Genomic DNA, 213,443 nt, shown 5'->3' with positions numbered 1-213,443 from the left:
AGAGCATCTAGCCTCACTCAGTGAGGCAATTTCAAGTGGAAAAAATGGAAAAAGGAAGGTTTTAATTAGCCAGGAAATCAAGGCTGGTACGTACCTGCCCAGAACCTGGTGGAAGGGACAATGCTGATGGGAAAGCCAGAGCTGAGAAATAACGGGGAGTGTGAAGCATTAGCACCTCACACAGTGGGTGCACATCTCGGTGCTCCCCACACTTGCGAACACTGAGCAAATTAATGTTTCTTTAACACATTGGCTGACTGCTTTGGGATGAAGCACCACAAACCACACAAATCCCTTGGCCAAACGCTCCCCAGGGATGAGCAGCACTTGTGGCAGAGATCCCATGACCCACTGCGAGGGGCAGAGCAGGTTTGGCACCCTCCAAAAAACACACTGGCAATGGCTTGATCTGATAGCTCTTTGCACCCTGGGTAGCAGCAGCTCTCCCTTGGGTTCCACAGCAATAACCAGAGCCTGGTCTCTGGCAACCCTGCAAACCATCCGCACCCCCATCCCATGCTGTCAGGAATAAGATCAAGAGCAAACAGCAGAGAGTTAACCAAAACACCATGTGAGGCTGTGTAAAAGAGGTGGTAAAAGCCATCTCAATAGCGGCTGGGGAATCCACTTATCCCATAGTCAGTGGGCAGAGGATGGTGAGGATCTTGAGTTCCTCCTTCAGAGATTGCATTAGCAGGTCAAGGTCACAATGACAAGGGGCTCCTTCCAAACAGTTGCCAGAGGTGGAGTCTGGCAGCCCATCAGGCAGCGGGATCAAGCAGTCGCCTTAAAAATAATTAAGTTACATATATCTCACCTAAAATCATCATTCTTTAAACGATGTAAAAAAAAGGTTCACACAAGCAACACAGGAAATGCATAGGAGTTTGAGGGTCATGCAGCATGAGCTACAGAGTAGTTATCATTATTATTATTACTATTATTGTTATTATTATCATTCTATCACATACAAGTGCTCTCCTCCTGCCCAGAAGTGCGTGATCATTGTGGCAGTCTCTGCGGCAGGAGGTGGTACCGATGCCATCCGACAGCCACACACAGAGCAGCGCAGGGTCCCCTCCTTCCCTCAGTGTTCCCATCCTACCTGCACTCTGTGCCAGGACCTCCCAATGGGCTCCTGCTTTTCCCTTGACCCCTGCTCCATACCCCAAAACAGGGGACATTGGTTTGTGCCACCTGTGGCAGCTGCTGCCATCTGTCTCCTGTATCTGCCACTCGTATCCCCTGAGTGGTGGCCCCACGGAGGACAAGTTAGTCCCTGACTTCAGTGCGTTTGTCCAGGAAAACATAAATTGTTAGTGCTGAAATCCTTCAGCCTTGTGATGCAGCAACAGCATGAGGGGAAGCAGGAGGTCCGGGAAGAGTTTCCCCTTCAGCATCATGGCAGAGCCGGAGCTGGTGACAAGAAGTTGCCTCCACTTCTCTGCATTTTTTCATTTAAACTTTCTCTTTATTTTTTTGTGGCCATACATTTGGTGTCTGCAGGGTGGTTTCTGTAAACGCGGCACAGCTTATACAATACTAAATAAAGCATCATGCAAATCCCATCTCCACACTTGCAGTCCGCAGACATGTAGTGTTTAAAAGATGCAAGACCCACGTCTCCATTTATTCTTTCACCAATAGATACGCATCTGCTAAACATTTGTCTCCAAGCTGTGGGACGCAGCTACCCGGCGCAGCTCGGCTCATTTTCCTGTCCGGTATTGGTCTGAAGACACCCCCTGCTCTGCTGATGCAGTCTTTCCCTCCCGAAGCAGCCTTGCGTTACAGACCCCTGGGCAGGTCCGGGCCCCCAGCAACACCCCTGTGTGGCAGAGGCTGGAGCCACTGCGCTTCTCCCCTGCATCTTTCAGAGAGGTGATACCTCTGCCATGGCTTGTAAAGGTCAGTCACCGCTCCCTAGCTCAGGCCTTGGTCTCCCTCACTCTCTGCAGGAGCATCTCGAGGTGGTGAGAGGGCAAGGACAGTCCCATCCCATGCCACCAGTACCCCCAGTGTCTGTGGAGTCAGTGGTTCCTCCCCACATGAACAACCTTCCATAAATTCCCACAACAACTACACCTAGGAAGGAAAGCAGCAGCAGCTGGGGGTAGGGGACAATTTATGGAGCTGCCAGCTCCTAAAGGTTGCCCAGAGAGGTGGTGGATGCCCCGTCCCTGGAGACATCCCAGGCCAGACTGGACAGGGCTCTGAGCAACCTGATCTAATTTAAGATGTCCCTGTTCATGGCAGGGGGTTGCATGAGATGACCTCTGAAGGTCCCTTCCAACCCAAACTGTTGCGTGATTCTTTGATTCTAAAGGCAACTGCTGGGCTTGAGCTCCTTGAGGCAAAGGGAAGGTGCAGCCAGCACGCTGCAGGTCAGCCCAGCCGCCTCTTCCACACGGGTGAGTGGGAATTAGCTGATGCTGCAGGCAGGAGAGTGCAGCCATGATGAAGACAATCACCCCTCCCACCCCTGCAAGGGTTTATTCTCACATCTGTAACCACAGTGACCCCAAAAAAGCTCCCGTGTGGCTCTGACCACCCGAAGTAAGGAAGGCTGGATGGCACTGAGCTCAGGGCAGCACCACCTCATGATCCTTCAGTGGCTGTAAATTGATAAGAGGCAGCAATTAAGGAAAGAGCACCTGGCCACATGCAGAGAGCAGCCCCCTCACTGCCATCATTCATTACTAAGTCAGTGTCCACCCACAGACTCAGTCTGACCCTCTCTGCAATTATCCAGGCCAATTAGCGCCTTTGGTCCTCAGCCAGATAGCATCTCCCTGCTCCGTGATGCCTGGCCTTGCTCTCTGAGCCACCAGCATCTGCTGGAAGCTCTGACAAGGGCTTCCAAGGGCCACTTTGGTTGTGGTGCTCAGCCTGGGCTTGCTCTGATGGGCTGCAAGGTGATGAGCAAGCCCTTTGCTGGGGATTTCACATCAGTGAGGCTTGTAATACTGGTGTGAAAGCTCTTCGTCCCTTGCCCTCCTGCTTTATCATCCTCACTGGGAGCAGAAGAGCGAAGAACTGGCTGGTTGCATGTTTGTCACAGTAAATACTGACCTGGAGCAAGGGACCTGCTAGAAGAATTGCAAGAAAGCAAGACAAGGTTGCACCTTTGTACCTTGATGGGCTGGAAATGGTGTCTCTCTCCTCTGACATGGTCACAGGAGGCCGTGCACAGCAAAGCTGGTCTCGATGCCTCTCTGGCATCGCCACGGCCAAGTGAATGCACTGGCTGCCATGCTTGGGAGATGTTTATCACACACACGCTGACAGGCAATAGCAGTGACTCACACCAGAAGTTTGGCACCCCGGGGCAAATCCTGGATCCTTCTGCAGATTCAAGATCAACTTTATGAGATGCTTATGCCACCATCCTCCTTTTTTCTTTCTTTTTTTTTTCTTTTTCTTCCCCATAAAACATTGTTTTTCCTTCAAACGGAAACAAATACAGGAATTTTGCTAGATAGAGTCCAGATGACAAGTTCTTAGAAAATGCTGTCAGCAGTTGAGATTCAGCTTCAAGAGGCATCATCCAACATTAACCATAAACAACCATGGCAATGAAACGCCTGGCAGATCTTGAAGTGACACGAGATGCCTGCGCTCCACAACAAACCCATTTCACACCACGGGAAAGGTCACCCCTTTAATCCACTTCTGGCTGGAATGTACACAAAGGTCATTCTTCTTCACATCTGTAATTAAACAGCCTCTTGCTTTGCGATCCAGCCTCTGTTTATTTTCCCATTTGTGAACGTGGTGGATGGTAATATAAGATGACACTGAAGGGATACAGGCTGCTACAGATAGGCTTTCGACTTCTTTTGGGTGATTTGCCTGCAGGGAGCTGGATGCGAAAGGTGGTTGTGCTGCTTGGATCCAGCATGACTTCCTTTGTGGATGTGCAGCATCTTTGTGCACTGAAATAATAACGGCAAAGAGGACAAGGAAAGCAAACAAAAACTGCTGGCAGAGATCCCCAGATGTGTTGACTTGTTGCAGGGCGTTGTTGAGGTCTCTGCTGGGCTCCTGCGAGGGAGGAGGCAGCCACTAAACCGGGGGCTTGAGGCTAGATCTGTACTTCTGTTATGGAAAAGTCTGGTTGTCAGTGTTGGGAATGCACTAGAGCAATGAGGAGAAGCCTTGTGTGCCCCTGTGGCCACCAAGGAGCACCTCAAACAACCCTGAATGGTCCCTAACGGGCACCCAAACGTGCTCTTGGGTACCAGCACCCGCTCCCGCCCCACCGCATGGTGCTCAGGAGGAAAAACCCCACAGCAGCGAGTGCATTTTCTTTTCCCTCCCCAAACATTTCGGGCTGCAGGGCTGGCGCAGGCTTGGCAGGGAGCGGGCCAGGAGCCGGGCACGACAGCTTTCCCGGGAACGGCGTCAGCCGTCGGGAAGGGCTGTGGGATGCGGCGCTTCGCAGCCCAGAGGCACGGATGTGCACTTCAGATCCCAGCGAGCTCTCCAGCAGAACAACACCAAGATGTTTATTTTCAAAAGGATACAATGTTTGACAAAATAAACTATATTTGATTAATACTGACTGCTTTTCTGTTTGTGGGGTTTTTTTGTTTTGTTTTCTGCCTTTTTTCTTTTAAGGCAGTAAATTCGCTGACTGTATAAACATGCCAGGGCTGCTTCATCTGCCTGCATCAAAATTTCTGTTGCCTCATCTCCAGGGAATGTCCTTCAGTAACATTTTGACAAGCTTATTTAGGGCGTTGCTTGTGGGCTTGTTTGTTTGGGGTTTTTTCTCCCCACTTTTTTCTCTTAGTGAGGTTTCCCATAAGCAAGCTGCAGGCTGGGGCTGAACAAAACCCACCACTTTTCTTCACACGGAGAGTTTCACTGTGTCCCTAATAGAAAACCCATATTCCTAGGCTGAGGACCTGCGAGCATCCTCCAACGTGGTGGTTTCATCTAATTCCCCTCCAGCTACAGATTTCATCCCCCCAGCACCGCTATACCTGGCTCGTTGCTAAAGCTACAAATAACACACAAGGTGGATCTGTGATTTTGCTGACATCCAGACAAGTCACCCTCAGCTGTGGAGCTCACACTGAAAAATCCCTGGGTTTCTGTGAAACGGACACCTGCTTGTGGGGCGTGTGGCTTGTGATCTGATAAAGCTTTAGCAGCATTTGTCAATCATTAAGCTGCAGAGCTGCTGGAAAGGTCAAGGAAATTCCCACCAAGGCGCCCAAGTGTTTGGGAATCAAGTGACATTTCTGAGATGCTTTAGCTGACGTGAGCTGGAGACCCTGCAGGGCAGCACCTGGCCAGGGGACCTGGGGCCATGGATGGTCTCACCATTGAGCTCTGTGGTCTGAGGCTGGCAGGAGACATCTCAGCAGCACACGTGGCTCTGTTTCGAGCATTTTGATTTCTTTGTGTGGTTTCCTCTATTTGACTTTAGAGACTTATGCAACATCCCACCATTGATCCCTGCCAGCAGCCCACTCGTCGCCCTGCTCCCCACGTATCTTCTACCCCAGGACTGCCCCCCGCCACCGCCTTCCACACTACTGTGAAGGTCACATCATGGACCAGCGACTACCAAAGAAGCAGTCCCCAGCATGTCACCTCACCACGACCTCGCCTGTGCCCCAAGAGGCCAGGGAGCTCTGGAGTGGTGGCATCTCCCTTGCTGTACCCATAGCTCAGCACACACCAGTTTTGACCCAAAAGCAAATCAAACCGCCTGACAGTATGGGATTGTGCGTGTCCGCCTTACACAAACCCACAGGAACACCCCTGTGTCCAGCTGCCATGTTTGCACATGTAGCTGGTGCTCTCTGCATCCTCTGTGCAAGGGGGATTTTATTTCACGTGGAAGCCTCGGTGCATCCAGTCCCACATCACTGTTGGGTCCCCGCTCCAGAGCACCTGAGGGCTTTGCACAAGCAATTCTGAAAAACATCCTGAATAACAAAACTGAGACGCTCTAGATTTCACTTCCCAAAACAGCACAAGCTGTAAGCACCAGCTGTTTCTAGCAGCTGTTAAGTGTGTTAGATTATACCATTCCAGCACTCAACTATTAGTCAATTGATTAATGAACCATGACTTCTCATCCAACAAAAATATTTTGGTTTTAAATTATAATTTGATGCATGGTTAGTAGAGAAATACATTACACATGCTAAGCACATGTTTGCATCTCATCACCGCGGGGAAAGGTGTCAGCTTCACCACCTTTTCAAGGCTGCTTGCAGACCTACCCAGAGACATGGTGGTTTTGTGTGTGGCACGATGCTGCTCACTCCTGCCCATGCGTGGGATGTGCACAATGGCAGCAGGCTCCAGCCACCCCACTGCTGCCACCAAAGTCTAACAAGAGCTGCAAAGCCAGCCTGGAAGTGCTAAGGTTAAACTGACAGGAGACAAGGGCTCAACCACCTGAGACTGGGAACCTTCCCCAGGGTCTCTGGGCATTTAGCCAGCGCCGGCACAAAGCACCGAGCCCACAGGGTACTGTTGGGACACGGTGCTGGCAGACAGAGTGCACAGGAGACTCAGGAATCAGAGTCAGTGACAGCTCAGGATAGCTTTGAGTTTCACCACAGGGCTGGAAATTATCTAGAAAAGGGGTTTTTTTCTTTTTCTTTTTTTCCCATAAGGACTTCTGTGACACAAACCCCTCTGTTTGGCCGCTTTTCTCGCTGGCAGAAAACCAGGCAGGTATTTACTCTGGCTGCACGCCTCACTGGCTGTACACAGCATTGCTGGTGCTGGAGTCACATCGCCACGTTATCACCGTGCTGCGATTGCAGCCGAGACGCTGCCCCAGCACCTACCGTCAGCTCCAGCCCCACACCTTCTCAACTCATGCAAATATCATATATATGACACATGTGCTCATTACTGCTACATATACATACTACTAATAATAAAGAAAAATTGAAATGTCTTGATTGTGTGTTAGCAGTTAAACCTGCGAGCCCTGGGACAAGGTGTGGAGCTCCAGGTACACATGCACAGGGGAGGTGGCAGTGCCCATCTCCTGATGGAGATGTCCCATCCCATGGCAATACAGGTCACAGTAAGCAGAGGTGGTGTGGAGAAATGAACGGGGAACAATTATTCCTTATTTCTCATGAGATGGAACTGAAACACTGCCCAAAACTGAACACCAGCTTTACTCACCTTGGTAGTTAGGACATCCCTTGCGAAACCTGTTAAAACATGCACACAGACCCACTACAGGGTAAAATTCAACAGCTTTTTTTCAAGTTATAATGCATTATGTTGTCAGCCTGGCAGGAAGCGAGCTCAAAGGCTGTGTTTCTGTGATCTCTTATCATACCAAAGTCTCCAACAAGCACAGCTTCACTAAACAGCATGTCTGTGCGATGGGAAACCAGGCTCCATGTGCTATGGAGGGGTCTGCCGCTGACAAGCACCAGCATCGCGCTGCGGTGATGCAGGGTGGGAAACCCACCAGGCTTTGTGAGACACACAGCAAGACGAAGCCCACGCCACCTCCTGCAGAGAGGAAGAATCACGCTGGACACGCACTGCCAAAAAGCCACTGTCACCATCCTATCCTGCTGCTTATCCAAGGAACGAGCACACCGAACATTTCTGACACAATATTAAAGGCGAGAACGTCCCCGCGCTGGTACCAGGGATACCTGGTGAGGCAGAGGCAGCGCATCATCTCTGAACAAACCCAGCAGCCGCTCCCACCCCCAGCGCTTCAAGGGGATGAAAGGAAATGATCAGAAGGGAAGAAGCGATGGGAATTCAAGTGGCGCTAATAAAATATTCCCTTTGGTGCAGCAGAGGCACAGGCACAGCCAGCTGCGGCACGGAGAGCAGGGTGACAGGGACAGCTGGGCTGATGCATGAGCGAAACAGCAGGAGAGTCACAAAACACCTCTGCCAGCAACAACAATGGCTCTTCCCTGTGTCACCCCTGTGCACCTAGGGCTCCCCAGCAAGATCCCGATAGACAGACGATTGCAGTTTGGCGTGTGAACACGTGAAATACAAATATGCATCTCACCAGCACGGATGTAAAAAATCAGCGCTTACGGGAACACTGTATGGCACCAGCGCTGCCCAAACATCCCCGGTGCTCACCCCGACGAGGATGGGACATGAAGCATCCGAAACCCAGTGGAAAGCTCTCCAGCAGGTCAGCCACGGCTCAGCCCAGATCCGCTCCTCTCCATCAGGAGTGGTGACCTGGGAGTTGAGGTCCCCAGGCAGAGGAGCGGGGTGAGCAGCCAGCTCTCCCTCTGCCACTGCTTGTCACAAGGCTTCAAAGCAGGGCCAGCCAGAGCAGCCCCACCACTTCAAAGTAAGACTGGGCAAAGTTTCCGCTTTCCAAAGCATCTGATTGCATGGTTCAGATTTATCTACTGTTTTGCAAACATAAAGTTGCTTTCAAAAAGGTCTAAGGAACACAAATATTTAAAGCATGCACGTGCGTGTGAGTGTGTGTGTGCACGCAGACATGCGCTCACTGCAACTTAAGATAGTGCGGATATAATCACTCTAGAAAAGTAGCATTTTGAACAGGAATATGTAATCATTTTGGCCAGTAACCAAAGCAAACACTCCCTGGCCTCAGCCCATCCATGTAATTAGACTATGCCAAGCCTTTCTGCAGTGCCCCAGCCCGACCCGGGCACTGGTGGCTTTTCCAGGCTGCCCACTCCAGGAACAAGGCAGAGCGTCGCCTCCCACCACAGCAGGCTACTTCCAGTGCACCCTTTAGAGAGCAACCAATCTTTATTTTAGAGATAGCTTAAGTAAAGTAACATGCAAAGAAACACATGAGTAAGAGTCTCATCTGCCTCAGGCTCCTGCAAATCCTTTTCTTTTCCTCCCTTGTAGCACAATGTGATAGACGCCCGTTATTCATCTCTGTAAAGCACGGCGTGTACATCCACGCTGTCTGTCCTTTGGCTGGAGCTGTGTTTGCAGATTTCCCGTGGGAACGGAGGTGCTTCTCCTTTGACGAATAAAACCACGGCATCGCATGGGCCATGGGGATGCTAGAGGGGACTGGCTGTCTGCACTGGAGGGCTTTGCAGGACCTGGCTGAGAGACGAGCAGCAAAACCACCTGCAACTTGTCATGATGCAAGTGTGCTTCGTGCCCACGGGAGCACATCTCCACAACAATCTCCTCTTCTGCAGCATCTTTCCTCCTGCCATGTGTTTGACCTTCACACACCCTCTGTATTATATGCCTGGCCAGATTCCTAGGGGTGATCCTCAAATTTGGATTAAGTACAAAAACTGCTTGAAGCACAGACAAAATCTGTGTTAAGTCAACTAGAATGAGGGGTCTGATATTTGCTGAGAGTATTTCATAAATCGTAGGTGTTTTGTACCCCATGCACATTTGAACAACTCAAGATGAAAAATCGTCTTCAACTTAAGAGCAAGGGAGACCTCAGTCTTCAAAAATTGTGAGAAACACAATTTAATATCAAGCTTCTTATATTAAACAAGATTATCTTTAAAAAGCACTGCATTTACCAGTTTACCATGAACAAACGCTTTTTTAGGGGAGGGAGTTGTGTGAAGATGCCATATTCTTTTATAAAACCGACTCAAGTCCTTTGCCCCGTCTTTGGAAATGTGCATATATTTCAGGAGACATTCCAAATGTCTTCCTCATTAAAAAAAGGCATGGAGAGACACAGAGCGATGCCACCGGCACGGCTCACGGCCGGAGGCCCAGCAGCAGCGGCAGGACCAGGGTGACGGCGGTGGCAGGACCAGCACGAGGGGCTGCACTCCCGGGGTCGCCGCTGGGGATCATGGCACCATCTTTGCTTTGCTGGTTCAGAAGCTGCTTGTTTGCAGAGACGTCGTCCATATCCAGGTCGTATGCCAGCTCTGAAAGCAGGAGGAGAGAGGCGGTTAATGACAGGCGGTGCGTGCCGGCATCCCAGAGCACAGCACATCCAGCCCACTCCAGCACTGGGGTCCCCAGGGCAGCCCATGGAAGGTCCAGTGTGTCTGAAGGAATCCCAGCAAGGGTGGATGGGTCAGAAGAGTTCAGCAAACATCTTGTCAGCCCTGCAGCCAGCCCTGGTCCCAGAGCACCTCCCAGTACCCTACACCAAACCTTACACTTGGAAAGACCAAAAAATCACAACTGTAAGGTGCCCCAGTAAGAAAACAAAAGAGACATTAAGGGATCTGGATTACTGGAGAGCTACTCCCAAGGAAAATCAGCTGAGCTTTGGAGCGGCTGTTTAGCAATGCAAATCACGTCTTCTCCCCAGACACTGTACGGATGTGTGCAGGAGTGAGGAAATCCAGGCGAACACAAGTAGTTTCCCTGAACCCAGAGTCAGCACAAGGACTTGCTCACCAAATACCTCCTGGTTGGAGGACCCGAGGAGCTCTGTATTTCTGCAGTCTTATTTAAATGTGTGCAAAATATGCTCCTTAACAGCACTTACAACACATCCATCCCATTCCCCGTCCACCTCATCAAAGTGCTGGCGAGCGAGGAATGTGAACGGATCACACACCCCAGCCACGCTGGTGTTGCAACATGGGGACTTTGAGATGAAGCACATGGGAGCTCCAACACAAGAAAATGTCCAGTATAAACATTTTTATAGTCCTGGCAGAGTAGCATGATATTAATGGGGGAAAAGCTTGTGACAACCCATCACTGGTTACGAGGGGCCTGCTGAGCAGTAAGTCACAGTTGCCATTGTCTCCCTGGGACACAGAATAAAAAAGTCCACATAGACGCTGTGGAAAGGCAAGAAAACAGCAATTCTCAAGGCCAAAAACAAAAAGCAAAAGGTGTTTTAAGATGCCATTAACCAGATCCACCTGGGGCATTTGTACCTGCTGAGCATTTGCACTGAGAGGGTGCACTCATGCTTGACGCAAGCCAAGGGGTCCTTCGCTCCCCTTCTCATGCTGCTGGTGTCTCCTTCTGGCATCCAGGTTTTTTGTCTGGATGGCAATCACTTAAGCCTGTCCATCTCATCCCTTAAGCCTGGCCTTCGGAAGTGGAGGAAGCTGGTGGTTTCCATCAGAAAAGGCCCTGGCTCAAGCCTTTCACAAGCCCTCATGGATCACCAGCATACTGATGGGTTTGGATCATCCCACCCCACCCCTGAGAAAGAATCCAAGAGACTGAATAAACACTGCAGCTAAAAAACACTGCATCAATCCAGCGAGCACCACTGCCAAGGCAAACAGGCAGTATTTCTTAATAAAAAATACCTAAACACTGCAAAACAAAAGCATAATGATGTTAGCATCACAAGTGAGTCAGCCCAGGCCATCAAAGAGGGTGAGAAATGGCTGAAAGGGAGCAGATATCCACCTGCACAAAGGGCCAGGTGCAAGCAAAGCCAGCCTGGTAAACTCTAACTTATCCGAGAGATTCCCACAGGTGGTGGCACTCCTCTTCCCCACAGCTTTCCTGATTTTCTTTGTAATATTACAGATACTCTGCAGTCCCCTGGAGCTGCACACCCATGGGCAGAGCAGGAAAAGGTGCCACCCTGGAAGGGATGTGCCACAAGGCCACCTCTGCCCATCCTGTGCCACTTTGCAAGCTCAGAAGGAAAGAGTCCCCGTGGCACAAAGGATGCTCAGGCTTCAGGGCAGTTTGGAAGCAGCCTGGATGCACCATCATATTTTCCCAAGCTCATTTTTGCAGAGTAAGTGAAGGGATTTTGAGTTAATAAAACCACAGCAGATTATTTCACAGCTGGTCATTTTACACAAGACTCCTCAGCTGGTACGATGTCCCACCAGGACGAAGTTGGCCAGCCCTGGTGTGTTTTGGAAGGTGTTTCAACCAGCTCTAAAGACTCCTAAAGCCTGCTTCCAGGTCAGCGACCTGCAGCTGGTAGGCAGAGCTTTTGGGACAGAATAGTCTCTTCTTGCACATCCTAGCAAAACTAAATTTAAAAAAATCACAGAAAAAGAGTAACAACTCTTGCCTTCAGTTTAGAAAATAAATTTGCAAGAAAAGAGTGCTTCAGCAAGGTCCTTCACAGCACAAAGCATTTTGACATTCCCATTTAAAGCCTCATTCTGCAGTGTTGTAATGTATAAGATACGGGTTCCTGCCTGGTTCGCACTGCAGCAGCTGAATGATGTTGGATACGTTCAGCCCAAGCACACCAAAGTTAACATTGCAGACATATTCTTTCACATGGGAAATTCTCAAATTCTGAGATATCACATGAACCTGAGTCGGGGCAATTTTTGAAATAATGAAATTTAACCCAGATGGGGATGGCAATTCTTTCATACATCCTCTTCGACCAAATTACAGAGAAGTTAATAGGAACCCTCATCATTAGATATTTGAGAGCTATTTTCCTAGCCTTGTTGAACTGCTTCAGAAGTTTAGGGCTTGGGTGTGCCATTTGTTTTCACTGTTCCTTCCATTGTTTCCTTCTCTGGGCTTATTTTTGCCCAATTGTATTATAGGCTTGACAGATTTAGACATACATCCTTTATTTTGTATTAATAATGGATCTGTAACTCTTGCAAATCCCTTTCACTTAACTTCTAATGACCTTTGGTACATAGGAGGAAAGGAAAATATAATATTAGCCTCTAACAGACCTGAGTCAGCTGATAAGTAGGCACAGGCAATAACAACTTAAAAAATGTATAATAATAATCATATTTCAAATCCAGGAATACAAATTAGCAAATATTCCTAAGCGGGTATTTCTTGAAAGGGCTTCATTAGGGCTCCAGCCTTCGTTAGGACCTGCAGTTAGTCCAGGCTGCATCCCTGCACCTCCTGTTTTCGCAGCAGCAGGGATGGAGCTGCAGGATGGCTAGTGGGGTGACAGAAACTACCCCCACACACACACCATTTCAGTCACTGCCACCCAAAACTCTCCCTTTATGCTATAAAATAACCCAAGAGAAGCTGCTCCTCTGCCTCCCTGCCACCCAGCCATCCTCTCTCAGCTGTGATCACCCACTTAATTCACAAATTTCTTGTACAAAGTGGCCCTTTGGCCTGCAAAGGCTTTTTTTTTTTTTTTTTGGGGGGGGGGGCGGGGAGGCGGGAACTAGAAAAATCTGTTTCTGTTTATAATCAGTTGGAGTCCAGAGGGTATTATCAACAATCTGCACTAATTATGTATTCAATCTTCACTCATTTTGGCCCCTCTTGTCCTCTGGGCTGCTGATTAGATAATCCCCTTAAAATAATAGTCAATCATTAGCTCTGCTTTTTCCTCCCCCCTGCCTGCATGCAAGCCGAGCGTGCCGTGCCGCTTCCCGAGTCCTCACGCAGCTGGTGAAAGGTCTCCAGCCGAACACAAGCCAGTCCCTCCGGAAGCATCTTTTGTAACAAAAGCCCCTCTAACACAAAGCTGCTGCGCTTTGCTCCCAGGATGGCAAAAGCTTCAATGGTCTCGCAGTGTGGATGACAAAAACCTGCCGCCAGCTCTACAACACGCACTTTCCGCATCCGCAAAATAAAGCAGCGGCATTCTTCCGTGGATTAGGACTAGAATTAGGCGTACCAACTCTGCACAAGCTTATTGGGCAGGGATCATTAAAAAGCTCTTCTTGCTGGAGCACACGAGCTTTGGAAACGGCTACAAAAGGCAGCTGAAGTGGAAGGAGGTTGGTTTTGAGTTGGTTTAAGTCCCACGGCAGCTGGCGCAGGAGAAGCCGGGGGGATGAGTACTGGCACGCAGGCAGCGTTTGGGCAGGAGTTCCCCTGCCAAATCCACCGCTGCCTCCTGAAACACCCCTTTCCATCCCTTAAAGGGCAACGCGGTCTTAAGCAAAGAACTGCTCACAAATGGCACTGCAGCAAATGACCTCCAAGAGGACAGTGCCCAGCTCCCGTGGGCTGGCTCAGCCACTGCCCGGAGCCAGGGAACGTCACCTCGCGGGCAGACATCTAGGCTGTCCTGCTGCCAAGCCTAACCTGGCAGATGGCTCCAGCCATGGACCTAACATAGAAACAGAGTTGTCACAGACAGCCATGCGTGAAAACCGCTTCTTGGTGTCACTTGATAGCTCTGCTGGTGCACCGGGCAGCTGCAACAGGTGCAAAGGGGCAAAACCATCATGCCTAATGCAGCATGTTCACCAAATGAGGCTGCTGTCTGGGCTGAAGCACTTGTGGGGATGTGGTGATGGCCCTTGTTTGCAAATGATGGAAACTCCGTGGTGTGAAGGGATTAGGAAATGGATTGTGACCATGTGTTTCCAATAAGTGCAAAACACGGTGAGTAGAAATATCAGAGAAAAACAGGGCAGCCTGGCAAGCTTCTGCAGCTCTGGTGATCAGTTGTGAACATCTGCCTGTGTGTGTCCTTCAGGACTGGTCTAGGAAAGCACATCACTGATTAGAATTACATTCTCTGGGGTGTATCACTTGGGTGGATATTCATCTCAAAAGACTCCAAAGCAAGACTAGATTTCTTAAAGGGAGAGATGTTTGAGTCAAGCTCAAGCTGTTGACTCATTACAAGGTGAAGCATCACAGCCTGTGATCCCACAGACCGGATTGCCTGACCCTAGTTTCCAATTCTTTCCACCTCTACAGCACCAACCACTTCACTCTCACAGGTGTTTGCACCTGGAATTTAGAAGAACATCCCAAACTCTTCCTGTTGGAATACTAAAAGCTCTGCTCACCTCAGCCTCCAGTTACCCAGCTTTCTCATGCAAACAGCTCATACTACAAACATGCTTTTGCCTCCACAAAGACAACATCTAAACCTATTCATGGAGTGACGTGGCCATGGCTGCGCAGAGAGAGCCGGGATCCCCAACCCTCTATTTCTCCAAAACACCTTAAACACTTCCAAACACCAAGCCAAGTATGGTTTCGACTCACCAGGGAGGTTTTGCCCTCTGGCTTATTACCACTAAAATCCTGGAGCACCAACAGGTTTGCCAGTTCCCTTCTTGTGCAACGAGCTGCAACAGCCCAGCCGTAGGTGCGGCCACGCCGGCGCGTAATTAAAGCCCTGAGCCAGGGCTGGCTGCGATGCTTGTATTGGCACCATTGCAAGATCACCGAGATGGATGTGCAGCATGTGCATGGTCTTGTGCCTCTGCTTTTCCACCTCCTCCGCAGCAATTTAGGAGGTGCGGCTCTTGGCAATACATATTTGGATAAAAAAGAAGAAAAAATCCGGCTCAACACCATCCCGCCGCCGTTGGCAATGTGGCTGAGGGATCCTGGCGCAATTCGGCAGCAAGCGGTAAAACCGACTTCCTGGGCAGAAACCCAAGGGAATTGGGTTTGAGATTGCCAATTTGCAAACCAAGACTTTTCCCCCCACTTGCTTTTTCCGTGCATCCCACTGCCAGCGTGCCTCTGGTGGCCCACAGCCTGCAGCGTGTGTCCCCGAGCAGCACAAACTCCGCAGGTGCCACCACAAAACCAGCACCAATTCAGGCGAAGTTCCCCCAGGATTGAAGCAACCTGGAGGCCAGCAACGAGATTGATTTGGAGGGATCAAGTAATCCAGCACAGAGAAGTGCGGAAGCTCCAGCTCAGCCCCACACCAGGGGTGCAACCGGGTGCTGCGCGGGGTACACAGGGCAATTGGCCATGAGCTATGTGAGGCAGCCAGTACACACATTCCGGCTCCCCAAACTCCAGCATCCAGTCTTGTTCATGGATATCTTCAAGCTTTCCACGTGGCAAAGGCACAAAACACATCCCAAAATCCAGCACATCACACAGTACAGGCAGAGGGGCTGCATCATGACCCCAAATCAAGAGACTAGTCCTCGACCCCACCTTGGCTGGAGGCTGGTGGCAAGGAAGGGCTATCATTTATGACCTGGGACTATGTTTACTTTGGAAATGTACTCATTACATTTTTCCTTGCTCCTTGGTATGCTCTAGCATTTACCTCAAAGAGAATCTGGCGTCTGCAATTGCATTAATCATCTTCCCTTTGGCAGCAAGTGGAAGAGTTTCTGAACTGTACTTGCAGAGCAGAGCCACAAAAACTGTTTAGCAAAACACGCTCATGTAATCTATTAAAAATTAAGAAATCTCATTAGCATTATTAATTTGAAGCACCGGAGTCCTTGCACTTCGATGACGAAGCATCATGCCACGGTGTGATATCCAGATGTACTGTCCAGAAAAAGAGCTGCTACCTAAAGGAACTTAGGACAGAAGAACTGAAAAATAAGGAGCTAAACATGGACAATTGAAAGCATCTACAAAGGCAGGAGTCAAGAAAGAAGATGAGGAAAAGCTGGAAACAGAAGAGTAGGAATAGAAGTGAACTGATTTACAAGGCAGTGCTATAGGACTGGGTCAAGCAATGGCTCTGCATATTACCCATGTAGCTCAGTCCACCCAGACATGGAGTCACCCATCCCCATCCGATCACTGCTGTCACCTGAGGCATCTCAGGATAGTCTTGATTTTGGGAGCTGATGTTCCCAGTGACAGCAGAGCAAAATGGAACGCTTCGTATTTCCTCTAATGACCAAAACCAACATAATTACATCAAACTGAAATTTTCTCCTTAATTTTTGCTCCCCCAAAAGCTCTTCAGATACAACCAGGATGGGTAGCTCTTGCTTGCTACCTGCTGGCCTTCAACTCTTCAAGCTCAGGACACTTAGTGACATCCATAGAATCGTAGAATCATTTCAGTTGGAAGAGACCCTCAGGATCATCGAGTCCAACCATAACCTAACTTTAGCATTAAACCATGTCCCTAAGAACCTCATCTAAATGCCTTTTAAACCCCTCCAGGGATGGTGACTCTACCACTGCCCTGGGCAGCCTGTTCCAATGCCTGACAACCCTTTCTGTGAAGAACTTTTTTCTTAATATCCAATCTAAACCTCCCCTGGCACAACTGGAGGCCATTTCCTCTTGTTCTATCACTTGCTACTTGGGAGAAGAGACCAACCCTGTCCATGCTACAGCCTCCTTTCACAGGCAGTTGCAGACAGTGATAAGGTCTCCCCTCAGCCTCCTGTTCTCTAGGCTGAACAGCCCCAGGTCCCTCAGCTGCTCCTCATAACATTTGTGCTCCAGACCCCTCACCAGCTTCATCGCCTTCTCTGCACTCTCTCTAGTATTTCAATGCCCAAAACCGAACACAGGATTTCAGGTGCAGCCTCACCAGCACCAAGTACAGCAGCACAATCACTTCTCTAGTCCTGCTGGCCACACTATTCCTGATACAAGCCAGGATGCTGTTGGCCTTTCTGGCCACCTGGGCACACTGCTGGCTCATGTTCAGCTGCTGTCACCAACACCCCCAGCTCCCTCTCTGCCAGGCACTTTCCAGCTGCTCTTCCCCGAGCCTGTAGCGCTGCCCGGGGTTGTTGTGACCCAAGTGCAGGACCCAGCACTTGGCCCTGTTGAACCCCATACAACTGGCCTCAGCCCAATGATCCAGCCTGTCCAGATCCCTCTGTAGAGCCTTTCTACCCTCCAGCAGATCAACACTCCCACCTAATTTGGTGTAACGTACTAAGGGTGCACTCAATCCCTTCCTCCAGATCATTGATAAAGAGATTAAACACCCGTGTACTAGCAAGACCCACCAAGACAGAGCCTTAAGGGGAACGGCAATGGTCCCAGCCTTTCGGATGCCAGCTGCTAAATGCAGCCCTCAAGGCAGAAGGATGTTTCTCAATGCTTGATCAGAAAACCCGTAGTGGTGTCACGGCACCCAGGAACATCTGACATCTTCTTTTGTGACTCACCATGTGCAGAAACCAGACTTGGACAGGGCCCAGGCCACAGCATTCGTGCTCCATTTAAGTAAGCAGAAATGTGCCTCTTCAGAAAAGACCGAGACTTTGTGCAATGTCTACGCTCAGTCAAAAAACCCTGGACATCCATCATTGCCCTACACTTGTAAGGAAAAGAAAAATCAAAGGTGGCTGATGTTTTGCTCCTTGAGCATGCACACAAGGAAAGCCCTCGAGCAGTGCTCCCAGCCTGGGGACCAAAGCGACAGAGGCTGTACCAGGCTACAACTCATGGCACCAAGGAAAACATCTAGAGGGAGATTTCAGGTCATAACCCAAGAATTCCGCTTGGGCATGGACATACCTGCTCAAGCCACGAGTGGAGCTTGCAGGTAGGCTCAGGTGTGGTGGTACACAGGCATCTGCCCAGCTTGCCTCCGCTCCTGAGGAAACTCCCCGAGGTTTTCTGCTTTTACATTGCCCAGGATTACCAGCAGGGCTGGAGAGCAAGCTTGCCCTGCCCCTGCCAGGGAACCCCGCCGGCCCTCCATGATTTGCACAGAGCATGGGTTGAAGTGAGGTGAGAGTGTTGCCAAGGGAGGGGAGCCGAGAGGCTACAGCACCACCCTTTTTTTTTAATTGTGTTAAGCTGCTAAAATAAATAAATACATAAGTGAATAAAATCCTGGCTTTGCATTAAAACAACATTAAAGTGACTTCAGCCTATAAAAATGGGGTAATGCAGGAGGCCCTGGGAAACATTACCATACCCAACTTTCCCACTTTATATAGAAAAAGAGGGGTGGGGTTCATAGACTGGAACTTTTTAATGACTTCAGGTCATGTTCCCAGCACCGAAAAGAGCGCCAGAAACAGCCACTGAAGTCTGAAACCAGGACCTGGCTTTGCATGGCCTTCTGCATGGCTGCAGAGAAAGACCCAGATTAAACCCAGCTACTTACCAGCTGCATGTAACACCTGATGCACAAATGGGACTGATTCATGCTCCCTTCCTCTCTCCTGGACTGAGAACAACCCCTGGTCCCAAAGCACCACTTGAACAACGGTGATGAATGCTGGAGCTGGATGGTGGTGGCAGCTCTGATGGAAAACCTGGCATCATCCCAGCTGAGTGCCCGGACACCGCGGCTGTGGTGTGTGGGATGTGCCGGATCCATCTCATCACACTTGCCCCTTCCTGGGGGCCAAGGGGCCTCCCAGTGTGCTTGGGAACTGTGGCTGGGACCTCACCAAGCCAGTGCCCATGGCTGGGACCATGGTGGAGCTCAAGGAGACCACCTTGATTGTTCCTAACCCAGGAGGAGGGAGCAACAGAGGGAGGGGATCGGCGCCAGGATCCTGCCTGGCACCGCTATGGGTCAGCTTCCACAGAGGGTACCAGGGACAAGGCCACACAGCTCATGTGGGAGCATCCGGACTGCTCTGGGGACACATCCATCAGCACAGCGAGCAGTTATTGGCCGAGCAGTAAAACACGGAGATAACAATGCAAGAGGACTCCAAAGCCTAAGCCCACAAATGCCTTCCCCTCCGTCCTATCTGTAGCGTTCACAGCTCAGTCTCAGGGATGTCACAATTGCAGTGGAAAATCAAAATAAAAAGGCTACGTAATCCAGTTTGTAAATCCCTTGAAAAATACAAAATCCTCTCTAAAACGGATTACAGAGATTAGAGATAAAAGTTTCCTGGAAATTAAGAATTGCATCTCAGCGTTACTCCTCTCCCACCCTCCCAGAAAAGGGAAAAGCTGTGGGGGCTCATGCTCCACACCATCCCGCTGCACCCCTCCTCAGCCATCCCCCCAGCCTCGGGGAGCAACAGCAGCTCCCTCCAGCCCCGTAAAACAGCATGGCTGTTTCTACCTGATTTTGCCCTAAACATTATTTTGAGGCATTATCTGCTGTATTTACCTGAGCCTAGGGGCAACGTGCATGGGTGGTAGGAAATCTGCCTGCATCAGGGAGAGGAGATGTCTGCCAGCCCCCTGCACACTTTGTGGTCCATGTCTTTTCTGCACAGGCTCCACGGGATCGTGCCCTGTGCTGCTGTGGTTTTGTGAGCTGCAAGAGCTGCAGCCACACCTGTGGGTGCCCAGTGGAAAAATGTCCTCTTAAATCAGGGTGGTCTTCTAAAAATCGAGATGTTCCACTTGGCTGTGCCAATAGTGACAATGTTATCAACAGAGATAGGTCAAACACTCATGTGCTGATGATACCAAAATATTTAGTGGGCATGCTATTAATATTCTGACAGATTAAAATCTGCATTTTGTTTAACATTTTGACATAAGTAGCCACAGTCAATGGCAGCAGGACAATTTTCTGTTGGGAATTTTTATTTCATGAGAGTTTTTGTGCTTTCGTTCTTATTTGGAACAACAACAGAAAAGATTGCAATATTAGCATTCCCGGCAGAGCACGCATTCAAGTTTCTGACCTGTTATTGCTCAAGGACTTCTGCAGCTGCAGATGCCTGTTTGGAGCTACAGTTCGGTCACTTTGAATGATGCTCATAGAATAAGGATCAAAACACAGCTTGATCAAAAGGGCATTTTATGAACGTTGCAGCCCAAGTTAAGTGCTGATTTGAATACTTACATTTGCCCTTATAATAGCTCAGTTCTAATAAAATTAACACTCTTTTAAATAATGCACTCTATTTTTATTTATTTCATGGTTTTGTGCCTTATAGCTTTGAGAACATATCCTCTCAAATCCTTTCCATCACTCTGGGAACATCTGGATGTGTTAGCATCTGGAAGCCAACTTCTCCAGAGGAATAAGGAGGGGTGCTGCTTTCGATCCTTGCTCCACCTGCTCAACTTGAATTTATCCACCAAAGGCTGTTTTTTCTGCCCCCTTCTCCCCGCTGAAATAAAAAAAAAAAAAGCTAACACAGACTTCTTTTCCCAATAGGAATCACTACTGTAAAATAAACAACTAAACACTGAACTAAAAGCACTAGCAGCATTAAGGCTCCTTTGAAAAGAGACAACAGAAAAAAACAAAGCAGGGGAAAATTCAGTCTCTTTTCTGCATTTCACTGGCATGTTAGAGGCAAAATGAACTTACCAGTCCAGGACAGGGGACGTCTTATTGGTGTAATACAGCCGGTTAACTGTTCTTTAGAGATATTCATCTCAAAAGCCAGAACAGAAAGAGCATTTTCCCCCCTTTTATTTATTTATCTTTTTTTGTGCCAACTCACCTTAGCTGAAAAGCACATTGAGATTGTAATTATGGGAAGGCCTCATCTAGTAGATTTGTAAACTCAGCTATCGGCTTGAATTACTGGAATTAGCAAGGCTAATTTAATGTCACTGTTCAAAATAGCTCAGATTTGGAATTTCTTAATGGCCTTAGGAGAAGGAGCCTTTATGCATACTGCAATCTAGGCTTCATTCTTAGACTAAATTCCTTCTCATAGATTTTGTGAATGCCCTGTTTTGTAGCCAATACAAACTCTGTCCAGTAAAATAATGTAAGGACTCAGAATGAAAAGAGATTAGCTGTTCCCTGCTCCTGTTATTTTAAAGCAGAAATAACTTTGGCTTCCACTGATTCATAGACAAAGCTTGAAATGCAAAGCATGCTCAACTCCAGATTCAGCATGAAAAGGACCTTAAAATATTCCCGAGTGCAAGTAATGGACTTATTAGAGGGAAGAAAGGAGGCACTTTTCACAGAATCCCAAGCTCTTTAGTCCTGTCATATCAATAATCTTGCTTAAGAATTTCATTCTATTTACATTTCTTTCCATTTCAAATATTCTGCCTGACTCCTATGAAATACAACATTTAAAACGTTGCAACGCTTTTAAAGTGTTAATTAATTAATACAACACTTTTAAAGCGTTAATTTATTTCTCTTAATGCTCAGTGGCAAGTGGGGTAAAACGTCTGCAGATGATCCAAGTGTGAGCAGGCGCGATTGCGTCAGGACAGGGTGTGACAGGGAACAATGCTGTACAATGTGCAGTTTTACACCTGACAATTGATAAATGAGGATATAATTTTAAAGACTTGGTTAAAAGCATCTTCTTTAAATAATGACAGTTGATTGTGCTGGAACTCAACGTACCTGCAATCTGTTCTCCTTTCCTTTATGTTTAATATCCACAAAAACAATGCTGACAGTGAGAAAAAAAGGCTTTATAGATATAAGGAATGCAATCTGCCTGCTTGTCCCTAAGCTACCAAAATATATATATATATATTTTTTTCTTAAACAAAGTTTTCTTAGTTTTTGCATGATGACTTAATCTAAAACCAGCGCTAAGCAAGTAGTAGAAATTTTGCTTCTTTGTTTGAAGAAATGGCTGAAAAACAAAAGTATTTCATGAACAAATTACAAAAGCCTGTGTAGAAACATCAGGAAAGCAGATGGAGATGTCCCTGATCACTGCTCTTTAAGGAGCAAGGGGAGATTTTTTTCTCCATTTTGCTCCATGTCCCCGCGACAACTTACACCAGTCAGTGGCATCATAGCATGGAGAGGAGAGAAGCATAGGGATACATCTGCCCACAGCCCTCCCCAGGATGGCACCATCAGAGAGCAAAAGACCCAAAAATACTGTGATACAAGGAGCAGCCATCCTGGGATGGGCACACACAACATGCGGTACCAGCCAGTGCTGATTTTCACAGACCCAGCCGTGTGGTTTTTGTCTGGAAAGGTGAAGTATAGCGATGGCACGCTGCCTTTCACCCAAAGGTCTCAAAGCACATTGCAGGCGTTAATTACACCCTCTGCTTTGGAGATTAATTAACCACTCAAGCCTCATGGTCTCCAAGAGCCGAGCACAAGCCTCCATTTACTAACAATGACTACTGAGCTGAGGTTGCAACGAGGCTTCTCGAGCACCGATGGGTGAGCTGGGAAAAGCACCTCTGAGCACCCCGAGTCACTTGGCAGCAGTGGCCTCTTCCTCCTGGGATGCTTTTAATTCCTCCTTGTCCCCCTGTGCAGGTAACCACTGGAGGTTTTGCTCCGAAAACACTCCTTATGGCAAAGCATGGAAACCAGAGAGACCAGGGAGCCGTGGGGACAAGGAGCAGTCCTGTCCCACAGCCATCTTGCAGTGCACCCGCTCAGCCCCTGTTCCTAAGAACATTTCAAGAAGTCTCCAACATTAGTGATCATTTTTCCTAATGATGAACTCGACAGCCCTGATTAGACACATCCTGCATCCATGTGCCAAGAAGCAACAGAACTCAAATCACCCTCATCGCTTTCACATGTGCCACTGGCTGCTGTGTCACCCTTCTCAGGCTGCAGAAGATGACCAGGCTGCCTTTTTCTGCCCATCCTCCCAAGCCATCCAGCTGTGAGATATATACGTATATATATACCCAGCAGCTCTGCCAGCAGGGAACTCCTGTGATGCTCTAGCAGGGAGCGGTGGGGGCTGAAACCATGACACTGTGGTCACCTGCCTGGATGACTTCATGTCTTCTCAGAAGTTGGTTGAACCATGTTTCCAAGGCACAGGTGCTAAGCAATGAGGGATTTAGATGAGCAGCCTACAAACCCACAAACATTCGCTGTCACTGTTTCTTTAGCAACAAATACCTGGATGAAATAGGTGGCAAGTGCATTAAAAAAATATCATACCTGTGCAACGGAGAGCTGGAACATGAAGGGGGATTGCCAGCTAACAAAAAGTGCTGGCTGTGCTGCAGCTGCAGCCTGGGAAACCCATTAAGACCACATGGGGTGTCAAACTGTATGTAACATGAGTGTTGGGCTTGCCGGCACTGTGTGATGGCGGCCCCGCTATGGAGCCGGGCGGAAAGCAGCTCCAAAGAGACCGGAGATGACAAGAATTTCTCAGCATATGCCTGCCTTTGCCTCCCAAAAACTGGGAGGAGCAGGTGAACGGGCACAGCCCCCCGAGGGAACGCAGAGACACGGCTGGGTTTGCAGGGCCCTGGGAAGCCTGAGCTGCGGCTCAAGGCTGAGAAAGCATGTCCCAGCCCCGGCTGTGGGATGCAGAGGGGCAGATGCCCAGGGAGGGAACCCTCGCAGCGGGGTTTGCTATGGGGCTGCATCTGTTCACTTTGCTTTAGGGTCAGTGCAGTCCCGCAGCTGTCCAGTCTCCCAGTGTGGGTTTCAATGGGATGGAAGTGATTTAGGAACCTCCAGGCAATCCCACACAGTGGTCCCGGTTACCCCATATCCTACATAACAGGAGCTGGTTAAGTATTTTTACAGACAGGTTTCTGTTCCTTAACATACGCAACGGGTCAGAGTTAGTCTTACTGCTATTAGCAACCAAAACAGCTCTCAAACTTTTGCTTCCCAACCCAAGCACAGCAGTTCTTTTCATTTAATGTGTAGAAATACCTCCTTGCTACATCCTTATTTTTGGAATTTATTTTATCTTTTTGTTGGTACGTGGAACCATTTTTCTTTTTTCAACATTTTCTAATGAGTTCTGGCAGTGGGAAGTTGTTTGTAAATCACACAAGTATTTGTTTTACTGGAAACATCTGCTTTAACACATTTGTCTTGAAAAAACATTTTTTTCTTTTTAAACAAAGGTATTAAGCTGCAATGTAAATTGGGCACATCTGTTTATGAGTCACTGCAATAGCACTGCCTCCAATGCACCAGATCACATGGATCTCCAGGGGCCTGATCCAGCAGAAATTAGAAACTTACAGCTCGCTCTGCTCCCTTTTCCGGCACTACTTTTCCTAGAGTATTGCTGCCTGATTTAATAAACTAAGGCCACTAAATAAGAAAGAACCATTTAGCATCTGCTAATAGCATTAACTGTCTGGCCTAGCAGACACTTAACTATCAGCAAGATACTTAAGCTGGTGCCCCACTCCACAGGCACCCCAGATCATCTAGCTCCAACCCCCATGCCACGGGCAGGGACACCTTCCACCAGACCAAGTTGCTCAAAGCCCCGTCCAACGTGACCTTGGACACTTTCAGGATGGGGCATCCACAGCTTCCCTGGGCAGCCTGTTCCAGTGCCTCACCACCCTCACAGGAAAGAATTTCTTCCTTATATCTAATATAAATCTACTCTCTTTCAGTTTTAAATCATTACCCCTCACCCTGTCAATACACTCTCTCATACAGTCCCTCCCCATCTCTCCTGTAGTCCTCCTTTAAGTACTGGAAGGCTCCTATAAGGTGTCACCAGAGCCTTGTCTTTCCTAGGTTAAACAGCCCAGTCTGCCCTCTGTGCTCCAACCCCTCGATCATCTTCGTGGCCTCCTCCAGAGCTTGAGCCTCTTTCAGTCTTCACAACGGCAGAAATGAAGCTACAAGTGCCAGGAAGGGAAATTGAAGGCAACAGCGCATCAGATGTTCCCTTCCAGCTGGGACCGGAGCACAAGCCAGACGTTTGCCCTGAGAGAGAAGGCGAAAGGAGAGCGTTTTGGGTATAAACGCATTCTTTCACATCCTCTGCGTTTGCCTTAGCAGATGATTTATGTGGACAAGGGAAGAGGAAGCGATATTGCAGGCTGTGTTCTGCAGTAACTTTGGGGAGCACACGACTATTTTTTTTTAATTTACTCTTTACTGGAATGATCTACCCAGAACCAGAAAAGGATGAGCAAACGTACTGAAGCTGCAGAGTAGCCAGCAGAGAGTTATCAGGGAGGCAGAGGATATTACTCAGACTTTGATAATAACCACCAGCTCCCACCTGCCAACTCCAGTCTGCCTAACACAAAAAAGTCCAAAAACAAGCTGCAGCAGATGTCTGCCTCCCCACGCAGGAAGCGCCTCCAGTATCCATGGGACACAAGCAACTCCAAAATAGCTTCGAGTCCAACAATTTTACAGGGACTCAAGATACTGAATTAAAACAGGAAAGAGGTGGGGGGAGAGGGGAGCAGGCGGGAAGGAAAAAAAAAAAAGGATGTGTATCACATTGCAGTTGTAATTTACATTTGAGAAATCCTGCCGGGACTCCTGCGCTGCACTGAGATGGTGACAGATGCCCAGGCAGTCTGTCCAGCTGCCAAACCCGACACAGCCCACAGCAAGCGGGGTCCCACTGCAGCCAGCAGTACCTGCCGCAGCCATACATACATCCCTGCACATCGTGGTGTACATGATCACACAAGGGAGCAGCCGGCCAAGGGAAGCAGCAGCGCACAGGGGCCCCCAGCAAAGAGCCAGCCCCAGGGCAGGGCTCCGGGCACCGGCTCCTGGCTGCTCAGAGATGGGATACACAGAAAGTGCCCTTGGACGAAGGAAGGTGCGGGAAAAGGCGCTGCTGGGTTTGCGTTCTGATCCGCGCTGGGCGCTGACCCAGCCTCCCATGGGAGGGAAGGGTAGAGCATCGTCCCAGGTCCCGCTGGAAGCGAAGAGGAAATGAAAGGTGGGAACAGACAGCAAGATGTTGTCAATGGCCCCAAATACCATTGAAGATATTTTCTTAAGCAACAGAAGCTGGTCAAAATGCCAGATTTCCATTCCCACAGAAAACGGGGAATGTGCTACTGCTACAAAGCAGAACAAAGGCAAAATGTGTCCAGGTTTTCTGTTATTTTGTTTGTTTGTTTGTTTTATAAAAAAGCAAGCTGACTTGGGGATGCCAAAACATACCACTCTAACAAAGTCATTTAGATTCATTACAAATTCATTTAGATTTCAGGGTTTTTTTATGTGATATAATTAAAAATGTAATCTCAAGCAGACTTTTAGACAAGAAACCGCTCTTGAACGAAAGCTGACAGCATTACCTTGCAGTACAGACAAGCAGGCTGCTGCTGCAGTTCCCTGCTCCGGGAGCAGAGGAAGACCTCTCAGTTTTTTTCCCAAACAAATAATCCCATCCAAACCCCCAGTGTGCTTTATTGCATCCCGATTCCAGCAGAGAGGCATTTTCCAACACAAAGTCTTCCCATCAGAAAGTTTCCAACTTGCCATAAAAGAAACATGGGGGGGAGATTACATTCTGAGGTCAAGCTGCTTTTTGCCCCAAGTGAGACGCACTATAGACCCAGGGAAGATGGCAAGGCCGGTAAACTCCAGAAGCACTCGGCTACTTGAAATTTGCTGATATGGAAGAAAGGCACCTGGGCTCTCCTTAGAGCCATGAAAGCCCTGGGGATGGACGGCGAAGGCAGAGCGCAGCCGCCACGCGGGAAGGAGGACATCTCTCCTCCAGTTCACAGCTCATCCATCCCAACTGCGCAAGCAGTCAGGGATCTGCTGGAGCTCCACCTGGGAACTGGAGGAGCAGCACTGGGACAGACACACCTGGTTCAGTTCATGTTACTCCTGGTGTCAGCCCCGGCAGATGTGTGTGCACGAGTCAGGGCTAATGCACACCAGTTGGAGAGAGCTTCATCCTGATGGATGATGAATCCCCCGTTTCTGGAGCACACAGAGCGGCGTTGACTCGGCAACCGATCATGTCCTGGTAATACACTGACTGACGAGTGATTTGCAGCACAGAACCAAACACACACTATGTTCACTTGCAAAACAAGGGGTAGGGAGAAGAGGGGAAAAATGTGGATTAAAAACGAGTCTTGAGAGATTTCTCTGGAAAAGCATCCCTCTCCCTCTTTCTGCTATCTTTTTGGCAAGGACTAAAAAGATAGGCTGTTTTCTGGGCAGGTCTGTGTTTCCGTCTGCTGGAGACCATCAACGACCAGTTCCAGGCTCCAGGATCAGTCCCATGCACACGTCCAGCAATGTGTTTTCCTCCAACCAGGCTACAATCCACGAATTCCCAGGGAGCATCGCTGTTTGGAAAGATTCAGGCATCTTACAGACATTTAACTCAGAGCTTCATTCAGTCAGGCTTGATTAGTTCATAGATACATACTTTTATATATATTGAAAGATGTAAAAACTAATTTTCAAGAAAGTGATGCTTCTGTCTGCAGCAAGTAGGAACCTGTTGGATCCCAGGGAAGGAGATCACTGCTGTGTGGGCTTTCACTCAACCACATCTGAGCAAGCATCAACTCCCCAGAGCTTTCAGTGGTTGCTATAATGTGATGCTGCAACTCGCACTGCTAGGTTATTGCCACAATCTCCTAGGTAAAAACAACCACATTTGTTCAAATTTGAAGAAGGGAATCAAGAGGTCAAGATTTTTAAGTCAGTCTGAAGCATTTCAGTCTTTTCCATCTTCTCCCTTTTAGGGCTCAAGAGTGTTCTGAAAGTTTTACGTAAAAGTTTTCCAGTAAGTGTTGGCTTCCATGGTCCACCTGAAACATCACCTGTTCTCTTGGACACCTGCCTCAGGGCAAGATGATGGACAGATGATGCAGCAGCCACAGATGAGAGTCCAAGACCCTCTCCTACGCCCTTTCAATGAGACAGGGCTACCCGGCTTCATTTTGTGTATACAGTAGTCATGTAGTTGTATTTCCCCAAGATAAATTCTCAGTAGACACATGTTGAGCTCATTCCAAGCCAAGCTGTGTTTAACAGTCCTTGATGGACCTTAGCTCCATCTTCTTGTGTCTTTGACTCCATGTAAGCTTTCAGTGTCCCCACCATGGGATGTTCCTCCTGTTCAGTCCTTGTCACTGCCTGTAGTCAAATTTCCAGCAACATGGGGGCATGTGCCAAAGGAGCCCAGTCTTACCTATCCCAGTCTTGCTGATGGCTCTGGTTCCTGAGTACCACCAAGCGGTAGCACAGCTCTGGTGCTGTCCCATGTCTGCTCCCCTTCAGTGGTGCCCAGGTAGTCAAAGACACCTGAAGTATACACAGATATAATAAAATCACAGACTAGTTAGGGTTGGAAGGGACCTTCAAAGCTCATCTAGTCCACTCCCTGTCATGAGCAGGGACATCTTCACTCCGATCAGGTTGCTCAGAGCCCCGTCCAGCCCGGCCTGGGATGCGTCCAGGGATGGGGCATCCACCACCTCTCTGGGTGTGACAGATGTACTTGACCCCCCCCAAGCAAACCAGCAGCAGTTTGGTCAGGCTCCCAAGGAGGTGATGACAAACTGCAGCAGGATCCCAAGAACCATGAGCTAATATGGGCACTCAGCACCCCCTTGTCTTTGCACCAGAGCTAAGGACAACAAAGTGAGGTTCACTGATCCTGCAGTTCAATGGAAGGAATCTCAGCTGGACCAGCCTGTCCTGGACCACAGGAGAGTGGAAATGTCACCAGGAGAGAAGGCAGCCCTTCTTCAGACATGGCACATCCCCCATTTTCTGAGGCTAGGAGCCACGACAGCCACAGAGCAAGAGAGGCATGGTCCAGCTCATGCCCACAGGATGGGCCCGTGATGTTTTACAGCTGAGTGCTGGCACACCGACACGAGTGTCGGGCACACGCATTGGCCAGCATGGCTGGGACACCCTCTGAGACCAAAGCCTTCTCCTCAACGCCAAACAGGGCTGCACCCTCCAGCCTCGTTTATTACATCCCCGTTATCACTCTTATCAGCTTACCTGCAGTAAGGCATTAGTAAAAGCCAAGCCACTCAATGAAAGGGACACTCTCTCCTACGTGAAAAGTCAATCAACACGTTATATTGTTATCAGGCTTGCAGACAAACCTGTCTTTGTACAACAAACTGCCCAGATATAGATGCCCTGACTATCAGTGTAAGGTTATCTTGTCCGTCCATTAGCAAGTAGCACCTGGTCTGCTTCTGTCTGAAATATCCTTTTATTTACCCTTAAAAAGAAATCCAGTTAAACTATTTTGTCTCTCCAGAACAAGAAACAATGTGTGTGTGTATATATATATATATATATATGTAAAAGTAAGTTCGTATCCAAGTCAGGAATTGTGTTTCCCAGCTTTGGAAGAATTCGCATGTTTTCAGCCACAGAAAAACTGATTCATCATCCTTTAAACATAAATATGACTATCACTACTGCAACGGGGCAGATTTTTGCATACTTTAAATTGTTTTGATGCGTTCAGTCATGTAAAATGCTACACTCGGTAACAATTTAAAGATACATTAGCTTCCAAATTACACTGTTGAAAAGGATCTCCTTAGACGCTCTGGCATAATATAAGCTGTACAACTTGCAACCCAAATAGAAGGTAAATCTTTTGCCAGCAGACTGGCATTATAAACATCTGGGACTGATAACAATCAGAGTTTTACAAAGATTTTTGTGCATTTATACACATACGAGCAGAAGCATCATCTTGTCTGACCTTCAGTGTGCCTCCAACACCTCAACCTCACCCAGTCACCTTAGACTGAGCCCAAGAACCAGCTTCACTGGCACTGATCTGGGCTTCCCAGAGAAGGATGTTAGGCCAACATCTGCTCACACTGGGAATGTGATGCATGTGATTTATGGATATGAGAGTATCAGGGATTTACATGCCCTCCACTGATGTGGCTTTAAAACAACCGATACATCATTTTTTGCTTTGGGTCAGAATGGACTGAGGCAGTAGAATTCAGCTCCTAAACATATCAGATACAAACTGCTCAGATCGACTTTAATCTGCAACCTCTAAGCACAACACTGAAAAAGTTTTTTTTTTTTTTAAAAAAGATGCAAAATTGAAACCAGAAAAACAGGAGCATGTGATTAATATGTCCAGTGGGTTTACTTGCTGATTTCATAGATATGTTTTTTTGCATATATGTACCTTTTCTCAAAGTGCAAACTGATTCTCATAGATGAATTTCTAGTTCTTCAGTTGTGGACTTGCTGTTTCTTCGGAGGAACTCACAGCACAACAGTTAAAAGAACCCTTCAAAATGTATACATTATGTACAATGTGAGGCCTGGAAGAGTCACAGCCGCACAAAGTGCCAGCTGAAGGATAATGTGAAACAACCTCATCTCTGAAAGCCACCAATAATTTTCCCAGTCTGTCAATTTTTGCTGACGTCAAAAGCAAATTAATGAACTTGCCATTCAATTAGAGCTTCAGCCAACTGCTACATGTGACTCCCTCTCTATCTTCTAGCTTGTATTTGAATAGCAACAAAGAATTCTTGACTTCCAACCAAATATTCATTAAAAGGAGAAATTTCAACAAACACAAACACTTGAAACAGAAAAGCAATAATCAAGCTATCGCACTGTTTTAGTTGGTACCATTCCAGCTTTTCCATCAGGATAATCTAGCTCACATTTGGCCTTGACATTTCTTTTGCCCTGGGACAGGATGAATGTCTTGTCAAACGGTACGCCTCTGCGCTCCTCACTTCACTCAAGCATTCAACAGCTTCCTCCTTAGGAAAAAAAATATATGTTAAAAGTCCTAAAGCTTTTAGCTTCCCTTTAGGAAGGATGCTGGATCAAGCCAACACAGCTCACCCTGCCGCCTGAGCCAAGGACAGGGCACCTCTGCTGAAGGCTGAGCAGAGCCACGTACAATAAATATTGATACTGTACGCATGATATTTTTCAGTAGGACAATCCAAGCCTGCAGGCTGTCTACTGGGGAGGCACGACGGCCACGTGGCCTCACGCCGTCAGCAAATGCACACAGATGGGGACGTTTTGCACCTGCAGAAGGAGTATTTTAAAAGTCAATCAGGTATTTGAAAATGTCTTTCTCAGCAGACAAATGAACATGGCAATGAAGCATCTCTCCAGACCCAGTACTAAATCGAGCAGTATCAGTAGGTAGGAGCTGCTCAGATACAGGCACCCTAAAGGCATTTGCAGAGAAGCAATCACCATGATAAAGGATGAGAAGACATGATCTTGTAAATATTTTAACAACTGTTGGTCTGTCTCCCAGCAAATGTACCAAGTGAGCCCTGGCAGATGCCTGAGCACTCCCAGCTTGGGAGCGTCCCCGTTTCCAGCACAAAAACACACTTGTAAGGAAACTCCTGCAGGAATGGGCTGCAGAAACCAGGAGGACTGCACCCAAAGCGACCCTGCCTGGCCCTTGCACTGCCACTATCTCAAACGGGAAACCCGTTTGCTTCCCAAAATGAACTGCATTTTGCATGCCCCATGAAAAATCAATTCACGTGTCATCGTAGCAGCAGCACCTCCTGCTCCCTCCCACAGCGGGGTGGGGCGGAAGGATCTCAGACTGAGCACCTTCAGAAATAAACCTGGGAGAAAATGGGGTGATGAGAGGAAGGTTACCAAAGGCGGAGCTGCCAGAATGACGTCTCAGCACTGAGAACTCCAAAATGTGGAATGGTTTCCTGGGACATTTGGAGATATTAAAAAATGGAATAGGATGCAAGTTGCAACTCACAGAGGTTCAGAACAGCTTCCAAAACCACAGTGTGAGGCAGAAACCAGCAGTGTCCCACACCGTGCTCACGCAGGCCACAGCCACAGGAACACGGCAGCCCCTTCGCTCTGGGGATGTGGCAGCCACAGATGTCACCCACTCCACAACATGCCTATATTCCCCTTTGGAAGCAACACCACCTTTGTAACTTGGATAAAGGGCTTACCAACAAATGGTTTTTCCACCCGCGAAGAGAACACGCTCAGCCAGCAAGAGGTGACATTTAAACCCACAATTTAAAAAGAGCTCTCATAGCAGCCCTGCCAAGAGGATAAACCAGCGGCAGAGCAAGCCAGAAGCTACTGAAGAGTTAAAGATCTGGGTAAACCAAGGGACACGCTGTGCTGATCTTGACTTTCATCCAGCACCTGGCTCCAGCATGGACCGCTGGACACCCGTACAGAGGTCCAGCCCCCCCGGCTGCGCTGGCAGCACATGGAGCAGCAAAACTTGGGGCTTCCCCGGGCTCAAACTATGAACTGCCTCTCTGCCTTAGAAATAATGAAGGGAGAGCAGAAAGGCACAACTAACTGCAGCACAAACAGCCAGAAAGGGGAGCTGTTTTACACATGCAAACTTGCAGAGCCATCTTTACATATCTTTATTGCACACATCTATCCTCACATATCTCATGGGATGAGGCCAACTTCCCTTCCCAGGACAAACTATTTCTACTTAATTCTGCCAAATCCATCTGTTCCCAAGACAACTTTTGTTACTGTCTAACACAGATATTTTGGAAGGGTAAATCTTCTCCTCATTCTCCCACCCTCCCCCTTGCTGGATTGCTGAGAACATTTGCTGGGTAATGTGCTCTGGCCACTATAATGGATTATTTCCTCCCAGCAAAGCTTGTGAGATGTCCAGGCACACAGCATCCCCACAGAGGTGAGCTGGACCACACCACCTTGCAAATGCTGCAAAAAGCCAGCGCCTCCTCGCCCCCAGCTCCTGCAAAAGCCGCCCGCCCGGTGCAGGAGCCTCTCCAGCACCCATGTTTTATTTTCAGGCTTCCTGGCAACGAGCTCATCTGTTATAAGTGGCATCTCGAGTGAGAACGCCGGAGGTGAGCTAATTAGTGGGTGGCTGTCTGGAGCGGCAGCGAAGCGCCAACCACCCCGGGCTCTGTTTGCTTTGGGTGACTGATGCAGAACGGCCGATCCCAGTGGTGTGCGAGCGCATGTTTGCACCATACAGCCTGGAAGACATTTGCACCAACTCGTAATTTGGGGGAAAAAATACTATAATTTATTCACAGGCATGATTTGCTGTTGGTGTGGAATAAATACATGTGCGTGGATGTACACAGCTCTATTTTTAGAGCTACACGGCCAGGGTGCTGGCTCCACAGTTACTCGGTTGACACACAGGATGGGCTCCTCTCCGAGCTGTAAGATTTTCAGTCCTCCCCCTTATTGTAAACATTATCTGCCTTCAAAATCCTTAATGTGTTGCAGATGTGACAAACAATAAAAGACGTATCATAAAAAAAAGCCTGCCATCTCCACGTTTCCCACTGGGGCAACATAATAATGAATTTATTAGCATATAGCGCTCACCAACATATGTTTATAGTCACTCACAAACTTTTGACTTGACAGTTTACAAGTATGTTTAAATCATTAAAAGTTTAAGTTGACTGTCCAGTTATTACAGGCTCATTATAAATAGGAAACAAAGGTTACATTTTATACAACAGGCGATAAATCAAAACTAGTCTGTATTCGAGACTGACTTTTTTTTTCCTTTTGCTCTTTTTTCATCTCCACATTTTCAAGACCTTCTGAGGGGACATCTTGGTGAGGCCAAGACCGAGCAGCTGGTTGCAGTTAGCGAGCAGGACCAGCAGCACCCACACCAGAGCGGGAGAAATTTCCACTGCATCCAAGAGATGCAAAGACCCCGGAGGTGGCAAACTCTGCCAATGTTTTCACTCAACCACCAGCCAGACGCAGCGCCAGCCCAAAGGACCCACCTCTCCACCTCCCCAAGGCATCACCAAGTCCATCCGCAAGGCACCGGCAACCCTCTCCAAGGGAGAACTTCCCCACTGCCGCCACAGAGCCAACAAAACTTCCCTCTAAGCTGAACAAAGCCTCTAGGAAAAGGCAAGCAAAGCACCCAAATTGCATTCCCCAACTGCAAACCTCTGAGGGTTGACGGAGGCACTCAGATGCGCTCAAAGGGGGGTTTTGGGTTTGACCACCACGCTACAACATGCACCCGCCCCAGCCATCCAACCCTGTTCCCGCCTTAATGCTACAGAGCATCCAGCACAGGATAAAAACAGAGTCAGTAACTCAATCCCAGTCCTTTCTGCCTCTATTACGGCGTAACCACCTTGGGAAGGAGAGAGATAAAGCCGCACTAAATGTAAAAGTTCATTTTGTAAACTACTTCCAGATTCCAAAGCCTGGCATCATTTCAAATCAGCACACTAACCTAAAATTTAGAATTTGTGGAAGGACGGGGGGTGGAATGTGAAATGGCTTCTGTTCCCTTTTATTTTGTACTATGCACATGTGATATGATGGAAAAAAATTAATTGAAAAATACCCTTTCAAAGTAAAAAGAAATATCATTCTCTAAAATGTTGAAAGTGAATATTTCCACACCATCAGCAACTTTTCCTGGGCTTGTTTCCAACATAGAACTTGAAGACAGTCACAGTTTATATCCAATAGCAACCAAATAGGATTCTGTCACTGTCAGATCAGCTTTGCCTTTCTGCTCTAAAGCAAAACATGCACAAAAAAAGAGCATTACAGCAAGTGAGGAAGCACCAGAAAGTCTCCCTGGCCATCACAATGGCACAGCTCATTGTCCTGCAAGTGCAGATGATGTCTAAAACCTGTGTTGGACAAACCTCGCTCCTGGCAACTTGAAAGACTTAACCTGTCAGGAACACAACGCCCCAAAGCCACCGCTGCTTTAAAGTTAATATTTAGCCATCCCGTAGCAAAGGCAGCAGCAAACACCCTCCAGCAGAGTAGCACAGGGAGGACAAGTCCTCTTTTCCTATTTCATGTTCACATACCGCAGTGACAAGAGAGGTCTAAATTGCTAGACAGGCAGGTTATCGGGGAGATCAATACAGTGATTAAACTAGCCTAGAGAGACAGAAGAAGGCAGAAAGGATTATTATGTGGCTTTGGATGTCACTGATTATATTATGGGAAAGGCTATAAGAGGAAATCAGAAATACATTAAAAATAGCATAAAGGTGTGACACAAGGATCATGGAAAATGAAACACATATCTCTGCTCCCAACTCAGGACAATGCGGATCACCTGTATTTCTTTAACGTTCACTTTGATATTTAGTTCTTGGATGAAATAAAGTACATTTTATCCTATTCCAAATTCTATATTTCTCTTTCAGACCTGGGCTGGAGAACTTAAAAAGTATTTTCTTTCCCTTATCCCATATTTGAATATATGTATTTTATATATTTTACATAATGTGTCAATAATCTTTGATATGAAACTGGTGTTTAATATTTCAGGTCTCACTTCATTAAGGATATTTTAATTATCCCAGACCAATGGAAGGGAATTTATAAACATCTGTGCTTCGTTTAAGAGCCCAAATTTGCCTCTTAAATTTCAAAGCTGTAAAGCTGATTTTATCCAGGTTCAGTTGTCTGGTCTCTCAAAGAGCAATGTGCAGCACTGGAACCAGCATTAATTGGGCCAAGTCTCCAGCCTGCAGACCCAGGTGCAGCAGACACCTCTCATCCACGACAGACACAGCCTCAAACCACCTGGTCTTGCTCAGGCGAGCAAAGAGGATGATGCTGCTGAGCTCCACAGAGCCAGCAGGAGGATGACAGTGGATATTGGGTCAGGGAGAAGACACACAGCAGCAGCATTTGCAACTGCCCAAGTCACAACCAGTCCTTTGCTTCCTCCTCCTGACAGGTGACCATGTACTACCTTATTAATAACGTAGCCTTGAAGCACTACGAGTACTTCATGGACCTTTTGAAAGCAACTGAAGACATGACTCTTACTGGCAAGCCATGCAATTTTAGGCTCCTGAGTACCTAAATCACTTCTGAAAAATAAGCCTGAGTTATTTGTAAAAAATTACCATGAGTCTCTCAACTCTTTGTCAGAAATAGCTGTAATTTGCTGCAGTCACACGATCTTTACTGCCTTCCTGATGGACTCCAGAAAGCTGACAGGCTCATCTCTAAGCTCATGAATGTGGGCAGCAGTGGGAAGGACAGAAGAGGGCGACTCTGGGACCTACAACGGGTTTGCAACCTGCCTTGAACATTCTCCCATAAGGTTGCCCTCAACACACCCGTGTAAATGCGCCCAGGGAGAGCAGTTGCATTTCTTCTCCAGCTGCTGTCTCAGCCGGCGCTGAGGCCAACCTGATGATGCTGAGCGTGAACAGCGTCTGAGCCACGGAGAGCATCGGTGGTGCCTGCAGCGAGCAGACCTGAGCAGACCCCAGAGAGCAGCTCCCTGCACCAGCACCAAGACCTACAACCCCCAAAGGGGCATTGCCGCGGGACCACCATCCCCATCACCTGCTAAGAACCGGAGCTGGTTCCTCACTCGCAGATCTCCATTCCCAGAGCCTTCACCACATTCATCTTCATCATCGCAGTCCCCACTCTCCTCCTCCTCCTCTGGGGTTTTGCCTGGAGCTTTTCGGCGGGGCAGAGCCATGCCTTTGAGTAGCTGAAAGACACCAGGTGCCACAGTCATTCAACAGCTTCCCTCCACCCTCCCCACCTCTTCATCCCATGCTTGCAGGGGGATTGGGTGACAAGAAGGGGACAGGGCTCGGTGGAGCCAGGATGGTGGGACAGGACCCCTGCACGCTCTTCATGCCAAAGCAGCGACGAGCTCAGGTTCATTCACGGACAAAGCTCCTCAGTGAGCATCACCTGAGCTGGAGCACATCTACCAGCCCTGCGAGAACCCAATACCACCCACGCTCAGGAGTCGGCTATAAAACACGTGTCCAGAGTTAGACCAGACAGGGCAAAAACCAGTAGCAAAAGGAAACCCTGTCCAGGGATTCTCACAGCTTACACGAGCTATATCCCATCTGAGAAATAACATGTGTGAAAGGAAACAGCAGATCTCTCAGGTCCGTAGGGTTCCTCACAAAAATAACCTAACCTAAAAATCTCATTCCTCACTCTTGAAGCACAGGGGATGCTAGTCAAAGTTTTTGGGATAACCAAGCGATGCAGTGACAGGATCTTTTAAAGGATGTTTTAAAGATGAGTCCTAAATAACAGTGACAGGTTGCACATTCCTGAGATGGCGATTTGAACCCCTCCACCAAGCACAAGGTCAGGACGGCTTTCCAAACACGGGTGGGAGCTCCCAACCCTGCCCCTTCACAGTGCACAGAGGAATTAGACACATTTTAAGCTATTGGCTTCCTCTTCCTGCTGACTTTTCTGATTTTCTTGTTGCTGAAAGCAGCCAGCTATTTCATCATAAACCCAGATCCACTTTGAAAAGGAGTGAGTCAGCCAGTTAATATATGCTGAAAATTTCTATCACTATCACTCTGCTGTTAAAAGTCTTCTTGAATTTAATCTTGGCCCTAAAAAAAAAAATAATGAAAAGGATAAGTAACAGAGATGATATTGCAAAATGGGAGCTTTCCACATACTTCAGGGGTTTAGTTACTTCTGTCTATTGCAGCAATATGCGTGCCTTTCAAGGCATTTTTTAATATCTGGAATCTAGGTTATATTTTTAAACTATTAAGCTAGCCTTAGAAAACAGTTTCTAAAATATTTAGCCGCTGAAGTTTATACAGCCTTGGAGGAATGCTTCCAGCATCTGGTTCCCTCTGTCCACGGCAATGTCCACATACCTTAGTGTTTATATTAGAGGAGCATAACGTAATCAAAACCAAATGGCTCAACATGAGACCCCTTCAGGTTCCCCTGGCTGCATCAAACAACGCAGCAAACCTCTCCTTGGCACGTGCAAAGGTCCATCCTGAGCGACAGCCCTGATGAGTCCTGCATCCACGGCAGGAAGCAAAATGCAGCTCCTCTCCCTGCAACTCAGGGGATGCCTGTCTGTGGTCTTCAGTAGGCTTCAGCTCAGACTATTTCAGTTCACTTTTCAGGAATTGTATTTGATTTAGACATTTACAGGCCTTTCCCAGAATACAGCGTAACCACAAAAAACAACAAGTAAACACACAAACAAAGGCAAATGCAGTGCTTGGGGTAGCACAGGGAAGACCTCACACAGGAACTGACCATGCCAACTGCTCAAGTATTTACACCATTGCGTACTGGATTCCTCTCCTCTAAATGAAGTCCACCCCTAACAGCAGCCCCCGGCACAGAGTGTGTCAGCTCGAGGTATAATGAGGGTTTCCCACACACAGCATCTAGTTACAACATGTATCAGTTTGGACCCATTGCTCCAGTGCATCCAAGCCCACCATGGTGGAAGGGGACCGCGACTGCTCAGCAGCAGGATGCTCAGTCCTCAGCAGGATGCTCTGGGGATGCTCACCCCTCTGCATCCAAGGCACAGCTCAGAGGCACAACTTTCATTACTTACTCGAAAAAGCAGAGGAACTTTCTGGCAGAGAGAATTAAGCTTTGGGATATTTTCAGATTTAATAAGCTCAGTAGGGGGCGGGAGAAAATCAGGATTTTTCAGTTGTGTGTTTTCAAACATTAAAATTACTGAGCATCTCTTGTGTTACTACATTTTTCTTGGCACGCCATAAATTAGCAGCTTAATTTTTACATCTTTGTAGCCACGATAAAACAGGAAATTTCTGAAAAATGCCACATGGGCCCTGACTTTGGATTGAGTGCATGTGACATCCCTGTGCCATGCTGCTCCTTCCTCTTCCAGGACAAAAGCTCCATCCTCAGCCACATGCTCCCCAGCTGCTGATAAACACAGGGAGGTTCAATCAGTCAAATTTTGCAGCTGGGTCTGTTAGAAATGAAACCCGTCACACAAAACCTACTGGCACCATTAGCAGAAGACCTGGCATGGGGTGGAAATACCACCCTACTCTGTTAGTGCCTCCAGACCCAGGAACGTTGTTGGATGCCTTGGCTTCGGTCGGAGCAGCAGCCACAATCCTGCTCATCGACAATTACACAGCCTCCCTGATGGCCTGCATGCCTTGTGAAATTATATTTGGTGGACTGAACATAGATTCCCCATCCTTAAATAGCAAGTGGAGCTCACTGTACCCTGACATTACAGTTTATTCATGTCCTGTGGTTTAAAACCTATGGTAAGAGGCAGAAAAATACATAGTCCGGTGATCACTGAAGTAGTAAGTAACAGTGACATAGCTTTAACTTAAACACGATTCATCCAGCTGTAACAGTTTACAGACATATCTACTCTTCTGTGCTAAACCATAATGGCAAAAATACACTATCATGTACCCAATGTAAACTAGAGCGCTAATTGCGGGAGTCACTGCGCACACACATCTCTAAGGTGTCTGCAGGGCACTCATATCCCACCTACACAACCACCATGGCAAGAAACTCCCTTTGCTCCTGACTACAAGGTCCACCACCTCAAATGTGCATCAGCTTTCTTTTCAATCTCATCCCTTTTGAAGTCGTGGCCCCCCGGACAGGGAGGGCAGGGACTGCTGTGGTACCCACACCTACACATCAGCCGCCAGAGCATCAGCACGAGGGACACCAGGCAGTCCCGGCTGGTCTCCATATACATCTTTATTACTTGGCTTGTCCTGTGGTCTCCCTACAGCTTAAAAAACAAGCCAGCTGGGAATGGCGTGCTGAGCCTTTCTGCAATGAAAGCTCCCCAGGGCATCTCAGCATGATTTACACAATTATTCATAACCGTACAGTGACCAGACAAAAACAGATGCGGCATCGTGGGGTAATGACTCAGCTGGATTTGGACAGGCCACCGTATGTTGAAATCTTTATAACTCCTCATTCTTTACAACCACTTTACTCGGAGCTCACCATCCCACCAGCCCACTGAGCCACCTGGTCTTGTTTTTCCAATTTTAACTTAAACAGTGAGAGCTGCAACATACTTTTTATCATTAATTTCCCATCTCTGAAAAGAAATCAGCATTATGTTTCTTGGACTAGAGTTTAATAGCTGTTTTCTCCTTTTGGAAACTATGCTTGGGGTATTGCAAATATCAATTTGAGTAATACCCCAAATTGTGCCCACAAATTCAGATAAAATATCAGCAGTGAGCTACAAGCACGGTACTCCTTTAGGGCAGAAATCAGCCCTTTCAACATACTTCAAAAATATGTAAAGTAAAGAGAACAGTGAAACAGATTATTACAGGGAATAGAAGACTTTTAGAAAAATATTTAATTCCTTCATGAGTTTAGGGGAGAAGTCTGATTGATATTTGTAATCTTTTGGTGGACAGAGCTGTCATTTAATTTAGCTTGCATGACTGAAAGAATTTAATAAAAGTGTTCCATAGAGTTTTGCAGAAATTCTTCACATGTTTTTAGTAAGCCTCTGGAATACGATCAAACCTAAAAAGCTGGAGAGGACGGAGACTGGACTTGCAGCTAAAATAATATTCAGAATTGTAATATGTGCTTAATAATCAAGTATTCACATACAGCAGAAAAAGTGCTTTAGTGCAGAAACTCCCCCGGATCCCCAGCCGCGTGTCCAAGTGCCGCTTTGCTGCATCATGAGAGGGACCCTGGGAACCGAACCCGGCAGTGAAAACCAGCCCCTGGCTCTGCTAAAAACCTCTCGAAACTCAGCCAAACCCACCAACTCAGGCCTGTCTGCAAAACTTTGGGATGCCTTTCTTCAGGAGCCTCGGTGAGGAAGAGTCTTGGAGGAGCAAAGGTGTTATTTCCCCTTCCGTCACGCAAGCCACTCACTCCAGCCATGTGCTTTGGGGTGCCCGGCACAGACGCCGCGGCACTTCCCACACAACTCCCAAGATTCCCAACCGGTCACATTTTTTCTATTTTAAATTCCAGCCTGCTGAAAATATTGGTTTTGGGGGCGGAAAAACTAGATCTTATGGCCAATCCTGACCTTGAAAACTGCAATAGAGCGTAATTTATGGATGGCTTTTAAATCAGGGCAGCATCATGGGAAACGTGCAGATTTTCACACGATACTGTTCCCTGTTAACAGCTCATTACAATGTACAGAAGTATATTCCCATTATGAAATACAGCTGGGGTTGTTTTGCTTACGAAAGTCATTATCTGATCACAAGCAAGAATTGAGGAAAGGAACCCATTTTAAAAGGCTGAAGTTGTGGACTTTCTAAAAACTCATGTGTTTTGAATTTTGTGGCCTGATCACACACAAGCATGCAACAGGAGAATCGATTCTCTCCACTTCCTCTGCTTATTAGCCCTGGAAATAGCATGGAAAAAATTATCTTTTATTAGCAAATACTTTCTTTATTATTTAACCAGCCCTCATCATGAGAGGTTCCCAGCTCCATTCACTCCATCCTTTCTGTGGACGGGGGCCTTGGTGGCGCAGGAGCGTGCACAAGCAGAAACTCAAGGCAACATCAACAGCATCATTTTCACTCAGCTCTTTCCAAGCTCTAGAGAGCTTTCTCTCTCTCGGGCGGCAACAAAATGCAACACATATTAACAGAGAAACTCAGTGTTCCCTGGCACCGAGCACCAAATGCCATTGAAAAATAAGGATATTTAAAACTTATTTTAAAATATCTGTAAATCCAGGATTTGTATTTCTGTCTTGCAAGAGCAGGCACATGTGTGCGCAGGCAGGCATGACTGCTCTTCCGACCACAGCATTAGCCCATGGACAGAAGAACCCATTTTGGCAGGAAGACACCCAAAATTGTGGTTTTCTTATGGCCCTTCCAGTTGGATGCACCTTGGCAGAGCAGACGTGGCAGAGAAGAAACCTGTTCCTAATTGTACTTCTATTTCAAGCTCAGCAGAACAAGAAGCGATCGCTAATCAAATGTTAATAAAGTGGAAGCAGGCTTTGGAGCTGGAAAAGTAATTTTCCTTGCTTGGAAAAATGACGAGTTGGTCACGTCAGCTGTTTTATCAGCTGCTCTAAACCCAAATTCTGCACTTCCCTGTGCTGCTTGCTTCAAGATGTCTCAGGTTTTGTACTGATGAAGCCAGACCCGACAGACCAAGCCTCAGGCAGTGCTGCCCTCCGGGCAGGGTGCTGCCCTCCGGGCAGGGTGGGCAAGGGAGGGTCGCAGGATGCCCTCCCCATCCTCCATACCATCCTGGGGCAATGGGTTCCAAAAGGGGTGAACTTCAGCTCTGAGATTATATCGTGGCTCTTCAACCATACAAATTATTTCGTCTTTACTTCTAGCACTCAAAATAGCATCTCCTGGAAGAGGAAAAATCCCTACCATGTATTACCCGGGGTCTACGGGCACAGCAGGACCCCTTTTGCTGCCTTCACAGGCTGCAGAGGAGATGCTCTCAGCTGCCAGTAAGTCAGATTTCTGGTCACTCTCCTGATAGCTTGAAGAAGTTGGTGACAACAATGAATTATTGGCCAAAGGGTGGCCCTACTTTATGGATCATCAGCTTAATTCTAGACTAGCTATCAAAACTGACAGTATCCCTATGGGTAAAGGAAGACAGATGAAGACCCCTAAGTGCTGGCAGTAATTAAAATGAGTCCGCACTGGACATTAAATCTCTTCAGGCAGCAGAAGGGGCTGCCAAGCCGTTATGAATAGCTCTGGGTCGGTGACAGCAGGCTGATGCCCAGGACAGGATGCTCTCCCGGACACGGAGGTTAAGCCCTGGCTGGCACGGCAGCAGGCAGAGGGACCAGCTCCTGCCCGCTGTCCCCCAGGCAGGGGAGGTGTCACTTCCTCGACCCGAACAAATGCTCATTCATCACAGGCCACATGTGAAAAAGAGATTACTCAAGGCTTTACGATCAGCTCATTCACCTTATATTCAGTTCCTTCCACTCCGCAGCTATTTATGGCTTGTTTTTGTGTGGCGGTAGGAAGGAACAGGACGATGTGGGTGCCAAGCAGGGCTGCAGCGTCCAGCCCAGCCTGCTGGGGAGCTCGGCAGTCCCCGTCTGCTTCTGGCTCATCCCCCGAGCCCGCATCAGTGTCAACACTGCAGAAATGCTACTTTTCCCTCTGTGAGCTACTACAGCTCCTTCTCCTCCTATGCATTTCTGAGACCAAAATATCACCAGTCCTTCAGCACCCCCTCCTACACACCACCATCCTCCTCCATCAAACACAGACATGCCTCACATTCCAAAACCCAACTATTATACCGATCATTGAACATGTAGTTGGACCAGGCAGTAGATAACTTCAGCAACTTGCTAGAGGCTGTCTGGACCTTTTCTTACCAGTATCAGACAGACTTCTATGAGCTACCACTTCTCTAGAAGTCAGGTACTGCAAACACCCCCTTCCAGCTCTTCTTCACTTTGCCTGGGCTTATCCGCAAGATTTCCTCAGTGTCAGTCTCTGTCATAGGGCCCAAAACTGCTCCGGATTTGATGCTGCTCATGCCAGAGCACCTCCTGAAGACACTTTGTTTGGTGCACAACCCAGGAAACCATTAGTGCTTACACCTGTACCTTGATAAAGGGGAGCAGAACACCACAGTAATCCTGTGGGTGGACCTTTATACCTGCATCAGGGAAAGAGCTGGTATATCAAGACCACTTGAACTTCCACACCGCCTGGAAGAATGAAACAAGGAAAGTAAGTCACCAAGAAAGCTGTCCCCACCAGGCAGATAACCACCCATACCTGTCAAGGGCAGAAAAGGCATTGCAAAGATGCTCCCTTCTTTGCTACCTGCAAGGGCTGTCTGCCTAAATCCGTTCCCACACTCGGTTCTTCACCGGCGTCGTATCCCTGTTCTTTCTCCCCACAAAGTTTCTGTCTCCTCTAAGCAGTCCCAGCTGCCTTCCCCTCTCCTTTACACCCACTCTGCATCACTAGACAGGAGAACCTGGACCAATTTCTCCACCTGCCAAGCAGCCACCCCTCAGGGGGTTGGCAACTGTGCGAAGGAGGGGTGTGGGAGCCTACATGGGCTGGGACTCATCACCGCTATTATCCATATTTTCCATATTTTGTTTAGTTACATTGGAGCAGAACCCCACTCTGCCGTCCAAACACCACTCAGGAAGGCCCAAAGTGCACATCACCAGAAGATAAAACATGAGAAAACAGGCAAAGCAGGGGCACAAGAAACAAGAAGACAATAGAGGTGGAGGTGGAGCAATCAGCCACCTCATCGCCATCACGTCCTTCAGACACCTGGGTGGAGATGGCCTGGAAGGAAGGTGCCCTAGATGCAAGAGCAACTAGGAGGACCAGCAGATATCATAACACCTTAAGCCATCCGCTAAAAAAGTCCCACATTTCCACAGAGGGGGACCAGTGTGTCCAAGGCAGGGCACGCAGCAGCAAGTGGGTCCCCGCTGTCCTCTCGCTGTCCCCTGGCCAGCTCAGCCCAGCGAGAGGGAGATTTCCCGACTTCCTCTTGGCTCAGGCTCTGGCACATGTGGCCACTCACCGGCTGTGAGCAACGTCTGCTGGGGCTGCCTGTGAGACAAACATCTCGTCCTTGGCACCAGGTAAGAAACAGAGAGCTGAAAGCTGTGCCGGAAGGATTTTTTTTTACCTCCTCCTCCTTCTGCCACATAAATGAGAAGCAAATCTCTCTCTGTCCCAGCCACTTCTCTTTTTCTCTTCAAGCTCCCAGCAGAGAGGGGCTTCTCAAATCATGTATTTCTGTGCACGATGTTGTCTTAGACAGAGGTTTCTGCCAGAACAGCAGCCCATCTCCCCCTGGCCGCACCCTGCCCTCCCAGGGGCTGCTCTTTCTAGCTTAACTTTTGCATTCACTTCACCCCGAGGCACTGGAAGCCCAAAAAGCAACAAGTAGCAGCTCTGCTGAATGTCCCCAGATCCACAGAGCTTTCACAGGGCACTAAACAACTGCCTCATAAGCCAGTTACCTCCTGCTAGAAAACTCCAGTGCAGGGCTAATTAACAAAAAGTGGATTTCCACAGAGACTTAAATCAGGAAGGAGGAGGGAGATGCCATGGCAAACACCCCCTAGACCTGTTAGCTGGGGAGGAGCGAGCAGCCGATTGACCCTCCCTGGGGACACGCTGGCCACCACACCAGGGCAGGTTGTGCCTAGCTGAGCCCTGGACATGCCCAAGAGCTGGGGAGGTTTGGTGGCCTCCAGCCTGCCATGGCCACCTCTGCCACCCAACAGCCACCGCTCTGTCCTGCATGGAGAGCGGAGCAGGGGTCCGCAGGTGGGATGGAGCTGGTGCTGCTGGGGAAGGCACCCTGCTGGATCAGGGAGCCGAGCCTCAGCCCTGCTGCCACAAGTATTTATGCACTTCACGTTAAACAGGCTTTCGACTGAGACAAACCAGACCAGAAGTAATCCCAGGAATGGGGTCTCTCCAGCCTCCGTGGTCCTTAATTAATGGCTGATGGCTGGGCAGGCTCCTGGGCAAGGTCACAGCTTTCCTCTGTATTCAGAGCATGGCTGCAGCTTGCTAAAACACGAAGAGAAGAAAAATTAACTTCATGGACACAGCTTTTCTAGTGTCAATAGCGGCACCTGCCTCCTAGCACAGGTCTACAAACAGGCTGAGGAAACATCCAGGCTCCAGCACAGGCACTGCTGATACACTGGGGTGCAACCCATCACCGATACCAAATGCATCCAACAGAAACAGACCCTGCAAGGCTCGGGCCTCCAGAGCTGCAGGCAAGAGGAGCCCTACCCGGGGTGGTTCTCCCACACAGATGCACAGGCAGCAGCTGAAGCAACTCAGCATTTAAATTATGTTCAAAGCTGGTGACTTTATACCCTCCCCCAGCAAGACCCAACACTCACAGAGGAAGCCCTGAAATACACCTACATGAGTCTCTCCCTCAGCATTTAGGAGCGTATGTGCTACACAAAAAGGTCAGTAAACTCCTTCCTCCCCGGTAGGCAGCAGGCATGTGAGAGGTCCTGCCAAAAATAAAAAGGAACTTCCTGCCCACCATGACAAATCTTGAGGGCTCAGACACCCATCCTCAGCCAGCTGCCTCAGCTCCCCCCGACCACACTTCTCAGAACAGCATCCTCTTACATGTGTTCTCAGAAAGGCCAGCCAAGCACATTTGCTTCTTTTAAATACCATTCCCTTGCAATACAGTCGAGCGAGGCCATAGGCATTAAATATCGCTGCAACCTAAACTTCCCCGTTTGCTCTCAGGCTTTTAGGTGCTGCACAGGACATCTCTCACAGCACATGCTCCAACAGCAAGAGCGCTAAAATACAACCTGGCCTTTGCAGTTAGTTACATGTCAAAACCCAGCTAAGAAGTTTAACAAGCAACAGCGTTAACTGGGAGTCCTCCTGAGCTCTGAGGTTATTTACACCTGCCCCAACACAGACAGGTCAAAGCTGACTGGGGACAGGGTTTGCCAGCATAGAGACCTGCCTAATTACAAACATCTGCTTCATCAGCAGGTATAACAAAAGGAGAAAGATTACAAATTATTCATTACCTAAAATGCACAAAACCTCTTGCTCTTTCTGACACTGGCACAGCCTGGATGAAAACCACAGCGGGCTGTGCCAGCCACCACCTCTGTGGAGGTGGGACAGAGCATCAGGAGAGGTCCCAGGAGCCACTTCAGCTTCTTACCAAGCCAAGACAGTGCTTTAAAAAACAGACATTTCGAACTCCGAGCAGAATTGCTGGGCGGGTGTAGGTCTGATGCCTCTTCTGCTTCAGACCAGGAAAGCTCTGGTGACATTTATTACAAGAACGAAGCTGTTGAGACCAGCAGACGAACTGCTTCAGCCATTTAACACCTTTCTGCGCACGGTAGCAAGACACCTTACGCTGCCCTTTCTATCAAATGAATACCAAATCAGTGAGTGTTTTCAGTTCCTTTGATACAAGATACACAGAAACCCACAGCAGGCTGAGCAGGAAGGATGCGGAAGGACTCCTCCACTACCCATGCCTTCTGGTGTTGTGGACCAGATACACATTAACACCTCTGGGAGAAAAAAAATGCCCTATGTGCCTTGTTCCCACCGCGGACAGAGTGGTTTGGTGAAGAAGCAGAATTGCACTGGGGAAATCCCCAGCTCCGACCTTCCCAGCGCCCGGAGCAGCTAGGGATGGAGCGGGAATCGCACAGGCATCCCGGCTCACAGCAATGCCACCTGCACACCGTGATGGCGCAACACGAGCAGAGCCGGGGTGCAGAGCGGACTGGCCCTCCCTGACCAGCCTCTACTCTACCTCTACAGCCCTGCTTTTCCCTCCTTCCCCTGAGAACATCGCTATTAAGTAGCTACACGCCATCAAACTAGAATCAAAAGTAACGTTATTGTTAAGGAGCCTTTTTCTTGGGAACAAAAGCAATCAGATTTGTTCTGCAGCCAAGAAGACCAGAGGTTACCTTCTAGGCCTGCTCTGGACGATGAAGATTAGCTCCCTGAATCCCAGTCCCATCTCACTCTGGACCACACTTTAAATATCTGGACATTAAGGAAAATTTTGGAGAAAAACATAAATGAGAAACATACCAATCACCCCACTAATGCCAGAGACGGCTGCCTGCTTTGTTACTGGGACCATCGGGGAGGACACCTACTCAGACATCTACTGATTAAATAACCAGCTTGAGTCACAGCACAAACAAGGCAACACTCCATACAATTAACAGGCCCAGAATAACTGTAACTAACTGTTAATTTGGTATCAACAGCTCCACTTACACCATGTTTTGCTGCACAAGGATTTCTTCCAGGTTTGTTTCCTCCACAACAGGACAAACTCCAGAGCTGGTACAGGATATCTGGTGTTTGTTTTAAAGCACTGCTGTGCATCAGCTGCATGTTTTGGACACAAAAGCAAATGAATTCCCTTTAAAGGTATTTTTTTTCCAGCTGGTTTCCACAGCATTGTTTGGAGGCTGGTCCCTGCAGGACACGCCTGAGGCACCTGCCTCCCAACTGGAGCTGAAGCCATCGGGGCAAAGTTGAATCCTTTCTTGTGCGTAAGATCACGGCAACCAGGGAATTTCAGGGAAGGAGAGTGATAAAACGCTATTTATGTTACCCGACGGTTAGAAAGCCTAACAATAAACTAGTGTGGAAACCAGCCAAAACTGCCACCCATCCAAGCTCAGCCCCTGCTTCCCCATCTTGCTGAGAACAGGGAAAGCTTTGCTGATCTTATAGTCTCAATTAAGTTAAACATCTATTCAAATATGAGATAACTGGTGAAACACCATGGTTGAATAAAGGGACCCTCAGAAAGGTAAGTGGGATTAGCAAAAAGGAAGTACAGGTGAGACATTCCTTTTTCATACCAATAAAGGAGACACATGGCTTCGTGCAGGAACCTACCTTTCCCAGTCCTCTTCCACGTGTTCCTGAAATTGCCAGGGGAAGGACAAAGCAGGAAAAACAAGGAAATACTGAATCTCGTTTCAAAAAGAGACAGTTTTGCAGACCCATTATTTACCAAAAAAGAGACACATGAGGATGGACCAAAGGACTTGTGTGCTCTGAGAAACATCTTACAATCAATTATTTTCTCCAAAAACTGGCTGATATGAGAACTTGGATTACCGATGGGCATTTTGACACTACCTTCAATAAAAACAACTGGTCGGTAAGATCCAGCACTCTTAGCTGGGTTTACACAGCACGCAGGAGATGCTCAGTCCCTCAGCACAACTCCAAGTTTCGGTGTCACTGAACAGTACCAGAAATGTGTCTATTTATCACCCCTTCCTTACTGAAAATGGGAAATACCTCACATTCCACAGCAAACATAACTGCATGAGCAGTAAAAGCATGGGGCTTAACAGTGCACCCCTTACTTTCCTCTCTGTCATGCAAGACCAGAGGTAAAACAGGCAAGAAACTTCAGGCAAACACAGCCCAGATTACGTGTCTGTTTAAAAACACACATGCAAACACACCAGGTCAAATTAATCTCAGGCTGTTAAAGAAAACCCATTTAGGGTGACCTACAGGTACAGTGTTCCCACAATAAACCCGATAAAGCCCGGACGTTTGCAGATAGGGTCCCAATGGGCAATCGCTGGCATGGGCAAACACCGACTCTTACTAAGATGGGAAGGAGGGGAAGAAAGGGTTTGGGTTTAAAAAGCAACCCGACAGTCAGATAAGTTCAAATTTAATTATGGTCTCGTTACAGAGGGTCACACTTCCCCTGATTTAACTGGCCTGGCAAAATCCTGTAATTGCCACTTGCATACGGAGTCAGGGAGCATTTACCCAGCATGTTAATGAGAGCTGAGGAACAGCTCAAAAGGATGATGGAGTTAGGCTTTAAATACCAGGCCTAGACTTGGTGGAGCTATAGATTATTTTGTGTAGTAAAAGAGGAATTAGCTGATCCATTCCAAAATGCATTTATCATGAAAATAAAAATCTTCTGTCATTTTATTTAATAGCCTTAGTAAGAAATAATTGCAATGTCTGGTGTTCAACAACATGTGGTTTTAATATTTTAATTGTTACAAACTGTTTAATAATGTTGAACAAAAGACATGTCCAAGTAATTATTGTGTTTATTAACATTTCTTTTGAGGACCTGATAAATTATATTACACATATACAGCACTTCAGACATTGTAGTGTTAACTTATTAAATCGAAAAGTGGAAAATTAGCCAAAAGCAACTTGTTTTGGTGCAACTTAAATATTGTACTTTCAACTGATAGGCGTTGTGCATCACATTATTTAACAATCTGGCAGTTTGTGCATTTTTCTAATTATTATGCTGCTTCATCTAGCCGGGGAATTAAAATACAGTGGGAATAATAAGCCTCACAAAGGCCACAGAGAGATGTAATTCCACCAAACCCGGGAAAGTCACGGATTTTTCTGAAGGGGAAATATATTCCTCGAAATTCCTCAGCTCCCCAGGGTCTCCCATAATAAACTCAGTCATTTTCCCTGCTTGGAGTCACTGGGGACAGGGCCTGGTGAGGGGCCCCTGGGGCTCCCCATCTCCCCCAGGAGCACCCGCAGCCGCCTCGTGCATGGCGAGCAATCATGGCCCTGTCCCCACGGCCCACTTGCAGGGTCCTCGTGTGCCCCAAGCGGCATCAGGGTCCAACCCTTAGCCATCCCAAGCATCGTCCCCTCCCAGGGTGGGTTAAACCCCCTTCGCTAGTCCCTGATGCTCTGCCATACTCTGTATTTTCAGCAAAGGGGTTGAGAGAGACTCAGGCCCAAGGGCATTGCGCTGTTCCCAGGCCCATTTTGTTTATATTTGATTCAATCAAGTTGTGGCCTTTTGGCCTCTTTCCAAATTAACTTCTGGGTGACCTCTGCCGTGCCCTCTCCCAGCAGCCAGGCCGCAGGGAAACAGCCCATTAAACCTACAAACAAATATAGGACATATTGGTTGATCAACCCAGCTTCAAACACGGGAATTTAAATGCTGGGACATGCTCTTTTTTTGCACACTTCAAGTCTATTTTGTCTTCGGTCATTCGCACCTCTGGCCCTCCTTTTTTTCCCTCCTCCTTGCTCCAGTTCTGTGTTTTACTGACTTGTAAGACTTCTAAATATTGTTCTCATGCTCCTGTAAACCCCATGAAGAGCCACACAAGGCCCTCTCACATGGGGCTCACTGTAGGACCTGGGTCTTTACACCAAGCACGAGAAGAAAGATGGTGAGATCCTGCTTGGGGGAACAGCTGTGATACTCGAAGAAATTGTGTGTTCCCCTTATTTCCAAGGAAATAAATCAAAGCGAGTTTCTCAGGGTCTGTAGAAGCATATTGCCTGGATTTCGATCCCCAAAGGGTTGTTTCTTTTTTTTCAAGAGCTTACATGGTAGTTAGATTTCTGGCTAGAGAACATGCAATATGATAAAAACACAGTCCCTATATGGGGCAATAAATTACAGACTGTTTGATGTGGAAACCAAAGAACTGTCAAACTCCAGTATATCTGAACTATTCTAAATGAGCCCTTAACTTCAGTGTCTGGAAATGTACAATATGTTTCCAGGCCCCTCAATCCTGTAAAGACACATCTCCCTCAGTTAAGTTTCCTTTTATGGGTTTTATTCTTCATTTTTTGGTGGTTTTTTTCACTCCTTTTCTTCTAAAATGGTGCTCTTCCTCCTAGAGATGGTCCTATGATAAACACCAGGATTTATCTAAGCATAAAAAGGGATCGGAACTGGGCATGAGCTTAAACAGGTGAGTAATTGCAATGGTGTCACAGCCCTGTAGGCACTGCAGAGAGCACACAAGTCAGCTGGGGACAGACAGGGACAGGAGGAAGGACTAAAAGTGCCACACTGGCCAATCCAGTACCCACAGTCTCCATCCCTGCTGCATCCTCGCGTCGGCATCACTCAGGTCAACTCTCTGGAGCCTTTCTTGGAAGAGGGTTCAATAGGAGGTCACCAGTGTGGCACAGTGCCCAGGACATGGGACATCATGGCTCCCACCGCCGTGCATATCTGTTAAAACTTGAATCTCATCCCCCTCTGTCAGCCATCCAAACATCCCCATAGGGGAAGAAAAACTGAGTGACCAGAGAAACAGCTCACCTTGCACACCTCTTTTTGCCTAGGGATGCTATCATGTCACAAAAAAACTGAGCAAGACCTCATGCTGACACAGAATAACCTTTTAATTTCAATCTAGTTTCACATGTGGGATGAGTGAAAACCCTTCTAGCTAGAAACAGACCCCATCCACTCTGGGAAATAAAAGTTAGGAACCAGTTCCAACTCATTTTCCTAAAGGTGACCCTTGGCCTCCCAGCTGAGATAACAATGCTAATATTTATGGATGGGCTGTTCATGCCTCTGGGCACACAGCAAAAATAACTCAAATCAAGACTTGGAAGACATCTAACAGAATTGAAAAAAAAAGAAATCATTACTTTCAATATGGCAATAATAAACCATCTCGCCCACCAATGCACAAAAAATAGCACCTCCCACAATCAGATGTTCAGGTGAAATAAAAATGGTGCAGGGTCTTGGTGTGATGAGTCGGCACCACCAAGGGGGACTCACGTGGAAAGGACAGACTTGACACAGCAACTAGTCAGGCAGTGAGCTTGATTCATTTAGTTATTTTAGCTTGATAAAAGGTGCTTGAACCAAACTAATACAATCTGGCAAACTTTTATTTCCCCTTCTCTCTGGGTTAGGTTTTCTATACTCCTTTCGGTCCCTCTGGATTTTGTTCTAATGCATAAAAAACATTCTCATTTCAAGTTGCAAAAGTTCAATGAGAATTTCTCATTTATATGTGCATTTTCCCAGATTCAGTTTGAGAAGACACGAACTAATGAGCGAGCACGATTTCCGCACACAACACATTTGCCAAACCCAAGCAAGCTCAAAAATGTGGCATATTGCTGAAAGGGCACACATTTTTCAGCAGCATGAGCAGCCTGGAATAAATCGAAGCCAAGTCGTCAGCAAATTACAGACATTAAGCAAAAAATCTACTAGTAGAAGCTGTGGAAGTCTACAAAAATTGCACCAACTAGCATGGCTGCTGACTCTACCCATATCCCTGAAATCTAAGCTGCATCTTCAACACAACAAACAGGGAGGAATTCATCATATGGTACTAGATTCACAGTTTACTGGTAGAATCCAGTTTACAGCTATGAAAACTACAAACACTTGAAAAGATGCTCTTTTCTCCAAAAGATTCTGGAGACTTGAAAACCTTTAAAATCCACTGTTGGCTTCAGCTTGGCGGATACAGAGGTTTTCACCCCTCCCCAGCTCAGGAGTCCCCACCGCTTCCCAGATCTGAAGCCAACACCTGAAAAACACAACTGTAATTCATCCAGAGCCGCTCCTTCCACATTTCCTACTCTTCAGTATTCAAGATGCCTTCCAGATGTGAAGGAGAGCGCAAAACTTCAGTAGGCCAAGAAAAGAAGTGTGATGGTGAGCTCTGACACCTCAAATCCCAAATTTAAGTCTCCACAGTTACTTTCCCGGTATATAAGCCACTTAGCAGAGACTACAGACCCTCTGCAGGAACACCTAGGTTCATAACTAATTTTCACAAATCACTTCCCATTTTCTCCTGATTTTATCCTCTATTCCCTTCTTTCTCAAACACAACTTTACAAGAGAGTTTGATTATTTTTTTTTCAGACTCTTATGCTGTTTAAATCAAAACAACTCACCTGCCGCCCATAACACCTTCCAATCTCATCCTGCACGCCAAGGAGGGGACGCACTGTAAGAGATCACGACCCAGCTGACCATATTCACCCCTTATCACTATTTTTCTCAGAGCAGCAGCTGACAAAGACTCTCTGCTGCTGCAAACAGCTGAGTTCAGCCTGGCAATGTTTACCCAGGGTCTGTCATTCCACGGATCTCTGTTCCTCAGCAGCCTGATCTGTTCAGCAAAGACCTAACTTGACCCAATCTGGCAGCCAGCATTTCACAACCACTTTATGTCAGCAGTTTCAAGTACACTAATAACCATGTTTTGTTCGGTGCGACTTTCTCACTGTGAACGGCAAAATATCATTATCACCTGCAGGTTGAAGCCTGCCCTCTACTCCATTTAATAGGGAGCTGATTATGCTTTTTTTTTTTTCCCCCTCCTTTTAGTAATTATGGGTTGTTGGCAGATGGCTCAGCGAGGCACATAGGAAGGCAGCGCGGGCTGTGCTGCCACTGCCCACATTGGCTCCTGCATGTTGGGGTGCTCCCAGGGACCCCAAATCCCTCGCTGCATCCCGGTCCCAGAGAGCAGCTAATGAGGCATGCCTGCATCAGAGGGCGCAGGGTTCAAACCGGGAACGGCTATGAAAACAGCCCCTGTCAGCCTCAGAAGCAGGAAAGCAGAGGTTAGCAGAAAAGTCGCAAAGCCAGCAACTCCAGACAGAGCAGCCCTCGCAGCCCACCCAGCCAGCAAGCAAAGCTGGGCTTAACCCCAGGGAACACGCCACTGCCCAAAGCCTCGTGCCACAGTGATGCTGAACAATGTCCCCACAAGTAAGAGCTCTCTCAGAAGGGACTGGATAACTCAGCCATATTAACAAACGGCATCACCGCTCGAGTGTTTGCCCTGTGAGGTCCCAATGCTGGAAAGTACAAAGGTCCAAGCTATCAGCCTCCTGAAAAACATCCCCTCTATGAGTTACTCAGTCACAGAGAGGAGGGCAGAGTCCAGAGCCCAGCCTGGGCAGCTCGAGGCAGTGCTGCAGAAGAGCTCTGGGACATGAACAAGCTGAACGCTGTACAGAGGTGCCATCTAATCTGTTGGGAGCAGTGGGGCTTGTTCACAAACCTAATCTGGCCTGGCATGATGGGTAGAGACAAGATACTGCTTGTCCCAGCAGTGATGCCAGGTCTGAGACCGTGGGAAGGACACTCCCTCCCCAGCAGAAAGGGTCTCACCCAGCCCTGCCACTTCCCCGTACAATGGTAACTTGCCACAGCAGAGACTGGCAGTGGATGCCCAGTGAGATACAGCAAAGAAACAAGTGATGCTTCTTTTCCAGCCATGAGCAATGCCAAAGGGGACTCATCTGACAAGAGTGGACGCCAGGCTGTACAAGCACCTCAGCTCGGTGGCAAGTACAGCAGCCCCATCTTTCCTGTCCTCCCTTGTTGTGGGGCTGGATGCTCAGCAGAATTGTACCGCAGGGACACACCCATGCACCCGCAGGCCAACAGGCACGAACCACGACCCGCCACACGTGCCCTGCGAGGTCGGTTCTGCACAGGGCTGAGGCGGCACCGGCTCCACACGCAGCTGCTGCAGACGGAGCTGCCCCGGGTTGTCTGGCTGAGCCCAGAGAAAGTGCAGACTGATTTGGAAACCGCTCACTCTGGAGCCATCCCCGCTGGCACGTCTGCAACCAACCTGGTTGATGTGTTTCAGCTTGTCAATAATCTGGCTGATCACTGGCTCGGGACCTTTTATCTTCAGCTCGTGGTTGCCAGGCTGAGCTTTTGCTCCGTTCCTTGTCATTTGAGGACTGTACCTGTGAGAATGAGAACAGAGGAGACCACAATGTGATGGGCTAATATGGAGATCTTTAAAGTTCAGTACAAACCAAAGAAATTCCAAGATAAGCACCAGCCCCTTCCAAAACAGAGAGAGCAAAACAGTTAACAACGACAAAGAAAAGGCAGAAGATTCCCATCAATATTTCTGCTCTGCCTTTGCAAAGCAGCAAGATGATGTACTTGTATCACTTGAGGACAATGAAGTCCTTTCCAGTCCATTAGTAACCAAGGAAGATGTTAAACAGTATACAACAGGGATAAATATTTTCACATACCTTGCACCCAAGAGTCCTAAAAAAAGCTGTCTCAGAAATTCTGGCTTGCTCATGTTTGTTTAAAATAAATCTTGGCAGACCACAGAGACTCCAGTACAAGAGCAGTAGTGTTGTGCCCACAGCCAAAAAAAATGAGTGGGATGACCCAGTTAACTGCAAGCTGATTAGCATAACATCAACCTCCTTGCAAAATAATTACTGTCACTGATGTGTGATTTCAATAATGAAGAATTAAAGCATCGGAATATAATTAATGCTGTCAACATTGCTAATGGAAAATAGGTGTTGTCAAACAATCCTGATTTTAGTCTTTGATGAGATCCAGCCTTAGGGATCAAAGTAACTGCTTAGACAGAGCATACCCTGACTTTGGTATGGTGCTGGGCTCTGCACCATGCAATATCTCAATTCACACAGCTATCATGCAAGTCAGTAAAGCACCTGTAAAGCAGATAAAGAGCTGGCAGATGCAGCTCTCCACAGGGACCCTCCCTGAGCTGCCAGGCCAGCTCTGCACAGGAGTGCGGCCAAGCTTGCACTCAGCTTTTTCACCAGGGATTAGGAAATAAATATAAAACCACCACTGCAAAATTTGTGCAATGGCAAAGTTTATCAGAGCGATAAACATGAGGAGGGACAGATGTTGAGCCTAGCTGGATGACCACGTGCCTGCCTTTGGAGGAACGCATTTCTACCCTCAGTACCTGGGTAACAGCTCATGATGCTCAGGATGCGAGATAAATGCATCTGCACCAACCACAAACTCGGCTTCAGGACCAGAACAAGCGGCCGCCACCACTGACTGCGGGTGGCCACGGCAGTGGCACAGAGCACACTGGTGCCTTCTCGAGCTGTGGGTTGTTGGTATCCATCACAGGCCTGGTGATAGGCCACTGTACAAGCACAAAGCAAATCCTCATCTCCAAGGGCTGACGGCCCAAGCATGCACTGCCAAACCCCAGCACAGTCTACGAGATCACAGAGATAACATCGAGCATCAGTCTGCTTTACTCAACGTCTGTTTTTCTGGTGCCATGGGTAAACACCATGAATATTCCTGTGATCCATCTCCTACACATCACGTCCTTATCCAACTCCCAGCACCAGCCCTGGCGACTGCCTCCCCATCTGCCAGCTCTCCTGCCCACTAACCCTTCACCCCTGTGTTGCTGGGTGAGTTTGGGTGATGACAAAGCGTATTTCACAGAGGCTTTGGGGAAGAAGTGGAACTTCAGCAGGGATTAAAAGAAAGGGAAGGAGACGGGAGGGATGGTGCTTCTGGCTCAGGGAGGATGTTCTGCTGGGGGAGAAAGCAAGAAGCACCAGGACAATCAGCCACAACAGTTGTTGGGGCACACAGAGGATTTTGGGGACACACAGGGGTTGGCTTGACTTAAACTTTAAATGAGGAATGAGACTGACTCAGATGCGAGGATACAAAGGTAACTTCAGATTTATACTGGTGCAGCAGGAATCCACTCCCAGCCTCAAATATTCACATCATTTACAACATAGCACTGAGGCTGATTTTCACTCCAAGGCTTTTTCAGAGCAGAAGATAGATGTACAGGAGCATTCTGCATCCCCAGCCAGGTCCACAGCACTGGGCACCCCCCATTCACATCTAGGCTGGGAGCTGACCACCCTACAAGATGTTTCACTGAAAGAGATGACAGCCAAAGCAGAATGGGAGAAAGGAGGCATTTGTGTCTCTAACAGAGGAGCACACGCCTGTGGATATTCCTGTTTCTAGACATAAACATCTTGTCCAGGTACAGAAGAAGCATCGCTGCAAAGCAGAGACATCAGGTTGGGTCTCCCAAGCCCCACTAGCTCCTCCACACTGGGGCAGCACAGTCAGTCCACCCCACAGCGCTTCACCTGCGGCGCGGTGCTGCTCCGCCATACCGTACCGACTCCAACAGCTCTGCTCTCCACCCAGGCACCCCTCCCCACGCTGGGGCCTCCAGCTAGGGCTCAACATTTTGCACAAAACACACTTTTAAAAATTCATTTATTTTTAATAGTTGCATTGTCCTGGGAAGTATAAACCACAGCCACACTCAAGATGTAATAGCTCCCAGCTCAGAAAAGAGCGTACACGTGCGGAGGCTTGCTGTCGGCTGAGAGCTAAGTGACCGGTAGAAGCGGGGCCAGAGAGTGCCAGGCTTGGATCCCAGCCTGTAGCAGCCCATGCTCAGAAGAAGGTGGTGGCTTCCCAGAGCAGGCGGCCGGTAGGACCGCAAGCTCCGAGCACCATCTCGTGGGAAGATGCTGCTGCCGCAAGCACAGACTTGCCCAGCTCTGCGAACACTCTTGGCTTTAACTTTGTGCAGGGGAATAAGGCATCAGGAACCGTGAACCATTAAACCTGCTGCTGATTTGTCACACAGTCACTTAATGCCACCATGTCAACCTGACAAACACATCTGGCGACCGAACATAAACATCCAAAGGACACATGACTTTTTATATGCCAAAGAAATTACCATTTTTGGTGTCACTATAAATTTAATTTAAAACACTGATGGAACTTTAAAGTACATTGCTGAAAAGTCTCCTGTGGTTTGAGAGATTTAACTAGCAGAATAAATCTCCCCCAGGTTTTAGTAAAAGCAGAACCAAAGCCCTTTTTGGTGCATACCTAAATTAATACAATCTCTCCCCTAAACAGTTTTATACATAGAAACTCAATAGCTTGGGTTTGAGTGGGCGAAACTCCTGAAATCCCCATGGCTATGAGAGGAATTCTTCAGCCTACACAATGTCGTACAGGAGGAAGGCTCACAGCTACGGCAAGTCACCGTAACTACGTGTTCGAAGACTGAAATTGTTCTCAAGAAGGCTCTGCTGGGGTGGCCAGGACCTCAGATCACCCTCCCTGGAGGAACAAGTCTACCAGAGAAGGAAGCAAACCCGAGAGCGTTTGCAGAGGGATCTCTCCCTAAAACAGTGATCCTGGGAAAGCAGAGTGTCACTGCCTGGTGCTTCCCCATCTGGCCAGTTACAAGGGTACATAATAAGCCCCAAATGAGCCATTTGCATCATTACACAAGTCATTTGAAGCAGCATGGCAGTGAGATCTGCAAGCTGCACATCCTGCAGCATGACTCACAAAGAAACAGAGACATGGGAACACGCTACAGCCAAAGAGCCAGAGACAAGCTCCCGCACAGCTTAAGTGCTTCAGGATATGCCCCTGCATGGCCAAGCTGAGACCTCCTGGTGCCCTTGGGGACAAGGGGGACACCAGCTCCCCCCTCAGCTGTGCCCCTCTCTGCCCCTGGCACACACTCAGGCATGTGGGATGCAGCCAAACAAAGGGTTAAAGACTCTGAAATGTAGCTTCAGTGAGAGACCGACATTCCTGAAATGCCAGAAAAGCTGGAAAAGGCAGCTGGCACCCCTCCCTGCAGCCTGGGCCAGGCAGTCAGACCTTAATATGGTAGAGAGATGCGCCTTTGCAGACCCCAACAAGCTGGAGGACACAGGGTCTCCAAGCGGTGCCCATGCAGGCTCCCCTGTGTCCCACCGAGCTGCTGCAGGGCCGGTGGGCTTGCAGGTCTCATTACAAAACAAAGGCAAAGCATCACCTTCCTCCCACGTTCTGCAGCCGCAAAGGAAAAATCTCAGAGCCATCTTGGGCTGCTTTCAACATACGCCGATAAAAGAGTGCCTTCTGCAGGACACTTGTGCCACTCCATACAACCCATCACATACCTCTGCCATGGTGATACTGGCATGGAACAGCAAATATGCACAGTGGTTAAAGTCCACCCCATGGTTCCAGAGGCTCCCTGTGCCAAGGGGATATCAGTGTTGCAACATGAGCACGGTCTGGCTTCCACTTCATAAGCAAAGCCCAAAATACTTTCCTCTTTGACGTGTCTTGACGTCAGTCAGTAGCATCTCCTTGCCTGGGCTCCCTGGGTATGGGCTCTTGCTGGGAACGTGGTATTTTCCAAAGACAAATGTCACATTGTAAATTGTGCTGATGAGCAGCCCTCGCTAAGAACAACTTTAAAGACAATCACCTGGTGAAAACACTAATGATCTGAGGTCTTCTGTGGGGACAGCATAGCTACAGACCCTTCCTGCTCCTTCTCATCCACCAGCCATAAATGACAGAGCATGCAGTCAAATTAAGGGATTTTCCCCTCCTTTCCACTCCACCATCCACAAATGTCTTCTGTGAATGTTTGGTCATTGCAGTCCAAATGCAGCTCTTTCCAGGCTTGCATTTCAGAGCAAGGACGGCAAGATGACAAATGCAATTTAAACAAATGGCAATGAATGTAAAATGTCTGTTCATCCTACTTGGCCACACTAGGCTTAGAGATGAGTTATTGCAATGCCTGATGCGTGATTCAGAGAAAGTGATCCTGTAAGTCAAACATAAAGAATTACACCCTTTAGAAAAAAGGAAAGCAAGTTTGTCATTCAAATAACAATTAATTTCTGCTTGCTTTCCAGTCACAAAGTATTTATTCAAAGGCAGCTCCACAATTCAAACAGCACAGTATCCCTTGCCGGCTCTTCCTCTACTATCTCTGTTCTCTGAATCATACGTGCTTGAGGGAGTTGATGGGGGACGAATATAACACAGTCTGATACAAGACAGGACTACAACACAGGAGAAGAGGTTTCACTGCACAGGACTTAATAACGGAGCTGGAGAGAGTGGCATTTCCAGCACCCGCAATCCCCTGAAGCTGTTCTGCGTTTCAATACGTGACTCACTGCAGGCCATATGGGCTGGTAACGCCGAGTCCTCACCACACAGGAGGCAAAAAGATATGAAAAAGGAGAGACAGAAAAGTTTCTCCCCCACAGCCCTGGCAGGAACCGAAGCCTTATCTCCAGGTGGTTTTTACGGGTCAGTAAAGGTGGGTGCAGTGGTGATGCCAACATTTTACTCTTTCTGGCCCTGATGCCTCTTAGTTTAGTGGGACAAACTTAGTGCCACATCAGCAATGCGAGCGGTAGGAGCCAAAAGGCTGGAAGAGCTGCTTCCAACCCACTCATCATGCCCTGTAGACAAGAAATAACTCCTGAATGAGCCCATAAGCCTTCAAGACGACGCAATAACTTCTTTTCCTGATAGTTTCCTCTCTGAAGAGAGACTGTCCAGAGATACCTGGTCAACCATACCAATTACCCCAGCCCAGACACAGGCTGGGTGTGGGTTGCAGGCCAGACAAGTGCAGGTCCACTGACCTCTCCTGTTCCATAGGGGGTGCATGGTCCCACCATTCGGGGACCATATGCAGACACCTGTTATATGGGGGTGCGAGTGGCAGGAGAGAGGTGGGGGGGGTTGGCTCTCGGGTGCCTTCCTGGCTTGCAAAGTGCACTCAGTTGCTTGAATGCATTGAGCGCCTAAAGTCATCGCAGAGCTCAAAATGCCACAGTCAATTTACATCGCCAGCAGCTCTGAGCAAGCTTTTTCAAAAGCAACCAGGAGAACACACCACTCTCAGTGGGGAGCTCTCATTTAAATAAAAAGGAGTCATTTTCTGCCGGATTTCCAAATATCACCACCTTGCAGCCTGGTCTCGCTACTCTGGGAGCCATCTGAGAAACTGCTGCATCAGTTCCTGGCCTCTTCCCAACCACCCTACGCAACACGGTACAGCCAGGAAGCGTCCTGCAGATGTTAGTTTGGTTATAAACACGAAGTCTCAGGTAATCCTGGTTCTGGGAGGTGGGATTTTAAGAAGGAACAGCAAAAACTGATATTGATGGCAAACCAATGGGAGTTTGTAGCATGAAAGGGCAAGCTGAAGTCTCCCTCCATTCTTCCTTCAGCTCAGTAAAGTTCAAGACAAATATATGATGGAAAAACTGGCTAAACCCAAGACCAAGCAGCTGGCTTAATAGAGGAAGATTCATGATCTTCATTTCTGAAATACTCTGGAAACAATTATGGCCAGTCAAAACCCCACTGAATTTGCCTACTATACTTTGATTATGGCTTACATTTGCTACAAAGCTGTGTTTCATGTGCTTGAAAAGTTATACAGCCTCCCTCTTTGGGGACTCCATTGTATCAGATATTTTGCAGCACTGCCAGAAATAACCAAACCCTTCATGAACTAAAGGGTTATTGCTGGCATGGAATTTCCTTTGTTCCAATTACAGAATCTCGGTTTTCTCTCTTGCTTCCAATTGTGCTTTCATTGTTTATGGTTTGCATGATTAAAACAAACCACAGTACATTGGCAACAGCAGAGAAATCTGAGACTTCTATCTTGAAGAAAAGAATCTGGCAAGGTGCTAAAAATATATTAATTTGGAATTGGTATAAAGAGAACAAGAGTTATGTGGGTTATTTAGATTAATGTAAAAGTTTGTCTTGAGAAATCTGGAAATTGCAGTATCTAACAGTAATATTTAATGTGCTTACAAGTTTTGCAGCAGGCAAATGCTGTCATTCTATTCAGAACAGCTTGAAAGGAATATATTCATGTAAGCAGATTATTAAACACTGAGTATCTAGATTTTAATAGGCTTTTAGTATTAAATGCTGCAAAACCCTGATACTATGTATAAGGCTCAAATCACCTTTGAGATTCAGGTGCCTAACTCCCATATAAACTGAGATGAGTTCGATATCTCAACACCCACTTGACTTAAGCTGAAGTCTTTAAATGAGCCAATTATCCAGTCAGGACTTCAGTGATAAGAATCACCCTTTGGTTTTTCTCTACATTGGATGGAGATAAGAATAAGAGAGGCTGGACATCATCTTTCACCATCCAACACCACCAGTGTGAGGGCAGGTCAGAGGATGGGGCATGAAGACAAACAGAGGCAAGGAAAAGCATGATGGCAACCTTCGCTTGGGAAGGTTCAAGCTGTTGCACACCCACCCTGTCTACATGTCCAGCCCTCTGCTATCTCAGGGAAGTGCCTGTCAATTAATTGAGCCCAGGAAAGCTGCAAAGAGGTGTGCAGGGATGCACAGAGACAGGGGGGAGATCCAGCAGGTCCGGTCCCCAGCTACCATGAACAGCCACACGCTGTGACCCTCCATAAGATCTTTGCAAGCTGTGGAATGTGCCGCATGTGGCTTTTGCTGTGAATCTCTGTGGTGTCCCATAAAAGCATGATATCTTTTTGCACACTTTGAAAAGTGTGAAAAGCAGTAATGTGTTGCTTTTTATTTCTAATTCCCACTTTGGCTGATGTTCTTCACACGGCAACAGCACAGCACAAGACACAGGCAGTACTCTGTGTGACCAGAAAAATCAACCTTCCCTGTATAGTTGGCACTGTTTGCAAGCCATTATTTCAAGGCAGCATGTCCTAAACCCACATAAGGGGTGGTGATCAAACTCCTAACCCGCAGATCAAACCTCAGGAAGGAGGATGAATTCTTGCCATTAGATGGTCCAACCTGGAGAAGTAAATGAGATGGACAAAGGGCCACCAAGTAAGACTCAGTTAAAGAAAATGAAGGATGAAACATATGAAAAATACTAGAATACACAAAGCAGGATGAGTGATGCTGATTCATCAGCACTTAATTAACACTCAGGTACTGCTTTAAAGATGTGAGAGGTAAATAGCCACAGGCTCTAGGAACTCAGACAGGCCCATAAGGGTGTTCAGGCCAGGCTCACTGATATGTAGCAATGCCCAAACAGCTTTATCCATCATCTGCAGAACCAGACATGGAAATGTGTGGAAACACAGCATACACACAACCATCCCTCTGGTCTTCACATGATTCTACAAAGCTTTCGGCAGCTTTGGCAGGTGCTTTCTAACCTATCCCTAGGGTGGGATAGGAAGCGCAAGATGTCTCCCCTGAGCCCCAACAACCACTCCACAGGGACCTGGCTGGTCTTAGATCTCCCTGTGGATGTCCCAGAAACCCAAAAGTGTCTCAGGTTGCACATGGTGCCCACGCTCAGGCAACTCAATCCTGCCCCGAGGTGAAACATATCCAGCTACAGCAACCACACGCAGCAGGTTAAGTGCAAGGCATGAGCGTCCCCTCCTGCCGAACTTTCAGCCAGGAAGATCTGATTTGCAAAAGCCAAGATCCAACAAAACAAGAAGGAAACATTAAGATGTGAAATATATTTTACATGCACAAAAGCTAGAAAATCAGACCTGTCTTTCTGGCAGCTGTTACAGACATGGGACAACTACCTGGTCAGCATCCTGAAATTAATATGAGATATTAAAAAATGCCAGGTTTCTTGCAATAAGTGGCAAGCTGGAGTTTGATGACAAAAAAGTGCACATCAGTCTGGGAGGAGAATTGCGGCAGCCGTGCCAGAAACACTCGAGTACAAAATACACATTCTCAGAGTAGCTTGGGAAAGAGCTCCTAAGCAGTGAACAGCTGCTTGGCTCCCTCTTGGGGAAAACATTGAATAATGACACTGGTGCTTTAGAGTACTCAAGAAACAGTACCTTAAATGCTCCTGATTTTCAGGAATCCTCACAGACTCTCTGAAAGAGATGCCATGCTGGGAAGTCCAAGCATATGAAGCAGTCAGTTTTGGTTTCATGTGAAACAACACAATCGACTTTTTGGACAAATTTGATAATTTCTTTGCTTCCATTTGAAACAGATTTTACAAATGGATCCTGGAAGAAAAGCACCCTGGACTGTTATTTTAGTTCAGCTTTATTTAGCTGAGTTCTCCCTGTATTTTATTGTCAGAAGCTCCACCACACACAACACCTTTTTGCAGCCTATGGAGAGGAGAGGGTCACCCTGGGAAGCGTTACAGGTAGAGATGCTAAAAACACAAAGTGGGTTGATGTATTTAAGGGGCAACAGCTATTTCCATTTTGTACGCCCTTTTGCTCTCCCTCCTAAACACCCTGCCATTGCAGGGTTGTTCAGATTTCCTCACCCCAGGTCCTCCCCTGCAAAGCTGCAGTGTTTACTGGATTGTTTCAAGGCAGTTTTAAATAACAATCAGTGAGATTATATTGAAATCACCTTTTTTTTCCCTCAATTGTTGTTCTTACTTAGGCATGAAAACTCAATATTTTCCAGAAATAGGTACAGATAGAGGACACATTTTTCTTCAGGCAAATTAGGTACCTATTATTAAGCATGTGATCTGAGATGCTTGAGCAAATTTTTTCAAAACATAGTTTGATGCTATTTTGGTCCCTTCAGCATTGTGGGTCAGTATTGCAAGTACAGGCTAATTACTACCTGAGGTTACTGATCAAGAAGTCATAATTAATCCCTCAACATTTCACCACTTCCTGATTTTATTTCTATTTCTTCCCTTATGCAAACTACTTAACAGCAAAGGATGCTTTGCAAAGAAGGGTGATTAGAGGAGATTTATGTATAATTATAAAAAATACTTCCAAGTTCTATTTCCACATTCTTTAACATTCCTGAGGGGCAATTTTTGAAAGATTAAAAAAAAAAATCTCCATTTCTATTAACACTTCCTTCTCCTTTACATTATTAATCCTGTACTTGTTTGTCTTCATGAACCTCACAGTTACCACCAGGACATCCTCAGAAGTGGCAAGTGGCGCAGGGAAAAGCAGCCAGGGCATGAGCTGGACCCTGGTGTGACGGGCTCCATCCACAGAGGACAGCCAGGGCTCGGCTGAGGGAACACGCTCAGATGGCAGCAGTGGCATCCCCAGAGCTCAGTGGTCCTGATCTCCTCTAGCACAGAGCCACGGCCAAGGAGAAGCCCACCAAGGCTGTCATCCTTGTCACTGCATGGATGGGGTAGGAGACAGCAGCCACTGCTGTGCTGCCCCCCGGTGCGTGGCGGCAGATGTCCCCACTGCTGCTCCACTAGAGCCACCCCTAGCACCACGATGCCCCTTCCCATGGGAGCACGGCTGCGGTGGGCTCCCGCTGATCTCCTCTTGGCTCACCACTACCAGCCTACCCCAAGCAAAGCCAGTCAGGGCTGCAGGGTTTTCACAGCAGAATGCAGCAAACTCAGCGGAGGGCAGCGCATGACCCCTTCTCCCCACTGCGCAAACTTCGCACATCCCTCTGAGCTACAGCAGCAGGTTCTGCAAATGTTTCTGAAGGGAATGAACAATGTCCCATACACAGACCACTACTGCGTCTGGTCAACAAAAGGGGGAAGGGAAACATGATTCACCTCTCCATGATTTCTTGTCCGTTCCAGCAAAGACTGTTGTTCTGAACAGTGGAGCTGTGGTTGCAGATGTACTCTGGCAAGCTGCTGTAAAAACCACTATAAGACTTCAGCTTCGTAATGAGTTCCCTGGAAGAAAAGGGGAAAAAGATAGTGCTCAGTTAAAAGAAGACGACTGGGTTGGTACTTTTTAACCAGTGAAGGTAGTCAAACAAACACAAGAAACCAGGTGGGTGCAAACAAACTATGAAGCATCAGACTTATTTCTGACCTCAGGTAGCATTTTGCATCATCCCTTGATTTTATTCAGTCAAGGGCTGAATCCATGCTTCCTAGGGCAAAACTGCCTGTGACAGGAGGGATGCTGGGGCAGCAGGACCTCAGCCCACCCATACAGCACACCAAAGCCTATAAAGATGGGTAACGCTTGTTTTCATGCTGCACTGTCAAAACCACACTATTTCAAGGTATATGCTGGGCTGGCCATGGGGTCACAGTCTGCATTCAAAGGGATAGGTTACGTAGGAGGAGCTGCAGAAGCACCAGGCAGAGCGGATGTGAATCAGGCTGTACGTACACCATGCACCCTCCCTTCCCAGAACCAAGGACTTCTGTCCCTGGCAGGTCCCCTTTGGCAGCGATACAGAGGTACCAGGACATGGGCTGAACCCAGGAACTCACACCAGAGACTGATAGCCAGCAGAAAGGGGACAGAGGCTATGGGAGCAGGATGTGCCCGTTCCTCCAGCCCAGGTCTGTCCTCTCAGAGGCACTCAGCAGCTGTCATTGGGAAACACTGGCAGATTTAATTCAGTAAATGGCACAATGTACAAGAGCAGGGACGGGAGGAAGCAAGCCTTAGCCTCACAGTCTCTTGACCTGGGTTCAGTGCATATCCCCCTTCGGCAAGGGGCTGTTTCTTGGTCTTCTTTCTCCCCGGGAGGGCTGAGGAGGTATCAGCACCTCCAGCACTCCTAGGGGCATTGTCTTGGTGCCCGTAGTGGTGGGACACGACTGCCGTGCCCTGCCAGCTGTGGGGAGCTGCCCCAGCAGCCTGCTGTCAGACACAGCGAGATTGGGCAGGCTGGGGTGCAGAGGGGGTGCGCAGCTCCCTCCATCCCTCTTCGCTTCTATTTGCTTGAGGATTTCGTGGACGAAAGCCCACAACTGCCAGCTGGGGGCAGGCGAAACAAGGAGAAGACGCCCAGCTCCAGCGCAGGCAGCCTGACTGCAGCTGCCTTTTTGCTAACGAGGAGCCTGTTTCTGCTCCAGACGCAGCCCATGGAGGCAGAGAGAGGGCCACCCAGGTCCCACCCTACTCACCACAATGCAGCCTGATGGGATATGGCAAGCACCAGCCCACCCATCACTGTTCATCCCAATAAACCTTTGGCTGAGGAGTCAAAGCCACTCCAAAGGGTGGGAGTTCAGCCCACAACCCCCCTGCACAAATTGGAGGGATGATTCAAGCATTCGCCACCCGCATGAACCACCTCCTGCACTGGGCTTACAGTGGGGCAGGAGCTCCACCCAACACCGTTTTGAAAATGAAAATGAAGCAAGACCTGGGTCTTCATTTACACCAAACCTTGAGCAGGACAAGCCTTATGCTAAAGAAAACCTTCCTGGGGAGCTGAGCTCTCCTCCAGGCCAGGAGGGGAAGGGAAGTGAGAAATTCCTCCATATCTGCAGGTATGAGCTCACGTAATTAATCGCAGAAGATTTCATTAGACTTCACAGTCCTCGAAGGACATCTCCATCAGAGCAAGGGATGCGTGACCCTCCGACATGTCGAGACAACGGAGGAATGCAAGCCCTGGTGCTATATCTCATGGGAACTCTATCAAGAATGCGTCTCTGTTACTATTTAAAGAGAAATCCACCCAACTTAATCTATCCCCAGTTCCCGAAATTGCCAAGTTTTCCTGTTTCTCTTCCAAGGGCTTTTTCTCTTATTCAAGATAGCAGTAAAAGCACAGCACGCCTCTGGATGAGCTTTCAGATCCACAGAGGAGATGCTTCTCCCCAACACACCAGTGTGAGTCCACTGAATTACAGCTTCTATTTACACAGTCTCTGTGTAAAGCACAGGGGGCAGTAACAGCAGTGGAGGCACCTGCTTCACTTCAAAAATATTCAGTAAAAGGCTGTTAACATTCCTGAGCTACTGTAAAAGACTGCACAAAAAGAAAGTGAAATGAGTCCCCCTAACTTACACATACAGTGTTACGCACAATGTTTCAGGCTAGAGCCACCATTTCTACCTATAACTACACCTGTGAATATATTGGGGACTATAGCAGTGCCCATGAAATCCAGGCGTGGTGTTTCGTGTATGAATCTGGGTGCCTGGTGCGTTGCAAAAAAGGCAGAACAAACATGAAAAGCAGGAGAAAGTTTTACAAGTAAAAATAAATAAATAAATGAAAAGCCAGCCATAGAGAAGCTCTGATATTCAGAGTTAAAACCAGCTGCAGGTTTATGGGTAAGGGAAATAAGAAGCTCTTCCATCTGCTTCTATAGGGCCATCCATACAGTGACCACTCCTGCAGCCCATCCCTCGGGCACCACGCTCAGCCTGGGCACTCTCACCTCCTCCTGCTCGACAGGGTTTCTTCTTGCTCGATGCGAGCCACCTTCAGGACTTTCTTGTCAATGAAAAGATCTTCGGGGTAATTAGCTGATCGATATTGCCTCTGCTGAGCGTGGCCACACAACCGGCTGATCTGGAAAACACAAACACAGCAGCATGAGGAAACGCTGGGACAAGAAATACTGCAGGAAAAGAGCTGGTCAGTCATCCTGTCATCCCCATCTCTCCCATAGCTCTTGCAAGTGCCTGAAAACAAACCGCTGCCCTAAGGACACAACCCCACTCTTGTACAAATAGCCCATGTGTGGGAGAGAAAGCAGGAAATGTCAGGCAAGATTTTCAGGCATCACAGTGCCCCTGTGATTGTCAAAACCCCAGAGCTGCAGACGTGACCAGCAGAGCTCCTTGTGCCAGGTTAGACTCATGTTCAAGATGTTCTCCAGCCCCTGGTGAAAGCCGTGGCACCTCAGGATGCTACTCTCCACCACTCTAGCCAGACTTCTAGCAAACATCTCCCCTCCAAAAGTAAATCCTGAGATGGCAGTTCTGCATCTCGAGGCAGCCTGGCATCCACATGGACTGCACTGCAGGTGCCCAGGGATGAGCATCACACACATCATTACTAATTAAAAAAATCAGGACCTAAAATAAAGCAAGCATTATGGCTGCAGCCCAGTCATACTCTGGGAGGTCTTGATTAACAGGGCTCTATTAATGACACAAATTAGCTCATTAGCACACAGATGATTCGGTAACCGGCTGCAGCAGCAAGGGAAGGAATCCAAAATGCCTCATTAAAGCTCCCCTGTGCAGCCAATGTCCCAAGATTCAGCCAGCAGTGCTGCGGCCACCTCTGCAGATGTGCAGCCATCTCCTTCTCTGGGAGACCACCAATGGACAACTGTTCCCCCAAGGCACTGGTGCCACTGGGAAACCCACCTTTTGACCTTCCCATGCTATTCTGCAGGACCTGTCCATGCTGGGTTGTGAAGGGGTCTTGGCCAATTGCTGGACCACGAAGGCACTGTGGCTAACACTGACCCCTCTTCCCTGGAGCCTCACCCAGCCACATACTCATAAAATGCCTGTTCCTCACAGAACCTCATTTATCTACATGCCACACAAACCAAGGCAGCCAGCTAAACCCCAAGTTAGCCGCACACTGGGGGCTAAAAGCACACTCATTGCCCAAAGCTACAAGCATCTGATGTGTAAAGAGAAGAGATTAATTCTGTTCTATTACATCCTGCATTTGGGTGGGCAAATAAATTAGTAATGTCACCTTTTTCATTATCAAGAGCAGCATGGTTTGTTTGCTCAGGCAAACAATGAAGAGTCAATGAGAAACCTCCCGGGAGCCGGGGCACTGCCAGTTCTGGTTCACAGCATGGTGGGAAGAGATGCTGCCACCAGCCCCTTCTGCACCTGTGGCTGCTTCTGCTGAAGCAGCTCTACCTGCAGCTGCTGGGGGAGCAGCTTCTGCAGCATCTTACCTGTTGTTTTTTCTCCTGTTGGCCTCCCTTGGCTGTGTTTCCTCTCGGCCTTGCCAAACCCAAGACTTGCAGAAGAATCTATCAGCCCTACTGCCTTCCCTAAATCATGTGGCAGGCTTAAAAAAATGAGGGAGTAAGAAAAATGAACACCATCTTTTGGGCTGTTTTCTTTGCCTTTTGGCTTTTCCTTTAGCACCCATTGCTCTCCCATAAAATTGTCAGGTAATCCCGCAATGCAGGCAGGCGGGACTAGAAGGAAACTACAGGGCAGCAGGAGAACTGGACAAGGGCATTTGGGACACCTGAGACCCCAGCGCTGCAGAACGGGTCTGCACATCCCGTGCAACAGGCAGACTGGGAGGAGGGCATGAGGATGCACCGGGGTTTGCAGATCTGACCCCCAAAGACGCCCTCCGAGCCCACGGGGAGTCCAGAGATGAGACCTGCCACGAAACCACCTTGGGGAAACACAAGGTGTGCAAACGTGAAAGGACAGAGGGCACAGAATAAGAGACGACACAGAAGCAGCACCGCTGCACCCACGCTCTGCAGGGGCATGTAAAGCGGAGAAGAGAAACAGGAAAAGGTTGGATATTTTAAGCTGCCACTTGCAATGACTCTCTTTGATTCTCCCACCTCTGTGAAAAGCCCCCCCTTCCCTTTCCAAAGCCTGTCTTTCAGCTGGCAAAGCCTATTGAACACAGAGAGAAGAGCAAGGCCAGGATCAAGGCTTTTTTCCCCAAGGTACTGAGAAACGCTGAATGCGAGGGGCTGGCCTGAGACACAGTGTGAACAACGTCACTTCAAACAGCAAAGCGGCCGAGCAGACCAGGGCACTGAAGTACCACAGGCCCTCTGCTCCCAGGTCCTGCAGCTCAGCCACGTCCTCGCAGCCCCACTCGGCACCTGGGTACCACAGGCTCCTGAGAGGGACGGAAGCACGAACAGGATCATGCTAGCCCTGACACGGGACAGCAGATGAAGTCTTCATGGATACAAGCTGGGAAGTCTGAGCAGCGCATCCAAATTTTTACTTATTTATTTATTCAAGGACCGATTAACCTTTTCTGCAAAAAAAAAGAACCTGAAGCCCATCTTGCAGAGTCACGGTGAAATGAATGTCACTTTTTCGTCAAAAAACCTGGCTGAGACTTGAACTTTAAATGAAGTGAGAGAATGTAGAAGTAACAGATTGCCTGCTCATTTGCAGGGGCGGCATCGTGTACACTTTTTTAGAGGGAGGGAGGGATTTCACAAGCCATCTGCCAAAGTCTGTGGGCCACAAGCGGTCCTAGGACAACAGCTCAGAAATCGTGTTTCAATCTTTCCCCCTTTCTGAGTCGCCGCCGCAAGCTCAGGAACAAATTAATCCAGTTTCCCAGTCTCATCCTGACCACAACTACTTTAAAGCAAACTCCAAATCTTAGTAAGTCCAGAAAAATAGCACTGTAGGGCAGTTAGAGAAGGGACAACAAAAGCCTTAGACCTCGGGGGCAGAAAGTGAGATGCTTCAGCTCTATAGGCACCGCTTGCTTTGGCAAGAGCACCCAGGTCCCCAGCAAGGTGGGATGCCTGCAAGACCAAGAGCAAAAGGAAAGCAGCACATCTAATCATGTGTGCTAAACTAGTATCAAGCAATAGCGGTAATACGTGGCTCCCTCCCTCCACACAACCACAAATGTGCAATTCAAAGCGAATCAACAGAGTGGAACCGCTGGCTCTTCACCTCAGGCTGTGCATGCTGTCCATGGGATCATAAATATACATGAGTCCTTACCTAAAGTATATTAAGTGCAAGAGCCGTGCAGTCTCTTTTTCATGTCACACACAGTCCCAGAGCAGGCTGAAGTTTGGAACTTGAGGCCACGAAAAAAATGAATAAGTAAATCAAATGGCAGTGTGGGTTTTTTGTTCCTTTTTAAGAGAATCTGCCAGTCCTCTGAAAAACTGCCTCGAGTGGACACAAGGCAAGCAAAACCTTCCCCAAGCCCTGAACGTTTACAAGCCCCCAGAGCAACCAATACTTTAAGAGCTGAAGCTAAATTTTCCTGCCCCAGCTCATTAACAAACTCACTAATTACCCAATTCCATTAGCCTCTTCCATGCGTGCATGACCCAGGCCACGAGGGGAACACTTTGCCGATTACTACCCACCACCCCATTTCTTTACTCCAGCCATAGGGCGAGCCCATGCCCACTGGTAGGGCACAGCTCCTTGGGGAACCCACAGCTCTCCGGGACCCACCAGCTGCTGACAGTCCCCGTGCCGGATGGGGAAACAGCTGGTTCCCGACACTCTGGGGAGCCGCACAGCACATAATCGCTCTGCTTTAGAGGGAACATTGATTTCAGAGGAGCACGGGGACAAAGCTAATGGAGTAGCGCTATCAGCCCACTCTAATGCTTCCCTGTTAATTTAAAGCAAGAGGTGTCGGAGAACTGCTGGGAACCTGTTTGCAGCTGCATGGAAGCAATGCACCGTCAGCAGCTGTGCCTCGGTGCCGCTGATGGGGGGCAAAGCCCCCACGGGCACCCCCAGCCCGGCATCGCTCGCAGCACCGGGGCCACCGACCAAACCCCGGCACAAGACAAAACCCTCTTGCCTTGCAAGTCCCAGGTGGGGAAAGATTGGAAAGCAGCACACGCATGATCCTCAGCGCCAATCAGAGCATCACTTCCAAGAGTAAGAGCGTTTTAAAGGTAATTTTCTAGAAGATTTGAAAAAGAGGCTAATCAGCTTCGGCTTGGAAGAGAAGAGACTGCATTAGACACTGGTGAATACCTGCTGCTGCCGCTTCTCATTCAGCCCATGAGCTCCACTCTGCTCCGATGGAGAGTTTGCTATATTTGACCTTTACTTACACTTTACATGGAGTTTCCATTTGTCTTCTCTGTGAACCCTTCTGCTTATAGATTCATTCTCCAGGAAGACACAGTATTTTTTTTCCCCTCTAGGCGCTGGCCTCATTTTGGAAGATTTCCTCCCACAATCTTCTCTGCTCTCTGGAGTTCCCGTATGTCATTTTAATACCTATTCCCGAGTTTCCTTTGGGAGAAGCTGCACATTAAACTGAAAAGCGATTAACTATTATAATTGATTTGAACACAGCCTCTGAAAGGGTGATTTGCTACGGTATGCAGAGAAGAGCTGACCACAGACCTCAAGGAAATGTGCTGCCTTCGGAGGAAATAGCTGGCGCCCACTAAACCCTGTGCATCATCCAGCAATGGAACCCAGTTTGACCAGTAAGGTGAAAGCCTCAGTAAAGCAGCCGCCTGCTTTGGCAGTTCTTCCCCAATTCTTTTTCACAACCTACTCCACTACCCATCACACATACTATTAGCATTATAAATGGGGCATAAACGCATTCTTTATCTACAAAGTCACCATAAAAGTGAACCTGAAGTCTATTACTCAAGCGCTGCTACAGAAATCCGCTTAATTAAATTCTAAAGGGCTTAAACCAAAAATATACATTGTGATGATATGGGATAGAACATAAACTTTTTAATAGTAGTAACCAAGCACATTTACCATTTCTACAGGTGTAATAAAAATGCTAATATATGTTAATGTTTAGTCTGTGGTTAATGTTTTGTCTTCTTAATTTCCCCAAGGCTTTTATTACTGATTTAAATCTGCCACACTACCCCGGTGATTGCATCGCCTTCCATAAACGGCACTCTCAAACGAATGCTGATTAACAGAAATGAAGAAACATTTAGATAGGACAAACACTCGTATTATATGCTTGTAATCATTATATACATTTTGTCAGGAAGATGGAAAAGAGACAATTCCCTGCTTCCTCACTCTTCTCACAGCGGAAAATATGATTAGAGGCATAAAATGAATTTACGGGCCTTTATTTTAGGAAGCACATCATTATTAACTAAGTAATGATTGTTCCTCTGGTTCCAGGCACTCAAGCAGAAAGAACAAACTGAGTGTGATAACATAGATGTCTTCTACACACATTTCACTAAAATTCCTTATTAATGGAGTATTAAATGCTATTAATCAGCTCTATAGCATTACGATTTCCATTATTCAGACATCATCTTGCAGGGATTACATAAGAGACAACTTCCTAACTCACTCTCGCGGAGCAGCAGGGATCGCGGGAAGTGACCTACTCTCTGTGCTGAGGAGAAGAGCGTTTAATAATGCATCACCTTTAAATAATGCAATGCTATAATGTGTAAAATGCACACAAACACTAATGCTTAGAATAACAGAGCGCCTGTCACACCAGTGCCTGTGGTGACGCCCAACACATGCTGCAAACACGTGCTACAAATGCTGAGGGACCCCTGCAGCTACCAGACCAGGTTACACTGAAGACCATCACTACCTGGTTTGAAGACCAGGTCTTTACCTCCTGCAGACCAAGGAGGCATGAAGGAGGAATTTTCAGAAGGAAATATAACTTCATTTCTATATCACATCCCTCATGTAGAGCACGACAAGGCACTCTGTAGAGGCTCAGCATCACAGCAGGAATACAGGGCCCAGGGAGCACCCATGGGTGCCTCAACCCCAGGCTCACTTCTTGTCTGCAAAGACAGTTCTGATCACCGACCGAGAGAAAAATAAGAGAGGGCTTGAGACTTGATGGAAGAGAAGCCAACAGCACATCTGCCCTTGCAGACCCCAGCTGCTGCCCAAGGCATTTGCCATGTCGTGGTGTAACCTGAGGACTAACTGGGAAGGTTCCTCAGGGCAAGCAGAATTATGTGTTGCCACACATACTGGTGACACAGATGACACAAGAGCTGGCAGGTCTCATGTATCACATGGTTATGCAGCCGCTCTATCCCAGAACCTGCGTCAGGGTGCGGGTGCAGCAGGTCAGAAGAGCACAGGGGAGCAAAAGCGTTTCAACCCTTGGTGCTAATTGCTGAAGCTGGATGATCCCCATCTGCACTTCCCCTGCTGCTCAGCATTCAAATAGCTTAAATCAGTTGGAAACTAGCACTGCATTTCCATCCCTGCTTCTGTTAGTGCATGCCACCCTGTCCTCAGGAGGACCTGATGCCTGTTGTCCCATGCATGTGCCGCAACACCTGAGGTACCTCCATACTTAGATTGGATATTAGGAAAAAATTCTTCACAGAAAGGGTTGTCAGGCATTGGAATAGGCTGCCCAGGGAAGTGGTGGAGTCACATCCCCGAAGGGCTTTAAAAGGCTTTTAGATGAGGTTCTTAGGGACATGGTTTAGTGCCAGAGTTAGGTTATGGGTGGACCCAATGATTCTGAAGGTCTCTTCCAACCAAAATGATTCTATGATTCTACACTGTGTCCCACCATATCCTGACCCGTGGACTGACCCAGCTTCTCCCAGCACTGGATGCCCTTTCCCTCAAAGGAACCATGACCTCAGCTTGAATCGGGCCCTTTCAAACCTACATAAAATAATGCAAACAAGATGTTTCTTCTTCCTGGTGCCCCCAGTGTGCAGAGTATAATCCACCAGAGAAAGCTGCTTTGTGTTTAAGCAAAAGGCTGTTTATTGTTATTTATAGGTAGAGAGGAAGTCAGACTAAATGATCACAGTTGTTCCTTCTGCCTTTATAATCCACGACATATAATTAAAGCACAACTTTTCAAGTCAGTGTTTCCCTTCAGTGTTTTGCTCATTCCATATTTAACACAAAATTTGGTATTTCAGCTCTGATCATCGGACCTCGGCAGCAAACAACAGCGCAGGCAGCCGGAGCCCCAGCCAGGGCTCACACCCAGCCCAGCGACGGACTGGGAGAGTCAAGAAAAAAGCATTGGCTTAAATTTCACTTATGCAGTTTTCCCAAGTGGAGACATTTCCTGAAACAGGGCCCCGTAGTATCCTAATGCTCCCATGATGGTTTTAACTTAGATCTATGCAATATGATGTTTCCTAGACAATCAAACTAAGGCTTTATTCTTGGAAAGAGAAGGCAGCTTTGTCTGAAAGGTGACAATAGAGCAAAAGGGAAAACATGGGAGCACAATCGAGAGAAAAGCAGGAGCACACTAGACTGGCCCAAGCCAGATTCAGGTGCAAAACATGACAGCACCTGGAGCCCCCGAGGTGCTGTGGGGACACAGCAGAGGCTGGGGGCATGGCTGATCCTCACCCCATGCTGCCATCACACCTTTGGGACTCTGAATCCCTGAGAAACCCTAAACAGTTCCAAACTCAACCAGCTGATTTCAAAACTATCACTGAAACAACTAACTTGCTAGAAAACTTGGACTCAATGTATCAAAGCCCATTTCTGCTAAGGATGCTAAATGCACTGCGATTATACAACTGTGCATTGCGGATACTCTAATACTTGCCCAGTTGCTACTGCAGGCCCCTAGAAGACCCTCCTGTTGCAGGCAATTAAATCTACTTCATCTCAACAGACTCAAAAGCAAAGCAAGGAATTGGCTGGAAGGACTGGCAGTTTCTACCAAGAGCTTAAAAAAATTACTTTCTGCATTTCTAGCTGTTGAAGAATGTCAGTAACCAGACAATAACCCCTCTGAGAGCACTGAGGTCCATGCAGGCTGCAAGCTCTGTCTCTCTTGGAAGAATCATAAAAATCACAGAATAGTTTGAGTTGGAAGGGACCTTCAAAGCTCCCCCAGTGCCCCCCCTGCCATGAGCAGGGACATCTTCACCAGCTCAGGTTGCTCAGAGCCCCGTCCAGCCTGGCCTGGGATGTCTCCAGGGATGGAGCATCCACCACCTCTCTGGCCAACCTGGGACAGTGTTTCACCACCCTCATTGTAAAAAATTTCTTCCCCATATCTAGCCTGAATCTCCCTCCTTTAGTTTAAAACCATCATCCCTTGTCCTATCACAACATGACTGGCTAAAATGTCTGTCCCCATCTTTCTTAGCGGCTCCTTTTAAGTATTGAAAGGCTGCAATAAGGTCTCCCTGGAGCTTCTCTTCCCCAGGCTGAACACCCCAGCTCTCTCGGCCTGTCCTCCCAGCAGAGCTGTTCAGCCTCGGATCATTCCTGTGGCTCCTCTGGCCCCTCTCCAACAGGTCCATGTGTGTCTGTGCTGAGGACCCAGAGCTGGACACAGGACTCCAGGTGGGGTCTCACTGGAGCGGAGCAGAGCAGAGGGGCAGAATCACCTCCCTCCACCTGCTGCCCGCGCTGCTTTCGCTGCAGCCCAGGTTATAATTGGCCTCCTGGGCTGCAAGTGCACGTTCCCAGCGGTGACAACGCCGGGATTGCCCCGTCGTGCTGGCAGCCAGGGCAGCCAGGGCAGCAGACCCGCAGGCTCGCTGGGGCCGGGCAGCACCAGGGCTGCAGGCGGGTGCCGCGCATCTGTGATTTCCCTTCCGCGAGTTAATTGGTTTCCTTCACAGATTTCTGTGGGTTTTAATACTGCACCGTGTTTGTGCCTACGGCGCTACAGAAAGCAACAATCGGAGAGAAATAAATTCCTAGCAGCTTAATTTAGAGAGGAAAAACAGATACCTGCCACCAGTCTGGATCGTAAGCCAGCAAGCCGGAGACAGTGCATATAATCGGTTGTTTAACAGCAGCCGTGTCAGCTGGGTTGCAAATGCAGTCAATACCTACCAGTCCAACTTCCCCCCCACAGCCATCAGCAGAGATTCAATTATTTTTTGAGAAATACATTGTTAAATAATTAAAAAGTTACTGCATGGCTTTTTTTTTTTTTTTAAAAAAAAAGGACCAATTCAATTTTGGAAGTATAAAAGTATAAAGCTGTTAAAATGTGTCAGCTAGCAATTAGCTACTGTACACTGTTTGTTCTTGAATATAATCTTTGGGTAGGAGGGCAATATTCTTAGAAATGCAGCATTAACTTGTTCCTCAATGACTTTAATATGGCTCTTTTCAAATTACTACTCATAAAATCTCAGGGAAGAAAAATCTACTGATGATATTCCATCTCCTTAATTAGTTCCCTCTATCAGCAATCCAATAGCAAGTGTAATATTTATATAAAATAGAGCATACAGGGCTTACCGCTAACCCTGCTTTAACTGGTAAAATCAAAACAAAAGGTAAAAAGCAACGACTGTTTTGCAACTCGAGCAGACCGTACTCACAGGTATATGCAGCTTTTCAGATTTATACTTCAATAAATGCTTGTACCCAAACCATCCCAAAGGTTTTTACACCACTAACAGTACTTTTCATTATAAAATGCCCTCCTCCCTTCCTGTGCCAAATGGAAAACGCTTCAAACCCCAAAAGGTTTGGTACCCGTCATTCCTCCCCACTCACCCATCCCTTACAAAGGACCATAACCCTACTTATTTTAACCTCCCCATGGGAATAACCCCCCAGCCACCTTCTGCTTCCTCCATCCACATTTCCCTTTCCAAAGACCATTTTCCACTAAAACAAGAAGGCTGGAGGCACCAAAACTCACCAAATCATTTTCAATTGTTTTTAAGCTGCTGAATATCTTCAGCAGGATAATTACAACCATTTGTTTTCCAGCTAAGCCCGGAGCAACCCCACAACACATTATCCAGCCTCTGGTGAGGGGTGCACGAGGCTCTCCCCATAGCGAAGCTATGGACCTCTCCGAGCAAAGCCTAAAACAGAATCATAACCATTGTTATTAATAGAAAGTGGTAAAAATATCTCAGCACAGAGATTAGCTGCTGGTAAAATTAATCCATTCAAGGCCAAAAAAGGGGCTCAGGAGCACCCTGTGTTCTTTTTCCATCCTTCTTTTTTCCTTCATCTGTTGATTTTTCTTAGTTTTGAAGCTACCAGATACATATTCATTCTTTTCCCTGACAGTCAGTCCTCTTCCTATCCAGCCTAATCCAATTAAAGGTCAGCACCAAGATAATTTACCCAAAGCATGGTAGACTAGGTAAAAAGACTCCCATTAGATTTTTGCTCATGATAAAGGAATTGCATTTTCCCAAAGACAAATCCAGCTTATTGAAAATGTAAATCATTATTTTCTATAAAGATATAAATATCTGCAGGGCTTTTTTGAGACTATGTTGTAACACATCTTGTTTTCACATGTACTGCAGTTAGTACAATTGTAGTACAGAATAACTTACAGCATTAGATTAGCTTCTGCTTGATTGAGAATATCTTTATAATGGAAATCAGTGTGCACTTTTAACCTCGTTACAATGCTATATTATATGTCTGATTAATATATTAAAAGTGGCTCATTCAACAATAGGCTGTTTGCAGGCAGAAATGAAATTAATTTGACTTTATCACAACACCTTTATTAATGTCAACAAACTGACGACTAGAATTTGATTATGACAAGTGGATACCAATAAACTGATAGGCAACAATTCCAAAATGGGGTGGGGAAGCATCAAAGAAAATGGACTAAATGGTTTTAATGCATTTTCATGCATCTTCTTTGCTTTCCACTCAGCTTGCAAGTTGCAAGATGGACATTTCCACACAACTCATTGCAAAGAAAAATACTTTGCAACAACATCTTCAGGTAGAATGGTACTGAAGTGCTTTCTGGCTCCTAACCAACAGTGAGAATTGCATAAAGCAAGGCTCAGAGATGTCCTGGACAGTTTTCAGCATTTGCCAGGCAAAGCTTTGTGGGCCCATCTGCTCTGAGCTACCGGTGTCATTTTGCTGGTCAGAGCCAGCCCAGCATCACCTTGTGTGGTTCCTCCTCTCCCTGTTTGTTGGGCTGTCCCTCGGGGAGGAGACAGAGGACGGATGATTTGAATACCAGCACAGGCAGTTGAGATATTCGCTGAAATACCTGCTGTCTGGTACCCGGGAGAGCAGCAGCATGAAGTTTATTTGTACAGTGATACAGATCAATATGTGCAATCCAAGAGTTAATAAGCTTTAAAAAGACATAACTTAGAGCACATTGGTCACCCCTGAATTATCCGCACTAACCACCAGACTCACTCGCCTCCTCCGGGTCAGTGCCTAAGAGCATCATCTCTACCACTGCTGACAACACAGAGAAGAACTGGGTGTGAAAATAGATCTGGTAACAAAGATACACCTGCATCAAGAATTGCTAAATTCCCCAACTGCTGCTGCAGGTTTTTTTGTTTGTTGGGGTTTTTTTTGTTGTTTTTTACTTTTTAAACAGAAATAACTCTGCCAAAGTAGCTGTAGGCTATCAGCACAGCTTTCTGCAGCCAGCCTGCTCTTGATCAAACCAGGCTTTGGAAGAATAATGCAGTTAGCAGCGCACTTTACCCTCCGAGAGCAGGCTCTGTGCTCTCAGAGGTTTATTAGTGGGGGAATGCAACAGGTAGGGATGGAAAAGACCACCTGTTCATTGTTTTAGTAACCCCAAAAGGCTGAGAGAACTGCTCAAGAGCTCTGCCAGCAATGAGAGGTGCTTTTGCTGCAGAGCACAGCTGAAAAATCTGCCTCAGTAGTTTGCTGTAATATTTTTTCCCAACTAAGTGTATTTGTAGATGGCATCATGCCTGATACCTCAGTAAGTTGTAAAAATTATATCATTCACAGCACCACACATGGGCAGAGAATTCAAAATGAAGCACAAAACCCCATTGCAACCCAGCCCCTCAGCCTCTCCAGCGCAAAACAAAATGCCGCTGTTCCACCTGGGCAGCTCTGGGCACTATTTCTGCTTTGCAGAGGGTCGCTTTTAAGTTTCTGGTTTGTTCTTGGCTCATTCATCAGCATTGCTAATGGGAGGGTTAGTTCTAGTTTTAAGGCAGCAGCACTCACGGGGGTTACTGTCACTGGAAGTAAACTCAGTGCGGTTAAGATGAAGGATGCCCGGCGAATGACCCCAGATGGAGGTCTTAGTGGAAACTGCAGTCACGGATAATGAGGCCAAAAGAGGGTTTAGCGTAAAAAGCACAAAGAGATGGATATTGGTGAGCATGAGACTGGCGTTGCAAAGCTGCGGGTCTTAGCAAGGAGGAAAATCTTCAGGAAAGGAAATGGGCCAGAATACATTTTGCTAATAAGGCATCTGTGTTAATAGAGGTTGCGGGAGGCTGCAGCAACCCGGACAGCGAGCGAGGGAGCCGTGTCCGCAGAGCTGATATTGGGGAATTTAATCTCTCTGATAAAATGAAGACGTGTGGCCAGTTTTAAGAGAGAACCCCAGAGGCAGCTCCTTGATTCCCCAGTAAGCAGAGAGGGCAACGGCCTGTCCAGAGGGGTGTTCTGGACCAAGCTAAATAAGAAGAAATGCAGTTCATGACATGGATGTAACTTCTCTGCCAGCTACTCGAAAGCCAGGCAAGTCAGCCCAGACCCAAAAGCCTCCTGCTTCTGCCACGCACCAGCTTGTAGCATCCTTCAGGTAAACTAAACCTGGATTTTGGCAAGGACCCTGAGCATAAGGCTGGTTTAACTCTGAAGCGGATCCAGCTGCGAAGCTCCCAGCGAAGGGGCTGTGCCCCAGCGCTCCCCTTGCCGAGGGGCAGCTCCCCCTGCCCAGAACCTCTCCCACGGCTGCTGAAGCAGCAGAAGCCTCAAGACACCCAGAGGGAGTTTTCTGACACTGTGATCTTTGGTTCAGCCTGAAACTTTGGGTTTTTTTCTGCTTAAATCCAATCTATTTCAAGACCTCACGTTATGTCCTTGACCATTACAATTTATTACAAAATGAGACAGTTTGAAACTTCAAAGCCTAAAGCCCAGCGCCCAAGGAACAGACACCCCTCCATGCCCCCTCCTGCAATGCACACAGTCTGCTCTGGATGACATGACCACCAGCTCTCTCCTACATCCCAAAGCATCCCATGTCCAGCTGCCAAATACAACCGTGATGGAGGCCATGAAAAATGAGAGAGATGAGAAAAAAAAGATGCTCTGTGCAGTGAAGCAAGCTACATAATGTTGCAATATTGTTTCCAACTGTTCAGACCGTATTGTGCACCACTACCTCCTCTAGCTCTTTGTACTAAGGGCGTCTCTGAACCAATTATCTTTTTAAATGCTGAGAAGCCAGTTGCACAAGAGCAAATCAGCTCCTCCACTCAAACAAGGAACCAAGGAACAAGCCAAGTCATGGGACACACAAACAGCTACACAGAACCAGTAATTAATCTGCACAAGATCTCCAGGTTTGTTCTGACTTCAGCTCAGAAAAGATGCAAGACATCCCACCGTGTACAGCCTTTGTGCATCTCATTCGTGCTGTAGCCAGCACACAATGTGAAGTGAGATCAAGCCAGACTCAGTGGGTGCTGTATGATATTCCCGCCCATAAAATGCAGCGGCCTTAAAAAGCTCTTTTTAAGCCACAGAGTAGTGGGGATGCAGTTGTCACCAGCTGAGTGATCTGCCTTTGACTGAAGTCAATAAAAACATGTATGTGAGCTTCAGTGCAAAGTTGGGTTGGGCATCAAACACGCTGTCAAAGGATGCTCCCCGTGCTGCCGCGTGTGCGCAGGGAGGAGGGGGCACCACCAGCAGCTACCTTGTATTTTAATTAAAAGCATCACTGCAAATTCCATTGAAATGGCAGAGCACACCAGAGGCTAGGACACATCCAGTTAAAAGGACAGAGGCAGAACAAATTTGAGGACAGTATAGAAGTTCACAAATAGGAAACTCAAGTGCTGTTTTAAATTAAGCCCATTTTGATGCTCAATGACATCTCCTCTGGCTTTGCTCTGGTTTGAGCATCACTGGCCTCATCCACTGCTTCCACCTACCAGCTCTGCACAGCCCCGCACGCTCCGAAGTGCAGACCTGTACACCTGACCTGCTTCAGCTGGACCCAGTTTGGTGACAAATTGACCCAAAGCCTCACCGGACCATCCGGGCAAGCAGGAGAGGAGACCAGCATGCCACTTCACCCATGCTAGACCCCAGCAGAAAAAGGGCAAGGCTGACCTAAGACTATGAAAGTGTGCTACCCGTGTCCTCTAGAGCCAAAGCTCTCATTAGCAGCACAGTAATTCAGCACTTTGCCATATGCTTCCCCAACTATGAGAAAACCTTTAATATCCGAGACCTCTTCAGACAACTAATCATAATACTCTCAAGGTATTTTCACAGAAACAGGAATGTTGCTGATACTGTCCTCAGTGATCAGGTTTGTTTTAAAGCAAGCTTTTGTTCCCACTGCAGGTTCAACACTCTTATCAGGCATGTTACACTGGCCGTCACAAAATGGTTAACAAAAGTACACGATAAACGCGCCTTGGGACAGCTATGAGTGGGTCTGAGCTTACTCAAAACCAAAACCTCACCTGTATTTCCAGTTTTAACTGAAAAATGGAGATAGCTACCAGCAAGCATTAGAGAACAGCCTGAGGATTAAACTTTGCCAATAATAAAGCGAAAATACAGAGGCTGCACATCCAGCTGACTATCCCATGAGCAATGCCAACAGAAAGCAACCCACATTAAAAGTACAAAGAAACCGATCTCGGTGTCTCAAAGGAAATGACTTTTTGACCAGCGCTGTAAATTCAAAGCTCTCCTCGCAAGGCTCTTTCCTGCTCCAGCACAGAAAGAATCCATTAGCAGAGAGGAAAACTCAGCGGAGCTCCCTGATGCTGCAACCCACCCAGTAAAGCGGCTTCCAGCAAGTCACCAGGTGAGCCGCCTCCAAAAGCAGCTCCCGGGAAAACCTCGCTGGCATCACCGTGCTGACAAACACCCGGAATCACTGCCTATGGTGACAGGTGATATTTTCACCCCTGGGTACCAAAAGCCCCTTTACTTACATATTCTTGATTTTCATCCCTGTGTATTCACTGGTACTGAAATTTCTACTCCAACTTGCAACAGAGCAACGCTTCTCTGTGTGGCAGTACAAGCAATCAGAGTAGTTGGTTATCTTTTCAGCGTGCTCACAGTCTTCCTGCCAGGATTCCCCCAAAAAAACAACGGCAGACAAGGATCCAGTTTGCCTGACTCCTGTTCCTCCCTACACTGCCTCAGCAGCTCCCCACGGCCCGTGTCGGAGCTGGGCTCACACCCAGCGCTCTGCCTGTGCTGGGTGCTCCAGCTTTGGGATAAAACCTCCTCAGTAGCTCTGCAGCACGACTATATCACCCAGTTAACCCAGACCTGAGCGGTCTTTTAAAGGTGTCTGCAGGGAGGTAAAGCAGCAGGGATCCGCTGACAGCGCACATCGAGAACTGCACCCTTTGGCGCGGGTCCCTTCATCCTGCACACAGATGGGCGCAATCGGTTGAACTAAGGTCGGGCTATCTTCATTTTGCGATTTCACAGGATTTTTTAGAAACTCAGCCATCGGTTCTCTACGTGAAGAAAAATGCTTTGCTGAGCTCCCTGCTTTTTCATTTCCAGGCGATATTCTGCAGATAGAGCTGCACACCTCCACACTGCAAGGGGAGCAGTCGGGGCTGGGCAGCGCTCTCAGCACACATCTTCACATTGCTCCTAGAGATGCAGATGGCCAGGCTGGGACACCCCTGCCTGACAAGTCTGGACTAACTGAAGTTTCTCAATATGGTTGTTTTGGGGTTTTTTTTGGCAGTGGGTTGCTGGTGTTTTTCATAATGCTCTTTATCTATAAGACTTGTTAGACTAATCTTGTGTTCCTTTGCAACCCGTTCTCATTCCCAGAGTCAGTCATTTTACAGACGCCTCAGCTCCACAGCATCATCAGTGCCCATCCCTAATTACAGCAACACGTACGGGTCTGCCAAGCAGACAGTCCCGCTGTGCAAGGCGGGGATCGGCAACTGCGGCTCCGTGTCCAGACAGAGAGGCACCACACGACAGCTGAAGGGCAGAAGGCCCAAGGGCCGGGAGGGGACATGTGTCCTGCTGAGCGTGCAGGACAGATCAGCTCACAGAGCCAAACTCCACCTCCCTTTCCCCAACGACTCACACCTGCGGTGCATCCTCTTCCTCACACACAGTACAATTTTTGGTTGGTGTATCACTATGCCGTGAGTCACCTGTTGTTTCCCACTCTGTTGGGATGGGTCAAAACCCTGATGAGTTACAAGGAGGAGAAAAAAAGCATTAAAAAAAAAATATTTAAGTAGATAAATTACTATCTGTGTCAAATCAACAAGCCTTCATACCTCAACTCCATAACCTTTCAAGATAAATTTACAGCGCTGGTTTAAGGCAAGGAGCCCCAGAAGAGATCAACTATTAACGACATAAGACACACAGACCTATTGTCTCTCTTGTAATTCCAATAGCAGAGAAAGCATTAACTTCAAGAGGTTCTGGGGTTGAATATTTTATGAAGTTTATTTGTACTGTGTCTCTCCAATTGTCTGTGTTTGTGGTAGAAAGCATGAACAGACTGACTAAAATCACTTTTCCCTACACTCATGATTAAAATATCTACAAGAGGTGGATGCACTAGGTACATTTTCAACTACAGAAAAAGCAGCAAATAGGAAAGTTAATATAGATATAGCCCTAGACAGATTTCTTTTTTCTCAATCTGCCCTGAGACTCAGCCTCCTTGATAAAGTATTTTAATAGCATATTTTCAGGGTGAAGTTTTTTAAACAGACAAACTGCAGAAATAAAAACGCCCTAACACACACCACCGCTGCCAAACCAGCTATTAAAGCAAGGCTTGGGCTGGGAACTGCCCACTGCCACATTACTGAATTCACTCTTCCGCAGGGCTGTTTACACACCAGGAACAACATCGGTGTGCAGGCTTACATCTGGATGCATGCCTGAAGGCACACCGTGTCCAAAAGCACATTATCAACAGCACGATTCCTTGTCTTGGGGAGTGCAGAGCTCCTCGGAAACCTACCTGGAGACTCTGCAACACCTCTGGAGCTCAAGTTCACATGCTTTTTGTAGCCAGGTCTGCTGCGGGCTATAAAAGTGGTCCGGGACCCTGTGCAAATGCCGGCACCCAGCCTGGGGATGGGTGGTGAGAGGACAGAGGAGCAGATGCGTGGAGCAAGGATGCTTGATTAGGTAACGCACCCGGGGACCTGAAATACCGGGAGGAAAAACTACTGCCAGAGAAGTGAAAAACCAAAGCAGCCCAAAGGGCAGGCAAGGGCAGTAGCATTGTTAGACAGGATATAATCACTATGGGCATGGAAGATAGGTTTTCCATAATTCCAGGGGATTTTAATGACAATTAAATAACCTGTCATTACCCATAATAACATACAGGTGAATTTAACTTTGCCTACAGAAGCAGCGGTGGCCAAGGTCGGTAATAAAAGAGGTGGATGTGAGAAGCCAGTGTGAGAGTACAGCCCCTCATTTTCACAGACAACTCCCGCGGCATTTTGTCCTTTGATATGACAAGGGTGTCTGAAACCAATCATATTGACAGGATAACAGTACACACAACTGTTTGCTTCTGGGTATATTCTTTGAAACTCAATATATTCTGATAAGTTTAACAGAGAAACTTTCATTCTAGCACAGCTTAAAAAAAATTAAAAATCATTGTATCTATGACTTAGGGGCAGAGATATTTACCCCAGACCCCAGATGCAGACCGGCTGTCAGAGTCAGGCCATCTGCAGCGCTGTAGTGAAGACTGTCAGCACTTCCATTACTGCTTTATTCCTCCACTGAACATCTCATACTTTCATTCGTAAAAAAAAAGTTGCTCTGGGCTCAGGATTGACATAAGAGCCTTAACTGAGCAACACTGGTGTTTTAAAAAATAAATTTTAAAAACCCAGTGGCCATTCTCTTCCACCACCAATCGGTGGTCAATTGGCTTGCTTGGCTTGGATTTTTTTCCTCCACACTCCTATAACTCAAAAATGTCTCTAGAGCAAATAAAAGAATCACTCAAGTATTAAACGATCAAGAGGAGTTATGTTTAAATAAGTACCTAACTATATATGGCACTAATAAATTCCAACAGCTCTATGAAGTATGAAAGCACTGAATGGTTTTGCAATGCTCAGTGATTTTTTTATTTTAAAGTAAGTCAATTTATGTTCTGGTTTGGCAGAGGATGGGCAGATTATGGCTCTGCTGCCATGGTTTGTGTTGACTTTAGCAGCGCTCTGTCTACTTGTCTTCCCACAAACATATTTTCAGTAAACAGATCAAGGTCTCAGTAATCAATAATATAACCAACAGTCACGTTCCTTCACTGTATACATGGACATCTTCAAGAAAAAGTACGTTTTTATTGTTGTGCCAATAAAAGAAGGGTATGGGAGGACAAACACTCCTCCTTTCAGGACTGACGTGTGTGCGCTTCCCAAATCTGGCAGGCAGCCTGCAAGGGTGATGCTTCTGCTCTGCCTCAGCACCCACAAGCACGGAAGGTTTGCTGATACAAACCATGTTGGATGCTTGTGCCCACAGCTGAATACGTCGACCAATTTTTTGAGATCAAACTACATGTAGAAGTTTTGTTTCTTACTGCCTTGGAAATGCCAGCTGGGCTTAGAGCTGAGCTGGGTTTTCTCTCTTGTACACACCATTATCACCTGTATTCTCCATCTCACCCAACCTCAGGCCAAATGTACAGTTAAACCTCTGCTCTTGTGCTGTTCCAGAGAGGGCTGACAGGTTCTGACTGACAGAAGAACCACCTGTGCTGGTTCTACAGCAGCAGAAATTGTACCCAGCAGAACTGCTGCCCCTAGACTGAGTCCTGCCCGCATCCATCTGCCCAGGTAACCAACACCAAGACCCAGCCCTCAATCACAGCTTCCTCCTGGTCACCGCAACACAAGAATAATTCAACTTACTGGAGATTTGGTCCTTCAAATCCTTCTAAGCAACGAGGAGATCTTGCACCACATGTGCCAAATTACCCAGGGGGTGTGAAACTGCTCAGGTGCCACTATGTGATTTCACAGCCTGCATATGTGCGGTAGCACGTCTGGGGCAATCACCCAGCAAAGACGGCACATACAACAGCACAGTAGAGTGCTGCTGGCTGAATGCCATATAGCTCAAAATCCATAAACCGATACACTTCCACAGTCCCCAAAAAAGATAAGTGTCTAGTTACATTGCTAGTTCTGCAGTGACCTACATAAACACAGTTCCTTTGTAAACAGGAGTCGAGAATGATAGGAACAAGCAGCTAACAGGGGAACAGCAACAGATTTTAATCATCGTTGGCTTTAAGCAAACTATAACAATATTCCCGCACCTTTGCCCTCATCCCCAATTCTATCCTACCTGCACGGAGCAGTTCAATTGTGTCTCAAGAAAAATCTCCTCTGCAAAACAAGTGTTATATTACTATAGCCCATTTGTCCTTGGCATTCGAACAGAACAGTGGGATTTTCTGAACAAGAAAGCCTCAGTTTCTCAGGAGGCTCAGAAATTCACACAATGTGTTTTCAAAGAGTCAGGTCACTCCTAATAAATAAGAAATAACCTCACCCCTGGGATTAAAGGCAGCCCAAAACTGGAATGAGCTACCAAAAGAGGGAAAACCAGATCTCCTTTGGTAAATCAGGAAGCAGGGGATGTCACAGTATGCACTCTCACTTGGCATCTATTTGGAGGTACATTTCAGTGATGTTAAAGCAGGCAGGGGACACCCAGAGTGCAAAACCAGCCTTTCAGAGCTACCCGAGACAAGCACAGCACCCAGGGAGTACTGAAGATGCTGGGACATCTCAGCTCCCAACCTCACACCCCAGCCACAAGGCAGATGCCAGGACACCATTCAGCCCAGACGTGAGGAAGAAATTTTTTACGATGAGGGTGCTGAAACACTGACCCAGGTTGGCCAGAGAGGTGGTGGATGCCCCATCCCTGGAGACATCCCAGGCCAGGCTGGACGGGGCTCTGAGCAACCTGATCTGGGTGAAGATGTCCCTGCTCATGGCAGGGGGGGCACTGGGTGAGCTGGGAAGGTCCCTTCCAACCCAAACTATTCTATTATTCCATGACTCCAGACCCTTCTGCTCTGACCAACCTGAAAAGAGGCAAAGCCCGTAACTGACGCCCAGCCCATGCAAACACATTTCAAATGCTACCAAAAGTTTCAAAAATCATAGAACTGGGGGGAGAAGAAGGGAGAAGCTGGTAACTGGAGCATTTAGGGTTTGCTGCCTGGAGAACAGGGTTAGGTTGGTTTCAACACACAGAGCTAGCGGTTCACAACCGAGCCCTGCTGTGGCAGCAAGCTGGGGAACTGCAGAATAGCACTCACAGTTGCTGAGAGCTTTCCTTCGTTCTTCTGCACATGGACGATCGCATCCCGCACGAGGGAGAAGAGGTTCAGGAGGACATGCTCCATGTCATAGATGCCATGCATGCCTTTGGTCAGCCCCTCCAGTGACCTGATGTACTCTCGCCAGTGGTTATCGATCTCTACGACGCCTGCCAAGCATCCCTGCATCACCGAGCTGCAGTAGCTGGCACAGGGCTTGGCCAGGAGGAGCCCCTGGCAGTGTGAGCAGTACCACATCTTCAGCAGCGCTCGGCCACAGTCCTTGCTGAATTTTAAGTGGTCAGTAGTGTTTATCACCTCGATCCCCAGGTTGAGAGCCTGCAAAAAGACCCGCGTGGCCTGCAGCGACTTGGATACTTGCGTCATCATCATCTTCGGGTAGTTACCAAAGACTTTGAGGTCTCTCCTGGCTGCCCGCAGGCATTCAGTCATTTCCACAGAGAAGTCGGGGAAGCCGGGATTAAGCAAGTGAGAGTAAACCAAAGGGAATAAACTGTCAAAAAATTCATTTATCATGTTATTAACACTGATGTCAGAGCCCAATATGTACAGCGAGACATCAGTAAAAAGTTCTCCAACAAACTTAAGAGCTCTGGGCCCCATGCTCTGGTAGTGGGTCCTAAACATGCTGTTGGTGAAGTTCCTTGCATGCCGTACTACAATTTCAAAGGCTTCTGCAAAACAGAACAAAAAAAAAGACGTTATTAAGAGACGATGAGCTCAGGACCAGGAAGGATAACACTTTACCCCATTCCTGCTGCCAAGACTCATCCTCTCCTGCCAGCTTTGGGTCACAGCCCTGCCTACTGCAAAACTTACCAGCATCAGCGATTTTCTGGGGAAATGCATATATTCTTTAAACAAAAGCTACATTTCAAAATGGCAAAACCTATGAGCTAGTTAACATTTCAGCTTTTAAAGAAAATATTGATTCAAGAAAAGGGCTAGACTGCAATTTCTTCCTCTCCCTCTTTGATATTGATTTGAAATTAACAGGAATTCTCTCTCAAGACTTAAGACAGAGATAAATGTTTGACAAATTGTACAGTGTTTAAAATTAGGAAACAGTAAATACTGGCATTCCATTATGAAAAGGAAAATATTTATAGGAGCTTAATCACAGAGGATATTTGGACCGGATCCCCAGCACCTGCCCTGCACTAAGCGTCCTCCAAGTCGTTTGAAAAGCCCTTGCAGTACCGTGGGTTTCCCAAATGCACCAGGTTCACTTCAGCTGCAGATCCAACGTTTCGTCTGCCCTGGACAAGAGCTGCTCCACGGTCCAAAGTGGTGGTGACAGCCAGCAACAGTGTCCATAGAATCAAGGATCATTTTGTTTGGAAGAGACCCTCAAGATCATCAAGTCCAACTGTTAACCCAACACTGGCACTAAACCATGTCCCTAAAAACCTCATCTAAATGCCTTTTAAACCCCTCCAGGGATGGTGACTCCACCACTGCCCTGGGCAGCCTGTTCCAATGCCTGACAACCCTTTATGGGAATAAATTTTTCCTAATATCCAACCTGAACCTTCCCTGGTGCAACTTAAGGCCATTTCCTCTTGTCCTATCAGTTGTTACATGGGAGAAGAGACCAACACCCTCCATGCTACAACCTCCTTTCAGGCAGCGGTAGGCGGGTGCCCGCCAGGACGACTCTCACATACACCAGGTTGTGCCAAGCTGCCCTGTGAAGCTCAAGTTTTTTTTACATGAAGACCATTAATTTGCTAGGAAAAGCCAGGGTGCATTTTCCCTTCTTCACCTTCAAAGACTTGGGGACTTTCTGTTCATACCTCCTCCATGCAGCAAGCAGGAGAGCCTCCATGCAGCAGGGTCACTGGGTGGTTATTCCCTTAATTACAGCCCTCCCTACCAAGAGGCTGCCAAAATATCCATACCCAGAGATGCAAAGACAATGTGCCTACGCACACCTCAGTTTGCAAGTTAAAGCATTAGAAGGGGAGGTGACAACGGCAAACTAAAGTCTTTTTCTTCAGCCAACTCTCTCTACCAGCCTGTGTCCCACCCTCCAGGGTACTATTCATTAAATGCTAAAAATAATGAACTGCCTCTCAGTTCACAGGTCACTGATGCCCCGCGATGTAACCACTCTCAACTGTGCCACTCTGGAAGCACACATCCAGGCTCAATTTGCATGAAAATTATTCATGTTCAATAATTAAAGGGAATGTTTAATTTTTAAAACCAAAAGTGTTATTTTTCCCATTTGTTAAGGCTGTGATGCAGCTGAGCGTGGCCTGACGCCTCTCCACGGGGGTTCGATATCAACGCAATCACAAGCAATGCCAGGCCTTGCCGCTCGCCCCGCATAACCTCTCACGTTGCTCAAGAGCTTTTGAGACATCACATCTCCAGGACTTCCAGCCCTTCCTTCCCAGGTGCGCTTTATGCTGAGACCCAATGCTGTTTGCTGCCCCGCACACCAGCACACAGAAAGCTGTGGTATAAGCAGTGATCAAAGCAGAAATTACTGATAGACTTTTGCAAACAGCTTCTCCATGCCATCTGCTGCCTGCACACCTCCCGGACACACCACTGAAGCGTTTTGTCCACAGCTCCCGACACCCGCAGCACCAGGACTGCCCCAGCAAGCCCAGAGCAGCCATCTGCATTCCCAGACGACACAAATCCCTCCTGGCACCACAGTCTGACGGATGCAGACGTGCGGGGACACAGAGCCCTCTGTCCATGCCTCCCCCGCCGTGACAGCAGCACCTCGCTCCTCGCACCCCGACAGACTGTTGCAAAGCTCTCCAGGCACAGCGGCACACCCAACGCGGAGCGGGGTAAATGTGCGCTATGCGAGCAGAGCAAATTCTGGTTGCGCTATTAAAAGTTTTAAAACAACAACAACAACAAAAAAGTCTTCAAATAGGGCACGTGGATTATGAAACTTTTTCCCTTCTTTATCCTCAAGAGCACCAGAATAGCTTTTTCCTCAAAGAGCACAAAGCACTCTCTGGGCCAATGTTTTTCTGACAGCACTGCAGACGATGCCAGGATTTTCATGCTGTGCCTCACCATTCGCCTTTAACCTCTTCTCTGTTAGTTCCCTTAGAAAAAAGTCCTCCCTCTTCCCTTTTCTTGCTCCTCTCTGCTTTGCAAGTTACCATCAGAGCCAAGAGACTCTTCGCTGATTAGAAAAATATTCCAGGCTCCTATGCAAACCTCCTACGGCGAGAAATGCTTCAGAAAGGAATTGAGAACAGTGGCGTATCAGAAGAGCATGCACACACAGTCCCACTGCTTTAAAGGTCATGACATGCACATAATTTTTATCATAATAACTGGCTAAGAGTGTCTATTCTATGCGCCTTGGAGCCTTCGCATATATCCATTAGAGAGCACAACAGGGACTATAAAAGCACATGGAGCCTCCTGCTGCCCTATTAATAGATGCAAGAAATAATAAAACTTTGTGAAAAAAGAGTATTCCGCATCCAAAATCTCTCACACCCAACTCCCCTAGTAGTTGTTTATTCTGAAATATTCCTCTCGAAGCACTGGCTGCAAGAATTTTAAAGCCCCAGCAGCAGAAGTGACCCACGGCCAGACTCCGAGCACTTCAAAGAGGAGGAAACTTCATGGGTCAGTCCGCTGTGCTCCCATGAGTGAGCCTCGCGGGAAGAAGGAGGGGACACCACATTACAGAAGCAGCACAGGCTTCTGCTCCTCCATAAAGCCCCACAGCCTGTTTTTGATGCTGGTAAAACCTGCCCTGCTCATAACATGGCACTACTGAAACTCCAGCTGCACAGAGCTGCAATCTAGAAGGCTGGGTCACGGACCTGACAGCCCAAGTGGCTGCAAGTCACCACACCAGAAAGTCAGTCCTGTCTGGGTACGACTTCAGCACGTTTCATTCGCAAGTACCGAGAGGTGCTGAACACACACACACACAAACTGTGCTCCAAAGTCATCTCAGCCAGCACAGGGACAAACCGTGGGAGCACTGTAACACCACACAGCACCACGGTGCTCTGGCCCAGGATGGACTGGAAGAACCAGACTGTGCTCGAGTGAAACAAAGGGACCACATGCAGGACATGAGCTGGAACACCATCAGCAAAGCGTCACACCTGCCACAGCGGAACCCTACGTCTGTCAGCCACCTCTGCCAAGGGCTCATGACGATGGTGTGAAACAGCTGAACCTCTACTCCAGAGCGCATTTATCAGGCACCAGTTGAAAAGCATGGGCTTTTGCTTATTTTTCCAGCCAGACTCTCACTGAAGCACCTGGAGAGGAGTTGCTGCCTGGTTCCAGTGGCCAGGAGGGAAGGACTAAGCTGCTTTCAAAGTGCAAAAGCTCCCCAGAACTCAGCCCAGGGAGGGCTCCACAGCCGCTGCAAAGTGGCAATTAGAGAAAAGAAAATAAATTGTAAAAGAGCATAACAGTGCCCTGAGTGGGGATTACTGGCAGGAGAAGGAAATCACTGCGTTCTCAGCTCAGATAATAAACGTCTGCTGCTTAGTAAAAATGTCGGTTTTCCTGAGAAGGCACATTCGCTCCTGAGCTGCAGCTACTTCAAAGGGGCCGATGCTGGGGCCGGAGGAGCTCAGATTAACCTGCTGGCTCCCCCAGGGCTGCAGGAGACTCCAGCCGAGTCTGGGACTTGATGGGTTTATTTAAGAAATTATGTGATGCAGTTGCCTGAGCCGCAAGGAGCTGGCATGAGCAACCCCAGCGAGTCATTCCTGCACAGTGTCCTCCCAGAGAGGTGAAAGCCAAAATCTGACAGCAGCTGGAGAGCCAGAGCAGCGACAGAGACAGCACCCATCTCCAGTCCAGCACCCCCAGGTCTGAGCTCAGAGAGTGCAGCTTCACAAGCAACTGGAGCTGTTTGGAAAGGTGCTGCTGGTAGGAACAGGGAGGTCCATCCTCCCTCTGCCCTGCACCCCCATGCCAGCTCACCAAAAACCAGCATCACAGCAGCCACGTGGAGCCACCTCCCTGCACCACTGTGGCCAGGGGCAGGTGTCAGGAGCTATCACGGGGGGAAAGCAGGATCCACCATGGAAATCAGACATCAGGACATGCTGTGGACTTTGTGTGTGACACTCCGTCACTGTGCCGCTGCCGTTCTGCTGCAAACACGAGCTTCTCGCAGGGACAGAGCCCTTCTCTGTGCATCACACGGCGCACCGCACAGGTCCTCTTTGGCAAAGGCACACCACAGGTGAGGGAGCTGCACAGCACAACCGGCAGCGTTAGCAGCCCAGCTTCCACAGTGCATCTTGTCAAAGAACAAAGCAGTGATGTGGAAATGCCGGCTTGTGTGACATCCAGTCACCCCCAGCATGTGGACCCCAAGGGGTTAAAACTGCACCTACAACCTTGATTTTACTGTTTCTTTACACCTGGGCACACAAACCATGCAACCATAAAGCTCTCTCTGAGCTGTTCCCGCTGCCCATCAGGAGCTGAGCTCCCATTTACACCTTTGCAAAATGTTCCTATCTTAAAAGGTGGGTAATTTTCTCCCCACATTTAAAGCCTTATCTTGATGACATAAAGATATGTCTTCACTCTAGAGGAACTACAACATGTTTGTTATTTCACTGCTAAGACCTGGTAAAGACAACACCCTGTTTTATTTTTGGGAAAGAGAGCCAGGCAGGTAATTCTAGGCAAAGTCACAGTGTCACCACCATGTTGCTACCTCCCCATTAAAGCTTCAGGGCCATCTCCTCCAGGACTATCTCAGACTGTAAAACAAACAAGAAACTGATTTCTGTGCAGCAGAAACCTGCCTGGAGGTCAACAGGAATCACCGGCATCCAGCAGAATTTCTCTCTCTGCAGATGGTGATGCCTTTTGTGACCCACTGCATCCTTCCCAGGATGCTCCTGCTTGGAAGCGCCCCAGGTTACAACGCTGCACGCGGTTCTTCCCTGTCCTAAACATGGGACCATTTTCAAATCTCACCAGCTCTACGTAACCAAATGCACTTCAAATGCCTTTTAGGTATGGATGTGCCCCTTCTCCCCCAGTAAGTCTCATCTACAGATGAGACAGCTCCAGGGCAACAAGTGAGCCAGCTCCTGAAGCCTGGTGGATTTGCTGAGGTCCCTCTTTAAGGCTCCAGTGGCTCTCCCCACGTCCCTGGGTTTGCTCCCCAGATACCTTCCCTGGAGGGTCCTTACTCACAGGACTTGGTGACAAACTCTCTGTGCAAGGTACAGAAATAACTACAGAGGCCAGAGAGCCCCCAGACCCATTTGCCGAACTGCTTCAGCTCTTCTTGCTCTCTGGCACTTCCCTGCTGACTGTAAAACCTCATTTATTGCCTGTGAAGTGACCTATTGATGCAAATCCCTCTTGCTTCACTCCTCAGGACACAAATCACATCAGGAAAGAACCAGGCACTGGAATCCCTCAGCCCATGAGAATTGTTTCCATCCCTAAGTCAAAACACAGGTGTCCAGGCAGGGTGGCAGAAGATTAATCAGTTAATTAACCTGGTCCTAAGGCAACTGCTGCATCCCCTTCAGGTCCAGGGTTTCTAAACCTTTAAAAGCCACACACACCTAAAACCAAAAATGCTCAGCCCCTCCAAAAATATGCCAGCGTTGATGGATGGAACTTCAAACATTCATCAAGGAAATGCTGAAAGTTTTGGGTTTTGTAACCTTGCCAAAATATTTTCTGACACAATTGCCATGATACTACTACAAAGCCATAGGCGTTCACATGTGAGCGAGCTCTAAAGGAAATGCTTCTTTAATATCTCCAATGAATCAGACAACTTCAGACTCATCGCAACATCCTGTGATCTTGAAAGATGCACAAAAGAGCTCACCGAGAGAGAAACAACTGTTTGCCTGGGCTGCCACAGGCACCGCTGGTGTGACGAACCACAAGTCATTTTTCAAACAGCAGGTAATATTTATTTACCAACTTGGAAAAGGTTTGCAATATATCGAGCAGAAAGGAAACAAAATCCAAGAGATGTTCCCCTGGCAACAATAAAAGCAAACCCCAGATTTGTTTCCTTATGATTTACACCACACTGCAAATTTTTAACAACATTATCTGGAGACAAAAGCTCTTCTAAGCAGCGTAATTACTTTTGTCTGTGGCATTACAGAACCCATCAGCTGGTGCCACTGCTGCTCTTACAGGGTTTGTTTCTCTGAGTACATTTGGGTTTAGAGCTTAGGAAATTCTTTTTTTCAACTATGACAAAGCCTTTTGGATTACTGTTACAATATTGTCACTATAACAATTATGCACTTGAGCTCCCAAGCTTATGAGATTAGCTCCAAAGCATTAGTAATAAAAATTAGAATGATTTAGTTATTCTGTCTTTCAAATTTTAAGCCATCAAGGTTTGCACTTTCTCCCTTTGCTCCATCATCATCAGACCAGGATTTCTGTCCAACATTTAAAGGAGAGGGGGCTCCTTCCAGCTCCCTCCCCACCACCTTTGCTCCCATGGATGCCAAGTTAAACATCTGAAAGCCAATGCTGCTCACCAGCCAAAGCCAAATCATCATGCTGTTGTCAAAAGAGCATATTCTCCTAATTATCTGTGCCTATCAAAACATCAAGCCCCAAAGCCACTTATTTTTAATCATTCAGCTCATCTAGTGCCCTGGCATTTTGAAACACACTCCCTGAAGTTTCTAATAACAATACTGTCGGTTAGCATCTCATTATACCCGCTCAAAACACCCTGAAAACACGCTCCTATTATATTCTAGTTATACAGACTAGGTCCGACTGTTAGGAAATTAGTCACACTGTGGTTCACCCATATATTATTTATATCCCATGGATAAAAACTTTGTTAATGCAGACAGCAGAGGCCACCAATGCAAGATGCTACAAGCCCAGAAGCAAGGACACAGGAAATGCCTACAGCTTCCCACCTCCAACCGGCCCCTCCTGGGGCAGGTCCTGTGGTGGTCTGTGCCTGTGCCAGGGTCAGAGATGCTGGAGGGGACCACAGGAAAGCAGCTTTTCTTCTGAGAATGACTCTGCAGTAAAATCTTTTGTGGGACTTCATGCTTGAACACATGGCTGTGGTGCTTTCCATTAAATATGGATTGCACGTCTATTGTGTAACTTGTTTTCCTGAGCATCAGGAAATTTCCGTTTGGTGCCATGACAGATGTGTGAATGCTTAAGAGATTCCTGAAAATTTAATACGAAGTTAAAAATGTAAACAGTCAGGTCTGGCACGAGTGGTGGATGAACATGATTCTTTGTAAAAACCAAGGGGAGAAGGAGAACTAAACACCTGGAGAAGCCGGCTCAATCCAAACCCTAGGACCACCCTCAGAAAAGCAGAGAGGGAGGGATGCAAGAGGCTTCTGCACCAAAAAAAGTGGATCTGTTGGGCTGGCAACTTGCCAGACTAAAGAAAGATAAATCTCTTGAGGGTGGTAAAACACTGTCCCAGGTTGCACAGAGAGGTGGTTGATGCTCCATGCCAGGGGACATCCCAGGCCAGGCTGGATGGGGCTCTGAGCAACCTGATCTGGGTGAATATCCCCCTGCTCATGGCAGAGGTGGGACTGGGTGAGCTTTGAAGGTCCCTTCCAACTCAAACTATTCTATGATTCTCTCTCCATGCACCTCATACCCCCAGCCTGGTGCCGAAGACCACGCAAGGGCTGGGGTTCAAGTTCGGGCTCCTCTCTCTATCACTGAGCATCAGTTTAGGGATGCACCGCGCAGCAGGACCACAGGGAAGAGGCACAGCAGAGACTGCACACAGGAGCGCTCGAGGATGGAGGGAAGCCTTGGGCTTGGAAAGCATCTAACTCTGCACCAACCATTTGTGTGGGGTGAATGCTGTTCCTGCACAAGTGATTGAATGCAAAGGAAATGTTTTTGTCCTCACCCGCTGCGCTCCGAGATGGCTGGGACTTTGCACTGGAGAGAGCAGGAGGCGAACTGCAGTTCCACAGGGCAGGGACCACGGGGGTCACAGGGGTCTCACCCCAACCCAGCCCCACGGGAGGGCAGCGGGGGGCGCTGAGCGGGCAGAGCTCGGGGTCAGCCCTCCAGGAGTTCGCTTTCAGCCACACACAGAAATATATACCCTCCAAATATTTCATATTTTCCTTTTTCCTTCTAAAGGGGAAAAGTTAATTAAACCAATCCCACAGAACAGAAAATAAATCACTGAAAACAGCACCACCAGGCTTTTGTTATGCTATAATTATATCAATAACATGCCCAGAACTAATGTCACGTCACTAGGGAAACTTTCACCTTCAGCATTTTTTTCTGCTCCATTTTTCTTTGCTTCTATTCCCTCTTACCTCACCAATTTGCTGCAGAGATGACGGTCTCCAACTACAACTCTTATTTTGAGCCAGCAGCTCAGGCAGGGAGCACAGCAGGAATAGCTTCAAAAACCCTGGGAAAGGGGCATCTCTGCCCTGGGTAACTGGCCAGAAAAAATATCACAGACTCAAGCATTTTACCACTGCAAAGCCACATCTGGTGTTGTTTTGGTTTTATTTCTAAACACAAAGCGCATTTCCAAAACAGAGAGATGAAACAGCACTTGGTCACACCTCACCACCTCAGACATATTTTACTAATTGGAGGCTCCAACGTCCACCTAATGGGGTTATAAAGATACTGAAAAAGAAGTATGCCCTTTATAAGGCAAGTGATAAGCCACATTTCAAGCAGAGGGCAAACGATGCCATACACTCCCTCCCAAATTTACAAGCCAAGCATTTTTAAAGACCAGGACATCAGTTTGTATAGTTTCTCCATTTAAACTACAAATTATAAGCAATATCTGAAAAAATGCATGCCTAGCAAATTCCTTTATTCATCAGAAAAAATGAAGATAAAGCAAGGCACCAGGTCAAGTTGAGCTTGCACTCAAAAATCGAACAAAATTCTTTGGAAGTGCATTGGCCTCAGTAACTTTAGAGCAACACAGATCTGAGACGGGTTTTCCAGGCTCCCTTTCATTCCAGCGGGCTTTTATCAGCCTGTTAAGTCTCCGACAATGGAGAGCAGACTATTTATTTAAGAAGCAAATTCCTTCCTTTATAATCTCCCCTGGCCAAATTCTCTTTAAAGTGAGCACAACTATCTGATGAAAAGCAAATGGCAGATGATCAGTTCTTTATCCCTATAGCGACACAAAGGAATTGCATTTATTTAAGGGCACCTGTTGACTGTTTTTAAGTCACTCCAGCCCCTCTATGTCTGATTTCAGTGTCCTACCTGTGCCGGCAGAACTTGGGAAAGGCTCAGTAACACACAGCAACCAACATCCAGGTAACTCTCTTGCCTAACAAGCAGCTGTTCCCAAGACACAGAACAGTGCCCAGGCTCTCAAAAGCAATTTAGTGATTTTTTTAAGCTGATTTTGTCTCAAGACAGGGGTTTCCAACATGGAAATAATAGCATGGATCATCTCGGCAGCACAAGCACAACCAGCCCCTCCAATGGTCCCTGGCAGCATCCAACTCACCAGGTATACACAGGATATTTTAGCAGCATCATGCTCAACACAGAGCAGGTACCCAAAGCCTTGTCCTGTCTGAGGTGCCGTGAGGACACACAGGACACCATACCCACACCAGCACCACTACAGCAGGGCTCAGGACACGCCAGGCACCATCTTCACCCATGAAAGAGATGGACCTGCCCATGGCCCCAGTTTCCAGACTTAGCACTTTCCAAAAACTGGACTAGTTTCTTTCCTTCCCCTTTGGTATCTTGAGTAGAGCTCCCCAAAACAACGTCTGTTTTGCTGGGGGCCTTTGGGTATTGTTTTTTTTTCGGCTGGTTGTAGGGTTTTTTGGTTGTTGTCTTTTTTGCTTTGGGTTGGGTTGTGTGTTTTGGATTTTTTGGAGGGGTTCTGTTTGGTTGGTTGTTTTTTCTTTGGTTTTGAGGGGGATGCTTGTTTGCTTAGGGGACTGTTTGCTTGTTTTTTGGGGAGTTCGGTTATTAGGGGTTTTTTGTTTGGTGGGGGGTTTTGCTTGGTTGAGCTGTGCAGGGGGGTGCGTTGGTGGGTTTTCTTTGGTTAGTTGGGTTTGGTTTTGTTTTCTAAGCTGGTGCACAGCAGGTCCCCGTCCAGGGAAGAAGCTGAAGGTGGGACATGTCCTGGTGGCAGCAGCTGAGGCCATGGCTGGGCCATTCCCAGCATCCCACTTGGTTCCTGTATCCCCCCTTGGCCCTGACTCAAAGCCCCATCCTGATTAACGCCCATTTTAAAAGGAAGATGTTTTATTGTCTCCTTACTCCCCCCGTAAGAGCGAGGCAGCCATTGTAACAATGTGCAAGATAATAATTTGGCTTTCCAGAGCAAGGCTCACAACCATTGCTGCCAGGAATCGATCCGAGGCTCCAACACCTTCTCCAAACAGGCTTTCCTTCAAGTACATGAATAATCCTCTGCAAAGTAATGGCACTATCCATCTCTCGAAAGTTCTTCGCAGGCTTAAATCCCTCGCTGAATGGGGCGGGGAGGCATGTGTTCAGCCACGTTCCCAGTAAATTCAAATTCAGCTTGTTCTTTTCTAAAGAGAAACATGGAGAGTATTGATCGATAATTTACCAAAAGTTTTACGGCAGCCAGTTGTCTCAGTAATAGAGCAACCGCTGCTCAGACATGGTTTAACGCATAATCTCCAGATCAATACAACTTTTGATTTATAAATAATGATAACAATAGGAGCAAGGACAAATATGCTTGCGAAAAAAAAATAAACACTTTCTCTGAAGAATACTTTCAGTATAATCCTCTCAAAATGAAGACCACATATTTCAAAGGCTGTATGTGGAAACCAACACAATATATTTTCTAACGAAGCTGAAGATTCATCTTCATCATCCACTCTGCACCTCTCGACATATAAGTATGTGGCCCTCTTGGTGACATCTGCTAAGTATTAGCTTCTCGTACCTCCAGAATCCTTTTTTCCAAAGAAAAGTTACCACCTGGAGATGTCTCCCTTCTGAACACTTCCACATAAGGTAGTTTCCTACTGCAAACGTTATGTTTATTATGGAGCCTTCCCTAGGCGTGAAAAACACAGGTCAGAGAGGATTATATATTCTACCACCTGACAAATTTTTCAATTACTGTGCATGTTAAAATGATGCTACCACAAATAGGTTGCAAGAGATATGCTGGAAAATCTATTAACTTACTGTAAATCTATTTAAGTTGGGAATTCACACCTTGCAGAATTTTACCATTAGTCCTGAGGATTAGTTTATTGTTGGACAGGGAGGGCAGAGCCCACGAGGCTCATTTCAAAGACATACTGCACCATGTGCCTGTCTAAAAAGGCCCCAATCCAGGTATTTATTGTGTTAGTGAGTCTTTGAGTAAGTCCTTGCATGCTTCCCTCTACAGAGATACTCTCCTGAATAACACATCACCTCTTTTTAAACTTTCACATTGCTTCTCCTCCCTTTCATAGTCTCCTCTTGCAGTGGAAGCACTGACATATTTGAGAGGTTACAACAACATATGCAAAATTATTCAGTTGCTTTGGAAATCAACACCTATTTTGTTTTATATCTGGAGCAGGGGGAAAGGGCTCAGATTCAAATACAAAGATTCCTGGTCCAAAGGCTACTGCCTTCCCTACCCCAAGCCACCACTGTTCCTGCCAGGAAGAATATTTGCCCTTGAAAAGCTATTCTTCATTTACTTCTTGTCAAGAATCAAAAAATTCATTTCCTGTGAGGTCTGCACTTAACTGACTGGCTCAGACATGTCAGAGATGGATCCTCCTTGATAACGGAGTAATGGGAGTTTTTCCAGCTTGTAGAGACAGAAAGAAGAGCCAGCCCGTTTTCTGCTATCTGAATTATCAGTTGCTGTTTGTCCCTCTGAAGGCATCGGTGAAGCAGAACTCATGGACTGTCAGCACAGCTCAGCCATAGCACAGCCTGCCACACACACGAGAGCAAAGGGATGGAGAGGAGAAGGAATTAAACGCCAGCAGCCCGGAGTTACGCTGACGTTCTCACCGTGTCTCTGCAAGTCCACGTGACTTTGCTATTTGGATCACCTCCAGGGTAGTAGAAAGCTCAGATCCGGGTTCAGACCTCCCTCATCCAAGCTGTAGCCCAGTTTAAGCAGCGTACAGCACCATAGCACGGAGAAAAGCCTTGGAAAGAAAGAAGGGGACACCTGTGTTACCTGTGTCTGGCACTAGGAACAAATTTGGCTCTCAACATGTATGAGGAGGAGTGAGCATCCTCTTTACAGACAGTATCCCATTTCTCTACCAAACCATGTTTTGCTGTCTGAACTAAATAGCATTATTCTACACCTGTCCTCACTTTTCTTTGAAATTTTCAGCTTTTCATACAAGACCCAAGGACCTTCCCGAAGGTCCCCAGAACAGTCTCCCCATGAGCAGGGACATAAAGGCCAATGTACCAGGGCAGTTTTGCCCTCATTGATGAGCAGTCTACAACCCTTCATCTATGGATGCCCTAAGCCCCCTTTAGTGAAACCTGCACCCCTGTCCATCAGCTAACGAAGGGACCTTTGCAGGCAGGGAAAGAGCTGGGCCAGCAAAGGAGCAAAGATGCTCTACAACACCCCTGCATCCTCAAGAGCCTTTCTGGAGAATACACTTGGCTGTAGCCACATTGCAAGTCCATGGCCACCCTCCCCGTGTGTTTTTCCATTACAAAACACTTATCAGATTCCCTTCGTCTTCAAGGCAGATGGGCAAAGCAAGTGAGCAAAGCTAACAGCATCACCAGCACAGAGAGCTGAGTGAAAATGCTGCCAATGATCAGACGGGATGGACTTGCTCTGTTGCTGACACCTCTCCCTAAACATGGTCCGTTCGCTGTGACAGACTTTGGAAAAGCTCCTCCTGACTTCCAGAAGCAGTAGCTCAAAGCAGGTCCACACAAACATGGACCCAGCCTGTCTACAAAGCACACAAAGCTGGGCACAAAGCACTCTTTTCATTTACTCCTTGCACGCAGCAGCCCGCTCTGCTATTGCTAAGCCTGAGGTTACGCTGCAAACCTCCCTCCTCTTTCTGTTACCAATTTGATGGCATTTTACGTACCCGAGAAATCTAAACTGCAATAAAACCACAGTGACAAATCCAAAGCTGGCAATGGAAAAAGCAGTTCCTGCCCGTGGTGGCTGTGCGGGGAGCATGTTAAAAGCCGTCTGGCGCAAGAGCCATTAAAATTTGCAAACATGCAGCTCTCTGCTAACTCCCCCCAGACACCAAACCCCCACTCTGCCCAGACAAAGAGCCCATGGACGCCAGGGCTGCAGAATCTCCCCATAAACACTTTCATTTTAAGCCAGTTTAACTGGACAAAGGTCAAGACCAGTAACAGCACGACATGTGTTATTGGTTAAACAAAGTTAGCAGCTATCAGTTAAACAAAGACCACTTAGACACAAACCAAATCAAAGATCCTCTGTATTTCAGGCATCCAGATGAAACTCTAATACCTTACTAAGCCTCAGCATTTAATGTGCAGTCTCCATGAAGTCTGCATTGGGTTTTTTTTTTTTTAATTGCACATGAATGAATGAACCATCCAGGTAAATAGACTAAAACTTCAAAAAATTGGGTAACAACATAAAAATCTAGAAACGCCATCTACATTTCTGCTGCCCAGAGCAACTGCTGCGGTTCTGATTTCTGATCAGGAAGTACAAACTAAACTATTGTCTGATTTGTATAAGCAGCAAATAGAGTATTTTTATTCCCTGAAAGCTCAAATAGAGATACCTATTAAACACATATTTAATGAGAAAGTTTACTTTTTCCATAATGAATGTTTTCATACCATGTTATATTCAGTATATAAATTCAGTCAGTATTTAATCTGATGTATTCCGCACGCCAATAAGTGATTATTTGTAGCAAAGTTTCACCTTTGACAAAGGCTGAATCTATTCCCAACCACTGGAATTGCTCTCACATCTTGCACAATCTGTTGTTTTCCTGAAGCTCCAGCTTTGGACAGAGCAGATTACATAAAGACCTCAGTTTACAATTAAAAACCAAAACAATCCAGCCCTCTCTGCTGTGGGAAAAAGTTTGAAAATGTGACCTGCAGTGCCGGAAGACAAGAAAAGTAAATTAAAGAAAACCTCATAATGTACCCTTTTTCAAACTTACCACTTTTAATGCCAATCACATTGTTCTTATGGCTTTAATCATGATTTCGTAATGCCCTGAGGTTATGGGCACTGAGAACCACATGCTTCCACTCAAATGAGACAGCAAAACATTTCGCAAATTCATCTTTCCTATGAAGATGCTTTTTCTTCACCTCCTCTAGCTTAAAACATGGGGAAGTGCCACAAAAACCTCAGCATTTTTCTCCTTTTTTTTTTCTCCCCATCTTCCCCCAGAATATCAAGGCAACTGTGCCCCAATTTGGAGGAGTCCCAGACTTTAATTTTACAAATTAACAAAACCAACCAGTTTTAAAACACAGGAGTATTATTGTTCCCCGTTTCCCAGGCTGACACGCAACTTATCCCCCAGACCTATCAAGCAGCACGTAAGCAAAAGACGCATTTCAAACGGCCCCAAACCACAATTCATTCCCCCCCATGCGGCACTGGAGATCTGGCCGCTGAGCGGTGCTGGAGCCGGGGGTGCAGCCCCAACGCCCCCCGGAGCACTGGGGCTGCCCACCAAAACCCCAAAATAGCCACATTTCAGTGCTCGCCTCCAGAGCTAGAAAGGGAAAATTAAGTAGAAAAAGCTAATTTCCTTCGCTTCTGAATGAGTTACTCACTACAGTTCCTGTCCTAAACAAAGGCCTAATAGCACGAAAGTGAACCAAACTGGACAGAGGGGGAAAAAACAGAGTTAGCAAGCAGCAGGCTCGTGTTTAGTGATGCCAGTACATCCAGTACGTTAACATGCACACAACAGAAGAAAAAGGAGGAAAAGGAAGATTATTATGGGAAACATTAAGGGCTCCTCTCTGAGCTTTGCTACTTCACATTTTCTGCTGCCAAATCTGAAGTTAAAGCTGAAAATCCCTTATGTGTGCATACGGTTTTTCCAACACCATTGAGCTCTTACACTACTTTGTCATCCCCATGTGAACACGCTGAGCAGGGAGGAGAAACTGCAGCTGTGAGCAGAGCGAGCCCAGGCCTCACATGCAATATATACATAGCAATTCACTTTTGTACGTCAAAAACCAAAATAATGGATTCATAAAGAGAGGCCAGTGACACCTCACTGTAGAATGTGGCCATTCCTGAAGTTACTTTTACACAGATTTGACTGCACGCTCCCTTCTTCCAGCACCAATACAAGGCAAAAAGGGTCTGGCCTAATGAAATAAGCAGTTGGGTGTGGAGGTGACTCACAGCCGCCATCCCAAGCCACATGCAAAGCGTTCTCAGCCTGGATGGGAGGGCATCCCCACCAGCACCCACATCTCCCATGCGGTCCATGTGTGGAAGACCTGCCTGGTGCTCCTGCAGCACCATCCTCTGCTGGAGACCTCAGGTGGCCACTGCCAGCCAGGGAAAGCCTTGTTGTACCGAAGGATTTAGTTTGTACTGATGTTGGATAAAAGAGGGTGGAAGGTGAAGACTGAAAGTATTTGCAAGTTTAACCATGTAAACAAACACAGCACCCCTGCCACTCCTCACTGGTTTTTATGAAAGGGGACTGGGAGTCCCTATAGCCGTTTCTTCGCACACGTCCATTCTTGAATTTAACTAGACAGTAACATCAACTAGACGGTGGAAAAACACAAAAAGGCAGAGACTAAACTGCTTCTCACCCTTCACAAGCTCACTCCTGCAACACTCTTCTTCCAGCCCAGGCCTGAAATGTTAAAATCCTGTCTGCAGAGAGAATTAGGCAGGATTTATTGCAAACACCTCCTCTGGACACTTGTAAAGCAATCTGAGAGCACCTAATGGATTTAGGATTTAGCTAAATTGCTGCAACACAATAAAGAGATTAAGAGCATGGTCAGTCAGAAGCGATTGAGTTCGCACATCCTTAGAAAGCTGCCAGCCATCAGCAAGGAGCAGGAGGAACAACCGAGCAGCGAAAAAAGGGAGCAGAAACGCAGGAAGCCTTTGGCACCATGAAGCATTTGATCCAAGCTCATCAATACAGGAAAGAAAGCTCACTATAATTTTTCTACAACTGGTAATTTCATTTTGGAATATGTATTCAAAGAGAACACACAAATTTAAAATAGCACATCGCTGGATGCAGATCCATTCCTGCAGGTGACCATCTACACAAATACCTTCAAGGATCCAGCAGCCCTTCCCTTACAGACCTTGTAGGATCATCTCAAAGCCTCACTACGTGGGACTGATTACGAGAGTCTCATGTGCTCTGAACACGCGGGGTCTTTCTGAAGCTTGGCAAGGCACACTTTTCCTGATTTTCACTGCATATTTCCATGTGCTTCCCAGACTCCTCTTCCCATCCAGCTCCACTTTGTGGGGGAGCGGATCACACACCAGCCTCTCTGCCCACCGGCCGTTCTCCTCCAGCTGGGCAGAGACGGGCTCCAGGGAGGTCTTTGGGTGGCAGAAAGGGATTCAACCCAGGGAAGCTGGAGCAGCAAACTCCATCTGCACTTAAACAGCTTGGCACCACCTTACGCCGGTTACAGCACCTTCCAGACTAATGTCCAAGAAAAAGCTCACAAACGGGTTTGTCATAAACTGGCCTTTTTTGCAGTCCAGGAAGAAGCGTGCACCATATTCTGGCTTCATGTTCACAGAGACTCTACAAGAGCAGAGCAAGCCTGTTCTCAGCGACCTGTCAATCACACTCCTTCCTGCACCATTTCTCTCTGAGCAAACAAAAATGCTAATAAACTTCCTCCTAATGCACTGAAACTGCACGTCTTTAGTTCGTACAAGTCCTGCATGGTTTCTATTAGTCTTTACCAACACGTAAACTATCTTCGCTTCAGAAGAAGCCATCCAGATTTCTCAGTCTCAGAATAATTATTTTTCAAACAGGTTGCAATGAAAGGATTCCCCTTGTAGAGATTCAGTTCCACATAGGAACACAAGTATCCAAATATTTTGGTTACTGGGATTATATAATAATAGCCTCGCTTATTGCTTCATTTTGTATCAAACTTAGTGAGGCTTCCGGGCATTTACACTGCCAGCAGCCCTTCCCTTACAGTAAAATCTTTTTTATTGACAATTCAATCATGTCAGGTTTGGAACAGCAGACGCACTGATTTGATCAGCTATCACAGGATTTACAATATAGAAATGACAGCACCATATCTGGCCTGCGTCGCAAGCAGCTGCCTTTTATCGATTTATATTCTACTAGCAAGGAAGAAAAATTGCAGCACAATGTAGTGGTATAGTCTCAGATCAATACCAATTTTTTTCTTAATGACACGAAGGCCAAGATAAGGACAGCATAAGTCAAAGCCAGACAGATCAAATTTGCCCGATATCCCTTTCAATTACTGAGGTACATACACAGGGATATGTAACATTAAAGCTGAGGGGAACATTATCAAAACACTTTAAAATTACAACAGGCTTACAAGGTTGCCTAACGTCCCCACCGGCTCCGGAATTGTGATGGAGAGCCCGGGGCTGCCCGGCTCCATCGGCCGCCGCGCTGCCTCGCCAGGGCTCCCCGCGGAGCGTGCGAGACCAGCTCCACTGCCGCGAGGTGAGACGTTCCGGTTTGGTACTAGCAAAATCAGCAACAGTCGTGGTTACTGGCATTTGCTCTGCAGCCAGAGCTTTGGCAGTGCCCAGTGCACCAGGGTGCTGGTGCGGGGTCCCTGGTGCATCGGGTACTGCTGAAGCATCACTGATGCAAATAAAAGGATGGGGCAAAAAAAGCAGTAAATACCATTTCGGTATTCCTCCTAGCTCTTCTGTTTGGGTTTAACCCTCCTCCCCCAATGGCCTGGGGGTGCAGTCAGCAAATGCTGCATCTAACCCCGGGCATCACCGCAAGCTGATCAAGGAGGAAGGAGCGCAGGTACGCACTTGTTCAGATACTGCTCCCACTTCTCTACCAAACAGCCTGGCCAAACGTCACCCACGGACCGTATGTTCAACCTGGCAGCATGAGAAACCCCGCGGTGCTGTGCTCCTCTGCCCCAGCACACTGCCCAGCGCGGGCAGGCACCGCGTGGCTCGGGGACACTTCCAGCCACTGCACGGAGCATCAGCATGGGCTTCGGGATTTGTGTCTCTCTTTTAAGATCCAAACCATCAATAATAGAAAACTCCTAATTATTCCAGTAGCGCCAACATTTCATAAATTCAGTCAGTGCTTAATGAGAAGTTATGAGCGAGCCCTTTCTTCATTAACTCTTCTGCAAAGCACAGGAACAGAAACTTCCCAGCCTAAACCCTCCATGCTCAGGCAGCTTAAATTCCCATTCTTAATTGGCAGCTGGATAGCAGGGCTGTCAATTTTTATGTTTTCTGTACTCCAGGTTTTGATAATTACAAGTTCTGCATGGCTCATGATTAATCTATTTGAACCATATGAATTACAAACCCAAACAAACTTGGAAATGAAAATTCATGCACTAGTTCAAGCACAGGCATCATGACAGCAAAAAGTGTGATGAAGTACGAACTGGCCCAAGGGTGCAGTCGAAACAACAATCCCTGAAATCATCCCCAAAATCCAGTTTGGGAGATTAAAAAAAGTAAAACACAGTTTAAAGTCTTCTTTCTCTTCACTTCTTTTCTGGAGGCAGAAAAGGGCAAAAGCACTTAGATAATTATTAATTTATATTGACCTTGATGTGTATGCATTCCTCAGCTCTTTAAAATGCATTTAGAGCAGCTGGTGTAAAAGCACCATTTAAGCAAGGTGTGTGCACATGCCCACGGTTAACAAGATGACGCATTTTTAAAAAGGTAAGTGGGAAGGAAATCAAATCACTCTTTCTGGTTATTCCCATAAAATTAAATGCCCCTGTCTCCTAACTGGTGCCATCTTTCAGGTATTAAGAGCTCGCAGGCGGTGCTGAGCGCTGCAGGAGGACAGGGCCAGCGTCTGGCCAGGGAGCCTGGATGGACCAGCCCTGGGGCACCCAGGTGACATGGACAGAACCCCCAAGAGGGATGAAGGAGCCGCTCGCTGCACCGACTGCCGATGCAGCAGGGTCCCTCAGGCACAAAGGATGCGGTGACCCTGCCACATGATGTCCCCACCCAAGCACACATGGGCCATGGCTGACAGACACCATGCAGGACAGGGCAGCCCCAGCTTTTCACAGCTCAACGTGACCAACACCGTTCTGCTCCTTGTCCCATTTCAGCCCAACGCCAAGATTTCCAAAGGAAAATGGGAAATGGGAACCGGCTGCAGCAGGTACCAACAGCCAGCCCTGAAAACCCCAGAAACACAAGGGTCAGCCACATCCTTAACATCTGTACCGTGGGCAGCTGCAGTGCAGCCTCAGTGCGCGCTGTCAGCCCCCTTGGAGATCACAGACCCCCACTGATAACGTCTTCTTCAGAGAACAAGCTCACCATAACATAAGCAGCATCTGGGCAAATGCTGGGTTTTTCCTCCGCTTCATTTCAAGATCATTACAATCCATCCTATAAATCAGCGTGCCCTTTTAGTGCAATTACTCCAGAAAAAAAATGCCATGCAGTGAAACTGTTCATTTGACAGTGACCACATTCCAAAAGCAACTGGAAAATGTTACTTCCACCCTGAAAAACAAACACTGATTTTTTAATTGCCTAAAGGATGAGATAATTCCCAGTTCTGTTGAGATATTGCTTCCTTGAAATAAATATTTATTGATACCTACACCCCACCTATTTAGTCATTTGCTTTTTTAAAAATATGCACATTTTAAAATGGGTTTACTTTTTCCTCCATCATAAAAAATGCAGGCTACATTTCTCATTCATGAGGGTTTCATTGTTAATCTGCCATCTCAAACAGGTTTGGTCTGCATCTGTGGCAAGGACAGGCATGAGAAAAATAAAACTTTGCTTTCAGATGAAAGATTGAAAAAAAATTGAAATAAACTCTCCCCACTGCGGTTGCCTCAGAGAATCCCACAAGTCCTTGTGGCAGCAGATGCAATTTGATGTTCATACCAGGTCCTTGAATCTCATTGTTCCCAGAGCACATTAACTTGACGTTTAGAAACATTGGTTTTGAAAGCCATTCAAACATTAAGAAGTTCCTGACTATTTCTGATCTGCAGGGCAGCACCCAAAAACAAGGCTGGTAATTAATTTCTCCCCACTCACAAGAAAAATTTTAAAAAGTCAACCTCAAATAAAAGCTTTCCCCAGAAAACAGCAAAATGTATCCTATGAACGCAGCAGCAGAGACACACGTCAAGTTCTGCAGATGGGCTCACTCAATTCCAACAGGGCGGTTTGAAGCCTGTGCTGGGGAATACGGCTCTTTCTCAGGTTTTGGGGTATCCGTTGCATGCAGAACACACTGGTCTGGGCTCATCTGCTTGCAAACTGGCTGCAGCTGTTGTTAAAGCTCTGCTGAGAGGCACAAGAACAGAGTGTGCACACACCAGTGTGCAAAACAGCAACGCCAGGTATCAACCCAGCACGCTCGGGAGCTGCAGCCCAGGGCCATGCAAGGGCTTAGTGACATGCTCAAGCCTGTTGCCTTTAAAGGATTTATCCAGGATTTGTCCAGCTGCTGCTCTGAACGCAGTGAGGAAGAGTGAAGCCACATTTACTGTGTGCAGCACAGCGGTCAAGCATCAGCTCTGCCAGCTGTGCAGTGCAGCCTGGGGGGAGAGAACCGCCCCCTGTGCCCGTGCAAACCCCCAGCCCTCTGTGGGTGGCACCGCTTTGCCCTCAGCTGGCAGACACAGTAAGCCTGGTTTAAAATGCATGTATTTTTAAAAAGGTAAATGACTAAGTAGGTGGGGTGTAGGTATCAACAAATATTTATTTCAAAGAATCAGTCTCTCAAAGGAATTGGAAATTGTTACATCCTTTAGGCAATTTTCAAAGTGTTTTTCAGAGTGGAAGTAACGTTTTCCAGTTGCTTCTGGAATGTGGTCACTGTCAAACAAAAAGTTTCACTGCTGCAAGGTTTTGTTTTTTTTTTCCCCAGAGTAACTGCACGAGAAGGACGCGCTGATTTATAGGATGGATTGTAATGATCTTGAAATGAAGGGGAGGAAAAAACCCAACATCTGCCCAGATGCTATGTATGTTATGGCGAGCTTGTTCTCCGAAGAAGAAGTTGTCAGTGGGGGTCTGTGATCTCCAGGGGGGCTGACAGCGCGCACCGAGGCTGCACCGCAGCTGCCCAAGGTGCCACCCACAGAAGGTGCTCGCAGTGCCGCACGGAGCGGCTCATTCCCACCGGGCTGCGCTGCAGGAAGGGCTGATGGCTTATTAAAAGCTTTCATATGATTTCTGGATTTTTCCTTTCCTCCCCAGGCACTCCCATACTAAAGAGTTACAGATAAAAATTACAGCTAAAACAATTTATTAACTAATAAAACAGCATTAAAGCAACTAATAGCATTTTTCAAGAATCCTGGCTGAATAATAACTAAAAAAAAAAAAAGGTGTGGAAGGTTGCAAAACAATCCCACAAAGCACAAGTCAGGACAGTCAGGACAGTCACCAGATCTCAGATACATCCTTGATTTCTTCTCCAGGAGGACATCAGTCTATTACAACTCAGAGCCCAATTCCTAACCTGTGCAGCCACCACATTGATCACAGGGCACCTGCAGCTGCCAATTTTAGCACAGGAGAGGCCAGAAATCACCTCTCCTGCCTCATGCAGGAAGATCTGCTTGATGGTGCCCAGTTGCATCTTTCTCCCCTCCACATCCTGCTTCTCCCTTGCTGGTAGGAGAAATGTCCACTTGACGCATGCCCAAGACCACCCCACTTTCCAGCCCTTCCCTGCCCCTTGTTGTTTCTGCACCGCTTGGTTCTGAAATGACACAGAATATTCTGCCATGAAGAATAAAATGGCAACGTGTCTGTTATACCCAGTTTGCCTCAACAGCATCATTGTGGGGACTTTCTGGTGGGGCTGGTGAGCCTAACACTGCAGGGTGGCAACTGCAGATATATTGCATTTAAAAAATAAATGTTTTGCCATCTTGCAGGAGGGATGCAAACTGATTTGATCACCTACACACCAAAGAACACCCAGGGCTAATAAGCTGCTAAAAGAAATGCTGGAAACTTGCCTCAGCAGGGATTTCTTCCTCATCTCTCCACAAAGAGCTCACGGATCAAATGGCAGCCCAGCAGTGCTGTATGTAGAGGTCTGACACCCTTCTGGCTGCAAAACCGGCCTCTCAGCAGATAAGCTAATACCCAATACAGCAGGGAACTGCTGTAGGGATGTGGCAGCCATCCCTACTGAGAGGGACGGGGCTGTCCCCAAAAACCTCCACCCTGCAGCTGGTAGGACAACAGAAACAGGGCACAGCACCAGAACAGCCCACAGACTGCTTGAGATCGCACAGAGCTGAGCAGAGTGGGACAAAAGCAGCAAGCCAGCAACTGTTCACCAGTTATTGTTCCCAATGGGGCAATGTGTTTTTTAGTTGTGGTTTCTTTTTTTAAAATTTCTGAGCTTTGCTGCTTGGAAGATGCCAAGGAGATACTGAACAAACCTGAATCAAAGCTCATGTAGCTCTTCCTGTGTGAAGGTCATGAAGAGACACGTGCTCCCGAGCACATTTGTCCCCTCGCAGTACCCACACTCTGTCCCCAGCCCTGGGGCACCTTCAGGTTAGCAAAGGATCAGGAACAGGACAAACCAGGGTGGGTTGAGATGCCTTCAACAAAGAGATGAGGACAAAAGGAGAGGAAGAGAACAATGCATACAGTTGGGTATAGTGCAGAAGAGATACAAGAAAAAGACCAGCAGCAGGAGATACGCGCTTTGCTCATCTTCTGCCTCTTTGAGGAAATTAGACATAGTCCAACAGCCACCTTCATCTGCACCGTGCTACTTACAGCACTGTTAACTGTGGCCTGAAATGCAACTGATAATTGTCACCTCTGCTTTGAGCAGAAGTACCAGGACCTTTTATACAAGGAGTATGAATTTCTGGCTTGTAGTCCTAACTGACAACTGAACCCAAAAACCTGACAAAGCGATGAGCCCAGGGTCTGCTGAGTCCCCCAGTTGTGCTGGGCAGAGGGATTTGCCTCCCTTTGCATCCTCTGCAGAACACGGCACAAAGAGCCCTGACTCCTGTCCGCACACACCACTCTGCTCACAGTTTAATAGCATCATTCTTAATTCAGGCACATGCATGAAGAGTGAAACAGACACTGCGTGCAGAAAAGTGGTATTTACTTATGGAGATCATTTTTGCAGCTGATGGACTAGAACTGTTCCCATTGTGTGCTCTAATGCCATACTACTGACAGAGCAGGCATTTTCCTGCTTTTCCTATATTTCCTCTGAATTCCAAACAGATGGGTTTGCTGGGTGTTTAGTCACTAGAATCTGCCACATTAGAAGCAACAGGAAACTTAATCAGCCCAAAAATCCACTTTGCCCTTTATAAGGCTTCTTTCAACAGATCCCCGGAATCCACCTCCACTACTGACAGACAAGCAATGAAAGACAGAATAGCTGTCCCAGACATCCACAGGGAAGAGTTATTCAAAAAGAAAACATATGTTTTCTTCACTTCAAACAAAGATGCACTGAACAGGAGTACCGCTCGTTCAGCCCAATAAACCCAACACGCCAAATTACATCAGTAACTGCAAGTTCCCACCGATGGATGTTCTCCAAGGTATTTCCACACTTCAGATTTGTTTTCCTATTAGGAAACAAAGGATTTAAGGCTAAAGCAGAAGTCTGGCTGCCAGCATTGCCTCTGTGTTCTTCATTATCAGATTCAGACATATTTGTTCATACTGAGCTTAACGACAAACAGTCTAGCTGTGATTGCCGATACCCCATCAACTGCTCTTCACTGCGTACAGACACTCAAAGCCACCCTCCAGAGGAATATGCTAATATCTGTCACTCAGCCAAGAAGAAAGCGGATCTAAAATGTTATTAAGGACAAACAACCCTGGCTCTTTGGAGGGGGGTTGAAGTTGATGACTGACAAGTAGCCAGCTACACAAATGCATCAAACTTATCAAGATGAAATGTGTAATTGTGCACACATGACGCCACATATGGGGCATTCCAGTGCAGCCAGCCATCTGCAGGAAGAGAATATTTTAATTTCACTCAGAAAAGGAGGGGAAAAAGGCATTTTATACTTTCCACTCTCTAATTTTGGTCTCTTGCATTGATTTTTACTAATAATTCCAAGACAGACAACACGTGCTTTGATTTGAAAAGCTTTCTTCCTCTTCTGTTACTAAAAGGAAGCTTTTTTTAAAGGGGAGCTCTGCGCTTGGCCAAGAACAGCTCCATAACCTCCAAGCAGCACAGGGCACAAGGCAGAAGCTGTGATGCATAAAGGGTGTGCAAAAACTTTTGGACAAATATTCTGTTTTAAGCTCATTATTAGTGGGGCAAGTTCTCCCTTCTCAATAATTACTATTTGAACATGCCCACTACAGACAATTCTGTGATACAAAAAGGGGAGAAAGAGGAGGATGATGTCCAATTTAGCTGACATTTGGTTAGCGATCCAGGATGCAACAGCCGCCTTGCACTGTAAATAGCTGCAGCCCAAATTACAGGCTACATTCTGCTCTCTTACACCATCCACATGAATGTTAGAATAAGTGGTATTTGGGTCATAAATCCAGGCAAAGTTTAATGCAAGTTTCCCAAGATCTATTCCATTTTAGAGTAACTTTTCTCTCTTACACTTTCTACTCCTGAGCAACCTCCATGCTCCAAAGAGATTAAACTCCAATTCATACCTGCTAACCAAAAAGCATTCCAAATGGACTTAAGCAGAACTTCTATAATTAAGCAGACTTCTCAGGAAGCACGACTTTGCTAGGACAAGCAGCAAAGCGAGTGCCTGCAGTCCCCATTCAAATGAGTAACGGCTATCCGAAGAGAAAACGCTGCCCAGGACTGCCGACTCCTTCCCCCAGCGTCACCAGCCCCATGGTCCCTCTCAAGCTGCGCTACTGGGATTTCCTTATTACTTTTAATTCTTTTGTGCAACACCTCCGTTGAAATGTAACCACAGCAAGTGGCTTCAGCGCATGAAGCGCAAGCATCATTCACAGCGACAGCAGAAGCAGCGTAATCCCCTTTGGTCTGGATAAACCAAGTGATAAGCACGTGCCTCTCAGATGCTGCCGGGTCCAACATGCCAGCGCTGAGCTGGAGGTGAGGCTGGACCAGCAATGCTGCCGTGCTCCCAGGAGCTGATGAGAGCACTTGGGGGGCACATGGTAGCACACATCTGGCCATCCCCCACTCTCCAGTGCCATCATGTCCTGCAGCACAAGGGACTTCAGCAACAGGCTCAGCAAGCTCTGATGGAGGGGCAGGGGAGAGTCGCTCTACACTGGGATGCTCCTTGGAGCAGAGCCCCCACCAGCGTGCCCAGAGCCCCCCGCCAGCAGCGCACACAGCAGCTGCTCCCCAAGGCAGCACAGCTGCCAGCGGGGCGGGCTGAAGCCTCACTCAGAGGTGACACGATCAGTGCAGGTGGAGGGTGGGAAAGCAGCTCAGAGGAGAGCTGGGGTTGGGGCAGATGGGGGTATTGCTCAGCAGCGGAGGGTTTATGATCACCAAGGACTGTGCTCACTGCATGCACACCCAAAGCAGAAAAACAGAAAAGCTATTAGGCTAAAATCAAGACTCTTTAATAAAAATAAAAAAACAACAACAAGGCAGACACATTTTATTTGTCTTTTGATGTCTTAGACTGTAAGGCATTAGTTGGTTGGGTTTTCAGCCTTCTCTCTGCAGTTACCCAACTAAGCTTTTGTTTGGAAACAAAGCAAAAAAACACACACACACACCACCCCTCTTCCTTCATTAGTTGTGTAAAACTGGGAGTAAGGGCTTTCTTTTAACAGCATACCAAGCGTTGTAAGAAAGCTACCACTGCTGTTAACCAATAAGCTCTCAAGTGTCCAAACAGAATTAAATTAATTTTTTTTAAGAGCTAAATTCACAACATCACCTGACATTATGAACGGTTCACTAATTTCAGGAGAAATGCTCAAACTTCTGTGCCATTGCAGCCTGAAAAAAAACCCTCAGTGCCATTAGGAGGCCAATTGGGATGTGATATGCAATCTGCATTTCAAGCTACGGGAATGACAAGCTTTGCTAAACCCTGACCTTGGCAGCCGTTGTGCATTCATCAAGGATTTTCTCAATGTCATTTAATACTCTGTAACTATCACAACATTCAACAGCCCCCAACTAGTTGCCACGTTTATTTGCAGCCCACAGTAGTGAGTTATCAGAGAACATCCATTTCATTTTTTTGATCCTTCAAACTGGATAAAGAACCACCGCACCTTCACCTACCTGCAAACAACACAGATGAGGAAGGGATGGGAATACCAGCAACCAAGCCCTCAGACCGCCAAAAAGAGACGCTACACAATAAATAGAATTTCTTTCTTACTCTTGTCTATATTCTTTAAAAGCTTTTATTTTCCATTGCACAAAATAATAATGAAAACTCACAACCTTGTGTGGCCAGCTCACCCCGGTGTGCCAAATCACCACTGAGAACACAGTGCCCGGGTCTCTATGCAATGACGATCAACATTATCTCCTTGTGCCTCCCTGCAATTCTCTGCAGCTGCCTCCTTCGCCTATATTTAAATACACAGAAACCCCAAATGCTGCCTGCAGCCCCCACAGCGGGGCGAGGACACGCACTGAAAAACAGCGAGTACGACAGATTTTTTTGGGAGCTCAGAGCTACACCTTCGGGCAGCCACCACTCCCTCCATCTAGCAGCAAGCAACTGTTTCACATAATTAGGGTTTAAGCAATATTTTATGGGTGGACATTTCAGGAGTCACCTCCTGGAGGTCACAGGAGGCTGGTGGGAGAGCTGCTCCGGCTCGATGCTCGGGGCTGTGTGCCAGCTTGCCGGTCCTTGCTATGGGCCACCCAGGGTCTCACCAGAGGACAGCTATGGGACATCTGCCTGAACAAGGAGATGGATTGGACATACTTTACATCCACCATATTACTTCCTTTCCCCCACAAAATACATCTTTTTAAACACATTCCATGCAAAAACAACCCAATGAAACAAATCGAGCTGCTGTTGGCTTCATTGGCCCTTTTATTCCAGCAAAACACAACTACGCACAAATTAAAATTCATCGCGCGGAGTCTGTGCTGTGCCAGGAAGCAACCACAAATCCAGGTATCTCTCCGGGCTCTGATCAAAAGCTCTCCGGTGATGAGCCAGGACAGACCCACAGTCATTCCACAACAGCCACTCTGGGGCTCTGAGCACAAATGAGCTGCAAGGCGTTTGAGTCTGACACCAAGACAAGCAGCGGTATTGGGAAGCTGGGTGGTTTTTAAGTTACTGTTATGCATACTGCGTTAAAAAGTGAGACAAATACGAACACTAATATATTTTGATCATGAATTAAACAGAAGAAGAAAAGAGAAATGTGCTCTTCAGAAGGGAGTGCTACAGGAAAGTAAATAATGAGTCACGTAGCCAGAAACAGGCTTAGATCAAAAAGAGGTTTACAGACAAACTAGACACTTCAGTGCAGATAAATGTAGAGTAATGATGACTTTGATGAGCCTTTATCACACACACCTCTGTGTCAATGACTGCAAGAAATAACAAATGCAAGAGGAAGGCTCCATGACACTTGTGTACATCATTAATGAAGGATGAGAAACTGCAAACACAAACAACCTAATGCTGAGAACAAGCATGAGGAAACTCTGGGCAGCCCCAAGGTAGGAAATTCAGCCCTCAAAGCAGACTACATATGAAATGTTCATATGGCACCCCAAATATCAAACACCTTTGCATCAGAATCATGCATGTTCAAGGCATTGCTCACTGAATGGTGTCAGAGACAGAGATTCATCACATTTAACGATGTCAGGATGAAGCTTAATATTTCACAGTTACGTGCAGTTGGACATTACTATACCCTGTGCGCCCTATGTGTCCTAAATCATTTTTGTTAACTCATGCATTTTGCACATGGCATCCAGTAATCATTTCGAGCTGGTTCTATTGGTTTAACTGGTGCCCCCTGCAAAGTTACTGACCCAAGTTAATTCAATAAGTTGAACAGAAAAATTCATGCATATATATGGCACCACTTAAATCAATAGCAAATCACCTCTTCATATAAACCCTGCAACTCTTTGTATAGACCAGAATTTAGGGAGAAGAGTTCTTTGCAAACAGCACACTGAGCAGCACAGGGAGCTTGGAAACCACAACCCCTGCCCTGAGAGGGCAGTTGGACCAGATGAGCTCCAGACATCCTTTCCAGCTTAAATTATTCAGTGAATAAACTGAAGATGTTATACCTAGACAGGAGGCTCCCTAAGGAGCAGATTTTTTTTCATCTTATACTTCTGTTTAATGCCCAGCGAGGATCAGAGGACCCAGCAACTCCATATTTCTCCAGCAATTCACCACACTGAGCTCCTTGCACCATCTCCCACATTTTACATGGTATATTCACCATATGAATATTTTACAGCCTCTCCAGCCACTGAATCACAAAGTCCAGTCCAGGTTGGGCGAGTTTGAATCACAGTTTTTATTTGTATGCTCAAATATTAAAGAGAACTGTGCCAGGCACAGCCACCTCTGAGACAAGCGCAGCACCAGGCTCAGCCCTCTTCCTCCTCCCTCTGCAACGGCACAACCCTTCGCAGCACCCCACTGCTTTCCAACACCGTTCAGTTTTCTGCACTTAAATTCCCTAAAGATGACACACACAGGTGCCTGTACAGCAAATTTATGCCAAATGACAACAATCCGGTGCTCTGAGTTTCATGGCTCCTTCGGAAGCAGACCCCAGGACCCAGCAAGGGGTCCGCAAATTAAAACCCTCAGCTTTAGACAGAACGAGGTCAGGGACATTTATGCAGACTGACCGTGATATCCACATGAACCGAGGGACACAGGGAGTCTCAGAAAAAGGCAGCTAGGGTCCCACGTCCCATGGGAGAGGAGCCCACGCAGGATGGGGATGCTGCTGGCGAAGGGTGTGCAGCTGGCGGGCAGCACAGCACACACGGCGGGCAAACAGAGCCGGGTCCGAGGGCAGAACAAAACCTGCCGGTTGTTATCCCATACGGCAAAACTGCTGTCCTTAGTTCGCAGCATTTAAAGAAGGAAAAAACAGCCTCAGCGTAAAAGAGGATGAGCTGATTTTTGCAAGTAGTCTTCTCCCTGGTCTTATTGCTTAACGAATAGCAAACAGCAAAACTGCTAAAGGGAGGGTGTAAGAGACATTGCTGCTTACAGGAGGGTATCACTCCATCACCCACACTGAGGACCTGGGGTGCAGCACCAGCTGTCTCGTTCGACACCCCCTCCTCTGCTGGAACAGGGAGTTCTCCCAGGCCTGAATACTGCCTCCCTGGGGAGGCTAAAAAATACCTCTCAGACTTCTGAAAGACAAGACTAGAATTGAAAATCATCTTGACAAACTGGAGTGGCGATTCAATCAGCTCAGCCCAGGGAAGTCCTCCACCAGGAAAGCAGGAGCCATGTGGATCAACAAACACCAGGACGGCCAGGAGCACGGCAGCCAAAGCACCCAGTGCTGCTCATGGGCCAGAAATACACAGGTACGAGTGGTGATGCTGAGTGCCATAGGAGAACATTGTTCTGCTCTGCATCAAAGGGAGAAATATTATCTGAATACCAAATCTGCCCTGCAGTGCCAGATGTTAAGGAAGACACAAGAGAACTACAAGAAATCCAGAAGAAAGCTGCAAGAATAGGGGCTGGCTTAGGAAACAAACTGCTTCATACTAGAAGCTAATTTGGCTAAAGAAAAGCTGGTTTGAAGTCTATTGATAGTGTTCACCCCACCCTTTACACTGCTTTCCAACAAGATGCAGTTTTAAACAAGGTTAAACAGATGCCTCTTTGCCCCATATCAGCAACATGTTTTTGCCTTCTCTAAACAAGTCATCCCTATCGGCTTTGTTTTTAATAGCCATTGCAGAGAAAACAAACAAACAAACAAATTAATAAAGGAGGCGTTACCACTTCTCTAGTCTCACTGCAGGAACCAAAAGATACAAGATGGGTCTAATGGTGTGAGAGATGGGGAATCCAGAGGCTAGCTCCAAAATACCACCTCTGAGACCACACTGCTTCATCATCCAAAAAAAATTCAGTATCTATTAACGGACCAGCTTGTGAGCAAGTCATCTATGAGTAAAGACCTGGAAGAAACTATTCTGATATTAAGTTAACACAAGAGACACGGTGCAAAAGACAGTTTAAGTGAAAAAGTTGATTCCTGCTGCATCTCTTCCTCTCTCTCCTCTCTGGAAAAGCAGAGCGAGGAGCAGGCTGGCTGGAGCACACGTACCTCCACCTCCCGGGGACTGCCAGAACAATGCTAACAGTTGTATTTGCTGAGCAGCCTCTGATAGCGTGTGACTCCTGGGACTAAGATGCTCATCTGTCAACCCAACTGTTGCCAGGCAGCCCCCTGGGGACCACGTCATTCAGTGCGAGGAAGTCACCAGAGCATCCTGGCTGTGTTCCTGGGTATCATTCCTCTTGCAAAACAAGGCAGAAAGGTCAAGATGTAAAAATCCACCTCAACGCAGTTAACGCTTTGGGATCACAGAAATAAAAGCTGCCATGTGAGCCATGACAATGCAATGTTTGCACTGTCTTTAGAGACTGAAGGTTGTTTTCTGGGATTCTGGTTTTTACCTGGTAGGACAGGAAAAAAAAACAAACCCAAAACAGCACAATCACCACACACAACATTTTGGAGCTAAATTCTGTATAGCTTCTCCAAATACAAACAGCTCATCCACACTGCTGGGTTCTGAGCCAAAGAACCAGTCCTGGTGCTTGTGTTTGTGCACAGACCCCAGACCCTGTGCCCGCCCTGCTCCTGCCCCCAGGAACCCTCCGATCCGCCTCAGACCGGGGACTGCAAACAAATGAAGATACAGGGTGGGAGCTGGGAAACCACTGGCCTTATGCAAAAGCAATACAGGCAGGAGCAAAAACACCCAAAACATTAAATAAAGTATCAAACCAACAGTATTGGAGCTCCCACAGCTGCGTTCCACAGGATTGAAACCCACAGAAATCCGTTAACAAGTAAATAAGATCAGCACCAAAGGGAGCATCCAAAAACCCAGGAAAGTCAGCTACAGCGTTAAGTCTCACATTTAGAAACATTATGCAATTTATTACATTGCAACAACATCCTCCCCCTGTTCATAGCCGTGAGGAGGAGGCCAGGCATGCTCTGCCTCATTGGTTTGACCATCTTTCTGATGGAAAATGTTGTTACGTGGAAGTCTGGAGGTGGTTTTGAGCGCAATAGCAGCGGTTGTCTAAAGTAATGGTTACTTGTCATACAAATTTTATCTAAACAGCAGCAGACTCGCGTTTACCAGAGACATGCGCCCTGGAGATACACAAACACACGAGTACAGGGTACCTGATATCTGAGATACCCTGTATTCTCACTTAAAAACATTAACATCTTGGTTACAACTCATTTGTCTTCCTTACTGCCCAGCTACACTGGACCAACGAAAAAAATGACCTCATGTTATGCTAATTTAATCAATATTTCACGCAAGGTAAACACAGGTTGAAATGGTCTGTCCATAAGCAAATTTGAAATATAAAGCGAAGTTCCCTTTAGCACCCGGTCTGGCATTAGCAAGCCGTTTCATAGGAAGGGAATTTTCAGTAAATTGTACATTTAATTTCCATGTTATGGGAAGTGGTTTCCCTTAGTTCTTCCAACAGTCACCTCCTGCTACTAATGACCAGAAGCAATGCAGTGACCCTCGTAACATCTGATTTCACAGCAAATATTTTAATTTCTGAAGGTGAAATGTGAGACTGTACTCTCCTATAACACTTATCTTTATGGCTCTCTTAATTCTGTAGAATTTATAGTCTCCACTAAAAGCACACAGAGCATAATTGAAATAGATTTTCCAAGATATATCTGGATTATTTTAACCTACCTTACCTTGTTAAGCATTTATATTATCTTATTCTAACACAGGAAAAAAAAAAGTAGTTTCACACTAAGAGCTTCACCAGCAGCTTTTTAAACTTAAAATTAATGGCTTTAAAAGAAAGGTTTGGTTCTGGCAGCAAATTTTTTCAGAAATCAGGACTTGAGTGAGGGCTTTGCAGCCCCAACCTTTTCCCATTTCATCCACCAAATGGATCAGAGCCTCAAATAAAAGACATTAATGCTTCCTTGAAATTATGTCTCAAAACAATACATGTAATATTACAGCTCCTAGGAAGGTATGAACTTCACATTGTAATGAGAGTCTCCAGCCCATGGAGAACAACTGAGGTCCAAGTCAGCTGTGAGGACAGGAAAACAGCGTTTTCCAAAAGTCATTTCTGCCCATAGGAAAGCTCTGGGAAAAAGTCGCCAAACCTCCAGGTTTCTGAGAGCCGAAGTGGACAAGTGCCCAGCAGGAACCAGGGAGGCAAGTCAGTCTTGCCCTTAGGCAACGAGGACCAGAAAGCCCTTCCAGGTCCCTCCACTCTACGTGGCATCTGCCCACGAGAGACACAGCATCATCAAGACCGGCTTTGCAGCCCAATAACCTTCTCTAACTGCTTCTCTTCATTGTTGTGTGTTGGTCCTTCCCCCAGGAGAAAAAAAGACTAAAAGAACAGTTTGAAGAATGAATGCTTTCCCCAGTGTTATCACCGCAGCAATAGGCACATATGTGAACTCAATGAGAGCTCAACTCTGATTTATGTTTGATATTTCATTTAATTGAATTTTGCAAGAAAACTGTTTTCATTATTGAGAAATGGACCTCCCATCATGCAAAGGGAGGGGGAAATCAAATGCTTAAACTCTGCCTCATTTAGCAGTGACACTTCGGGAATGAACAATAGCTTCATACATAAATTCGCTTGTTTGGCTGCCACAGATATGAATTGTCAGGGCATTTTAGAACAAAAGAAATGACACGTCAAAGCAAATCTACAGTTTAGCTAATCAAAATGCCATATTTAAAATATTCAGGTTGCTTTATACCAGAAGAAGGCATTCATCAAAAGCATATCAATTGACAGGAAATGTAAGATGTAAGTGGAATGCAGACAAAAATAAGGATTTTCAAGTATATACAAGAAATGTATTTCCCTGCACACTTTATCAATGAAAACCACCTTCCCCCCAAAAAAAGAAAAAAAGAAAAATCAAAAAGCATATCCTCTGCCTCTTGTGAGCAATGAAGACATTAAAGCCACCTAAAACATTTCAGCTAACAAAGCTGGCTCAGCATTTTGCACTGCCCAGAAAATGACAGAGTTGGTCACAACACTTTGTTAACAGCCAAGAGCAGCCAAGCTTCTTCCCAGTCTTTCCACTAAGTTTTACCTGGGTGCCGGTTTTCAGCTGCCAGAGCTCAGAGTGGTATCGCTGATGGGGAAGGGAAACGTTGGGCACACCTGCAAAGCTTTAACTCAGCTTCTGCAGGCCGTCTGGGGAGGAGGAGTGCCAGGGGATGCCTCAGGTGTCTCTAACACATGTGCATTCTTTACCTGTAAGCAGGTAAAGGTGTATACATACCTTCAAGGATACTACAGCTGAAACTTAAGAAAAATAAGGCATTGAGCACAAAATGCTCATTTTTGTGAGTCCCCTGCAGGCAGCCTCCTTGCACTCCATTAACACAGACTCAATTGAGCCCTGTTCCCCCCCAGACCCCTGTGCTCCTGCCACCCTGCGCTGAAGTTACAGTGAAACTTGTCTGAGTGAAAATCCTATTATGCAGGCACGGCAGCTCTGTGTGCATAGCTGCTCACAACGCAATGCCTGGCTGTGGAAGCTTAACATTATCTCTTAAAAGTTAAGCCCTGCTTGTTTGTCATCTATTGCTGGAATAGTTACTAGAATGCAAAGAAAATGCTCTAAAGGGAGGCTTCTACATCAGTCAGTCTGTCTCCTGCTTCTCTGTGCCTGGGGGGGGTTAAGTCCATTGCCAGAGTTTTGTCTGTGCAACACAAACATGTTTCACAGCACACAAAATCCCACTAAACCCACTGAAGATGTCGGTCCGGTTCTGAATCTCACCGCCGCCTACATCCCGCAGTGACAAACCTGCAGATAAGGTTCCTGGAAAAACACCAGCTCTCTTCTAGGCTGCCACAGCTTGGAAAGCTGCTGCATCCTAGAAGCACAAAGAAAAAGCCACAAAAGGTCATAGCCAGACTTTAGAAGAATTTGAGGATCTGGGCTTCACAGTCCATTAACGAGCTGGGAACTTCACAGATTAACCAGAGCTGAAGAAAGTGCAGCTGGAGCCCATCTCCAGAGAGAAAGGAGCAGCATTAACTGCCTGCAGTATTGTTTGCCATAAGTAAAGCATACCATGCCATTAGATATTATGTTTATTACAGCGTTCTTACACATCTGCCACTTTAGCAGGCCCTGAAATTGTCCTCATTACAGGCTTCCAACTGAGTCTTTATCCCCCGTGAAAAAGAGTATGAAAATAATTCAGTTTAACAAACTCCCTGCGTAAGACAGGTTTTGGCATACCCAGGATTTCTGCACCTTAGCAGGTATAGAAATGATTCTGGTAGGAGGGGATGTGCACAGACTGCAGTCCCCAGCCCAGGCACCGGTGGATGTGCTTCTTCAAGACAGGCTGTGCAACAAAGCAGGTTCAGAAAACACACTTTCCGTAAGGCTAAAAAGTTAGGGGGGTTTTCTATGAGAGGCTTGTGCTTCAGGGTCACTGCATTCTCAATTCAGCAACAATAATTTATGGTAGCCTAAACTCTCAAAGTGACTTCATCCCCAGAAACGTCTCGCTGACTCTGCAAAAGGGAGCACAGCATCACCGCGCCCAGCGCCGCACCAGCGCTGGGCTGTGACAGCAGTGCCGCGAGACGCTGCTGATCCCTGAGACACCGAGCTCCTCATCGCATTTCTAGTCAGTGGCTGGACTAGTAAAGATTCAAGTTTAAGTCTTAAACACCACCATCTAAAAAAACCCAGAGATGCTGCTACATTTAGAGCTGCTAGGCTGCGATGTCAATTGGATTTGAAAATTAATGATACTAGCAGCTCTGTGTGTGAGCATCTTATTCTCCGGTTCCCCAAGAAGCTGTTTAGAGCAATCTGACAAACCCAGTAATTCCAAATGACTAAACACTTTTTGGTCCCTTCAAGTGACAGCTAAAAAGCAGCATCTAACACTTCGAGGCTTTACTTTGGCTACAGCTGCAAGAAAAACCATTTATAAGATCTGCAGCTATGAAGCAAAGAACCTTTTAAATGTTTCTTCTCACCAATTTGAATAACCAACATTTCAAGGAGAAAACCTACAGCTCCCCAGCAAGGGCTCAGGCAGAGGGCATGCCTGTTCAGGACATAGCTTCTGGTTTCTGTATTTGAAGAAAGGCACAGGACCCAGAAAAGCTCTGTTCTCTGCAAGACCAGATCCCTCCTGCCCCAAACACACACCGCATCACCCAATTTTCCAGCATCCAAACCAGGCATCTCTGCCTGCAGCATCATCTGTGCAAATACAGCGATGAGCACCGATCCGGTGGGGACACAGAACAGTACTTCATTCATAGTGTCAAACACAGGTTTCAAACACCTAACACATATATATAGCAGCATTTCAGTATTTGCGCTGCATGCATGGCAAGAAGGGCACCATCTCCACATACATGTCACTGGGGTTCTTGATCTCCTGCTTTAAATGACTAAAAGCTCTCTATTACTGTAACTATACCTTTTGGGGTTTTTTAATTTTGAACCTGTCTCTTGTAGCAGTTAAGTAATAGACACTGTTTTAAGCCACACTTCCTAGATTAGACTGGGGTTTGGACAAAAGATTGCTGTCTCCTAAAACAGTGAAGCAAAGCTACGTTTGGAGACATTATTAGACTATTTAGTTCTTTATTAGTAGAGCCATTGAGATTTATAGCCTACAGAAAAGGGTTGTTCAATCAACAAGGAGCAACTGAAGTGAAAAAGCATTAATGTTACCACGGAGGCAATTATTGTAACATGATCACAATTCCTATGCATCTTTAATTTTTGCCAACACAACCAATTCTCTGTTACATGGACCCCTGTTTCATTAAGATAATATGATTTGTAATAATAATATGAGGTGGGTGAAACAGAATCCAGTCTCTTAACACCTGAGTATTGCTTTCCCTCAGGGGGTATCAGTATACAAAATGGGGTTTCCAGCAAAGTGCTTGTAAACTCAGAAGCCCATGCACCTATTAAACACTTAGTAGGGCTCCAGCAGAAAGACAATACTGGAGACAAGAGTCTCAGGAGAGATAAAAATCTCATCCCCGCTCTCAGGAGCAGAATGCTGGTTTAGTTCCATTTAATGTCTTATCTACCTGGAAACCCAAACAGGCAAGAAAATGTCATCACCTTCCAAGGAACAGAGCAATGTCATCACCCTTCAAGGAAATGATCCCAGGCAGCTCTGACCATGCAATCCTGGGCAGGTGACCAGTTTGTCAGGGGAAAACCAATTCCCTGAGGCCAGTTCTCCTGCCTGTGTCTCTGGTCCAAGGGTGATGCTTTCCCTTGGCAGTCTTGAAACACAGACCCAAAGGGATGGGAGTGCCTTGATCTGAGAAACCGATCTGAACCACTTCTCAAAATGTTTGTGCGTTTATTTGCTTTTCTTCTGGGGGGAAGGAGGAGGAAGAAGGGAGCCAGCATCAAAAACAAGAAGCTGTTCTAACTAGAAGATGAAAAAGAAAATTGTATCGGAGATTTCTATTAACAGAACTGCACTGTAGTCATTCCTTTACTGAAAGAACAGATCCTATCAAGGCATCCATCGGTTATCTCCATTCATCTCCTAATGAAAGCTTATCTGAGGACTGTGGAAGAGCTGGTCACAGACACTAGTCCTACCACAGCACAGCTTTTGACAAACTTTAAAACCTGTGAGATAATAATCTCAAAGCACAATTTGCTCATTATGTTCAAGACTTCAGAGTGAACCTACCAGTTTTCTCACATCAGGGAAGCTGCAGGTTTGCTGACCCCCATGTATGCCAGCAGACCCGCACTGCAGCACCCCGCACCAAACACAGCCCTGTCCTATGGCTCTGCAGCTCTCTCTGACAACCAGGTTTTGCCAAGTGCAAACCTCAAACATGCCACTGTTCTTGTACAAAACCACCTGCTCCCCGTAGAACTCCTGCCAATGCCCTGGCACCTACTTTGGCTCTGGACGGAGACAGAGGGACATTCCTGTGCAACCCCCTGGCTGTGGAGGTATCGAATCCTCCATGCCCGCTTCCAGAGGGCACCATACAACAAAGCAAAACAAAGAGAAGCGTGCACAGAGCTCTGCCCTCCCCTTGGAAACCCACCGTGGATGTTCTGTTAAAAACCCCAGCTCTGTTCATAACCCAGGGACCCAGGCAAGGGCAGCTCTGCAAACCTCCCCAGTCCCACTGGCTGGAAGACAACAGCTTGGATTTATGAAAAATGGAAGCTGTGACATTTGGCTTTTTGCTGAAACATATGTTTTTAGCTAACAGGCATTTTTCTGTCCAGCTCTCAAATTGATTTTTTTTTCTTCCTGGATTCTTTACACAGCGCCAATGTTGCTGTGTTATACACTGAAAATATTTACAAAGGCATCAAATTAACTCCGGGTAGGACTTTGGCAAGTAGGGAATGGAGGCCAAAGGAAAGCAATTCTCCATGGGGAGAAGAAGAGACTCTGCTTCCACTGCAATCAAACAAACAGGAACTGCATAACCAGCCCTGAAGTTGGATAAGATGAATGGCAACTACAGCGAGGACTGTAAAAACACCAATAAAAAGTTGCCATAAGGGAAATACTCAGCTCAACACCTCTCCAAGCAAGGTAAGCATCATAAACTCATTCCTATCATGGACAGTTTGTTTTTTCAGGTGCAAACTAAATAAAAAACCAGAGAGAGATGCAGCAGAAGCAGCACGCAAATTAAATTTCTTCTGCTATGTAAATAATCTTGCTTGTTGATGGAATTAGTTGGATGATGTAGTTCAACATAATCTGACATTAAACAATGAAATTAACTGCCAAAAGCCAGTGCTGCCCCTTCCCTGGGGGCTGCAGCAGTTTCTGTGCAAACCCCTTTCTCAGAGAAACGATTCCCATGCTTGTCTTGGCACCTGTCAGGGACAACATTTTATTGTACTTTGCACCAATGCAAAGAGGTTCTAAATATTCTGGAATTAAAAATGATCACAAAACACGAAAGTGCTTATAGGGCATTTCCACATACTCCTCTCCTCTGGCAAGTGAGCAGCTGATTTACAAACCAGCTGTCAATACAGAACAATTGCTTATCTCATTTTACAGGAAAGCAAAAAAGCACTTAAAAAACAGACTCGCAGTGTAGAATACTATTCAAAAATGGGGTTTTTTCAGTGTAGCAATCAGGAGCGTGTGTTCACCACTGACCTGTCAAGATGCATATTCAGCTCTCAGGTCAGCTCCCAAGATCTGGGAGCTGCTAAGCAAACACCCAGATACCACCCCAAAGTTTCCACCACTGCAAAGCAGCTGGAACCAGCACGTCCCCATAGCTGACAACAAGCACTGTGCGCTTGTGCCAACACAAAGCGGGATCCCACGGGCTCTGTGCACCCTAAATGGCAATGGAAAGATAATCCTTGCGGTCACGTTCATCTAGGCCAGCACAGAGTTACAACCCTCAAAGGAAGAGGCTGCCTTCAAAGTGTGAAATGTTAATGCCTGTGGAAGGTGGATGACAAGCGTTTTGCTCCATCTGAATGTAACCCTTACTAAAACAGAAAGGGAACATCAAAAAGCACCGCACACCCAGGGACACACCTGCGGCTTTCCTGAAAGAAGGAACCAAAAATGAAAGCAGAAGAAAGCATCAGTGTCTGATCTTACAGCTACCAATTATATCTGTCCAAGACTGCTTATGATGTAACAGCAGATGGTATTTCTCCTTCCTTAAAGGACGTATCCATGTTTTAGGGAACTGCATGCAAAAATACTGTATCAAGAAGGGCAAGTCTAGCCTTGTGAGAGACAGGGAACAGCCTTTCAAATCAGCATTTTCAAGTTTGATTAACAAGGAAACAATAAAACCTGCATAAGGAAACCTCAAAACTTTTTCCTCACTCTTCACTACACCATGTTATTCACCACTCGTCCCAGTGACCTGTAACACAACCACCTCAGTGCAAATCTGGGTGGTGCCCGAGGGCAGCCAGAAATATACACAAGATGTCCTGATGCTGTGAAACACCAGCAGCAGCAGATGGATGACTGATGTCTACCCCACCACTCTGGAAAACAAGCAGCTCCCCATTACCTACAGCTCATTCTTCTACCGTGTCCACCAGAGGTAACTGCATAGGATCTTCACATCCAGTCAGCCCAAGGGGACACACCAGACCAACCTTGTCCTCCTCCCTGACCGAGGACCAGCCCCACAGCCGCTCTCACCCGGTGCTGAGGCTCTCAGCAGCCCATTTTGGAGCCCCCAGTCCCCGCTGCAGCTTTTTGTGCTTTCTTTCCGAACTGCTGCAGGGCAGAGGCTTTTGGCAAGTCCCCGACCCACCCCTACACCTCCACCACCTGCACTTCTGCCCTCAAAAATAATGCAGTTGGCCATGTGCTGCTCTGGAGTGAAACCTCTGGAAGAGCCTCGGAGCAGCCCTCGTGCAGCTGGATGCTCTCTGTTCCTGGGCTGCATGAGGCAGCTGGAAAATCCACAATTGTCATGTCTTTGCCCAGCCCCTTTCCATTACACATAAACAGTTGTGCAGCCGTATGTAAAAGCAACGCTGGGCACTTCAGGAGCACTCAGCCCCCCGGGTTTCCAGCCCCCCACCAGTGAGAACCAGCTCCTGTTTACTGAGCTGGTCCCTTAATCCGATTCAGTTCTCCATCGACGCTGCACTTCCTAACATCCCTCAATCTGCTACACCGCCTTGCTTGTTAAATTGCTATTAAGTGATTAAAACAATATCCTTGTCTACTCCCCAGGCACCACAAAGATGTGTTAAACTGCTTTTTAAAATTTTAATTATTTAGCTATTGCAACCATATTACACAACCCTTATTGTAATCATTCATTAACCTTTGGTTTTAAATATTTAGCAGGCCTCTGCAACAGTAATAATGTTAAATTCAAGTCTGTGAAGTTCGTTAAACAGCACGAAGGAGGACATACGATTACAGAGGGACAGGCTGGTACAAGATGCCTTGTTGCTGAAGTTCTGCAGAAGGACAATGTAGATGGTAGAAAAGCAGTCAATGCGACCACAGAAAGACACTTGCAGCCCATTGCCAAGGGGCAGCCAGTGCCTCCAGCAGAGGTTGGAGGCCAGGACGTGTCCCTCGCTGCTGGCAGGGCTGCATAAAGCTGTGGACCGCATCCTCAGCTGGAGGAGTGAGGACACATCCTGCAAAACCAGTGACCCAACAGCACTGTACACCTACATCTGCCAGACAGCAAATATTTCAGTCCTGTGACTAAAGGAACAGACCTCCTGCTATGAAAACACTCAGGAACAAGGCATATTCCCTCTAATGGAGTAAAAGCTGCCTGCAAAAGCAGCCTGGTGAGGAGCAAGGCCAGTGGTGCACGAATGAAACTGCAATTCCGTTTTTCACAGCTGTAGTGACTACATCTCAATCAAGCCAGTCCAAACCCGCTTCATGCAGAGGACCTTTCAGCAGAACTGTTGTCATCGGCAAAGCTGCCAGAAGTGTTTAGTTGCACCTATACTTGCCATTAATATGCACAGTGTCGGCCAGCAGCTACTACAGTCTCTATTACTCAATGAACAGCTGCCATCTCCTCTGAGCAAGATAGACCCTGATAACATTACAGGAGGCAGAGGAAGCAAAACCTCCAGACAGACGCATGCAGCAGCAAGTACTGAAAAAAGAAGTCAGATGGCTGAAAACAGATGTAGCGTCCAACTGTTCCTCTTCACCTCTTACAGCCAGGCAACAGGGATCTGACAAGTGCACAAGCTGTAAGGTCCTGGGCAGGAAACCATTCCTGCATGGCATCCTCTGCATGCTTTTAAACTTCAGAACAATACCATGAAATAGAGATGGACACTTCCATGCAGGGCTACATTACAGTAAGGGAGGATTCAGCCAAATAAAAAAGCCACCCCTATGCTACAGGGCTTTAAAAGCTTATTAAAAAGCTGACATAATATTCTGCAAGACAGTAGCATAATGCTTTAAAAAAAAAAAACAGAGCTATGTAGCTACTGCATTTTGAAGGAGCAACCATAACTTAGCCTAAAATGTCATTACTAGTAGCAAAATAAGCCAAGGACACTTCATTTTATGCCATCAAGCATTTCAAAGTATCTGGGTGACACCACTGTACTAAGTAACAGACTACTCACTTTCCCATATAATTTTTTTAATAGGCAGATGAGAACATTAGAAAGACAAAAGGGAGTTTTTATATTCTTATCATTTACATTTTATCTATATTAACAATCAGAAGCATCATAAGCAGTGAAAGAACTGTTGTCAAATATCATTTTAATGACATGCATCCTTTTAAGTGTATCCAGTGTTCCTCATATCATTAGAAGCAGGGGAAAATTTAATAGAATACTAATGGCCAAGCAAACTCTGATTAGAATAATTATTCCTTTTTTCTGTTCATGTTATCAGCCCATGTTGTAGCTCCATTTCTTTTTGAAGACCGTTTGAAGAAATAAAACAGAAATTTGAATAAGCTGGCTGACTACTTGATTTTCTTCCATGCTCCACTGCAGCTGAAGGGCCATCAGAAATATGGACAAAGCTACTTATTTCTATGCCTTCACCTTCTTCCTTCCTACCTTTTTTGCTGTGATGCTGAGATCACAGCTCCTCACACACTCATCATTACACCCGTTTCTTTGCACCCCCTTTTTGTTCCCTACTCAATTGCTGTCACTTCTTTTACACTTGGACTGCAAACCCCAAAGAGAAGCGATCAGACACAACAGCACCATTTAGCTAGGGCTGGGTACAAACAGTTGTATATTTATAACCCAATGTACATCACTGCCATGCAGGTGGACATGTAGCCCTTAATTCTAGATTTTAGCAAGAACCTACATCATCATTTCCCTATTCCAAAATGGAGGTTCTCTGGTGAGCCCTTCCTTTTGAAGGACAAAAGGAAAATCAACACTGAAAAGGACTGGAAGGATCAAGAGGACAGCCCTTCAGCGTTCTGCCTCCCCTTGTACTTTTTACTAAACTAGTTCTTCAAAAGCTTTTAAGAAGCAAACACACGCAAGCACAAAATCCAGCTATTTTTCCCCACCTGTACCTTCACACACTCCCCAGAGCAGGACACAAGGATCATAATGCATTTTGCTGTACCCACTGTATCTGTGCATCATCAGGGAACAGAAAATGCCACTGAAGAGCAGAGAAAGTCATAGTCCGTTAACTATAATTAGAGGAATGACTGATTTATGAAGCAGATAAACTTGGGTGTATAAATTAGCTCTATACAATAAGTGCACAGAAGGTAATGCCTTCTGAAGAGTTTACATCGCTCCCTGATAATCAACGTTTAATTAGATCTTTTTACCTTAACGCAGATTTTCTCTCTAATGGTACTGCTGTCCTTTCGCCACCTCAGCCAGGCCCCCTGCATTAGTGGCTTTGTCCTCTGACAAAAGCTCACTGCAAAGGTGGAAGTGCCAACATAATTAATTTTTCAGCAAAAGCCAAGTTGTTGTTTTCTGTGAAACATTTTACACTTCAGAAAACGTCATAAATGTCAGAGTACATAAGCAGAAACAAAATCAGAGGTCTGCTTCTCTATTAATACTGCATGACCTCCTCAACCATCTCACTCTGGGAGAGGGAGACAGGGCACGCCACGGAGAGCGGAGGGGAGGGGGCCAGCGAGCTAAAAGTAGCGTTAGCCACCGGCAGGTTAGAACAGCAAACAAGTTTTAATCTATAGGGAGCACAGAACCAAGTGCCTCTGCCTTAGGACTGGGCTGAAAAGCTGAATGAGAAGGGGCACTCAAGGCCTGGAGGAGAGCAGGGAGGCAAGACTTGATCCTCAGCTCCCAGTCTGTCTTAAATTCTTCCTCCAACTCCTCTGCATGCAGAGGTGCAACACAAAATTATAATTGTCTATAGAGAGGATGGGAGAAAAGCACTATGTTGACCTTACCTGTCTCTTAGAGGGATCCCTTAAGCCTTCCTAAAGTGCATCATCCAAGACAAGGCAGGAGGTCTTCAGAAATAACACGTAGGAGTCCATTTTGTCCTCTTTTACCCTTGAGCTTAGCTGCCACTGTTTTACTGTGACCTCAGCTCCAATATATGCACAGACACTCCTCCTGGAGCCTTCAAATATATCACAGTGAGTTACATGCACTTTCAGACTCCTATGAAAACACAATAGGAGATACATGTTTCCACAGGACAGCCTTGGCAAAAGGGTCAGACACAATGGGCATTGGACAAGGAAGACACCAACCCCACTTCCACAGGAGTTTACAGCCCTAAAGATCTAAGTGCTCAGGTCACCACCCAACTTCATCATTTTGTGTAGTTAACAGCTGGTTTTAGTACCAAAACCTAGTATTAACAGGGCAGAGGAGCTCCAACCCAGAGTAACTCAAAAGCATAGTTTTGGTACAACTTACAAAGGAAGCTTTGCTCCAGCCTGCTGGTGTTCTTCCCACTTTTTATTGCCCTGTGAACCATGATCAGCAATGTTACTCACAGAATTTAGCAGTGCTTTGCCCACAAAAAGACTACATCAGGCTCAGCTTGGGCTACTGCTGCATTTTCTCTGCAGCCCATCACCTAAAACAAACTCAGCTCTCGCTACAGATAAAATTGCGTCTTTCTTCTTTTGTTCCATTTCTCCTCCTCTGCTCTGAGCACGTTAAGGACCTCTGAACACTTTTCTGGTACATTTGTAGTGTTTAGAGTCAAGTCTTTCTACGGGTGATCATTTCTCAGCCCATAAACTAAGTTCTCTTGCTGGATTAGTCTCCAAAGAGTTTAAAAACTGATATCAAAATGCTTTCCATGCAAGAATATCCACATATGCTTTAATTTGCTCACACCAGCTCCTGCAAACTTATGAAAGATGTGTTTATTAACAGAAATTTGTTATGCTCATCTGTTACAAAGATGGATTACAGAAGGAATAAAACAGAGACATGGACACCTGAGCAGGTTTGCATGGCCACAACAGGTCCTGCTCCTGCAGATCTGGCTGTGAGGTGACACGTTCCTAACACCATAGATATAGATGATAAAAAGCGCTCCCATATTCTGCGAGTAATTTCACTTTAGCTACAGCTTTTGAGTCCCATCCAAGCCTCTGAATGACTGATCACACTTCAGAACAGCACAATATCTTTCTGTCATGGACATACAGATTAAATATTATAACTGATGATAGGCAGAGCTGGTAGCCCTGCATATTACAGTTGCCTAATGCGCCTCATCTTTAGACCCTATTCCTACTTACCTATAATTTTGCCAAGCTCTAACCATCTGGACTGCAACTTCACATGCCTTTTGTCTGCCTCAGGCAAATTTTAATTTCAGCAAAGATGGTTTGACTGCTTCTAAGAACAAGAACGAGGCAAAGGAGAAATATTTTTATGTCTACAGTAAAAAAATCCTGCTGACCTTTTCTTTAATTAGCTAAAGCATTTCCCAGACTTTGAAACAGAACTCATGAAAGTCTGTATAAACATGAACTTCTGTCACAGTTTTGGGGTGTGGTTGAACCCGGGGTTTTTTGCTGTATCTGCAAGAATGGACCCAGATCCAACTCACTTGTGCACTGAGGGGAGGAGGTGAAAACAAGAGTTGAATTGTTTTGTTTGTTTTCAACCTTGAAACCACCTGCTTTTTGAAAGATAGCCCAAGTTTTGGTGCATTATTACTCCTCCTTATTAACTTAAAGGCAAAGTTGAAGTACTTGGAAGCTGGACACTTCTCCTCCAGCTCCTGAAGTCAAAAGGTGTGGGGTATACAAAGCCAGTGTTAACCAAAGAGGCTGTATCCAAACCCCAGGCCTTCTTCTTGAATATGTATTGCTACACTGCAGTGAACACAATCAAAAAAAGGCCTTAATTAGGCTCCTTCTGAATTTCATTTTTTCTGTCTATGGAAGAAATGTGCTACTACTCAGCCTAGGACATCATGAAACAGCATGAAAATGAAGTATTCACATGCAATTGAAAATTTTGAAGAATTCTGTCCATAAGTGTAATTTGAAAGTATTAAAGAACCAGGCATCAAACAGCAAGGAGAAAGAAAATTGCTCACTAAGGGATATTGAGTCAGTGCCCATACACAAGGGAATAAGCTTGTGGGAAAACACACATGATGCTATGACTTAAAGCTGTATTCTAATGCACTAGACACAATAAACCAAATTGAGGTTGCAGGGATTGCTTGGCTTGTTCATAACTTTCATAAACTTTTCACCCTCGATAATGTTCTTCTGATGTAGTTTTCTGAAAGAAAAAGAAATGGCGATGTAGCTGTTGATGTGAGACAAATCCGGGAGAATCAATGTGCATCTGAAGAGGTTACTTTCTCTCAGCTCTGCATCTTCAAGATGCATTTCAGGATCAAATATTTACTTGCTAGCGAGCCTAATTATTTTTCATACCTATGTCACGGTGAAGCATCACAAGCTAAAGAAATAAATGGTTTTCAACCTCTCGCCAGTTCAAAGACTGCCTTCTCATTTGATGTGAAGCATTTGCTTTTATTTAATACTAATAATGCAGTGCACTTTACAGAGTATCTTCAAGGTAAAAATCTATGCAATCTAGTAAAAAAATAGTATTGTACTGTCCATTAGTTCAAAAAGTAGATTATGAACCACATCCCTTAGAAAATGAACCATTTCCTCAAATGTCAAATGCCCTGCTTATTCTTCACTGGTAGCAAAACATGATGCACAGGGTTACTAATATAATTTCCAGGCCGTTATCTAAACAAACAGTCTATGAACAAAGCAAGAGAAGAGGAAGACACGGCTTATCACCTCCGGCTTTAAAGCTGCTGCAAATTCCAACACGCAAGTGTCATCTCTCAGCAAACACAGATGAGAAGAGCTACTCTTTATGGAAACACACCTTTAATCTTTCTTCAGAAATCACAAAGTTGATTCCCAAGGACAACGAAGACTACGTCAGCACAAGTGCTCTTCAAGGCAGACCTTCCTCCCCCGTTTCAAGACTACTCATTTAAACAGCAGGCACTTTCTTCATTTCTTACAACACTGATCACACAACCTGCAGTAAGCGCGTGACCTCCTGGTCACCGCAATACGTGCCTTCCCCCTCATGCCAGGAGATGGAAAATGGATGTATCTCAGCCTCATCTCAGGTCCCAGCCCCAGGGAGAGCTGCCGTAGGAACCCAGCACAGCTGGGCAGATGTGAACCTACATGTGGTTTAGCCCCATACAGCAACTAGGACCACATGGCCACTCACTCACATCCTCAGAGGGCTGAGGAGGAGAAATGGGAAAACAAAAGGTAAAACTTAAGTTTTAGGATAAAAACAGTTTAACAGAACTGCAAAAGGGAAAAGATAAATAATAAAACACAGTGAAAGAATATGCAAGGTGAGGGATACACAATGCAATCGCTCATAGACCTGAAAAAAGAACGATGCCCAGCCTGCTCTCGAGCAGCGATTGCAAGCACCAGTCCCGTACAGCCGATCCTGGAACAGCAGAGGCCCCAGACCACAGTTTGTGCTCAAACAGCATTGTGCCAAATGTTCCAAGACCAAAACAACAGACAGCAGTGATTCCCCAAGCAGTGAATCCCTCCCCTGGCCAGCTACCCTAGTTTTATACTGAGCGTGAGGCCATATGGTATCCAACACCCCTTTGTCCAGTTTGGGCCAGCTGTCCTGGCTGTATCCTCTCGAGGGTCCTGCAAAAATTAACTCCATCCCAGCCAAACCCAGGATATTCTCAGCCTTCTGTGAAAATTTACTCCATCGCAGCTGAACCAGCACACTATGGCAAACCAGGAGCAGTGTTGGGCAGTTCATATACACACCAAACACCTGCAGCGCTTCCTGGCATTCAGCCTCCAGCACAACTCACAGTATCACCCCACCAGCCCAGAGGCTGCTCATCCTCTTCCTCTTGTCCCCCCAGCTTTTACAGAAGGTAAAGCTCCACACACAGGTCACCAAGCAACCACACCATCCTCCTGCAGGGCCACAGGCAAGAGTCACCATCCCTTCCACTAATCTCACCTAAAACTAGCTCGCTGCCTAATCCTGGGACAGCCTCAGGTCAGTCTCATGTGGATCACGGGTGTGTTTTTGCGGAGTTGGCTGTGGTGCCCCACACACAAGAACCACACTGCACACAGCCCGAGGGTCAAACACTGCAGTTAGCAATAGGACAAGGGGGCATGGGCTTAATCTCTGCCAGGGGAAATTTAAGCTGGATATTAGAAAGAAATTCTTTACAGAGAGAGTGGTCAGGCATTGGAATGGCTGCCCAGGGAGGTGCTGGACTCGCCAACCCTGGAGGTTTTTAAACTGAGATTGGACATGGCACTTAGTGCCGTGATCTAGTGAATGGACTGGAGTTGGACCAAGGGTTGGACTCAATGATCTCTGAGGGCTTTTCCAACCCAGTCGATTCTGTGATTCTGTGATTAACCTCTCCAACCAGCACGCACAGCTCTTCTGCAAAGAGAGGGAGGACCACCATTTATCACTGTGTCCTCCACAAGAGGCCGAGCAGAAGACTGCTGCCCAGCACTGGGATTTTGCTGTTCTGGCAGCTAAACAAAAAATAAAGAAAGAAATAGTATGTCTTTTCAACATTTCTTACTGAGGCACTGACAGAGGAGCCAGCTCCTTGTAGTAAACATTTCAGTCCTTAGAAGTGCTGTGCAAGAGATTCAGCATTCTCTTGGTCATTTTTCTCTTTAGACAGGACTTTATATTTAATTTTTTTAATGTCTTTTCTACACAAGAGGAGGCTTCGCTGCAGAACCATTCACCAGCTGTGCATCCCAGCCCTGCTTCTACCCAGCCAAGGGGGACAACGCATTACACCACGCACGAAAATCCTTCTCAGGCCATCTCAAAGACCTCCATCCAGCTCTCACTAAGTACATGGCAATTCCCAAAGGTTTCATCAGAAGGCTCATCACGGCTGTGCAGCCGGACATCAGAGACCGAGCACTCCCCTGACAAAATGACAGCATGAGTAACAATCTTAAAAGCCTCGTCCAGAGGGAAATTCTGCACCTAAATGAGCCAGTGAAGATTCCTCTAGCACAAATGGTAGCTCTCACCCTGCCGTGATCTGGGCTGGCACACTCAGCTGAAGGACCAGGGATACTATTTTCTTCCATTTAAAGAACTATTTGGAATTTATGAGCCAATATTTAAGAACAGTTGATACAGCCCACTTAGATGGGAGACTCATGCAGACTGAAATAATTTTGTAATTAAAAAACAGTAAAAGCATGTGTGTCATTTCAATATAATTCCTCAGAAATTCAGTAGCAATTTGATTTTTTTAATGAGACAGATTCAAGGAAATGCATTGATCTGATTAGCCTTCACATTCTTTCCTCCCCTTTTAGTGTAAGCCAATCTCCTCACATGGATTACTAGGCCTATTTAATTTCCTTTCCCTAAAAAAAGGAACATCATTTTTCTCCGCAATCATAATAGGAATTTGACTAATACAAATAAGCTGCATTACTGCAATCTGTTACCCACCAATTTCCTTCAAAAAAATGAATTCCAAAGCTGTGAGCTGTAATCCTAGAGGCAGCCTTACTGTTCTCTACTGCTTTTAAAATTGCTTCTTTATGACATTCAATCATAGATTTTCTGACTTTAAGATGACAAATTTGGGAAGAAGTAATCAGCAACAGAATTCGTTTACAATTGATCTACACTGCTGTTTGTTTTGCCTTGTCTCAGAGGGCTGGTTTTTTTAATTGTCACTTTCTAACCAACAGGTTTGTGAGATTTCTCCCCAAGTACACTTTCAGATTATTTTTTTTTTCCAATTAAGATTTTTAAAAAAATATATTGGCAGATTAAATATGCAGTGCTTCCTACATTTCATTTGTTATAGGAGGTGCATTGATTCCTACATACATGACTTCATGGAAATGTATTTACTTTCACACGTGAGAGTTTCCACCCATCTCGTGTGCAGCCCCGGCTGCCACCCGCAAACCCAGTTGGCCGACTCTGACCCACCAGCGTCACACGGGACAAATGGGCCCCATCCAGCATCACATCAAAGCCACGCCAAGAAAGCCAGCTGGTGGGCACACTGCAACAATTAGGTTCAGTCTAACCACTGCTAAATCCAGCATCAAAAGTTATTTAGCTCACCGCATAAATACACTCTGAAGTATTTTCCCCTGTGCCTTTTTAGCGTAAGGTCTGAGCATGCCAAGGTATCACCATCCCGCCAATGCCACTTCCAGGCACTACGGCAGAGGGAAGGCTGGGAAAAAAGTTATTTCATCACATTGGTCACCAGTTCCTGTTTTGTAGCAGTTTTGAACTGATCTACAATGCAAAGCAGAGCTGAAAACACTGTCAGGCATGCTGCAACCAACTCCTCCGTTCATCGCGTGGCGACAGGAATTGATCTTGACTCCGGCCCTCCACCCACACACCCCCAGCACACAGGTTGCACCAGAGCGGCGATCAGCTACAGTGTCATTGAGACTTCTGGATCAAGATTAAGAGTAAAAATATTTTTCCTTTGTGAGAAGAAAAACCTGTTAGGCCTATGTTTATCAGAAAGCCAGAAGCGTTTAATCTTCTCATTGGCTTAAAAAAAAAATCCACCACAATGAGTGCAACTGCGCCAGACAGTAACTATTACATTGCTATTTTCAGCTGAGGAGAGGTTTTGCAACCCTGGGCACCAGCAAGACAAATGCCATCCCTTCCCAAGGCAGAAAAGCAGACCTCTTAGCACACTCTGCATGGTAGAGCAGAGAAAGGACCACCACAGGGACATCACCTCTCCAGGTCCACCAAGTACCCACCAATAACACATAAAGCAAGAGACAATCCAAGAAGCTGCCAAAACAAAACCTACCTCAGAGAAACGGTGTCCATGCAGCAAGCAATGGGGTCACCCTGAAGCAATGTCCAACACAGCAAGCAACGAGGTCACCCCAGCGCAATGGTGCCACATCTCACAGCACAGACACCTCCGCTGAGGGCTGCAAGTGGACACAGCACCAGGTACAGCATCCCAGCGTGACTGGATGGGAGGGCTTTCCAGGTAGCATCTCCCCAGGCACATCGGTCTGAACTGGAAGTAGTCCAGCCTGCAACCCCTTCACAGCAGCAGGAGGAAAGCCTAAACCCAAACACTTAGATACTGTTGCCACAGAAACAAAACAACAGGGAAGATCCCACATCCCTCAGCATCACTCCCCACCCGTGCTAGAGGCATTTGCTTTATTTTCTAACAAGCAGTATGTTTTGTGAGTCTGCCATGCTCGCTTCTTTGCTGCTCTTGATACTGCAAAGAATGCAGAAAGGCCTGACTCTTCTGGGCTGGAGGAATAAAGCTAATTTCAACCTACTGCACTTGAGTAGTGAAAAATTAGACCAAGAGACTCCTATGGATTTTAGAAAGTTTTAAGGATAAAGCCCAAAGCTTGAAAACTGGATTGTCAGTGCATCCAGTGTGTCCAAAAGCCATGGGCTTCTACGTACCAGGCAATCCAAGAGGCACTGCCAGCCGTACACGCTCATGTAGAAAGTTCTCATCTGCCCTCACTATTTGAGTGGTGTTTTTCACAGATTAATATACTTTCACAGTAAAATGAAAGATTATAAATTGCTAAAATTGATTTCACATCAGTGGTGAAGTCAGAGTGAGTAACACACCTGAGGTGACCCAGTCTGCTCTGGGGAACGTGAAACCACAGCCTATGGACAGTTTAATTGGCTCAGCAAGAGTTCATTTCCCTCAGATGAAATGCGCCATTGGCCATTTTATCGCTACGTCTTATTGCTGCTTTAAAAGTCAAGCAGATGACAATCTAGCAAAAAGTTTTCTTTACAGAGACAGTCCCTGTCCCTATTGATAGGTGCTGGCTTCTTCTCTCCTTTCCTCCCCAGCAAATTCAAACCAGCTTGTTTGCATTTTAAACACTTCGCACAATGGGAACATCTCTATTTATCCTTTTAGGCCAAGAGACGGAAGATGCCACCATGCCCATTTCTATACTGGAATTACAAAGCAGAAAAAATATTTCAATGGCATCAAGCAGTTCTATAAATACCACATTCAAGGGTAACATGCCATTTATATCATCCTGCTACAAGCTAGGAAGATGTAATTTGACTGCTTTATAGCATTAGGAGGCATTTTAAGAATGTTAGTACTTGAACTATCAAAAGATGACAACTTGCAGCTCAAAATGTAATTACAAAAAACAGCCCACTTGTGGAAGCGGAAGACTTGGAGGAAGACAGGAGACCTCGCTCCCTGGTTATCTCACAGTTCACATTCTGATGGGGCACACAGGCAGATCACGTTTTGCTAGCACGGATTTAGAGCAGAAGGGACAGAGGCAGCAGCACCCATAGTCAATGCTTCCCTACAGCCCTTGGAAGCAGGGAAGCACCACCCTAATTTCATCTGGGACAGAGTTAATTTTCTTCTTAGTATCTAACATAGTGCTGTGTTTTAGATTCAGAATGCGAATTTGTTGATGATAGCACACCGATGGTTTAGTGGTTGCTAAGTAGTCAAGGACTTTCCAGTTTCTCACGCTGTACCAGGTGCACAAGAAGCTGGGAGGGGGCACAGCTGGGACAGTTGACCAAAACTGGCCAAAGTGATATTTCATACTGTACAACATCATGCTCAGTATATAATTTGGGGGAAGCTGCTCGGGGATGGGCTGAGCCTCAGCCCCTGGGTCGTGAGCAATTGTGTTCTGCATCACTCATGAGCAATTGTGTTCTGCATCACTCATTTTATATATTCTTTTATCATTATTATTATAATTTCCCATTCTGCCCTATTAAACTGTCTTAAGCCACAAGGTTTACCTTTTTTCCCCAATTCTCTCCTCCTCCTGCCGGGAGGTCAAGGGGGTGAATGCATGGCTGTTAAACCAAAACACCCTTTCACAGCAGAAAAGCAGCAGCAGATCTGGCAGGGGACAGTATCCCGGTAGCCAAAGAAAGGCTCACAGGTACCCAGGAATTCCTCCACACACTCTGAAGTGGGGACCATTAAGCCCAGACACTAAGTGCAATGTTTAAAACCTGCTGAAGCAGCGTGTAGGAAGTTACAAAAAGCCCCCCTTTAACCTCCAAGCCTCATTTCACCAATGAGGGGAAGAGCATCAGCAATATTTAATTGCAAGGGAAAGAATAAAAGAGGCGGGACACAGGGAAGGGATCTCAACTGCGCACAATTCCCTATAGATGCACCCTTCAAGCCGTGAAGACCCCAAAATCAGGGACCACGGGCTGCGAACATCTACCACACACACTTCACTCCTCCACAGGTGTGCTGGAGGGTCACCGCTGGCTGCCAGACCTCTGCGAAGGGCACGATGCAGCCTCGTCCCGCAGCACTCAGCTCACGGACACCCAGCATGGGGGCCCAGAGAGGCCCTGCCCACGTGGAAACACAGATGGGAGCGTAAGAGGCCACTGGTGTGCATGCTGAGCTCCCCTTCAGCTGCAAAGGCTGGGCAAAGCTGTCCGAGATGCGCTTGGAGTTCTGGAAGATGATGGGAAATGCGAGCGCTCTGGTATAGGCTGAAGCAGAGGAGGGGGAATCATTCCCAGACAACAGGAGAGCCCCACATCTCCGGCTCAGCACCACGATGAGCACCAGAAGGCTCCTCCTGGGAGCAGCCCCATCCAGCACACCCAGAGCCTGGGGAGCTGCGTGCCAGCGCCATCCCGGCATTGATATGTCAGGCAGCGAGAGGAAGAAAGAAAAGCAAAACCAAACATCTTTCAAAATCTCCCTTCCTGGTAGCGTGCACTGTCATGCAATACTTCCAAACCCATGGTTTATGCGGCTCAGGAGGGCAGTTTCATGCCCTAACTCCTGCATGATGGATTTTACAATTTGTTAAAGAAACTCATCAATCCTCAGCAGTCATTTTTAATGCCCAGAGCCTCCACAAACTCCTGCATTTTGCTGATCCCCCAATTTCAAATCATTTGAAACTGCTGCTACTATTACAGCTGTGCTCCTAAAGCTAAGCATTATAGCACACTCCAGACCTCCAGCTTCGTATGCTAGTGTAATAAACAGATTAACTGTGATTTATGAACAATAAGTTCTGGTTATTTGAAAGGAAACATTACCTCCCTAGACCAATTCTGACAACGAGAGATCTCTCATCATGCAGACAGCTCTTTCCACCTACCTGTAATCATCAGTTTAGAACATCGTTATCAACCTGGGAAACACATCACCACAGTTTTCCAGTGCAAACTTTGTGTATCCAACCACTGCCAAAGGCAGAATATTGGCAGGAATTGACCTAGTGAAACAATTCCTATTTTAAATACACATTAATAAAAAAAAAAAAACAACAACAACAAAACAAGAAGCTTTCAGAGAGGACTGCTGCTGTGGAGATAGGTGGATCAGAGAAGGATACAGAGAGACTTTGGTTAGCAGAGCACTAATTAGGCACAGGAATTACAAGATGATACAGAGATTTATTTGTGGTGCTTATTTACTCTAATTAGAATTCTGATATTCTGTTCCAAAAATGAATTCATTCTTTGAGTCCACTCTGAAATGTCAGCTCAGTATTTTACGGGCCCACAAGCAAGAGTTCACACTTTCACATGCTCTTTTCACAACACACCTGCAGGTGTTAGGCTGACCACTCCACTCATATCACATTTGACTACTGCTAAGTTGTTGGGCTTTTTTTGTTAGTGTTTTTTACATTTATTTGGTTAACCATAATCACTTTTCTCCTGCACAGAAAAGCTGTGCAAGAAGCTAACGCCAAAGTCCCTAGAAGCACGGTGCTAAAGCCTGTCCACCAAGGCTCTTCTACTGCTGATACCTGAAAGACTCCTCTGCATTGTCAGACTTAATTGGCTTAACAACACTGGAGTATTAAGCTCTTCCAAACAATAAGACACAAGCTCTGCTGGGCAGCGCTGGTATCAGTGGACTCTTCTCAGTGACTAACGTGCAATAGCTCCCACCACGCAGCCCATCTCCTCAGCTAATTGATGCTGCTTGCATCTCGGATTTACTCATGCAAGGCATAATTAGTAAAGATAAAACTTTTTCTACACTTAAACCTCTTTAATAGAATAAAAGAAATTTCAGCTCCCTCACCTTGACTCTAAAGTAGTAACAGCAGCTCGTGAAAAATGAAAAGCCTTGAAGGATTCAGAATAAGAAACTTGGAGAGACAATCGCTGATCTTTTATCTTCTAGACTTCAAGCAGAATCAAGTTCTTCAAAGAAAACCCAATAAAGCCCAGACATTTTCATCATAACAGAATAAATAATTCAGTCATACTTTAGAGGACTCCGACATTAGGATTGGCTATTTGATATATTTGTGGCTTAGGTGCCTCTAAACTGATTAAAGATAACCTGATAGAAGCTTGCAATGTCAAAACTGCCTTCGTTCCTGACAGATATGAATGGATAGTGTAAATAACTATAAATAACAAAAATGGCTTCATTTATGCCTAATGGAGGATTTACAGCCCTCAGAGCCACCCAGTAGGACTAAGAGTTACAGCTCTGCCTTCATCCTACCGCAGCACACAAGAGGAGATGAACCGACATCCTCCCCACACCGCCTGCTCTGCCAGAAGCACCGCGGGCTCAGCTCCAGAGGGAGTAAGAAACATAACTCTCCTACGAATACAAGAATACCATACACGTACAGGCAGGCTTATCTGTATTGATTTATAACAGTCTTTCTAGAAATTACACCAATACACACATCCCAAAAGCTCCTCAAATCTCCATAGCCCCTGCAAGCTCCCCTTAGGTACCTAACAGAGCTCCTTCAGACTTCCAGCAGGTTAAACGCCATTGCCTTTGACATGAAACAGATCAGTTCTGAATTTTAAGCCTACAGGCTTTCACTAAGGGGGATTCACTGCAGCACCCAGCCAATTTTCCAGTTCAGGTAATTGCACTCCTGCCTTCCCAACGTCCCCCACACTTCCAGCCAAGTCCCAGCTGCTCCGCGGGACCTTGTGAGAAATGAGTGGAAGCAACCTCTGTGCCCACGCAAGCGGTGGGCTGGCTAGATTTAGGGTCAGAAACAGGTATACAGCGTATCTCAAGATTTACACCACTGCTACTCCACTCCAGCAGCCCGTCCATCACTGCAAGGAGGTGGCAGAGCAGCCAGACATGTCCCGACAGCTCAGCCTTTGCACCACGCACAGAGCGGCTCCTGGATTTGACTCACGTCGACAGCCGGGGCTGCAGAAGGACAACGCAAGATCCTGCTCATCACTTGTTTGAGCAATCACTGAAAACAATGAAAGCAACTTTCTCCACAAGCACACTGCATTACAGGAGTCAGCTCTTCCATGCCTGTGCTTCATGCTTGCTGGAGGAGGAAGGTTACCAGCAAGTCCTACACAAAGCAATAGGTGCAGAGGCTTTTCTTTCATTGGAGGGTCTTTCTGTGCTTCAGTGTTGCACACTTTCCCCTTTTATAAAGTGCCTTTTCACTTGGACAAAGAACTAGGAGTGTATCATGAGAGTTGTATCTGAGCAGCTGCTATAGCTTTCATTTTCTATTATTTACAGTGCAATACAGTCAATATGCAAGACAAGAAATTAAGTGATCGCTCAAAAGAAAATTCCCACACTTGAGAATCAGAAGGCATCACACTGATGAACATGCACACAATCCAACCGCAGGGAACAGAGGGGAAAAAAGAAGAGATAAAAAATCTCCCACACAAAAACAACCCTGGTATTTTCCTGTTCAAGTTTACCTTTCACAAAGCTGAAACATTCACAGATTCAGATGTAATATTTAGGAAATCAGTAGGGTCTGTCGAGAGCTTTTTCTGTTGTTTTAATAGAAAAACATCAGGTGGTTGCAGGGCCAGAAAAGACCCACCAAACAGCCAAAATCTAAGGTTGAGATAAAGCAAAGTGTAGGCAGGACTCTCACAGTTTCCCAGAGCAGGTTAGTTGCACTAAGTCACTAGTTAATTTGGATGAGAACTTCAGAGCACTTTAGAACTGCCTAGCCATCGGCTGAGAACCTGAACTGAGAAGTACACACACAGGCAGATACCAGCACGGTTACACTGCATGACAACAAAAAAACCTGCCCCAAGGAAATCCTAGAGTAAGATTTAACTGCAGTCAAGGCAGCTACAATCCATTTTAACACTGTCAAACGCAGCAAGTTTCCAAAGGATTATATCACTACTTAAATCATCTTCATAATTTTTAAAAATGCCTGTAAGATAAGACCAGGAGTTAATTGTACCATTTAAATTTAGCAAAGGGAGGATTTTTTTTTTTTTTTCGGTTGGGATTTTTCCTTCTTAACTGCAAGAACAAAAAAAGCCCAAGGGTCCAAAACTAATCACAGTATCACAGTATCACAGTATGTTCTGGATTGGAAGGGACCTCAAAAGATCATCTAGTCCAATCCCCCTGCTGGAGCAGGAACGCCTAAGTGAGGTTGCACAGGAACATGTCCAGGTGGGTTTTGAATGTCTCCAGAGCAGGAGACTCCACAACCCCCCCGGGCAGCCTGTTCCAGTGTCTGTCACCCTTACTGAGAAGAAGTTTTTTCTCAAATTTAAGTGGAACCTCTTGTGTTCCAGCTTGATCCCATTGCCCCTTGTCCTATCATTGTTTGCCAACGAGAAGAGCCTGGCTCCATCCTCATGGCACTCACCCTTTATATATTTATAAACATTAATAAGGTCACCCCTCAGTCTCCTCTTCTCCAAACTAAAGAGACCCAGCTCCCTCAGCCTTTCCTCATAAGGGAGGTGCTCCACTCCCTTAATCATCTTGGTTGCCCTACGCTGGACCCTCTCCAGCAGTTCCTTGTCCTTCTTGAACTGAGGGGCCCAGAACTGGACACAATATTCCAGATGGGGTCTCACCAGGGCAGAGTAGAGGGGAAGGAGGACCTCTCTTGATCTACTAACCACCTCCCTTCTAATACACCCCAGGATGCCATTGGCCTTCCTGGCCACAAGGGCCCAGTGCTGGCTCATGGTCATCCTGTTGTCCACCAGGACCCCCAGGTCCCTTTCCCCTACACTGCTCTCTAATATGTAATTTCCCAACCGATACTGGAACCTGGGGTTGTTCCTGCCCAGATGCAGGACTCTACACTTTTCCTTGTTAAATTTCATTAGGTTATTCCCCGCCCAACTCTCCAGCCTGTCTAGGTCTCGCTGGATGGCAGCACAGCCTTCTGGCATGTCAGCCACTCCTCCCAGCTTAGTGTCATCAGCAAACTTGCTGATAGTACACTCTATTCCCTCGTCTAAGTCGTTAATGAATATATTGAATAATACTGGCCCCAGTACTGACCCCTGAGGTACTCCACTAGATACTGGTCTCCAACTAGACTCCGCACCATTGACTACCACTCTCTGGCTTCTCTCCTTAAGCCAGTTTGTAACCCACCTCACTACTCTATTGTCTAGACCACACCTCTGCAACTTAGCAACTAGGATGCTGTGGGAGACTGTGTCAAAGGCTTTACTGAAGTCAAGGTAGACCACATCCACGGCTCTGCCATCATCCATCCACCTTGTAACATTCTCATAAAAGGCTATGAGGTTGGTCAAGCATGACTTACCCTTGGTAAAGCCATGCTGACTGCATATAATCTAATAAACTTTGCTAAGTGAACATTGTAACAGATAGGCCTGGATGAGATTTTCTGTAAATGCCAGACAATTTCCCTTGATCTTTATCAGTAGAGATGCCGCTCTAGCTTCAGCGGGAAGAAATTAAATTTGGTGCAAAATAATAACATCTGGGTGATATTTTGTTTGTCAGACTAGCGGTCCCTTTAGATGCCAGGCTAAACTTATTAAAATTAACTCTGAAGGGTTTCACACTTGTGTTTGTAATATGAGTGCTTAGGATGTGTTTCCACACCAACATACTACCCTGCTCTAGAGACTGGCATCATTACCCATCCTCAGTGCAGGGTCCCCAGCAGACACTGGGAACAAACCGACACAAGACACACGGGCAGAGCTTTCTCCCCAGCAGAGCTGTCACTGCTTTGAGCTGTCCCACTCCTACAGTCCCAGCTCCTGAAGCCACAGGGTATCTGTCCCCAGCTTCAAACAGAGCCACCACACAGCAGCAGGACCTGCAGGAGATGCTCAGGGACCACAGGAGCTCCGATGTCACAAGTATCTCTTCCCTGAGCACTCCAGCATCATACACCTCCATGCAATGGGCATCCCACATTCCCCAGCTGTGCCAGAGCAGCAGCACTCTTCCTGCAACCAGCTGTCCCAGCACACACCTTGGTGATACAAGATGAAGCCAACAGCATACTGGTGGGGTTTGATGTGAGACATCACCTGCCAGCACCAGCTCTTTAGTGATGCCTAGAGGCAGAAGCCCATCTCCTACCATTAGCAGTGCCAAAAGACAAGAAATCAGACACCGCATGTTAGGTTCAAGCACAATTTCTATAGCTGGCACTGCAGCCAACAAAATACTCCTAAACAAGCAGCAATCAAAAAAATCCACCTATATTAAAAAGTGCTCTTCTGCAGACTTTGAGACTAAACTTAAAGTACATTTTATTTGAAGCCTAATAATCTGCCCTGGCAAGTACAAAACATTTTATATGAGGTAATTAAAGCAATGGTTCCAGCTAGGCATTCCTCTTCTGCAATGGGATTGCAAAAGATCTTTAAAATTAGTCATGATCTTTTTTAATAACAAGCAGCAGTGAGCAATTCTTCAGTTAAACACTTTTCTTCCCCACCACAAAGAAGAACGGCAATTCAGCATACCGAGGCTTTTCAGAGTAACATCAGCTCTGAAAGCCCTGCACAGGAAAAGCGCTCTCATAACCAGGATGGAAATCACACTTAATAAAAACATCAAAACAAGGGATTTAACTCTGTCCAGAAGTGGCGGAAAGTTCAGAGCTAAAGCACCCGATTCTGCTACGCTGTGCACAACCTGTAGTAACACAGGGTGTCATTCCTACACACAACAGGAACTCTAACATTATAATGTCTTTGTCAAATGGTAGGGGAGGAGGTAGACACTATATATTCCAGCCAGGTTATTCACCACCTCTGAAACTACTCCACATTTCCAACGCCTAGGAAACCAATCTCTCATAAGTTTCATTCCCATTCTGTTTAGCAGAATTGGAACTTAATGGTCACTGTATTAAGAAGCATTGGAAGAAAAAAAAATACAGTTACCTCCTCAGCAATTTATTTGATCTTACATTGAGAAAAACAACACATTAGACTTCATCAGTCAGTTGTGGACCAGAACAGAGCTTTGCCATAATCTCACTGGCTTCAGCAAGCTTTAGGTCTTGCTGTTAGCAAGGCATGAACAAAAATAAATCAATTATTCTGCAAAAATATCAGCATGAAGGAAAAAACTGCTTGATTGCTCATGCCTTCTTTTTTAAACATTGGCAAAAGCACCATTAATAGAGAACAATGGAACCTCAATAGGAGAGCACTCAAGCAGTCATTTCACTGCACATTAACCATGGATGGAGTAAGTTTTTCTTGTGTAAAGGTCCTAAAAAATTGATTGCAGATTTAAGTAATACAAACTGGTGTGTATCCACAGTAGAAAAATACTTGTTAAAGACCAGTTTTGCTAAAAACGCAACACATCACATCATTAGAGAAGGAAGAGAGCGGCCACCAAACAGTGTTGCATCGGGGTCACCAAGCACTCAGACACCCCGAGGCGAGCAGAGCACAAGGGGCAGCGCCTGTGAACAAGGGGCCTCTACCACCTTCACACGGAACAGCCACCTTTGTTTTGCAGTGGATCATAATAATCAATACACACGTTTTAGTCATGTTCTTACCAAGCATTACACTGGGTTTGCCAGCAGATCACATTGCTGCAACATGGGCTTTGGGACTGTTAGAATCAGACAAGACAGTACTTGCACAGATAGTTTAATTTGTGGAGAAGTGGGTTTTCATTTATTTTTAAAATTGCACTTGAAGAGGTTTAGCCTTTAAATTTACATCTGCTTTTTCAGCTGCGGGAATATTTAGGACAAGCCCTGCTGAGCAGCCATATACACAATCGGGTGTATTATTTATCGCAAATAACCATACGTAATATACACAAATATATGAAACCAAGTGAACAGAAAGCTTCCAACCACCTGCTCTTCTGATTGCCCGGCGCTGAGGAAGAGGAGCTCAAGTGCCTCCTCCTCCCACCACCTGCCTGGATCACCCACCACGCTCACCTTGGAAAACAGCAGCGTTCTGGATGACCAGGAACTTCAGCTCCATGCTGGCAGACTGCAGGAGCTGCTCCATGTTCAGGCGGGCTGTCGCCTGGTACTTCTCCTCCATCTTCCTCGAGCAGCACGTGAAGCCCTTGGGGACACATACTTGCAGATCCAACCCTGGAGAGAGACACAAGAAGGGCAGAAAATTTGCATTAGGAGGTGGAATTGCTGGGAGTGGAGAAGAAACCAACTCCACATTGCTGCAATTACTATTTGGGCAAATTGATGACATTTCTGGAATTTGTCCTGAGCAAGTGGCTCAGCCAAAGGAGAAGACTGATAAGGCAGAGACAGGATTGCTGAGCAATTGCCCCCGAGAGCTGGTACGCACGCCGGCCAGCACGCTGCTCGCTGCGGCTCCCACACACTCCATCCACCGACGTGCCAGTGCCGAGCGATACGGAGCATCGCCCCGCCGCCCCCCGCCCGCGGAGCATCGCCCCGCCGCCCCCCGCCCGCGGAGCATCGCCCCGCCGCCCCCGGAGCATCGCCCCGCCGCCCCCCGCCAGGACCTTTGCAAAGAGCAGCAGGCAGCCAGAGGAGATGAAGCAGGACATGGAAAAAGGAGCCAGGATTTGAAGCTGTGGATTTACTATGAGCAGAGCAACGTGCGTAGCTCAGCGCACAAGCTATGCTTGTAATTTGCATAAAGATTTAAAACAACTTAAATAATAACTGTGTTATTTGCCTGGGATCTCGATCCTTTTGCATCTACAGCAATAACAGTAACAACAGGAGGGCACAACAATAACAATTTACTTTTTCTTTTTAGTGCAGACTTCTAAACATCATACAGCTCCTGAGTCCTCCCAGCTATTTCACCATCCCATCCTTCCTCCATTGCAACAGGGAAAGCCCAAGGTCCATCACTTCACTTGTGCAAGTGCCACTGCAGAGGGACAGGGCTGAGGCACACCCTGAGCACTGCAAAGGACAAGTTTTCAGCAGCAGACATGTGGCTGCAGGAATGCATGGGCAGCACCTCCACCCCGGCAACAGAACGGTAGAGAAAAAAAACAGGGGACAACGGCAAAAGGAACATCACTTGCTCTGGCAGTTCAATCTGCAACTCAAAGCACTGGTCAGTGATGCTAAACTTTGGTTTTTGACATTCCCAAAGCTCTCACTCCTGGAAGGAATAGACAATTTTAAGAGAAGTATTGCTAGCTAAAAGGTGATAAATAAAATTAAGAAAAAAAAACAAACATATTTTGGGTTCGCGTAACAGAAGAGATAGAAGCGGCAGCAACAAAAAGTCTCATTCTCAATCAACTTTCAATAGCAAACTGTGGCCCTCATCATGCAAAACTACATCTAATCTAATGCTGCTGTTAGAAACTGGAACAGTAAGCAACAACTCCATTAAAACCAGCTATCCAGAGCCAGGCAGCAGCAAGAACCCCCCATTTCAGTATCTGCCACCCAAACTGCAGCGTGCCCCCGGCTGCAGGAGCAGCTTCCCATTAGGCTCAGCACTGCCTAGAACCAGGATTAGCAAGCAGCCCCCAAGCCAGGGACCAATAGCCCAGACAGGGCTGAAGGCTCCACACACCTCTCAACCCTCATTCCGACTTCCCTTTTGCTACGGAGGTTTTTATTCCCCTCAATAAAAGCAAGTTTGGTAAATTAGGTCTTTGCTCTAGAGGGATTACTCACATCCACTGTCTCACTAATTACTAGAAAGTGTCAAAACTCACTTTTGCAAGTGTACTCTAGAAGAATGGGATTAATACTAATGTCAGTTCAACCGTGTACCTGCTGCAGAGGAGCAATGCACACCGCAGCGAGAAAACCAGCTGTCAGGGCTCAGCCACAGCAGAAACCCTCCTTCCTCCAGCCCCAGCCCTTCCCCTGGCACAGCCTGGGAAAAACAACATTAAACACTTCGTCTGACACGCATTTCACGTGCAAAAGGAGCTTTAACCACTGCAAGTCCTGCCATGGCTGCAAAACAGCACATGGCAAAGGGTGACCCACACCACCATCCCTACCCGGTGCCTCAGTTTTCCCTTCAACAAAGCAGAGTACGCAGCACAAATTCCTCCATCAAGCCCTCCGACAGACTCAGCACCACTGACATCTAAAGATGGAGGCTCAGCAGTTTGTGAGCTGCCCCATGCCAGAGGAGCACAGCGACAGGTATTTCATGCATTGAAAAAAATAGCAGGGACCATAAAACCATGTAACAGCAAGACACTGCATTAATGAGAGAAGCAGTTATAGAGCAGCAAGTTTAAGAGGTTTTTTAAAGTCAAATCCAAGTCAATTTACACCGCAAAAAGGCTTAGCACGGTCCCTTTAACACTACAATACAGCCATAAATTTATTGCTAATACAAACCTTATTTCCTCCTATATTTATTATATTAGGTCACATTTCAAATTAAAAAAAAAAAAAATAGCCTTCCACGATTAATGGAAATACCAATACAGACAATCTGAGAGTCGGCAATTAAGAGAGCTGTGCGAGTGAACGCCAGGGATAGGAAGCAGCAAGGTCACCTACTCACCTCCCATCCTTCTTTTTAGCAATTAAGCCAATTTCTCCCCTTAAATGGATTTTGCTTTTTGTGAAGTAAGTAAAGAAAGACAGACACATGCTGTAGGAGAGCAACCACAGAGGAGGAGGAAAGAGCCCAGGAATTAACTCTGACAGCTTAAAACGTTTTACAGAGATAGCCAACTAACTCCGGTGACCAGAAACGTCACAGTAAATGCAACAGGTCAATACAGGCTCTTATCGGCCACCGGGGACAGAGTCCTTCTTGGGGCAGCGCATTGCTACAGAGAGCCAGGGAACAGGGGCCTGACGCCCATCTGCCGGCTATTTTCCCAGATGGCGAGCAGACCCAAGCAGCCCCATCTGTAAGTCCCAGCAGTAAGGAAAGGAGGTTTTGATGCCCAGGAGCCCAGTCCCCCAGGAGCCACTAACGCACCCCACTGACCCCATAGACATCAATGACACAGGGACAGAGCTTTTCAGTCAGCAAATATGTTGGAGGTCTATTCATGCCATTGCTTGGAGGACCCTCTTCTGCGCTCCTGCTGCAGCATCACCCAAGAAACCCAGATCCTGCACCCCAAGTGCTCAGACCTGTGCAAGCTGTGGGTGCTCCAGAAGCATGGTGGATGCAGAGACTCAAATGCTTGGGACAACACCACAAGCTTATGGACCAGACACTAGCATGAATTAAACTGCCACACATTTTTTGGCTGCATAAACACAATGGAAAAGGTCCTGTGAGTCATCAAATCCAACCCACTGCCTCCCAGTCTACCCCCTCTAGACATTTTATCTAACACAAACACCTCCAGTGATAGCTCCAACTTGCAAGATAGCAAAGCCCATTCCCATGCCTAATGGCCCTTACTGTTAAGACTGTTTTTATCTCCCAGCCCACACACCCCCTCTTTTTCTGAAAGTTTCAAGTCATTACACCTTGTAATGCCAGTCTCAGTCCTTGCAAACAACCTCCTCCTTTTGCTATAAATCAATACAAAATCATTTTTGAAAGAAAGTGTCCCGTGAATTACTCCAACAGTTTTATTAAATTGCATTTTGATGCTCACCTGCCAATCCTTGCAAGATCAGTGATACTGATGCAATGCTAGGGACCGGAGCCTGACCCTCCGACACCCAACTCGCACGGGTGAGGAGGAGCTGGATGTGGCCCCTTCCACGGGCGCAGGGATGCCAGGCACCCTCGCAGCGCCGGGCCGTTTATGCCATCTTGGGGAGCAGCAGTGTAAATGCTGCAGTGATTGTGCATACTCTCCTAGCCAACAGAACCAATCTTCACGGCTGCAGAAATTTCAGCAGCACTCTCTCCCTCTTGCTCCTTCTTCTGACACAGGGAAGTTCTACCAAAGACTGGCTAGCAGCGAATCTAAAGCATTAAATTTTACTTTGATGTATAATTATTCCCACAGACAGGTGGTTAGCACAGCAGAAGTGAAAAACTTTTAAGTGGAATAAATGTCAAAAAAAAAAGCCTGTTGAGATCATCCACAGGCAGTTGTGACTCCTTCATGAGGCTTAAGGATTGTGTTTTGATTTTAAGCATCCCAGGATCGCTCCAATCCTGTCATCCGATATAGGCAGACAAGCCGTGCTTTCCACTGGGGCATACAAGCCTGCCCACCCAGATCCAACAGCAGCTTAAATCAGATTAACATTCCCCAAAAATTCACCCCAGGCACTGCAAAAATGAGAACCTGGCTCTGCTTAATGTTACATTCCCGCAGCCTTATCCCCATGTGACGGGAGGGCTCTGCTACCCCGTGCAGCGGCATCTTCACCTTCTGCAGTCTGGAAATGTCAGAGGGCTTCATCCTGCCCTCTTAGCTCACCAGTCTGTTAATATTACCCATAAAGCTGCAGCTTTGTGTTAATCTTCTTTCTCTAATTGTTTCACAGTCCGCATCATGCTTCAAGCAGATAAAAGCAGTGATTCAACCTTTAAATATAGTGGATTTTGCCACAACTGTTTCAATACTTTTTTTTTCTTTAATTAAAAACCTTCTGTTAAATTATGTGTGTAGGGGCTCATGAATCGGTTTGAAACTGGCTTTTAATGCTCAGAATTTTTGGGGAACAGGAGATGCAACTGCTCAGAACCTGGGTTAAGTGCTGATCTTTTTAAAATCTAATTAAGGAGATACAAATTATAAACCAACCTCATTCAATAGATGATTAAAGTTGGAATAGCATTAGTACTACATGGGATATTTATTACTGCTTAATTATCCTTTATTTTCGATTCCACCTTGTGTGTCACAAGGCAATACGACTCTGGATTCCCCCTCAAGTCTTACAATGTTGGCCAGACAATTGCCACACAAATATAACACTCTATAACATCACATCTTCTAAAAGAAGTTACGGAGAAAATAAAAAGGTTTTACACAGTAAGAGTTTCCTCCTAAAAAATGTACAAATGGATCAACAATGCTGTCATCAAAAATACGGAGTTAATTTGTGGGCATCCACTCACCACACACAGTCATTACAGTCACACGCACGTACTCTACAGCCATTCCAAAGACTCTGAAGAACACTGTTCAGGATGTTGTTCAAATTAACCCCTGGGAAAAAAAATAAACTTAATGATCTCACTATAAAACCACTGCCTGGGGAGGTTACTAAATTTTAGGGTTCTGCTCCTGCTCTCTTAACTATCAAGAGAGCAACTTGCAGGCCTGAAATAATTAAGAACAGAAAACTCAATTATCTAGTAAACTAAGATCTTAAACCACCATACTAAGCTAAATGGAAAGGCTGCACAGGGAGGAGTATCATTAGTCCCACTCAGGAAAAACACGATAATAGAGCAGGAGTACAAAGGGAGCCAGCTCACAAGCAAAGGTGCATTGAGGCCAGCGGGAAGAGTTGGGATGTTGGCACATACCAGCTGTCAAAAAGAAAAGAAAATAAAAGAGAGAAGGAAGTTTGCCGTGCTCGGCCAGCCAGCTGTCAAGCTTTACACCTCAACTCCAAAAGCAAAAGGTTTGCCTCCTCTGTTTTCTTAGGGCAAATCCATATTTGCTTCCATCAAAGAGAATGAACAAAAAGCTAGAAACTGCACTGTGCTGTGGGAGGAGGAAGACGGACCCACCAGCAGATATTTCTGCTGAGAACAATATTCCTCAGCTTCCACGCAATGAGGGGCAGAGGCACCCATCCCCTCTCCCCATCTTAGCAAGGCAGCAACTCACCCCTTCCCCTCTACCCACACACACCAGCCCAATTATCCGCGGTGTCACCACTAACACAAAGAAATCCGAATAGCAAAGATGAGAGAAAAAACAGACCGGGAAAAAAAACTGTAATTCAAGTTACTGTTTATACCTGAGAAATTATGCAGGGAAAAGACAAAAGGAAGGAGAAAACCAAGACAGGTAGTGTAAGAAAAAAAATAATTTAGTTATTAAGTCGCCCCAGCACAGTTATTAAGTCGTTGGCTCACGAGCTGGCATGAAGTTTCCACTTCAGAAAAGCCTGTGGAAAGTGTTTTCCTATCATGCTGCCTTTGCTCCTCTCCAGCACCAGGCTCCTCATCTAGCTCAAACCGTTGGCATGAATTATTACATCCTCCCACCCCTCCAAACAGTCAGCCACAGCTGACAGGAGTTGGGTCGTGCTGCTCCCCACCTCCAAGCGTGCCAAAGCGTGCTCCAGAGCTGCAAAAACCTGGTCCCCAGGCTGCAGAACCGGAGGAGACCAAGTTTCTGCTCACTGCCTGATGCACGCCTCCAGCTACGACTGCTCCCGGAACATTAATACTGCTCACGAAACAGCACGACACTTCCCTCGCATTTTTTTAATTAAAAATATCCACCTGGTGTGGCTGGGCTCTCCTATGGGAGCACTGTGCCCATGTCCCCCCAGCCCACGCACCACTGATCCAGTAAAATGGAGCTGCGGGACATTTCTCATGCATGTGTTGCAACTCAGCAGCATTTCCTCTGCTTAAGCCTTCAGCCACGACCGCTCTTAATGCAAAATGTGGCTTCCAGGAGTCATTTTTTTCTGTTTGCATTTTAAGTAAGTTTTTTAAACCCTCAGTTTCTCCGGGGTGATATGATCTATAGGCAAAGGTTTTCAGAATTGATTCCACAGTGATTTGTGGCTGGCAACTCCAAAACTTTTTTTTTTTTTAATTGACAGATGTATGAAAGGAAGAAAAGCAATAAACAGAAGCCTGGGAAATAGTCCTTGAGTGATGTTCCCCTATTACAGAGATTTATGCAGCTGCTACCAGGAGAAGCAAGTCCTCTGAAGTGTAATTACTACACAGAGTCATGCAAGATGGGCCAGATCTGAGGTATAAGCAAGCAGTCATTGCTGTAATTATGCTCAAGTTTATGTACTTAGGCAAATGTAAAATCCACTTTCTATTTGATATGTGGGAACTTTATCACCATAACAAGCTGGAAGCATTCACTTGAAACACCAGCCCTATTACGAGATATTGATCCAGCTACCCACAGGCTCTGCAGAGAGGCAAAGGGCTCCTTCCACCTCCTGAAGACCACGGATGTGGACAGGGCTCCCAGGGCAGCAAGAGCACAACTGAGCAACTCCAGCAACCTGAATCCTGCTGGGAAAGGAAGATGCCCAGGCAAAAGCTCCAAGAAAGTTATTTCACTGACTCTCACAGCAGCAGCACAGGAAGGTATTTCTTTGATTACAAACAACAGAATTTGTCATTTTAGTGGCAATAAGAGCAGCTCTTTTGCCTCCCTGCAGCTCCCCTACAAACGTTTAATCGCAAAGTATTTCCAGTGCTGGCTCCATGCTGACCAGGAGACTGAGGTCCTGCAGGATGGGGAGAGACGAAATGCTCCTCCTGCAGCTAGTCTGATGGGAGCATGAAGAGCCAAAAATTACATGGGAAGGGGATGTAAGGATTGGAAGGGATAGAATCACTTCAGCTGAAAGAGACCCTCAGGATCATCAAGCCAACCATAACCTAACTCTACCACTGAATCATGTCCATAAGAACCTCATCTAAACGCCTTTTAAACCCCTCCAGGGATGGTGACTCTACCACTTCCCTGGGCAGCAAGGGAGGTGCTTTCTAACCAAGACTTTAATCTAAATTCTCCCTCTATATCTCACAGCTGGTGGTAAGCTGAGGCATCGCTGCAGCTCTACAGAGCAGAAGATTTGGGATTTGCACCAGCAGACAAGACCTTGCAGTCGCAGCCCTGGGCACCCTGCTTCCCCCCTTTCTCCTGTGCTGCAGCAGATCGTTGCTGAAGCAAGTCGTGTATTTCTGGCCTGTGCAACACTGAATACAAGAAACATAACTCAACACATCATTATTAAAAGCAGCTAGTGCTGGCAATGATGTCATTGCACCTCCCCTGCCTGTCACATTTGCCTGTTACCTTTTTCTTTTCATACTTTGATCTCAAGCTTTTCAGGGCGGTTATTTGCTGCTGCGTATTTAACCTAACACACAGCACCTGAGCTCTCCAGGCAGCTCTGTAACACAGCTATCAAATCCTATCGCCTTGTGTACACACACTCTGAGCGCACAGCCACCCACCTGGAGGAGCCGGCACTCCCTAGTTACCAAAAAGCTGAAAAGGGACCTTTAAAAGCCACAGCACTCAGTTATTTCGCTCACATTTTAAAATAAGCACACAGCATATATACTGAAAGCAGCCTTGTAGGATGTAGGTGGTGAGATTTGGTGCGGCACCACACAGGCGAATTGCACAGCAGAGTTAACACCTCGTCCAAATGGGTAACAACCCGGCACACAGAACGCACTGCCGCCTGTTTGCAGCCCCGTTTGCTGGAGCTGTGGCAGCCCTTGAGCTCAGGCTGGGGATGCGGGTCTGGATGCTCCCGGAGTCTCGCTCCAGAGCAGGATTCTCCTCAGCTGACAGCTTTGCTCATCACAGCGCTGCCTGGCACACGCTGCGCTGTGGAAACAGCTCCGGCAGCCCCAGGACCAGCAGAGACGCGGCGGGTGCGCGGTGGCTCCGCTCGCTGGCGGGGCTGCCGCGCTCTACCAGGCACCGAGCACCGGACAAGCGCGCCCGGCAGCAGAGGGCGGCCGGTTCGGCAGGCAGCGCACAGCTCTGCCCGGCAGCAGAAGTTCGCACATAAGCGTCCTCCAGGTAAAAGATCCCTCCGAAAAAAACAAAACAAAACAAAAAAACGGACAGCAAGAACCCCGCTCAGCCAGCAGATTTCCATGGCAGGGACGTAACCGCAGACTCCGTTTTAACCCGGAGCGGCCCCCGAAGCGCGGAACCCGGCGGTCGCCGTCCCCGAGCGGCCGGCAGCCCCGCAGCCGGGACAGAGCAGCTCCCTGCGGGAGAGCGGGCAGCGCGCACCCGGCTCCGCAGGTCCCGCAGCCGCACAGCGACCTCCCCGCGCTCCCCTCCCGGGCTGCGAAGCCGTGTCGCCCCGCACCCGAACAGCCCCCGGGCACGGCAAACCGCCACCCTCAGGGCACCGGCGAGCCCCGGGAGGGAACGGCCAGCAAGCCACGGGGCCCGGCGGTCTCACCTGGCACGGGGCTCTCGGGCACCCACTTTGCTCCGGGCTGCAGCACCTGGAAGGCGGCGCGGACCGAGCGGCAGGCGGCTTCCCCCGCCGGCTGCGCACTCCGCGGAGCACCGAGCAGGGCGGCCAGCAACAGCAGCAGCGCTGCGCCGCTCCCCGACATCCTCCCGGGGCACCGGGGCGCTCCTCTACACCGCACCGACCGGCATCCCCCCGCGGGCCGGCTCTCACCGGGACCAGCTGCTGCGCACCGGAGCTCAGCGCCGGGACCGGGACGGGCTCCGCGCGCACCGCCCCAGCCCGCCCCGCCGCGCGCCCATTGGCCCCCGCCCGAGCCGGCCCTTGAGCTGATTGGTGCCCGCTGCGGTACCGGCAAACTTGCCCAGCGCGCGGCACCGCCCCGGCGCTCATTGGCTCCGCGGCGCGCGCGGGAGGCTGCCCCACCCTGCCCCGCCCGGCGCGCGCCCCACCTGCCGCACGAACAGTCCCGCGCTGCGGCCCCGTGCGCGCGCTGGGGTGTGGCCGCGTGCACGCGCTGGGGTGTGGCCCCGTGCACGCGCTGGGGTGTGGCCGCGTGCACGCGCTGGGGTGTGGCCCCGTGCATGCGCTGGGGTGTGGCCCCGTGCACGCGCTGGGGTGTGGCCCCGTGCGCGCGCTGGGGTGTGGCCCCGCCGCTGGCAGCAGCTGCTCCGTGTTCGCGCGGGCCAGCAGCGCTGCGGGGTCACGCGGGTCCGGGTGTCGCTCCGGCGCTCCCCGGTGCTGTCTGTGCCACCTGCCCGGTGCCACGCGTGCGTCTGGCGTGGGGTGCAGAGGCTGCGTGGTCTCTGGTTTGCACGTACACGTGGAGTGCGAGTTCTTTGTGCTGTGCCGGGAATAACTAAACCACCTCTTGAGCGCCCGCTGTGCGCAGGGTGAGCCGTGGGGAGAGCTTAGCCCCACCACAGCCACCCCCATTCCCACCCGACCCACAGCCTGGGCTGTCCCTGGGTGAGTGCTGGGCGAGTTATCCGAGGGGCTCCGCTGGAATCCGGCAGCCGTGCCTGCGCAGGCTGGGTTGCTCCACCAAGGCCAGCTCCCCACCAGTTTCCAGCCCTCACTCACCAAGATGAACCCGCACAGGGACCCCCAGGCCTGGCAGGACCCTGCATCCCCCAGCCACAGGGACCCTCGGTGCAGACACAGCTGCATCCAGGGCGGCCCCGCTCTGTCCCACCAGTAAAAAACCCGAAATACCAGCAAGGAGTGCTCACCTGGAAGGGGCCCCTGCTGCTCATTGCTTGGCAAGGAGCTGTATAAAAAGAGAAGCAGGCAGGGTGGCGTGAAGGAAAGCTTCGTTTAAAAAGCAAGGGCCACATACAAAAAATTGCCAAAATGGTGTTTGCCCAGCCTGTCTCCTCACTGCTCACCCCCAGCCTGCACAGTGCTGCTTCTGCAGGGCCAAGCAATGAGGGAGCAAGCTTCAGCAGAAACACACCAAAAAAATCTGGTTTAAATTTCTAGTGCAAGCACAGGATCAAATTATCGCTAATGGCTTGCTACCAGCTCTTTCCCACTCTGAAATTTTGAAGAGGGATGAAAAATGGAAGTCCAGCCTGTATGTTTGTTCTAAGAAAATGCCTGCCAGGGAGACATTGTTAAAATATATTATGGATATGAGACTAATAAGCTGGAATGTGCGACACGTCTTGTTGGTTAATGGATTGTCGGAGCCTGTTGCTGTCCGCAGACTGCACTATTTATTATACATTTATTGTGTCTAGTAAGCACGGCTGACAAAACTCGCATTAACCGGGCAGCAAAAAGTCCTGCTTTGCAGGAATTTGGAAACTTCATTTAGCTCAGGGGAGCAGGTGCTCCACAGTGCAAACTGCTCCCGATTTCAGCGGGCAGCAGCGCCAGCCTGCGCCCCGTGATGTGGCTGAGGATTCATCCTTCACACATTTTCATTTCTCCTGGTTCCTTACAAGAAAGACCACGACATGTGCTTCAGCCCATGTGAGCCAAGTAGTGCTAGATAGTTCATATATCTTTTCTGCATCTTCTTCATTGACTTGGTGATGGATTTGTTATGTTTATGCAACAGTTTGTGTTTTGGGTACAGTATTGCTTTAGGTTAGAAATCAATTGGGCTGAACTGCAGAATACAAAGGCTGGTATTTGAAGCACTCCTTTATATACACTATTGCAATCTATATTATGTTTATGGTCTGAATTACAGTTGTCTAAAAGGCATTCGAGCATACCCTGTGTTCATCTTCAAACCTGCTGCGTGTATTTCATTAAGTACAGGAGGCTTTTACTGTTCCAGGTAAGTACACGGATACTGTCAAGCATGCCATTACAGCAAAGAATTACATACAGCGCCAAATAGGTGGCATTTAGGTATCTCTGCTAAGATGAGGAAATGCTTTAAGATTTCAAACCAAATTAGAAAACAACATTACTGCCCTTTACTGCATCTGGCTTCACAGTGGGATCTGTCATTATCTTGACAATGACTCCCTGCAAAAATAAAGTTTATCAACAAGGAGCTATGTCAGAAGCCAGTTCCTGAGCCCGAAGGGCACTCTCCACACCGTGCCTGCAGAGGCGTTCTCTGGGTGACAATAGCAGACACTCCCACGTCCATCAGGACCACAACAGCCCAAAGAAGGTCTAAAGCAATTTTCCTGAGCGCCGCACGTCCACGTGTCTTGTCCTTTTAATGTCCAAGGGGAGCCAGTGCAGGTTTGTCCCAGAGGAAAAAGCAGACGACTTGCTCCAAGATCAGAGGCAAAGTCACTGGGTTACTTGTCTGCCAGCAGATGTAGTAAGAGCCAAGTCGTTGTCTCATATCCAGGATGATAATTTCCTTTGTTACAACTGCTCATACCATAAAAATTTCACTTAATCATCCACCTGCCTCAAGCCTGTAAGTAATGAGAGGCAGGATCGCGTGTAGCTGATTTTATCAAATGCTCTTATGAAGTTCTCCACTGGGAAAACCCTGAATCAATTAAAACACCAAGGAGACATGTAGGAGAGGGATTCATACTCTCTAGTAGACACTCACCAGGCTATCAACACATTTCACTTGCTCTTCCTCTACGGAAGGGATGGGCGAGCTCCATGGGGACGAGGTGAGCTGAGCCGTGCCTATAGCAGAGGAAATCACCGTGGGGCAGGGGAGAAAAGAGAAAACCTCGAGCATCTGTTGACACATGTCCATGCTTTAGCAAATACCTGTCAGCCTGCATGGGCATGTTCTGGCCTGGCTTTCTCATCCCTGCTGTGATCACGCTGTGCTGACCATGGCCCAGCTGCACGGCTTGAGATCTTGCATGTCCTGTTGAAATCAAGAGCTGCAGGTAATGATGGCTTCTCCCTGTCAGAATGACCCTTTCCATCTTATCCTGCATCCTGCAGAAGCTGCATTTGTAGGGTTTAATAACTACTTGTGGAGGAGGAGAAGGGAGAATCTCTTCGCTATAAAACACTACTCACACGCTGTTTGATGGAAAAAAGAAAAGTGCATTTGCCATGGGGCACTGGGAGAGATGATGGATTGCCAGGTAGCAAACATCCCTCCCCTCCTTGGCAGGATGTTGTATTCCATGTGCCATACAGGAATGCTGATAGATTCATAAAGCATTAGCCTTTTCCTCACCCCAAAAAGCAGTGGCTGATAAATCACTAGCTCTCTGGAGTTTGTTGGGAGCAGATCAAACAGCAGAAGCAGCGAAGCCTTCAGAGAGATGCATCACTTCAGGACACTGCAGATGCCAATAGAGCTGTACATCAAGAATACCTGGACAGACTACTTTACCTCTCCAAAAATGAAATACCTCAGAACTGGAGGTTTTTTGCAAGTATGTACCAGTTTCAGTCACACTCACCTCAGAAATGCCTCCCAGAGCCCTGGAAAATCTCTGCACTCCAGTCTTGGGGATTTCCCCTTCATTTACAAGATTTTGAAAATCTTCTCTCCCACTATGGGACAGAAAACTTTCTGAAATTGTAGAATATTTCATGGGACAAAATCCCAGCCAGACCCAAACTTTTCCAAACTATCTCTTAACTGTAGATAAGACACAAGTTTTGCAGGGGGCAGCTAGATTTACAGCTAACCATCCAATTATTGGTAAAACCAGAAATGAACTGACACAGAAGATGTGGCTCAAAAGCTTTTCCACACCCCCCTCCCCATCTCTGGAGGACCCAAAACACATTATGAAAGGACGAAACCTGCAGCATGTTGGAGTTTGGGGCGTGCTGGTCATGGGCCGCAGCCGTCTGGGAGGGAGGATGTTTGTAGCGCTCCTCACCACTGCCTCGGTTGCAATTCCCATCTCTTCTGCAGCTCACAGTGAGCGAGGCTGAGCGCTGGCAGACCCATCCCCGAGGGCTCCCGAGCAGGAGAGAATCACCTGAGATGAATCAAAGCAGAAGAAATGGAGAAAACTATTCACTGTGCACTGCTGCCTCTGCTGGGAGCACAGGGCAGACATTTCTCAAGCTGATATTTTCATTTATCATGATCTCAATGACTAATCAGCTGAAGAGATGCTGCCAGAAGACAGCCCAGAAGGGATCAACCCAGAGCATACACCTACAAAAATGAAGTGCTGCCAACAATTACCAGCCTGGGGCTGTCAGGCCACGGGCACTCCGCTCGTGCGGGAGCTGGGATGTAAAATTACTGGGCACTGCTGTGAGCCAGCCCTGCACAGAGCCAGCAGACTGACAGCTTCAGCGCAGCCATGGGGAGCACTGGGGGTTTAACCCATTTCCCCACAGGAGCACAGAGTGAGCTCCGCAAGCAGCCAAAGCAACAGACGACGTGGCGCCCAGTGCATGCTCTAAGTGCAAAGCAAGGCTGGATCTTTGCGGACCAGTAAGAGTTATGTGGCTGCACACACTCCTGAAGTCCTGCTGTAAGATGCAAAGAGCAAACAAGCTTTGAGGTGGGATTTACAGCAGAACCAATAGAAGTTATATTGAATATATAAATTGCTCCCACTCCAAAGGAGGCCACGACGTATTCAAGTGCCTTTCCAGGAGTACTTTTTTCCTGTGCAGTGGCACCACATAAAACCTGATTTATGCCTTATTAAATTATTTTAATGCTTAATATTACATGCAAAAACTCTGTGAAGAGATATATTAGCTGAGTATTTCTGCTAGGCTCATGCAGAAGCTGTCTCCAATCGCATGGTAATGAGGCTCTTCCAAAGGTATCAGAAGCATTAGACTGCTCCTCAAACACTACTTTGTGGGTAGATGAGCAGGTGAGTGACTCAGTGGCAACTTTTATATGCCATAATTCAAGAAATTTGAGGGACACAGCATTCCTCTTCCTCACCGACACAGATCAGGAGTCATTGCTGGAGCCAGTGTATTTGGAGCAGCCTCAGGCAGCATTGAGTCCCAGACGGGGAGGAGACCTTGGGACAAAGCAATGTCAAGCAGCACGAAGAGCCTCCATCAATGACAGGACAGCTCTGTGGCCAGCGATGGGCTCCCGCAGTGGCCAGCCACTGTGCGGCAGGAGGGACAACATCTCTGCTACTTGCTGTGCTCCCCCCCAGCACCTTCTTCTCTCTCCCTCCTTTTTGGGCTTCCCACTCTTTTCTTTGTTATGAAGGAAGGTCACTGCACACAACGGCATGGAGGAAAAGCTGCCCAGGTGGGGGTCTCGCAAGCCACGCAGAGGTGTCCCTTGCCATCATCAGCTCCTCCGTCCTTTGACCCTGCTCCAGCCCATCACACTGGGAGACCGCAACCCTGCCGTGATGAGTATTTTTCAGCTGCATTCATGGCCTGACCCTCCCAGAGGTGACACCAGCCGCAGCTACACAAGAAGCCGAGTGAGTTTCCCTCCTGCTCAGACAGGCTCGGAGTTCAGCACGTGTTGAGTTTCTCTTTATTAACATCCTCACTTGCATCTGCAAGGGTATGAAGAGGTCTCGAAGGGCTTTGTCATTAAGATTGCATTCTTCTTGCGCAAGCCAAATAATCTAATAATAAAATAAATAAAGATTTAATACTTACACACTTGAAGGCATTTCCCAAACAATAACTAATTATCCTGCTGGATACTTAGCCAGGTTTCACCCCTCTGCAGAGGAGGGCAGCATATCAACAGAAGGGAAGATTTCTTTTAAAAGGAGCCTCAGTAGACATCCACGTTTGTCTCATTTCCAGTCAGTTAGAATAATGAACCACCTTACATAGATTTATTTTGTTTTTAAATGCTATATCATTCCTGTGCATAACATGTAAATGTCAGGGCTCTCAAAGAGCTCTTTGGGGGGCTGGAGTTTTGTTTATGTTATTACTATTAAACATTAAGCAGAAATTGAGAAGCAGATAAATGTGAAGCAGAGGTAGTTTCTTCTGACTCCCCCAAGCCCTTTAAATAAGACTGAAAAGCACACACCTGACCTATGGTGTCTTAAGTAGAAATTCTCCTCAAATGCAGAAATCTTTCTGTGTGTGGGTGTTTCAGGGACAGGATGGGAAGGAAAGGGAGAGCAAGCTGCTGTGCTTCACCCCTGATCCATGGTTTTATTTGAGCGGAGGACACTTCAAACATTTTCCAGAGACTCAGGGATTAGTGCAATTAGGTCAAAATTCCACTCTAATGAAGAAGGAATAAAGCTGTTGACAAATGACTCCAGAAGGCTTGGTCAGCAATGGAGAAAGCAAATAGAAATAAGCCCAAGCTTGTTATTTTTAGTGATTTGGGGTTGTTCAAATCAGCTTCGTGGTACTGGGGAAGTGGGGGACCCAACCGGGCAGCACTTGGAGCTGGTACAGCCCAAACATGGGAGCCAGAGCTTTGAAATTTGGGCAGAAGAGCTGCTGGGACCAAGGCACTGCTTGGTGGCATCTCCAGAGCAACCCAAGCGCAAGTGGCATTTTAGGACTTCATTTTAACCTCAGTCTAAGTGCAAGCATTTAGAAAGAAAAGTGACCACGATGTATTGTTCAATGGGCTGGTTTAGGAAAAACTGAATAATTTAAACAATATATGCTTAGAGCCAAGTGACTTTTCCTCCCTGTGCCCTCCGTTCTCTCGCTGCACCCTCTCCGAGGGCAGCAGCAAACGTCCTGCGGATCCCAGCAGCATGGAGCAGGCAGCACTCAGGTCTCACCCATGGCCCTTCAGGGATTTGTCCCCATTTGTGACTCGGGCAAGAGTAAGCAGGAAGATCATGAGGAGGAAGAGGTTTGGCTCTGATAGGAACTGCTGGCACGAGTGAGAATTGATGAGTGTTTTACTGACCTATCCCAATGCCGTCAGTGACCAGGATTTAGTACTCACAGGATGAGCATGGGTGGCTTTGGTTTAGCTTCCCCTGGAAAGCAAGACCGTGATTCAAGGAGAAAGTGCATTCAGTTTAAGAGCAAGATACTTTAGCACACAAAGCATTGAACCAATACCAACGTACTCTGCCCATGCAAGCATCTTGCAAATGCATGAAAGGTTCACTTTTTCCTGCAGATTTTCTGCAACACGACACGTTACCAAGTGCCAAGGGAACACAGACCAATTCTCACTCGCAGAACATGGTGCTAAACAGAAATCCTGCCACAGAGAGGTCCCGGCTCCCCTGCGAGCACAGCGCTAACGCTCAGCAAACAGCGCGGCAGCATCTGCCCTCCTGAGACCCGCTCAACAAAACCACCGAACACCAAACTACAGAGCGATGCCGCTAAAAGCAGGTCTGTGTGCAAACCCCTAGCTGAACCCAGGCAGGAGCCTTGCAAGTGAAAAACTTCAAGACAAAAGGTGTTAGTGATCGTCTTGCATAAGCATATTAAGCATCAGCCGTGCAGCGTTACAGAAGGGAAGACGTGCAAGCAGAGGTGAACATTTAAGTGTTGGGATTTAGGGTGCAGCAGCTCCATCTCAAATGCCCTCAGACCAGCCGGCCTTGGGAGCTCCTTCACCGCCTTGCTCCCACCGCTCTCCATTGGCAGCATGGGGATAATGGTTTTTCTCTGCTTTGCAGGGGCAGCAAGGAGATAAATTCATAAGTGGGCTGAAAAGGATCAGGAATCACAGTGGCAAGGTCACCCTCACACCCACCGCGGTGACAGCACAAATGGACCCTGCGAGAGACGTCCCTGCATCTTCCCAGGATTAGCATCGATTTAATATCACTGAGAAACCGCAGCATTTAGCAACTTCTGACAATTATGAAGATGTTCAGGTTCATACCTTGGAAAAAAGCTTTCACAAAGTTGCTAATGGGAAAGCAGATAATTCCCACTGGGTTTGCTTAGATTGTGCCTGCAACACCAGAAATCTTTGTGGTCCTGGGAACATGAAGACGCCGCCTTCATTTCCAAATGGATTTCCACATTTATTAGATGTTCCTGATAGAAATGTACGAGTCAGACTGATCCAATTAGTTCACCTAATAGTCTTGCATGATGAGATTGGCCTAAACGTCTGAGCACAGGATTTTGCACAAATGAAAGAGTACTCCCATAAAATTGAAAATGTAATTTAGCAATTTGGAAAAAAAAATCAACAATCTTTTGAGAAAACTAATAGCTTTTTATTATGTAATATAAGCTCACCTATCTAGTGTGGAAAAAACATATAAAGTATTAGAGAGACAACCCTACCACTAAATGTAATAATAATAAAACCTCAAATTATTTCTTATTATCCATCTTTGTTCATTTTCAGACTCTCCAGAAACAGGGGCTCCATATGCTTCTGACTGATAATCTCAACAATTCCTCATACAGCTGAAAGCAACACACTCCCTGCAAGCTGCCACCCTCCAAAAAAGGGACATTTTCTGCCTTATAATTTAAAAAGCAGCCCCAGGACCCAGATCAAGGCAGGTGCGCACTGGTTGAGCCACAACTGATTTCATGGTGTTGTTGGGCTGAGACCAGCTGAGGTGGTTTGTCTCTTTTCTGGAAGTATTTGTGGTCACCTGAGGCTTTTTCTTGAGGAGACATTAATTCACAATCTCCAGGATCAGAAGCACTGGGTGGATTATCCCCCCTCCTGTACAACACAGCTTCAAACTGCCTCCTGTTGCCTCTGCCCCTTGCCCATCTGTATTGGTCTGGAGGCAATTTGATCCAATTTGAAGATGTTACAAGATGGAGACCCCAGGGTTTGCCTGCCCCTTCCTTGCCTTGGTGTCCCCCGCTCCAGAGCAGATTGCCCTGGCAGAAAACATTGCCTTCGCCTTGTAAACTGCCGAGCCGTGGGCTACACACACCACACAACCGCTAAAGCCATCAAGTAGGGCATCAACATCACCTGGATCTTTGCTCCCCCTAAATCATAGAAATACTTTGGTTGGAAGAGACTCTCAGGATCATAGAATCCAACCATAACCTAATTCTGGCATTAAACCATGTCCCTAAGAACCTCATCTATGTGTCTTTTAAACCCCTCCAGGGATGGTGACTCCAGCACTGCCCTGGGCAGCCTGTTCCAATGCCTGACAACCCTTTCTGTGAAGAAATTTTTCCTAATATCCAATCTAAACCTCCCCTGGCACAACTTGAGGCCATTTCCTCTTGTCCCATCACTTGTTACTTGGGCAAATAGACCAACACCCTCCACATTACAACCTCCTTTCAGGCAGTTGCAGACAGCGATAAGGTCTCCCCTCAGCATCCTCTTCTCAAGGCTGAACAGCCCTGGCAGCTTTGCCGTCGGTGGGGCCACTTAAAGCCACCCAGCCTGGCTCGTCTGTCACCAGCACAGTGACGCCAGGGCCTGAGCGGTCAGAGCAGATCGGGGGCTGTATAAGAGACGAAACCCCTCCCGATCCCACCTCCCGCTGTGTCTCCCCCAGATCACTCACTGGCGTTCCCTCCCGGGCCAGGCTGCGGGACAAGATGCTCTGAAAAAATATTCCACAGCTGAGCAAGGAAAACCTGGCGTCTGATGAGATGGTTTGTGGTGCTCAGGATCAGAGGGCGAATGCTGAGTGTGTGGCACTCATTTTGGCTCGGTGATACAGGGAGATATTTACCTGAGCCCTCAACTGGAAAAAAAAGTGCTTCAATAGCTGCTGAGAGCATGGGAAGGGGTTTCAGAGGCACAGCTAGAGATTAAAACAATGTGAGCGGTGAGAGTAAGTGTAAAGTTAAACACTGTGCCAGTGTTTCTGCACTGGATTTTGGATTATGGTTTGCTGCAAGTTAATTGTGTCTCTGTCCTGTTTGGATCATTCACATCCCCCATCAGCTCTTGTTTTCCAAGAATGCTGCTTGTTTTCCAGGTAGCAACAACAGCAGAAATCCTGAAGTTGGTCCCACAATGTGCATAATTACTGATTTCAGAGAAATCCTACCCCTCCAGCTGCCCTGGTTGTAAAGGTTATAATAGCTAGAAAGGGAATTAATTAACCTAGGTAGCTCTCTAGTGCACACATGAACTCACCACTGCCCATTCACAAACCTGCTTAGAAATGCTGGCTCAGCAGGCAGGCAGGCTGCTATAAATGCAGCTGCAGATGGAATCTCTGAACATTCCAATTGTCATTTTGAATGGGAATAACTTGACATTTATTTCTGGGACAATAGTGAAATGTCAACATCTGTGTGGAAACACAGAATAATGATTAAATTAGCACTGTTTGCAGCTTTTAAGTGCGCAGTAGCATAACAGCACACCAGGTTGCACTTGGACAACACCGTACTGAGTTTCATGGTTTGAGTTAAAGGGAGCAACTGTCTGGGCTGGAGCACAGCAGGATCAGGCCCTGTGCTGGGCAGCTGTTATTTCAAGGATGGAGAGCCCATGGCTGCAGTTTGCCAGCTCAGGGATTGCTCAATCTATTAATACATCAACTGGATTGATATAGTCTATAAATGCATCACTCACAGCCTTTCCAGAGGGAGAGTCTGTAACTACCACAAAGACCTCCGACCATCCCATATGACTTGCAAGAGCTTCACTGTGATACAGCAGAACAAGCCAAGGCTATCTTGGTATTTAATTATAGGTCTTAAGTCTTTTACAAAGGTTTATTCAAGGACTTCACCTTTTGCTTCCTCTGATTACCAAGCAGGCTGGATGTCCTAACCCAAAAACTGTTGTGATCTTGGTCTGGTGTCTCCTAAGTGAAACGTCTCCCCATGTCACGAGGATATGATGATGGAGACAAGGTGAGACTCTACAGAAGCTGATGGAGCAGCTGGAAAGCAAGACTCTCCCGAGGCTCAGCACACAGAGGGGGATCCCAGCAGGAGCTTTGCCATTCTGGGTTTCTCAGTGCCATCAACAAGCAGCCAACAGCCTCAGGCAGACAGCGAACACAGCAGCCAAAAAGCAGCCTGGGGGAAGAAAAAAAACAAAAAAGAAAAAAAAAAAAGCAAATAACAGTGCCTTTTGAGCAAGACACACAAACCCCTCTGCACCACGCAGTCCCAGCCAGGAGCAGGGCTGGGCAGCTGACCCCGTTTGCAGGACTGTGTCTGAGAGGTGCCCAGGGCTCCCCTGTGTCCCCACAGCCCCAAGAGACACCAGCCCAGGCAGCAGCTCATCCGAGCAACTCAGCATCAACAGAACTTGGGAAACTGCTTCTAACCATCTCAGCTAAACGGAGCTGGAGCGCCATGGACTTGGCACTGAGGGAGTTTCTGAGCCGTGTTCCATGAATCAGTGTGAGCACAGGCCAAATCTCCAAGTACTCAAAGACATCGCTGGTATAGATATTTTTATCTGAAAGGAATTTACTGTATTTAACCATTATGGGCAATGTTAAAAAATGATCACTATACCCAGTCATCAAAGGGGTGGCACATTAGCAATACTAGCCAGTTTGGCAAGCAATTAATGCACAAACTGCCCTGGTTTTCTCATCCTCATCGTCATGCACACACAAATTCGATTTAAAAAAATAATCCTAGGTCAGCTGGTCCTCCTTGGGCATTTGATACCGTTCTGGAGGAACCTTTTGTGTTCACGGGGTTGGATCCAGAAAAGTGCTGAGTTTTAAAAAGTAGTTGTGGGTATTTTAAAGGTGAACTGAATTGCAGGAGAGCACTGCACGGCAGAGCCCGGTGCTTGGCATCAGGCTGAGCATCCCCAGCTCAGCCCACCGTTGGGCTGGTGCCAGACATGAGGAGCCCAGTGGCAGTCACCAAGGTTCCCAAACTAGCAAAAAGAAACTCAGGTTTTCTTCCCAAGTGCCAGAAGCCGATGGAGAAAAGCCTGTGTGTCCCCTGTTATCATACAGCCCACAGGAAGCGGGGGACAACCCCTGTGATGGGGACAACCTCTGCCAGAGACCAGCCCAAACACCGCACACAGCATCCGACAGCACTTCAGCTCCTGCGGCAACCATGGCAGCAGACCTGATACAGAACAACATAGCCTGATTTAATGTGGCTAAATCTTACTAAAACAGAGGTTAGTCCTCAGGGCTCCGGTGTTGGAAATGAAGCAGCAGAGCTGGGCTCGGCATCAGTGCTTTGAGCCTTTAAACCTGCTCTCCCCAACCCAAATCCTGGCCCAGCTGAAGTCGGTGGGATTTTTCTCGTTGACGTTCAGCCCCTGCATTTTGCCAGAGGGACAGATTTCCCCGCAGAGCAGCTGGAAAGCTTTCCTCCACCTCTACTAACCTCATACAACTCTGCAAAGAGATTTGCTCTGGATTTCCTGGGATTTGAGCTTGGCATCGGATCAGAGACCCTGACACAGTGGCATCGAAGTACTGCAGGAAAGCAGCTCACAGGCCCAGTACCCAGAAACGGTGGAATTGTTGCTGTTATACCATAAGTTCTGGGACTGATACAATACCAACTGTAAGCCAGCTGCTAATACCCACCAAGTCTGGGGCTCTTTTTCTTCCGACCAGCTCATTTCTGTGCCTGCTGGTACACGATTACATATGTAGCAGAGGAATTAATTCACTGTGATAATGATTTTTCAAATTAGTGCTGCACGTTTTCTAGGTGATGAGGCGGCCAGGATTTAGGGGCAGAGGGAACCTTCATTTGAAGAGCTATTAATATTTTAACTCATTACTATCATTAGCAGCCAAAAAGAGTGAAGAATTTCCTGGGCCAGCTCCAGTCCTGCAGTCACTGGTGACAAACCAGCCAAAGGATAACGCAACATTTGCCAGGTCCTGCTCCAGGTGCCAGGACCACCGAGGGACATGTCAGGATGTGACCAGAGCTGGATTCAAGGCTTTATCTCAACAGCTGATAACACCCCGCAGAACATCACCTTCTCTTTCCCCCTCATTAGTAGCACACAGAGGGGCTGTTTTTTCCAAACTAAATCCTTAAACTCCATGCCCCATCAGCTGTTTACTCCTGTAAATCTGTGGGAGTGTGATAGCAGAGCAGAACAATCACTTTAAAAGATAAATAACTTCTCAGTCTCCACCAGGGCTGAGCGGCCGCATCCAGGCCTGGCAGGAGGACAAACTCAGCACCTGCGTCCCCGGCTGCTGCTCCACACTTTGACTCATTGTGAACAACCAAAGAAACCGCCTCCTTCTGTCCTGAAGTCCAACAGTTCAGCAGTAATTATTTATGTTACTCTGGATGGAGGGGGAAAAAAAAAAAAAAAACAAAAAAGGCAGCTTTTTTAAAAAAAAAAAGCAGGAGGAGAGCAGAAAGTTGTCAGTGGTCCGCGCACAGCAGCAATGCCACTCTCCCCAGTGGCACCAGCATCTCCCCAGCTCCAGCGGCCTCAACCCGCAGATTTAGTTGGTTCACATCATCAGTGTCATTGGCACAACCACAGAGAGACCCAGGCTCAGGGAGTTCAGATTAAGTGAGGATGAGCAATAGCACGGAGATGTGGGAGTGCAGGTTGCTGTGGGCTTGCCCCATTCTCCACCCGTGACACAACTGCGGCCAGAGACACATTTCTCCCACAGAGCTGCAATAGCTCAACCAAATTGAAGACACTAATAAAACCTTTAAATGGAGCTGAGGTGTCCTCCTCCCAAATGTTTCACACAGTAGGACACGAAAAATTATTTGAGAGAGCAAGTAAATAGGAAGCGTATCCAGGAAGAGTTGATCAGGACAACAGACTTTGACCTAAACCCAACGGTGCCTGCAGCTCTGCGGCACAGCCCGGGGCAGGCAGGGCTTGGGCAGCAGGAGCAGGATGGCACAAAGTCACAGCAAAGGATGGCCAGGGCTCCCAACACCAGCATCTTCTCAGACAATTCCACCAGCAACCACCGCTGGGTTCCTTCTTTTGTTTTGGGTGGGTTTTTTTGTGGTTTCTGTTTGTTTGTTTTCCAAGTGAAGGTTTGAAAAACCTGCAAAAAGCAATAGATTTGTTGGAGCCCTTGGTGAGCAGGACACAGCCACACCGGGGGCGTTTCCTATCACATCTCCTGACTGAATCATTCTCAAGATAACTGCTAGAGACTTGTGTTTTATTGCAGTCACTATAACATCTCTGACATTTTAAGATTAACAATACCTGGTGGGCTTTTCCTCACCACATTTGCCATCACATTGCTCCACCATAGGGCTTGGGCTTTACCCTCATTTCTTGTTGTTCTGTCACTTCTAATAACACATTAACAGCCATCTACTCTGACACTGGACCGCGAGCAGGAGGATTTCCTCAGACGCGTAAATCGCAGCCTGCCCGCTCACCCTGTCTGCGAGAGCGAAGCGTTCTGTTAGCGCAACTGAAGCGCGGTTTGGAGAGGAGCATCTCAGAGGACTGTCCCTGGAGCCACTCACGGGGTTGCCCCCACCCAGGTCACCCACCACAAAGCCTTCAGCATCCCCCTTTGACACCCCAAGTGTCCTTGCTTTGGCTTTAACTCCATGAGTCATAAAACCATGAGTATTGTTTTCTACACAGAGAAGTACACGTTGTTTTTCTTTCTTAAAACCGTATATTCCCACTGCGTATTTGCTGTTACATTTCCATTAAAAAAAAAAAAAAAAAAAAAAAAAGAGTTAAGGAGAGGAATAAACTTGAGTCAGAGGCAGCATTAAAAACTATCAGACTAACTCCAGTCAATTGTCCTCTCTAAAACCACTGGAAGCTGTGTTAACTTACACAGCCGTGAAGTTGCATGAGGCTGTGGCAGTAAATCCCTGTGGGGCTGGGTGATAGAACCATGATGCTGCCAAGAGCATCCCAGCACTCGGGGGGATGTGGGTACCAGGGCGAGAAAACACCACTAACCTGCGGCTGGCACCGCAGCAGCATGATGAGAAAAGACATTTATTACGCAGAGCTAATGCCATTAGAGTAAATGGAGTTTGCCCAGGGGAATAACGAAGCAGTGAGATAGTTGCAGCAAACGCTGGAACGGTTCCCTTGGGAAACCGTAATGTTCAGATGGACTTTGCACACACAGGCTACGGGCACATTTGTCCTCGTCCACCGCAGCCCCTCGGACTGGGGGGTGGAAACTGGAGGGGGCTGCACTGCCCAGCAACCCCCAGCAAGAGGGAGGGTTGTGCTGGAGATTATCAGCTGCGTGAGCTGGAGAGGATTTCTCGCTGTATTTTATTTAGAAACAGCCTGCCCTCACGTGGCCAATGGAAAACCAGGAGGCTGAAGATTTTGGACTAAAACTGTCCAGCAAATGCACCGGAGCAGGGAACAGGAACCAGGGCCAGGAGCCCTTCGGAGAAAAATCTCTCACAGTTTTTCCTCACTCATTTTTGTGCCTATCTCCCTTCCCATCAGCGCAGCACCCTCTTCTCTTGCTGCCTTGGTAATTACCAGCTAGCCATGGGCAAGTGCCCCAACGGAGCCCACGGGTGCCCAGCACAGCACGGGGCTGCAGCACCCACTCCCACCGCTCAGCTGGGTCCCCCAAGTCCCAGCTTGGTCCCACAGCACTGGCCAGGGGGAAGCTGCACAAAGGCAAGTCGAGCCCTTAGCAGAGGCAGAGCCCTGTGGCTCCAGCATCTAAAATGAGGAAAAGTCCCCTTTGCATTCAGTTTCCAAGCAGAACAATAAGTAGTTTTTCTTGAACAGCTCTGAGATAACACTTTCTGTGAGGGTGCAGGCTTGGCTCAGGAAGGCAATCCCGCTCACACCGTGTATGGGAGTTCTGGACAGCCTCTTGGAGCAGCCTCAGCTTATCATAGAACCATTTTGGTTGGAAAAAGACCTTTAAGATCAAGTCTGGTCATTAACCTAACACTGTCAAGTCCACCTCTAAACCATGTCCCTAAGAACCTCATCTATGTGTCTTTTATACTCCTCCAGGGATGGTGACTCCACCACTTCCCTGGGCAGCCTGTTCCAATGCCCAACAACCCTTTCCATTAAGAAATTTTCCCTAATATCCAATCTAAACTTCCCCTGGCACAACTTGAGGCCATTTTCTCTCGTCCCATAATGACAGGGAATAAAAGCTTTACTCAGAATCAACGTGATCCAGAATAAGTAAAACCAGCCCCAGTAACAGATCCAAGGAAGCCATATCTTCCCCACTCAACCAATTCTTTTTAAAATCAGTCATATGAATGAATCTTCCAAATCAGCACCAAGAAACCAGCCATGGTGCCAGGCCAGGCTGCAGTATTGAGGAGCAGAGCACACCAGCTGCATTTTGGCAGCCGGGACAGTAACAACAGGCAGTGGATGATGCTGCAGGGCCAGGAGCAAAGTGGCCCATAGCCAGCCCCAAAATGAGCACCGGTACATGGCTGCAGCTCACAGCGCAGACACGATCCCTCGACATGCAAACAGGACCCAGCGCGGTGGCTGCTATCCAGAGCTCGCAGGAACCCAAAACCCATTGATACAACGTACCTGCACTCACACCGCCAGCTGCACACCTGCGGTGCCAACACCCCCAGCTTCCGATGGGACACGAGCAAAGTAGACCCGGTTCTGATCGCCAAGAGCTTTGTAACAGCATGGAAAAAGCAGAACAGGATGGCACAGCGGGAAGCTGGAGCGAGGCAAATCCTGCCCAACACAAGCGAGAAGTTTCTAACCCCAGGACCAGCTCCTGCCAAGACAGGAGGGTCCCCAAAGTCTTGCACGGTCACTCCAAGCCACGCTGAGGGACAGGCAGCTGCCCGGCCGGGCACCAAGGGCTGATGTGGAACCACGGGGGAGGCACATTCCCGCTTTTTCAAACTCCTTCATTTAACGCTCCTGTTTGCAAAGCTCCTTGATTCCATTCAGCACAGCCAAGCACCAACAACTTGCCCCCATTTCACTTGTGATGCTTTGCAGCCTCCACTGGGACACTGACCTGTGACAGCCCGTTAGAAAATCAGGGGGGAAATGCAATAAATGGGATCAGTCTAGATGGCGCTCATGTATTTTTTTTATAGCCTGAAAAAGCAGCAGCAGTGGAGTTTCACTGTAACACCCGCGTTCTACCCCAGTCTCCGATGGGCAACGCTTTCTGTGGGCACCCCAGGCAGAGCAGCTGCACGAGCAGGTCTAAGAACACAGAGCAGGATGCTCACACAGGTCTAAGTCCACACCTGAGGAGTTCGGAGACCTGCTAATCCCCGTCCGCACCAACAACCTCCCAGCAGCTGGAGCGTCAGCATCACAACACAAACTGCCCGAGTGAGAAACCACCAAAGGCAGCACTGCAGCCCTGCCCGCACCGGAGCAGAGGCTCTAATTCCATTTTATCTCCTTGTCATCACCTCCTAAAACAAGCCAGGCTCATGTTTTAGCTGGAGAGCGAGGCTTAACTGGGTAAAGAGAGATTTTTGGTATATAAAAATAATTCTGAGCAGGTCTGTTTAGCACACTGCTGCCTCGGGAATGGCCCATCAGCGGCAACGCAGCGCTCAGAGTGAATGCAATGGCATTTCGCTGCATTTACAGCACAGTAACTATACGGTAATTAAAACCACACAGGAGGGTGGCAAGGGCAAGCAACGCTCCTTCCCGTCCCGCTGCTCACACGCAGGCTTGTCGGTGGAAGGACCATGTTCTGCTGATACAGCCCTAACTCTGCTTCGTTTTGAAGAAAATAAGTTTAACGTGGTTTTTACAGCAAATAAAGCACTTACCAAGAAGTCTGCACAAGGCAGAAGGTGAGTAGCCATCTCGCATGCCTTTCTGCACTATAATCATAATAAAAAGAACTACAACATTTTTAATCAGTTAAGCCCTGTTATATGCTGCTGTTGGATTGAAGGATAATGTTCAAACACAGCATTCCTCAGCTATAGGACTGATTCATACGGTTTTTGTCATCATCATAAACATTTTGGATTAGTAGAAATCGCTCCTTTGAGCTAAACAAGGATTTGGGGTTTTGCATAAGCCAAAAGAGAGAGTGAAGACTAAGATTTTTTTCCCCCCATCTTTCTGTATCCTTTTTACGCTATATCAACGCAAATCCAGATTTGTTCATCAAACCAGAAAATTTCTGTCAATACAAAAGACCATTTTTAATAAAAAAGAAAACAAAATAAAAAAGAAAGAATTAAGCCACCTCATCCTGCAGCGTCCTCAAGGGAACAGCGACGCCCAGGGAGCATCGTCAGGACAAATCTCCCATCTCCTGGGACTGGGCTTCCCCACCAGTCCCCAGTTCCTCCCACATCCCCACCAGAAAGCTGAAAACTCAGCTACGAGCAGCACCAGTTTGTAGCTGAAGACCCATCACCACCAGCACAGGGGCACGGGCTGCGCCTTTCCGAGCCACTTCCAGAGATTTAAGCGCCCATCTCAGACCACTAAACATTAATACAAGGGGACCCTGGTGCTACTTTAAAAATTGTATTGGTTAAAGCATTAACGAGCATCTGCACCGCCAGGAAGGAACGAGCGCTTTGGGCTTTGCTGCTAAGGAACACGGAGTGGTCCAGCTTCAGAGGAGGGAAGGGGGCTGTGTTTTTAGGGCAGGAAGATCTTAATTTTCTTTTCATTGCTGCAATGAAGTTCTGGGCAGGCAGGTAGGCTGACAAAAAGCGGCCTTTGAAGTCCCCGGAGATTTGTTACTTCTTTCAAGCTTCCAATCCATCCTGCCAGCCATTTGCTATTGCTGCAGGGTGCCTACCGAGGAACCGGGCTTGGTCCCTCCACCAGCAGAGAACAGCACAAGGATGGCAACTGTGCACCAAAGAGCCCATTCCCATTTAAAAAAAAAACAACAAAAATCACTTTAGTCCAGCTCCATATCACCAGAGTAACAAAATGGTCATTTCCTCTTCTATATGATTGTATGTATACATATAATTACATGCAAAACCAGCATTGGTGATTTCCCCTTTAGTTCAGCACCACAATTCCCTACATCTGATAAAATCCTTTGATCCTTTGGCAAATGAATCGTAACCTTTACAAGCGACACTTCCAATGGGAAAGGTAATGAGCCAACTAACTGGTGACTTCTGCTCCAGCTGCAGCAGCTGGAACACTGACCATGGAAGTCCCGTAACTTACATAAGTAAGCAGACGAAAAAAGGCAAAGAGAACGAGGTGTGTTACTCTGGTGTATCCGGGGATTTGCCACAGAAGTGCAGCTGGGGAGGAGACTGCGGATGGATGCAATTTGTAATCGCCTTTCAGCCAGTGTGCCCAGGTTGAGACCTGATTTGGATCTGGACAACGCTTCATTCAGTGACCAACGTAAGCAAATTAGAAATACTTACACCCTTCTGTCAGCTATAATTTAAACCTATTAACATGTGGAAAAAAACCTGAATTTTATGGACACTGACTGCAATTACTTTGGACAAAGTAACTTGGGAGCAACCAGAGATGAAGGGCGGCGAGCACACAGGCTGTGCTGTGAAAGACACACCAGTTAAAAATGCTTTACCTGGGCTTAGTGCACTGAATTAGGCACGAACATGCTATTAAAAAAGAACAAGAACACCACCAAAACACACCACCCTGAATACCAGCAACAGCAGAAAATACTTTAAAAAGAAATGACAGTTCAGAAGAATTAAGAATTATTTTAACCAGCTGCCTCTAAGAGGAAAGGAAAGTGCCCACTGGATGCTCCATGAGATAAACACTGATTACAGCTGGGAATAACCACAAGCTGATTAAATAACACAAAGTGTTGCATGGCAGGAAGGAGACTGAAATAATATGAAATATTCCCACTCCATAAAAATAGCCCAGGCACTCCGATGTTAGGAGTCCTCTGAAGTTTCCAGAATGAGAGTTGTCTCTTTCCACAAGAAGCCCTCACGTCTGCGTGTGCTCGTACCTATTTATATACTTCCAGTAAAATATTACCGGTGCCGACCCCTTTCTGACGTCCCAGAAACAGCCCCTGCGACAGCTCCTGGAACAGCCTCAGCCCCTCGGCACCGACGCGCAACAGCCGCACGGCTGCGACACTTCCCATGGATTACATTAAAAATCGCTGTTTAAAAAGCAGCACAGCAAACCCCGCACCGGCACCGTGACGCCGCAGCACACACACAGCCGAGACTTCACCCCTTTCCTGCAGCAAAGCGTTAACGCAGCGTCCAAACGCCCAGCCCTGCAGCCCCCGGGCTGCCCACCAGAGAAGGAGCAGTTGGTCGCAGACCAGCGCCCCGTGCTTTGTAGGGCGCAGAACGTCTTCACAAGGGTGTTTTCTAACCTCTGACTTTTCTTTTGCCCCACCCCTGGTAGGTTGATTGTCCAGCAGGTACTTCAGGAGCTGAAACAACATCATGGGTGAGCGTGTGTGGGAGAGGGATGAGGGTGGGGAGGTCACGGCTCTGCCTGGGACCCATGGGGCGAGTGACACTTGGTCCCGTGAGGGAAAATTCCCCAAGGCACCAGAACATTTTTCCAGTAAAACTTGGGTAAAATCGCAAGCAGAAGTAGCATTTCACGTGCCTCTTCTGTAACTCTGAACGCGTTCCCACCCCATCTTCAAAAATAAGCCTTGCTGCCGTGTGTCTGACGCCTCCCACCCCTCAGGTTAACCCCTCCTCACCGTTTCACCAGCGCCCTGGAGAAGGGGCTGCAGAGGGGACCTGCAGACAGACGGGGGATCCCCCAGCTCCAGCTCCTCCAAGGGCAGGGGCAGGGTAACTCAAAAGGTACATCAGAAAAGCAAAATACCCTGTGGATTCCCCCCTCGCAGGGGGTTGGAGACAAACTCCGCGCCTCCCACAGCACAGCCCCCCCCCCACAGATGGGTACCCCACTGCCGAGCGCTGCTCACCCCAGCTCCACATCCACCGTCATAGAGCTCAGGTATCCAAAACACACAAAATCACCGTTCTCGGGTTGGTTTGCCTTAGGTTGGGTTTGTTTGTGGGGTTTTTTCTGAGCTTTTTTTTTGGCCTCCCGGGGCTCCACCTGGTTATACGGGGCACTCAAAATGTTGGAAAGGGCACCTCCTGAAAAATCTCCCAAAGTGATGTTCTGGGCTTAAGACAAGGCAATTCCACACAGTGCAACTAGTATAAAGACAGGTTATTTGTTACTTCAAAATTCAGGGTCAGCATTTTTAAATCTGTGAAAACGTAAGCCATGACATGGGGCCCTGGGCAGCGTAAAACCGGCTGTAGGTTTGACACAAGGCTGGGTGGGACTCTGTAATGCATGCACACCAGTAGTTTACCCCACGTGTGAGAGGAGAGCACAACAGAGCTCAGAGACGGGACAGACACCTTGGTGGGAGATGCCCAGTGAATGAGAGCTCAGAGCTAACACTGCCATCATGTGAAGCCCCTGCCGCCCCTAATCACACCGTACTCCTCCTCACCAGCCTCAGAGATGCACTAAGGCAGGAAAAGAGCACGTTTCTCTTCCAAATCCCGCAATGCCGACATCCCTCAGGTTAACCCCTCCTCATCGCTTCACCAGCACCCTGGAGAAAAACAGCGCCTCAGTCCTGGCCATGCACCACCTCCCCACGCTGTGCTGCAACACCGGAGCACAACAGCAAAACCAAACTGCTATAGGTGTAGGGAGCACGCACAGGGCACTGGTCTACAGAAGCTGCTCCCAAGAGAGCGGAGGATTCTACTCCTCTTGATGGCAGAGCCAGTTTACAACTGCAGGAACACTCAGCTCACTCCCGAATTTCAGCGTGTTGAGCAGTGTCAGTAAATTCCACGCAAACCACCCAAACTGCAAGGCGCAGGCTTGTCGCTCAGAACAGACTGTAGACACTCAGCAGCACAGCAAACACCTACGCTGTTAATAACTAGCTTTCACTCGCAGGATCAAGCAATCCCTCTCGCCCTGATAACTCGAACACGCACCCTGTTTACCGCTGAGACCATCAGTCACCTGCCAGCAGCTCAGCTGGGTGGGAGGGTTTCGGGTGCCCACCTCAAGCTCTGGCCCTACCACAGTGCTCAGAAGCCCTTGCTAGCAAGATGTCCTGGGACAACCACACCAGCACCGTGCTGCACCAACACCAGCTGTGCTGAGCACACCTGCCAGCAGCACCAAATCCCCTCCAGCACCAGCACCATCAACACAGGCTTGGTTCACCCAAGAAAAAACACCTATAAGATCCCACACAAGAGCTGGGTACAGCTCCAGTATCAGCAATACAGAGCCAGGCTTGGAGCATCTCCCAAGAACGTGTTAACACAGTAGCAAACTTGGGTTCCATTCCCCATTCAACACAGCCTGATGCCTTCCACTTGGTTGGAGTACAACGTGCTACAGCAAACCACAGTTAGCACATACCGCAACCCATTTTGTCTCACTGTCAATAAGTGGTGAGGCCCGAAGGGCTCCACACTTGGGCAACATATTTCCATTTTGTTTGCACAAGGATTTGAAGTCCAGATCACAGCTCTCCAATACACAAGTGAGATTACAACTCAGATTAGATTCTGGGGTAGAAAAATCACCCAGAGCCACCAGCTGCAGGGAAGCTCTCGCAGCTCTGCGGATGCACTTGAACTAAGCCAGGACTGCCCTGCTTGGGGTATTTTATTCCCTGCCATGCACAACCACTTTCCAAAACAGGTCTGGGCACAGGACGCCGGGGACAGGACTGCATCAGGCACCCACTGTGGTATCGGCCCAGCTGCATTGGCCACTACTCTAAGACCGACCAGCAAAAATGATCCTTTCAGGTCTCAAAATATTTTAGTTGGGGGAAGAAGGGTGGTGCAAAGTCGCTGGTGCTGCCCACTTAACCGAACCACATCTATTTGTACTGAGGCAGCTGCAGCAAGTGCAAGCTTTGGTTCCAGAGCAAGTCTCCGAACAGCTCTGCCACGTAACATGCACGCAACCACATGGTTTTAAGAGGGCAGAAGAAAAAACAGCTGAAGTCTGAGCATCCAAACAACCCTCTCCATAAGACACTCAGGGATTCCCCTTTGGGGGCAGGCCACCCGAAAACCATTTTACACACTAGAGCAACACAGCAGCAGTCTCCACACAGCCCTCCCAGGTACACCGCTGCTTGCCCACCCACAGCACATAGCTCAGGTTCAGCTCCCTGACCCCATCGGTCACTCAAAAGCTCTCCCAGCATCGACACCCAACAGCACAGCGCAAAATTTCGGGCTGCTATGTTCAGCTCGTGCAGCGGAGCCTCAGCTGCAGCCCTGCTCCCACAGCAGAGCAGTCACACTGCTCTGCCAGCCCCTGGCGCTGGGACAAAGCCAGGTGTCCCCACGGCCAGGGCTGGCAGCTCAAGAGGAGCTCCAGCTCCACTCCCAACTCCAATGCTCACCAAGTCAAAGAGGAAAAAACCAACGAACAGAAAGGAGCAGGACTATTGCTGGAGGGCAAACGCTGAGCGCTGTCACTGGAGGAAGTCCTTCTCCTGGGCTGGGGGAGAAACACCCCCCTTCCCCACAAAGGGCCTCCTTCGAAGTAGCAGCAGCAAGAGGCGGTTTGTAGCAGATCTACCCCCTTCAAAATCAAGGGTGAGGAGGCAAGACAAGGCTGTAACCCACAAGCCAGCAAAAAAGGGTCCCCCTTATTTTCACTTGTCTACCACAACCACACTTTAGCAAGATACATTATTAAACACAAGTTTTATTTTAAAATCTTTTTATTGGTATGTCCACCAGTCACTTACATGTTATTACAGAAACAAACTCCCAAAATGTCCTTCCTTGGACCACTGCAACTCTTCCAGGTGTTGGGATTTGTTTTGTTTTGTTTTTGTCTTTTTAAATGGTAGACAAACCTTAGTATCTGGAGAAGTTTTCTTTCTTCCCATCCCTTCAAGCTGCGGAGTCACCAACAAGCTGTTGTACACATACTGCAGGCTCTGCTGTGAGAACTGGCTACTGACAAAAGCTAAGTTGTCAGCGATGAAGGTCTTGCGGTTTACAGATGGATACCGTGCAATTTTTCTCCTACTAAACTAATCAAAATTGCATCGTGATCCACCCGACAACAGCAAAACAAAGCTTACCATGCTGGCAAATTCGGGGCAGTGCAGCCTGAAGACAAGTCCTCATTTCCTCCACAGGCCGGGACAAGTGCAATACTCTACATACAGCTACAAGTAATGCAACAAATCCCCACCCATGGAGAAACCAGCGCAAGGCATCTTGAGATCTTCCATGGAAAAAGGGGGGGGGGGGGGGGAAAGGCACTTCAAACCCCATTATTCACCACAGATTCACCACCACCACAGTCAGTTTTGCATGGATTTGCACAGCAATTTTAGTAAGCTGGGATGCAAACCTGCAAAACTGACTGTAATTAGCACTGTCTTCTCCAGAAACTGTCACTAGCTGGGATGCACTTTATCTAGCAGTACTATAAGTGCCCACATTACAGTAGGTTCAATTCAAAGCTACCTGCACTATGAGCACTTTGATACTGCTAGGACAAAACTACTTCCCGAGCAATTGCCTTCAACGAAAAAAGCGCTTTAACTAAAGTTATAATCGCTGAGCTAAAGTCAGATGGATGCATGGTGGGTTTTTTTTGGACGTGCAGGCAGCAGCTTGTGCCAGAAGGAGCATTTAGGGCAGTAGATTCTACGCTACTTCACTAACTGCACTAGATGCACCTTAACACAAGAACCATTTGTAAGGCAGCTGCAACACAGCCAAACAACAATCCTAGTTGTGTCCGTGACCCAGCACCGTCACTGAATCGCCACAGTAATGCCAGAAGTGCTTATACTGCAGTAGATCCTAAACTCTACCTGCACTGTAAGCACTTTTGCACAACTCAAGGCCCATCACCAGGCAAACTCTTCCACTCAAAAGGTCTCCTTGTTGCAGAGTAGCTAAAGCATGGCAGAAGTGTCTTGACTGAAGCGCAGGAGCCAACAGTACCTGCCAAAAGAAAAGAGCAATATTAATGTTGCATAGCACAGATATGGATTTGCTACTCGATTTAGCAGAGATTTCCTTATTAAAGTCTAGAGGCAGGAAAAGCTTCAGAGTTTTGAGAAGGCAATTTGAGAGTGCACCAAACAAGGAAGAGTTTGCAGCTAATTTTCAGTCGAATTAAGGTGAAAACGGCTTCCTCCAGAGCTTTTAATTGGTAGTTAAAAAGCACCGTAATAGGTATCAAAACATCCCAGTCTCCTGCTCTCGTGCCTTTGATGCGTTACTACAGCACGTGAGACACTTCACTCGACCTCTCTCCTGGAGCTTCACCGAGTATCTCGCATCAGCAACCACCAAACACTTCCCCCCCACCACAAGCAGCGTAAGAAAAGTTCTGACACATGATCCTGCACCCTCTGCACCAGATAATGGAGTATCTGTACTCCAGATGATGCCGTTAACTGCAGAGCAGCACAAAAGCGACAGACTCTTGTAGGAAGGGAGGGGAAAATATATATATACACAGATATAAAAACCAATTTAAATTTCCCTCCGGAGCCACGCTGTCAAGCCCCAGCGTTACAAACCTGCGGAGGAGGGCAGGCTTTTGCCGGGGATGCCCAGGGAGAGCAGATGCTCGGGGAGGGGGGAGCAGAGACACCCCCCCAAGTGGCTGTTACAGAAGTTGAGCCGCTCCGGGTGCTGGCGGCGCGGGGCTCAGCGCGGGGCTCGGCTTTATCTCCCCCGGGGCGGCGCGGCCGCCGTTATCTCCCTTGCACTGACCATCTGCTCGCGGGGGCGGGCGGGGGGACGGCCCGGCCGCGCTCGCCACGTGCAGGGCGCTCCCCCGCCTCGCCGGGGCTGCAACCGGAGCATCCCCGGGGGCATCGGCGGGTTCCGCGCGGGCCCGTAGCGGCCCGGCACCCCGCGCCCCCCTCGGCCCGGGCTCGCTCCCCTTCCCCGCGAGGGGCTGCGGGGCCGCTCCGCCACGTGCTACCCGCCCCGTCCGGGGGGCGCGCGCTGCCGCCGCGGCGATTAAAGCGCAGGAACAAAGCACGGTGGGAAATGCAGTCCTCCATTCAAAGCCCCAAAAACGCGCCAAGCCTCCCGCCCGCCCCCCCGGCCCCGCCGGCCCGCCACCGGGAGGGACCCGGCCTCCCCCGCGCCCCCGGGGAAAGGGGAGCAGCGAGCCCCGCGCTAAGTTGCGCCGAGGGCGGCTCCGCGCGGCGGCGGGCGGCCCCTTTGTCCCGGCCCGACGGGGCAGCCCGGCCGCCTCCCGCCGCCGCTCCCCCCGCGCCGCCCCGACCCCGCTCCCCTCCCGCCCTCCCCCCGCTCTTGCCTCACGCGCCGGGGGCCCGGCGGGCGCGGAGCGCGCGGCACACGGACGGCCGCTCCACCGAGCGCGTGGTCCGGCTCCCGCCCGCCCCCTCCGCGCGCCGGCGGGCGAGCGAGCGAGCGCGCGCGCACCCGCCCGCCGCCTCGCGGCCCGCCCTGCACTACAGGCCCCAGCGCGCCCCGCGCGGAGCGCATGCGCCCGGCAGCGCCCGCCGCCATGTGCTCGCTACGCGCGCGCCCCCCCCCCTCCCCCCACGCACCGGCCGCGCGGGGGCGGCGCGGGACCCCCCCAGGACGGGCACGGGACGGGGTGGCGAGGCGGGGGGGAAGCATGGGGACCCCCTTTCCCTCGCCCATGCCCCGCAGCACCGCGGCCGCCCGGGGAAGCCCCACGTTCCGGCCTCCCGCCGCGGCCACGTCCATTGTTGGTGCCGCGGGAACCGCCGGCCATGGGCGCGGGGGGCAGCAGCCGCTGCGGGGTGCGGGGGGGCCGGGCGGGCCGGGCCGGGCGCGGTGCGGAGGGGCTGCGGCGCGGGAGCCGCGGGCCCACGCGGGAGGCAGGGCGAGCCCCGCGCACTCCTACAGGTGGGTGGCGGCCGCCCGCGCCCCGCAAGGAGCTGCCGCCCCCCGGGATGGGGCCGGGCCTGCCCCCCGGCGTGCGGCGCCCCCGCCCCGGGCAGTCCGTGCGCCCGGCGGAGATCGCGGCGCAGCCCGCGGGAGCCGCGTAAGAGCGGGGGGAGGAAAAGGGGAAAAATTAAAAGAAAAAAATAAAGACGATAAAATAATAAAAAGCGTGCAAAGGCGGGGAGCAGCCCCGGGGCAGCGCCGGCTGCGGGGAAGAGAAAGGAAAAAGAAGCGCGGAGGAAAGAGCGAGAAAATGGAAAGATAAACACGTTACCTTTGAGCCCGAGCAAAGCCCTGGAATAAAAAGGGGTTTACGAAAGTGGCGCGAAGACAATATCATGTGATCCCAGCCCAGGGCGGCTCCTTCCCGCACCGACCAGCCAAAAAAAGAGAGAGGAATAAAGGGGGGAAAAAAGTACATCCGCTCCCTCCGCCATTAGCATAATTAATTGTGTCCTGCAGCTGCAGCCGCCGCCCCGGCCAATGGCAGCCGCCGCCCCGGCTGCTCTGCCGCCCGCCCGGGGAGCGGGACGGCCGGGGACCTCGGGTGCGGTACGGCCGGGCCCGGGCTGGCTGCGGGGCTCCGGGGGGCACGGCAGCGGGGACTCTGGGGGCGTCGTGTCCGCCCCGGGCCCGGCACCGCTGCTGGGGGGCCGCGCCCCAGGGTCCCTGGCGTGGCGGGGGCAGCGCCGGCCCCGCGTCCCCCCCCTCGTGTAAAACACAAACCAGCGTCGCACCCGCGCAGCCCCCCACGGGCCCTGCGTGGCCGTGGCCACTTCAGACCCCCCAGTGCGGCGCTGGGTGGAAACTTGCGGGTGTTTTGGGGTGAAAAAGCCGTGAGGTGACGCGGCGGTGGGGCTGGCCGGCCCAGCGTGGCCTACACGGTGGCAGGCCCGGCCTGCGGTGCCGCCCGGCCGCGGGCGGCTGCCGTTCCCCTCCCGCCGTGTCCTTCGCACACCTGAGCCCCCGCCCTGCACCCCGAGGGGTCTCACGACACCTCAGCCCACCCCGAGGGGTCTCGATAGAGACCGGGAGGCGTTGGGGACCGCGGGCCCTGGCACTGGCCCCGGCGGGCGGCGGGCTGGGGGAGCGCGGCCGGGCTGCCTTGGCGGCGGCCCTCGCAGGAATGCTAAAAATGTGCTAATTGTGCCCGGCCAGCAGCCGCGGTTCCTTAAGGATTAGAAGTAATCATCTTTAAAAAAAAAAGAAAATCAATCGATAATGAGCAGTTTGGCCCCACTGCTCCCTCGGCCGCTCCGCGCGGCACAAATACACAAGGTGCCTCATTTAACCCCAATCATTGGTATCTGAAGTTAGGACAAAAAGGTCCCCATGGAAACGAGGGAGTAATCTATCAGTATTACGTTCGTTACCCAACAAGAAAGGGGCTTTTTCCCCCCGCCTGTGTTTACGTCTGTTTAATTTATTTTTTAAAATTCTGCGGCCAAGTCCTTTGGGGTCTGAAGGGCCAGTTGTGCCGAGCCCCCAGACCTTCCTCCCTGCGTGCTGTGTGCGGCCTAAACAAAGCCCCGCTATGGAAGTGCTCCGCCAGCCAGGCGGGAGGGCTCCGCAGCCGCCGCGGACGCCCTTCCATTATTTGTTCCAGAAACTGCAATTTGTTTTCTTCATTATCAGTGGAAATGCTCGGCCGGGTTGTCTTTTGCAAACTTTATGTTGTAGCGTCTCGGGTAGATACTGAATTTACTGACTCCTGAACTGGAGCTGCAGGGAGATTTTGTGTAATGGAGGACACGGTAAAATTTGAAATTTAGGTTTTCTTTTGGTTAGGCAAAGTACCTTTCTGAAGTCTCGAGCTGCAAATGCTCAAAGAGAGCAAAATGCTCAACATTAAAGTCAATAATTTAGCATGGGTGTGTAAATTTGTTATCAATGCCCCTGTGGAAATGGAACAGTGAATTGACACAATTGAAAAATACAGGAGTGCCCCAGCAACTCATATAGACACAGCAGGACAGAAAACGTTCCCAAATTAAAGACAATTCATGTCGAACTCTGTAAAACAAAACTTTAAAAAACTTGTAGCAAACAAGGGTGAAATGTGGCACGGTACTAGAAAACTTTCTTTTTTACATTAAAAAAAAAATAACCAAATGCTTTGCATTGATTTTTTAAATTATTTAATATGAAAAGTATCATAAGTTATTAAAATCTTAAATATGAATAAAGTTATGTGAAAGCGTAGCAGCTTTTACTCAACGCACGCTGCAAATTGATTATCTCTTTCTGGCAGGTCAGAAATAAATTAGTCTTTCAACAAAGAGAGCCTGAAAATGGTGAAATAAGTCTACGTGAAGTGTTACACAGATAAGATTAAATGGTATTTTTACATCCTTCTGCTGACCTTTGACTTGGATTTTTGTGTATCTTGGAAGGGAGTCTTGGGGTCTGCAAACACATCAGTTGCTAAAAAAAGTGATGGGCAAAGAAAAAAGTGCCGTAATGTTTCTTTAATATTTTAAAGGCCATTGTCTTGCTGGAGCCTTCATCTGCGTGGTAGCTGGGCAGCGAGTTCTGCGCCGTGTTGACGGCCTTTTCAAACACCCGTGATTTATAGATTGTAAGGTGGCGCTTGTAAAACACGTTACTGACTGGGGGAAGGTTTTGTTCCAGGTCAGGAGGACCATTGTGAAAACTAAGCGAGATGCACAGACATACAAAGAAAAAGTATTTTCCCCAAAAATCACATTCAGAATTTATTGTGAAATTTTCTAGCTCACTGTTTGCTTGTACCAAATACACAGAAACCTGGGTGCTTTTTTCTGTAATGGAATCACGCTGAGAAGATATTTCTGTTTCCTTCGTTGCACTTTTCTTGTCGGTGTTACAGATAATTCTGTTCTATCTCAGCTTGGTTACTGATTCTCTAATAACTATGTTCAAGAATTGCCTTGGACTGTCTCCTCCGCTTCTCTTTCCTTCAAGAACCAGAATGATTGTCTGACCTTTTTCACGCTGGAGAAAGCGCAGTGAGTTGTGCTGAGCTACCCAGATGCATAAAAGCAAAGAAATTAACACTAGAAACAAACAAGGGGGATGTATCTTTGGGAAACAGGAATTTATTTTTCAAAACAAACTATCCAAAGGTGCATATCGGTTGCTCATGGAGAGATTTTGGTCAGATTAATAAAATCTAACTTATTTCTTAAAACTCCTGGCAGAGCTCAAAGTCTTAGGAAGAACTACTATACCTGTAGAACAGCAGCACGGAATCAGTGCCCAAAAAATATTTTACAAGCAGGTCTGGAGTCTTTCGGACGTAATATTTCATACTTTTGGAAGAAAATGCTCAGAGTGATCAAGTCATCTTGAAAAGAAACAAAAAACTTCAAAGGGCTATTTAAGAGAAAATACTTGAATCATTAGGTACAGAGTTATTTTGATCCCGCAGGGGCTCCTGACGTTTTCGGTGAGTGCTCCCACAGCTTTGCTAAATCTTTGCGGAGCTCAAGCCTTACAAATCTGTCGTCATTTGTCTTCTGCACACTTTGGATTTTTCATGGAATTGTGGCTGACCTGTCATTTGCTGCAAAATTGTCTTTGTTTTAAAGCATTCCATTGGAAAACATGTCGCATTAAAATGATTTTCCTCTTGTGAGGACAGAATCAAAATAGCTACTTTGAGATTACTAGTCAAATTTTTCCTCATTTTCATGAAAAATCTAAGTCAAGATTGGTTTTCTGAATAGTCTGTATGTGTTTGCACTTCTCTATGAAAAATGACTGATAATAGAGTTTTTAGTACAAAATTTTTCACACTTTTGTCATTTTATTAGTAAAACATTTGGCACTGGCATTCACCTTTTAGTTTCTATTTATTTCTTTGTAAAACTATTTAATATAGAAAAGATACAGATAAGCTGTGTTACTCCGCATTTTTGTTACGTGAAATGTGCTTATAAAACGCTAAGCCCTCCTAAATAAAACCAATCTACCTGTAAAATGAGAAACCAATGTTTACTGATGGCATGGACGTCGTGTCTGATTTTGATTTTTTTAATATAATATCGATTGCTGTGATAAAGAATGTAATATTTGCTGTATCTCTGCTGTGGTGTAAAGGACTGCTGCATACTGATGTCTCAAACCTGTCTTTTGAAGAGCTCTTTGACCATTTCTTATAAACAAATTTATTAAAACAAAATGTACAGAACGAAAGCTCTGCCATTTATTTTCTTAGTTTGGTAGCTATGTAAAGATGCTAAATTCTGCATTTAGCTTTCTAATCCTTTTCATTTGCTTTGTACTTAATTTGCAGCAGGCTGAAGTGACATTTCTATGCAGTGATTTTATGCGATTTCTATAGGTTCTGCATCTATGAGTTGCTTCGACTTTCATTACCATCATGGGAAGTTAAATGCACTCCTCCCTTCACAGTACGGAGTTCTTAATCTGTTTCTTTACGGATTCAGGTGGGTTAAATCCTGAAATCTGGATGTCAGTTGTCTAATTGAAAGGGCAGTTACTTGCATGACTAAATGACCCATGTTTGCTCACAGAATAGCTGAGCTGCTCTATTAGAAATGCTTTGCATATTGACTTGTGCAGTAACGGGGTTTGCATTTGTTTCATGACAAAATCAATTCTTTGAGGACCAGAGTTTTGAACACAAGTCCCGCTGGCCGTGGATTTTCTCTTTCACATTCTCTAGGTGGGTTTATTCTTGTTAAACACATCTGCAGACACACTCTGTGTCCTTCTCCCATCGATCAGGGACTATACCTGCCCAAATTACTACGATCAAGTCTCTGTGGTTTGGGATTTCTCTTCCTCATCGGAAGGTTTTTGTTATATTACAACTTCGTTGCTTCGTTTCAGTCCATAACTTTCCATAGACAAGCTTCCACTTTTGCTAAATATTACTGGTATTTCAATGATTAGTTTCTTATTTGTACATAGAACATGACATTTTAATCCATGCATATATCCCTGCATATGAAAATGACATACAGTTTTCTATTATGTAACAGCACGTAACTTCCCCCATTGCAAAATTGCTTAGTAGATCTTTTTGCTCCACAGCTGGGAATCACAATATGTTGTGAGCTGTCTAGATTTTGTGTAAATCTTCTTATTTTTGTAAGGCTCCATATTGGCATCAGAGATAGAAAACTTTACACACAACGAGCCACATTTCTAAAGATGTGCTTAGGCCCTCAGAACTGTGTAAATAAGTGAAACGAGGGGTGTGTAAGTTTGCAATCCATGAAAGCTCTGTCTTGAGGAGCAGTAATTTTTCCATCCAAACAAGTTACAAAGGCGGCTACAGCGGGAATCCCATCCTACAAACGTTTTACTGACGTGCTGGGTCACTGGGACGCGAGCGATCGGCTCTTCAGCCCCGTCCCTGCGCGGACCTTTGGGTGCACGCTCAGCTTCTCCTTCCAGCCAGCAGAATGAAACAGGACTGCTCAAAACATCTTCACTGTGCCTTAACTTAAGAATGTGCTCGACTCATTTCTAGATGAGACTTCTCCCTCCAAAATACACTTCCCTTACAGCACGTGACATTTTAGAAATGAGTCAATAAATTACTGTTTGACTACTGGTTACATATAAAATTACAGTTTTTTTGTCGAGCTCTGTTATTCTGTTACTATAGGGCGCAGTGCAGGATCACCTGCTTTTTTTTTCTCTGCAGTCTACAGTTTTTATCAGTGTTTGATGTCAGGGCCACATGAGAAGACCCAGAGACCCAGAACTTGTCCTTGTGTTTGCATTACATCACGTGGTCTGTGTGTTGCTCTCTGTCCACAAGTTCCATCTCAGGTAAAGGAACACATTTACCTTTCCCTGTTGATGAGCTTGTATGCACTCCAGGGGGTTGAGCAGATATTTGATTTTGAGAATTGCTTCTGACAAATAGACTCTAAAAAGAGGCAGGGTTATGGATATTTTCGCACGTAAGAAAACCGGCAGTGTGCACACGTACTGTTTCATCATGCACAGCTGAAAAAACAGCTGGTACATTTTTTCCTATGTTGAATTCCGACGGTTACATGCAATAGGAAATGCTAGGATTCCCCTCTTTATTTTTCCAGAAGAAACAGGAGTGCACCGCAGACAGAAGCTCTCAGGTTGTTAAACATACAAAACTCACGCAGATGCAGGGCAGGGTCTATAACCCACCTGCAGCTGGCAGGATGCTCAGACTTCACAGGATCCCACCAGCACCGCAGCGTCCCTGAGGGACTCTTCTTCTGCACATCAGATTGTTCTTCAGCAGCGCTGATGACCGTCACATCTTCAAGAGTGCCAGCTGCCCAAAAGCAGATGTCCTAGACAGAATCATCAGTGTATGTAACCAGTGTATGTATGTAATCATCGGTGTATGTACATAAATCAAATGTATGATTTATACATTCAAAATCCGGTCAATTAGGATGAGCTCCGCAGAGCAGGGCGGTGTGAAGTAGTTTTTACATCCATTTGGAGGAGGCATTTCATGATGCAGCTTGTAAAAGTGTCCATTCAGTGATTTCTCTTCCAAACATTTGTAGAGGAGCTGGGTGTATCTCGGAGAGGCTGTTGCCTCTCGCAGTAGCATTTTGGAAATCCAGGGAAGAGCTGAGTTCACGGGGTAGTTACAACACATTGAGACCTCAGGCTGACTAAACACTACGGTCTCTACTCCAGCCTGCAGAGCAGCTCAGGATTAAAAGGGCATAAAACCAGCTTAAACCTGCTATAAGTTCCCAGAGCTATGGCTAGAGGCATAACACAGAATCTCACCTCTCATCCCCAGGCAATGCTTTTTTCCAGTAAAAGTATTGTGCGCCCTCCAGGTCCCTACTAAGAAAAATCAATGTATTAACAGTAATTTAACACATTTTTGGATGTGCATTCTTAACGGGAGATCCTATTATCCCAAGCCCAAAATGTTCTGATAAAAAAGAAAAACGTATCAGGAGGCAAGCAAACCTTAGCATGAGCGTCATTCATCTCAGCACAGCGGGAAAATGTGCTTGCTTTGACTAATAAATTCACAGACCCAGCCCCGCCTGATAATAAGGCTGAAGATGGATACCGAGTGGTATCCACAAAGATGGGGGGGGGTTTGGAAAAATTACTTTCCTTTCTAGGAGGGAAGCTCCGTTCTGCATCCGAGTGCAGTAACTAAATGTGTAACCGAGGAAAGGAGGTGGAATTCCCCCTCCAGAACTGCGAAAACCTCCAGAAAGCGGCTTTTCCCGGCTGCGCGCACCAGCCAGGGTGGCTCTGCCCCCCAGCTGCAAACGGGCTGAAGTACAACGCTAAGAAAAGGGATCCTGAACAACACGCACCCGCTTTCATAAGAGAGGGAGACAGAGGGACATCTGGGGTGAAGCCTGAGGCTGAGAAGATCCCCCAGCCTGGAGCGCAGGAGCTGGAAGCAGCTGGAGTTGTGTGCGCTGGCAGAGGACACACAGCAGCACCTGCGGTGGAGGTGGCTGTCCAGGATCCCATGGCAGTGCAGGATCCATCCCACGGCTGTCCAGGATCCCATGGCAGTGCAGGATCCATCCCATGGCTGTCCAGGATCCCATGACTGTCCAGGATCCCATAGCAGTGAAGGATCCATCCCACGGCTGTCCAGGATCCCATGGCAGTGCAGGATCCATCCCACACCTGTCCAGGACCCATGGCAGTGCAGGATCCATCCCATGGCTGTCCAGGATCCCATGGCAGCACAGGATCCATCCCATGGCTGTCCAGGACCCAGTGGCAGTGCAGGATCCATCCCATGGCAGTCCAGGATCCCATGGCAGTGCAGGATCCATCCCATGGCTGTCCAGGACCCAGTGGCAGTGCAGGAACTCATGGCAGCACAGGATCCATCCCATGGCAATCCAGGATCTCATGGCAGTGCAGGTTCCATCCCTTGGCAGTCCAGGATCCCATGGCAGCGCAGGATCCATCCCATGGCTGTCCAGGATCCCATGGCAGTGCAGGATCCATCCCTTGGCAGTCCAGGATCCCATGGCAGCGCAGGATCCATCTGATGTCTGTCCAGCATCCATCCTGCAACCACACATTTGCAGCACAGCAAAAGCTCCTGTGCAGAGCTGATAAGATCAGCTTGCAGCTGCGGCGATGTGCCAGCAGATGCAGTGTCCGCTGTCCTGCCAGTGCCACCTGTCCTTCGCCTTCCAGCAGGACGGGATATGAGACCAGCTCCTGCTCCATCACATTTGCAAAAAATCATCCCTCTCGGCATAGTCCTTTTCTAGAACTTAAAGTTGTTGGCTTTGGAAAAACACCTGCTTCCCTATGTTTGCATGGGTTTACTCCTACTGTATAAATAAACCTATTAAGTCTACTTTAAAAGCAATGCTTCTATGGGGTAATTTAATTAACCTGAATAGAACGTGGAATTGATGTGGATGAAAGGTAGTTTTTCATGTAAGTCATGTGTCTCAGGACAGTGGGTTTTGTTCATGTTTAAGAACAGTTTACTGTGCAGCTCATTGCATTAAATTATTTTCTGGGTGAGGATGAGCCATATGCAACCAGCTGAGGCAAACTTGCAGTTTACATCACAGAGCTGTCAGCTTCACGAAAATGAGTGAAAACATTCAGATTCCACCCTTGACACTCATTACATTATAACTTTCATAATGTTCCCCACTGTTTTTTGCAAGAATAACAATTAAAAGTAAAGCCAATGTGTAGCAATTCTTGGAGACAGTAATTCTAAAGAATTTATACTAAACTGAGTTAATAAATAATTCATCTGCTCCCTTAGTCCTCCTATTACATATGCACTTTTTTTAACTCATAGAGAAAAATCATACATTATTTTCTTTAGATTTTCATGACAATTACAAGCCAGTTCTGCAAATGCCTGAACATCCAAGTAGCTTTATCTATGTGAGTAAAGTTGCTCGTAAATATTAGCAGGATGAGCCTTTACAAAGTACACATCCACTAAAAATATTGATATGTATAGCTTTCCCTGTTCAATTAATCCTTGCCAGTCCTGGCTAAGCAAGAACGTGGCATTTGATGACAACAATTCCTTCGTGTCATGTAAAATGGTGAAAGATTTGTTGAGTTCTGCCTCCTACAGGACTGAAATAGAAAAAGGTGAGTTTAGTACTACAGGCAGGACTCAATCCACACACATACATTCTGCAGAGAGCTTTGTCATCATAGCTACACTCTTCTTTATTTCACAAAATACTACGTTCTGATATTTGAATCTATCACAAATATTTTTTCTCCTATACAATCGTTAGAAGAAACTGAAGAGAATCAAGTCCAAACAAAGTAATTGAAAAATGAAGGATCGTAATTCAAAATTATAAAGCAAAATGCAAATGCGTAGCAAAATTCATTTACTGTCGATTCTTTAATGTTTAAAAATGGATTAATTGAAAAACTTGAGGAAAAACAAAACCAGAAATGCACAAAATTTAAGGGCAAACAGCAAGAAAGCAGCAGCGTGCTGGGGTTGCTTTGGGATCAGCGTGTGTTCTCATGTAAACTGAGACGCTTCCGAGATAACGGCAGCGATCGTTGTTAACGCTGGGATCATATCTGTCGGCGAGAAGGGAGTTGTAGGAGTTTTACGAGCTCTGCACGGGAGCGAAGCTGGAACTGAAATACCTATAACGCAGAACGAGCTCGGCGCAGTTTCAGCTCAGAAATGCTTTTTGAGGTACCTTGTGAGGAGGCGCCGGGCACGACCTGGGGCTGGAGCAGCCCCAGTCCCGAGATGTTCCTTTTCCTTGGGGCTTTGTTTACCATCGACTTAGACATTTTGTATTATTAAGAATCTGTGGCTTATGAGGACATTCTATTTATCTTACCAGTCTTTTTTGATGGAAATGCCTGAATTTTCTTGAAAACAGGGATTTTATTGTGGATTCTCGGTGCCCCTTGGAGAGGCTTATTTTTCTGGACAATAGTTTTCCTTAGTGTCACTACCCTTTTGATTTCCCAATGGTCACAGGCTCTCAAGGTCGTGCAAAGTGCATCCTTTTGTTATAGTGGACCTCGAATTTTGTATAAAAAGGCAGCAGAAAGATCTCTGATTTAAAGTGATTTAAAGTATGTTTTCTGCCATGTACCTCTGTATTACATTTTGTCTGTTCTGATTTTTAAAACTGTGTTGTCTGGAAGATAAAAGGTTTAAAGGCAAATTAGACTGTGCTCAGTATACATATATTATTCCATTTACCACACATTCCCGCCTAAAACTGAAATGCAGATTCCGAAGCAGGATTTTCCATATCAACCTCTGTATAATTTAAAACATTCAATGTATCAGGGATGCTGTCCCTTATGCATATTGCAATGTAAAGCATTAAAACAATGTGCCTTTCTGTTTTGTTTCTTTGGATTTACCTTGGCTTTTTCTTTCCTTTCTAAATCCCTCTTTTCCTTATGTCCTATTGTCTGACATTCCTCCTGAGGAGTTTCCAAAGGTGAGTGACCGCAGTGGCATCGCTGCATTTCTGCCTGGAAGGTAAATAGCTCCTCTCTGTACTCACCAGAAAGCACAAAACTTCACGAAGACTGAAGATTCAGTGAGAATAATATGAGTTCTAACGTGATTTTTTTTCCTTAAGATTTGCCTGTGTTTGTAATCTCCTTTTGACCTCCGTTGTGGTTAAATGTGAACAAAATACATCAACCATTAAGAATGTTTCCGTTCTTTTTGTTACAAGATTACACAGAATCCCATATAAATTTATTCTCTGCTTTGTAGAAAATGTATTAAATCACTTCCCAGACTGTTTGAAAACACGAGGAGGAGTAAGTACAGTTTGGCTTCAAGTTGTTGTGGGTGCATGAGGAGCCTCAGGGCTCAAGAGGTCACTTGTAGGTTTGGGCTTTTGACAGGGTTTTCGGAATGCCTGGGGGGCCGCGGGGCTTTTGTTCTGCTGCTTCTTCCAGCTTTTGCATAAGCAGTTTTAAAAGTCTCTTATCAGGTATCCTCACTACAGGATCCACAACCAAAAATCATCATTAAAAAAATAACATGCATTAGCAACTTAAATTTTTTTGCTTTCAGGGCAGATTAATTGTTCTTTTAAAAAGCAATTAGATGACATGTTTCTGCAGAGATGACCAACAGTTGCAACATAAAATGGATCGGTAATCTTCCCTCACAAATAAATTCTCACAATCATTTAAAATTATACACTTCTAAATTATCTTTAAAACAAATACTTCTCCACTTTCCTGACATAAACGAGACTCTTAAAGCTACAGCCTTTCAAACAGGTTTTTTTTCCTCCAAATATGCTCTTGCTTACCTTTTTGTGAAAGTCTTTAGCAATAAATGAGAAAAATCAGTTGATTTCAGTTCTGCTGACAAGAGGTTTCTGACCATTTTCATTGTCTAAATTTGCTCCACTAGAGCAGCACTTTAACTTTGCTCTGCAAATCTCTGAGCAACGTTTATACACCCAAAAAGGCATTTTAAATGCATATTTTAGCTGTAAGCATTTTTAATAACCAGTTTTATTAGAAGAAAGTTTAATTCTAATGTTTTGCATAAATTGCCAGGCAGTGCCCTGATACAAAGCTTGTTCAAGTCGATGGGATTTTTTCTCTTCACTGATTTCAAGTTCAATTAGAAAAAGTCTTTGAAAAAGACTTTAACAGCAGTAACGTTTTAAAAGTCTGGCAAACAATATATATGACATTATTTTCAAAGACTAGAACATGAGGCTCACACTTTTTTATTTATCTATGGTTTTCATTAGCTATTTTTTCATGTTTTGCAGTCTCCGGTGGAAAAAAAAGGCTACCAGCTTCAATAGCAGCTTTGCTTAATTAAGAATTTAGGACCGGTCCTTTTTGTGTGTGTGTGTGTTTTTACTTGCAATGTTTTCGGGTCAAAGTAGAGCTGATTCCCTAATTAAGCTCTTACATGCTGCTGCGTTCTAGTAACCACAGAGTTAGAAAGCAACGAATTCACTAAATCCTCCAGTCCTGACAAATCAAGTTATTTTCCCATCTGCTCCTGTTTGCTGGGATCACTTTGAAAATCCACTTCTCTGATTCCCACGGAAGGATTTTCATTACCTTGGAGTTACGTATTTTATTTGTAAAGAGATGACGAATTCTTAAAAGATTCCATTTCACATAGGGTTCGATTTTTTAGAAGAATATGGAATTTTCTTAGAAACCAGGATTCCTTTTTAGCTTAGATCTTTTCTTGAGCTCTGGATGATGCAAGCCATAGGCATAAACAGCGACACAAAGGAAACTGGGATTTTATTGTGCATTCCTGGTGCCCCTTGAAGAGCTTATTTTTGTGGACAATAGTTTTCCTTCGTGTCACCACCCTTTTGATTTCCCAGTGGTCACAGGGTTCCAGGGTCGTGAAAAGTGCATCCTTTTGTTCCTCCTAGCCTAAAATTCTCTATAAAGGCAGTTAAAGGACCCTAAAGTTGGTTAAGGCTTGAAGGGTATTTTGTGCAGCAGAACTTAAGTTGCGTGCTTTGTTAAATTACAGTTAAAATTGCAATTCGAGAGAGAAGACACCGTTAAACACATTGTTAGAATATCCAAACATTAATAAATATCTATTCATAAAATCACAGAATTAATCCTTGAATATCTCTTAGCATTCAAACAATGATTGCCAAACAAGTGAAATACAACATTATTTTAATGTCTAGCCATGATTAGAATCGGTTTGTTTAATTTTTTAGTGTCTTTTTAAAATGGATTTACAATGTATTTGTAGTTCTGTTGAGAAACACTACCAAATTGTTGTCTGCTCTTTCAGTTAAATCAGGATTCTTAAGGACTCTTAATGAAAAGTGAATTTCTGATAGGAAATTTAATAGCCTTTTCAGGAAGGAACTAAGCACATTTCTTAAATCCGTGTACTTCATTCCTAAAGTAAATAAATATTGCTATTTGCAGAAGTATAGCTCTTTAAAATTCCCACAGCATGCTCCCATCGTTGATTCTGGTTTTATACAGGCTTCTAATACAAGGTGGCTCTTTAAGGGGAGATGCAGCCCAGCACCTAATTGTTGGAATTTGTGGCTTGACAGTATCACGCCCTGGATAAAGTCGATGCTATAGAAGAAGAAAGCCGGCAGTCCCTCTCCCCCCGTATGTGCACATCTAAAGTGGTTTTAAAGGTCTGAGCAGGAGCAATAGCAGCTCCTGGGTGGAGAACAGTGGAAGAAGCTGGAGGAGCCCCGCAGTGCGGCCGGGAGGGACGGGAAGGGATCAAACACACCATCAGATCCGGGGGGGAGACGGGCTGGAAGGGAGGACAGTCATCCAGTACCACTGGGGGCTGAGATAAGACACCTGATTTATTTATCAGTGCCACGCGCTGGAGCCTGCGGTGCCGTGTCTGACTGCTCTGGGCTTTAGGAGTAAGGCTGATCGCATCCTTTAAAGAGAGAAAACTAGTTATTTCCCAGTGTCAAATATTCTGTGAAAAGCATGTTATCTCTGAGCAAGTGTTGTTCTGGTTAGTTTCCTAATGAAAACAAAAAAAGATTATGTGTGTGAAATCTGAAATAGTCTGCTTTGGAAAATCCTGATGGCACTTGTCAGTGGATTGTCTCATGTTCTCGTGTCCCACAAAGCAGGCAGAGGCTTCTGTGATCCATTGGCTTCTTTCTTTTTTTGTTTTTGGAAAAGAGTTCGTCAAGATAAAGCCATTTTTCTTACAGAAAGAGCAGGATACATTTCCCAACATAAACACTGCCATTTGGAAATTAATGATTTTTGTACTGAAATGTATACAAAGCCTTCTACAATCTTCCCTGAAAAACAAGATAAGAGAGTATTTTTAAAGATATTTTATGGATCCCTCCTCTTTCGAAGAATGCAAACCTGTATTCTCAAGGCGCAATGCTGATTTTTCTAAGAGCAAAAGGAGGGCACCTGGAAATAAAAATAATAGATCCTGTGAAGTATTCCATGTTCAGATTTCTTGTTACATTGGAAATGGAAGGTATTTCTAATTTACCATAATTAAATTAAACCCATTTATCAGCTGCTGGAATGCTCAAGCATTGGCTCTACCTAGTGCCAGGGTGGTCAGTCACGACTAGATTGGCAGACCAAATTAACTGGTGTTTAATACTAGATGTATTTTCTCTGGTTCAATGCACAAATCACATGCTATGACAAGATAATTTTCTTTGCAATTGGTCGCTATGACATTTAGTGAGTGAAGATTTAACTTCTAATGAAGCACCAGTCAATGGCTGTTACCAAAGTTCCTCGTCTTGTTCGACCGCAGGGTTTTCCTAAAGCTGACTTGCCAGCTCCACGTGCCATCTCAGCCCAGAACCTCCAGCAGCCTGGAGGATACTTTAAGTAGGATCACATAAAACAAACAAAAGCTAATATCAGAACAAAAACCAGATTTTTGGGGCTAAGAATGGTTAATTTCTGTTTTGTTCAGTGCTTCACTTGAATATGAGGAAATAAACTGAAAGAATTAAGAGGCTTATTCTAATAAATGCTTGTAGGTCTGGCCCTTGCTCAATACAGACTCATCAGTCACTAGTTGATACAAATGGGAGGTGCTTCGTTCTATCCAGGTGTTAATTATATCCTTGGCTAAGTAAATGTTGAGGCTGAAATACACAATAATATATGTCACACATATCCATGACATAATATATATGCACAGGGTAAACCAGTACCATATATAAGAAGGGCAGATATAAATTGTATTTCAAACCATATAATTAAATTTAAATAATCTTTATATAGTTTTATATTTAAAGTTTCATATTCCATCAATCAGCATCCTTTATTACACATCTCAGAAATGTCTTTTATGTTAGCTGGTCTGATGAAAAGCAAAATATATTTAAGCAACTAGCATGAAGAGTTGTAAATGTTCTCTACCCTTTCAGCTGTGACTCCCTCTAGTCCATTAACCTTGTCAGAAGCTCACGCTGGGCGGTTCTGCTGGAGGATGGAGTAGAGGATGGAGTATGGGATGGAGTACAGGATGGAGTAGAGGATGGAGTAGAAGATGGAACACAGGATGGAGTATGGGAGGGAGCAGAGGATGGAGTACAGCATGGAGTATGAGATGGAGCAGAGGATGGAGCACATGATGGAGTACAGGATGGAGTAGAAGATGGAGCACAGGATGGAGTACAGGATGGAGTAGAAGATGGAGCACAGGATGGAGTATGAGATGGAGTAGCAGATGGAGCACAGGATGGAGTATGAGATGGAGTAGAGGATGGAGCACATGATGGAGTACAGGATGGAGTAGAAGATGGAGCACAGGATGGAGTACAGGATGGAGTAGAAGATGGAGCACAGGATGGAGTAGCAGATGGAGCACAGGATGGAGTATGAGATGGAGCAGAGGATGGAGTACAGGACGGAGTAGAGGATGGAGTAGCAGACGGAGCACAGGATGGAGTATGGGATGGAGCAGAGGATGGAGCACATGATGGAGTACAGGATGGAGCACAGGATGGGGTACAGGATAGAGCCAAGGATGGAGTACAGCCGTCTCCAATGCACACTTGGACACCCCATCAGACAACCAGTACAACCCCCAGCTATCATAGCTGGCGTGCTCCAAAGCAAAGGTGAGATCTCCAAAACCCTCTCGCTCTCAAGGAATACAGACCTACCCACAGAAGGCTAAATCTTTATTATAAGGAATCAAATAAAATCCTTCTGAACTATACAGTGCTGAACCTGCTGCTGCACTGGGAGATCTGGGAACCTACCTGAGAGTCCAGCTCTTCACGAGTCAGATGTGAGAGGGGCAGGCGAGGGATGTTTTCCAAACCACAGCTGCTTCTCCAACCTACTTGTAACTCATGAAATACTGGTTAGCGGTGGGAATTTTCAAGTGAACGGCTGCTTTTCAGAAAGGGGCTGAATGATGTTTTGGTCACAGAATATCCCCAGAGCCCCCTCAGTTCCAGACAACATGCCTGTCCTAGACCTGCAGGCAGTGTCCGGCCCTACCTGCAGCTCCCACACCTTCAGAGCATTTTTTTTCAAGTATCTCCAGCAATCAGATGAAGAACAGCAACAGTACCCAGTATAATAATGCCTTTATTTTCTGTATCTTTTCTTCCTATCCACCATTGTGCTTTCTTAAATACTTTTTCAGATGTAATTAAGATATCCCGGTTCAGGTATGTGCAACTTTCATTCTTAAAGTTAGACACAATGAGGGGATGTAAACATGTAAATTAGAATAAAAGGCATTTGAGATGGTTTTGAATTGCTTTTTTTTTTTGCCTCCTACATTATCCAGAACATCTGGTGATTTTTTGTGCTGGTATCTAATATCTACAGTGAAATTCACCATAATTTGTGTTCTTTAATATTCAAATATATCTAGTCTCGAAGAAAATTTCAATAGAAGTAGTTATGTTATAATGTTTAAAAAATCTTCCTAACTATGTCTGAAAAGACTGTGGTTTGATAATTCAGAACCTCTTGCATTTTATCTGGGATGAATTTGTGCCATGTTCTCCCTAAAGGTGCAGGAGAAAATTGGTCATCATCAAGTAATTTTTATTAGTTACACTAAAAGCTTTAATTTTCCCTTCTTTTCTTGGTAGCAAGTCTCAATGTATCATTTTTCAAGCCACAGACCTGAGAAGCTTCTTGCTGAATGTTCAGAGAAGCAGCTAATAACCCCCCAGCAGAATTAGTGAGTGGGTCTGATGTCTCTCAAGGAGATTTTCTCAGGAATTCAGCAGCAGACAATCTTCTGTTCTGTACAGGCATTCAGGCCAGGTACATCATTTGCAACGTCTCAGCACCTTCCAGCAGAACATTAAGCAAAGTGACTGGTGTATCTCGTATGTGGTTCATGGTGCAGAGATAAATTGTGCATTAGGAAAGTGTAAATAAAAGGAAAATGAAAAGGATTGGAATTTTTTTCTGTGTCTTCAGGCAGTGCTGCCTGTTCCTTCTCCTGCAATATGATTTTCTTCTGTGAGTTTGTTGAGGTTTTTTGCAGGTGTAAGTGCATAATGCAGTCTCACAGTTCCTGAAATCCAGAAACTGAAGTTCTGAACATCTTTTTTCCAATGCTTTAAAAGTAAACTGCCACCTTCTTGTAAATGTTATCTGCCTGGCAGGTGTCCTTTCCTTGGAAAGTGGTTCTGCCCCGTGGCAGCTCCGGCTGCGAGGAGCAGAAGGTGGGAAGGTTGATTACAGAGCTTGCTCTCAGTATTCTGAAAAGCAGGTTTTTTAATGTGCACATTTCTCTGCAGAAGAACAAGCTGCCAATCCACTCTGCATTTTCAGACCCTACGACCATCAGTCTGGGTATTGACTGATTCTTCCTGACTGGAGGAATCACAACCCAGCTCCTCCTTGGGACTTGGTGGCTTCACTCCTCAGGTCACTTTTCCTTGCTGACCTCGTTGCCATCTTCTACCCAGACACCCGGAAACAGAGCTGTCACCCTCCTGAAACTGTAACATTAGATATTTGTTTTTCCTGCGTGTTCAGAAATCTTGTACTGTTTACAAGTCCCAGATCCAGCAAGTGCATTTGAAGATATTGCTGCCTCCAGCTTCTTATCTCAGTCCTCTGCCAAAGATTACTGACCCTGTAGATCTAAGGATGGAGTATTGCACACTCTCTAGTCCTCATTAAGAAAAAGTTATTTATTGTACATAGATGTGTTCAGTTAATCTGGTTCAGGTGAAAGCTGGGAGATGTGCCAGCAGGGATGGTGATGGTGTCTGGCACGCTGGGGAATAACGTCAGCCAGCACATACTCTTGTATCAGTGCACTGGATTTATTTTTATTTTAGTGGTTTTCTTCTCAAATGGATTCTGTCTGACCCATGTTTCCAAAGGAGAGCATTTTTGGAAGAGAAGGATGAACGTCCCAGAAGAGCAACACTAAAAAGAGTTACTGGTTGTCAGTGAGGTCTGGACCCTCTTGATTCCCTTCTGCAATGTGCCCGTCATTGGACTGGGAGAGGAGACTCCACAAACACCCAGGCTGGACTGTGGATGCACCATGTTCTTGGCAGGTGATGACGGGATTGTCTTTCCTGACAGCACACATGTAAGTACCGCTGCGTAGCAGAGGCAGGTCTGGTGGCTTCTGGTTTTTTTTTGGCAGGATTGGTAGGGTTCTTTCCAGCCTTGTTCGGCACCACTTTTTGCTCTGTCCTACCCAGCTCTTGACTAACTACATCTCTTTCTTGAAGCAAATATCTCGCTGGCTTGGAGGGCTTCCTTGCCCAAGCTGCAGGAAACAACAGCTTCCTCTGAGATCAGGCTGCAGCAGGAAACTTCAGTTTCTCCTTCCCTCATCTCCTGTGCCCCTTAGCTACCAGTTTAGTTCAAAGGTATAACACATGTCATATAAGAAAGCGCATTTTCAGGGCAAGCCTGAGAGGACAGGCTGCCAGTCCCAGAGACTGAGACTGTGAGCAAAACAGTTGCAAGTACAGAGCGAGGGCAACCAGCATGTTGCTGGGGAACTGCCACTTTGAACGTGGATGGTTCCAAAGGTGATTGTAACTCACGTTGGTATAATTTACCTCTGTGGTAGAAGAGGACTAAGTTGCACAGGGTACCTGTACCCCTCTAGGAAGAGAGTTTTCATAACTCCTTCTGTTACTGTTTAATTTTGAATCGATTTATCAGGCAATAATATTTGCACAAAGCACTTTTGTAGATCATGCCGTCTCACACGCATGCACGAGAGGGATTAATGTGACAGGTATCCGAAATGTTGGGCTCCACAGTTACCGTCCTGAGGTCTCTGGGACGCACCAGCTCAACAGAGTTCGGTGGGTGTTTAGGGCAGTTCCCTGGATGCCCAGGTCAGTGGCAAAGTGGGATGGCAGGACAAAGGGGGCTTCTGTTGCTCTCCTTCAGCTTTTCATCTTGCAGCTGCTTTTTCCTGCCCCTGGTGCTCACGCAGACACAGGGGGAGCTCGTTCATCCTGCTGACCTGTTAAAAAAACAACACACCTCCAAAATGTGATTTTTCAGTGAGCTGAACTGGCAGATTTTATCATAAAGCAATAGCTGGAGTCTGAACAAAGGAGGACACAGAAAAGTTCAGCTGAGGATGGTGGGAGGAAATCAGAAGTGCTCCTTTTGCTTACATGATACTGCATCCTCAGCCTGTTTGAAAATACAACCCGTCAGGATTTAATTAAATGCAAACTTGTTGTTTGGGTTTAGTTTGTGTATTTGCTGCATTGGGAGTCAGGATGCTTTTACTGCAAAACAAGTATTCCGTGGCTAATTGTATTCATTGGTTACGTGGTCAGAAATCCTACATTTCCAAAGTCTGGAGCTGAGTTTTAGCACACATAGTTGGAATAATTCAAAGCTTAACATTATAATGGATAAATAACAGTATTTACATTTTCTTTTTCTTTCCTTCCTTCCTTCCTTCCTTCCTTCCTTCCTTCCTTCCTTCCTTCCTTCCTTCCTCTCTCCCTCCCTCCCTCCCTCCCTCCCTCCCTTTCTTCCTTCCTTTCTTCCATCCTTCCATCCTTTTTTCTCTTTCACCCTCTCTTGCTTTTCTTCCTTTTCGCTTTTTTCTTTATGCAACTGCATTTTTGTTTCTACCCTGTCACACGAATGTACAGTGACTCTTGCAGTTTGCCTTTTCATAGCCCTGAACAGCCCCTCACTCCAGAACAGGCTGCGCATTTCTGTTCTATGCACACTCAGTGCACATCAGACTTGTTCTAGGACAACTTTAGGTGAAGTTGCCATTCTCTTCTAATTGATAGGATCCTTCCCTGTACTTCACACTCTTTTATAGATTAATTTAGTTGTTGACTCCAATGTAGTGCTGACCTCAAAGATGAAGGTACTTGTTTGTTAGAGTCTGGACTGAAACAAATGGACCAGAAGATCTAAATCCCACAGAGGAGGAGGACAGATTTCATAATTATTAATCCTCAGTCAACCCAGACAGAAATTGAGGACATTATACTGATCCTCCGCTAACATCAATGAGAACTTGATGTGGAACCTAAAGTAGAAGACATATTTTCTGCAGCGTTTGTATTTCAATGTATTTGTACTGTATGCAAGTACTTCAACATATAAAAAAGAATCTCTGACTCATTACTGTCCAATTGTTTGATTTTGGTTAAGTGAAACATCACTGCTGTTATTTAGTTATTACCTTTCCTCATCCACAAATATAAAGCATGAAAAATCTTGTTCTTATCTAGTTTATACTACTTACAATAGTTGTAAAATTTTAAATTATATTTACATTATCCAATTCTGGCAACAGGTAAGCACTTACCATAATCCTTTGTCAATGTATTTCACCTCATGCAGTTGTTCTTATGGGCTTTTAATGTAAATCCAGAAAAAAATGTCCTACTTTTATATTTTTAACAGCCAGTAAACTGGATTTCATCTTCTCAGTGCAGCAATTACAGTGCAACAAAGCATACCTGAAGGCATAACTCTGAGTAAATAGCATAATGAGGAACTCTACATTTTTCACTCCTGGAAGTTTTGATTCGTGTCCTGATTTAGTTTTTATTGGTATGGATTTGGAGATACCCTTGAAGTACCTACAGAAGTTTATTTCCTTAGCAAAACTTACCTGATTCTGTATAATTGTATCTCGGCTCGGTTTATACACAGAGAATGGACTAGGGCTTGAATATCAGGAGTCTCATAGGTCCAGACTAAAGGGCAATTGTCAGGGTTACCAGAAGCAGCATATATTGCCATACTATGTATAGCTTTCTAGTAATTCAGCATAATAAGGTCTGACACCTCCATGGCTCTTTAATAACACTTGGCACCCAAATCGCAGCAGCATTTCATATACTCGATCCCAGTGCAAATGTTGAAACAAACTAAGTACCTTTGAAGAGTTTGAGTGGTGATGCGACTAAATGAAGAAGTGAGTTCACAATACATAAAGTTTGTAATCCTCAGTCCATAAATGTAAATGCTTCAAACACAGGTCCTATAAAACTTAATTTACAAAATAAGTTTTGCTTAGTGCATGAACTATATACATTTCTTTGTTTTTTAAAAATATAGTTTGAAAATGTTTCCTCCAACAAACTCACATCATACCAACATCTTTAATATCATAATAGCAGCTAAAATACAGCTGAGCTCATGTATAGTTTAATTAGTGTGTTGTAACAGTTCTAAGACCCTTACTTACACTGAATAAAACCACATTGCTGGGCGAGTTTCCTACTGCAGCCTTATATTAGAACCGCTAAGAAAAGGTATTCAAAGTTTTCAGTCTTTCTACAGTAAAAATAATCAGCATTCATATCAAAGTGAAAGTATGTTTGTTTTGTTTTGGTTTGGTTTGGTTTGGTTTTTCCCCCTGTGATTGATAGGAAACAAACCTCAGGAATGGAGAGAAAACACTGGGAGGAGTTATTTTGTCCTAATTTCAGTGCACAGGACTTTTTTAGTCGAGCAAATCAATCATCTGAATCACTGATGTTCAAAAAACTGCCTTTAGAGAGAGCAAAGAGAGCGAAAATGCTTCTACAATACGGCAACTACAAAAATTCTAGAGGAAGAAGGGTTCGAAAGGTAAAGAATGAGTTCCCAAACTCATTCAACCACATGAATCTCAGTGAGTAGGTGCAAAGATAAACATTTCAAAGGAGGAAACAGACAGGGGTTCTGCCTGCAGCGGGGCTGAGGATGGAGATGTCGGAGTCGAAGGAAGCTCGGAGGGAACAAGAAGAGTCTTTGTGCCTGGAATGCAAAGGCATCCGCAGCTTTGAGAAGAGAAAAGCACGGGAGCCGCCGGGAGCTCCAAACCATGCGTGGAAACCCAGAGACAGACCTTGAGACTGCTGGGCAGGAACTGCAAACTGTGGGGAAAGGAAAGGAAAGGAAAGGAAAGGAAAGGAAAGGAAAGGAAAGGAAAGGAAAGGAAAGGAAAGGGGAAAGGAAAGGGGAAAGGAAAGGAAAGGAAAGGAAAGGAAAGGGGAAAGGAAAGGGGAAAGGAAAGGGGAAAGGAAAGGGGAAAGGAAAGGGGAAAGGAAAGAGGAAAGGAAAGGAAAGGAAAGGAAAGGAAAGGAAAGGGAAAGGAAAGGAAAGGGAAAGGAAAGGAAAGGAAAGGGAAAGGGAAAGGAAAGGAAAGGAAAGGAAAGGAAAGGAAAGGAAAGGAAAGGAAAGGAAAGGAAAGGAAAGAAAAGAAAAGAAAAGAAAAGAAAAGAAAAGAAAAGAAAAGAAAAGAAAAGAAAAAGAAAAGAAAAACATAAAAATAAAATAAAATAAAATGTAAATGTTCACTGTGAAACTCCCCAGTTAACAGGAGATTCAAAGGGCAAGATTTGCGAAAGACCTTGAGCTTGATGGTTTAAAACAAGGCTTAGGTGAAATATCAGCAAACTTAAGATTAAATGAAGATTTGCTCCAGGCACAAGAAGCGGCTCTTAAACAGCAAAGATTTACAACGAGAGTCGGAGTAAAGTTAAAGCAGCAGCCTGGGCTTGGAAACAAGGCTTGCACAGGGAAGGTGGAAATGTATCAATACTCGGGAAAATAAGGAGCAAATTGGAAGCTGTTAAAGGTGAGCTAAGTGTTGAAAGGGTGTTGCATGCCTGGAATATTGAAACTTTAGAAAAACTTAAAATACATGTTTGGGTCAAAACAGTAAGGGATGCACTTGATGACTTCAGGGTGCATGTCTAGTAAACACAATGCAATAAACCCCTGTTGGCTGCAGGGGAAAAAAAGAGAAAAGAAGATAAAAAAGGCCCGCAGCCGTGCCAGCCGCTTCTCTTCGCTCCGTCCGGCCCGGAGCCTTTCGGGTCTGGGGAGACGCGCGAGGTCTCGGTTTCCCCGGGCCCGGGCGCGGCGGCACCGCCGAGGAGGGGCGGCCCGCGGGCCTCCGCCGAGCCCGGAGAGGAGCTCCCGGTGCCCGGCTGCCAGACCCAGCTGCACCGACACCCGCCGCCGGGCATCCCGCTCGTACCGGCCGCGCGGCTGCCAGCAGCGGGGCGGTGCCGCGGCCGGCCGGCAGGGGGTGCTGTGCACCCAGCGCCGCGCCCCCGGAGCCGCCCCGAGAGCTGCCCAGCCGGGGTCCCCAGCGCGGGGGAAACGGGCCAGTCAATGTTCACTCTTCTGTGTAAAGGGGTTGTAAAAATGCTTTAAAAAAAAAAAAAATGAGGCTTGTCTGAAAAGTACTTTGTGTCCGTTTTGAGCCACTCACAAGAGACTGAGGTGCTGGAGCGAGTTGAGAGAAGGGAACAGAGCTGATGAGGGGCTGGAGCACAAGTGTGATGGGAGCGGCTGAGGGACCTGGGGGGTTCAGCTGGAGAACAGGAGCTGAGGGGAGACCTTATCACTGTCTGCAACTGCCTGAAAGGAGGTTGTAGCATGGGGGGTGTTGGCCTTTTCTCCTACGTAGCAAATGATAGGATGAGAGGAAATGGCCTCAAGCTGTGCCAGAGAAGGTTCAGATATGATATTAGGAAAATATTCTTCCCAGAAAGGGTTGTCCAGCATTGGAACAGGCTGCCCGGAGCAGTGCTGGAGTCACCATCCCTGGAGGCATTTAAAAGACACATAGATGAGGCTCTTAGGGACATAGTTTAGTGCCAGAGTTAGGTTAACAGTTGGATTCTATGATCTTGAGGGTCTCTTCCAACCAAGATGATTCTATGGAATGCGCTGGGGTTGCACACCAAGTCCACTCCAGCAGTGAGCTTTGCTGGTAATAACATGGCAACAAAAACACCCAAGGCTCTAGTGTTGGGCTGAAATTTTAGTTTCTAACTGAAAACACCCCGGGAAGTGAAATGCCACATCTGGTGGACAGTGCACCTCCAGCTGCTGTTATAAAGGTGACCAGAGCTTCTACAAAGCGACAAGGTGAGTGTCCAGAGCTGCTGGAGACCTTCCCTGACCAAGGCAGTGCCCTTCTGCAGGTTTCTGCAAACTTATCTCCCTGCCAAAGCCTCTGTCCCTGCACGGACAGCTCTGTGGAGTTACCCACAGCTGGACGGAGGGGGCAGCAGATTGCTTTTGGGCTAATTCATCTAACCACCCCAAGTTTAGTCATCAAGGAGTCATGTGCTTGACTTTGCTTTTCCCTCCCTCCCTCCTTGCAGTCTGTGAAGAGATGAGTAGTTTAAAGTCTGCCAGGGTGCTCTGAGCCTCAGCAATTCATATTTACATGGGGGGCAAAGAGGGGTGGGGTGCATTTAAAAATTACTCAGTTCAAAGGTAGTGGCTGGTCTTTGCCTGTCTGTCAGATCTAAGAGGAGTGAGTGGATTTTCATGGAGGAATTTCATGGAAATTAAATCTCTACTGGAGTGATCCATTCAACGCCTAAAGCTTCAGCCCAGTTTTGTATCCTGGATGAATACCCTGCTGAATAGCTTGGTGGGGATGCAAAAAGCCACCTTAAACTAGGGATTTTTTTTTCTGCTAAATTGACTTCAAAGTAGTAATTAAACAATAGCTAGCTTAAAAAAAATCAAGTTATAAGAGGCTATAGGACCAAACTACCCTATAAGTAGAGGCTGTATTTTAGGGTAGGGGGGCAGGGGGATGGGATGTTCAAACTGGCAAAGCAATTGGGAAGAGGCAAATTGAGCGGGGGCAAGAAAGTAAAATGAATTGCACAGATTCCAACTTTTTTTGGTTTTTACAGCTCTACTACAGCTGAGTCAGGAGCTGTGTAAGTGGAGGCAGGAGGAGAGACTGCTGAATGGTTTGGGGTATTTTAAGCAGAAGCACCCAGTTCAGAGGCTGAAGCAGCTTTCTTTGGCCTTTGCCCTGTTCTGTGTTTGAGGCTTGTCTTCCCCAGGCCACTCTGCATAGAGCTGAGCCCTGCACGGCTCAGCATTCATCTCTATTGTAAAGCAAAACTGTACTTGTGGCCAAGGGCATCCTTGCTGCCGATCTTCTCCATCACCCTCTGCCTCCCTAACCCATCGTCACAACTGCATTCCTGTCTCTGTTGACAATTTAGAAGTACGTTTGTCTTGAAGCTAAACCAAATGAAAACTAATCTCCTGCCTGACTCTTGTGCTAAACTGTGCTTAATTCACCCCCCTGCTCCAGTGAAACTCCCTCACTCAGCATTTCTGGATTTCAGTCCTTGAGGTCCCTGCTAGCACATGCAGAATGTTGCCCGGTGTTACACCTTCTTCCATCATGCCTGTTCTGGAAGGAGAAACCCGAAAGAGTATAATCTAATTTAATTTAAAACCTCTTTGGAGGGATTGGTTTGGGGGATTTCCTGGGTTGTTTCAATGTTTTTCTGGCTTTATTCCCAGTGATTTTGTTGTGTAAAGGATGTCACCAAATTAGCTTACAGAAAGGTGAGAGAAACAAAAATTTGGCACTATCACAGTTGCTAGATTTTTCCAGTGTATAAGGTAAGGCTTACTATTCTACACTGAAATGTCCAACATTGCACTTCATCTGACAGGGCATTTATGAATTCATGCTCAGGTTCAGCCCATGGAAGCAGGGCAGCGTACACTAGCAGAGAATCTGATCCATGGGTCTTTAAAATACTGCCCATCTCTGACTTGTGTCAAGTAAAACTCTGTTAAATGGTACTCAGGATAGTGACTTTATCATCTTATTAAAGCTCATTGCAGTCCTTAGGCTAGTCTATCAAGCTTAAATGTTCCTAGTGTCCCAAATGTCATCTTGTTAGTGTGATAGTTATTGCTAGAAGAAAGCTCATAAAATGTAATTTGCAATTGTTACATTGCTTTTCAAATATACTTCATAGTTTATTTGCACTGAGAATTGCTTTTCATTTTTTAAACTTGAATCTTGCTAATAACTACAGTGTAGCATTCCTATGAGTGATGAGCTGAAAACTGGCAAAACCCGTTTGATGCCAACTGTAAAATCCTAGTGAGCTTTAGCCCCCACATAGATACTCTTAGGGTTCTAAGCCCTTGCTGTACTTCTGTCAGAGGGCTGGTTTCCCGACAGGCAGTACTTAATGTGATAACTAAATTTTATCCTTTCTAAGACGATACAAGAGTATGCAGGCAACATACGGTACTGTTTTGCAACTCTTCTTAAGTACTTAAAATGGGAAAGCACTTTGGGCAACACTCAGTGTTTCTGTGCTGTTGGCCAAGTATTTATGGTGACCAAAAATAAACATTAGCAGTCATGTAATCTGCTGGAAAGCCCACGATTTTGGTTCAGAAAACCATAGATGTCGCAATAAGGCACAATGGAAGGGCATGTGTTTTGTTTACAGCTTTTCTGTCCGGCCTTTACACACCATTCAACCACACAATGCTGCTGGAGTGTAAAGTAACTGACAGCCATGCAGGGCGACTTGTATCAGCTGAACTCGAAGCCAGCAGCATCTGGGACAAGATCTGGCACAAGTCTGTTGTGTCCCGTTGCTGCGTGAGAGATATTGGTGTGTTGATTGCTGATATTTTCTGAATAATCAGGCCGCTCACCTTTCCGTGGGGAGAGCTTAGGGGTCTCAAAACACTACCTTGTGTGGCCAGGTGGGTTTCCAAGCAACAGATTGTCCTGGGTCCTAAACCAAAATTGTCCTGTTGTACTTTAAAAAAGAGCTGAAAAATGCGTTCCCACAGTTGTGGCAATCCCAGCTAGGACAGGGTGGCCAGTGGAAGAGAGTTCCCTCCCTGCCTGACCACGTTTGTCAGTCCCTGGCTTAGGGAAATCAGCCAGATCAGGTTGCTGATCTGGTTGAAAACTAAAAACTCCCACCACCACCCCCTTCCAGTTAATCAAGATACAGATGGTCACACAACTGCACCTCTTCTGGGAGGCAGCAGGGTCTAAATTCTTCATGATAAAGGACATAAACTACGCATACGCAAAAAAGTCCCAAATCATATACACAGAATATCTACTTCTTTTGAGGGAGCTCAACCAAGCCTGTGCACTGTTCTTGGAATGTATTAACTCTGAATGTCCTTCTAACGCCCATGTTTTACATAAACTTTGCAGTTTTACTTGCCCAGTGCGGGTATTCCCAGAGGCCGGTCTACAAAGCCACTGCCGGCACTCACAAGGCAGTGTTTGCAGTAAATTTGACAGCGATTCTTCACATATTATGAGCTGAACAGTATTTGTTCATGCAGACAGTTTAGGAACTGCTGGTCTGAGCTATTTCTATTGACTGACCGCAAAGAGCATATTCTGGATAGTTCCAGCACTTCAAAAACCACAAGGGTGTATTAAATACGTAGCTGCAAAATCCTTTTCTAGATGGAAAACTGAGGTCTACGA

General features: G+C 46.9%; 1 protein-coding gene across 1 annotated transcript; it reads right to left on the bottom strand.

The window, feature by feature from the left end:
- Positions 1-9,702: 9,702 nt before the first annotated feature.
- GPC3 (glypican 3) lies at positions 9,703-159,332 on the bottom strand (the record flags this gene model as incomplete). Its single annotated transcript, XM_080352559.1, has 8 exons — positions 9,703-9,878; positions 36,449-36,602; positions 54,816-54,936; positions 65,352-65,477; positions 67,941-68,074; positions 88,478-89,172; positions 150,101-150,262; positions 159,173-159,332. 8 exons carry the CDS (start codon positions 159,330-159,332, stop codon positions 9,703-9,705), a joined length of 1,728 nt encoding a protein of 575 aa, XP_080208685.1.
- Between the last annotated feature and the right edge of the window lie 54,111 nt (positions 159,333-213,443).

This window comes from Nesoenas mayeri (assembly GCF_963082525.1).
Source record: "Nesoenas mayeri genome assembly, chromosome: 13".
Classification (NCBI taxonomy): domain Eukaryota; kingdom Metazoa; phylum Chordata; class Aves; order Columbiformes; family Columbidae; genus Nesoenas; species Nesoenas mayeri.
Note: the sequence above shows the minus strand (reverse complement) of the source record. Positions and strands in the feature narration are given on the sequence as shown.